Genomic DNA, 286,110 nt, shown 5'->3' on the forward strand with positions numbered 1-286,110 from the left:
TGGGCTGACTAGAATGTGAAAAGGCACATTAATTTTTCATAAAAGTTCTCTAAAGCACTGAGGTAGTCCAGGTCCTCAGAATCTATCATTTCTACCCCCAAAGTCTTTCTTCATTTTCATAGCCACCACCATTGCCACCATCATCACCACCACCACCATCACCATCATCAACATCACCACCAACAACAACACAATCATCACTACCATCACCATCATCATCACCACCATCACCAGCAGCAGCATCACCAACAGCACCACCATCACCATCATCATCATCACTACCACCACCATCACCATCACCACGGACAACACCACCATCACCACCATCACCACCACCACCACCACCATCACCACCATCAACACCACCACCATCATCGCTATCACCACCATTGCCATCGTCATCACCATCATCATCACCACCACAATCACCACCATCACCACCACCACCATCATCGCTATCACCACCATTGCCATTGTCATCACCATAATCATCACCACCATCACCACCAACCACCACCATCACCACCAACCATTACCACCACCATCATCACCACCATCACCATCATCATCACCACCATCATCACCACCATTACCACTATCACCACCATCATCATCACCACCATCATCACCACCATTACCACTATCACCACCACCGTCATTACCATCACCATCACCACCACCATCACCATCACCATCACCATCATCATCACTACCACCACCAGCACCAGCACCACTCTCCTCTTTATCATCACCATCACTCTTATCAATTCCACCATCTTCTTCACCACCATAAAACCTTTTAGTCCTTCAAGAAATACTTCCGGTACCTTCTATGTGTCTGATGCTATAGTCTACGTTAAGAATATAGGCATGAACAATCCAAAAACAAGTCCTGCCCTTAAGAAATATAGGATTCAGGCTTCCCAGCCTTTTACAAAGCAGAGGACACAGAGAAAATACCTATATTTGCATGGCTCATTAATAGAAGAGGCTTCCAGATACTGGGGATGACCAATCCTCAGGAGTTACAGCTACTAAAGGCCCCTCAATGCTGACCTTATGGCTGAGGAATCAAAATCTTGGCACTCCTGTGATCCATTCTTAAGGGACCATTGTATCAAGGTCCAGAAGTTGGTAAGTGCTGGTCAGGTTGGAAGAGAATCATCAAAGCGTGCTTACGACAGGGTGCTATGAGAGAAAGTACCAGAGGGGAGATCTCACTGGGCTTCTCTGAGGAAGTGACATTGATGCTGAGACATGAAGTTTATAAAAGTATCCATGTCTAGAGAATGGCTTATAGAGGGGTTTGGTCCACTCTAGAGAAATTGAAAGAAGGGCCATCAGGCTAGAATGTAGTAAGGGAAGAGCAACCAGAGGGAAATGAGATTGAGGGTATAATAATTGGTCAGGTCATGCAGATCTTGAGATCCATGATAAAGAGTTCAATTTTAGTCCAAACCACTGAACGTTTTCAGCACAAAAGTAAAATGTTCTAACTTACGTATTAAAAAATCTCACTATGCTTGCTGTAGTGTGGAATATAGAATATAGAGAGACAAGAAAGGGAACAAGAAGGCCAGTTAGGAGGACATCATAGAAGAAGCAGCAGGATCTTGCTGACTTGGGCTAGGGTGGGGGCAGCAGCGAGCAGAGAGTGAAGTGGATAGAGTTTTTAAAAGTTGAGGGAGTAGAATTGATAGGGCTCGGTGATAGGCTGGGGTTGAAAGTCATCCTTTCCCTTTATTCTTCCTTCCCAATACCACCTTAATCTACATCACTGTCATCCTCATCTTCATTATCAAGGGCATCAGCACCCTGGCAGAGCTATCACCAGCAAGAATACACTCTCCCTTGATTCTGCAGACCATTCTGTTTCATCACCCCTCCACCACTAACTTGATGAAGATAGATCTTTTCCAAAACCGTCATCACTGATAATTTTTCTGTCACCTCCATCACACTACTACTGTTATCTTTACTTCCACCATCATTAAAATAGTCCTCACCGTCGACTTGAGAGATGCAGGTAAAATTCAGTTGAGGCTGATCCCAGGAGGCCTTACAATGTTTTTGAGATTCTCTTCTTCTTGCCACCTCTCAGTTGTTTTCCTCTTGCTTGACTTCACTTTTCAAGCAGGCTCTCATTTGTTCAATCATAGGAGCCAGTTTCACAGCTTAGCAGCTCCAAGAAAAAGAAATAATCTCTCTCTCAATAGTGCCAGATCCCCAGAATTAAATCTCATTGGCCTGTTTTTGGTCATTTGCCAATCTCTGAATCAATCTCTATCATTCAAAGGGACCAGATGTGCTAATTGGCCAAGCCTCGGTCTCCCGTCTACTCTTGGAGCCAGAGTGGGAGAAGTCAGACCCACCCTAAATATTTGAGTCCAACTATGATAGCAAAGATATAGAATCAACTTAAATGCCCATCAATGGTAGATTGGATAAAGAAAATGTGGTACCCTACACCATGGAATACTATGCTGCCATAAAAAAGAACAAGATTATGTCCTTTGCAGGAACATGAATGGAGCTGGAGGCCATTATCCTTAGCAAATTAACACCGGAACAGAAAACGAAATATTGCATGTTTTCACTTACAAGTGGGAGCTAAATGATAAGAACACATGGACACATAGAGAGGAACAACAAACACTGGGGCCTACCTGAAGGTGGAGAGTGGGAGGAGGGAGAGGATCAGAAAAAAAATAACTAATAGATACTAGGCTTAATACCGGGTGATAAAATACTCTGTATAGCAAACCCCTGTAACATGAGTTTATCTATATAACACACCTGCACATGTACCCTTGAATTTAAAGTAAAAGTTTATTTTAAGCCATTTGAGCTGAAATACGTTACGATTGCTAAATGTGGCAAATAAAAATATAGGAAATCCAGTTAAATTTTAATTTTAAATAAATGGTGAATTATTTTTCAGTGTATGTCCCATGCAATACTTGAGGTATACTAGAAAAACTTCATGTTGTTTATCTGAAGTTAAAATTTAACCAGATGTACCCAGCAAACCTAGCTGGCTCCCGCAAGAAAAAGCGAGGTGCCATTATGAGAACCAAGAGAATGGACAATGGCAGGCCAAAACAGGGGATGCCCCCTGCACCCACCATGGGCCTGTCCCTTCACTGGGTCCCACGTTCCTCATCTATACAAGGAGACCTTCTTCCAGGCTCCTAGGCACACATAACCTTATAGGTTTCGAAATTGTATTTTCCCTGAGGGTTTTAATGTACTCCACCTAAATCATGCTCAGTCACTCTAAAAGGAACAGAAAGTAATTGTTTTTTATGATTCTGGGGAGGAGAGGAGCACATCAAACATCATGTAATATCATTACTCAGCCAGTCAACTGAAGAAGCATGATAAAACCTGAAAGCTCCCAAGGCCAGATCCAAACAAGCCACAGCATTTAAGATTAAGGCTACACCAGGCACCGTGCTATCTCACTACAGCATGGGGGAGCACAACATTCATCAGGGATTGCAGAGGCTGGTTTTGAGTCTTAAATCAGCATCTGACAGCTGTCTGAGCCCAGAGAAGTTATCTATTATCTGGGCGTGGTGGCGGGCACCTGTAATCACAGCTACTCAGGAGACTGAGGCAGGAGAATCGCTTGAATCCAGGAGCCAAAAGTTGGTGTGAGCTGGGATTGCGCCACTGCACTCCAGCCTATGTGGTAGAGTGAGACTGTCTCAAAAAATAAGATAAGTGGGAAGCACTTTCAGAAGTGTGGAGGGAAATACACGTTAAGAATGAAAAGAGGAAATATTAAAAGAAAGAGAAGGAAAAGGCTGGGAATAGTGGCTCATGCCTGTAATCCCAATGCTTTGGGAGTCTGAGATGGAGGGATCGCTTGAGGCCAAGAGTTCCAGAACAGACAGGGCAACATAGCAAGACTCCATCTCTACTAAAAAAAATTAAAAAATTAGCTAGGTGTGATGGCACACCTGTAGTCCCAGCTACTTGGGAGGCTGAGGTGGGAGAATTGCTTTAGTCCAAGAGTTTGAGGCTGCAGTGAGCTATGATCATGCCACTGTACTCCAGCCTGGGCAACACAGTCAGACCCTGTCCCTAAATAAATAAAAAATATTTATTTTTTAAAAAGAAGGAATAAAGGAAGAGGGAGGGAGGTATCAGGGTGTAGGGAAGAAGGGTTACCTCTTATTATGAAGCACTGAGGCATCACAGGGAAAAAATGATATTTAAAAAACTATTAATGAGACCTGGATTTGGCTGTCAGCTCTTTTACTCACCAACATGTGAATTTGAGTAAGTCCCTTTTTCCTGGAGCCTCAGTTTCCCTATTTCTACATGTATCTTAAATATAGAGTTGCAGAGGGATTCAATAAGACAATGTATAAAAAGCGTCTGAAACACAGTAGATGTTCAATAAGTCCATGAATTCCCTTCCCCTTTCCCAGTTCCCAGAAAACTCTGTGGCCTAGACAGTTTGTCCTAGCCCAGACTGAACCCAGATGAGTCATCAGGGAAACCTGGGGGCATCAATTAAGCATCTAAGGCAGAGCACATTGGCTCACACTTGTAATCTCAGCACTTTGGGAGGTCAAGGCGAGAGGATCACTTGAGCTCAGGAATTTGAGACCAGCCTGGGCAACATGATGAGACCCCCGTCTCTATTAAAAATACAAAAAAAAAAAAAAAGCCAAAAGTGGTGATGTGCACCTGTGGTCCCAGCTACTCAGGAGGCTGAAGTGGCAGGATCACTTGACCCTAGGGGGCGGAGGTTGCAGTGACAGAGCGAGACCCTAGGGGGCGGAGATAGGGTGACAGAGCGAGACCCTATCTCAAAAAAAAAAAAAAAAAAAGCATCCACCCCAGGTCATTGCCACACCCACAAAGTCCTCACAACTATGCAATCAGAAAGATTATGCATGCCCATTTTACAGATGCAAAAGCTGAGGTTCAGAGTCTGAGCAACTTGCCCAAGGTCAATAACTTTGCAGAGATGGAATAACTGTCTGACTCAACAGATGACCACCCATGAGTGCCCTGAGAACTGAACTGTTAATCTCCTTCTCGATCTCAGGGCATTACCTCCTCAGGAGACAGAGCTATCATCTCCTCTGTTGCCTTCACAGAAATATGGAAGCCATTCAGCGCTCTTCTCACCCGAAAGGCCCACAACCAAGACATCACCAACTCCTATCAGTTCTACTTCCAAAATGTATTATGCATCTGCAACTCTCCATCTTCACAGTCGTGTCATTAATACCAACCATGATTGTTTCTTGCCTGGATGCTACAAAACCTCCTACCTGGTTATAACCAACTGTCATTTCCAAACATGGTAGCAACAATATTGCCCATGCCACAGGCTCTTCTCCAGTGGACTTTGCCACTCTCCAGCAAAATGATGACTGTACTTCTCCACTGCCTCAAAGCTGAGGAGGCCTGTGCTTGTTTTCACCAGTGGAATTTGGCAGAAGGGATGCTGGGCCAGTTCCGGGCACCACCCTTAACTGGCCTGGGAGCCTCCATTTTCAATCTCTTGGAAGTTGGCTACCACATAAGGATGGAAATTCCTGGAGACCACCCTTCTGTGAGAAGCCCAGGCCATGAAGAAAGGCTGGAGGATGAGATGCCAGAGAGTGGGTGGGTGGGGCCAGGGAGCACCAAGGTGCCAGGCTTATGAGTGGAGAAGCCATCATGGAAGTAGACCCTCCAGCTCCAGCAGCTCCATCTGCTGCCACATGGATTAGAGATGAACCACCCAGCTGAGCCCTTCCTGAATTCCTAAACCAGAAAAGCATTAACAAAATAAAACAGTTGTTTTAAGCCGGAGAATTGGGCGGTAGCTTGTTACACAGCTATTGATAACTTGAACACTGGTGTCCCTGCTTCTGCTGTTGTCTGCCATTGCCACACTGCCACTATGACCATCCATTCTTACAAGAGCCTGCATGGTCATCATGAAACACAACTCAGAACATGTCATTCCTTTTCCCACAGCTCCTTTATGGCTTTGCATTTGCTAAGGCAATCCTACCTGAGGCCTGTCCCCACTCCCAGCCTGTGTTACTTCAGGTCTTCTAAGAAGCAGACACAGACAGGGTTAGATCTACAAGGCTTTCACTAGGAGAAATACCAGTGTGAAAGGGAATAGAGTGGAGGATAAATAGCCCCCAGTGATCTCACCCGTTAGGGCAGGGGAAAGCTCTGAGCATGTTCTACTCTGGCTCCCAGAGGTTCCCAGGGAGACTAAGTTGCAGCTCCCCAAAGTGGTGACCTGCTCAATAGCACATCTTATATTGATTTCCTTTTCTTCTCCCTCCTGCATCTCAATTCCCCACTCCTGTACCAGGGCATCCTAGGATAACCCTCCAAATAAAATTACTTGCCCTCGGCCAGGCATGGTAGCTCATGCCTGTAATTCCACCACTTTGGGAGGCCGAGGCAGGTGGATCACTTGAGGCCAGGAGTTCGAGAATGGCCTAGCCAACATGACAAAACCACATCTCTACAAAAAATTAGCTGGGTGTGGTGGCACATGCCTGTAGTCTCAGCTACTCCGGAGGGAGGCTAAGGCAGAAGAATCGCTTGAATCTGGGAGGTGGAGATTGCAGTGAGCCAAGACCAAGCCACTGCACCACAGCCTGGGTGACACAGCGAGACTCCATCTCAAAAAAAAAAAAAAAAAAAATTACTTGCCCTTAAATCCTTATCTCAGGGTCTACTTCCAAAAAACCCAACCTAAGACCTGTTATCTAGCGCTCTTACACCTTCAAAGAGACCTTCCTAATAGTAATTAAGGAATACTTAACAATGAAGTTATTTGCTAGCTACGTGTCTGCTCCTTTGGACTATAAACCTCATTCAGGCAATATGGTAGATACTATAGGATGGCTCACTCAACACCATTCAGATTCACTTCCCTTTCACATTTCTAGATCCGTTCCAGCCAGTAGTGGCCATGTGACATAATTCAGACCAATCAGATAGACACAGAGTCTATTGGGAATGGCTCCCCCAAGCAAAACGACAAGGCCTTGGGAGAAGGCTTTTTGTCCATCTGGAATGTAAATGTGATGTCTAGAAGTGCAGCAGCTATTTTGCAAACACGAGGATAAACCATCCGTGATGGCAAAAACAGAAAGTGGCAGAGACCTGAGCACCCAATAGTATCATTGAACTTTGCAACTCTCCATTGAGTGAACATATGAACACCCAATAGTATCATTGCCCCATCTTTGATTTGCCTACCTCCAGAATTCTTGTTACAAGATAAAAATGAACCCTTATCTATTAAGCCATTAACTTAGAGTTGTCTGCTATTTGCAACGGAATGCATTGTGAATTGATGCAGACAGGGATTGCATTGGTGCTATCCAATGGGCATCATTGGCTTCGGGGTTAGTATGTGACACACAGTATGTGTGTAATAGAAATTTGTTGATTTAATAAACGAATCCTGCAAAAAGTCTCTTCTTGCAAGTACAGAGCTTATTTTGTGGGGCTGTAAGGAACTGTAAGGAACCAGCTGAAGGCTTTAGAAATATAGCTGGGTTGTGGTACAGTTATTAAGATTGCTGCACTAGAGAGAAATGCCTCCTCTCTGTATTAAGTTTCGTGAAGTCATGATGTTCTGCTGGTGAACTGGACTCCCTGGACCTGACCTGTGCATAACCATTTAAGTGTAAAGCCTTTATCTGTCCATTAAGGACATCTAGAAGAGCTAGCTGCCACTCTCCATACCCTAGGTGACGTAATTAGCTTAGAATGAAAAGAGATCAGTAACCCACTGGTCTAATTTTGCCATTACCCACCTGGCATAACACCAAGAGATAAAGCCTGGGTCTGAGCTCTCTTTCTTTTGGGAAACTTCTTCCCAAATTGGAATAAAAATCCTCAGCCAGAGAGAAGCTTCTTTCAGGTATCACGCAGCCGAAGGGAAAGAATTTAGACCGGGAACCAGGACAGCTGGGTTCCAGCACCAGCTCTGCCACTAGCCTGCTGAAAGGTCCTGATCTGGTTACTTCTCCTTTCTGGGCCTCAGTTTCCTCATCTGTAAGAGGGGCTAGTAAAAGCCCTTCTCTAGGAATCTATTCCAGTGATAGCTGATATGTGCTGGATTGTGACAATGCGGCAGGCACATCAGGCACATTCCTGTTTGAACCTTCACATCAGTTTTGGGAGAAAAGTATGCCTAATGCAACCATGTTACAGATAGGAACACCAAGGCTCAGAGAGGTTGAGTAAGTGAATCAATATCACACAGCTATTAAGTACAGGATCCAGGATTCAAACACAAGCTTGTCTAACTTCAAAGCCATGCTTTGAATGTGGGATTGGTTTCATGCATTTCGGTAAAAGAGCATAAAGCAAGACTAACATGTAAGAGATACTCAGTCAATATTTATTTATTTATTTAGAGACAGAGTCTCGCTCTGTCGCCCAAGCTGGAGTGCAATGATGTGATCTCGGCTCACTGCAAACTCTGCCTCCCGGGTTCAAGTGATTCTCCTGCCTCAGCCTCCCAAGTAGCTGAGATTACAGGCACCCAACACCACATCCAGCTAATTTTTGTATTTTTGGTAGAGACAGGGTTTCACCATGTTGGCCAGGTTGGTCTCAAATTCCTGGCCTCAAGGGGTCCACCCGCCTCGACCTCCCAAAGTGCTAGGATTACAGGCATGAGCCACGGGGCCTGGCCTCAGTCAATATTAACTCGTGTGGCCTGACAATAGCTTAATGTGAGAGATACAGTGGAAAGAATTGAAGTATCAAAGAAACCTCACTTCAAATGCCACCTCCGCCCCTTATTTGCCAAGGGACACTGATCAACAGTTTTAGTTCTCTGAACTTCATTTTCCTCTTCAGAAGAATGAAAGTAACGATACCAAACTCACAGAGTTATCGTCGAAATTAAATTAGACAATATATGACAGGCTGGACATAGTGGCTCACACCTATAATCCTAGGATCTTGGAAGGCCAAGGCATGGAGGATGGCTAGAGCCCAGGAGTTTGAGACTAGCCAGGGCAACATAGTAAGACCCCCTCTCTACAAGTAAAAAATTTAAAAATTAGCTGGACGTGGTGGTGAGCACCTGTGGTCCCAGCTACTTAAGAGGCTGAGGTGGGAGGATCACTTGAGCCTAGGAGGTCAAGGCTACAGTGAAAGAAGAGAAGACATAAAGATAATCCTGACTGTGAGATTATAAGGACATGACCTGGAATCACTCATGCCAAGTCCTGAGCAGAGTCTCAGGCAGCCCATAAAAACAGCTAGTAAACATTAGCTCCAGCTATTAGCTCAAGTCCCTCTCCTACGAAACACCATACGGCAGCTCAGAGTTTGACCCAGCAAGGTCACACAGCTAATAAGGCATGGACTTGGCATTTAAACACAGGCCTAGCTCCAAATTCAAGGCTGTTGTTGCTACCCGGGTATTAATCTGAACAATTAGGTCTGACACCTTCTTCTGTGTCCAGCGCCACAGACAGCAGACAGCCTACCCATCTCCTCCACGCTGAAAGCATTTGCAGTTTGCCAGGAGTCAGCATCTCTACAGATTGTTAAAGCCAGAATTGCCACATCAATACCCAGCGTCAGCCTCCAGCCAGCTCCGCCCACCCCTGCGCGCCCTCCGTGGCCAGGGCATACAAAGGCTATGCTAGAAATTCACTGACAGCGATTCTGAACATCACAGGGGATGGTGAGTGTGGGGACAGGAGTCAGCCAGGTGTCCCCAGTCATGTTGCCTTGAAACTGCTTGCTGCTATGGCCACTGGCACCCCACTCCCCCAGCCCAAGCCTGCAATGACAGCCTTTGAGAGACAGATTTTGTCCTTCTCCCTACTGTTGCTTGGTGGGGATCCAGGAAGGGGCAAATCACTAGAACCACAGAGCTGGGAGAACCCTTAGCATCTGCCCATCATATTACAGAGAAGAAAAGTGAGACCCAGAAAAGAAATAGAACAGTTACTCAAGCCCTCACCAAAGATAAGAAGAAAGGTTTCTTGGTTCAGCCCAGCCACAGCCTTCCTCCAGAGCCCATTATGCTGACTGTAGACCCCACAGCTCCTCTGATAGAAACAATATCTGCCTCCCAGGATTGTTGGGTTCATGAAAGATGATGGCTGCAACCAGTGTCTGACACATAGCAGGCATTCACGTCTAGTAAGTGGTGCTGTTGTGATGACTATCACTGTTGTCAACCCCAATATTGTCATTGCACCATCATCACCGTTACCTTCATTCCTGAGCTCCTCTCATCCTGTTCCCTCTTGTTCAGGCCTACGTAAGTCAGACATAAACGTCTAAAAATCTGTCCATGTATTTAAAGCACTTCTTTATTGAGCAACTACTATACGCCAGGCACTAAGGATACGACAGGAATAGGACAAGGTCTTCTGCGTCCTCCAGGGAGCTCACAGTGTCCTGCAGAGAACAGGAAAGGAAAGAAATACATGTAACAATGTATCACACCTGCAGTCCTAAAAATAAGTCAAAATAATACAATTTGATGATAACCACCATTTGCTGAGTGCTGAAATAAAAAAGGGCTTCCCATGCCAGGGTGTTCACATAGCCCCCACTCCTGCCTTCATCCCAGTGACTCTCCCCCATAACCTGTGAGATTTCATCTTCACAGCAACCCTATATTAGTTTCTCACGGCTGCTGTGTCAGATTATCACACATTTTGTGGCTTAAAACAACACAAATGTATTCTTAGAATTCTAGAGCTTGGGAGTCTGAAATCAGGCTCCCTGGGCTAAAGTGAAGGTGTGGGGAGGGCTCTGCTTCATCTGGAGGCTCCAGGGGAGAAATCATTTCCTTGCCATTTCCGGCTTTTAGAGGCCACCTGCATTCCTTGGCTTGCGGCTCCTCCCTCATCTGCAAAGCTGACCTCTGCTTCCACCCTTCCATCTTCTTTTTCTGACCCTCTTACCTGCCTCTTAGAAGGTACCTTGTGATCACACCAAGCCCACCTAGTTAGTGCAGAATAATTTCCCCACCTCAAGATCCTTAACTCAATCCCACCTTAAAGTCACATTGCCATGTAAGGTAACAGAGTCACAGGTTTGGGGGATTAAAATGTGGACATCTTTGGTGGGCCATGACTGTGCCTTCCACAAACCCTAATAAGGTAGAGACTCTCGATCACTCCTGCACTAGAGATGAGGAAACCGAGGCCTAGGGAGATAATGTGGCATGCAAAGTCACAAAAGCAGCAGGGATTGGAAACCAGGTTTATCTGAGCTGTGAGAGTTGGGTCTGGTTTCCGCTGTGCTACAAAAGGCAATGCAGAAGTCAAGAGCAGGCCAGAGAAGAAGGCTTCCAGAAGGACAGGGACCCGAGACAAGTTCTGTAAGATAAACAGGGCATTCCAGGGTGGCAGTGCCACACTCTGGCTCTCCAGAGTGACATCTATGCATGCGACGTCCCCAAAACACACCAGGCCAGGTTCCCCTGTAATTCCATAATGTCAAGGCAAAAATACTAGCTTCAGTAAGGGCTTCAACAGTTCAGCTGGTGATCTCCATTCCGGAATTCATTTTAATGTTTGGGACCTTTCTTGAAGATCAGTCTCCTGTCTGAAAACTGGGCATTATTAAGGCCTTTTAATCCAAGCACATTAGCCATCCTCCTCTACCTGCTTTCTTTCTTCTCCCTGACCCTGGAGAGGGTTTTTTGTTGTTGTTTTGTTGTTGTTGATGTTTGAGACAAGGTCTTACTCTGTTACCCAGGCTGGAGTGCAGTGGTGCAATCTTGGCTCACTGCAACTTCTGCCCCCGGGGCTCAAGCAACCCTCCCATTTCAGGCCCCCTGAATAGCTGGGACTACAGGCACACCACCACACCTGGCTAATTTTTATACTTTTGTAGACACAGGGTCTCACTATGTTGCCCAGGCTGGTCTTGAACTCCTGGGCTCAAGCGGTACTTCCACCTTGACCTCCCAAACTGCTAGGATTACAGGCGTGAGCTCTCTCACCTGGCCTTGTTTTTGTTTTTGTTGTTGTTGTTGTTGTTGTCGTTGGTTGGTTGGTTGTTTTTGAGATGGAGTCCCTCTCTGTTGCCCAGGGTGGAGTGCAGTGGTGTGATCTCAGCTCATTGCAACCTCTGCCTTCTGGGTTCAAGCAACTATCCTGCCTCAGCCTCCTGAGTAGCTGGGATTACAGGCATCCGCCACCATGCCCCGCTAATTTTTGTTTTTTAGTAGAGACAGGGTATCGCCATGTTTGCCAGCCTGGTCTCGAACACCTGACCTCAGGTGATCTGCCCACTGCGGCCTCCCACAGTGCTGGGATTACAGGTGTGAGCCACAGCTCCCATCACTTGTTTGTTTTTTAATAATTTTTTTTATTTGTATAAATGTAAGAGATCCAAGTGCAACTTTGTTACATGCGTGTATTGCCTAGTGGTGAAGTTTTGGCTTTTAGTACATTCATCACCCGGGTAATGTACATTGGATCCATTAAGCAATTTGTCATCACCCACTCCCCTTCCGCCTCCAGTCTTCCAAGTCTCCAATGTCTGTCATTTCACAGTCTATGTCCATGTGTACATATTAGTTAGCTCCCACTTACAAGTGAGAACATGCACTGTTTGGCGTTCTGTTTCTGAATTTTGTTTCACTTAAAATAATGGCCTTCTGTAATCCCAGCTACTCGGGAGGATCACTCGAGCCTAGGACCAGCCTGGGAAACATAGTGTGACCCCATCTCAAAAATAAATAAATACATAAACTGTTTTTTTAGAAAAACTTTAGTTTCAGAGAAAAACTGAGCAAAAGATACCCAGACTTCCTGTGTACCTTCTTCCCATCCCTGTATAGCCTCTCCCATTATCAGCATCCCCCACCATCTGTTGCAATTGATGAACTCACACTGATATATTATGATCTCCCAGAGCCTGGGGTTTTGTTCAAAAACATTTTCTAGTATTAAGGAGCATCTTGTTTCTACAGCAGGAGAGGGAAATAAACTGTCTAGACACAGGCCAGACTAGCCTGGCCTTTTCCAACCTTAGCCATTACTTAAAGTCTGAATAGAATCCCCCAGAGAACTTGTAAGAGGAGACTCCTGGGGTCATCCAGGCTGGGAAGGAGCAAACATACTTATTATAAAAATAGTATGTAACTTTTTTAAACTTTGCGGAAAATAAGAAAATAAAAGTCACCTATGATCTCACAACCAGAAAAGACTCTATTAACATGTCAGGTGCATTTCTTTTACAATGCTTTTTCTATGAATAAAATAATGATAATAGCATCTACTGAGCTTATTCTGAATGCAGGGCCCTGTTTTAAGTGTTTATGTGCTTGGTCCCAATCCTCACTGCCATCCTTCCAGGCAGGGACCATTATTATCTCAGTTAACAGGTGAAAATATAGAGGCAAAGAGAGATGAAACTATAAATGGATGGGTAGATGTAAATATATATGAATGGAAATGGAAGCCAGGATGGTGGATAAGAGTATGGTCTTTGGGAGAAGACCGCTTCCTATTTTTCTCTAATTTTATATATTCCTTATATGGTAATATTGACACAAGTTGTAAAATGCATGTGTTTTAAAATTCAAAAGGTACAGAATGTCATACTGTGAAAAGTCCCCTTCCCTCTCCTGAGCCCAGCTAATCAGAGGCAACCAAATTTAGCAATTTCTTTGTATCTTTCCAGAGTTGTTTTATGCAGACAAATATAGCTTTGGAGAGGTGTGTGTGTGTGTGTGTGTGTGTGTGTGTGTGTGTATCTGTCTGTGCATGCATTTCTCTCCACACAGGTGACAGTATAGTCTATGCTTTGCTTTGTTATAACAAAACATCTCACAGGTCATTATATGTCAGTCAAGAGTGGTTTCTAATTTTATGAGTTGCATGGTGTTGAGAGGATATTTAATGAGTTCCACCTCCATTTGGGTCATTGTGAGAAGTAAATAAAATAATGCAGGTAAAACACCTACCCAGAGCCTGTTACATAGTAAGTACTCACATGTAAGATATGATTATTAGAATTTTCACCATCCTACATGTAGAGTTTTCCATTTTGTGCTTTATGACTAAAATTATGTCATTCCATTGGATATCACTTGAAAAAGTAAAAATAAACCTCTGTTCTTACCTTGTACCATATAGAAAAATTAACCGTAAATGGATGCCAGATCTAAATGTAAAAGCAAAAGCTATAGAGCTAAAAGAAAAATAGGAGAAAATCTGTGTGACCTTGAGTTAGCAAGGATTTCTTAGCTAGGACACAAAGAGCACAATTCATTAAAAAAAAAAAAAAAGTGGTAACCCCCAAGTGATTGCTCATCCTGGTATTCATCCCCTCTTTGTGAATGTGTGGTTGAGTTCTGTAACTTGATTCTATGAGTAGAATGCAGCAAAGTTGATGGGATTTCATTTCTGTGATTATGTTACATGGGCTTGTAATTGTCATCTTGCTAGCGGTCTCTGTCTATTTGCCTTCTTAGCTTGTTCACTTCATGTTGGACAGGCCAACATGGCTAGAAACTGAGTCTGGCCAGCAAGGAACTGAGGCCCTCTGTAAGCAGCTCTGGAGGAACTTAATTCAGCAACAACATGAGTGACTTGGAATTCAAAAGGTACAGAAAATTCCAAAGGTACAGAAAGCTCCTTCCCCAATTGACCTTTCAAATAAGACACCGGTCCCAGCTGACAACTTGATTGCAGCCTCATGAAAGATGGAAAAGCAGAGGACCCAGACAAGATGCTCCTGACTCACAGAAACAGTGAGATAATTAATGTGCATTGTTTCAAGTGACAAAGTTTATGGTGATTTGACCCACAGCAACAGGTAACTAACACAACTGGTATGATTCTGGAGAGTGGTTTGGTCCAATGAGTCAAGGACCTAAACAAATAAATACCCTTTGATTCTGCAATTCCACTTTGGGAATTTATCCTAAGGGAAAAAAAAAAAGAGGCAATTGTACCCAAAAGTACATGCAAAGATATCAATCACAAAATTCCCCCATCAAAGAAAATGCTCTAACATTTATTGGGGGCCAACTATGTGCCAGGAACTCTGTATTCTTGGCTTCACTTGAACCTCACAACAGTCCTATTCTTATAAGATCACCCCCATTTTACATACCAGAAAATGAAGTCTCCAAGAGGTAAAGAACTCACCCATGACTAATCAGACATGCTTATTAAATTCTAAGTACAATCTCTGGCACAAGGCAAATGCTCAATAAATCATACAGTGTTAGGAAGAATTCAGCTTCAAGTTGTAGAAACCTAACCCATAATGTCTTAAGCCAAAAAAGCTCATGGAACTGGGTAGTTTAGCAGTGCAGAAGTGCAGCTGGCTCCAGGCATGGCTGTATCCAGGAGCTGGAAGATCATCAGGGCTCTATCTTTACCAATCTATTAGCTCTGCTTGCTTCTGTTTCTCAGGCTCTTACCACATGACAGGCAAAGGCCCAGACTTATTTCCTCCTGGCCAAGAAGTCTACAGAACAAGAGCATCTCTCTCCCCAAATCTGGAGACTAATCCCAAAGAAGAATCTGATTGGCCATGGGACTTGAATCTGATTGGCCATGGATTGCATGAGCCCCGGAGGTTGAGGCTGCAGTGAGCCATGATCGCACCACTGCACTCCAGCCTGGGTGACAGAGCGAGACCCTGTCTCAAAAAAAGAAAATAAAGAATAATAAAAGCAGGCAGTGGGGCTGGATTTGGCCTATGGGCTGTGGTTTGATAACTCTTGTTCTACATGAACACTTCAGGGACTGTTGTTTAAGGAGAGCAGAAGACAGGAAGACATGACCAGCCGTGGTGGCTCACGCCTGTAATCCCAGCACTTTGGGAGGCCAAGGCGGGAGGATTACTTGAGTCCAGGAGTCCTAGATCAGCCTGGCCAACACAGCAAGATCCCATCTCTACAAAAAATAAAAGAAATTAGCCGGGCACAGTGATGCATGCCCATGATCCCAGCTACCCGGGAGGCTGAGGTGGGAGGATCGCTTGAGCCCAGGAGGTTGAGGCTGCAGTGAGCTATGGTGGCGCCACTGCACTCCGGCCTGGGGGACAGAGCAAGACCCCATCTCTAAATAAAATAAAATAAAGGAAAACGTGTTAATTGAACGATTATCTACTAGTACCAAGCAGAACTGTTTCATTTAATCCTTAAAACAACTCTGTCAGCTGGGCACTCTTACCCTCATTTCACAGATGAAGGAAACTGAGGCTCCCATTGCTAATAACTTGTCCGAAGTCATGTAGCTCATTAGCGAAAGGGGCAGAACTTGAAACCAAGACTCCAGAGCCCTGGTTTTGTGCCCACTTCACACTGCCTCCCCTGGATATCCCATTACAGGTCCTTCAGCCCCCGTGTGCCCCCAGGCATCCTGGCCTCCCACATCCAACTCCCCCAGGCTCCCTCCCTCCCAGCCCACGCCAGCTCTCTCGCCTTCTTCTCCACAGAGCTCAGCAGCGTTGCTCTGTCTGCACACATTTTCCCAGATGAGAAAGAAAAAGTCGAAAATTTTGTTTTCGTACAAGCTGCCCTTTTTGCCTGTGACTAAAATTCCCCTCAAAGAACAGGAATAACAACCAAAGTCATACAAAAGGGAAGCTGGCAACTTGGCCCTCCTTCAGGAATAGTCCTTAAGCTTGCACCATGGCCAGCCGCTGCCTGGGGGCTGGAGAGATGAGGAGGAAGAAAACCAAGCCTCCTCGGAAAGCTGATAGAAACAAGCACAGGTCCCCCATAGAACAGAGTCCGCTTAATTCAGCCTGCTCAGGCAATGGACAAAACTGTCCAAAGGATGGAGAGCTTGAAGGATATGTAGAAATTCATCAGTGGGCAAGTCAGGAGGCAGAGCATTTCAGGTGCAAAGATCCAGAGGGAGGGCATGGTCTCTGGAAAGCAACCAACAGCCCAGTGTGGCAGTCACACCAGGAGAGACCAGGGGCTCTGTGGGGGGCATCTGAGCACTGGAGCTGCCCAGCACCTTTTCTTCCTTCTTCAGGTAATGGTACCCCAATTTTCCTTAAGGGAACCATCCCTTCCCACTGCAGAGTCTTAGCGGGACTGCCAATCAAGTTGACCCACTCACCTACAGCCAACGTAGACCGGATGCTTTCTCTCTGGAATTTGCATCATAAACAGAAAATATAATGATGGAAAGTATTTGGGGCATAAGGTTTAATCATTTCTGAGACAATGCCTTGAAGAAGGTCTCTGCTTTTGTCATAAATTTCCTGAGGGTTTCTGGACCCTTTCTTTTTCAAGGCTTCGGTTTTCCAGCTTTTCTTTCCATTTGATGTCAGATACGCATCATTACATTTTTTAGCACATATTAGCCATTGCTGGTTTCAGGGGCTTCCAATCAGGCCATGTAAACAGACACAGAAATACATCTAGCCAGGTGTGAGGACTCAGTCACATGGCCATGGGGAGAGACAGAATGGATTAGACACTATAAGGAGTGAGTTTGGGATCAGAAATGCCAGGTAGGTGGCGACTGCAGACATACAGATGAGCAACTAGGTGGCCCGAACTGTGACAATGACCTTTGGGATACAGAGAAGGGCTCATGGCCCAACCCAAAGAGTAGACGCATGTATCACTCATTCAATCACAAGCATTTCTTAAGCACCTAAAGTGTGGCCAATATTTGCCCATCTTTGTGGCCACCTGCCTGTTTCTTTGTCATCTGCCACTTGTCTCCTGGATCAGCTACCTATTGCTGCATAATATGTTACCCCAAAACTTACTGGCATAAAATCATAATGATAAGGAAGGTCCATTGTCTTCTGTGGGTCAAGAATTCAAGACAGTCTTGGGTGGTCTCATGAGGTTGCAGTCAAGATGTCAGCCAGGGCTGCCATCACTTGAAGGCTTGACTGAGGCTGGAGGATTTGCTGCCAAGGTGGCTCCCTCATAGGGCTGGCAAGTTTCTGATTACTGCCAAGAGGTGGTGAGGAGAACACCACCTCCAGGAAATGGCCTGGAGCATGACCAGCCATGTGGAGAGAGAGACCAGGAGCCATCGATATAACAGACACATGAGTGAAGAATCCAGCCCGGAAGTGGATCCTGCAGCCCCAGCTATTCTGGCCTATACCGTGTTCATCAGAGAGAAACAGCCCAGGCAAACCCTTCCTAAATTCCTGCCGCACAGATCTAGAAGCAAAATAAAACAGTTGCATTAAGACAGTACATTTTAGAGTAGTTTTTTTGTTTGTTTGTTTGCTTGTTTGTTTGTTTGTTTTTGCGACAGATACTCGCTCTTTTGCATAGACTGGAGTGCAGTGGTGCAATCTTGGCTCACTGCAACCTCTGCCTCCCGGGTTCAAGCGATTCTCGTGCCTCAGCCTCCCAAGTAGCTGAGATTGCAGGTGACCGCCACCACACCCGGCTAATTTTTGTATTTTTAGTAGGGTCAGGGTTTCACCATATTGGCCAGGTTGGTTTTGAACTCCTAACCTCAAATGATCTGCCTGCCTAGGCCTCCCAAAGTGCTGGGATTATAGGCATGAGCCACTGCACCCAGCCTAGAGTAGTTTTTTACTCAACGTTAGATAATGGAAACATACATTTGATTCCCTATTACCATGTTTTGCATCTACCCACAGGGTCTATAAGCTTGACTTCTTCTAATAGACTTTCTTGAGGGGACGGGAGGTACTGGATTACTCTGTCTACACTAGCAGAAAGCTGGTAGTGCCTGGGGGTTCACATCCTCCCATGGTGCCCCTTAGCCAATCACCGACTAGAGTAGGAGTATGAAAGCCCAGTTTCCTTGCTCTCGTGGGTTAAATGGTGCCCTCCAAAAAAATAAGTCCACACATGTCCGGGCATGGTGGCTTATGCCTGTAATCCCAGCACTTTGGGAGGCCGAGGTGGGCTGATCATGAGGGGAGTTCGACACCAGTCTGGCCAACATGGTAAAACCCCATCTCTACAAAAAATACAAAAAATTAGCTGGGTGTGGTGGCGTGCGCCTGTAATCCCAGCTACTTGAGAGGCTGAGGCAGGAGAATTGCGTGAACCCGGAAGGCAGAGCTTGCAGTGAGCTGAGATAACACCATTGGACTCCAGCCTAGGCGGCAGTGTAAGACTCCATCTCACAAAAATAAATAAATAAATAAATAAATAAATAAATAAATAAATAAATAAATAAAAATAGGTCCACATAGAAACTGTGCATCTGGCCTTATTTGGAAAAACGGTCTTTGTAGATGTAATTAAGTTAAGGATATTGAGATGAGATAGCCCTGGATTATCTAGGTCAATGAGCCAATGGCAACTGTCCTTATAAGAACAGAAAAAGACATCGACACAGAAGATAAGAGAAGGCCACATGATGATGGAGGTACACGTGGAACAGATGTGTCTACAAGCCAGGGGACTCCCAGGATTGCAGGGCCACCAGGAGCTGGAAGAAAGGCATGGAACAGATCCTCCTCTAGAGCTTGTAGAGGAAGCCGACCCTGCCAACACCTTCATTTCAGACTTCTGGTCTCTAGAACCGTGAGAGAATAAATTCCTGTTGATTTTTTCTTTCTTTTTTTTTCTTTTCTTTCTTTTTTTTTTTTTTTTTTTTTTTGAGATGGAGTCTTACTTTGTCACCCAGGCTGGAGTGCAATGGTGCAATCTCAGCTTACTGCAACCTCCATCTCCTGGGTTCAAGTGATTCCCCTGCCTCAGCCTCCCAAGTAGCTGGCATTACAAGCATGTGCCACCACACCTGGCTAATTTTTGTATTTTTAGTAGAGACGGGGTTTCACCATGTTGGCAAACCTGGTCTTGAACTTCTGACCTCAGGTGATCCACCCGCCTCAGCCTCTCAAATTGCTGGGATTAGAGGTGTAAGCCACCGCGTCCAGCCAATTCCTGTTGTTCTAAGCCACGCACTTGTGGTAATTTCTTAAGACAGGTCTAGGAAACCACCACACTTGCTTCAAGGCAGGACAAATGCTAAAATGTAATTTATGCTCCAGAAACCCACAGAATCAGACTGAGGATGGAATCTCACTTGAACTTGCCCTTCCCCTTCCCTAGTCTGCTTTCCTCACTCCACTTCCAGTTTCTCCTGGGAGCCCTTCCTCAATAAATCATTTGCATATCAATTCCCATTTTCAGTCAGTTCTGGGGCAATCTGACTTAAGACAGGTAATAAGGGGCGGGGCTAAGATTTGCACCGAGACTATCTAACCCCAGAAAGTTAGAAGACTCATGTCATTTATTTCAGAATCAGACCTACCTGGGCCGGCCCCCTAGGAGCTGAATGACCGTTAGGTAAGTGGCTTAGCATCTCTGAGCCTCAGTTTCCTGATCTGCAAAATGGGGCCAGTCTTGCTATCTCCCCCTCAGGGCAGCCAGGATAATTAGAGATGGTGCATGTAAGGATGCAGCGGGAGTCCAGGCCTTGGACACTGTGTTCTGCATCACTGGGTGGGTATGGGGCAGATACATCTAGCCAGGTGTGAGCACTCAGGTGATGCAATCTCATCCCCAGGCAGTGCTCTGGAAGATGTGGACCCTCCATGAGCCCTCAATGTCCTGTATTGATTAGATTTGGTTTGCGTAGTGTTCCCAAGATGAAAGGAACTAATGGTGAGCCATCTTATCAAAGCATATCTGTTAGATCTGAAGGCTCGTGGTGTATCATCAGCTGAAAAGGAGAAAAATGCGAGGGGGAAGGGAAAAATCACAAAGGCCAGGAACACAATGAAAAGGGCAGTCTGTGTTCTAAATCTCTAACAGCAGCCCCACTCTTGTTCTCAGGGGATGGTGCTGATAGGGAAGGCATTTCAGGTAGGGAGGCATTGACTAAGCCTGTCCCATTTCACTCATGAGGAAACTGACCCTCAGAGAGGTTGCCCAAGGTCTCAGAGATGGGGTTGAATCCAGGTCTGCTCAGATGCAGAGGCCAGATTCTCAACCCCAGCCTCCCTTAAGCTGGCTAAGGTCTCTCCTGACCTGATTCCATTCTTCCCTTCACCCTCCAGCCTAGTCCCTATCCAGCAAGTCCAGCATTTCAAACCACAACATGTTCTTGGAGGTTTTTACTCAATGCAGCTATGACACCCAGAGGAGTCTCAGAAACAAACAAGAAAGCCTGTCTATGAGCAGAACCACAGTCACCCACCCCTTCATGATCATGGATTCACAGTCATCTATCATGGCCCCATGTCACTAAATGTCAAGACCATGCCTGCACACCTGCACTGGAGATTTCAAGATGCCACTAAGAAATAGGAACTAACACTCAGCACAAAATGTTCTCTGGAGCTAGTTTGGACATTCTCTGTAAAGAAGAGACCTAGTGGGATAATCTGAGATGCCTCAGTGCTTTATAATTATATGAGTCATTTCCACCCAGATAGGACTGGATAGAGTTTAGAATGTTACTTGCTCTGTGTGCTACTATAACCCTGAAAGAGGGGTGGAACTTGCTGGAGCAAATTAACTGTGGCATTTTTGCTCCATGTGGGGTCAACCCAGCCTAATACTGTGGCAAGAACAGAGATGAAATAGCTAAAATGGAATCAACCCAATGTCCATCTCAGTGGTTTGAATAAATCATCGTATTACATTCATTCCTTGAAATATACTGCTATGAAATGAACAAACCATATGGGACCCAGCATAGATTCATCATATATATATATGTGTGTGTGTGTGTGTGTATATATATATATACACGTCATCATATATATGTGTGTATATATATACATCATCATATATGTATATATATGTGTGTATATATATACACATCATCATATATGTATATATATGTGTGTGTATATATATATACATACATCATCATATATATTTTTTTTTTTTTGAGATGGAATCTCTCTCTGTCACCTAGGCTGGAGTGCAGTGGCGTGATCTCAGCTCACTGCAACCTCCGCCTTCCAGGTTCAAGCGATTCTCCTGCCTCAGCCTCCCGAGTAGCTGGGATTACAGGCGTGCACCACCACACCCAGCTAATTTTTGTATTTTTAGTATAGACAGGGTTTCACCATGTTGGCCAGGATGGTCTTGATCTCCTGACCTCATGATCTGCTCGCCTCAGCCTCCCAAAGTGCTGGGATTATAGGCATGAGCCACCACATCCACCCAATTCGTCTTATAATATTGAGGAAACAAAAAATCAAGCACAAAAGAATACAACACAGTGTGATTCTATTTAAGGTTCAAAGCAAGCAAAGCTAAACTATATTGTGAGGGTGCATGCTTAGGCAGTAAAACTATAAAAACAAGCAAACTACTGAGAACCATGGAAGAAAGGATGGTGAGTATTTCTAAGGGAGTGAAGGGGAAATAAACAAGTTTCTGGGGTTCTGGCAATATCTATAACTTGAACTTGTTGGTAATTACATGGGTGTTTCCTTTATAACTATTTGTTATACTTTATATACTGTATATGTTGCATAGATGTGTTATATGAATGCTATATATCACAATAAAAATGTTTTAAGACTGTCATTTGGGGCCAGACATGGAGGCTCACAACTGTAATCCCAGCACTTTGGGAGGCCAGTGTGGGAGGATCACTTGAACCCAGGAGCTTGAGACCAGCCTGGACAACATAGCGAGATCTTGACTGTACTGAAAATAAAATTTAAAAAATTAGCCAGGCATGATGGCATGCACCTGTAGTCCCACCTATTTGGGAGAAAGAGGTGAGAGGATTGCTTGAGTCCTGGAGTTTGAGGCTGCAGTGAGCTGTGATTGCACCACTGCACTCCAGCCTGAGTGACAGCACAAGACCCTGTTTCAAAAAAAAAAAAAAATTAAAGAATGTCATTAGGGAATTACAAATTATAGACAACAATGGGATATCGCTATACACCTATTAGCATGGCCAAAATCCAGAATACTGACAACCCCAAATGCTAGCAAGCATACGAAGAAACAGGAATTCTCATCCATTGCTGGTGGGAATGTAAAATGGTACAGCCACTTTGGAAGATGGTTTGGGAGTTTCTTACAAAGCTAAACATACTCTTATTATATGATTCAGCAATTATACTCCTTGATATTTACCCAAATGAAGTGAAAATTTATGTACACATAAAAACCTGCACACAGATGTTTATAGCAGCTTTACTCATGATTGCCAGAATTTGGGAGCAACCAAAATATTTTTCAGCAGGTGAATGGATAAAAACTGAAGTACATCCGACGGTGGAAAATTATTCAGTGCTAAAAAGAAATGAGCTATCAAGCCATGAAAAGATATGGACAAACTTTAAATTCATATTACCAAGTGAAAGAAGCCAGCCTGAAGAGGGTACGTATAGGATGATTCCAACTCTAGGACATCCTGGTATGGAGACAGTGAAAAGATCAGTGGTAGCCAGGGGTTGGGGAGGAAGAAGGGATGAACAGGCAGAGCAGAGGATTTGTAAGGCAGTGAAACTCTTCTTTGTGATACTTTAATGGTGGGTACATGTCATTACACATTGGTCCAAACCTACAGAAGGTACAATACCAAGAGTGAGCCCTAATGTAAACTATGGACTTGGGTGATAAATGATTGATATGTTTTGGCTGTGTCCACAACCAACTCTTACCTCGAATTGTAATAATCCCCACGTGTCAAGGGCGGGGCCAGGTGGAGATAATTGAATCATGGGGGCAGTTTCTCCCATACTGTTCTCGCGATAGTGAATAAGTCTCATGAGGTCTGATGGTTTTATAAATGGGAGTTCCCCTGCACAATCTCTCTTTCCTGCTGCCATGTGAGATGTGACTTTGCTCCTCATTTGCCTTCCACCATGATCGTGAGGCCTCCCCAGCCATGTGGAACTGAGTCAACTGAACCTCTTTCCTTTATAAACTACCCAGTCTCAGGTATGTCTTTATTCACAGTGTGAGAACAGACTACTACAATGATGATGTGTCAATGTAAGTTCACCGATTGTAACTCATGCACCACTCTAGGGGGTAGGGAAGGAGGATGTTGCTAGTGAGGGAGCTTAAGGGCAGGGGCAGGGAGAATATGATCCACGCACAGGGAATCTCCGTATTTTCCACACAGTTTTGGTGTGAACCTAAAACTGCTCTAAAAATAAAGTTTATTATTATTTTTAAGTTTTAAGAAATAAAGAGAAGGCAAAGGAAGAAAAGAAAAGGAAAAGGGATCTTGGGCACATAACTTACTCTCAGCACCTCGTCTATAAAATAGGAACAAGAATATCTTACTCACAGAGTTGTGAGGACAAAAAGTGAGAAAATATGCTAGCTGTCCAGTGTATCTTCCATTCATCTGGAAGTTACTGACCAGGACATGAGTTCATATTCCAGAGCCACTGCCCCCTTACTAGCTAGAAAAAAACCAACCGGCCAGGAGAAGTGGCTCAGGCCTGTAACCCCAGCACTTTGGGAGGCCACGGCAGGAGGATCACTTGACCCCAGGAATTTGAGATCAAGCTTGGCCTTAGTGAGACGTCATTTCAGTGGCACATGCCTTTAATCCAGCTACTCGGGAAGCTGAGGCGAGAGGATCACTTGAGCCCAGGAGATCCAGGCTGCAGTGAGCTGTGATCTTGCCATGCACTCCAGCCTGGGTGATGGGATCTAACCAAAACAAACAAACAAACAAACAAAAAACACGCCCACTAACTTGAAGGAAACAGATGTAGTTTATTTATTTATTTTTTAGACAGGGTCTTACTCTGTCACCCAGGCTGGAGTGCAGTGGCAAAATTGCAGCTCGCTGTGGCATTTATCTCCCAGGCTCAAGTGATCCTCCCATTTCACCCTCCCCAGTAGCTGGGACTACAGGTACATGCCACCACACCCAGCTAATTTTTTAATTTTTGTAGAGAAAGGATCTCACTATGTTGCCCAGGCTGGTCTCAAACTCCTGGCCTCAAGAGATCCTCCCACCTTGGCCTTCCAAAGTGCTGGGATTGCAGGAGTGAGCCACTGCACCTGGCCAAGATGTAGTTTAAATAAAATAGGATAAATAAATAAATAAAATAGAAACAGAAATCAAATGAAAGACCCAAAGGCTGTCGGAGAGTGACAAGTTCAAAAGTGGCTAATCCTTCCCTGGGGACAAAGGTACATTAGCCTCCCCACCCCTCATCTCACACTCTGGTTGCTCTGTGTAGTTGAGGCTGAGGATTGCGGTCTGCTGGGATTCTACAATCAGTGCTAGGATTCAGGGACGAGAGGCTGGTCAGGAAGAGACACTGCCCACGATCCTCTACCACATTTGTGGCCTCCCCAGGGTCTTGGGGGTAACCTAGAAAGAAGATAAACAGAGCGGGCTTGTGACAATTGAAAATGTCTATTTTTCTCCCAAAGCCAGACACAAGAAGGAACAGGGTGACTTCTTCAGCTCATCTCAAGGGAACACTTTGATCCAGGTCTAATGGATCACTAAAGTCTCTTCTCCCCGCTGAGTGGGTGGAATGTCAACAGCGCAGAGCAACAGTACCCCCAGTTGTGTTCCAAATGTCTTCAGTCTCTCATTCATTCTGCAAATAACCCCACCTCCAGGTCCAGCCCCTGTGATGTGCCAGGTGCTGGCATTGTAGCAGCCAGGCAAGGCTCTGCTCTCAAGCAGCTAACATTGTAGCTCAAATAAAAAATAACAAATAGGCCAGGTGCGGTGGCTTACGCCTGTAATCCCAGCACTTTGGGAAGTCGAGACAGGCGGATCATGAGGTCAGGAGATCAAGACCATCCTGGCTAATGGGGTGAAACCCCGTCTCTACTAAAAATACAAAAATAGCAGGGCATGGTGGCACGCACCTGTAATCCCAGCTACTCAGGAGGCTGAGGCAGGAGAATCGCTTGAAACCAGGAGGCAGAGGTTGCAGTGAGCCGAGATTGCACCACTGCACTTCAGACTGGGTGACAGAGAGAGACCCTGTCTCAAAATAAATAAATAAATAACAAATAGGTCATTCCAGAGAGTGACAGATCTAAAAAGAAAATATAAGTTGCCAGGTGCAGTGGCTCATGCCTGTCATCCCAGAAATTTGGGAGGCCAAGGTGGGAGGATTGATTGAGCCCAGGAGTTCAAGACCAGCTTGGATAACACAGCGAGACCCCATTTCTACTTTTAAAAAATGAAATGAAATAAGAAAGAAAATTAAAGGGTGTGTAAAGGAGAGCTACTTGGGCAGATAGTAGGGGTCAACACATGATGGGATGGGCAGGGAAGGGCCAACTGAGCAGATAATATTTAAGCTATGGGTCGGGCACAGTGGCTCATGCCTATAATCCCAGCACTCTCGGAGGCCAAGGTAGGTGGATCACCTGAGGTCAGGAGTCGGAGACCACCGTGGCCAACATGGCGAAACCCTGTTTCTACTAAAAATACAAAAATTAGCCAGGCGTGGTTGCGGGCGCCTGTAATCCCAGCTACTCAGGAGGCTGAGGCAGGAGAATTGCTTGAATCCAGGAGGCAGAGGTTGCAGTGAGTAAAGATCGCGTCACTGCACTCCAGCCTGGGTGACAGTGAGACTCTGTCTCAAAAAATAAAAATAAAATAAAATAAAATAAAAAATAAAAATAATTTAAGCTATGTTGGACGAGAAGGAACCAGTTGTGATGATGGAAACTGGGCTGAGAGTGGGCTTTCTGAGCCAAGGGGAATGCAAATAAAAAGACCAGTAGGCACAAATTAGCTAAAACCTTGTATTAGTCTCTTAACTAAATAAAACTGGGTGACTTCAACCAACAGACCTGCATTCCCGCACAGTTCTGGAGGCCACAAGTCCAAAATCAAAGTAGCAGCATGGCTGGGTCCTTCTGGAGGCTCTGAGGGAGAATCCGTTCCGCGTGTCTGTCCTGCCACATGGAGGCTGCCGGCAATCCTGGGCGATCCTTGGCTCTTACATGCCTCACCCCAATCTCCGCCTGACTCCACATTGTCTTCTTTCTGAGTCCTCTCCTCTTGTGATAAGGACAGCTGTCATTGGACTTAGGGCCTGCCCTAAATCCAGGATGATTTCAAGATCCTTAACTACTTGCATCTACAATGACCCTGTTTCTTTTCTTTTTTTTTTAATACAGGGTCTCTCTCTGTTGCCCAGGCTGGAGTACAGTGACGCAAACACCACTCACTGCGGCCTCAACCTCCTGGGCTCAAGTAATCCTCCCTCCTCTGCCTCCCAAGTAACTGGGAACATAGTCATGCACTACCATCCCCAGCTGATTTTTTAAAGCTTTTTTGTTTATTTTGCTTTATTCCTTTTTACAGCTGAGTAATAATCCCTTGTATGCATACACCACATTCTGTCTAGCTTGAGAAAACATATAATTGTGAGGGTTTTTTTATTTTACATAATTGATCTTATACAGTATGAATGGCACTGTAACTTATTTTGTTTTTGGTTTTTTGTTTTTCATCTACCAATGTGACGTGGTGAAGTGAGTAAAACTGGTGGGTTCTTTAAAATATAACAGACACTGTCAGATTATCTCAAGAAATGGAAGGGAGTTATTGTCTGGAACTCTCCACGGGTGATATGCCACTCATTCTCACAACAAGCCAAGAAAGGTATTATCAGTATTCGAGCCACTAGGAAATTAAGTTTCAAAGAAGTAAAGCAATTGCCCAAGTACCAAGGATATGAAAAGCTCTTCAAAATTAGGTAGTGAATGGATGAATATAATTAATCAGTGGCCGAGCTGGGGATTTGAACTCAGCTCTGTGCTCTTGAAGGTCAACCTCCTGCCTCTGCACACAGAACCAGGAACCAGAGCGCGGACTGCGGTGCATTCAAAGCAGCTGCCGTGATATGCTGATGGGAGGCGGGGGCAGAATTATCATCACCCACTTTCAGCAGTCCTGGGGGACAAGCTCTCTCTCCAGGAGGACAAAATTTTCTAGGGCTGACTGGGAAAACACATCAAGCATTTGGTAAATGCACGACCTTTGGAGAAAGGGCTGTTCTGAATAACCCAGCTAATAATAATCACCCGACAGCAATTTCCTGCAAGCTGGTTTCTTAATACACATCTGGCAGTTCATCCGCCTTCCCTCTGCTGCAGACGTGGTTTGTCATTAGTCCAGGTGGTGGGAGTGATGGACACTCCAGCGTGTGTGAGCATGCACCTTAACCCTTGCTTCGCCAAGTCTGGGGGAGACTCTCAAAGCAAAAGACCTGCCTAGGACACTAGGAAGGGCATTTAACCCTAAGGCTCCACCCAGCAGACTCACTGGGACATTTTGAAAATGTGAGTCTGAGGCCAGGTGTGGTTGCTCATGCCTGTAATCCCAGCACTTTGGGAGGCCAAGGCGGGCAGATCACGTGAGGTCAGGAGTTTGAGACCAGCCTGGCCAACATGGTGAAACCCCGTCTCTACTAAAAATACAAAGATTAGCTGGATGTGGTGGCACAAGCCTGTAATCCCAGCTACTCAGGAGACTGAGGCAGGAGAATTGCTTGATCCCGGGAGGCAGAGGTTGCAGTGAGCTGAGATGGCGTCACTGCACTCCAGCCTGGTCGACAAAGGGAGACTCTGTCAAAAAGAAAAAAGAAAAGAAAAGAAAACGTGAGTCTGCATCTCACTGGCTAGGTAACACTGAGCAAGGCACTTCGCCTCTCTGAGCTTCGGAATGGGTGTGAGAATGAAGCAAAACCACAAGATGAAGGGGCCAGCACTGTGCCTTGTTTATAACTGAGGCTCCGGAACTGAGGGCCCCCTCCCACACTCCCCCAGCTACCATCTCTTCGCAGCCCTGCCAAGAAGGGCTGGCTTTCTTTCCCCTTACCTGGTGACCTATTACTGTGTTGCAAACCACCTCAAAATTTGTGGCAGAAATAATAACCCTTTTGGGGCCATCTGGGCTGCTATAACAGAATACCATACATGGGGTGGCTGATAAACACATTCATTTCTCATGGTTCTAGGGGCTGGCAAGTCCAAAATCAAGGCACTGGCAGATTCTGTGTCCAATTCTTGGTCATAGATGGCTGTCTTTTTGCCGTGTCCTCACATGACAGAAGGAGTGGGGCAGCTCTTTGGGGCCTCTTTTGTAGGGGCACTAATCCCCTATAAAAGATTATAGGTTTGACAAGAGGAGGAATGTGATCTTTTGATTTTTAAGGGTCATTCCCCCGGTCTAAATTTGAAGACAAAACTCCCAAGGGTGTGAACAATGCCTTCCTAGTGCCCTCCCCACCACCCAACATCCTCTGGGGATAACTAAGAGAACCCTCAGCGAACTAGAGAGAAAACTATGAATAGAATCTGGTCCCAAGACACCCAACTGGCTCTCTGTGTACTGTCCTGGGGGATTTCAGGAAACATAATCTGTTTCTTAAAAAAAAAAAAAATTCTTATTTGTGTCGCTTAGTCACCCTATCAACTCTCCACGTTTTATCATCAGTAACCATGAAATTGATGTTGATTTAATTCTATTTTGAAAAGAGAAAAAAAAGTAATTTAGACAAAGGTTGCCAGCTGAGGCCATGTGTGTGCATGTGTGTATATGTGAACACACAGGGATATAGATTTTACATATGTGGACTTTACATATGTTCCTGTGTGTATATTTGTATGTTCACTGACATGTCTGAGAGTGAGCACCACTGTGTGTGTCTGGGCATGTCTGTGAACACGTCAGTGTGGTGTATATCCCTGGCAGCTCCCCATCTCACGCACAGTAAAATCCAAAGTTCTTACAATGTCACAAAAGTTCTAACCCTGGCTACCTATGTATCCTCGTTTCCTACGGCCCATCCCCTGGCTTACTCCATTGTGGCCAGGCTGACTTCCATGATGTCACTGAATATACAGGTTGAGAAAAGGGCCAATATCGACTGTACTTTTTCTAAAAATGCAGTGACTCAGGCAAGAGACGTGAGAATCGGTGCTCTATCCTGCTGATCCTCTTCAGGGGATTCTTCTGAGGGCTGTGCTCAGTCACCGACTCAGAGGCTTTCTGAAATTCTGCAGGCAAGAAAAAACGAGCAAACATGGAGTCTTATGTTTGCCACTCTGTCTCACCCCCTTGGTGTTGGAAATTGATGAGCATACGAATTAACGAAATCACTACCACCTAATGAAATCACTACCACCTATTAATAATAACAAGTACTGGCTGGGCGTGGTGGCTCACGCCTGTAATTTATGAGCTTTAGGAGGCCGAAGCAGGAGGACTGCTTGAAGCCAGGAGTTTGAGACCAGCCTGGGCAACACAACAAGATACAGTCTGTATAAAAAAAAAAAAAATTGGTGCCACGCAACTGTAGTCCCAGCTACTAGAGAGGCTGAAACAGGATTCCTTAAGCCCAGGCGTTCAAGGCTGCAGTGAGCTAAAATTGCGCCGCTGCACTCCAGCCTGGGTGACAGAGCAAGACCATCTCAAATAAATAAATAAATAAATAAACGAGTACTAAGAGCATGGATGACGGTAACACCCGTGATAATAAATGCAGTAACATGCTGGTTAAATAGCACAGGCTCTGATCCCACATCCCAGGTTCGAATCCAGGCTTTACCACTTAGTAGCTGGGCGAGTTATTTAACTCCTATTTAAGTCTTTTAGAGGAATGAGTTTAGCCACCCATATGCGGAGATGACCCCACCTAGGCGGGTCCGCCCCAGCAAACACGCCTCGCTCGCGACCAGAGCGAATGCTACAGGTGCCCGCCGGCAACCCTCGGACGCATGCGCGGCCCGGGCAGGTAGGTGGAGCCACGGTGCGGGGCAGTCGGATGGTCGCACGCGGGGGCGGGGCCGCGCCTGCGCAGACCGCCTGTTATGGCGGCCGCCTAAGTCCCACAGAGACGGGAGTCGGGTGGGACCCCAGGCTGGGCCCCGCGGCGGGTAAGTGCCTGGGAGAGGCGGCGGGATAGGGTAGGGTGCAGGGAACCTCCTGGCGCCGAGCCTGACTTTGAAATCCTAGCTCCTACAGATCGGAGGCCCAGATCCCTAAGGCCCGACCCCACTCTTAGCGTCAGTTTCCCCTTCTCAACACGGGTGTTGGGGAAAGAAGTCCACGTCCTCACCTGGGTTTCCGTCCTGGGTCCAGGCACCTCTCCTTCGGTTCTAGATTAGGAAGGGAGGGCAGTGCCCGACCTGTGACTGTTTTTTGAGAGGGCAATAGTTAACCCACAAGGTTGGCGTCAGGAAGGCGACAAGACAAAGAGGACGAGTAGCCCCACGGGGGACGTCCCCGGAGCCCCTCACTACCACTCTGCGCGCCGTGGCCAGGCCACGTCTTTCCTGCCCCCAGCCTGGGCCTTCACACCCTGCCCTCCCCAGCTCCTGGCCGAAATCGTCATGGGATCGCGCCAAATTCTTGATTGTTGAGTGAGTTGCAGTTATCAGAAAGAAAGATGAGGAGGGAAGTTATTTCAACACCGTGATCCCAGCACACTGCTTATTTGGGACAACTGACTGGGGACCTATAGGAGAAGAAAGCTGGTAGCGTCTCAGTCTAGCCCCCACAGCCTTAGAAGAGCCAAGAACACGTTAGCTTCTGCTGCAGGGATGAGCCTGCAGCCCTATGGAGAGGTGGTGGGGCAGGTCCCCATCTGCAACCTGGGTCTCCTTTCTCGGCTTTGCCCAGTGAAGAGAGGAGCCCGAAGCCCATACAGACCCTCCATTTCCGGAAAGAGACTTTTCCTGACTAGAGAAACTGTTACCTTTTTTCTTTCTTCCCAGCATTCACTTTAATCATTATTATATTGCTATAATGATAGTACTTACTGTTGTTGCTTATTGAACGTTTACTATATGTCGTAAGCCCGAAAAGTGGTAATTGTCTCATATACTCCTCTGAGTATATGAGGGCCTGAGATAGGTTCAAGAGGGCCTCCTTATTCCCAGATAGCTGATTCTAGGGAAAGCCACTTAAAGGGAATCTCCTTCATCTGGAACTTACATTGCAGCATACATTTCTTGGGAAGCCTGGTTGGGTTGAATTTAAAAATGGAAAATTCAACTAGAGATTAAGAATTTGAGTTTTTTTGTGTGTGTCTATACTTAAAATTTGGTGTGTAATATTATGCTCACTTTTGGAAAAAGCAAAGAACATTGATTTTTCTGGGATGTAAGTTTTCCAACAAAATTGCGCTATAGGCCATGCCTGGTGGCTCACATCTATAATCCCAGCACTTTGGGAGGCCAAGGTAGATGGATCTACCTTGGTCAGGAGTTCAAGACTAGCCTGGCCAACATGGCAAAACCCCATCTCTACTAAAAATACAAAAATTAGGTGGACATTGTGGTGCATGCCTGTAGTCCCAGTTACTCGGGACTCTGAGGTAGGATCACTTGAGCCCAGGGGGCGGAGGTTGTAGTGAGCCGAGATGGCACCACTGCACTCTAGCTTGGGCAACAGAGTGAGACTCTGTCTCAGAAAAAAAAAAAAAATGCACTATGGCAAAAAAAGAAATGGCATCCTTTGGTTCACTTTTGATTTTTACAGCAATATTAGAGAGGATCTTCCCCACCCCCTTCAAAAAAAACTGTATGTGAAAGTCCTCAGTTTTCCCCCAGGACATCTCTAAGTCCTGAGAGAGCTTGATCTGCCTTTGAAATGAGTGGTAGGTATAAGCTGTATTTTCTCTACTGGAATCTGGTGTGGTTTTGCCAGTCCGATTGATTGAGTGTTGGCCTTCAGATCCAGCATTTCTCCATCACTTTCAATGACACCATGAAATTCTGCATTGATTTGCCAGATTCACAGACTTTCTTTACAACCCACTTGCATTTTGATGGCTTTATGGTGTTGAGTAGGAAAGCTAGCATGGAGATGAATAAGGAATCATCTTTTTCTTAAGAATTTTTTTGTTGGGACAGCTTTTGCTGCCCCACAGCAACCACTTAAATATAGGAACTCCAGCAGTGTACTGGGATCATTAGGACAGCCTGAGTCATGATGACCTTATTTTGCAGTTGAAGAAGTGGGGGCCCTGAAGATTTCATGACATCTACCCAGGTAGGAACAGCTCCTGTAGGCAGTCAGGGGTTACAGGCAGGTTTGGGTCAAATACCTGAAACCAACCCCAGGACAAGGAGGTTGCTGGTGTTTTATTAACACCTACTGTGAGCCAAGGACTCTGCTCAGCACTTTACCCACCCAGTAACACTGCGTGAGATTGTGGCTGAAGAAACAGATGCAGAGAGGCGAAGTGATTTTCCTGAAATCACATGGCTAGAAGGTGAGAGACCAGGGATCCCCACCTGGTCTGTCCAGCTTCAAAGCCCATCAGACTACTGCTGTTTGATGATGCTTTTTGATTAGGTGAAACGGTTGGAGGAGGTCCCCCCTGTTCTTGACCACTTTGCCTCAGCCATGGTTTTCCAAGTTTTAGTTATTAATGTGTCACCTGCATCATTTTGCCATATCTGTGTATCACCAGTGTAGTGACTCCCTTACTACTTTTCCTTTAAATCCACTCACTCTTTTTTTTTTTTTTTTTTTTTTTTTTCTTTTTGAGACAGGGTCTTGCTCTGCCACCCAGCCTGGAGTGCAGAGTGCAGTGACGCATTCTCAGCTCACTGCAACCCCTGCTTTTTGGTGTCAAGCGATCCTCCCACCTCAGCCTCCCAAGTAGCTGGGACTACCGGCACGCGCCACGACCGGCTAATTCCACTCATCTTTTTAAATTCAGTAGCAGAGCTTTAAGCCAGGCATGATGGCTCACGCCTGTAATCCCAGCGCTTTAGGCAGCTGATATGGGAGGATGGCTTGAGCCCAAGAATTTGAGACCAGCCTGGGAAACATCGTGAGACCCTTGTCTCTACAAAAAAAAAAAATTTAATGCCAAGTATGGTGGCATAGCTGTAGTCCTAACTACTAAGGAGGTTGAGGCAGGAGGATCGCGTGAAGTTTGAGGCTGCAGTGAGCCATGATTGTACCACTGCACTCCAGCCTGGGCAACAGAGCAAGCCCCTGTCTGTAAAAAGAAATGTTTAAAAATAAAACATTGTTTAAAATAGGGAAGCTTTATAACAACAAATGATGTGGGGACAGTTGATAACAGCTTCTAGAATAAAAAAGAAAGAGTAAAGGGCCATAACAACTAAATGCAAAGTGCAGATTGTGATTGGATACTGGTTTCGGGGGGAAAAAAACCTCAAAGACCTTTGGGAGACAGATGGAGGAAATTGACTTTAATGCTATTAGGGAATTATTAATTAACTTAGATTTGCTAATGGTCTTATGATTATATAGGGAAATGCTCTTAGGGGACAGACATTAAATAATTTAGGGGCAAAATGTCATGATGTCTACAATGTACTCTCAGCTCAAGGAGAAGAAACCAGAGAGGGCAGGCACGTGTGGCAAAATGGTGATGATCATTGAATCTAAGCAGTAGTTCTACGGTTATGATATTCCCCTGTATCCTTACTGTTTGAAATTTTTTTGTAATAAGTTGAAAAAAAAGGGAAAGGAAACTTTATAAATGGAAATTCATATCCCTTGCTATAAATAAAAGGTTACTATGAAAATGAATATAATGAATATATGAATGAATATAAAATGAATATAATGAGTGAAATGAATATAAACAAAATAACACATTAATTTCCAGCTGGATTCTCTTCCCTGGCCAAGTCTCTGAGACCTTCTCCCAGGGCGATGCAAAGCTACTGGCTACCAGCTTGGACCTGTCTGCAGTATCTCCTCTGGGACCTGCCATGCTGAGGACCCATTCTCACCTCTGAGGGACTCCTGTCCTAGGACTAAGGTGGAGCCTGGGCCATGGTACAGCTGGCTCCTGCTGCAGCCATGGATGAGGTCACCTTTAGGAGCGACACTGTGCTGTCAGATGTCCACCTCTATACCCCGAACCATAGACATCTCATGGTACGGCTGAACAGCGTGGGGCAGCCAGGTAAGGTCCTGGGCCCAGGTGCCCTGCGGATCCTATTTTGTTTTCTGCTTTCTCATACTCATCTTTTTGGGGAAAATATTGGGAAGACTGGATTACGTAACTGTTATCCTCAGACCACTTTTTAAGTGCCCTTTTTTTCTTTATGATTTTTTAAAAACCTTGTACTCTGCAATTTTTGTATGTGGGGGTTTGTTTTGCTTTTGTTTTTGCTTTTCTTAAAGACAGTCTCACTCTGTCACCCAGTCTGGAGTGCAGTGGCACAGTCATGGCTCACTGCAGCCTCAAACTCCTGGACTCAAGTGATCTTCCTTCCCCTGCCTCCAGAGTAGCTGAGACTACAGGCTCACATCACCACACCTGGCTGGTTTTTATTTTGTAGAGCTGGAGTCTTGCTAGCCCAGGCTGGTTTTGAACTCCAGGCCTGAAGCAACCCTCCCACCTTAGCCTCTTGAGTCCCTGGGATTACAGGCAAGCTGCTGTCCCCCCACTTTCATTAAGCAAACTCCTGTGGTTTCCTGAGCACCTATTGTGCGCCTGACCCAGGACTTGATGCTGGGAATGCAGATATGAATGAGCCAAACTTTGCCGTCAGCAAGCCCAGGGTCCACTGGGGAGACAAAGTGCTGGTGCTCCATCTGTCCTCTGCTCTTTTTTTTTTTTTTTTTTTGAGACGGAAGCTCGCTCTGTCACCCAGGGGGCATTGCAGTGGCGCGACCTCAGCTCACTGCAACCTCTGCCTCCCGGGTTCAAGCAACTCTCCTGCCTCAGCCTCCCGAGTAGCTGGGATTACCGGCACCTGCCACCACGCCCAGCTAATTTTTGTATTTTTAGTACAGACAGAGTTTCACCATGTTGGTCAGGCTGGTCTTGAACTTCTGACCTCAGGTGATCCTCCCACCGCGGCCTCCCAAAGTGCTGGGATTACGGGCATGAACCACCACATCCAACCCTGTCCTCTACTCTTTTTTTTTTTTTTTTTTTTTTTTTGAGGCAGAGTCTCGCTCCCTCACCCAGGCTGGAGTGCAGTGGCATGTGATCTCGGCTCACTGCAAGCTCCGCCTCCCGGGTTTACACCATTCTCCTGCCTCAGCCTCCCAAGTAGCTGGGACTACAGGCACCCGCCACCACGCCTGGCTAATTTTTTTGTATTTTTGGTAGACACAGGGTTTCACCATGTTAACCAGAATGGTCTTGATCTCCTGACCTCGTGATCCGCCCGCCTCGGCCTCCCAGAGTGTCCTCTGCTCTTCATCCCCACTCCCTTTACCCTATTCCAGCCACCTCTGTTGCTTGCCTGGCTGCCTCTATCTTCTCCCACTGAGTTCACTGCTGCACACCCTCCCCGCTTATCTCTGCAGCAGCCAAGGACGTCTTTTGAAAATGCAGATCAAATCACAGCACTTCCTGAGTTAGACCTCCAGTGGCTTTCCATTGCTCTCAGAATAACATCCAGGTTCCTCAACTTGGTCTGTGAGGCCAGCCTGACCCAGCCTCTGCTTGTGTGCCTACCCTTATGTCACTCTCTCTTGCTATTCTGTGGCCACTCTCAGGTTCTTTCTGTCCCTCAAACACAGGGAGGGGAGAGAAGCAACCATAAGATACAAGGCCAGGGAGAAAACACCTGCTTTCCTCCCCTCCTGGCTCCTCAAGTATCATCTCCACAGACAGCCCCTCCCTGGCCACCCTCCCTAACCCCAACTACCCTGTATTAGCTTGTTATGGTGTGATTATCAATAATTCCCATTGCCCTCCTGCCCTAATTTGGATGGTACATTATACCAGGGGTATACAAACTGCAGCCTGTGAGCCAAATCTGGCCTGCAGCTATTTTTATAAAGAGTTTTATGAAGCCACAGCCATGCCCAGTCATTAACGTGTTTTTACAGCTGTTTTTGTGCTATAACGGCAGAGTTGAGGAGTTGCAACAAAGATCACAGGGCCCACAAAGCTTGAAAATAGATACATTTTATGAGACAGGGTCTCATTCTGTCACCCAAGCTGGAGTGCAGTGGTGCAGTCTTGACTCACTACAGCCTCGACCTCCCCAGGCTCAGGTGATCCTCCCATCTCAGCCTCCCAAGTAGCTGGGACTATAGGCACATGCCACCATACCTGGATAATTTTTTTGTAGAGGAGGGGATTTACCATGTTGCCCAGGCTGGTCAAATTCCTGGGCTCAAGAAATCTTCCTGTCTTGGCCTCCCAAAGTGCTGGAATTACAGGTGGAAGCCACCATGCCCAGCCAAAAAACTTTTTTATCTAACCTGTTACAGGAAAAGTTTGCTCACCCCTGCCTTATGTGGTTGCCACATCTGTGTCACACAGAATGCAGTTTTACTATATTCCTGGTAATTAACACAGCCTGTAATTATCTTGTTTACTTGCTTAATGTTTCTTCCCCGACTTCACTCCTAAAATGTAAGGCCCTAACATACCAAATCCTGCTTTGTACCCCCAGCACCTGGCATGGTACTTGGCACACAGTGTTCGGTGATGAATGAATGGATGATCGGACAGATTCAAAAACTGGCATAAACCCGGGATGCTGTGGGAGCTTAGAGGAGAGGCCCCTGAGCTCATTCCTAAAAGTTGTGTGGCCTTGGTCAGCTTAGTCCTCTAAGCCTCAGTTTCTGGGTCTGTAAGATGAAGGTGATAATGGTATCTTCACAGCAATTGTGAAGATTGAATGAGCTGATATGAGCCAAGTGCCTCATAGATTCTCATGAAATGGCGGCTGCTCTTGGTGGTGGCCCCAGCCTCCTGGCTGGTGGTGGTCACAGCTGAATCAAGTGGGCCTTTTCTGCTGGCATTAGTATATCTCTACCTGGCCTTTAAAAATCTTTCCTATTGGTAATCAGATATTCTCAAAGAAGAAGAGGAAGGTAAAAAAGAAAACATCTTGGAATTCTCATTTTGCGTTCTGTCTTGCCTTTCAGTTTTCCTGTCCCAATTCAAGCTTCTATGGAGCCAAGACTCTTGGACAGATTCAGGGGCCAAGGGTGGCAGTCACAGAGATGTTCACACAAAGGAGCCTCCTTCTGCCGAGACAGGCAGCACAGGGTCCCCTCCAGGAAGTGGCCACGGTAATGAGGGTTTCTCCCTCCAGGCCGGGACTGACACCACTGGCCAGGAAGTGGCTGAAGCTCAGCTGGATGAGGATGGGGATTTGGACGTGGTGAGAAGACCACGAGCCGCCTCTGATTCCAACCCAGCAGGGCCTCTGAGGGACAAGGTACATCCCATGATTCTAGCACAGGAAGAAGACGACGTCCTGGGAGAGGAAGCACAAGGCAGCCCGCACGATATCATCAGAATAGGTAAATAGAGGTGTGGTGTGGCCCACCTGTCACCAAGGCAACTCCGCAGTATCACTGCTCAGGGCTCAGTATGATCTGAGCGTGGACTCTGCAGGCCCAGGCAGCACAGGTTATGAGAACCAGCTCGGGTGAGACTGGGGAAGCTCTCCACAACCCCGTCACTCCTGCCCGGCTCACACCACCGCAGCCTCATCCTGTGCGCTTTCTTCTCTGTGCCGTGCCTCCTTGCTAGAGTGCTTGCTCCCAGCCTCTGCTCCCTTAACATGTTCCCCATTGCCGTACAGTTTCCAGCTCAGCCACACCTCCTCCAGGAAGCCTCCCTGCTGCTGCCTCCCACATCTGTGCTCTTGCTCTAACTCAGCGTGTTGGGGGTGTGGGACAGGCTTGGCCTGGCTGGGCTGGCAGTAGGGAGCCATGGGAGGTTCTGGAGCTGGAGTGTGGCAGAGGGAGAGGGATGTAAATGAAAATGAATGGGGCGTGGACCAGTCAGATGGACTGGGAGCTGGGAGCTAGAAGCCAGGTAAGAAAGGGGAGTGATGAAGTGGCGGGAAAAGTGGGACAGGAGAGAGGTTTGGACAGATACTCAGAGGTGGGATCAAAGAGGAACTGCTACCCAGGTATGGGGGTAGAGCAGAGGGGTTTGCTGACTCTAGGATTTGAAATCTAGGGACCTGGCACTCTAGAAACACCGGGAGCAATAGGGAGCTGGGCCAGGAAGTGATCGGTCCTGGTTAAGCACCTATCGTGTTTTGGATATCTTCACTAGTACCGAGTGGCCTAGTCTGCACAGCCCCTCCTGAGGGGGTGCACGGATGAGGAAGTGAAAGGCCTAGCGCCATGCTGCTTGGTGGTGGTGAGCGAGCTTCGAATCCACACAGTGTCCACACCAGGGCTTTGCCTCCCGCTGGCGCTGCTCATTTGGGGAGCGGAGCTGTGATTTGAGGCTGTTCATTGAGATCCAGGGTCCCCGATGGTGTCTTGAGTTCCCAGGGAAAGGCCTCCCCCAGCACTGGCCTTTGGTCAGAGAATGGGGGTCAGTGGGTCACTCTCAAAAACAGACAAAACAGCAGCTCTGTATCTATCTGCTCAGCAAACAGTTACTAAGCGCCTCCACGGTGGTACTAAGCGCCTCCACGGTGGTACCAAGCAGCCTCTGTTCTAGACTGTCCCAGAGAGGGCAACGTGGAACTCATACCAGAACCCAGTTCCATGTATCCCATGGGTGACCTCTGCCCTCATGGCCTCTGCAGATAGGGATGAGTATTCCCATTTCACAGAAGAAGAGACTGAGGCTCAGCGAGGTTGAGGAACTTGCTGGGGTCACACAGCTAGTCAGTGGCAGAGCTGAGACTTGTACCTAGGTCTGTCTGACGCCACAGCCTGTGCTGTCATTCCACATCACGGGGGCAGAGCTTTCGAAAGAGGCTTGGAAAGTCCTGCTTCTCAGCGGGGCCGACGATGGCTCATTTCCCTCTGAGCCCTCACTGTTATTAGCCTCCCCAAGCTGGGGAGCAAACCTGTCAGTTACTCCACAGTGAATTGTTGTGTCTGTAGTGAATGTTCTGGGAATTTACCATCGTATGAGCTAAGAACAAAGTCCCTCGGGAAGAGGCTGGCCTGTGACCAGCTTCCCCTCCTGCCCTGTTCCGGTGACCTCACGGTGAGGCCCCCTTGTCTGTACACCTGGAAGTTCACTTTTTCAGCTGTCAGTCACTCACTACCTGCCCTGACGGAGGAGAGTGGAATGGTAGCTAATGCATGAACCTAGGTAGTAATTCATGATTATTTCAAACTGGCTAGAGCACTTTCATCTGCAAAACTTGATCTAATCCTGCAGGGCTGGATTTTGAGCCCAGCTCCATCTTCACAAGCCAGGTGACCAGAGAGAAATGTCTTACCCACTTAGAACCACATGGTCAGAACCACGTGATCAGGGGAACCACTGTCCTTGGGTTTTAGTGATAATTTATTGAAACATGCCCAGTGAGTGCCAGGAGCAGGGCCTGGCGCAGAGTTGATGGTAAGCAGACGTCATTCGCCTCACAACCCTTTTCCTCTGACCCATAAATCAACCCATTTTTTTCAAGTTATAGACCCATTTGAGAAACTGGTTTTTCTAAAGGAAAAGAAAAATAGGTGTTTTCTTAACTATTCCAGGGGATTGACAAAACCTTAAAAAGTTTATCCAGGGATCTGCCAGGAATCCACAGACCCAGGATTCAAAAGAAATTATGTTCAATTCCCCCACTGTAGAAATAAAGTGAGACCCCAAGAGAACTCGAGAAAGGCAGGGCTGGAACTCAGGCCGTCAGATTCCGAGTCCCGTGCCTTCCTGCTGGAGAATCGGGCAAGTCGCTTAGCCTCTCTGAGTTCAGTTTCCTTATCTGTACAAGGGTTACAACCTCCTCCAGTTGTAAGGAATTCAGAGAGACAGCACATACAAAGCTCGTAGCGTAATGCCTAGCACGGATTCAGTGTTCCATAAATGTAAGCCTCTGTCCTGGGGACTGGCCCAAGCTGGGAGGAGGGAGACTGGCCGACAAACAGTCTAGGTTCCTGCAGGTCTAGAGACCCAGTTTGCAAATGAGATAAGACGTAATTCTAGAATCTGGTAAGGACAGGTGAGATTCTAACACTGTCTCATCCCATTGCTAGCCCTAGAGTTTCTCATGGGGATAGTTCCTCAGGCTGGCCTTTTATGTTCTCATGATACCTTTGGGATTATTTAAATATAAACTCTGACTTTTCACAGGAGTGGGAGCCACAAGATGGCCCTGGGTAGGGAGGTCCCTAAGTCACCTGGGCCTCCACCCCTAGACTGAATCCTTCTTCCTCACCCCTATGCAGCCACCTGGACCAGGCCCGGCCCAGGGCTGACATACTGGGCATTTGTTGTGATCTCTGACTATCCTGATGAGTCATGAAGAAGCATATTTACCCATTCGAACACTAGCAAATGCCTGAAACGGGGCAGGGGTCAGGTAGACCTCGGAATCTCTGCACTCCGGAGTCGAGGATGTCAGACACAAGAAAGGAGAGTGCCCTTAAGGTCGGCCACACTCAGCTTCCTGGGGAATTCATTCTGGCTTTTTCCATCTGGCCCCAGGGAGTCGCACAGCATCCGCTTCTTCCTTTGATCCATCCCTGAGCCTCTCGTTCTCTCCCTTATCAATTCGCCCTGGTGTTTTCTCGTGTCATCAGCATCAGCAGAAAGCACATCTTAGATCAGTTTTTGGTCAGACTCCCAAATGACTTCATTTTAAATCCTCTTTTGTTTCTATTTGGCTTTAGAAAAACATGGGTCTCACTTTGCACTTTGTTACCCATGCTGGTCTCAAACTCCTGGCTTCAGGCGATCCTCCTGCCTTAGCCTTCCAAAGTGCTGGGATTATAGGTGTGAGCCACTACCCGGCCATCTCGACACATTTTGATCTAATTAGATGTTTTTTTCTCAGACTATGACCCTGGGCTGGTCATGTCCCCCTTCTGGGCTTCAGTGATCTCCACCTGTGCAAGGGCTGGGGTCCTTGACCACCTCAGTGGTTCTCAGATGTCTGCCGAGCCTGTGCTCTCTCAGAAGCGCTGTCTGGTTAAACACTGTTACAGCCTTAGAAATGAGGGATGAGGCTACTTCTGCATTTTGCAGAAGAGGAAACTGTAGCTCTGTCTCCAAGAAGTTAAGTGACTTGTCACCCAGCTAGGAAATGACAAAACTGGGTTGTCATACAGGTCTCTGACCTCGGAGTCCTCATTCTCCCTCAAGGGAAGCTAGCCACCCATTGAGGACAGCTGGGAGGCAGAACTTATGTCCACGAGACCCCTGGAAGGAAGTGACCAATCACATAGGACCAAGATCACTATGGGAAGGTTCCCCTGGCAGCAGGAACACTTAGGACAGCTGGGGTTAGGGAGCAGACGGCAAGGAGGAAGCTTTCCCAGGCCAATGGAGGGAGAGGAGAGGAGAGGAGGCTACGAGCCACACCCAGGAGATGGCATGGGTGGGACTGGGGAAGAGGAACTGGGCAGGGACGCTGACACAGAGGGCCTGGGGCCGGGGTGTAGACCACAGACATCCCTTCCCCTCCATGCACAAGCACACAAGCCTTCAGCCTGCCCAGCGAGTCCCTGTGCCTTTCATCCTGGGAGGCTCTGCCCCAGGCTTTTTAAACCATGTCCCTGGCATGGTTCAGATTCTACATCTCCCTTCCCCAAGCAGGCTGAAGAGCTAGAAAAGGCCGGGCACAGTGGCTCACACCTATGATCCCACTTCGGGAGGCCAAAGCAGTGTATCACTTGAGCCCAAGGCTTTGAAACCAGCCCTGGCAACATGCTGAGACCCTATCTCTACAAAAACTACAAAACTAAAAAAATTTAGCCTGGCATGGAGGCATGCACCTGTAGCCCCAGCTACTCGAGAGGCTTAGGTGGCAGGGTCACTTGAGCCTGGGAGGTGGAGGCTGCAGTGAGCCTTGGCCGTGCCACCACACTCCAGCCTAGATGACAGAGTGAGACCCTGTCTCAAAACAGAAAGAGACAGAAAACTGCAGACGACCTGACTTGGAACCCCGCGTCTGCCACTCACCCTGTCTGTGACCACAGCCTGCTAACCTCACCCAGCCACCTTTTCCTCATCCAATAATACTCGAACCTGTCATTGGGTGATTTTGAGGATGAAATGAGAAAGCATTTAGCCCAGTGCCTCATGCAGAGAAGGTGCTTTTTTTTCTATTAACTTTACAAACAGTAATGCTGAACCTTAGTCAGTGTCTTTCTCTGTAATATACATGTGAGCCAATCAGGTAGAATCTCAGTGGCACCCAGGGCTGGCTCACAGAATGTGTCTGTCTAGTGAATGTTGGTTCAGTGAAGGAACTTTGCATCAGGTGGTTCGGCAGGTGTATTTCTGTTCCAGTTTCAAACCAGGTGACTATGTGTTAGGACGTAGCAATCTGAAGCCCTTCTGAAAGGAACATGTTTTATTAAAAGTGCCTTGTAAGCCACCATGTCAAATCTAGCCAAGATGCTGGTGGACAACCCATTAGTCACTTTATTCAGAGATCAGATTCTAACTGCCCATAGGGCTGAAATCTTTGGCCAGATTTTCCTAGGAGGAGCCCTCAGAGAACAGTGGCCCAGGTGCCCAAGAGGACCCTACACAGTCGGTTTCTTTCCTGGTTTGGGGACAGACAGAGCGATTGGCGATAGCTGTTACCATCTCACTTAAAAATACTTGAGCAAGTTATTTTCCCTCCTCGGGAGCTCTTAGACAAGCAAGTTCTTACTTAATAACAAAAAATGTTTTGCTTCATTCCTTTTCTCCTTGATCTTATATTTCGATTGTGTTCTCCCATCCACCAGAATTTGATCCTATTAGGGTATATTATAAATACAAAATATATTATATTTTGCACTTGAGAATACTTATACTACTTTTCAACATTTTTAAAAAGGATGTAAATTTAAACTTATTTTGTTAACTTCTAATGTAGATTTCTAAGTATGAGAAAATAATGAAGTTAAGTATGTTTCTCAGTATAAGAAAATACTTTTGAATGAGTTGTGATTATTAGTAGTATATAAATTAATATATTATGATTGTAACTTTGCAATTATTGGTCATGAAAAAAGTAGTGCACTGCATGTGGGTGCAATTAAATTGCGTGAAAACCTAATTGTGACCCTCCCTAGCCTTGGGCTGTAGGGCAGAGATACCCAGTTACATGGAAGAGTGTGAGCCCCATTCCAAAAAGCTCCCGTCCTCTGAGTGGTGCTCAAAAGTCGCCTCCTAACCAGTAGCACAGCCTGTGTTTCTGCTGCTCTCTAGAACGCCTCATTCCAACCTCTGACGCCCATCTGACCGTGCTGGCGGTTGCCACACTGTCCTGTCTTGTGGTTTTCTGTCCATCCCCATTTCACAGTGGGCATTTCTCTTGGTTTCTGTCCCATCCAGAGCACACCATGGCCACGCCCCTGGAGGATGTTGGCAAGCAGGTGGGTAGGTCTTGTCCGCTTCCTGTGGCCCTGATGGGTCCCTGCAGAGCCTCACGCTGCTTGTCGCTCCTTGTCCTCTTCCCTCCAGGTGTGGCGGGGCGCCCTGCTCCTGGCAGACTACATCCTGTTCCGACAGGACCTCTTCCGAGGATGTACAGCGCTGGAGCTCGGGGCCGGCACGGGGCTCGCTAGCATCATCGCAGCCACCATGGCACGGACCGTTTATTGTACAGGTAATGAGGTGACATCTCAGGCTGCAGGGAAGTAGTCACCTTCACAAAGCATGCACTGACTGTATAAAAAAAGAGGCAGAGGCACTGGAAATTAGATGTTAGCTGCTGTTGATTTTGCCATCCTGGTCCCCTGGCCCTCTCTACTCTCCATTTTTTCTCAGTGACATCAAAATGACCCAGCAATACCCACTCAGGAGCAGCAGCGTCACCCAGTGGCTATAAGGCCATTGAGCTTCAGGAGGTGCCTAGCGCCCCTGCTGGTACCTCTCTCCCCACTCCTGAGAAAGAGCAAATATCTCCAAAAACAGGAGGAATATACCCTTTTAGAAGCCTTTGAAAGCAAGTTTATTATTTTTTTCCTGGGTATAGAAGCCTTGCCCATTCTTTGTAGGAGGTTTTTAAAACAGTAAATAAAAATTACTCATAATTTTACAATCCCTAGATTGAATCAACAATATGCAACTTATGGGTCACCTCCCGTGTGCCACTCATTTCTAGATGTAGGAGGCCCTGCGGTGAATGGAGCTGACTAGGCACTGCCCTCAGGGCGCTTACGTTGTAAGAATCTCCTCCAAATGATAGCTGAAATCAAGCTGCAGCAGCACTGTATTCTGCTGAAAATGTTGAAAAACATTTTTAAGAGCATTTTCTTTTTTAAATATGTATATATTTAGGGGGTACAAGTGCGGGTTTCTGATGTGCAGCTATATTGCAGTGATGACATCCGTCTGGGCTTTTAGTGGACCTTCCACTCAAGTAGTGAACCTTGTACCCAATAGGGAAGCTTTCATCCCCCACCCCTCCCACCGTGTCACCTTCTGGAATCCCCAGTGTCGTGTTTCCACTCAGTATGTCCATGTTTACCCATTGTTTAGCTCCCACTCATAAGTGAGAACATTTTAAGAGCATTTTCTCATGCCATTAAAAAATTATTATATAGGCCAGGTGCGGTGGCTGACCTCTGTAATCCCAGCCCTTTGGGAGGCTGAGGCAGGCAGATCACCTGAGGTCAGGAGTTTGAGAACAGCCAGGCCAACATGGTGAAACCCTGTCTGTACTAAAAATACAAGAATTAACCAGATGTGGTAGCGGCGGGCACCTGTAATCCCAGCTACTTGGGAGGCTTGAACCTGGGAGGCAGAGGTTGCAGTGAGCTGAGATTGCACCACTGCACTCCAGTCTGGGCCACAGAGTGAGACTCTGTCTCAAAAAAAAAAAAAAACTTTATATATGACTTTTAATGACCAGATAATATTTCATCTTCTTTGTAACCCTTCTCCTATTGCTGAGCATTTTGGCCATTCCTATGGGTTTTGGTTTTTTGGTTTTTGGTTTTTTTTGCATTTGTCAGTTACACTGTGATGAACATCTTTGTATATTGTCTAATAATCTGTCACCTAGGTTCCTAGGAGTGGGCGGTGTTAGTTACATTGCAATGAACATCTTTGTGTATCGTTGTCTAATAACGTGTCACTAGGTTCCTAGAAGTGGGTGAGACTATTCTTAAGCTTTTGATGAACATTACCAACTAATTTCTTTTTTAGTATTTAATTTTGAAATAATTTCAGACTCAAAAGGAGTTGTTAAAATAATCCAGCAAGTGCCATGTGCCCTTCCTCTGGCTCCCCAGTGGTGACATCACACACAACCATAGTACAGTGATGAAAACCAGCCAGTGAAGTTAACTAAACTCCTAACGTGCCAGAGTGCTTTCTTTAGAACAAAGATACCTGTTTACAAGAGAGTAGTGATCTCGTCAAGTGAACATTGTTGTTATATTTTAAATCTTTAGTATCTGCTAGACAAAAAGAGGTATCAGCTGATGTGGTTTACACCTCATTGCTTCCTAGTGAACGTTACCTGGCACAGACTTTTGTTTCTGAGATAGGAAGGAAGAAGCTAGAGATCACCAGTCCCTGAGGCACTGTTTTCAAATATGCTGTTAACCACTGGTCAGGAGTCTGCAGTGCAGCCACGCTATTGGCTGCTTCTTGACAATGTCATGTAAATTATCAGTGAGCGCTTCTCAGAGTCAAGCTGTCCAAGAGCTTTGCTTCGTCCCTGGTGCCTAATAGCAGACTATAAAGAAGTCTTATCCCTGAGAGAGATTTACCAGCATGGGGAAGAAAGCTTGCATTTAGATGCCATGTTCCAGTTGGAAAAGTCCTTTCAGATGCATCAGTGCCTGGCTGTAACTTCACAGTGACTCTGGGCAGAGCCCAGGGTTCCTATCTCTGTTGTCCAAATGGGCAGACTGAGGCTGGCCCAAGGTCATCCACAGCTGCTGATGAGACCCGAGGCCCTTGATGTGGACCTGCTGGCCCACAGGGCAGTGTGCTTGTCACGTGATGGAATTTCAGATTGTGTTGCATGGAACAGAGCTCCCATGAGCTGGCCGAGGGATGCTGGGGAGAACGCACTCAGGGCACCAGGGCTCCTACCCCACTCAGCCAGAGCTGCTCCTCTCTTACCTGTTTTATAGGTTAAAAGCTTTTGACAGAAACTATCATAAAGGTTTAAAAACTGCTGACCCTGGCCAGGCGTGGTGGCTAATGCATGTAACCCCAGCACTTTGAGAGGCCGAGGCAGGTGGATCACCTGAGGTCAGGAGTTTGAGAGCAGCTTGGCCAACATGGTGAAACCCCATCTGTACTAAAAATACAAAAAAAAAAAAAAAAATTAGCCAGGCATGGTGACGTGTGCCTATAATCCCAGCTACTTGGGAGGCTGAGGCAGGAGAATTGCTTGAACCTGGGAAGTGGAGGTTGCAGTGAGCCGAGGTTGCACCACTGTACTTCAGCTTGGTCAACAAGTGCAAAACTCCGTTTCCAAAAAACTGCTAAGCCCATCGTGTGCTGTCAGGTACATATCATCAGTATTCTCTTGGCCTAGGAGATAGGGTAGATCCCTCCCTTCTGTGAGCAGGGAGCTCCTCCCGTACATGGCTCTGTGTGACCCCTGGGGTGCAGATGTTAGTCCCAGGGAGATTGCACTGTGGGTCCACGCCCACAGTGGACCAAGCAAATGTCATTAACAAGACATCCTGTACTTTCTACACGCACATTCTTCTAATTAAAAGTTTATTTTTGGTAAAGCACTGCTTCCGCCAGTGAGGATTCACTGTACCACAAGTTAGTTCTTGAAATGATGAGAAATCCCACTTGTCAGAGTAGCAGGCGGCTGGGAGGGAGATCTGGGTGGCAGCAAAGTGAATCGCGCTCAAGAGAGTGGGCTCAGCCTGTTTGAATCTGCTCTGTGTTCTGACGAATCATAAGAAAAAATCCTTCTGACCGGAAAACTGGTCCAGTCAGTTTTCCTAGGGTGTCAAAGAACGAGCCTAAATTTGGAGTTAGAAAAACCTGGATCAAATCCCAACTCTTGCTCTCAATAGCTGCATGACTTTGCTCAAGTCGCTTAATCCGTGAAATGGGATTCATGATCCCAGCTCCTGTGTGGCCATAAACATGAAAACGATGAACTAGGGAAGTGCACGCGTGTTACATGTGCTCGGATGATGTTGGGAGCTCACACTCCTTCCCTCTGGAATGCGCACTGTCTCTCCCCATCAGGAGGAGAATCTCTTATTTAGGGAACAAGCCAATGAAAAGAGCCTTAAGGTGAGGGTATTTAATTTTGGCAGTAAGACACACAGGAGAAACGTTTCTCTAATTTCTGCAGTTGTGCTGTTGATCACAGCTCTCTCTAGGCAAAAACATGGAGATAAAAGTGTCATAGTGGCTGGCACTTTATGGCTTGCCCTCTGTCATTCCAGATGTCGGTGCAGATCTCTTGTCCATGTGCCAGCGAAACATTGCCCTCAACAGCCACCTGGCTGCCACTGGAGGTGAGGGCCAGGGGGTCTTCTGCCAGGGAGGGAGGTTTCTCTGTTTAGCAGGTAGGACAGACACCCAAGACCATGACATTGGGAGGCAGGGCTCCGTCTGCATCCCTTGCAGCAGGTGAGTAAGGGGAGCAGGCGTCGTCTGGGCATCACAGAGCTTCAGAGCATTGAGGACGCTCCTTGGGTCACCTCCTCATTCCCAGATCCACTGCGTCATCCTACTCCAGCTCTTTCTCTCCCGGACACTGGCGGCGGCCCCTGAGCTGGTCTCCCCAGCTCCTTAGTTGACCCGTCCAAGATGTCCTCATGAAACATCCAGAGTGCCCTTTCTCAGATGCAAGCCAGTCTGCTTCACTTGCTGCTAAAAACCTCCCAGGGGCGTCATCACCTGTGTGGTGAAGTCTGAGCTCCTTGAATTCCCAGGCCTCCCTGGCCCAGCCCCGGCCTGCTCTCCTTGCCTCCTCCTGACAGTCTCCTTTCCAGCCCTGCATCCAGCACGGCCAGGACTCACTCACAGGCCAGTCCCCCTGCGCATATGGGCCCCCGCCTCCATCTGCCTGGTTCTCTGCTCCCTGCACGGCCTGCAGGGATGAGTGTATGTGATGGGTGACGACAGTTATGTCCTAACGCCTCCTCCGAGCAGCCCCCCCAGGCTTCAGGCCCTTCAGTGGTTTCCTGTTGCTTGTCTCATCTTCTTGGGGATCTGGCCCCTGTCTGTCTGCAGCGCCCCCCCGACCAACAGCCGACCTCACCGTCTTTCAAATCACATTCCCTCGAGTCCTTTGCCCTTGCTCTTCCCTCCGCCTGAGTGCTCTGCCCTCCCTCCTCCCGGCAAGTCCTCATCACCCTCGGGGCTTCAGACCTCCAGATTTGAGGCCAGAGCCCCCAACAGACTCCAGGCACACCTTGCATGATTGCATTTTACCATCTGCTCGTGTGACTAGTTATTGGTGTTTTCCATTCCCACCGGACTACAAGCTCTGTGGGTGCAGGTACCCTGTCTGCATTTGCTCTGCACTGTCACAATGTTTGTTGAGTGCTCAGGGTACAGTAGGCAGTCAGCAGAGCTGGGAGGATGGAGGGAGCGTGCTGGTGGAAGCCTTCCCTGACATCCGCTGTCTGACATGAGTTCCTCTCTCTCCTCCTGTGCGTTTGCCTCATCCTTCTGGCATCACCCAGCCACACAGTCTTGCCGTTGTTGGTTAACCTGCCAGTCTCTCCTAGGGGGGCTGGTCTGCAAGGATGGGGAGCATGACTCTTAAATCTTTATTTTCCCTATGTCTGGCACCGTCCCTGACACGTAGCACTCAAAAAATGCTGGAAGAATGGACGGATGAATGGAGGGAAGGGACAGAAAATGGATGATGGATGAGAAGGAGGGAAGGAGGATAATAAGGATGGGTGGGTGGATGGGTGGGAGGGTAGAAGGATGGATAGATGGGTAGATGAGAGGATGGATGGATGGATGGATGGAAAGATGGGTGGATGGGAGGGAGGGAGGGAAGGAAGATGGGTGGATGGATGGATGGATGGATGGAAGGGCAGGAAGATGGGTGGGGGGTGGGTGGATGGATGGATGGATGGATCGATGGATGGCTAGAAGGAAGGATGAGAAGATGGATGGGAGGGAGGGAAGGAAGATAGGTGGGTGGGTGGGTGGGTAGATGGATGGATGGATGGATGGATGGATGGATGGATAGAAGGAAGGGCCGGAAGATGGGCAGGTGGGTGGGTGGGTGGATGGATGGATGGATGGATGGATGGATGGATGGATGGATGGCTGGCTGGCTGGCTGGCTGGCTGTAAAGATGGAAGGGCAGGAAGGTGGACGGGTGAGAGCAAGGGTGGGTGGATGGATAGATGGATCTTCATATATAGTGTAAAAGTTTATCTTTTTTTCCTGATGATGTTTAGAGTTTGGAAAGTTCTCTTTTTGTTTGTTTTTACAGGTGGTATAGTTAAGGTCAAAGAACTGGACTGGCTGAAGGACGACCTCTGCACAGGTGTGTGTTTCTCTCGGACGTCCCCCAGTATGATTCAGTGATTCCTTTGTAATACCTCAGTGCCCCTGGCTCTGTGGTCTTGACACAGCTGTAGTCCCAGCTGCTGCCACAGTCCCATCGGCGCATGGCAGCTTCTCTCCATTGGCCAATGAGCACCAGCTGTCATTCTCCGAGCGCCTGCTGCATGCTGGGCACCTCACGTTCATTTTCTTCTCCAGGTGTTGTGGTTTCCCTGTGTGGTAGCATGATAATCCCTGAATTGTGAGTGCAGACTGCCCATGGGCACAGCTGGTACACAGCAGGGTAGGGGCATGGACCCGAGTTTGTCAGACTCTGGGGCACAGACCATTTCCCAACAAACAGTGGTGCCAGGAAACCCCCCGGGTAGGACAGTTTCCATATTTCTTACACAGACTACTTCAGACCTGGGTGCTTGCTCTTTCTTTGTATAAAGATGTCTTTTTTTTTCCCTGTCAGATGGCAGATGGGGAAAGTCGTTCCTTGAGTACTGGTCACCTGCCTAGCACTTTGCGCACCGTAGGCCCTTCGGCCCTCCCAATAGTCCTGTGAGGAAGTAGTACTGTGCCCTTTCTGTGAGTGCGAAACTGAGGCTGTTTTCCTGGGCCACCCAGCAGGCAGAAGGGGGAGATCACGTCCTGCACTGGGCCACAGGCCAAGGCAGCGGGTGAGGCTGAAATCCGCCCGCTGCTCACTGGCTAGAGTAGACACTCAGCAGAAAAGGCACCTCTTCCAGCATGACTCTGCACCCGGGCAGCAGTGGGCCTGAAGCAGGGAGTCTGGTCTGCCTGGTGGTGCCCACTTGCACCGAGCTACCCCCAGCCCTGTTTCTTCTCTTGAAGTGCCTTTTGGTCAGTCCCAGTGAGAGTTGGTGGCCAGGAGAGAAGGCAATGGGCACAAAGTGTGCTTTTGTTCTTTCTTAGATCCCGAGGCCCCCTTCAGTTGGTCACAAGAGGAAATTTCTGACTTGTACGATCACACCACCATCCTGTTTGCAGCTGAAGGTAAGAAAATTTCTCCTTCGCCATACACGTCCTTTGTTGTAGCATGAAGTCAAGTGCAGTCTCTCCTCACTTCCCCCGGGAGTTCAGTTTTAGAAGTGACTTTCTGGTACATGCCACCACATCTGCAGTTTTAATTCTGGAAGCTGCTGCTGTTCCGTGGTGATAAGCATTCTCTCTGTGCGGATTGCTCTGAAAAGTCGATTTCTGTAATATTTGCGTGTTTTCCTCTAATGCTGGCGTTTTTGCTTCCCACAGTGTTTTACGACGACGACTTGACTGATGCTGTGTTTAAAACGCTCTCCCGACTCGCCCACAGATTGAAAAATGCCTGCACAGCCATACTGTCGGTGGAGAAGAGGTGAGCTTTGCACCACAGGAACCGTGCTGACGTCCCGAGTGTCAGTGGAACTCTCACCTCCTAATTGTGTCCTTGTCAGTGTCATTATGATTGTTACTCAGTGCCACTTATTGAGCACCTACTGTGTGCCAGGTCTGTGCTCATCCTTTGTGTACGTTACTGCACTGAATCTGCATCCTAGCCCTGTGTGCAGGCGCTGCTGTCCCACTTGACTGATGAAGAGAGGAAGGCTGGGAAGCATCAGGGGCCTTGGCCAGGGCACAGCTAGTTAGTGATAGACAAGGACTTGAATGTCGACTGTACTGGAACCTCAACGCTTGGCCAGCACACACTGTCGAGAGCTTCTCTTCCTGAATGTTCTCTCTGTGGTGCCGTCTGTCTCTTCAGCTCCCCCAGGTCTATTTCTCTTGCTGAATCGGACAGCTCCTCACCCAACAGCCTCTCCCAGACATTTCCACTAGAATATCCTGAAATGTTAGGTTCCATTTATTGAGTGCCCACCTTGTGATAGCTACACACATTCTCCTGTAATACTTAACAGTAGTCCACAGCTTTTCTGAAGATCGTTCGGAATCCACAGCAAAAGCTGTAAAATGAAACAGACTTCTTCACCCAGCAATTCAGCATCTGGAAATTCACACTCAGGGTTGTGTACAAAGCTGTATGTACTTGCACATTTATTGCAGTGTTACTTATACCAATAATACCGAGGGCTTGCTTTGAGGCACACACTGAGCAATAGCAATGTACAGACCTCATTTGGATCCTGATTTCATAAACTGTAAAGGAAAAACATCAGGACAGTTGGGAAAAGTTGAATACTGAATATTTGATGTTAAAGGGTGATTGTTAAACTTTAGCTGAAGAGGTCTCCATCTTCTTGAGACACACACTGACATTTCCAACTTCACAGAGGAAATGGGTTGGTGTCTGGCATTTGCTTTTTAATAACTCAGTGAGGGCAGGGGGCCCCGGGAAGAGCCAAGGTGGCAGAGTGGCTGGAAGTGGACAGTGGCTGAAGCTGGTAATGGGTTCATTAGACAGTTTTGTTTTTTTTGTTTTTTTGAGGCAGAGTCTTGCCCTGTCGGCCCAGGCTGGAGTGTGATGGTGCGATCTCGGCTCAGCACAAGCTCCACCTCCCGGGTTCACACCATTCTCCTGTCTCAGCCTCCCAAGTAGCTGGGATTACAGGCATGCGTCACCACACCTGGCTAATTTTTGTATTTTTAGTAGAAACGGGGTTTCACCATGCTGTCCAGGCTGGTCTCAAACTCCTGACCTCAGGTGATCTGCCCTCCTCAGCCTCCCACAGTACTGAGATTACAGGTGGGAGCCACCACGCCCAGCATAGACTGTTCTTACTCCTGTTGCATGTCTGGAATTTTTCTTGATAAAAAAATTTGGAAAGAAAAGGGAAAAAGGCAAAGAGCTTTAATTTCAAGTGAAACCATCTTGTAGACTAAGGTTTTGAAAGGCAAGTGGCACGGTTGGGAGACCTGTTTCTGAAGGTGCTCACTCTCTGAAATCTCTCAGACCCCAGCTTCCCAGCAGTTTTCTCTCTGTTCTCTGTGCTCCCAGAGTCCTCTGCACCGCCCCCTGCCACTGCCTCTCGTTCATTCATTTCTCAGATAGTTATGCGCAGCTCCAGGCACCAGATTCTGTGCTGGGTGCAGGCAGGACCTGGAGGGCGTCCTCAAGTGTTGATCTGCAGGACTGTCTTGATCTTTCCAGCAGTGTCATTGTGGGCACGTGACCTGAGCTTTCTGAGCCTGTTTCCACATCTGTAAAGTGCTATCCACTTCCACCTCCTGGGCTGTCGTGCAGATGTAGGAAGGAATTGCACTCACACACTCAGCATGAGACAGGCGCTCAGTAAAAGCCCGTCCAGGGGATATGAGATCAGTGAGGGATAGGAAAGCAAGGTGGGCAGAAACAGCAAAACCATTCCCATTGATGACGGCAGATTATGTGTCCGGCTGGCTGGTTTGCAGGCTCAACTTCACACTGAGACACTTGGACGTCACATGTGAAGCCTACGATCACTTCCGCTCCTGCCTGCACGCACTGGAGCAGCTCGCAGATGGCAAGCTGCGCTTCGTGGTGGAGCCCGTGGAGGCCTCCTTCCCACAGCTCCTGGTTTATGAGCGCCTCCAGCAGCTGGTAGGTCCAGGCCCCGAAGCAGGGCCGTTGGTTGCTTTATTGTGAAGCGGGTGACTCCGGGGCAAAGAGGTGATGAAGCAAGCCCTCCAAGCACAGGCTCCACCCTAGTCCTGCAGGGGGTGAAGTCTGCGTGCCTGGCACCATCTGTAGTGGAACCTGTTGGGGGAGCTACATCCTGTTCTTAGCAGCCACCATGTCTGGAGACGGGCCTACAGGCGAACCTTGTCTTTTACTTTATAGCACATATTCCCCCCGTTGGACAGTTCAGACTCCAGAGGAGGCAAGACCGAGGCAGAGGTTGTTTGGGGAACAGGAAGTCCGTGGAGGGAAGTTTGTGGGTTGCAGATCTTGGTGCAGGCGCCCCGCTGTGGTGGCCGCTGCTCACATCTTCACTGTGGAAGGATACCAGCCCCTCTCGGACTGAACTGGCTTTTCTATTAACTGGAGTCCAAAGATTGAGAATTAACTTCTTTTGTTCTGTTTTCCTTTTGGCTGTGGCCTCCCTTTCTCTATGTCTGTGGAGACCCGGGCCTAGTTCTAAGGAAAAAGGGAGGAAGAGGGAGTCACGAGGAGCTGCCACCCTCGCACTCTGTCTCGCGTCCTGAGGGAGGGCAGCATGGAATTCGTGTGGTTTTGTGTGCGAGGAGGATCTTGTATTTATTGCTCTGCCACTTCTGGGCAGCATTAAGAGTAGCGTCACATGACCAAGAACACACATTTCTTACAAATCAGCAGCCCCAATACATGATGCCTAAGACATCCCAAAAAGGCCAGGTACGGTGGCTCCCACCTGTAATCCCAGCACTCTGGGAGGCCACGGTCGGAGGGTTGCTTGAAGCTAGGAGTTCGAGACCAGCCTGGGCAACACAGACCCTATCTCGAAAAAAATCAAGAAAAAAAATTAGCCACGCATGGTCGTGCACACCTGTGGTCCCAGCTACTCCGGAAGCTGAGGTGGGAGGATTGCTCGAGCCCAGAAGTTCAAGGCTGCAGCAAGCTGTGATGGTGCCACTGCACTCCAGACTGGGCAACAGAATGAGATCCTGTCTCTAAAATAAAATTGTTTATAAAGATCTCCCCCAAAATGGAGAGATATGGCAACTCACTGCTATTCTGGTCTCTTCTGATTGTTTGACATCCTCTGATGCCCCTTCCGTTAATGCTGGGACTTCGTCCATCCAGCCTCTCTGCCACAGTAAAACACAACAGCCCAGAGCAACAAAGAAAGGAGGAAGCCGCCCGTCCGCTCCTGCCCCAGCTCGCGTGCTCCGTGGCTGACGTGTTGTCTAACTACTCTCCTTGCCTGCTCCGTGGCTGACGTGTTGTCTAACTACTCTCCTTGCCTGCTCCGTGGCTGACGTGTTGTCTAACTACTCTCCTTGCCTGCTCCGTGGCTGACGTGTTGTCTAACTACTCTCCTTGCCTGCTCCGTGGCTGACGTGTTGTCTAACTACTGTCCTTGCCTGCTCCATGGCTGACGTGTTGTCTAACTACTCTCCTTGCCTGCTCCGTGGCTGACGTGTTGTCTAACTACTCTCCTTGCCTGCTCCGTGGCTGACGTGTTGTCTAACTACTCTCCTTGGTGAATCACTTTCCTTCATGAAATTGTGATGCTCTTGTATGTGCACTTCAGAAACCTATTCTTTTCTCTGTTTGCTGCAGGAGCTCTGGAAGATCATCGCAGAACCAGTAACATGACCCATCGCCTCCACAAGGCGCGGCGTCTCGACTGTTCTTAGAGTATATTTCTAGTAAAATCAGAAGCTCACCAAAGCAACATGCTTGAGATTTTGTCATTTAAAAAATATGGTTACACGTACCTTAGATGACCCAAGATGGTTTTCTGGGGCCTGTCCCTGCCTCCCAGTTGTAGCCAGAGAAGGTTGTTGCTGTGGGCTGGAGGTCACTTTAGTTGCCTGTTTCTCATGGTTGTGATGTGTGCTCCAGGGTCAAGCCGAGCCACGTTCCTTCTCAGCTCAGTTCCACCCACGTCAGTCATTTCAGCTGTGTGCTTTACTTGCGGTTGCGGCCCTGGCTGTGAGGTGGATTCTTGTACTGCCCTCTGTCAGCTGTTTACAGATGGGTTGACTACCACTGCCAGTATTGCCATCATATAGCTGCTCGGCACAAAAGCCTCATTTCCTCCCAGGGTTGGGTATGCTCCACCCCATCACTCTGGTGAGGGCCCCATGAGAAGGAAGAGGCAGGAGCTGGCGCCAGGAATGGACTGGCATTGGCCTTTGTATTTAATTTTAACTCTTTATCACCCAAATCAGGTACGTTTGGAATAAACCTGAGAGCCACTCTTTGGGGTCATGTGCAGCTGACCAGGGTTTGTGCAGTGATCTTCCTCAGAGGTGTTCCCTTCCGCCTGGACTCATTTTCCCTCCGCCCCTTGGTCTCTCTGTCTTATCACGTGTGCACATGTCTGTCTGTCTGGTTTTTTATCTTCTCCGTCTGTGCCTCTCTCCTCCCATCTCCACCCCTTCCTGTCATCCTCTATGTCCCACTGTCTCTCTCCTTCTCTCCAGTTTTGGTCCCATCTTCCTGCTACCCTTGGCCCTCCCTGCAGCCCCTTCCCCCTGCCTTGCTGCTGCTGCACACTTTGCACCAGGGCCTTTCATGGCCCCTTTCCGCCTCCCTTGCAGCTCAGGTTTCCTGGCTTCTCCATGCACTGTCCCTGCCCACACTCGCTTCTCCCCAAGCTCCCAGGTTCCATCCCTAGGCCCATCATACCCCTGGCATTGGCTAATCCCTCAAGCCAGGGGCCAGGCACTTGCAAGTCTAACTTCATCTTCCCAACAAATTTAGGAAGTCCGCAGCCTTGTGATACCCACATTACAGCGGAGAAGACTGAGGTCCAAAAAGGAAAAAGTCTCCATGAGGTCAGGGACCTTGTTTGTCTTAAATATCACTACATCCCTGCTGTATGGTCTGGCAAACGGTAGATGCTCAACACATATTGTTGAATGAATTGCTAATGTAAGTTACTAATTAGGTCATTATTTCCTATATGTGAGTGATTTTGCCTCCAGGAACATTTGGCAGTGCCTGGAGACATTTTTGGTGGTCACAAGTAGGGGAGACGGGTGCCACCAGTATCCAGTGGGTGAGGCCAGGGATGCTGCTAAACATTCTATAATGCGGTAATGCACGGAACAGCCCCAACACAAAATGATCCAGCCCAAAATGTGAGCAGCGCCGAGGCGGAGAAATCCTGACTTGGAAGAAGAAAGCCAAGTACTTTAGAGAAGAAAAATGGTCTCAGCTGAACCCGTAGTGAGAGCATGCAGGAGAGTGACCTCACCCTGCCCCTCTGGGAGCAAGAAGAAAACCTATGCATGTACGTTATTATGAATCTTCAAAGAACCTAAAAGGCAGAAGTGATCCCTATTTTGCACATGAGAAATCCAAAATTCAGAGAGGTTCAGCAACTTGCCCAACATCACACAGCAACCAAGGGCAGAGTCAGGTTTAGAGCCCATGTCCACCCATGTCCATCTGACTCCTGAGCCTGTGCTTTTCCCACATTCCCGCTGGAGCAGCAGCAGCATCTGTGGCATCACGTGGATGCTGGTTAGAAATGCAACATCAGGCTGAGCATGTTGGCTCACTCCTGCAATCCCGATACTTTGGGAGGCCAAGGCAGGAGGATCAATTAAGGCCAGGAGTTCAACCAGCCTGGACAGCAAAGCAAGACCCCATCTCTATTAAAAATTAAACAGCCAATTAGTCTGGCATGGTGGTTTGCGCCTGCAATCCCAGCTACTTGGGAGGCCGAGGCAGGAGAATCGCTTGAACCTGGGAGGCGAAGGTTGCAGTGAGCCAAGATCGCAACACTGCCCTCCAGCCTGGGCAACAGAGCAAGACATCTCAAAAATTAAAAAGCCAGGCGAGGTGCCGGGCATGGTGGCTCATGCCTGTCATCCCAGCACTTTGGGAGGCCGAGGCGGGTGGATCACCCAAAGTCAGGAGTTCAAGACCAGCCTGGCCAACATGGTGAAACCCTGCCTCTACTAAAAATACAAAATTAGGCGGGTGTGGTGGCTCATGCCTGTAATCCCAGCTACTTGGGAGGCTGAGGCAGGAGAATCACTTGAACCCAGGAGGCAGAGGTTGCAGTGAGCCAAGATCATGCCATTGCACTCTAGCCTGGGCAACAAGAGCAAAACTCCATCTCAAAAAAAAAAAAAAAAGCCAGGCGTAGTGGCTAACGCCTGTAGTCCCAACTACTCAGAAGGCAAGGTGAGAGGATTGCTTGAGCCTAAGAATTTGAGGCTGCAGTGAGCCATGACTGCACCATTGCGCTCTGGCCTGGGCAACAGAGAGAGATCCTGTCTCCAAAAAAGAAGAAAAGTATCAAGCCTCAGCTCAGGACCTGATTCCGAATCTGCATCTCAACGAGACCCTGGGTGATTTGTGTGCACAGTAGTTTGAGAAGCTCTGGGGCCTACCGCATAGCCCTGAACCTATTGCTGTTTTCTAAAATTCCTACACAAACTCCGTTCCTGACAGACTTGCCATAATGGAGCAGCATTGCAGATCACTACAGGGAATATTAATAATGAGTCTTCAAATCAGAACCCCACTAGACAGAGCCACCAACTGGCAGTACGTCAGCACTAATGGTGACAATTTCCTAGCACTCCTGGATACAAGTCCATAAATGTAATTGGCACCAAGCAATAGAGTTGTCACAGCTTTCACCTGCCGCATTAGGGCAAACTGCTTTTATGTCTAAACCACTGGGCCTGAAAGCTTCCTCTAAGTAGAGCCTGGAATTAATCTTGATCCACTGTAATTCAAAGTATCGTCAGATTTTCATTTCCCAGAGTGGGAGCGTGCCCCCATTGCCATGTTTTATGGCCTTGTTTGAGCCTCTACAAGTGCTTGTTTGGCAGCGATATTCAGAATCACCAAACCATGGGGATGTTCTGCTAGGTAATTAGCCCAGGCCAGTGGACTCAGTTTTTTTATAACATTTTCAGAAAAATATGTGACCCAAGGAGGGGACTTGGCTGTTCAGCTGCAGCCTGCATGGGAAAGAACTGTTAAAACCAACAAAGCCAGGCACAGTGGCTCACACCTGTAATTCCAGCATTTTGGGAGGCCGAGGTGGGTGGATCACCTAAGGTCAGGAGTTCGAGACCAGCCTGGCCAACATGGTGAAACCCCGTCTCTACTAAAAATACAAAAAAAAAAAAAAAAATTAGCTGGGCATGGTGGCGGTCGCCTGTAATCCCAGCTACTTAGGAGGCTGAGGCAGGAGAATCTCTAGAACCCGGGAGGTGGAGGTTGCAGTGAGCCAAGACTGCGCCATTGCACTCTACCCTGGGCAACAAGAATGAAACTCGGTCTCAAAAGAAATTAAAAAAAAAAACAATAGTGACACTGTGGTCCCCAAAGCTTCTCAAACTAGTATGCACACGAATCACTTGGGATCTTGTCAAAATACAGATTCTGACTCAGGCCCTGGATGTGGCCTGATGCTGCAGTTTAACAAGCTCCCGGGCGATGCTGATGATGCTCGTCTATGGGCCACACTGTGAGGAGTGAAGTTGCACATGTCATCCCTGGTTAAGAGCACAAACTCTGGGTTGGATGTGGTGGCTCATACCTGTGATCCCAGCACTTTGGGAGGCAAAGGCAGGAGGATTACTTGAGGACAGGAGTTTGAGATCAGCCTGGGCAACATACAGAGACCCTATCTCTAAAAAACTTTTTTTTAATTAGCCAGGTGTGGCATGCACCTGTACTCCCAGCTACTCAGGAGGCTGGGGCGGGAGCATCGCCTAAGCGAAGGAATTCTAGGCTGCAGTGAACTGTGATTGTGCCACTGCACTACACCCTCACAGCCTTACAGACAGAGACGCTATTTCTAAAGAAAAAAAAAACCCACCAACTCCGGAGTTGAGCAAGCCAGGATTTAAATCCTGCCTCTGCTGTGTAACAGCAATGACCCTGGACAAATGACCTAGCCTCTCTGAACCTGAGTTTCCTCACCTGTAAAATAGTAAAACTTCTTGATAGGTTTGTGAATGGGTACAAACTTAGGGAAGAAATACCTTCTAATGTTTGGTAGCAGACTAGGGTGGCTACAGTTAGCAACAATATATTGTGTATTTCAAAGTTGCTAGAAGAGAGAACTTGAAATGTTCCCAACACATAAAATTATAAATTCTCAAGGTGGTGAATACCTCAAATACCCTGGCTTGATAATTACACATTCTGTGTATATAAAACACATTCATATGCACCCCATAATATGCAAAATTTCATGTATCAATAAATGAAAAAAAGCCAGATGTGGCTCATGCGTGTAATCCCGGCACTTTGGGAGGCCAAGGCAAATGGATCACCTGAGGTCAGGAGTTCAAGACCAGTCTGGCCAACATGACAAAACCCCGTATCTACTAAAAATACAAAAAAATAGCTGGGCATGGTGGTGTGCCTGTAATTCCAGCTACTCAGGAGGCTGAGGCAGGAGAATTGGAACCTGAGAGGTGGAGGTTGCAGTGAGCTAAGATTGCACCATTGCACTCCAGCCTGGGTGACAGAGCGAGACTCCGTCTCAAAAAATAATATAAATAAATAAATGGAAAAAAAAGAGGGTAAGAATTCTTTCTTCACAGAATTATTGTAAAGATCATACTAAATGGGCCAGGCGCAGTGGCTCATACCTGTAATCCCAGCACTTTGGGAGGCCGAGGTGGGCAGATCATGAGGTCAGGAAATCAAGACCATCCTGGCTAACATGGTGAAACCCCGTCTCTACTAAAAATACAAAAAATTAGCCAGGCGTGGTGGCGGGCACCTGTAGTCCCAGCTATTCGGGAGGCTAAGGCAGAAGAATGGCGTGAACCCGGGAGGCGGAGCTTGCAGTGAGCTGAGATCGAGCCACTGCACTCCAGCCTGGGCAACAGAGCAAGACTCCGTCTCAAAAGAAAAAAAAAAAAAACATACTAAATGATCCATGAAAGATGCCTAGAGTCATACTTGGCCCTGGTGAAGTTTTCATTAAATTGCAGACTTAGTCCTAAGGTAGAGTTTTTGGCTTGGCGGAATTTTCAACTTGCACCTTGCAGCCTGTGTGATTTGTAAGGTTGGATTGTCTCACATCGTCACCTGCTAGAGACATCACTGGGAGCAATCTCTCCCTCTCTCTATAAATAAAAGGGATCCTGTTTGCCACCCTATCCTGAAGCAATAGCTGGACAAAAAGCAAATCTGAAAAGTCAAATGGAAAAAGCCTGACTTCAATTTCAGGTTCCGTGTTGTACACGAGCATGATTTTGGAGGACCTGGGCAACCCTCAGAGAGAGAGAAAAGTCATGCTTTTGTTCTTACTCATAAGTGGGAGTTGAACAATGAGAACACAAGGACATAGGGAGGAGAACATCACACACCGGGGCCTTTTGGGGGATGGGGGACGAGGAGGGAGAGCGTTAGGACAAATACCTAATGCATGCAGGGCTTAAAACCTAGATGATGGGTTGATAGGTGCAGCAAACCACCATGGCACACATATACCTATGTAACAAACCTGCACATTCTGCACATGTATCCCAGAACTTAAAATAAAACAAGCAAAAAAGAAAAGTCATGCTTTATCCTGCTGATCCCAGCTCCACTCCACTTCCACGGGCTGCCAGTTGGGGGAGAAATGCTGCCAGGGACACAGCCTCAGAGTTCATGCTCTTCAGTATAGAGTCCAGATAAAAGTGAGATGTAGGCTGGGCGCGGTGGCTCAAGCCTGTTATCCCAGCACTTTGGGAGGCCAAGGTGGGAGGATCATTTGAGGTCAGGAGTTCAAGACCAGCCTGGCCAACATGGTGAAACCCCATCTCTACCAAAAATACAAAAATTAGCCGGGCGTGGTGGTGCACAGCTGTAATCCCAGCTACTCAGGAGGCTGAGGCACAAGAATCGCTTAAACCGAGCAGGTGGAGGTTGCAATGAGCCGAGATCATGCCACTGCACTCCAGCCTGGGCAACAGAGGGAGACTCCGTCTCAAAAAAAAAAAAAAAAGTGAGATGTAGTGTGTGCCCTTGCCCTTGCTTGCTGTGAAACCCTCATGTGTGGCCAGGTGCAGTGGCTCACACCTGTAATCCCAGCACTTTGGGAGGCCGAGGCAGGAGGATCACTTGAACCAGGAGTTTGAGACCAGCCTGGGCAACATAGTGAGACCCATTCTCATGTTATTTAAAAGAAATAATTATTTAAAAAAAAATTTTTTTTAATTTTAGAGTCATCTAAACTAAGGGAGCTGGGAGTAGGTGGCCATACCTTGGCCCTATGTGAGTGACTGTGATGGAAATATCAGTAGGTAACCAAGCTTATGGGTCTGTGCATCAGTGATCCACACACAACACGCATCTTGGCTGTCGGCTGCAGCAGCCATGTGTCCCCTGAGTGGGGAAGGGCAAAAGGAGCTATGGCTATGTGCCTGGGAGGTGGTCTTCCCAACGGGGTGATGATGCTGTGTTTCCTGTCTGAGCCTTCTAGATGCTAAGTAAATGTGCTCTTAGATTAAAGCCTGTTGCACCTCAGGTGACTGCCAGTTCAAACCCACTTCTGCTGCTCAACCAATGCATGCGCCGGGCAAACGGTGGTGCTGCTGATATTGGAAGCAGGCAGTGGATCCCAGCTTCAACCAGGGAGGCCTTCCAGACTGTGCTGTTTCTTACATGGCAGTGTGGTACAGTGGCCCCAAGCAGGTGTCAGCAGGAATTTGCTTTTCTAACACTAGTTACTGATAAACAGACTGATCAATCACTCTGACAGTTTTGTGAATTTTAACCCTCTGTTAAAATCACAAGGGACAACGCTAAGTTTTAATATCAAAACTGGAATTTTTAGGGGGCAAGATCAGCCCCTTAGATTGAAAGAGACCCATGGAGTTGGGTGATGTCAGGTGCCTCGGAGTCTTGGGGACAGCACCGATCTCTGTCCCCACATGGGCACACACTCTTGTCAGGCCTATCTGGCATTCAGTGATGACTTCTGTGTTGACAGGAAAATATTGATGGGATGAATGGAAAGGGTATAAAACATGGAAGAAGAAACTATTCTTTCATCAGTGATTAAAGGCAGCGGAAATAAAGCCAAGTAAAGTTCAGTGTACAAATTAATAAGGAAATCAGTCTCTATTGGTTACTAGATGCCTGGTTGAAGTGGATCTTGAATTGGTTTCCCATGGGAAGGATTTGGAGATTTTAAGTGGCTGAGTGGTAATGATTAAAATCCAACTTTATTCTAAAGCTACCATACATAGTAAAGCCTTAATTAACTAAGACTCAGTTAGTTAAACCTGCTTCCCCATCATTTCCAAGGCTCAAGCTACTGAAACGTTTCAGTAGGACCAGGACTTAGAGACAGGAACACTGGAACCATCTCCTATATCTAAACACCTGGGCAGTGAGAACCCAGGAAGAAGGATGATATCAGGGAAGAATTTTGTGGAAAGCCTGACTTCAGAACCAAGCTCAATGTGGGAAGCTGAAATTGCAGTGACCCATGAGTACACCAGTGCACTCCAGACTGGGTGTCAGAGCAAGACCCCATCTCAAAAAAAGAAAAAACAGGCTCAAGCAAAATGGGAGATCTCAGAGGATGGAGATGGTGATAGCCAACTGTCCTAAACATTTTAGATACATTCACTCAGTAAATCTCCCTCCACTCACGTGAGGCCCCACTTCATAGATGGGTAAACTAAGGAGGGAGTAGGCAAGGGGGCCAGGTAACTCTCCCAAGGTCACATAAGTTGTGAGGGATAGAGCCAGGCTTTGAACCTGAGAAGTTTGGCTTTATAGTCTAAGAATTTATCCCCCAGGCTCTTCACCACTCCTGGTAATTTGCTCATCATCACATAATTTATAAATGGCAGCTCTAAGGTATGTGTTTATAGGTGGAAAGTTACATACCACATGGTTAACCTTGATTAACCCCAGGGCATGGAATTGGGGGAATGGAATTGATGAGACTTTGCCCTTTATGTTATATACATGTATTTTGTTTTTACAAACATGGGTTATTTTTGTGTCTTTTTTACTAAAAATAAAGTTAAAAGAAATTAAGTACATGTGCACACATGCACGCATGCATACACACACAGCCAAAATGCTACTCTCTAACAAGAGATGTATTTGAAAACAGGTCAAGCCAAGCTTTTGGGAAATAAAATTTATTTTAGCCCAAAGGTTCTAGAAAGACTCAGAGAAAAGTTCGGAGGGCAAATCATCCCTTGGGTGGGTCTGGGACTACAAGACCCTGGGCTTGGTGCTCCTCCAACTGAGCCTCAGAATGCATAGAATGAGACTATGCCAGGCTCATCTGAACTCCATATTGTCTGGTTCCCCAGTGGGAAATTTGTCATGTCCAGACCCAGGGGAGTGTGGCCATGATCTGTACTAAAGGCTGAAGTTCCACCATAAGTTTTATCCATGTTTCTAGCCCATTACATTTTTACAGAGAACGCTAATGGACATAGCAGCAAACTGAAGGTGGACATAAATCCAGCCACCATGTGGGAAGGGAAAAAAGGGAGTAATTCGAACCTGCTGGGCCTCTTCCCAATAGTTAGAAGACTCTAAAATAAGCCAAGCCCTGTGTGGGGCATTGGGGAAAGGAACTGTATTACCTATTTGCTGCATGACAAAATACCCCAAAACTTAGAAGCTTAAGACAACAAACATTTATTATCTTACAGTACCTGTGGGTCATAAATCTGGGCTTAGTTTAACTGGGTGCCTCTGTCTTAAGACCTCTGCTAAGGCTACAAGGAGTTCAGCTGTGGTCTCATCTGAAGGTTCAACTAAGAGTGGATCCACATTGAGGCTCCCTCTTGTGGTTGGTGGCAGGATTCAGTTCCTCACCTGCTATGGGTCTAAGGGCCTCAGTTCCTCACTGGCTGCTGACCACAGACTTCTCTCATTTCTCTGCCATGTGGGCCTCTCTAGGGGGCCTCTGATAAAGCCAGGACATGACAGCAGCTTTCTCAGAGCAAGCACACAAGAATAGAGAGAGTTTACTGGGAGGTAACCTAATCTGAGAAGTGACACTCCGTCACTTTTGTCACATTCAGTTCTTCAGAAGTGAGTCACTAAGTCCAGCCCACACTCAAGGGGAGGGGATTACACAGAGTGGGAATACCCAAAGGTGGGATCACTGGGGACCATCTCAGAGGCTGCCCACAAGAGAGATGCAAAGGACACATCCTTGCCCTGAAGAGGCACTGAATCTGGAAGGAAGTGGGCAAGCCCACCAGCATTGTGATGCAGAGATCGTGTTCTCATACCCACAGCTGATGTCCATTGAGCACCAACTTCCATCCAGGTGCTCTTCTAAACAAAGCCGTTCAATCTATTGTCCACCTAAATGTGCAAACTAAGATTTATTTCTGAGGCATTTGGGGGATTCAGGAAGAGGAGAGGGCTGAGGGTGATGCCTAGCTTTCTGGCTTGGAGGACTGTGTCTTCTGACAAGACATAGTTCTTGAAGACTTACCACCATGCCCTCCACCAAGGTAAATTCTCCTGATGACCACATCTTTGCTCTAACACAGTGTTCTCCAAAGTATGGCGAGTTAGGATACCAGTGGTATGTGGCAGGTTTTTGTTGTTGTTGTTTTAGAGACAGGTCTCGCCATGTTGCCCACTGGAGTGCAGTGGCTATTCACAGGCATGAGCATAGTGCACCACAGCCTCGAACTGCTTGGGCTCAAACAGTCTTTCTACCTCAGCCTCCCAAGGAGCTAGGACTACAGGTGTGCATCACTGTTCCTGGCTCAGAGAGGTTTTAAGAGAAAAGCATTTTGAAGTTTATCCTATTGACATGTATGTAGCAGGATGCCACTTCCAGGGATTAGTCCTTTCCTCCACCCCCACTTCCTAAATGATTTTATTTGTACCCTGAGGGCCTTTTCCCCACTTCCCCCACAGACCTGCGTGAGTAGACCTCAGGCACCAACTGCACAACTAACTATTGGAGATGCAAAGATTAGGCTCCAGCACAGCCACTTGGCAAAACCTGGGACACAGGGATTCTAATGTGAACTTGCAGAGTAAGATTCTCTGCTTCTGAGAAAACAGCTGTGTGGGCTGTGAAGATGGGAGAGGAGGTTTGAGACTCCAGTTACCTCAGCAGGAGAGCAGCCAGTCCCTGTCACTCCACCTTCATCTGCAGTGAGTGATGTTCCAGCAGTGCTGGCCTGGCCTGGGCTGGGCTGTGCCCTGCGGCTCCAATGCCCTCCTGACAACCCAGGAAGCTGTCTTACTCCATTTTGTGCTGCTATAACAGAACACCACAGACTGGGTAACATAATTAACAGAAATGTATTGGCTCACAGTTCTGAGGCTGGGAAGTCCAAGAGCTAAGGGCCAGCATCTGGCAAGGGCCTTCTTGCTGCATGATAGCACAGCAGAAGGCGCCACATGGTAGAACAGTAAAGAGAGGATGAGAACGAGAGAGAAGTAAACATGGGTCAAACTCGTCCTTTTATAAGGAACCCACTCCCGAGATGACAAACCCACTCTGGTGATAACAGGATTAATCCACAGAGTCCTCTTGCCCTAATCACCTCTTAAAAGTCCCACCTCTTGATACTGTTACAATAGGAATACACTTCATCATGAGTTGTTTGAGAGGGAACAGACATCTAAACCACAGCTGAGCCCTTCTTACAGCAAGACAAGAGAGGAAGATGCCACTTCAGGGAGGATCGATGTCATTACAAGACCTCACAAAACCTGTTTGAAGTCACCCTCCAAGCTAGTCCAGTTGTTGAACCACACCATCATGCCCTGTTTTGTGTATTCTGGGAGAAAAATGTATCTTGCATTTGAAAACCAGGGACATGAAGGATATTATTGCTCAGTTGAGGCTAAGTTAATAATTTGTGAGTAGTTAAATACAATATTAAGTAATAATGTAAGTGGGAAGCAGGAATAGCAAATGTCACAAAGATGGTGATCTTGGGGGCTGAAGTTTGCAAAACACGAACAATAGCTTTGCCTGTGGTTTCAGCCTTTGTCCTGTCCCTCTTTAACTAAAGGCAGGAAGACTTGTCCCCCATAAAACCAGGTTCCTTTTCGTCTACTATATGGAGTTCAAAACAATTTCAGTCGGTCCTGAGAAACTGAAGACAAAGGATGTTTTCCACCTTTTTGAAACTATAGTGGGTTGAATGGTGGCCCTAAACAAGCTATGTCCACGTTCTAAACCCCAGAACCTATGAATGGGAAACTTGGAAACTTATTTGAGAAAGGGGTCTTTGCAGATGTAATTAAGTTAAGGGTCTTGACAGTCATCCTGGATTTAGGGCGGGTCCTAAATCCAATGACTGGTGTCCTTCTTTTTTCTTTTCTTTTCTTGTCTTTTTTTTTTTTTTTTTTTTTTTGAGACAAGGTTTCTCTCTGTCACCCAGGCTGGAGTTCAGTGGTGTAATCATAGCTCAGTGCAGCCTCAACCTCCTGGACTCAAGCTATCCTCCCATCTCAGTCTCCTGAGTAGCTGGGATACAGGCGTGTGCTGCCATGCCTGGTAATTTTGTCTGTTTTTAGCAGAGACGGGGTTTCACCATGTTGCCCAGGCTGGTCTCAAACTCCCGAGTTCAAGCAATCCTCCCACCTCGGCCTCCCAAAATGCTGGGATTATAGGCATGAGCCACCGTGCTCTGCCCTGATGTCTTTATAAGAGAAAGGAGAGGGAGATTTGAGAACCACAGCGAAGATGGCCTATGAAGGCAGAGATCAGAGTGATGCTGCCACATGAAGGAGCACCCGGGATCACCAGAAACTGGAAGAGGCAAGGAAGAACCCTCCCCTCGAGCCTTTGGAGGCGTGAGTCCCTGCTGACACCTTGATTGCGGACTTCTGGTTTACAGAACTGAAATAATCCATTTCCACTGTTTTAATCCCCCAGTTTGTGGTCATTTGTTACCAAAGCAAACTCATCCAGAACCCAAGGGATATAGTCTCAGAAATGTGCACCCCATCGTAAAGAAACATTACAAGCCACTGCGAAGCTGAAGGAGACAGGGAATGGGGAGGAAGTCCCCAGGCTCAATCTCAAAGATCTTGGCTGAAGCCCGGTTGCTCCTCGGCTCCAGAAGAGCTAGGTGGAAATGGTATGCCTCATATCCTCAGGTGAATACTTGGCATCGGTCAGAAGGATATCCTGAGCTGCTGTGAGGGATTTTTGAAAATATTTACTCTCCAGCATGTAAATATACCGAAAGATCTTCCTGCTATGAATATATCTCCGTCTTTGTGAGGGCTGGGACTTGGCTTTTCAGTCCAGATTTGACCAGAGTGCAAGTCAAGGCTCTACTGTAGACACCCACTCTGGGAGGTCATTGCACAAAGCCCAAATCCCTTTGCAGGGCCCACAAGGCCCTCCAAGGCCTGGCCCCTGCCTCCCTTCCCAGCCCCATCTCATCCACCATATTGAATCCTCCCCACTCCGAGAATGCACCACTCTCTTGGCCATGTGCCTTAATGCAACCCCTCCTCACCCTCTGAAACCACCCACCCAGCCCCTCTCCCTTGCCCCTTCTTCCACAAAGCCTTCCCCGGTATCCACAGCCCATTTAAAACTTGGTGTGATAATCAGCCAGGCACGCTGGCTCACACCTGTAATCCCAGCACTTTGGGAGGCCTAGGTGGGCAGATCACTTGAGGTCAGGAGTTGGAGACCAGCCTGGCCAACATGGTGAAACCCCATCTGTACTAAAAATACAAAAATTAGTTGGGCACAGTGGTGCGCCCCTGTAGTCCCAGCTACTTGTGAGGCTAAGAAGGGAGAATTGCTTGAACCTGGGAGGCAGATGTTGCAGTGAGCCAAGATTGCGCCACTGTACTCTAGCCTGGGCAACAGAATGAGAAAAAAAAAAGAAGAACAAAAAAAACTTGGTATGATAATCATCCATCCTTCACCAGATCATGAGTCCTGGAATGACAGGGCTGGCATCATATGAATTGCCCAGCCTGACCCTCCCAGCCATTCTGCAAATATCTACCAAGGACTGTCCACATGCTGGATATTTATGAGGTATTGGGAGGCAGCAGGGAGCCAGGCATTCCACCTGTCTGCCGTCACAGAGCCTACATTCTAGAGGAGGCAACGTGCAATAAACAAATAAATGCAAAATATAATGTCAGGTAGTGTAAAGAACCACAATCCAAAAGCTACAAGTGAGGCAAAAAGGTGACTGCGTGCTAGAGCCATCAGGACAGTGCAGCACTTGTGTATACAATTGATTAAATTGATTAGGGTGCGAGGACTTCGCTTTTTTTTTTTTTCCAGACAGCGTCTTACCTTGTTACCCAGGCTGGAGTGCAGTGGCGCGGTCTTGGCTCACTGCAGCCTCGACCTCCCGGGCTCAAGCGATCCTCCCACCTCAGCCCCCGAAAGTAGCTGGGATTACAGGCACAAGTCACCATACCCAGCTAATTTTTTGTATTTCTTGTAGAGACGGGGGTCTCACTATGTTGCCCAGGCTGGTCTCAAACTCCTGAGCACAAGCCATCCTCCCACCTCAGCCTCACAAAATACTAGGATTATAAGTGTGAGCCACCACATCTGGCCACATTTTTCATTTCTGTTGAACTGAAATCATGTGATGCTTTTCTCTTCTGTCTAGTAGGAAGATCACCCCAAGGGGTACAGTGATTTTGCCCTGTAGGACATTAACTGACTTTATGTGTAACATGGCCTGTTTTTGGTTTTGGTTTTGTTTTTTTGTTTGTTTGTTTTGAGATGGAGTCTCACTCTGTTGCGCAGGCTGGAGTGCAGTGGTGCGATCTCAGCTCACTGCAGCCTCTGCCCTCTGGATTCAAGCAATTCTCGTGCCTCAGCCTCCCAAGCTGGAACTACAAGCACACACCACCACACCTGGCTAATTTTTGTATTTTTTTTTAGTAGAGATGGGGGTTTCACCATGTTGGCCAGGCTGGTCTCGAACTCCTGACCTCAAGTGATCCGCCTGCTTCGGCCTCCCAAAGTGCTGGGATTACAGGTGTGACCCACTGCGCCCAGCATAATATGGCAATTTTATCTCCTCATTTTTCCTACTTCCTAGAAGAATCCCTGTTTTTCGAATTCTCATTGGAGCCAGCTTTGTCATTGTGCCTAGGCCCTCATTAGTAAAGTAAATAAGACTTTTAATACATACTCACTACTGACTTTAAGATAATTATGTTTTAATGGTTTGAGAATTATAGCCTTGGCAGTGTTGGTAAGTACTAGAAAGAACAATAGAGCCATCGGGGGCTGGAAGAGTGTGAATGAGGGCGGTCGCTGCTTCAGGTGGGGAGATTGGGCCGGCAAGTGGGCAAGTCTTGAGGAGGAGGAGGAGGAGGAGGGGGAGGGGGAGGAGGAGGGGGAGGGGGGGAGGAGGAGGGGGAGGAGGAGGAGGAGCTGTGCTGAGTGGGTGAGCGGATGAGTGAACGGAAACCCAGAGCTACCAGGGCTCCGGACTCTGGCCCGACCAGTGGGGAAGACAGGTGAGGAGTTTGGTCTTGGCTTCAAGTCTCCCAAAGGGTCTGGATGTCATGTTCTCCTCCCCCAGGTTCCGCGGCTTGAGGGAAGCAGGGCCCTCAGGCACCTTGCGTCCCTGCTGGCCCCTGGCAGGATTCTCACCACAAGGTGGTGCCCCAGCCTCATGAATCCAGGGCCAGACGTGCCAGAAAGGAATCCAAGGTAATCATCAGTCCTGGCAGCCATGCCAAAGTGTGGGTCTACAGTGACTCTCGGGGGACCCTAACTAACCTGCTATACATTGTACAGTAGCACGTGAGTTCTGAGAGCCGCCAGTACCCAGCTAGCCCCAAACCCGAATTCGGATAAAACCCGCCTTTATTAAGAAATTACCGTTGGCCGGGCGCGGTGGCTCACACCTGTAATCCCAGCACTTTGGGAGGCCAAGGCGGGCAGATCACGAGGTCAGGAGATCGAGACCATCCTGGCTAAAATGGTGAAACCTTGTCTCTACTAAAAACACAAAATATTAGCCGGGCGTGGTGGCGGGCGCCTGTAGTCCCAGCTACTGCGGAGGCTGAGGAGGAGAATGGCGTGAACCCAGGAGGCTGAGCTTGCAGTGAGCCGAGATTGAGCCACTGCACTCCAGCCTGGGCGACACAGCGAGACTCCGTCTCAAAAAAAAAAAAAAAAAAAGAACTTAAAATTGATCTCATTTATCTGCCCAACAACTTTGTACTCATATTATTTTATTCTATTTTATTTTATCACTATTATTGTTATATTTTTGTAGAGACAGGGTCTCACTATATTGACCAGGATGATTTCGAACTCCCGGCCTCAAGCAATCCTCCCACTTTGGCCTCTCAAAATGCTGGAGTTACAGGCATGAGCCACTGTGCCCAGCCTCCTGTACCCATTTTAGGGACACGTAAGCTAAGGCTCGAATCTTTACAGAGGCTGTCTGAGGTCACAGAACTCAGAAGTAGCAAGAATGGGCTTGGCATGGTGGCTCACGCCTATAATCCTAATACTTTAAGAGACAGAAGTGGGAAGATCACTTGAGTCCAGGAGTTCAAGACCAGCCTGGACAACATACCAAGACTGTCTCTACCAAAAGAAAAACAATCAGCTGGGTGTGGTGGCACGTGCCTGTAGTCCCAGCTACTCAGGAGGCCAAGGCAAGAGAATCGTTTGAGCCCAGGAGTTTGAGGTTACAGTGAACTGTGACCGCACCACTGCACTCCAGCCTGGGCAATAGAGCGAGACTCTGTCCCTAAAAATAAAAATAGGAAAGAAGTAACAAGAGGTGGGATCTAACACCAGTTCTGTCTTTCCATTGGAAACCCAGAGCTCTTTCCATGACCCCTGCCCAGGGTGAGTATTGTTTGTCTGAAGGAATCCAGGAGCCCTGTGGATTGGAGCTTATGCTGTGCCATTGTCTTTGGAAGGATCGAAGGGTTTGACGTGCCAGGGCTGGGACATGATGACAGTCTTATTCTGCCTGCCTCAGGCTTCAGGAACCAACTGCTGTTAGAGCCATGTGGGAGCGTTTCTTGGGGGTGTTTCTTTGGAGCGTTTCTTCTAGACCAGGAAGGTGACAACCTTCACAGTGGGATGCATGGACTGGTGGTGGAGTTTCCAGCTTCAGAGCTCACCAAGAAAGAGCATGAAGCTGATGGTTTGGGTCCTGGAGACAGGGACAAAAGGAACAGAGCCTTCCCCCAGCACCCCTTTCCACTGGAGGTTCCTCAGAGGCAATAAAGCTTGATGGTTAGAACATGGCACCTGGCATCTGAACTCAAACCAGCTCCAACACTCACCTCTCTGAGCCTCAGAATCCTGGTCTGTAAAATGCACACACTACTAGTACTTACTTCTCAAAGTTGGACTTGGTAATGTCTGTCAAGCACCTAGCATATAACCGGGCAAGGAAGAAAAGCTCAAACAATGGTAGCCATCACCAGGCGTGGTGGCTCACACCTGTAACCCCAGCACTTTGGGAGGCTGAAGCGGGTGGATCACCTGAGGTCAGGAGTTCGAGACCAGTATGGCCAACATGGTGAAACCCCATCTCTACTAAAAATACAAAAATTAGCAGGGCATGATGGCAAGCGCCTATAATCAGCTACTTGGGAGGCTGAGGTAGGAGAATCACTTGAACCCGGGAGGCAGAGGTTACAGTGAGCCAAGATTGCACCACTGCACTCCAGCCTGGGTGACAAGAGCAAAACTCCGTCTCAAAAAAAAAAAAAAAGTGGTAGCCATGCCATCATCATCATCATCTCCCTATTATTATTAATCTCTGTTGCATTTCTATTAACTGTCTGTCTTGGGAGAATGGAAATTCCCCAAGTAGGCGGCCTGCTCAACAGTTAATGATGGTAAAACAGTCTCACTTGCCTAACCACTTCGCCTAAGTGTTACTTGACTGACAGGGTGGGTTATTTTGGGGAGAAAAAAAATCAGTCAAGCTCTCGAGTGCACCGTCCCTGAAAGGTTTCTATGACAACACATACCTGGATGTTCCAGTGGGAGGGTCACCTGGGGAAGAGTTCAGAGCTAAAATCAAGAGGGGGCCCCACCTGGAGGCTGGGGGAGGTCCTCCCACTCCTCCTATTTTTCTGCCTGTGTTTTCCCAGCCCTGACTCTGTATCCCTTCTAAACCTCTTCACAGCCCTGTGGGGTAAGTACTATTATTCTTACGTCCATTTTACAGATGAAGCAACTGAGGCTTGGAGAAATTAAAGCTTGCCCAAGGTCAGTCTGCTGATCACACCTTGGATCATCTTAGACCTTTCTGGGTTTCATTTGTCAGACTAGAGGAGTTACACTAGAGTGAGGTTTCTCAGTCTCAGCACTGCCAACGTGTTGGGCTCAGTAACCCCATGTCATAGGATACTGTCCTATGCATTGTAGAGCATTCAGCAGTCCCCTCGGCCTCTACCCACCGGATGCCAGGAGCACCTCCCTGTCTCCCACCCCCCACCACAGTCATGACAACCAAAACTGTCTCCAGCTGTGGCTAGATGGCCCCAGTTAATAACCACTGGGCTAGGCAATAATCTTTCCTCTTTCCTTACACTTGTGCATTCTAAGTTTTTTAATTTTTTTTTTTTTTAGATGGAGTCTCGCTCTGTTTCCCAGGCTGAAGTGCAATGGCGTGATGTCGGCTCACTGCATCCTCCGGCTCCTGGACTCAAGCGATTCTCCTGCCTCAGGCTCCCAAGTAAGTGGGACCACAGACATTTTCTATTTCTTTGCAAGCATTTTCTATTTCTTTGTAAGTTCACCTGTCTGTTCACCTGTGACACCATGCCCAGCTAATTTTTGTATTTTTAGTAGAGACAGGGTTTCACCATGTTGGCCAGGCTGGTCTCGAACTCCTGACCTCAGGTGATCCACCTGCCCCAGCCTCCCAAAGTGTTGGGATTACAGGTGTGAGCCACCGCGCCCAGCCTACATTTTATTTATGTTTTTTTTTTTTTTTGAGATGGGGTCTTGCTCTGCCACCCAGCCTGGAGTGCAGTGATGCTATCACGGCTCACTACAGCCTCAGCCTCTCAGGCTCAAACAGTGCTCCCACCTTGGCCTCCCGAGTAGCTAGGACCTAGGCACATACCACCACACCAGGCTAATTTATTTATTTTTTGTATTTTTGTAAAGATGGGGTCTCCTTATGTTGCCTGGGCTGGTATCAAACTCCTGGGCTCAAGTGATCTTCCCACCTCAGCCTTCCAAAGTGCTGGGATGACAGGCATGAGCCACCACGTCTAGCCCACTCTAAAGCTCTTTCCCAGGACCCATCTCATGTGATCCATGTGTGTTCATGTGACATTGAGGTCTTTCATGCAAAGATCCTTATCCAGGGCCCTAGAGCAGCCCAGCACCTGAGCCAGGTGCTCAGGAAATCAGAATGAAAATCATCTCACCTGCTTGGTTGTCTGGCACGTCTCACTGTATCACCCTGCTTTAAAGGCACAGAAACTGAGGGTCCCTGGGGAGGAGGGACCCACTAGGGATCCCACAGTCTGTGAGCGAGAAAGCTGGGTGGGAGCCCTGATGGGCCTGACTCTAGGGCAGGAGTTTCCACGGTATCCTCTAAGGAGTTTGAGACCAGCCTGGGCAACATGGTGAAACCCCGTATCTACTAAAAATACAAAAAAAAAAATAATAATAAACAGGCATAGTGGTGCACATCTGTAGACCTAGCTGCTCAAGAGTCTGAAGTGGGAGAATCACTTGAGTTAAGGAGATCGAGGCTGCAGTGAGCCAAGACCGCACTGCAGCCTGGGTGATGAGAGTGAGACGCTCTCTCAAAACAAAATAAAACAAAAATAGCTGAGGCTGAGAGAGACAAATGCCTGAGAAGGAACGGTGGGTCTGACCTTGAACCCTGGTGACTCCAAGTCAGGAGCTGCCTCTGGGACCCAGCATACAGCCTGGCACCTTCCAGGCAGAGCCCCTCCCTCTGCTGCCTCTGAATTCAGCAGGAGACTGAGCGTTTGCATACACTTCATGTCTGAAAACTTCCAGGATTCCCAAGATTCATTTCACAAAGACTTTTCTCGTAGGACAGGTATTTGAAACATCAGGTTAACAAGTACCCAGCTTGAACAAAGCCTGGGTCTTCACAGCATGCTCAGTTTGTAGAAGAGAAAAACCCTACTCTGGGCTCTAATTTGCTTCAGCTCCTTTAAACACATCCTGAGCCCTGCTGTGTGCCAGATGCTGTGCTGAATACCTGGCACCAGAAGACCAATCGGGCCCAGGACTTCTCCCCAAGGAGCTTCCTGGCCAGGCGGAGACACCCCTGGAATAGACCATTTAGGAGCCTGAGGCCTGCATGTAGCACTTAGTCAGCAGTTAAGTGTGGAAGTATAAGTGAGTAAATGGATGAATACATGAGGGTGTGAATGAACTAGAGAATTAATGACTGAATGAATTAATGAAGTTGACAAATGCTATTACAGAAGTGAGCACAGACTATGATAGCCCAGCAGAGAGGCATTTAGAACCTTAGCTGTGGCCACAGGTGATGGTGCAGGAGGAAAAGCCAATATCTGTGCAGCATTTTCCATTTCTTTGCAAGTTCACCTGCCTCTATCATCTGAGACTCACCCTGAGGATGTTCTTTGGTTGTCTGAGAGTCTGCTCAACCTGAAAGGGACAGGTGGCCAGAAGTGCTGGGGAGCTGACATCCTGAGCAAGCAGTTCTTGGCCAATGACGGGGAGTAGTTGGTGTAGAAATACCCCAGCTTCCTTGCTCCACGGTGGGATAATCCTAAAGTGACTGTTCTGTGCCGGCTCCCAGTGTTCCCCAATGGAACGGAGCTGCAGTCACCCACAGTGATTATTTGCTAGATAACCCACCCCTTATTATCGACCCACCAATATCTCCTGGAATCATCCTGAGATCACCTCCCAAATAAAGCACTCAAATCTTTGTCTCAGAATCTATTTCTAGGAGAACCCAAACTACAAGAGTGATGATTATGAAAACATTTATGGTCATAGCTAATATTTGTTGAGTGCTTACTACATGCCAGCCACTGCCTGCTACGTGCTCTAAGGCACTTCTCCCACTTAACACTCATGAAATCTCTGAGATGCAGGCATTATGATCATCATCCCATTTTACAGATGGGACTGAGGCTCAGAAGTGAAGTCATCTATGTAAAGTCACGTAATTCTTCATTGTCACAGCCAGAATATGAGCCCAACTCTCTTTAACTCCAGAGTTTGAGGATATAACCATTCTGCCATGCTGTCTCCTGATTTTCTTTTCTTTCTTTCTTTCTTTCTTTCTTTTTTTTTTTTTTTTTTCTTTGAGATGGAGTTTTGTTCTTGTTGCCCAGGCTGTAGTGCAATGGCACCATCTCGGCTCACTGCAACCTCCGCCTCTCGTATTCAAATGATTCTCCTGCCTCAGCCTCCCTAGTAGCTAGGATTACAGGCACCTGCCACCATGCCCAGCTAATTTTTTTGTTTTTTGTATTTTTAGTAGAGACAGGGTTTCACTATGTTAGCCAGGCTGGTCTCGAACTCCTCACCTCAGTTGATCTACCCGCCTCAGCCCCCAAAAGTGCTGGGATTACAGGCCTGAGCCACCGCGCCCGGCTCTGTCTCCTGATTTTCATCTTCCATTGTCTGTAGGGAGGAGAGATGAGGACGAGAGGGAGAAAGGATGCCTGGGCTTGCTTTCTCAGTGGGGAAGAGTTCAGTCTCAGTTCAGGTTTTCTTTTAACAAAATTTTTATGTTAATAAAATTAATAAAGTTGTTTTATTTATTTATTTTAAATTTTTATTTTCTTTATTATTTTGTTATTTTATTTTAAGTTCTGGGATACATGTGCAGAATGTGCGGGTTTGTTACATAGGTATACATGTGCCATAGTGGTTTGCTGCACCTATCAACTCGTCATCTAAGTCTTAAGCCCCGCGTGCATTAGGTATTTGTCCTAATGATCTCCCTCCCCTTGCCCCCCAATCCCCTGACAAGCCCCTGTGTGTGATGTTCCCCTCCCTGTGTCCATGTGTTCTCACCGCTCAACTCCCACTTATGAGTGAGAACACGTGGTATTTAGCTTTCTGTTCCTGTGTTAGTTTGCTGAGAATGATGGCTTCTAGCTTCATCCGTGTCCCTGAAAAGGACATGATCTCATTCTTTTTTATGGCTGCATAGTATTCCATGGTGTATATGTGCCACATTTTTGGGGTTTTCTCCTCCTCTGTAAAGTTTCAGCACAGAGTTCCTGGACAGTGCCTCAGGGCCAAGAGCTCCCCAAGATGTCCTTCCTCAGCATCCTGCTGTCCTTTTCATGCAGTGAAATTGATACGTATTCCTAGAACTCCTACTGCATGCCAAGCACTGTCAGAAGTCAAGTCATCAAAGATCTCAGAAAAGAAGTACATGTTTAGCTATTTTCTCCATCAGTCTCGATGAGGGAGCTACACTCCAACTGATCCCTGGAGATACCACAGCCATGTACTGTCAAGAAGAATTGGGGTAAATAGGCAGGGTATCTCTAGCCACAGGAGGAAGGGACCCAGGATGTACTAAGCTCCTTCTGTATTCTTGGAACTACATACACATTAACTCAGGCAGGGTTTCTCAAGCTTGGCACCACTGACATCTTGAGCATGAGAATTGTCTGTTGTTCACTTTCTGCCTTTAGGAAGTCCTGCAGAGCATGGGGGTGGCAGTATGACCCAGCTCCCCTGTCATTTCACTACGTCTTGAGCCAGAAGGGGGACTGCACTGCCGTGCGTCCTTTGGGCTGGCAGTGCTGGCGGTCCCAGTCATCACAATGACAGCAGAACAAAGCCCTGACATGTGTGTGACATGTCAGATGCAGCAGCTGCCTGTTGGGACTGGCTCACTTTCTCATGCTTTCCCCATATTACCTGAGATGTTCAGAGGAGGAAAGCTGGAGGCAGCCCTTGGGTCTTCTGGGAGCCTAGCACGAGGGCCAAAATGCATGAGAACAAGCACAAGAGAATCCCATAGAAGCCTTCCTCTTAGCATTCAGGCCTCAGATTAAATGTCACAGCCTTGTGGACAACTCCCTGAGCATCATGGCTGGTGTACCCACCGTGATCCCAGGAACATCATCTTATTTTGCATTTCCCTAAAGCACTTATTATCAGAAATTAGCTTCTTAGGCTGGGCACAGTAGATCATACCTGCATTCCCAGCACTTTGGGAGGCCAAGGTGGGAAGATCACTTGAGACCAGGAGTTCGAGACCAGCCTGGCCAACATGGCAAAACCCCATTTCTACTTAAAATACAAAAACTAGCTGGGTGAGGTGGTACACGTCTGTAATCCCAGCTTCTCGGGAGGCTGAGACACAAGAATCGCTTGAACCGGGGAGGCAGAGGTTGCAGTGAGCCAAGATAGCGCCACTGCACTCCAGCCTGGGTGACAGAGCAAGACTCCGTCTCAAAAAGAAAGAAAAAAAAGAACGAATGAAAGAGAGAGAGAGAAAAAAAGAAAGAGAGAAAAAAATGAGAGAGAGAGAAAGAAAAGAAAGAAAGAAAGACAGAAAGAAAAAAAGAAAAGAGAAGAGAAAGGAAAAGAAAAAAAAAAAAGAAAAGAGCTTTCTTAGTTACACATTCATCTTCTTATACACTGTCTCCCAGCTGCAGAATGGAAGTTCCATGGGGTCAGGACCACAATCCCCAATGCCTGGCACGCAGTAGGTGCTAAATGTGTATTTGTTGACTGAACAAATTGATGGAAAAATTACTAAATGAATGAATGAGCTCTGGCCCACCTCTTGCAATCAAGCAGATAGTTTGGTGAAACTAGTACAACTATGTACAGGGCTAATGCACAGTGCCCAGCAGGGACCAGGAGCAAACTTCCCTTACTTACCCCAACCAATGACCTACTGTGGTACGTACTTTTTTCCTTATTATGGTAAAATACACATTGCACAAAATTCACCAACTTTTACCATTTTAGAGTGTACAATTCAATGGCATTAAGTACAATCAAAATGCTTTTTTGTTGCTGTTGTTTTTGAGATGGAGTCTTGCTCTGTCACCCAGGCTAGGTGGAGTGCAATGGCACAATCTTGGCTCACTGCAACCTCTGCCTCCCAGGTTCAGGCAATCCTCCCACCTCTGCTTCTTAAGTAGCTGAGACCACAGCCACACACCACCACACCTGGTTAATTTTTGTATTTTTTCTAACAGTGGGGTTTTGCCAGGTTTCCCAGACTGGTCTCAAATTCCTGGGCTCAAGTGATCTGGCAGCCTTGGAGCTCCCAAAGTGCTAGGATTACAGGTGTGAGCCATCGCACCTGTTCCCCCTTCCCATGTTTTCTTCTAAGAATTTTATAGCGTTAGGTCTTATATTTATTTAGGTCTTTGATCCAATGTTGAGTTCGTTTTTTTATATGGTGTGAGGTAATGGTCTATCTTCTTTCCTTTACATGTGAAAACGTGGTAGATACTTTATTCAATTTACAGATTAGAACATAGAGACTGAGAGGGAGTAAATGACATGTCCAGAGTCACATAGCCGTTGGGACTTGGAACTAGAATTCAATATTAGGTCTGACTCCCAAGTTGATCCCCTTTCCACCACATCAAAATGCCCTTTATTATTTTGTATAGATGATATCTCTTTATTATTTTGTGACCAGGGATGTGGAAATCACAGGCCTAGTCAATAAAATATGTGCTTTAATCTGGCTCTGGACAAGTTATTCCTCTTCTCTGGGCCTCAGTCTCCTCTTCTGTACAATGGGCTGCTGATCTCTAAGAGTCTCTCCTGTGGAGACCACTGGTACCCTTGAAGCCTCATTCACCCTTGCCTTCGTTTTCATTTCTCCTCTCCAGAGTGCAGTGGGGGCCCTCCCAGCTACAGCTGCGCTTCTGGAAGGAGCTTATTGATAGGCACACAGTATGGGTGAGTCTTCATCCCAGGCCTCAGCCAAACTCTGGGAAACACTCTGCATTCCCTGGCAGACAGCTGCAACCCCAAGCAGCTCTATAGGAAAACTGCAGAATGGCAGAAAATGCAAGGGAAGCCAATATGGAAAGGGCTTTTTCCACATGCTGACAGTTTTCTTCACAAGTATCACAATGAAGCTATTTGAGAATCAGCTTGCAAAGCACCTGGCTCTAAATAGCCTTCTCTCCCCAGTCCTTAAGTAGAGACAAAGCAGCTCCTTTCATCCTCTAGAAGTGCCCTTTCCTAGGGCCTGACCCACAAATGGGTGCTCAATACCTAGTTGAATGAATGAATGAACAGATGAATGAAGATGGCTACACACACTTCTTATTTCCCTTGATTGCCTTAGACCAGGACACGGCAGATTTTTCTGCAAAGGGCTGGAAGGTAAATATTGTTGTCTTTTCAGGTCACAGAGTCTCTGTCACAACTACTCAGCTCTGCTGTTGTAGCTCACAGACAGCCATAGACAATGCATAAATAAATGGGCCTGGCTGTGTTCCCATAAAATTTTATTTATGCACAGTAAAATTTGAATTTTATGTAGTTTCTATGTGTCACATAACATTATTCTTCTTTTGAATTTTTTAACCATTTAATATGTAAAACCAATCTTAGCTCATGGTCATAGGAAAACATGATAAACTACATTTGGTCTATGAGCTATAGTTTGTCAACCTTTGGCTTAGACTCTTTTTTTAAAAAAAAATTATTTATAAATAGAGATGGGGTTTCGCCATGTTGGCCAGGCTGTTCTCGAACCCCTGGCCTCAAGTGATCTGCCCGCCTCAGCCTCCCAGAGTACTGGGATTGCAGGTGTGAGCCACCACTCCGGGCCCTTTGGTTTAGACTTTTCCTTTCTGTTTTTCATTTTAAATATTTTCTTCTTAGTACCAGAGTAATATATATTCATTATAGAATAATTAGAAATTAGTGACATTGTAAAGTTTATCCTCTATTAAAAATAAACCCAAGGGGATAAAAAGAAATTACTGACATGGACATGCAAATAAAGTAATATTAGAATAATCTATAATTTCAATACACAAAAATAACCATTCTCCTACTGAACACAGTTTTTCACTCAGCATTGCTAGCTAGCTGTATCGGTGCCTTTTAATATGATAGCCACTAGCTACCTGTTACTGTTACACCTTAAATTAAAATTAGATACGGGCTGGGCGTGGTGGTTCACACCTGTAATCCCAGCACTTTGGGAGGCTGAGGCAGGCAGATCACTGGAGCCCAGGAGTTTGAGACCAGCCTGGCCAACATGACGAAACCCTGTCTCTACTAAAAATTAAAAAATTAAACAACGAGCCAGGCGTGGTGGAGCACGCTTGTAATCCCAACTACTCAGGAGGCTTAGGCAGGAGAATCGCTTGAACCTGGGAGGCGGAGGTTGCAGCGAGCTGAGATTGCACCACTGCACTCCAGCCTGGGTGACAGAGCGAGACTCCGTCTCTAAAAAAATAAATAAATAGATACAATTAAAATACAGTTATTCGGTTGACTAGTCATTGCTTTTTTCAAAATTTTAAATTTATTTTTCCCTTTTCCTTTTTTTATTATTTCTTTCTTTATTTTTTTCTTTAAACATCTTGGATACCAAAATTAGTCATTTCAGGTGTTCAATACCTCCATGTGGCTAGTGGCTACCACACGGGACGGCACAGATATAGAGCATCATAGAAAGTTATATTACACAGCATTGATCTAGCTCTACCTGGTAGATTTAACAAAAAGTAAGATGTTTAACAAAAAGTAAGACAGTACCAAATATACTGTTTTTGCAAATAACTTAACATTTTGAGATTTGTTTTGTTTTGTTTTTGAGACAGGGTCTCACTCTGTCACCCAGCTGGAGTACAGTGGTGTAATCTTGGCCCACAGCAGCCTCAACCTCCCAGGCTCAAGGCTGCCTCAGTCTCCTGAGTAGCTGGGACTACCTGCATGCGCCACATCGCCCGGATAATTTTTGTATTTTTTGTAGAGACAGGGTTTCACTATGTTACCCAGGCTGGTCTTGAACTCCTTGGCTCAAGCGATCCTCTTGCCTTGGCTTCCCAAAGTGCTGGAATTACAGGCGTGTCACCACACCCAGCCCCATTCAATATTTCATACCTATGTTTATTGTTCAATTTCATGCAACAATTTCCCTCTGAGTCCCTGCTGTTGTGCATTCAAGTTGTTCCCAGTTTTTCCCTGTGATAAACAAAATGGTAGTAAGCTACTTTATCATTAAATCTTTGTACCTTTAAATGTTTTCAGATAAGTTCATAGGGATTGGATTGCTAGATCAAAGGGTCAACTTACTTTTAAGATTTTTAAAATAGAAATGCCCAATTTCCCTCCAGAAAGGCTGTGATCTTTCTACTGCCATCATCAATACATGAAACTCCTTGAAGTCTTTGCAAAGAATAGTAATTATAATAATAAAAACAAGGTCATTTTAGTAGGTAAACTCTTTCCCTCTTTTGGTTTTAACTTGCCTTTCCTTTTCAAAGTGTCATCTCCCATGTTTATTGGCCGTTGTATTTCTTTGGGCAGGTCAAGGGTAGTAAAGGGGATTATCTTCATGGCTTTGGTTTTAAGAAAAAATTGCTAGATTTTCAGCACAGGCCTCATCAAGTTCTTCAAGCAAGGTGACAATCACCCAGGCTAGAGTGCAGTGGTGCCATCTCACCTCAGTGCAACCTCTGCCTCTCCATTCAAGCGATTCTCATGTCTCAGCCTCCCAGGTAGCTGGGATTACAGGCAGGTGCCCCCATGCCAGGCTAATTTTTGTATTTTTAATAGAAAGGGGGTTTCCCCATGATGGCCAGGCTGGTCTCGAGCTCTGGGCATCAAGTGATCTGCCTGCCTCGGCCTCCCAAAGTGCTGGAATTACAGGCGTAAGCCACTGTGCCAGGCCTCAATTATTCTTATTTACTGCTCTGTGTGTGTGTGTGTGTGTGTGTGTGTGTGTGTGTGTGTGTGTGTGTGTTGGGGGGGAGGGTCCCCAGAGGTGACACTAGGAGGTGAATGATTTGTTTGGCAGCTTTCTATTTATCTATGTGTTTACTTTATCTTAATTCTTTAATTTCAAGGACTATAGCGCTTGTGTAATCAGAGATAGGGCAGTCTGGATTCCTGGACAGCAGGAGGAGAGACCTCAGGGTTCTACAAGACTCCACAGACCAAGTTATCAGTGATCAGGGTGAGTGGGGAGAACCAAGCTGAACTCTTTCTCTGCCTTTGAGGTCTGTACTCTCCATCCATCCATTCATTCATTATGAGGACTTGGTGATCGCCTGTTGTCTTGATGAGCAGTTCTTTGTGTCTTTGATTTTGTCACTGAAAGATTGCATTCTCTTTCCAAATACCTCTAGAAAGCTGTGGGGGGGGGGGGGGCTATCCATCCGTCACACCTGAGTATTAATTAGCTTCCACACAGCATTTTATACAACGGTAGAAAGGCACCTTCATCATATCTAGGGTCTCGTTTATACCCACGAAGGAGGTACAATCTCTGTTGTCCCAATTTCAGGAAATTGAGGATCAGGAGGCGCAGTGACCTGCTCCAGGTCATGCAGAAGGAACCACCTCTGACTCCCAGCGCCCTGTTTGTCTTCCGGAGCGCTGGGGCCAGGCGGAGGAAAGTAGCTGGGAGCAAGAAGGGCTGGCAGGGCCCTGAGCGCCGAGATGGGGAGTGAGGTGGGGAGGGCGGGATGCTCCTTCCCTCCTCCGCAAAGGAACCCCTTCTGATTCCGACTCTGGAGCTCCAGAGACCGGATCCGAGACGCGGGTGGAGGTGGAGTTACACTCGCCTGCAGCCCTGAGGGTGTAAATGGCCCATTAAGATCCAGGTTAAATCAACCTATGGAGCTGCCCCCCAGAGGGTCAGGGTCCCCACAACTTGACGGGGGTCCTCAGCCGTCTCCTCCCCAGCCCCAGGACTCCCTCCCAGCCCTCGCAGTCCCTCTGGTGGGTCCCGCCCCAGCCCCCGTCTCCCCCGCCCCCGGAGGCTGGACTCTGCCCCCGCCCCGCCTGCCCCCTCCCTCCCGGGGGCGGTGGCCCGTGGCGGGCGCACCCATTGGCTGTGGCGAAAGCGAGGGCCGGGGCTGGCGACGCTGATTGGCCGGGACGCTCGGCGGAGCCAGGGAGTCCGGCGAGTCTCTGGGGGAAGTCGAGCAGACACCCAGCGCTGCCGGAACTCGGGGCGCGCATCCCGCAAGTCGGAACGCGGCGGATCGGATCCCGCAGATCAGAGACGGGGCCTGGAGGTGAGCGCGAGGCGCCGGGTGGCTTGGGACGGGCCCTTCCGAGGGGAGCCGAGAGGAGGTCCTTCTGCCCTGCCCCCAGGAGCAAAACCTGGGCATCTTCTCCTAGAAACGGAGCCCTCATCTTCCCAAGACGCGGGGCCCTCCCCCGAAAAGACAGGGGCTCCCACCCCCCAGAGAGCAAAATACCTTCCTTTCTCCTTCAGAAATGGGCCCTTCCTCTTGGCTCCAGCTCTAGACAGAAGTCCTCTCCCTTATACCCCTTGAAATAGAATGCGGCCCCAAAAAGTGGTCTCCAGGTCTCTAGAGCCCCCTCACCTCTTGGGAGACTGATGCCCCTTCCCCATCCTTAAAAAACTAAGTTTGGGTGTCTTCCTTCTCCCCTCTCTTTCGGAATAATGGGGGTCTTCTCAGCTTATAAATTACAGTGACCTCCCCCTCCATGACAAATGGAAGCTCTCCCCCCATCATAAGACAAGGAAATCCCGGAGCAGAGACTCTGCAAGTCACCCTCCCACCCCAGATACTGGGCTCTGGAGAGATAGATGATTCACCCTTAGCCCTGCCGGAGACCCCTCCCTACCCGTCAGAGAGGCAGGGTGGCCTCTGACACCATCACATTAAAGGCTTTTGGGGATTTCCCCTCTCCTCGCCAGTAAAGATGTAAAATGAGGGACCTTCATACTCAGGAGCAGGGCAAAGGTCTGGCCACCCCTCCAAGTCATCCACCTCCCTCCACTCCACCCAAGCCCTTTCACACAAACCCCATCCTAGTAACCCCCTGCACCATCCTCCCACCGCTCCCAATCCCATCCTTCTCCACCTCACCCCAACTCCACTCCCACACCTGGCTGCCCCACCTATTTCACATCCTCTCACCTTTCCTCACCCACCCTGACCAAGGTAAGACTAGAGGGGGTTCAGTGAGATTTAGTAAGACTGGAGCTCTTAAAACTGGGATCCGGGGCCTAGAGGCCCTTCCAGGAGTCTTCAAACTCTGACAACAGAGATGGCCTCTGAGGCAGCAAGACCAGCAGAGACCACCCGCCACCTCTCCCCCGCTCCCTGCCCCAACACACGCACAAAGGCGGTGTTCAGTGCATTCTCTCTTGCAGTCTGGGAGGACAGCTGGCCCTCTTCCAAGAGGGCCCGCATTTCCCCCCTAAATTGTGCACCCCCGCAAGCGCCTGTGGACACTGCCTGGTGGAATTCCCTGGGCACTCAGCCAAGAGAAATGGGTGCTGCTGGGCCCATCCACTGGGGAGGAGACAGTGTTGGCTTTGCTGCTTTGATGAAGCTAGACTAAGGGACAGGATGTTGGTGATCTGGGGGTGGGGAGGGGGTGGGAAGAGCTCTTCTCTGGTGGGTCAGGTTGGGAGGCAGGAGAGAGGGAGGCAGTGAGTTGTGTCTTGCTCTTTGGAGCCTGTGTTGCGGCGTGGAGTCATAGAGAAATGTGTTTTCTCGAGGCCCAAAGAGGTTAGCCACGGGGAGAGGTAAATGATCCAGTCTGGAGTCCTAAGACCTAAAAGGGCTTCTACATTAAAGACGTGGCCCCTTCATTTGACAGTTAAACACACAGAGGCACAAAAGGGGAAGAGACTTGCTCAAGGTCACCCAGCCTGTGGGTGACAGCTGGCCCCAACCCCTCCAGGACCCTTAAGGTGCTAGGATCCCTGACACAAGCCCCAGTCCTCACATTTACAATGGGGACTTGGGGACTGCTGGGTCCCAAGTCCCCACTTGTCAGAGGAAGCGCCAAGGCTCTGCGAAGGTCATGAAGCCAGGAAGGGGCAGAGCTGGAACTCAATGCCATCCCCCAGCAGGCTGCCTCGTGGAATCCATTCCTGGGTGTCAGCGCATCCCTGCTTACCCCGTGCGATCTTTATGTTGAGGCCATTGCCAAATCTAGGCTTGCCAGAATCCAAACTGACCCAGGATAGCTAATAAGATCAGTTGCAGCTAATGAGAATCAGATGCTGGAGTGGAGGCTACTGCAGGAACCTCACTTGCATAGCTGGGTTTGCTCCAAGAACTTTGGACAGGCCCTGAGGATGTCATATTCCTTCCCTCCAAGGTCCCCTCCCTCTTAGCCCCTGCCCACGCCCTCTGGCTTTGAGTTCCCTGCACATTGTCTCATCTCTGTACAGAGGCCTGCGTCTTTTCTCCTGGGGCATTGCATGGGAAAAGAGCTGAAATTCTGGCAGATTCTCTAGGACCACCCAGCTGGGCAGCAGGGACTGGGTCCCTACAAATGAGAGGGTCTGAAGTAGAGGCTCTCTCTGTTTCTGCCCCCACCCAGTTCACAGCTAAAGGATTGGTTGTTGTGCCCCAACTTTGCCAAGGCGAAGTTCAAAGCATGAGGAGGACCACGGTAGAGAGGCCGAGAGGGTGGTCCCTGGAGACCTCTTATCTGGGTCGAGAGCACAAATCTGCCACTTAGTGTCTGATCTTAACCTCTCTGTGACATATCCTTGGGGTAAAATGAGTTAATCCTCATAAAATGTTCAGCACACAGCAAAATGAGCAGAAACAGTGATTACAAGTGCAAAGTCATAAAACCTCTAATCATGAAGTGGGGAGGTGCTTATGCCTTAAGGCAAAACTTGTAACCCCTGCTGTAGATAATCTGCCAGGGCCAAGGTGCTTGGGGACAAGGGGATGTCTTCCTAGAGAGACAGTGTAGTATGTGGAATGGACCACAGACCCTGAAGCCAGATGGAGTAGAGAGTCGGCCACTGGTAGTGGCTGTCTATGGAAACTTAGGCAAGTCATTCATGTCTCTGAGCCTCAGTTCCTCATCTTTGAATGAGGTTTGTTGGGGTTGGACATCAGAAAAGAGACAGGTCTAGATGAGGGGTTCTCATTTTGGGCACTGTTGACAGTTGGGTCAGAGGATTCTTTGTTGTGGGACTCCCCTGTGTATTGTAGGATATTCAGCAGCGCCTCTGGTCTCTACCCACTAGATGCCAGTGACACTCCCTACCCCATGAGTCATGTCCATCAGAAATGTCTGCAGACATTGCCAGATGTGCCCTGGGGAGCAAAATCATCCTTTTCCTTCCCTATTGTGAATTGCTGGTCTAATACATGGCCTTAAACATAGTTGACACTTAATATAAAACAGCTTCCTAGCTGAGGCGGGTGGATGGTTTGAGCCCAGGAGTTTGAGACGAGCGTGGGCAACATGGCAAAACCCCATCTCTGTAAAATACAGGGAAAAAAAAGTTAGCTGGGCATGGTGGCATGTGCCTGTAGTCCTAGCAACCTGGGAGGCTGAGGTGGGGGGATTGCTTGAGCCCGGGGAGGTCGAAGCTGCAGTGAGCCATGATCACACCACTGCATGCATTCCAGCCTGGGTGACAGAGTGAGACCCTGTCTCCAAAAAAAACAAAATAAAAACCAAAAACAGCTTCTTTCTTGCACAAGCTCCTCGTTTTGGTTTCTGTGTAATGAGGAGAAGGAGATGTGTCTAGCTGCGGAGCCTTCCAATATTAATAACAATTTTTAATTTCTCACATTTACACAAGACTTTCTTGTCTGGTTTTTGTTTTTCTTTTTAGTAGAGACAGAGTCGGGTGGTCTCTAACTCCTAGGCTTAAGCGATCCTCCTGCCTTGGCTTCCCAAAGCGCTGGGGTTACAAGTGTGAGTTACAACCAAAGTGCTGGGGTTACAAGTGTGAGTTACAGCAATAAGCCACAGCACCCAACCTACACATCTCCAAAGCACTGTTGTGTCTATGACACTGTTTCTCACTCTACAGATAAGCAAACTAAGCCTCACAAAGGTTAAAAGACTTGTCTAAGACCATCACCCGCTTCTCCACCAGGCATCAGAGAAACATCCATGCCAGAAATTGTTTGAGAAACAACTGAGTTCTGGGCCTTCTTCAGATTAGTTATCAGGGTCTTTCAAAACTTCAATGGCATGCTCTTTGGTCCAGCAATCCCACTTTGAAAAATCTCACACAGAAATGCTCACACTTGCACGGACATAACATAAAAATGTCCATGGCAGAGCTTGCAACACCGGTATGGGAAGGGATTACAGTATATGCATTCATGTGGGAGAATGAGTAGATTTTAGATGAATGAGGTGGATCCACATTCCTGACCTTGAAAGGTTCCTGAGTCATATTATTTAGTGAAAAAGATAAAGTCACAGAATCAACATAGCCAGTATGATCCTATTTTTTTTAAATGTAAATATGCATGAACATGGATAGTTAGGGAAGTGGGGAATTAAAGGGACCTAGATAGTATGTATGTATGAGAACATATTCCTGGTGGAAGAAGAAGAAAATAAATCTCCGTCAGCTTCCCATGCATTAAAAATGAGCAAAGTGGGCTGGCCACCTTGTCTCACGTCTGCAATCCCAGCACTTTGGGAGGCTGAGGCGGGAGAATCACTTGAGCCCAGGAGTTTGAGGCTGCAGTGAGTTGTGAGTGAGCCACTACACTCCAACCTGGGCAACAAAGGGACACTCTAAATAATTAATCATAAGATAAAAATTAAAATGAATAGAGCACAACCCACAGAGGTTGAGAGACTTGCTAACACCAGAAGTTGCCAGTGGTGAAATTCAGCTTTGAGTTTGCTGATAGTTACGGGGCCAAGAGACAGGAATCTGAGGCTCATCTCAGCAGGCCAAGCCTCCTTCCTTACTGTGGGGGAATTCCTTCTCTGAGCACCTAGAGGGTTCCTGGTGTCAGACTGACCTCACCTGAATCAGGCTTCCACCCACGTGATGACCTCAGGCCAGCCACTTTAACTCTCAGTGCCTCATTTCTCTATCTTTAAGATAGCTAAAAGGCAAAGGAAAAAACATGAAAGCCAAAAAAAAAAAAAAGGTAGAAGGAGGAGGCAATAGTAGAACCTCCCTCATTGGGCCGCTGTGAGGATTACATAAAACCATGTGTTCCGACCCCCAGTACTTAGTAGGTGCTTAATTAACACGAGCCCTGGTCTCTCCTGCCTTTTTCTCTGCTTGCCTGCTCCTTGCCAGGATGCAGAAGACAAAAGCCTCAGAAAGGACACTGGGGGCTCCTGAGGCCCCAAGAATGCTTAGCAGGCTGAATCAGTTGTCCTCACTTCTTCACTTTGCCCTCTGATCCACCATGACCACTCTGCTGCAGGAGCTTTTAACAGAAAGCCTGGGAGAGCATTCTGAGGGGGTCTGTGCTATAGCTCCTCCTCCCTGGGGTCTAACCATCCTTGCTTTCTCTAGACACTCCACACATTAAACTGTCTTGCCCGTTGCAGGGATGAGATGGCATCATGTGGCCTCTAATTACACATCCCTTCAATAATAAGATTGACTCTCCAAGGGCAAGTTTTCCTCCTCCTTCAAAAGCTATCTCACATTGCGTCTTTTACAGGTAGTCTTCCCCGACCCTCCCCCACCTCCAGCCAGGAAAACCATTTCTCCTCCTCCCAACTCCTGTCATCCCCATCCTAGACTTCCTGGGTCTGCCACATCCTATTCTTCCTGGGTCCATCACATCCTAGATTTCTTGGGTCCATCACTGTTTGCTGGATTTCTTCCCAATCCATAATTGCCTGGAAGCAGCCATCACATCCATCACATTTATTCTTGTGTCTTAAATGCATAGCACACTTCCCTATGCACACAGTAGATATTCAAGGAGCATTGACTGAATGCAGAAAAGTATTTTTTAAATTGGGGTAAAATACACATAACATGAAATTGACCATTTTCACCATTTTATTTTTATTTATTTTTGGGGGGGGCAGGGGGAATCTTGCTCTGTCACCCAGGCTGGAGTGCAGTGGTGTGATCTCGGCTTACTGCAACCTCCGCCTCCTGGGTTCAGGCAATTCTGACTCAGCCTCCCAAGTAGCTGGGATTACATGTGTGGGCCACAACCACGCCCGGCTAATTTTTTTGTATTTTTAGTAGAGACAGGGTTTCACCATGTTGGCCAGGCTGGTCTTGAACTACTGACCTCAAGTGATCCGCCTGCCTTGGCTTCCCAAAGTGCTGGGATTACAGGCATGAGCCACTGTGCCCGACCTCCATTTTTTTATTATTATCATTGGGGTCACTGTGGCAGGTGTGAAGCAATACCACATTGTGGTTTTGATTTGCATTTCCCTAATGACTGATGGCATTGAGCATCTTATGTGTTTGTTGCTTATTTGTATATTATCTTTAGACAAATGTCTACTCAAGTTCTTTGCCCATTTTTGAATTGAGTTGTCTTTTTGTCTTTTTGTTCTTGAGCTGTAAGAGTTCTTCTTTTCTCTTTTTCTTTTTATTTTTATTTATTTTTTTTTTTTTTGAGACAGAGTCTCACCCTGTCTGTCACCCAAGCTGGAGTGCAGTGGTATGATCATAGCTTACTGCAGCCTTGACTTCCCAAGCTCAAACAATCCTTCTGCCTCAGTCTTCCAAGCAACTGGCACAACAGGTGCCACCACACCTGGCTAATTTTTTAAAAAGCATTTTTTTTGTTGTTGTTGGGATGGAGTCTCCCTATGTAGCCCAGGCTGGTTTTGAACTCCTAGGATCAAGCGATTCTCCCACCTCGGCCTCCCAAAGTGCTGGGATTACAAGTGTGAACTGCCTCGCCTGGCCCAGAGTTCTTTATATAAATAAATGTTTCTTTCTGTCACTATTTCTTCATCCACTTAAATATTTGCTCAGCTCCTGTAGGTCATACACTGTCTTGTGATCCTGGGAATACCACCAGTTCCTGCCTATCAGGAACTCACAGTCTACTGCAAAGTTTCTCAGCCTCTATACTTTTTTTTTTTTTTTTTTTTTTGAGAGGGAGTCTTGCTCTGTTGCCCAGGCTGGAGTGCAGTGGCATGATCATGTTTACCCGGAACCTATGAATAGGACCTAATTTGGAAATAGAGCCTTTGCAGAAATAGTTAGGTTGAAATAAGGTCTTCCTGCATTAGAGTGGCCCCTAATCCAATGACTGCTATCTTTTTTTTTTTTTTTTTTTTTGAGATGGAGTCTCGCTCTGTTGCCCAGGCTGGGGTGCAGTGGTGCAATCTCAGCTCACTGCAACTTCTGCCTCCCGGGTTCAAACGATTCTCCTGCCTCAGCGTCTTGAGTAGCTGGGATTACAGGCACCCGCCACCACACCCAGCTAATTTTTGTATTTTTAGTGGAGACAGGGTTTCACCATGTTGGCCAGGCTGGTCTTGAACTTGTGACCTCAGGTGATCCACCCGCCTCGGCCTCCCAAAGTGCTGGGATTACAGGCTGAGCCACCTCTCCTGGCCCACCTCTATACTACTGACGTGGAAGCGAGGCTGTCCTGTGCCGGATGTTTAGCAGCATTCTTGGCCTCCACCCATGAGACGCTGGCAACATACCTTCCTCCAAGTTGTGACAGCCAGAAATGTCTCCAGGCATTATGAAGTGTCCCCTGGGGAACCAGATTGGCCCTGGTTGAGAATCACTGGTTAGAGGCTAAGACAGCCGTGTATATCTATAATTTCAATCAGATTGCTTGTGCCTAACAGGATACACACACACACACACAGAAACACACACACACACACACACACAGGAGGCATTCAGGATGTATTTGTTGGATGTTGGATGGCTGGGGGTGTAGATGGATGCATGGATGGACAGACACAACCCCTTTGTTGGTTGGCTAGATTGATGGATACATGTGTGAATGAATGGATGAATAAATGAATCCAATTTACAAATTCCACTGTGGGAAAACAGAACGCTATTCTTCCAACCAGAGTAGCCTGCCCCTTTATCTCTGTCTAGCACAGTGTTTTTCAAACTTTACCATCAGGATCCCCTCAAGAGCTTGTTAAAACACAGATTGATGCCCCTGCCCACCAGAATTATGAATTAGTAGAATCACCAGCGGGCAGAATGCTCCCAACTCTATTTCCATGTTCTCTAGGAATCCTGGACCAGCCCCCGACCCCTGCCAACCTTGTCTTTGTCCAGAGGTCCCGTAATCTTCACTGCCAGCATCTCCCATTTAGGTGCTAACATCTATTATCTTGGATATCGGCAACTTGCCAGCACTCTGTCCCTGGGCTGCACTGAGAATTCCTTCAAAGGTGGGACCCACTGTATTCTAGTACCTTACTACTGAAAGTGTGGTCCAGTGGCCAGCAGCATTGCATCATCTAGGAGCTAGCTAGAAATGCAGAATCTTGGGCCCCACCCAGAACTACAGAATGTGAATCTGCATTTTAACAATATCCCCTGGGGTGATTTGTGTGCACTTTTAAGTTTGAGAAGCGTATTTTAGACAGATCTGTAAACCCCACACTCAGAGCTAAGCTAGGGATAGCTTTGCTGATAAGTTACATTGACAGCATCTGTTACCATGTAATTGGTGCCTGAGCTGAAGCATCTTTCAGGCATTACTGGCCATTTGTACCTTCGCCTGACGTTATCTCTTGAAATGTCTACACTGGCCTCGCTTTACCCGTGGGAAACCAGAAGCCCAGAGGAGCAGTGCCTTGCCCAAGGTCACACGATGACCATGAAAGCAGAGTGGAGATCACTCTCCACTCCCTAAAGGGAATGGGATCAAGAGGATTGAAATGCTGTATCCACTGAGCAGGGCGGCACATGCCTGTAGTCCCAGCTACTCGGGAGGCTGAGGCAAGAGGATTGCTTGAACCCAGGAGTTCTGGGCCGTACTGTACTATGCCAATCAGGTGTCTGCATTAGTTCAGCATCAATATGGTGACCTCCTGGGAGTGGAGGACCACCAGGTTGCCTAAGAAGGGGTGAACCAGCCCAGGTCAGAAACAGAGCAGGTCAAAACTCATGTGCTGATCAGTAGTGGAATTATGCCTGTAAATAGCTACTGCACTCCAGCCTGGGCAACATAGTAAGACCCTGTTTCTAAAAAAAAAAAAGAGAGAGAGAGAGAGAAAAGAACTGAAATGCTGCAATGATACTGAAAATGTGGGGTGTAGGGGGAGCATTCTGAAGCTACTTAGGTCTGTCCTCTGAAAGTGGAGAAAGGAGAGATGACTTAAAAGTGATGCAAGAACAAGAACTTAAGTTGTATTCTTTTGTTCATCCAACCAGTGTTTATTGGGTACTTACTAGACTCCAGGCATGGTTGTCTGGTATCTATAGTATCGAACAAGGAAAGCCAGGCCTCCCTTTTGGTGGCTTATCTGGAGTGGACAGACGTAGCCATCTGGCATTCATTCATTTGTCAATGAGTGTGTTCATTTATTGCATGATTTCCATGTGCTGTGTACAGTAGTAGGGGTGTGTGTGTGTCTATGTGTCTGTGTGTGTGAGAGAGACAGAGAGAGAGAGAGATGGAGGGAGAGACAAAGACTCAGCTACTACACCAGCACCTCTTCTAGACTAGCCATGCAGAAACAGGCCCCAAAACAAGGACCACACAGTGAGGAGAGTGCCGAAGGTGTGTGGGAGTGAATACAGGTTCAAGCTCAAAGTAAAAAGAGGTTACCACTCCCTGTTCCTGGGGATTCTAGGGAAGAAATTTCAGGAGGAAAAGGCAGAAAAGAAGAGAAAGAGACTCTGTGCAGGGAGAGCATCATGAACAGGCCCAGAGAGTTCATAGGAAGCCGTTCCAAGAAAATCGCAGGGGAAAAAGGAAGGATAGACCGCGTATGGTGGCTCGCACCTGCAATCCCAGCGCTTTGAGAGGCCGAGGTGGGTGGATCACTTGAACCCAGGAGTTCAAGACCAGCCTGGCCAACATGGCCAAACCCCGCCTCTACAAAAAATACTAAAATTAGCCGGGCATGGTGATGCATGCTTGTAGTCCCGACTACTCAGGAAGCTGAGGCAGGAAGATTACTTGAGCCCAGGAGTTTGAGACCAGCCTGGGCAACATAGCAAGACCCCTCAAGACCCCTTCTCTACAAAAAATTTTAAAAATTAGCCAGGTGTGGTAATGTGCACCTGTAGTCCCAGCTACTCAGGAGGCTGAGGCAGGAGGGTCACTTGAGTCAAGGAGGCCGAGCCAGGCTGCACTGAGCCATAATCATGCCACTGCACTCCAGCGTGGGCAACAGAGTGAGATCCTGTCTCAAAAAAAAAAAAAAAGGTGGAGGGTAAAATCATGAATGTCATACAGATACAAAAACACTCAGTGATTTTATTAGGCTCATTCAATGAGGGAACCAGGCAGACATTAGAACCAGTTCAAAGGAAAAGTCAAATAAAGCACAAATATGTAAAGAGTAAAGGGAGGTCTAAATAGATTCAAAACAGAGGCAAACATGGTTGGACAAGGCAGAATTTGCTTGTCTATCAGTTTTCTACGACTTACAAAGGAGTCAGCAAAGCAGTTTGAAAGTAATGAACAAGGTCAGGCACGGTGGCTCATGCCTGCAATCCTAGCACTTTGGGAGGCCGAGGTGGACAGATTGCTTGAGTTCAGGAGTTCGAGACCACCTTGGGCAACATGGTGAAACCCTGTCTCTACCAAAAATACAAAAAATTGGTCAAGCATGGTGGTGCGTGCCTATAGTGCCAACTACCCGGGAGGCTGAGGCACAAGAATCACTTGAGCCTGGGAAGTGGAGGTTGCAGTGAGCCAGGATCACGCCATTGCACTCCAGCTTGGGCAATGGAGACCCTGTCTCAAAATAACAATAATAATGAACAAGTGAACAAGGCTAGAATCAGATAATCCAAAAATTTGTGTTGTAAGTAGGTAGTGCATAACTCTTTTTCTGTAAAACCAATGTTCGGCCGGGTGTGGTGGCTCTCGCCTGTAATCCAGCACTTTGGGAGGCCGAGGCAGGCAGATTGCCTGAGCTCAGGAGTTCACGACCAACTTGGGCAACACAGCGAAACCCTGTCTCTGCTAAAAATACAAAAAAAAAAATTAGCCTGGCGTGGCAGCCTGCGCCTGTAGTCCCAACTACTTGGGAGGGTGAGGCAGGAGAATCGCTTGAACCCGGGAGGCGGAGGTTGCAGTGAGCCAAGATTACGCCACTGCACTCCAGACTGGGCAACAGAGCAAAACTCTGTTTCAAAACAAAAAGAAAAAAATAAACAACAGCAACAACCAAAAAACAAAAAAACAAAAAACCAATGTTCAAGTGATGGAGAGGCATGGGTGGATGAGGAGTGGCAAGAGGAGGCTGTAGGAAGAGTAGATCATGTCCCGCCAGGTGACCCATGATCTTGAATTTGGACTTGACTCAGAGACCCATAGGGAACCATGGAAGAGATTAAAGCAAGGCAGTGATGTGATTTTGTTATCACTTGAGAAAGATCCTCCTGGAAGCTGAATGCAGAGTAGACAGACACCTTCTCCCACTAGCCTTTGAGCTCAGGTTTCCTTAGGGAAACAGCCAATCCCAGGGGCAGATTGCTGACCTTCCTGCAAAAGGTTTTAGAACGTGGAAGCTCCTTCAGGGCAAGGTTGGCTGAACACCAGCCAAAAGAGCAAGGCACCACCCCGGCAGGACAGGGCTGTTTTGTGCACGGGAACAAAGCCTGCCTCCTCTCTCTGCCCAGAGCTGTAAATAGCACTCTGCTGGCTTCGCAGGCTGAGCGCCGGTCTGGGGACAGGCTGAAAATGCACACACCAAGGAGCATTTGTGCAAATGAATGCCTGCATGCAGATTTGCATGCCTGGCGTCCTGCCCCAGCCCTAAGTGTCCAGTCCTGCAAGGGGCTGGAAGCAGGGCTCAAAAAAGAGCCACACACAGAAGAGTGTGGACATTCTGACCTGGGGACAGGTTCCAGGAGGGATTCAGAGGCAGGCTGGCAGGGTGAGTGGGAGAAAACACACAGAGAACCCTGGACAGAGTTTTGGCTCCAGCTTTACCCGTGATAATGACGATGACCCATGAGTAGTGGCCACTCACATTGGCTGTGAATTTGTGTGTAGTTGCTCACCTTGTCGCTCACAACAGCCCTATGAGGAAAGGCTGATCAGATTTCAGAGACAGGAAATGGAAGCTCAGAAAGGATGACTGACTTGCCCAGGGTCTCCTACTGAAAGGAGCATTTCTAGTGAGAAACCGAGGCTTGAAGACTCTGGAGCCCTGGTGTCTAGGACTGACCCACATGGACGCCTCTGCATATGCCCACTGCTGGCTCTGACCTCAGTTTACTCCTCCATCAAAGGGTGCAATAATGTCTTTGCACCTAATGATCACAGCAGAGTTTGGGAAGACGAACTACCCCTGCAAATGAGAAAGGCTTGAAAAGTCATCAACGCTGAATATGAACTGGTGGTATGTGGAGAAAGTCTGAAAGTGCTTTCCTTAGCCCCAGAGACAGGGTGTGGAGTGCAAGGCCAACCTTGTTTGTACTCAGGGGCTTTGGAAGTGCAGAGTGGCCTTGGATGGGTGGAGGTGAAGGCATGCTGAAGCTTGCTGAACCACTCCCGGATCATAGGTGAGCCAGGTTGGGTCTAGTCTGTTTTTTTCCCTTGAGAGGAAGAGATGGTGGGTGCCTTGCGGAGAGAGAGGGAAACAGTGACCCTGAGGTGGGGACGCACATCTGGACGCAAAGTGTTTGCCGAGAGCACTTGGCCACCTGCCCTCCCACGGAGCAGGTGCTAGTCTTGGGTCCCGCTCTTCCGGGTTCTTCAGAAGCTGAGCTCCAGTCTGTAATCCCAGCACTTTGGGAGGCTGAGGCGGGCGAATCACGAGGTCAGGAGATGGAGACCATCCTGTTCAACACGGTGAAACCCCGTCTCTACTACAAATACAAAAAAAATTAGCTGGGTGTTGTGGCGCATGCCTGTAATCCCAGCCACGCGGGAGGCTGAGGCAGGAGAATAGCTTGAACCAGGGAGTCGGAGGTTGCAATGAGCCGAGATCGCGCCACCGCACTCCAGCCTGGCGACAGAGTGAGACTCCATCTCAAAAAACAAAAAACAAAACAAAAACAGAAGCTGAGCAGCTTGCTGTTTGTTTGGACTGAGCAGTCCTTCCAGCAGCAGCCACCTGCCAACAAATCAGATCATTTGCAGGTCATCCATCAGGTCCCACGCGGTGCATCCCCTGAAAGGCCTGTGGTGGGGCTTGGGCTGAGGCCTGTGTCTTACACCTGTGAGATCAGGGGAAAGTCCTGAGTCTGGAAAGCAGCTGTGCTGCTGGCTCCCTGAGTGCCCGGGAGCCAGTGATTTCTGTCCAGGCCTCAGTTTCCTCATCTGTAAAATGGCAACAACAAAACTACCTTTTGAAACATTATATGAATGGTTGTTAAATTGGAAAACTGGATGATAAGAGTTGAATGCTCTTTTTTTTTTTTTAAGAGACAGGGGTCTCACTCTGTTGCTCAAGCTGGAGTGCACTGGCACCATCGTGGCTTACTGCAGCCTCGGCCTCTAGGCTCAAGGGATCCTCCTGCCTCAGCCTCCCCAGTAGCTGGAACTATAGGCCCGTTCCCTGCCTCGCTATTTTACTTATTTTTTATTTTTTTTGTAGAGGCAAGGTCTTGCTATGTTGCCAAGGCTGGTCTCAAACTCCTGGCCTCAAGCAATCCTCCCAAATTGCTGGGATTATAGGCATGAGCCACCGCACCCGGCCAAAAGTTGAATGCTTCCTACCTACAAGACACTGGGTAACACTGGGTACTACTTGGACTATCTCATTTTTAACCTCTCAATAAGGTGGGAAAGGTCTTCTTCTTTTAAGCTTCTTCGCCAAGGTCACAGAGGTAGCAAGAAGTTGAAACAGGACTTGAACTAGGATCTGCCTGGCTCCAAAACCTAAGTCTCCAAACATGGGGTTATTGGAGGACCTCCCAGGGCCAGGGACTTAGAAGCCCTCCTCCTTCCCTTCCTGTACCTTTATTCCTCAAGTCTGTATAGACTTACTCTGTTTTTTTAACAGTTTACTTTTTGAATAGGCAATCTTGGCACGTGGTAAAACACTCAAACACAGCAACTCAATCTACAGAAAAAAAAGTAAATTTTTCTCCCTCATCCCCATCCTGTGGACCCCTTTGCCTCATTAGAGGCAAATAGTCACCAAGCCAGGGTCTTACTATGTTGCCCAGGCTAGTCTCAAACTCTTGGCCTCAAGTGATCCTCCCATCTCAGCCTCCTGAAGTGCTGGGATTACAGGCATGAGCCACCAAGCCTGGTCTTCCTTTATGGTTAATGCTTTTTGTGTCCTACTTAAGAAGTCCGGCTGGGCATGGTATCTCACGCCTGTAATCCCAACACTTTGGGAGGCCAAGGCAGGTGGATCACGAGGTCAGGAGTTCGAGACCAGCCTGGCCACCATAGTGAAATTCCATCTGTACTAAAAATACACAAAAAAATTAGCCGGGCGTGGTGGCAGGTGCCTGTAGTCCCAGCTACTTGGGAGGCTGAGGCAGGAGAATCACTTGAACCCAGAAGGCAGAGGTTGCAGTGAGCCGAGATTGCACCACTGCACTCCAGCCTGGGTGATAGAGTGAGACCCTGTCTCAAAAAAAAAAAAAAAAAAGTCCAACATCATTTGTATTGTTTCTTCTATTATCTTCTGGAAGCTTTCATGTTTTGCCTTTCATATTTATCTCCAGCATCCACCTAGGGTTGATTTTTATGTATTGTATTAGGTAGAATCATGATTAATTTTTTCCCACATAGATAGTTCATGTGGCCCAGTATCACTGCCTCCATTGTCAAAAATCAAGTGTCCATATATGCATGTATGTGTTTCTATTCTCTGTTCGGTTCTATTAATCTGTGTGTTTAATCTTTGCCCCCATACCACGTCTTGACTGCTGTAGCCTTAGAATATGATAGGCATTGCCTCGTTGCCCTCTAAAGAGACTGCACCAATCAAGACTTACTAACAATTTGACAAAAATGTATTGGGCTTCCAATACAGTGCCAGATGGTATCATGATGGGAATTCAAGTCTAATCATATGCACAACTTCTACCTTAAAGTGTATAGTCCTATAAGTGACAAGACATGAACCAAATAATTCCACAAATAGAGGTAACATATGAATGTGATGGGGCCACAAAGGGGAGCCGTGTAGGATTCTGTGCTAAAAGGAAGATTTGATCTGGTGGGAGAGGTTCAGGGAAGTCTTCTCTGAGAAAGTGAGTCATGAACTGATATCAGAAGTGTGAGTAGAAATGAAGGAATCAGAAGCAAGGGAAAAGCATTTTGGGTGGTGGGAACAGCATCTGCAAAGACTGAGTAGAAGCCTTCCCAGGACAAACAGTGGATCCTCGTGGCCAAACCCAGAGTCAGGAAGGTGCTATGCACAGAAATTGGAATGGTGATAGGGACCAGACCTCAAGGCCTTTAAACTACATTCAACAGCTGGTTTTTATACCTAGAACAACTATCCTAAGAACAATAACAAGAGTCACCTTCAATATTCCAGATTTAGGGTAGTTCCAAGAGCCTTTTCAACACAACTAGGGTTGCTTCTTGGCAGGAGAAGAATGTGTATGGCAACCCCTGGAGTGACACATCAGTTTTATTAAGCTTCATCCCCCAGTTCCTGGCACTGAATATTTCATTTTTGCTAGCAGTGGAAGCAACAGTTTTACTGTGCAGTCAGCCCAAGTTCTGGCAGCAGCAGCATCTGCCTGGCACCATCTCAGGTCTGGAACTCTTTTCTTCCCAGCCTGGTGAGTGTCTTGCTTGCTGGAGTGTCCCTTAAGGTGGACCTGGTGCCAGCCACAGTGCTGTGAACTTGAACTGTTTCTCCTCATTCACCATCATCTCTACTCCTCACCCGTGGAGGCATGATTCCTACTCTATGGATAAGAACACAGAAGCTTAGAGAGCTTAAGTCACCTGCCTAAGACCACACACCTTCCAAAGGGCAAATATAAAAGTCTCCAACTGTATATTTTTCTACATTTTTTGTGGTACTTTTTTCCTTTTCAAAATATAGAGTGAGTCATACTCATCAGGAATTTTACGTACAGAATGACAACATTTCTGGGGAGTAGGACAGGATTCTGAGATGTTTCCAATCTGTGCCTTAAGCGGATCCGATGATTTATCCAGATCTAAGACCCTCATCTCATTCTCGGCAGTGCCTTTTAAATTTGGCAGCCAACATGGGGTTTTGGTTCTTTCTGCACCAAGTGGAGTAATTAAGAAGGTTTTCATCAAGGTAAATATCTGCTGGGTTTCTATAGAATTGTGGGGAGGAAGTTGAATATACCCCAGCACCCAAAATCTCATTAAATGGGTCTGCCCCTTGTTCCAGGACAGGAGAGCCAAACATAGCGGACAGGATTGATGTTGTTTTCATGAATGTAGGTGGCCGCTGTGTTCTTTGTGGGTTTTCAAGGTGGGAATTTGTTGGCAAATGAATGTATGAAGAAGCCAGGAGTTAACACTGCTTCAGGGAGGTTTTAGAGCCTGGGGGAAATAATGTTGTTTTAGAATTTTTAGAATAAGTATTGGCAGTGTGTTGGGGGGAAAAAAAACCCTGAAAAATAGAATACAGATTTCAGTTAAGCTCTCCCTTCGTCAAACCACATTTGCCCATATTGGCACATAGCTTGTTGCTACAGCCACACCTCCTCTGTTTATTATCTACTTAGTGCTTGGTAATATACTGTGTACTATGAGTACCCTCTCTGGGAACCCCACAATAACCCTTTGATGTGGTTTCAAACCCATTTTACAGATGAGGGGCTATTACAGAACTTGCACCAGGTCCTCAGAAACCAAGTGAGGGAGTTGGGATTTGAACCCCTTCACCTGAACACTTGCACCCGCCTGCAGTTAATACATCACATTGGAGCAGATAACCTGCCACATTTCCTGGAGAGCAGGGTTCTCTGCTGCAACTGTGCTCCCCAGGGAACTTTTTTTTTTTTCCAAGACAGACTCTCACTCTGTTGCCTAGGCTGGAGTGCAGTGGCACGATTTTGGCTCACTGCAATCTCTGCCTCCTGGGTTCAAGCAATTCTCCTGCCTCAGCTTCCTGAGTAGCTGGAATTACAGTCGTGCACCACCACACTCGGCTAATTTTTGTATTTTTAATAGAGACGGGGTTTCGCCATGTTGGCCAGGCGGGTCTCAAACTCCTGATCTCAGGCGATCCTCTGGCCTCAGCCTCACAAAGTGCTGGGATTACAGGTGTAAGCCACCGCACCCAGTGCCAAGGGACTTTTGGCAAGGTCTGGAGATGCTTTTGGTTGTTACAACTGGTGGGGGAATGAAGAATGCTACTGGCATCTGGTGGGCAGAGGCCAGGGATTCTGCTAACCATTCTAACTCCTCCCTCCGCAACAAAGAATTACCTGGCCCCAAAAGTCAATAGTGCTGAGGTTGCAAAACCCTGAATAAAAGAGCACAACTTCTATACCCCTTCCCGTGTTTTCACAGGAAGTTTCTGTTACGAAACACACCTGTTTTCAGTACCTTGTCCCTGGTGACTGGTTCTTATCGGGCTTCTGGGCTTTCCTTCCAGTAGAGTGGCAGGACCTGGGTTCCATGTTAGAGTCAGTAAAACGTGGGCTGGTCGCCGTGCCTCATGTCTGTAATCCCAGAACTTTGGGAGGCCAAGGTGGGAGGATCACTTGAGGCCAGGAGTTAGAGACCAGTCTGGGCAACAAAGTAAGACTTTGTCCCTACAGAAAATAAAAAAATTAGCCAGGCACTGTGGTTCATGCTTGTGGTCCCAGCTACCTGGGAGGCTGAGTTGGGAGGATAAGCCCAGGAAATCAAGGCTGCAGTGAACTGTGATCACACCACTGCCCTCCAGCTTGGGCGACAAAGCAAGACTCTATCTCAAAAAAATACATTATAATTAATAAATAAGTAAATAAATAGAGTCCATAAAATGCTTTTGGCAACATGGCTAAGAAGGAGGCAGTTGAGCAGGTGAGATTTGCCTCTTGGAAGCTGCATTCCAGGACATTTCCAGTACTGCAGATTCATACCTTTTTTGCTAGGGGGATTGAGAGGAAAATCCCCCTAAAAGGGCCTGAAGCTCTTAGCACTTGCCATGTCATATTCTCTTCCTCCTGATGGGAATGGAGCATGCTCACAAATTCACACCTTTGCTGCTGAACATGGTATGCCAAAGGTCACTGCACTCCGCTGGGCTAGCTATCTGCATTTCTATCTTGAAGGAGCAAGCAAACATGCAAATCTCTTGCCTTGCCCTTTGTGCGGGGGTTCGGCTACCTGGCTGATTGAAAGAACACTTCCCCTACTACATTTAAGGAGAACTTTGCTTGGCTCAGACCTTTGAAGGATCCAAAGGTACCTTTTTCTTTTTTGAGATGGAGCCTCACTCTGTCGCCCAGGCTGGAGTGCAGTGGTGCAATCTCAGCTCACTGCAATCTCCAACTCCCAGGTTCAAGTGATTCTCCTGCCTCAGCCTCCTGAGTAGCTGGGATTACAGGTGCACACCACCACATCTGGCTAATTTTTGTATTTTTAGTAGAGAATGGGGTTTTACCATGTTGGCCAGGGTGGTCTCGAACTCATGACCTCAGGTGATCCACCTGCCTCAGACTCCCAAAGTGTTGGGATTACAGGCGTGAGCCACAATGCCCAGCCTCCATGTGTAACTTTTGACTCCCCAAAAACTTTACTACTAATAGCATCCGGCTAACCTGAAGCCTACTAGTAACATAAACAGTTAATTACAAGATTAGCCTCTACGTATATTTTATGCATCCATGACATACCTAGCTTTTTCTTAAATTTTTTCAATGTTTCTAGGCTACACAGTTTGTCTTTGAGTTTTTCTAATTGTCACAAATCTCCAAAAAAAATTCCAGTATATTTATTGAAAAAAATCCTCATATTAGTGGACCCACGCATTTCAAATCCATGTCGCTCTGTCACCCAGACTGGAGTGCAGTGGCACGATCTCAGCTCACTGCAACCTCCGCCTCCCGGATTCACGTGATCCTCATGCCTCGGCCTCCTGAGTAGCTGGGATTACAGGCATGTGCCATCATACTGGGCTAATTTTGGTATGTTTAGTAGAGACTGGGTTTTGCCATGTTGGCCAGGCTGGTCTTGAACTGCTGACCTCAAGTGATCTGCCTGCCTCAGCTTCCCAAAGTGCTGGGATTACGGGTATAAGCCACCATGCCCAGCTTGTTTTTAGGTCTTGAATTTGCTCAGAGGGTTTTATTTTGTTTCACTTTGCCCATTCTTTTAAGTAAATTTTTTGTTTTGAGATTAGTGTAGATTCACACACAGTCATAAGAAATGATACAGAGAGATCCTATGGGTCCTTCATCCTATTTTCCCCAACGGCACCATCTTACTAACCCATAGAGTACAATATCACAACCAAGATACTGACATTGATACAGTCCATCCATTTTAATTTTAATTTTTTTATTATTTATTTGTTTATTTTTTGAGACAGAATCTCGCACTGTCACCCAGGCTGGAGTACAGTGGCACGATCTCCGCTCACTGCAAGCTCTGCCTCCCAGGTTCACGCCATTCTCCTGCCTCAGCTTCCCGAGTAGCTGGGACTACAGGCACCCGCCACAATGCCCAGATTTTTGATTTTTTTTTTTTTTCAGTAGAGACAGGGTTTCACCGTGTTAGCCAGGATGGTCTCGATCTTCTGACCCGCCCGCCTCGGCCTTCCAAAGTGCTAGGATTACAGGCGTGAGCCACCGCGCCTGGCCCAGTCCATCCATTTTATTCAGATTTCCCCAGCTTTACATGCATTCACCTTGCACGTTTTTTGTTTGTTTGTTTTGTTTTGTTTTTGAGACAGGGTCTTGCTCTGTCACCCAGACTGGAGTGCAGTGGTGCAATCAATGGCTCACAATAGCCTTGAGCTCCTGGGCTTAAGCAATTCTCCCGGGCAGCTGGGACCACAGGCACATGCCGCCATGCCTGGCTACCTTTTTTATTTTTTGTAGAGATGGGGTCTCACGATATCACCCAAGCTGGTCTGGAACTCCTGGGCTCAAGCCATCCTCCCACCTCAACCTCCCAAAGTGCTGGGATTACAGGCACGAGCCACCGCACCTGGGGCCAGCTTTGAAAGATTTTGATTTGAGGTTCGCAGTCGCCATTGCCACTTTGCTGAAAAAAGGGGCTCAAATTCCAGTGGAGTGTGGAGTCAGTCATGATGGGTGCATTCCCAAGGCTGAGACATCCCTGGAGTAACTTTAGGTGTCTGTCCTGAGCTGTGTCCTGGCAGAGATGGAAGCACGGGAGAAGGAAGGCAGGCCGCCGCATCCTAACACCTGAGTTCCGGTTTAGGACACACAGAGAACTCTGTGCTCCCGCCTACACTCTGCCTTCCCTGACTTCCTCCCCATTCCTGATGTTTCACTTGATTGTCAGGCCCAGCTGGCAGCATTCTGCTGGAGCCACTGGGCCAGCAAGCCTGAGAGGTGATGACCCTTTAGTACCTCGGGACAAGGGCGTTTGACCTTGTCTGATCAGTGACTGTCCCTATGAGCTCAGTTCTTTGTTCTGGGTCTCGAGTCTGGAGAGCCCCAGCTTTGCTTGGGGATGTCCTTTGCAAGTAAGAGCAGCATGTCAAAGCTACGCGGTTTTGGGAGAAAGTGCTGAGTCTATAAGACATCTCCCCACTGGAGCTGGCATTGTGGGAGAGAGAGGCGAACTCTTCAGAGATTTCTGTTGAAAGACTGGAATGAGAAGCAGATGGTTCATACTGGTTAAGAGGCCAGCGCCTTGCTGTAGTTTTAATTTCCCGCAGGATCCCAATGATTGTAAAGATTGTGTTTCTCCACCTCTGCAGAATCACCCCTAAGCACTGCATTCATGATTCTGCAGAAAAACTAGGCAGCCAGACAGACCTGGTTCAAATCCCAACTGCCACTTACTTGTGGCAAGAATAGGATGAGTTTTGCTCAACCTTATCTCAGCCTCAGCTTCTCAGTCTGCAAACTGGCACTACTCCACTACATCACAAGACGTTTAAACGCATCAGTGATGTCTGGAAATCAGTTAGCATCGGGTGAGTGTAGATAAAGCCTAATCCACCGCAGGGCCTTTCGGCTTTCTTTGCCTCCGTTTTCTCATCTGCTAAGTGGAAAGAAATTTTCCTTGCATTGGAATGATGTTAAGTCTGAAAATACATAGCACTCGAAGTCAGTAGAGATACAGAGCAGTTTTCAGTGGAAACTGAACAGAGTGGTTTGACTCCAGTACACCAGCTCAATGCCAGTTCTTGGGCAGAGCAGTTGACCCGAGGGAGTGGATAATTAAACAATGCACAGAACCTTAGAAGCTGGGACTATGAGGGATCTCTGAGCTGATTGGGTCTAAACCAAGTCCCTTTGCCTGATGCTTAAAGCCTCTCTCCTGCATCTTAGACAAGAAGGCGTCCAGCCTCCAGAGTGGATCCCACTCCAAGGCAAGGAGCTTTCTTAGTTACTGAGCCAAAATCCGCCTTCGATTTTGTAACTTATTGAAGATTGCAGCCATAGTACAGGACAGAGCTGGGACTCAAACCCAGGTCTGAGTGCACAGCCCATGACCCTAACACCTGGGCCCCATTGCCTCTGTAATCCAAGGTTCCTACTGTTGCACTCCATTCTGTCCAGGACTCAGCACAGCACTGGGAACCCAGGAGGATTAAAGAAGGGCCAGGGTGACTGTGCAGGGGGACCCTGGGGAAGAAGGCTGACCTCTGGTCGGGAACTCTCAAAAATTTTGGGATCAGGCTCACTCCTGTAATCCCAACACTTTGGGAGGCTGAGGCAGACAGATCACTTGAGGTCAGGAGTTCAATACCAGCATGGCCAACATGGTGAAGCCCTGTCTCTACTAAAAATACAAAAATTAGCCGTGTGTGGTGCACGCCTGTAATCCCAGCTACTCAGGAGGCTGAGACAGGAGAATCACTTGAAAGGAGGCAGAGGTTGCAGTGAGCCAAAACTGTGGAGCCACTGTACTCCAGCCTGGGTGACACAGCAAGACTCAGTCTCAAAAAAAAATAAAGAGAGAAGTTTGGTATCAGCAACCTGACTGTGGTCCCTGAGCTCTGGCCAGCCCTTCTTCTGGCCTATAGATGCTGATAGGCCCATGGGACCATTACAGGAGTGAATAGGAAGTGTTCCCAGCAGCCGGGTGCCTGGGGGGCAGATTGGAGAAGCCTGGTCTTGGACAGGCCTCTTCAAGCTGACCCCAGGGCGTCCACTTCCCCTGTGGAGGAAGCTCCTCAGGTTAAGTGAACATTCATTGATTTTAATTTTTTCTCCTGGAAAACTGGCTTGCTGCTCCCATCCCCAGAGGCATCCATGTCCCAGGGAATTACCAACTCTCAGCATGTAACTTACATTGCGCGTCGACTGTGAAATCAAGGAGAACAAGAGACGAGGAGCTTGCGTGCTGGCGGAGAGGGACCGATGAATCATGAACGAATGAGAAAGAGACAGATAAGGGTGACAAAAATAAAATGTGTTGGTCTGAAAGCAGTGGGACTACTTTAAGTTGGGGTCAAGGAAGGCTGTTCTGAGCAGGTGGTATTTGGGCTGAGGAATGAGACAGCCGTTTCGGGCCCGGGGGAAACTCATTCCAGGCAGGGACACAGCAGATGCATGGCAGGTCCCACGTTGGGAGGACTTGAGGTCATCATTAGAAGGTTGGGTTTTATTCTCTCTGCAATTAGAGATCTTTGGTAGGTTATTAACTAGGGAGTGACATGATGTGTTTCACTTTAAAATAATCCCTATGGCTGCTCCGTGCAAAGTGGATTGAACAAGACCTCGATGGGATCAGAGAGACCACTTAAGTGGCTGCCACAGTCAATTACAAGTGGAAGTGGCTTGGATTCAGGTGGAGACAGGAAGAGAGGATGATCTGGAAATGCCCGGAACAGTCCAGGCATGAGCAATTGCAGTCAGTGCCTGGGTTCAGATCCAAGCCTTTGTAATAATGTATGAATTTGAAACTCCCTTTCCTCCTGCGCAAGTTAAAGGTTTTTTGTTGTTTGTTGTTTGTTTTTTGTTTTTTTTTTTTTTGGAGATGGGGTCTTGCTCTGTCACCCAGGCTGGAGTACAGTGGTGTGATTGCAGCTCACTGCAACCTCCACCTCCCAGGTTCAAGAGATTCTCCTGCCTCAGCCTCCTGAGTAGCTGGGATTACAGGTACAAGCGACCACGCCCAGCTAATTTTTTGTAGTTTTAGTAGAGAAGGGGTTTCACCATGTTGGCCAGGCTGGTCGCAAACTCCTGACCTCAAGTGATCCACCTGCCTCAGCCTCCCAAAGTGCTGGGATCACAGGCGTGAGCCACCACGCCTGACCCTGTGCAAGCTTTAAATTGCAGGAGGTGATCCTTTGTACATTGGAGGTGGTAGTAGTAATAGCTGACATGATCAGTAAAAATATTCATTGAGATCATACATTCACTTCCTGGAGCTGCTGCAAAAAAATTGCCACAAACTGAGTGACTCAAAACAATGGAAGTTTATTCTCTTACAGTTCTAGAGGCCAGAAGTCCAAAATCCAGAGATCAGTAGGACTGTACTCTCTCTGATGGCTCTAGGGTTCCAACCTTGCCTGCTGCCAGAGGAGTGGCTGAGAATAACTGAGTACATGGCCCTCCTTCAGCAATTGCTCTGTTCTGTTGTGTGGAGAGATCACATTTTGTTTATCTGCTCATCTGCTCATGGACCCTTGGGTTTGTTTCCCCCTTCTGGCTCTTTTTTTTTTTTTTTCTTTGAGACGGAGTTCCACTCTTGTCCCCCAGGCTAGAGTGCAATGGCGTGATCTCAGCTCACCACAACCTCCACCTCCTGGGTTCAAGTTATTCTCCTGCCTCAGCCTCCCAAGTAGCTGGGATTACAGGCACCTGCCACCACACCCAGCTAATTTTTGTATTTTTAGTAGAGATGGGGTTTTCACCATGTTGTCCAGGCTGGTCTCGAACTCCTGACCTCAGGTGATCCACCTGCCTCGGCCTCCTGAAGTGTTGGGATTACAGGCGTGAGCCACTGCGCCCAGCCTTCTGGCTTTTATGAATAGTGCCGCAATTGGCAGGGCACGGTGGCTTATGCCTGTAATCCCAGCACTTCGGGAGGCCAAGGTGGGCAGATCACGTGAGGTCAGGAGTCCAGACCAGCCTGGCTAACATGATGAAACCCCATCTCTACAAAAAAAATACAAAAATTAACCAGGCGTGGTGGCACACACCTGTAATCCCAACTACTCGAGAGGCTGAGGCACAAGAATCACTTGAACCAAGGAGGTGGAGGTTGAAGTGAGCCAAGATTGCGCCACTGCACTCCAGCCTGGGCAATAGAGAGAAACTCTGTCTCAAAAAGAAAAAACAAACAAAAAATAAGTAGTGCTGCAACGAACAGCAGCAGGTAAGTATCTGTTTGAGTCGTTGCTCTCAGTCTTTGGGGTATGTACCTAGGCGTGGAATTGCTGGGTCATATGGTGATTCTGTGTCTTACTTTTTGAGGAACTGCCTGTTTTCCACTCTGTGCCACATAGTTTTGGTTGAAGTAGTTACAGAACCGCCCCAGATCAAATGTGGGGAGAGATAGATGCCACCTCCCAGTGAGGGACTACTAGGTCACAGAGGGAAGAGATTGGGGAGGGGAGATGCTGTTGCGGCCATCTTTGGAATGTACAAACGGCCACTTGAGTAGTGATTACTTCATTTATTTATTTTTGCAGGGAATTATTTTTTTTAAAGGGCCTCGGATCACCTAAGGTCAGGAGCTCAAGACCAGCCTGGGCAACATGGTGAAACCCTATCTCTACAAAAATTAGCCAGGCATGATAGCAGGTACCTGCAATTCCAGCTACTTAGGAGGTTGAGTCAGGAGAATCACTTGAACCTGGGAATCGGAGGTTGCAGTGAGCCGAGATCGTGCCATTGCAATCCAGCCTGGGCGACTGACTGAGACTCCATGTCAAAAATAATAATAAAATAAAATAAAACAGGGCCTCACTCTGTCACCCAGGCTGGAGTGCAGTGGTGTGATCTCGGCTCACTGCAACCTTGGCCTCCTGGGCTTAAACGATCCTCCCACCCCATCCTCCTGAGTAGCTGGGACTGCAGGTGTGCACCACCACACTTGGCTAATATTTTTTGGTATTTTTTGTAGAGGCAGGGTTTTGCCATGTTGCCCAGGCTGGTGCAGTGAATATTTCCTCTTCTCTTCTCTTCTCTCTCTTTCTCTTTCCCTCTTTCTTTCTTTCGAGACAGAACCCAGGCTGGAGTGCAGTGGCAGTGAATATTTCTCTTTCTTTCCTTCCTTCCTTCCTTCTTTTTCTTTCTTTCTTTCTTTCCTTCTTTCTTTCTTCTTCTTTTTTTTTTTTTTTTTTGAGACAGAGCCTCACTCTGACACCCAGGCTGGAGTGCAGTGGCACGATCACGGCTCACTGCAGCCTCGACTTCTTGGGCTCAGGTGATTCTCCCACCTCAGCCTTCCAAGTAGCTGTGACTATAGGTGTGTGCCACCTGGCTAATTTTTGTATTTTTTTTGTAATTTTTGTAGAGACTGAGTTATACCATGTTGCCCAGGCTGGTCTTAAACTCCTAGGCTCAAGTGATCCACCCATCTCTGCCTCCCAAAGTGCTGGGATTACAGGTGTGAGCCACCATGCCCAGCCTGCAGTGAATACTTCTTGATGCTTGCCCTGAACGCACACTGTGCTGAGTGTAGGATACAGACATGAGTATTGCACGTGTGGTTTTTGCCCTCTCACAGCTTGTGGTTACTTGGAGAAGAGCCATTAACTAAAATTGCAAAATTAATTTTGGGGAAAGGGGGCTGGACTTTCCTGATATTCTCTTCCTCCTTTTATCTTTAAGGTGATGAATAACTTAACATAGCAAACTGCACTAAACTTACATACGCGGCTCCATGAAATTTTACCTGTGAATACAACCATGTAACCAGCACCTAGATCAAGATCTAGACCGTCCCCAGCCCCCAGAAAGTTCCCTCATACCGCAGTGCGTAACTGCTGTTTAACATCTTCACCATAGTTTAGCTGAGCCTATTTTAGAGCTTTATAAATGGAATCATACAGTAGATACTCCTTGATGTCAGGCGTCTCCCTCTGCACTGTTTGTGAAATCCCACAATTAATCCCTTTTTTAAAGAGACGTTGACTTGCTGTCACCCAGGCTGGAGTGCTGTGGCTTGATCATAGCTCCCCTGCAGCCTTGAACTCCTGGGATCAAGCAATCTTCCCACTCAGCTTCCCAAGTTGCTGGAACTACAGGTGTGCACCACTACACCTGGCTAATTTTAAAACTTTTTTTTTTTTTTAATTTAGAGACAGAGTCTCACTATGTTGCTCAGGCTGGTCTTGAGCTCCCCAGCTCAAGCAGTCATCCTGCCTCAGCCTCCCAAAGTGCTGGCATTACAGGCATGAGCCACCATGCTGGCCTTAATTCTTTTCTTTTTTTTTTTTTTTTTTTTTGCTTTGTTTTGTTTTTTCTCTTTGAGATGGAGTGTCACTCTGTCTGTCACTCAGGCTGCAGTGCAGTGCTGCAGTCTTGGCTCACTGTAACCTCTGCTACCCGGATTCAAGCAATTATCTTGCCTCAGCCTCCCAAGTAGCTGGGACTACAGGCGCGCACCACCACACCTGGCTAATTTTTGTATTTTTAATAGAGATGGGGTTTCACCCTGTTGGCCAGGCTGGTCTCAAACTCCTGAACTAAAGTAATCTACCTGGGCCTCCCAAAGTGCTTGGATTGTAGGCGTGAGCCACCATACTAGTCTTGACCTTAATTCTTTAACAACAGCAGTGTGGACTGTGAAGGAAACATGTTCTGTGCCACAGGAGCATATAGTAGTGAGCTGTAATCAAATCTGGAGTGAATAACGTGAACACTGGGAAGAGAAGCACTCACCCTTACTAAGCATGCACTATTGGCCAGGCCCTGCCCTTAGAAGGAGAGGGTGGGACCTGCCTGGCCAGAGGCCACAAGCTCTGGAACAGTCCCCGATGGGTTGGACCCCACCTCTGCTCTTCACTATCCGATGTGACTGAGCAGGTGACTTCACTTTGCTGTGCCTCAGTTTTTCCTTTTGTATAATTAAAATACTGATGGTTACTGCATTATCCCCCAAACCTCAATGATCAATAAACATGGAGCTCTGTAATCAGGGAGCTTGCATTGTTCTGGGGATGCTGAGGAGATAGAGGTAAAATAGGGGATACCTGTTAAGCAGGAAGAGGGGAGGGAAGGGGAGAGGGAGGGCAGGGGTGCAATTGAAAATCAGACAGCCAAGACCTGAGGAAGACAGGACGGGAGCCCCTGGCTCTCTGTGGAAGAGATTTTTGGGGAGTGGAATGGGCAGGAGCAGGCTCTTGGGTCAGGCTCATCTGGCACGTTCAAGGAACCACGAGGGGGCCAGTGTGGCTGGAGCAGAGCAGGAGGGGGTGGCAGGGAGGGGAGGGACATGGAGGTGTAGGTGTAGGGGGGTCCTGCAGGCCTCCTGGAGGCCACTCTGATGGCATTGGCTGTCACTCTGGGATGGGGGTGTATTGGTTCGTTCTCAAACTGCTATAAAGAAATACCTAAGACTGGAGAATTTATAAAGAAAAGAGGTTTCATTGGCTCATGGTTCTGTGGGCTGTACAGGAAGTATAGCAACTTCTGTTGTGGGGAGACCTCAGGAAACTTACAGTCATGGCAGGAGGTGAAGGGGGAGCAGGCATCTTACATGGCCAGAGCAGGAGGAAGAGAGAGAGCAGAGAGGTGCTACACTCTTTTTTTTTTTTCTTTTGGTGTTTTGCCCAGGCTGGAGTGCAATGGCACGATCTTGGCTCACTGCAACCTCCGCCTCCTGGGTTCAAGCAATTCTCCTGCCTCAGTCTCCCAAGTAGCTGGGATTATAGGCATGCACCACCACGCCCAGTTAATTTTTATATTTTTAGTAGAGACAGTGTTTCACCCTGTTGGCCAGGCTGGTCTCGAACTCCTGACCTCAAGTAATCCTCCCGCCTCGGCCTCCCAAAGTGCTGGGATTATAGGCGGGAGCCACTGCACCTGGCTACACTCTTTTAAACAACCAGATCTCATGAGAACTCTATCACAAGGACAGCACCAAACAGATGGTGCTAAAGTATTCATGAGAAGCCCACCCCCATGATCTAGTCCCCTCCCACCAGGCCCCTCCTCCAACATTGGGGATTACGTTTCAACATGAGATTTGGGTGGGGACATGGATCCGAACCATATCAGGGGACCACTGGAAGGTTTTCACCAGAGGGAGGACTGGTGTGATCTGACCTGACTTTTGCAAAGGACTGCTCTGGCTCCTATGTTGATTGCACACAAACCACAGCCCATGAGAGGAGACGGTTGATGCTTAGGACACGGCAGGAGCCCTGGGGTTTGGATCACAGGGGAAATGATGGAGGCAGGAAAGTGGGCAGATTCTGGATCTGTTTTCAAGGTGGAGCCAACAGGATTGACTGATGGACTAGGTGTGATGCATGAGAGGGTGCCAGGAAGATGCAGGCACCAAGATCCAGGTAGAGTTGACGAACACCTCTCTACTGTCAATGTATTGTTTTTACGGGTACCTTGTATTTATATGAAAGGATTCTGGCTTTCTAGATACATTAATGATATAAAAGTTTCCACTTAAATTACTGCTGTTAAGGGCCGGGTGCAGTGGCTCACACCTGTAATCCCAGCACTCTGGGAGGCTGAGGTGGGTGGATCACCTGAGGTCAAGAGTTCAAGACCAGCCTGGAGTTTTGGCCAACATGGCGAAACCCCGTCTCTACTAAAAATACAAAAAATTAGCCAGGCGTGGTGGTGTGCGCCTGTAGTCCCAGCTACTCGGGAGGCTGAGGCAGGAGAATAGCTTGAACCCGGAAGGCGGAGGTTGCAGTGAACCAAAATCGTGCCATTGCTCTCCAGCCTGGGTGACAGAGTGAGACTCTGTCTCAAAAAAAAAAAACCAAAAAATTATTGCTGTTAAAAAGCAAGATAATTTCAAGCAAAAGTCTTACAAATGTTGGTAAATAATAGAGCGTTTAGGTGGATGGCAAATTGTGACTTAGGGAAAGCACACACTTGGTGTGTTGCTGACATGTTAGCAGAAAAAGGAGACAGTGTCTGAGGGCAAAAGTGGCCCTCTTGGGTCTGTGTCTGTTCTCTAAAAACTGAACTCTGCTTGAAATTGAGTGAAATGGATCACCAGTTTGTTATTGGGAAGATAGGAAAGACCTATAGTTTGAAGGCTTGGAATGCCTACATGGGGGACCAGCAAACTGTTTCTGTAAAGGGCCAGACAGTAAGTATTTTTGGCATGTGGGCCATGTGGTTTCTCTTGCCACTATTCAACCCTGCCATTGTAGCGCAAAGCAGCCATGAATGAATAGGTGTAGCTGTGTTTCAATAAAGCTTTATTTAAAAAAGCAGGCCAGTGGCCATAGTTGTGGATCCTTAGCCTACAGTCTGCATCCCAGAGCATAGAGCCTCAAGAGCATCCTCTTTCCTGGCCTTCCAGAAATTTGAGACTTCTTAACTCCAAGCTTTCCTTTCTTCCACTATCTTGGGATGAGTCGAGAAGTTTCCCTTTGTGTCAACTGCAGGTGCACTAAACTCCCTGAATGTGCTGACCTACTTTCAACTTTAAGTATTTCCACCTGGGAACTAGAATCAAATTTGGTTCAATGCTAGAAAGCTAATGTCCTTTTTATAGTCTGTTTGGAAGCTCATCTCCTCTTTCCACACCTTCGGAAACCAAACGGAACACAGATCAATTTCCAAGTGCCTCTGGGGCTCTCTGTTAATGCCACGTCGAGTTACTCAATAGTTGTTTTCCTATAATTAAACATCTGGACACATTGGGCTGCCATCCACTGAAGTTACTCTCATGCCCTGGTGAAGTATCTCTGTGCCTATTATTTGAGAATGCTAGAGAGACTTCTTTTCTCCAAACATTTGATAAAATTAATAATACAGGTTATTAATGAAGAATCAGAAACTACAAAAAGGTGGCAACAAATAGACGGCCATGCCATGGCCTCATATCCAAAATGCAACGGTGCTAAACAGAAAACACATGTCTTTCGAGCCTTGCTTTATTGTGTAGCAGTTTCTGATTTTGTTTTTTTGTGCCTGTAAAAAATTGTAGCCAGACTGCATATAAAATTTTACGTTCTTTTTTTCTCTCATTACATGGCTTAAAAAATCACTTCCCTATCTTTTTACACAGTTTTCAGTTAATGTCATATAATCAAGTTGTTGTACCACAACTTATTTGAGCAATCCTCTACCATTGGTCATTTACATTGTTTTCAACTGAGCACGCTTCTTTTTTTAAAAAAAAATTTTAAATTTTTGTACAAATGGGGGTCTCACTATGTTGCCCAGGCTGGTCTCGAACTCCTGGCCTCAAGCAATCCTCCCACCTCGGCCTCCCAAAATGCTGGGATTATAGGCATGAGACACTGTGCCTGTGGCTTTCACTGCTCTGAACATCTCTGAGCATAGAACTATTCCTTCATGTAGTATTATTGCTTGCATTAGCTAAATTTCTAGAGTTGGGATTTTTTTTTTTGATGGGGTGCTGTATCAGTCCATTTTCACACTACTATAAAGATACTACCTGAGACTGGGTAATTTATAAACGAAAGAGGCTTAATTGACTCACAGTTCCACATCGCTGGGGAGGCCTCAGGAAATTTACAATCATGGCAGAAAGTGAAGGGGAAGCAGGCACCTTCTTCACAAGGTGGTGGGAGAGAGAGAGAGCACGCAGGGAAAACTGCCACTTTAAAACCATCGGATCTCGTGAGAACTCACTATCATGAGAACAGCATGGGGGAAACTGCCCCCATGATTCAGTCACCTCCCACCAGATCCCTCCCTTGACACATGGGGATTACAATTCAAGATGAAATTTGGGTGGGGACACAGAGCCAAACCATATCAGGGGCTTTCCAGTCTTTACTGGAAAGCCTGCTAGACAAATTTTAAAAGAGCTATAACACTGAGTTGGGATTTCTTGAGGTCAAAATATTTAATATCTCTTTATGTTGTTTTCCAAAAGGTCTGGATTCAGATATTCTCCAGCAGTGTCTGTTGGGAGAGAGAGAGCCAGGGGTGATGGTCTGTCTTTCAGACCTGAGATCAGACAGGCAGATAGCTGAACTCCCAGGCGGTTGGTTGGTTGGTGGTTGGTTTTTTGCTAGGTTGGTTGTTTTTTTGTTCTGAATCTCATTTCAAAGGGAGCAGATTGACTCCACACCTAATGCACATCCTCAGTTTCACAAAGCAGCTAAGAGTGAAGTCAGGTTTCATAGTCCAAATGATGCTATTGCTTGAGTATAATTGTACACCAGCCATTAGCCCACATTTCTTGGTAGAGCCTCGGTGCCCTTGATTATGAATTTGCACATGGTGGAATCGCAATAATTTGTTTTATAGTTCTGTCCTTTGAGGGAGTGACATTTCTTCCAAGGTCTCAGCTCCTTTAATCTGTAAAATGGGAATAATAAGAATTCACTGGACAAATATTCAGTGTGCCTGTTGGGAGTGTTGGGCACTGTGCAGTCCATCTCTGGGGCTAGCATGGAAGGCGTACATTAAAAAGATACTCATGCTGGCTGCAGTGGCTCATGCCTGTAATCCCAACACCCTGAGAGGCTGTGGTAGGTGGATCACTTGAGACCAGTCTGGGCAACATGATGAAACTCTGTCTCTATAAAAAAATACATATATACAAAAAATTAGCCAGGCATGGTGGCACACACCAGTAGTCCCAGCCAAGAGGCTGAGGTGGGAGGATCACCTGAGCGCTGAAGGTAAGGCTGCAATGAGCTGTGATTTTACCACTGCACTCCAGCCTGGGCAACAGAGTGAGACCCTGTTTCAAAAAAAGAAAAGGCCAGGCATGATGGCTTATCATGCCTGTAATCCCAGCACTTTGGGAGGCCGAGGTGGGTGGATCACTTGAGGCCATGAGTTCAAAACCAGCCTGGCCAACATGGTGAAACCCCATCTCTACTAAAAATACAAAAATTAGCTGGGCGTGGTGGCACGCTCCTGTAATCCAGCTACTCAGGAGGCTGAGGCACGAGAATTAATTGAACCTGGGAGGTGGAGGCTGCAGTGAGCCAAGATCGTGCCACGGCACTTCAGCCTGGGAGACAGAGCAAGACCCTGTCTCAAAAAAAAGATACTCATGCAAATAAATGTGTAAGTACTAACTGTGATGAATGGAAAGAATTACGCAAGAAGCTATAAGAAATTACAGCAAGACAATTGTATTTCCACAAGAAGGTTTATAAATGCTTCTCTGAAGAGAAGTGGAGTGCTTGAGACCTGAGTGATTCCTAGGTTTTGGCTAAGGAGGAGTGAGGGAAGCAGACGGGGCTGCAAGAATGGCAGGTGCAAAGGCCCTGAGGCTACAGAGCTCTGTGCCCTCCAGGAATCAGAGGGTGGAATGGGTGGGTTGGCATGTCAGTACTCAGAAAAGAGATGCAGGCAGAGGTGGATTAGGCAAGGTCCCATATGCCTCATGAAAGGCTGGGAGCCACCACTGAGCTAAGAAGTGACAGGCTAGGGGAGTGGAGGCTGGAAGATGACTCTCTCCCTGTGCTAGTGAGCAATGCCCATGGTGGTCTAGCAGAATAATCACTCTTTTTGTTGTTTTTTTGAGAGCAGGTCTCCCTCTGTCACCCAGGCTGGAGTACAGTGGTGCAATCATGGCTCACTGCAGCCTCGACCTCCCAGACTCAAGCCATCCTCCCACCTCAGCCTCCCTAGTAGCTGGGACTATAGGCACACACTACCATGCCAGGGTAATTTTTTTTTTTTTTTTTTTTTTTTTTTTTTTTTTTAGCGGAGACAGGGTTTCACTATGTTGCCCAGGTCTCCAGCTCCTGGGCCCAGGCAATCCTCCCATCTCAGCCTCCCAAAGTGCTGGGATTACAGGCCTGAGCCAATGTGCCCAGCCCAGAGTTAGAGACATTTTAGAGGCAAATGAGAGTCCCTTTTCTTCCTCCCTTCCCTACTTTCACCCTCAAGCTGATGACCATGTAATTGTGGTTATGTTCAAGAAGTGAGAGCTAAAATGGGATTTACCTTTATGTCAGTTTGCAAGAGGCAAGAGAGAAGCTTACATTTCTAAAACAGCAGCCACACCGTGGAACCTAAAAGCTAGCTGGACTTAACTCCAGTACATCCTAGCCAGGAATTAGGGAACTTTTTGTAAACTTTATCTTTTTATTTTGTAGAGACAGTTGCCCAGGCTGGTCTTGAACTCCTCAGCTCAAGCAAACCTCCAGCCTTGGCCTCCCAAAGTGCTGAGATTACAGGAGTGAGCCACTGCACCCGGCCAGGAGTTAGGGATATTGGCAACCCCAGGTTATCATCCCAGAACCAGTCATGAAACTCATGAAATCATCACCACCATCCCCATCTCCAAGAGAATCTCTCTAGTACTTGCATGTCATAATTAAAATCAGTGGTCAGTCTTGGCCTGAGTAGGAGGAGAAAGCTGGAACCAGTGGACTTCCTGATATATGATCCCATGAAAGAGTGAAGTCCGTCTTGTGTTCCTATGGGTAGCTGCTCTGGAGGGTGGAAGCCTGAACTTGATCATTCCCTCTAATTCTCAGCCCATCTCGACAAAAGGAGTCTTGCTGGGAGAGAGAAATTGTTTGGTTTATTATCATTTCTGAAGGTCTCATGCTGGTAAGAAGTTCAGAATTAGTTGCATACTTTTTAACTCAAGAGACAGGGTCTTGCTGTGTTGCCCAGGCTGGAGTGCAGTGGTATGATCGTAGCTCACTGCAGCCTCAAACTCCCGGGTTCAAAGGATCTTCCTGCCTCAGCCTCCCATGTAACTGAGACCACAGGTGCACACCACCACACCTAGCTAATTTTTTTATTTTCTGTAGAGACAGGGATGGCAGTGGTGGGGTGGTGGGGGGCGCAGGCGGCTCGGGGGCAGGGTTGTGTGTCTCACTTTGTTGCCCAGGCTGGTCTTGAACTCCTGGGCTCAAGCAATCTCCCTGCCTCTGCCTCCGAAGGTGCTGGAATTACAAGTGTGAGCCAGCGCACCTGGCCAATCAAATTCTTTAAAATTAAGTGCCACAAGCTAAATTCTTTTCTTAGAGGTTTAAATGTTACAGACACATGACTGACATGTAATAAATATTCAGCATTCATTGGCAAGAACAGGAGAAGCCAGGTGGCTGGATGAGCTTTGGGCTTTGGTTCAAACTGCAGTTCCCCAGATAAATAGCTCCGGGATCTTGGGCATGTTCTAAACTACCTGGGCTTTATTTTTTCCCTCTGTAGCTTGTAAGAGCACCTACTCCACAGACTCATGAGAATAAACAGCAGGTGCTCAATAAACGGTGGCCAGTATTGTTATTTAAGGTTTAGACTCACTTTAGGTGTATGTCAGTCCCACCTGAGCTACATTTGCCAATGAGTCATGCCTGGCTACCAAGTGCCCGAAATGGGGCTCATCTGAGTGGGGGTGTGCTGTAAGCATAAAACACACATCCGATTTTGAAGACTTGCTATGCCAAAAAGGATAGCAAAATATTAACATTTCACTAATTAGTTTTCATACTAATTAGTTTTATGCTAATTTATTACCTGTTGAAATGATGAGATTTTGAGGACACGTCAGGTTAAATAGAATTAACATTAATTTCTTTATTTTTAGTGATTTATTTTTTAATGTATTATTTTTTTCAAGTTTTGCCTTTTTCCATGTGTTCCAAAAGATTAATTTCATCTGTTTCTTTTCTTTTTTGATGTGACCACTAGAAATTTTTAATTGGCACATGTGACTCACATTTTGATTGATTGATTGATTGATTGATTGATTTTTGAGATGGAGTCTCACTCTGTCACCCAGGCTGGAGTGCAGTAGCACGATCTCAGCTCACTGCAACCTCCGCCTCTTGGGTTCAAGCGATTCTCCTGCTTCAACCTCCGGAGTATCAGGGATTACAGGCGCCTGCCACCATACCCAGCTAATTTTTGTATTTTTGGTAGAGACGGGGTTTCACCATGTTGGCCAAGCTGGTCTCGAACCCCTGACATCAAATGATCCACCCGCCTTGGCCTCCCAAAGTGCTGGGATTACAGGCATGAGCCACCATGCCCAGCCTATATTTATTTTCAATAGTACAGGTCTAAAGACATGATATAGAAAGTAGGAATGGTTAAGGAGTGAGAAAAGCGTGGACTTGGCAATCAGAAAGATGTAGGGGCTTATCAGGGTAGCAGTACTCCCTGTATGCTATTAGAGCAGTCAGTTAACTTTTTTTTTTTTTTTTGAGACAGGGTGTCACTTTGTCACCCAGGCTGGAGTGCAGTGGCACGGTGGCACAATCTCGGTTCTCAAGCCATCCTCCCTCCGCCGCCTGAGTAGCTGGGACTACAGACGTATGCTGCCACTCATAGCTGATTTTTGTATGTTTGTATTTTTTTATACAGACCTGCTTTCACTATATTGCCCAGGCTGGTCTTGAATTCCTGAGCTCAAGGAATCCACCCACTTTGGCCTCCCAAAGTGCTGGGATTACAGGCATGAACCACCAAGCCCAGCCAGTTAACCTTTGTGTGCCTCCACTAATATCTGTGAAATGGAAGCAAAAATCCCCAGCACAAAAGCATTGTTTCAATCAATGAGATAATACATGGAAAGTACTTCGCTCAGTCCTAGGCACAAAATAGGTGCTCAAACACAAATAAAGGTTATAGCTTTTGTTACATGTATTAGGGATGTTTAATATTCAGAAGGGGGCTAGGTAAACCCTGAAGACAAACGAATAACAGTAACTCTCATTTGTTTAGCAAGATAGACTTTTGCATGCCATTTCTACCTCCATGTTGACATTTGACCTTCAGAATGACCTTGGGAGGTATGATCAAGCCCTTAGAGAGATGAGAGGCTGGGCATAGTGGCTCACACCTTTACTCTCAGCACTTTGGGAGGCGAGGTGAGAGGATTGTTTGAGCCCAGGAGTTCATAACCAACCTAGGCAACATAGCAAGTCCCCGTCTCTACAAAAAAATAAAAACATTACCCAGGGGTGGTAGTGCATGCCTGTAGTCTCCCAACTACTCAGGAGGCTGAGGTGGAAAGATCAATTGAGTCCAGGAGGTTAAGGCTGCACTGAGAGAGAGAGAGAGAGAGAGAGAGAGAGAGAGGAAATAGGCTCAGGAGCGAGCACCTTCACATCTGAGCAGGAACTAGAACTAGGCCTTCTTGTACCAACCCTCTGGATTCTCTCAACTTTCCAAGCCTCCAAAGTTTGTTTCTGTGTTTACTTCACTCTCTGGTTAGGTGGTTTCTACAGGAGTCTTTAGAACAAGAGAGAAGACCGACATTTATTACAACCAGCAACCAACATTAATCACTTTCCCACATCAGTACATAAAGCGCCATCGCATTCTTTTTGTTGAATGCAGGTTATTCTGCATGATGGATGTACCCAAGTTTATTTTAACCAGTCCCCACTCATGGACAATTAGGTTATTTTCAGTTTATATCAATGAGACAAATTCCTTCAAGTAGAATTATGCTAGGGATCAATGGTTTGTGCATTTACAATTTTACAGATTTTGACAAATTGCTCTCCAAGCCATTTGTATGAATTTCCTCTCCTGCCAGCAATGAAAGAAGTGCCAGTTCCCCTGCATCATGAATATGGCCAAATATTTCATGATAAAAAGTCAGTGTGGAGAAAGCAGAGGAAAGGTGAGATAGCAGCTGGGAGGCCGTCAGGAGGTGGTGGCAAATGTCCAGGTAGGAAACGATGGGTACCTGAACAAGGACAAAGTAAGGAGGGAGAGGGTGGAGCCCAGAGCTACTGTGGAAGTCAAATTCCGTGGCGTGGTGGTGAAGGAAGTTAACAGGAAGGAGGAATCAGATTTCTTGAGTTTCTGGCTTGAACAAATGAGTAGGCGGTGGGTCTGTTAATGGAGATGCTCAACATAGGAAAGGAGATAGGTGTAGTGAAGAGAAGATGATGACTGTGAGAACGTATTGCACTTGATATGCAGGACACCCTGCTGAACGAGGGAGAGGATTTGGGGATAGTGAATCATTTGTGGAAACCGTGAGTGTCCATGAGCTCTCCCAGAGATGGGTGGGTGGAAGGATGGATGGATGGATGATTGGATGGATGGATGGATGGATGACGATTGGATGGATGGATGGATGGATGGGAAGATGGATGGATGGATGGATGGGAAGATGGATGGATGGGAAGATGGATGGATGGATGGATGGATGGATGGATGGATGGATGGAAAAATGGATGGGAAGATGGATGGAGAGATGGAGGGAGAGAAGGATAGATGGATGAATGAATAGACAGACAAAAAACAGAAACATAGACTTTATTGTCTTTAGATTGAACCATATGAAATTACTATTTTTGGCCAGGTGCGGTGGCTCATGCCTGTAATCCTAGCACTTTAGGAGGTTGGGGGGGAGGGGCAGATCACTTGAGGTCAGGAGTTCGAGACCAGCCTGGCCAACATGGTGAAACACCGTCTCTACTAAAAATACAAAAATTAGCTGGGCGTGGTTGCTTGTACCTGTAATCCCAGCTACTTGGGAGGCTGAGGCAGGAGAATCACTTGAACCCGGGAGGCTGAAGTTGCAGTGAGCCACGATGGTACCACTGCACTCCAGCCTGGATGACAGAGCAAGACTCCATCTCATAAAAAAAGAAAAGAAAGGAATTACTCTTTTTGTTTTAAAAATTACCAAGTGCCTAATTTTATGCCGGTTGAAATATTTTGGGGGGAAGGATACTGATGTCTACAGTTAACTTTGAAATGCATCAAAAATAGGATGTGATAAAGCACATGTGGTAATCATGTTAATGGTAGAGGCTAGTAGTGGGTATATAGGTATTTACCATAAAATTCTTTCAGCTTTGCTGTGCGTTGGAAAGTTTCATAAAAAATCATGGGAAATGATCTAGGCGCCGTGGCTCACTGGTGAATATTGTCAATTTCATGTGGTTCCCCTCAATTTATGTTTTATTTGGCCAAAAAGATCCTTCCAGGTTCCCAATCTGTAGCATCAACAGATCTGCTTTGTGGAGTCCCCTTTGGCCCTTGTTCTGCCCCGATTTGGGGGCTGGGGGCTGGGGGCTGACGTTTCTCCCTCTCAAAGTTCAGGTTGAATTGCCCTAACGTGCTGATTACTGCACCGAGGATGCCGGTATCTGGCTTGTAATAATTATAGATTTCCTCTGCGATTTGATCCCATTGGTTGCCTCGGCAACGGCGTAATAGCTCAACCGAAGCGCTGTCACGGTGATTTAGAACCAGTGTGTCTCTCCTGCAGTCTCCATTCTGGGTGCCTCCACCCCCTTGCCGTCGTCATGGTAACTGATGAGCAGCATGTGACCGAAAGCTCTCTGCCCCCCCAACCCCGTACCCCCTCCCCATCTTGTGATCACCCTCATTACCTCTTCTGGGCCCCCCGTGGACCTGCGTTGACCCAGCATGGGCTACAATGGGGGAGTTGGGTAACTGCTCCCGGTAGGTTCCTCCCCAACCCCCCAGACGGGGTCAGGTGGAGCATGGGCACCAGAGCAGCCCCTCTGCCTTGGGTGTCTTGGAGATGACTTCGCGCCCCCCGGAGCCCCGTCATGGCTGTGGCTGCGTCCACAACACTGCAACAGCAGAGTCCTGGGGAAGCCATTTAGGAATCTGAAGCCCTGGATTTCTGCTTTGTCCCTTCAGGGGTTCCTGAACCTGTTTAAAAAAAAAAAATCTAGGAAGAGGCCCTGGAAGGAAAAAGGGGAGGGAGATAGCCTATTTTCCAAGGTCTGAAATGATGTGGCTTATCCTTCTGGCTTAAACCGAGCTGGGCTTAAAACATCTTTTAAAAAAAATCTGTATTCTATTTTTTTCTCTCTGTTTATCGCTCTCTTTCTGCCTCTGTTAATCTTTGTTTCTGTGTAGTTGCATCCTGTTTCTGTCTGAAAACCCTTGTCTTTCTGAATCCATCTTTCAGTCTCTCACGTTCTGTCTCTCCCCTCCTCCTTCACCTTCCCTCCATCCCTCTCCCTTGCGCACTTGCCGGGTACCAGCTGAGTGCATCCTTTTCCCAAACCTGCTCTGCTTCCAAGGGGCCCTTTTCTGTCTCCTCCACCTGTCCCCATGTTTTGGGGACTGCCTGGAAATCTGGGACACCCTCCTGAGGAGGGAGCTGGTGCCCAACGGCACCTCTTAGGATGAACCCCGCCAGCTGCGTTCCTGGCCTCTGCAGAATGGCATACAGAAGGCATTTTAAGCAAGCGAGCTGAGCTCGCCGCAGGACTCCGACTACCAGGCACCGTGAGTGCAAATGTGTATGTGTGTCTCTGTGTGCATCCTTACATGTGTATGTATTTGCTGCCATGGGGAGGTGGTGCCAGTGTCTGTCAGTGCCTGTTATCTGTGGTGTTGGGGTGTGCAGGTGGGGGGGGCACACACCCTTGTACACCTGTGTACATGCGTGCACATGTGCCTGGCTCTCTGTGTGTAGGACACACAAATGTACTTAACAGATTTTTCAAGGACACTTTGTGAACACAGCAGGAGGAGACCCTTTAAAGTGGGGACAAAAAAATGAAAGATGGATATAGAAATGATGAGATAAGGAATTGCTCTTATCAATAGGCTTGCAACACCACAGTCCGCCTGCATCTGGTCCTAGGAAATGAAGTGAGGGTCACCTTGAAAAGGCATTTTTGTTCAAGCCGCTAAATAAATCCTTTCCCTTCGTTCTAAGGACAAGAACAGCACAAACACACACACCCCTTTCTCTTTGAAACTCAGGGGAATGGAAGGCTCAGGGGGCGCTGTCACTGGGCGTTTCAGATAGAGTTTGCAGTGAGAATCTCAGTTGACAGCCAGGGCGGCTCACGCCCAGAGTAGATGTCAGGAAGCTCTGGACAGCCGCTCTCTTCACATCTTGTGGCTGATTAGAAGTTCATTTTGAATTTTTTCCCAGAAGCAGCCTATGCCCCAAGAGGCAACCAGAAGAAAGCAATTTTAGAAAATGCAATTTCATTTGCAGGGCAAGATGTGGGAATCCTGACAGGTTGCCGCTGAAGATCCTGCAGTTGGTGTGTGCAAGCTGACAGCCAGGCCGCTGCCGGAGGAAGGGGGTCCTCTGTGCTTTGCATGTCTCTGGGTATTTGGGAAACTTGGCAGCCAGTTGCTCTAAGTGAACCCTGACTCTGGAGTAGGCACTGGGCACCCTGGCGGAGAGGACAGAGCCGGAGACAAGGACTGGCCTCAGGGAGTTTCCAGTTCAAATAGGAACAGACCCGATCACACGCGATACGCTCACCCTCAGACACATTGCTGCTGCCTGCATTTCCTCCGGGCTGCCATCCCCCTTCCCCTGCCCTGGCCTCTGTCTGCCACGGCTGCCCTTGTCTACCTGCCAAGCTCTAATTATCGTTAAACATCCCCTGTCACTGCTTCCCGGAAATCTTTAACTTCCACCCAAGAACAGCTGACACTATACGCCCTCCTCTACCTGCAGAAATCACTTGGAGCCTCTGACATCACGTGTCCAACCGACCTCTTTCTCCACATTTGCCCGTGAGCTGCACTTCATTTTGCAAGGACATAAAGAAGACTATTCACGCAACTACATGCAAAATGACTGGCTGGGATTCCTAAAACGCCAATGTCTTTTAAAAGGCAAAAGGGCTGAGAAATGGTTCCAGGTTAAAAGAGATTAAAGAGCCATGAGCCCAAATGCAATGTTTGATCCTAGGATGAAGCCTGGATCAGGGGAACAGAAAACACTTGTGGGCTGGGCTCAGTGGCTCATACCTGTAATCCCAGTGCTTTGGGAGTCCGAGGGAGGAGGATCACTTGAAGTCAAGAGTTAGAGACTAGGCTCAGGAATATAGCGAGACTCCATCTCTACAAAAAAAATATATATATAAAAATAAACTAACCAGACATAGTGGTGTGTGCCTGTGATCCCAGCTACTCAGGAGGCTGAGGCAAGAGGATCACCTGAGCCCAAGAGTTCGAGGCTGCAGTGAGCCATGAGCCGTGATCATGCCACTGCACTCCAGCCTAGGTGATAGAGCGAGACCCTGTCTCTAAAAAAAAAACAATTAAAGACATTTTAGGGATAAGTGGGAATATCTGAATATAGATTGTATGTTAGATAATAGTATTTATAGTATTTTTATGTCATGAATATGCCAATAATAAATAATAAATAAAAGATAATAGTATTTTATTAATGATACCTTCATGAGAGTGACTTTGTATCTCAGATCATTTGTACTGAGGTTATGTAAGAGAACGTTCTTGTTCTTAGAAGATACAGGCTGAAGGATTCAAGGATGAAATATCACAATGTCCACAACTAACTCAAATAATTCAGAAGATAGATAATAGAGTGGGCACGAGTGTGGCAAAATGTTAACAGTTTTGAGGATTACAGGCGGCTGTGGAACTATGTTCATAACTTTTATGTGGGTCTGAAGATTTTCCAGTGCCCAGGCTGGGCACTCTGCTTAGCTTTGTGCGTGGATTATCTCATTTCATCCTCAGAGCAGCTTGGGGATGGGAGAGCTCTATCACACCCATTTTCCAGTGGAGAAAACAGAGGCACAGCTAGTTGTAAGCCCAGGCCACATCATGCCCCCACCCCGTTTTGTGAAATTTAGTACTAAAGATACTACGTGGCTGTGTGATGTCAGGCAAATCACTTAACCTCTCTGTGATCTGTTTCCTTTTTTTTTTTTTTTTTTTTGCTACGAGTGGATAATTATAATATCAGAAGGTTGTTCTGATGGGTATTATGATATATAAAGAACTTAGAACAGGGTTTGGCCTAAAGTAAGTGATGAGCAAGTGTCTGCTGTTGCTGCTGCTAATTGTATTTGTTGCTGCAGTCGTGATCCCAGCACCCTCGCCTTGGCCAGTGATGGGGAAACCTGAAGGGTGTTTTTTCTTCTGTACCCAGGGCGTGCTTCATGGGTTTGTGATCTATATGGTCACACAGGGTCCCGTGTTCAGAAGATCCCCCCATGTCACTGGCTTGCAATTCGTAACCATTTTCTCACAAGGGGCCTCGAATATTTATTTTATGCACTGGGTCCCACACATCATGTAGCCAGCCCTGTCTGCTCTCCCTTTTTATTGGATCCCGTTGAGAGCCTCTCCTGGACTAAACTACTTGTGCCTACGTCATTGCAGCAGACAGGCCCAGGCAGGCCGTGGCATTTCAGCAGATCAGATTGTATGTTCCTGTGACCACACTGCAATCCTGATGCAATGCGTCAGCCCGCACAGGCCAGTACGGTAGCCGTTCATCACATCTGGTCATTGAGCATCTGAGACGTGGCTATTCTAAACTGTGATGTGCTGTGAGTGTGAAATTCACACCAGATTTTGAAGACTTAGCACACATCCGAAAAAGAAATGCAAAATATCTTATTAATAACTGTATTGATGGCCAGGCACTGTACCTCGCGTCTGTAATCCCAGCACTTTAGGAGGCCAAGGCGGGTGGATCACTTGAGGTCAGGAGTTTGAGACCAGCCTGACCAACATGGTGAAACTTTGTCTCTACTAAAAATACAAAAATTAGCCAGGAGTGATGGCACACACCTTTCATCCCAGCTACTCGGGAGGCTGAGGCAGGAGAATCGCTTGAACCTGGGAGGCGGAGGTTGCAGTGAGCCAAGATTGTGCCACTGCACTTCAGCCTGGGCAACAAGAGCAAAACTCCATCTCAAAAGTAATAATAATAACTATATTGATTATGTATCCAAATTATTACATTTTAGATACAATGGGTTAAATAAGATACATGAAAAAAATTGGTTTCAGCTGTTTTTGCTTTTTTCATATGGCTACCAGAAAATGTAAAATTACCTATGTGGTTTGCATTGAAAGCTTGTGTTATATTTCTTTTGGGCAGTACTGTCTTAGAGCAAACTACCTGTGCCTTCATTGTGACTCCAAACCAAACCAGACCAGCAGGTGACAGCGCAGTGAATTGATTTCTAAGTTACATTAATACACTCTAGCCCTGGTGCTGTAGCTTAGACCAGAGTCTCCCAATCAATCCATCAGGCACCTCTTTCTGTTCCTTCTTTTCTGTTCCTTTCTCTCTTAAGATAGTCCAAGACACTGATTTTTATACCCAGTGAGTTTGTCAAGTAGCCTAAAGATATTTTTGAGGCAACGTATTGGGTAAAAAGAAACTGAAGTTGGAATCAGAAGAACTAATTTAAGAATTAAATTAAAATCCCAAATCACCTCTTTTTTTTTTTCTTTTAGAGATGGGGTCTCGCTCTGTCACCCAGGCTGATCTCAATCTCCTGGGCTCAAGCGATCCTCTCACCTTGGCCTCCCAATGTGCTGGGATTACACATCAGGTCCCAGGTCACCTCTTCTCCATGAGGTGAGCTTGGGCATGTTATTTCTCTGTGCAAGGAAACAGAACAGCACTAGCTTTAAAGCCTCACAGACCCGAGTTTGAAGACTGGCTCTGCCGTTGACAAGCTGTGTGACATAGGATAAGCCACAACCCTCTCTGAACCTCAGTCTCATCCTCAGTCTCATAGCGTTGATGATGCATACTGTGTAATACTGTTGCAAGAATGGAATAAGATGAAGCAGAACAAATCTCCAACCCAGCAACTGGCACATGGCAGGTGTGCGCTTAATCCCTGCATTCTTAGTGGGATCAGTATTCCCAAGAGAGTGAACATTTATGGGAAAGAAAAGAAATCTTACTCTTTATGAATAAAGTACAGATATAAAATACAATACATAAGCAGATGTACAAATATCTGTGGAATTAAAATTTCATGGGGTATGTAGCTAATAAAGAATCTTTAGGGGAATGGCAATGAAAAAAAGTTTGAGAAACATTGCATTAATCTGACGGATGGGACTCAGAGGTTGCTTTTCAGTTCAGTTCCTGTAGTTGTCAGAGTATAGGGCTGAAACTCCATGATTGAATTCAACAAGTGTTTTTGAGCACCTACAATAGCCAGGCACCGTTCTGGACCCTGGAAATGGAGGGCACCCTCTAGGTACATGCTTCCCAGAGCTGGTCTCTGAGGTCCCCTGAGCCAGCCCCTGCCTCTGGGAAGATGACCCCTAAATGGCAGCCTCAGTCAGGGGGCAGGGTTTTAGAGAACAACAGGAACAGAAGTATTTGCCTCCCAGGAGTAGATAAGACGGTGTATGTGAAACCTTGACATGATTGGCATTCATTCATAAAATCAGAGCAGATACCTGCACACACAGGCAGAAATGAAAGATACTTTGAATTACAGAAAAGTTAAGGTCTTTGCAAGTGCATGTCGGAATGCTGCCAGGCACACAGCGTGACTCCAGCCACCAACAAAGTGTTTCCAAGTCTGGAGCTGTGTGGTCCTTGAAGGAGATATAAATGTTTCACTTGTTATATGCTGTGATTTTTGCATACTTAGCAGTTTCTGGAGTCCGTGAAAGTGGTTTGTTTTCTCTGAACGGGAAGTGCGTTTCCTCCAATCACACCGACCTGATTTGTTTGTTGCTTGTTGGGCCTCCCCACGGGAACACGAGATCCCACAGAACACAGCAGGACGTGTCCTTGTTTACTGAGGAATCTCTGGGGCTCAGCACAGGTGTGCAGAAAGCATTTATTGAACTGAACAAACAGATTTTACAAGCCGGACCTTCTGTGGCGTTGGCCCGGGTAGCTACTTCAGCGTAGGTACAAGCATCCTTTCTAGGCCAATTCCATTCTTTCACTCCTCCTCCCTTGTAGGATCAGAAATCCAAAGCTAGCTTATCCTTTTGCAGATGTTTCTTTCCATATTATTTCCTACCTCCAGAACAAAGGCTATCTGTGTCTCACATTCGGAGGCTTGGATTTGAAGCCCTGTCTGTTCATTTTTCTCTCCAGTTTTTTCACAGGCTGGGTAACTACCTGCCTGCTAGCAACGATGTGTTCGTTCTCCCTGGATTCCTGATTGAGGTGGGCAGAGAGGACTCTGAGACAGGAGCATGAGGATGAAAGAGGTTGAGGCGGATCAGCTTGTTTCTCATGAAATCTGGATGTTGAGGCTGGTAGCAGGACCACCGCATGTGCCAATAGTCTTTAGCAGCTCATCAGGCCATAGAAGAAGTGCCTTTACTAACTTCAAGTCCAGCCTGGGAAACGTAGTGAGACCTTGTCTCTCCCTCTCTAAAAAAAGAAGAAAGAAGAAGGAGTAGGAGGAGGAGGAGGAGAAGGAGAAGGAAAAAAAGAAGTTGTTCACAATTTTTGTTTACTCGTTTATTTATTTTTGAGGTGGAGTTTCACTCTTGTCGCCAGGTTGGAGAGCAGTGGCACCATCTCTACTCACTGCAACATTCACTTCTCAGGTTTAAGCAATTCTCCTGCCTCAGCCTCCCAAGTAGCTGGAACTACAGGCACCTGCCACCACGCCCAGCTGATTTCTGTATTTTTTTTTGTAGAGTTGGGACTTCACCATTTTGGCCAGGCTGGTCTCGAACTTTTGACCTCAGGTGATCTGCCTGCCTCGGCCTCCCAAAGTGCTAGGATTACAGGCGTGAGCCATCGTGCCCAGCCAAAATGCACAATTTTAAAGAGCTCTTTGGAAACAGAAAATGGCCTGCAACAGGCATCTCTTCCACATCCTATGTACTTTCTTCAATTGACCCTAAGCCAGTTGAGTGCCTCCTGACCTCACAAATAGATTTCATTCTTCTCATTTTACAGATGCAGAAACTAAGGCCCTGATGAGTTCAGCAACTTGCCTAGGTAATATATATGGCCCAGCCACACTTTAGACCCAATTTCTGGCTCTTGTTACTTTCCCCACATCATTCTCAGTCTTTCTTAGGAATGGACATTTGCCTGTTTCCAAGAACAGTATTTCTGTCTCCCTATACAAGTCACTGATAATTTTATGATGCCCAAGAGGCAGGTGATAGGAAGTCATGCCTGCAGGGAGAGAGGACTGGGGCCCATGCGGAGGGGAAAGTCAGAAGAGGCTGTTGCAGCTGAAGTCGGAGGAGAAAGGTGGATGTGAGATAAAGCCTCTGTCCCTGTGCCACTGCCCCTGAATGGGGCCCTGTTAGCCCCATCTGCACAGGCCCATGGCTCCGGCTTTATGGGCTGCTATGGCAACCCCTGGCCTTGACAACTGAAGTGCACTTGGCTGAGTGTGTCTTTGTGTCCCTTTGAGTCTGCAGAGAAGCCAGCAGCTGGGGCTGCAGACGGGAAAGGAATGTCCTCAGCATCTGCCAGCACTTTTGTCTTGGTCCCAACGGCTGATAGGAAAATGAGAGGCAGGGTCTTTTCTAGAGAGATCTGGGGGGTCCATTTCTAGCCGATGATGCATGCAAAGAGTTCGTGTTCACAGGACCTGGGAAGCAGCGGAGTAGAAAGGTGAGTCAGACGCCATCTTCATAGGCTGCTTGTTGAGCATTTACTGTTTATTCAATGATTGTTTGCAGCCAGGCACTGCTCTGGGGCTGGGGAAACAGTAAGGACTTCTGCCAGCCCACAAAATAGTTCCAATTGCTATTACTCCCATTTTACAGATCAGGAAACTGAGGCACAGAGACGTTACTTAATGTGCCTGAGGTTATACGGCAGGTCAGTGAGAGGCCAGGGATGTCTAGTCTGGGGGTAAGATCATTTTGAAGGATGCAAGACTGGGGAGATGCAGGGAAGAAGCAGTTTCATATCCAGCACCTCACACTCTGCCTCCACAGGCTTTTTTCTCCCTGTATCCATGGGATGTTTGACCTCCAGTTCCAGGGATTTGAGGATCATGAAGACCTGTGGTCATATGCGGGGCCCACCGTCCACCCTTTATGGTAATTAACAGTAGTTCTCAGCCTCCGAGCCTCCAGAGCTTCCCCCGGTGCCCAGGTCACACCTGTGAGACTCAGACCTACTTAGTCTGGGTGGGGCTTTGACACAAGTGTAAGCTTCTGGTGAGCGAGCGTCAGGTGCAGCCAATGCTAGAAATTTCTGGCTTTTGAGCTCTAAGACCTTGAACAAGCCTTTTAGGCTTCTGAACCGGTTTTATAAGGCCAATCCTGCAGATTACCCAAAGGACCTATGGAAGGTCTATTGCACGTGGTAGGTGAACAGTAAGTAAATAAATGGGAGCTGGTACTTTTACTATGATTATTCTTTCTCCAGAGCAAATTGGAAGAATTTGTTTCCACTTTCACCTGAATTCCTTTCACTTTTACTGATTTAAACATTGAACTCGGCCTCTTAGCTCATCTCGCCCCTCCCCGCAATGCACCAGGCACACGAAGGAAGCAGAGAGAGCTAATTTGCATTTTAATCAAAAGAAAAAGGACGAGGAGAGGTGGGTGGGACTGAAGAGCTCACTATCTGGCTAGACCAGGGTTTTGACTTGTTTTGACTGAGACACACAGTAAGGAAGAGAACTTACTTCAGGCCCACTGCACAGCTGAAACAAAAATTACCAGCATTTGCTATGTACCCTGACAATTCCTATTCTGTTTGATTTACTGATGGATTTAAATTTCTCTTTCAGTTCTGATCATGTCAAGGAAAAGGTCCCCATGTGATGCCAGCCTGCCTTTAACACCTGTCTGCTCTCTGCCAGTCTCTAGGGAACGGAGGGAGCCAGGCCTGGGGCTATAGCCTTGGGCAGTCCACTCTGTCTGGCTTTTAATTGAATAACTTGCTTTGATTTTATTATGTTCTTTTCCTAGTTGCCTTTGTAGCAAATAAAACTTGAGGGGGGAAGGTAGCAATTAGGTTTTTTTATTTGTTATATTTTTCTTTGTAGAGACAGAGGTTTCACCATGTTAGCCAGGCTAGTCTCAAACGCCTGGCCTCAGCTGATCCATCTGCCTCGGCATCCCAAAATTCTGGGATTACAGGCATGAGCCACCACACCTGGCTAGAAGGTAGCAATTGGAAAGGATTCTAGGAAAATTACCTTTTTAAATTGAAAAAGCAAGTTGATTTCAAGAAAAATGTTGAGTAAACACAAGTCATATGAGACATAAAAGCTGAAAGGAAGGGTAGGTAGTATGCTAAGAACTGAGGTTCGGGAAATGCATGGGGGAGATTGGGGGTCTCAGAGACCGGGAGGGCCAACAACCAGCCTGCTGTAACTTCAGATTTTCAGATTTCTCCAACCTCCTTGGTCACAATTTCATGGCGTGCCAGTGCTCTGAAAGCACCTCCCTTCTAACCAGGAATCCTTCACCTGCTTCTTTCCCCAGATGCGCACATCCAGGGTCTAGCGGATTGCAAAGGGCCTGGTAGAATCAAAGAGGGATATACTAACGCCACTTCCAGGTAGGAGCAAGGCTTGGGGAAAATGCTGTGGCAAATTCTCAGTAATATGGAACTCTTAGCACGCTTGCCAGGTGTTTCTCAGAGTCCGAACGGGCCTTAGAAACAATGTGATCCAGCCAGGCAAGGTGGCTCATGCCTGTAATTCCAGGACTCTGGGAGGCCGAGGGATCACTTGAGGTCAGGAGTTCAAGACCAGCCTAGCCAACATGGTGAAACCCTGTCTCTACAAAACATACAAAAATTAGCCAGGTGTGGTGGCGTGCACCTGTAATCCCAGCTGCTCAGGAAGCTGAGGCAGGAGAATCACTTGAATCTGGGAGGCAGAGGTTACAGTGAGCCAAGATCACACCAGTGCACTCCAGCCTGGGTGACAGAGTAAGACCGTGTCTCTCAAAAAAATAAAATAAAGAGAGGAAGCCGAGAGGCTATTTAGGATATCATTGCCTTCATCCAGGAGAAGGATGATGGCAAGTTGGGCCAGAGCATGTTGGAGACTTGCGCACCAGCAGGGATATACTGGAACTCTGGGCACCCAGCTCCCTTCTATCATCATTGATGCTTCAGGCATCTGTACCAAGAAAGAGAGCCTTCCCTTGTGGCAGCCTGCATCTGGGGTTTCCAGTGCAAGCCTGCAGGGAAAGTCTGCCTATCTGTGGGGCCTCTTTCCTTGGCAATTCCAGAAATCTCCAGGGATCTCAGACCATAGGGCTCTAGAATCAATGACTACATCTTCAGCAGAAAGTATAAGACAGGAGCAAGTCAGGGACAGAGTAAATGCAAATGACTTGTGTGCCTATGATTGTCCAGGATGTGTTCATCCATTATCCCCAATTCCCAGCACAACCCTGCAGTGAGAGAGGCATCACCATCTCCAATCTACAAATCAGGAAACTGAGGCTCAGAGCGTTTTCGTAAGTTTCACCCTGTTATACAAGTACCTAAGATAGGGCAGTGGTTTGGATCCAAGCTTTATATATATATATATATATATTTTTTTTTTTTTTTTTTTTTTTTTTGAGACGGATTCTTGCTCTGTCGCCCAGGCTGGAGTGCAGTGGCACGATCTAGGCTCACTGCAACCCCCACCTCCCGGGTTCAAGCAATTCTCCTGTCTCAGCCTCCCCAGTAGCTGGGATTACAGGCGCACACCACCATTCATGGCTAATTTTTATATTTTTAGTAGAGACAGGATTTCACCATTTTGGCCAGGCTGGTCTTGAACTCCTGACCTCAGGTGATCCATCCACCTCAGCCTCCCAAAGTGCTGGGATTCCAAGTGTGAGTCACTGCGCCCAGCCCCAAGCTTTATATTTTAAAACCCAGGCTCAAATACCACCTCCATGCACAACCCACATATCTTAATTATCTATTATGGTGCACATAACAGACATCACTAATCTATCACATTTTTTTCCCCTGAAAACCTAAAAGAGTGCTTCCTGCTAACAGGTCAAAAAATAATGAAAAATAAAAAATAAATTAAGTAAACCTAAAAGAGGCCGTAAAATCTTTTTGTTCCCTGCTCCAAATAGGCAATACTCATTGGCCAGCACTGGCACGTGTTGTAACATTTATTTGCCATTTCAATACTGCACAGAAAATTAGCTTCTCTCGGCTAGGCATGGTGGTTCACACCTGTAATCCCTGCACTTTGAGAGGCCAAGGTGGGAGGACTGCTTGAGCCCAGGAGTTCAAGATCAGCCTGGGCAACATGGTGAAACCCCATCTCTCCAAAAAAGAAATACAAAAATTAGCCAGGTGTGGTGGCATGTGCCTATAGTCCCAGCTACTCGGTAGGCTGAGATGGGAGGATCACTTGAGCCTGGGAGCTAGAGGTTGCTGAGATGGCACCACTGCACTCCAGCTTGGGCAATAGAGCCAGACCTTGTCTCAGGAAAAAAAAAAAAAAACAATGGCAGTCTTGGGGTCACACAGCCTGTAGCAGGTGGAAATTGAAGAATAAGTCTGTGTGATCAGAGTGTGTCATTACTCTACACACACTTCTTTGGTCCTCTCTTCCCATCTACAGAAGACAGCCAACTCCATAATCTCTTTTTCTCTTTTCTTTTTTTTTTTTTTTTTGAGATGGAGTCTCACTCTGTTGCCCAGGCTGGATTGCAGTGGCGCCATCTCGGCTCACTGCAACCTCCGCCTCCCAGGTCCAAGGGATTCTCCCGCCTCAGCCTCCAAAGTAGCTGGGATTACAGGCGCCTGCCACCACGCCCGGCTAATTTTGTATTTTTAATAAAGACGGGGTTTCTCCATGTTGGTCAGGCTGGTCTCGAACTCCTGACCTCAGGTGATCTACCCGTCTCGGCCTCCCAAAGTGCTAGGATTATAGGCGTGAGCCACCGCGCCTGGCTTTTTCATTTTTATTAAGATAAACATAACATTAACCTTTTTAAGTGAAAATTCAGACCGTTTTAGAACATCCACAATGCTATGCAGCCACCACCGCTATCTAATTCCAGATTTTTTTCATCACCCCAGAGACCCCTGTACCCATTAAGCAGTCATCTCTTATTCCTCCCAGGCCCCTGGCAACCACTAATTTATTTTCTGTCTTTATAGATTTACCTACTCTTGAAGGTTCCTATAAATGGATTCGTAGACTATGGGGCATTTTACCTCTGCATTCATTCATATAGCATAAAAAATATTTTGAGATTTATCCATGTTGTAGCATGTGTCAGAACTTCATTCCTTTTTATGACTGAATAATATTTCGTTGTAAGGGTAGACCATGTTTTGTTTATTCATTCCTCCATTGATCGACATCTGGGCTTTTTCTACCTTTCGGCGATTGTGAATAGCGCTGCTATGTGTATTTGTTTGAGTCTCTGTTTTCAGTTCTTTGGGTTGATGCAAAGGTCATTTCCTTTTGCACCAACCTAGTACTTAGGGGTGGAATTGCTGGGTCATGTAGTAGTAATTCTAGGCTTAACTTTTTGAGGAACTTGTAATTCTGAAAAGGCCGTGCCAACTCTAGGACTGAGGGTTTAAGAGCTAATCCCTGACTTCTTACTCCTCATCAACTCCCACCCCAGTGGGTGCCCTCCAACATACCTGCCTCGAGAACCCCTCCCCAGCTCAGTGACCCCAGCATCTCATTGACATGCTGAGTGCATGCTCCCTGCCCCTCCCTGGGAGCCTGCCTAAACACAGACCCTTCTATTCTTTCTAATTTTTTTTGTACCCATTAACTATCCACCTCCCATTCAACCCCCCACTACCCTTCCCAGCCTCTGGTAACCATCCTTCTACTCTCTATGCCCATGACTTCAATTGATTTGATTTTTAGATCCCACAAATAAGTGAGAACACATGCCACTTGTCTTTGTGTGCCTGGCTTATTTCACTTAACATGATGATCTCCAGTTCCATCCACGTTGTTGCAAAAGACTAGATCTTTTTTTTTTTTTTTTGAGATGGAGTCTCGATCTGTCGCCCAGGCTGGAGTGCAGTGGCGCCATCTCGGCTCACTGCAACCTCCGCCTCCCGGGTTCAAGCGATTCTCCTGCCTCAGCCTCCCTAGTAACTGGGACTACAGGCATGGGTCACCACACCCAGATGATTTTTTTTTTTTTGTAGAGATGGGGTTTTGCCATGTTCACCAGGCTGGCCTCAGGTGATCCACCTGCCTCAGCCTCCCAAAGTGCTGGGATTACAGGTGTGAGCCACTGCGCTGAATAGTACTCCATTGCATGTATGAACCACATTTTCTTTATCCATTCATCTGTTATTGGACACTCAGGTTGCTTCCAAATCTTAGCTATTGTAAGCAGTGCTGCAACAAACATAGGAGTGCAGATATCTCTTCGATATACTGAGTTCCTTCCTTTTGTTTATTTACCCAGCAGTGGGATTCCTGGATCATATGGTAGCTCAATTTTTAGTTTTTTGAGGAACCTCCAACTGTTCTCCATAGTGGTTGTACTAGTTTACGTTCCCACTAACAATGTACAAGGGTTCCCTTTGCTCCACATCCTCTCCAGCATTTGTTATTGCCTGTCTTTTGGATATAAGCCATGTTAACTGGGGTGAGATGACAGCTCTTTGTAGTTTTGATTTGCCTTCTCTGATGATCAGTGATGTCAAGCACCTTTTCATATGCTTGTTTGCCATTTGTATGTCTTCTTTTGAGAAATATCTATTCAAATCTTTTGTCCATTTTTTGATCGAATTAAGAGTTTTTTTCTATAGAGTTGTTTGAGCTCCTTTGTATATTCTGGTTATTAATCCCTTGTCAGAGGAGTAGTTTGTAAATATTTTCTCTTGTTCTGTGGGTTGCCTCTTCGCTTTGTTGATTGTATCCTTTGCTGGAGCACAGACCCTTCTGGATGCAACTAGAGCAGCTGGGCTCCCTCCTCCCTTTGAGAGGGTCTCCAGAGGGCCCTATCAATCAAGATCAGCCTAGAAATTGTTGCTGGGGGTTGGCTCCAGCTGACCGCACCTTCACCTTCCCTCCCAGTGCTCTATGATTTCATACCACACCCACTCTCACTGTGCACCAGGATCCTTTGCTACTCCGTGTCATCATACACCTCCGAACACTTGCCTTATCCCTGCTTTCTTCTTTGCCTTATGAAATCTCCTAACTTTTGAAGATGCAGCTCAGGCAACACCTCCCTGACATTGCCACCCCAGCCAGAAAGAATCTCCCCATGTTCCCTTAGCACTTCACTCACACCAGCAAAATAGTCGTGATTCTGTTCTATCTTATGCAGAATTTGTTGTTGACAGTGAACTGGAAAATTTTTATGTACATATCATGCTGGGTTATTTTAAGAAATTATTCACATGATGGGTAAAGCAGCCTAGTACATTAAATTCTTCCATTTTTTTTCCGCTCATAGTTCTCTGCCACTAAATTATGAGCTTCAGAAAGAAAGCAATTTATCCATCTTGGTTTCTCCTAAGAGAAGTGATGACTTGGCCAGGAGCGGTGGCTCATGCCTGTAATCCCAACTGTTTGGGAGTCCAAGATGGTAGGATCACTTGAGCTCAAGAGTTCGAGACCAGCCTGGGCAAAATAGCAAGGCCTCATCTCTACTAAAAATTTTAAAAAATTAGCCAGGCATGATGGCACATGCCTATAGTCCCAGCTACTTGGACGGCTGAGATGGGAAGATTGCTAGAGCCCGGGCGATAGAGGCTGCAGTGAGCCCTGATCGCCCCACTGCACTCCAGCCTGGGCGACAGAGTGAGACCCTGTCAGAGAGAGAGAGAGAGAGATTGATTATATCTAAACGATGCAGTGCCTTGCTGATAACAGGTTCCTAATTAACTTTTGTTGATTGAATTAGTGGGTGAGAGGGAGTGAATGAATGACATTAACTCTTCCAATTGTTTGAAATATATTGTGCTAAGAATTAATGTCTAACAGAGATCAGATTTTGTTATAAGGCCAATTTTCAACTGCAGGCCACCAAAATGTCACCACAGTATATTTTCCAATGTGACATTTTGTAATTGAAAACGTGTGGGTTTGGCTCTCACTTTTGCAGAATATTCAAATGTTGAGTTCTCTGAGACATTCGGAGTTTCAAAAACGTGTTTAATGGAAATTGACTTGTGTGACGCCTCAGTGCTCCCAGTTTGAGACAAGTGGTTTTAAGGGAAAGACATGAACTGCACTTTCTTCATAGTTACTCTGTTGCTAAATTAATAGGCTTGCATTGAGTCGGATATCCTAGAATAGAAAAAAAAAATCCATTGAGTTATTAAGAAAAGAGTTTGGGCCATGCACAGTGGCTCACACCTGTAATTCCAGCACTTTGGGAGGCCGAGGCGGGTTGATCACAAGGTCAGGAGATTGAGAACCTTCTGGCCAACATGGTGAAACCTCATCTCTACTAAAAATACACAAATTAGCCAGGTGTGGTGGCACATGTCTATAATCCCAGCTACTCGGGAGGCTGAGGCAGGAGAATCGCTTGAACCAGGGAGTCAGAGGTTGCAGTGAGCCGAGATCACGCCACTGCACTCCAGCCTGGCAATAGAATGAGACTCCATCTCAAAAAAAAAGAGTTTGGTTTCTCAGTTAATTCATGGCCACACTTTCCAAGCCCACACTTTCTCAAAAAGTTTCCTCTGGTGAAAAGCAATAAAATTTATTCTGTGAACTAGGTCATTTTTATTCATGAAGCCTCATATCAATAATAGCTAGGGGCCGGGCACGGTGGCTCACGCCTCTAATCTCAGCACCTTGGGAGGCCAAGGCAGGCAGATCACTTGAGCTCAGGAGTTCAAGACCATCCTTCACAACATGACAAAAACCAGGCTCTACTGAAAATACAAAAATTAGCTGGGTGTGGCGGCGTTCGCCTGTAGTTCCAGGTACTTGGGAGGTGGCAGGATGGCCTGACCCTGGGGGAGGCAGAGGTTGCAGTGAGCTAAGATTACACCACTGCTCTCCAGCCTGAGTGACAGAGCCAGACCCTGTCTCAACAAAAACGAAAACAAAAACAGCTAGGTGTTTTGTTATTAGCTGGATTAACTGATGTTACAATGCATAGAGGCAGGGGCTTTGGGGTCAGACAGTCTCAGGTAAGCCTATGACTGAGGCCAAATGTCATAACCTCTCTGAGCCTCCCTTTTATCATCTCTGAACAGGGAGATTACCCTACTCCTATAGATGTTTGAGCAAAGAGAAGGGAGTAATGTACCCTTCAGAATGTCTCACACAGACCAGGCACCATGGCTCATGCCTATAATCCCAGCACTTTAGGAGCCAAGATGGGAGGGTCATTTGAGCACAGGAGTTTGAGACCAGCCTGGGCAACATAGCGAGACCCCTGTCTCTAAAAATATATATATTTAAAAATTAGCTGGGCATGGTGGTGCATGCCTGTAGTCCCAGCTACTTGGCGGGGCTAAGGTGGGAGGATCTCTTGAGCCCAGGAGTTCAAGGCTGCAGTGAGCAATGATCACGCCACTGCTCTCTAGTCTTTCTTTTGTCTAGCCCTTTTTTGTCTTAAAAAAAAAAAAAAAAGACCCTGTTTGAATGCTGGATCATCTCAGTGGGTAGAGGGTGTCAGGACTCTGGCCCAGCCCTGTCTAGTCAACCATGGCCAGTAGGGCCAGGTCTACGCCCCCGCAGAGGAATGGGGAAGTATCTGAGAATGGGGAGGAAGGAAGTGCAGAGCAGACACGCCAGAAGATACTTCCTGCACCAACCCCACCCCACCCGTGATAGTACCTCAGTTGCCTGAAGACAGGATAATGACCTGTCTCTGTCCTCTAGGAGCTGCCTCCTAGGGCTCTGGGGATGAAACGAGATGGTTCTACAGCACCAGCTGAGAGCCTGCACGTAGCAAGTGCCCAGTACTTGATGATGCTTAGAGGGTAAGGACGGCCTCTAATTGATCTTTGTGTGCCCTAGTGCCCAGTGGAGGGTCTGGCACACGGTAGGTGTACCATGAATGTTTGTAGCACAAATGCATCAATGGCAACCGCCTCCCTCCTTCATTGACTCTTTCCTTCTAATAATATAGCCAACATTCTATTAGCTCTGTGGGCAGCCAGAGTGTGCTGGAACTCGCCATCCTGGGCTCGGTGCCTGATTCTCCACACTATTCCTGCCCTGTGCTGCTGAGCCCACGTGTTTCCCAGCACCTGCACCTGTACTCTGAACCCGCCTGTCATTCCTCCTTGCCCTGTTCTCTCTCCTTGGATTCAGGCCTCCCCTCCAGCTGTGGGATCTCTCTAGGTCTGTATTTATCACCTCTGGTTGGCACTTCCTATATGCTGTCATCACAGAAGCAGGGGGTGGGAGAAGCCTCTTGGTCTTCATCCAGGTCTAGGATGGAATTTCTGTCCACTGTGGGGCTGGGTAGAGTCAGGCAGCCCAAGCCAGGGCTGCATGAGGAGAGGGCTGCGTCCCCAGGGTCTGTCACAGAGTAAGTTTCAGGTGTTGCAACTCGCAATAAATCCATGCATTAGGCACAAGCCAGGGCTCCTGAGCCAGATATCTCTCAACCCTAATGCTGGCTCCACCACCAACTTGCTGTGTCCTGGGTAAACCACATGGCTTCTTTTTAAAAAATAGTTTTACTTTGTTTACTGTCCAAAGTACTCATTAATTGTTTATTTATCAAGAGAAACTATTTCTAATTTTTTGTGTGTGAGACGGTGTCTTACTCTATCACCCAGACTGGAGTGCGGTGGTGTGATCTCGGCTCACTGCCATCTCCGCCTCCCAGGTTCAAGCGATTCTTGTGCCTCAGGCTCCTGAGTAGCTGGGATTACGGGCATGCGCCACCACACCCAGCTAATTTTTGTATTTTTAGTAGAGACAGGGTTTTACTGTGTTGGCCATGCTGATCTCGAACTCCTGACCTCAAGTGATCCACCTGCCTTGGCCTCCCAAAATTCTGGGATTACAGGAGTGAGCCACCCTGCCAGCCCAAAGAGAAACTGTTTCTTAGCCCCCATATTCATGTTTCATAGTTCAGGAACACAGGTCAGTGATAAACTTCTAGGTAACTCAACCCAAAGAAATTCTTTATATTCCAAAATCGCTTTGCACTCTGAACAATAACAGCCATCCTCATCGCTTCTACATATGCCTTCTTTCTTGGTTCAGCCACAGCAAACTTATAGAGAGCTGCAACTCTCAGGGATACAATGACTGCTCCAACAATGTGAAATGGCAGACTCTGGACCAGAAGGCCACACACCTGAGTTTTGTCAAAGCACTGGAAGCCGTGGTAGTTGTCTAGTTGTCCTTGATAGGTACGTCAACCTCAACACCAATGTCTTTCCTGGATCACTTTTCTTTTTTTTTTTTTAGTTGTTATTTTAAAAATCACACACATAACATAAAATTTACCATCTTCACCATTTTTAAGTATACAGTACGGTATTATAAGCACTTTTGTTGTATAGTGAAGCTCCAGAACTACTTCATCCTGCAAACTGAAACTCCAGACACACTGAACAATGTCCTTTTTTCCCTTCCCCCAGCCCTTGGCAACCACCATTCCTCTTTTTCTGTTTCTCTTTTTTTCCCCCCTTGAAACAGAGTCTCGCTCTGTCGCCCAGGCTGGAGTGCAGTGGTGCGATCTCAGCTCACTGTAACTTCTGCCTCCCGAGTTGAAGTGATTCTCCTGCCTCAGCCTCCCAAGTAACTGGGATTACAGGAGCTTGCAACCACGCCCGGGTAATTTTTTATATTTTTGGTAGAGACGGGGTTTCACTATGTTGGCCAGGCTGGTCTTGAACACCTGACCTCAAGTGATCCACCCATCTTGGCCTCCCAAAGTGCTGGGATTAGAGGCATGAGTCACCATGCCCAGACCTTCTTTCTGTTTCTAGGAGGTTGACTACTTTAGGTTTCATATGACAGGAATCATGCAGTATCTGACCTTTGGTGACTGGCTTATTTCACTTAGCATAATGTCTTCCAGCCTCATCCATGTTGCAGCATATAACAGGATTTCCTCCTTTTTTAAGGCTGCATAATATTCCACTCTGTGGATACAGCATATTTTTTCCCATTCATCTGTCAATGGACGTCTAGGTTGCTTCCACCTCTTGGCTATTGTGAATAATGCTACAGTGAACATGGGTTAAAATACATCACTTCTGGAGCCTCAGTTTCCTCATCTGTAAAATGGGGATAATCATGCCTGCCCCATTGTTGCTGGCACGTGAAAGAAGCCTGATAAATCATGCTCCTAGCACCTTTCACTTTTCCTTCAAGGCACTTCTCCCCATTATAATGATGCCCTTGTTTATGTTATGATTCATTTCATTCTCTTTATTCCTCATGAGGATGTAAGCTCCAGGCCTGCCTCATTCATCCCTGTATGTCCAGTCTGAGAAACAGTACTTGGTACAAAGTCAGCACTCAATGGAGTACTTGTTGCAAAATAAATAGACGGATTTTGATGGAGTGTTTGGGCTAAGTGTTGCGTGACTGTGAGGTTTGCTGACTCTGGGGTCACACACATGTGAGTTTGGCTTTCAGATCCACCACTTAACCTCTCTGTGCCTCAATTTCCTCCTCTGTAAAAAGACCATGGAGCATGGTTGTACATGTTAATACTAGTAATAAATATTAATCATACTGTATGTAAAGCGTTTTGTGCAGCATGCGTCACACAGAAAGGACTCGGGAAACAGGGTCCAGGAAGAGGAATGACACATGAATGGTGCTGTCGCTGTTCTGAGATACAAATTTTGTTCTGAGATACAATACCATTTATGTAAAAAATACACATACCAATTAACAAAACAGGTTTTTAGCAGAAAGACAGAAGGAGGCACACAAAACACATTTAAATGATGTTCTGGGGAGAGGGAACAGGGAGCAAGGAGAGATGATAAAAGGAAACAAACTGGGGGATAGGGGGTGCTCCAGGCTCCCAATAAGAATGGCAATCAGGGCTGGACACAGTGGTTCATACCTGTAATCCCAGCACTTTGGGAGGCCAAGGCAGGCAGATTACTTGAGGTCAGAAGTTCGAGACCAAACTAGCCAACATAGTGACACCCCGTCTCTACTTAAAAAATAAAATAAAATAAAAAATCACTGGGCATGGTAGCACATGCCTGTAGTCCCAGCTACTCAGAAGGCTGAGGTTGCAGTGAACCGAGATCCAGCCACTGCACTCCAACCTGGGCGATAGAATGAGACTCCATCTCAAAAAAAAAAAAAAAATGTGAATTCAAGTATATATTCAGTATAATATAGTTTTGGGTTAGTTTTTTTTGTTTTGTTGTGTTTTGGTTTTTTTTGAGACAGGGTATCACTTTGTCACCCAGGCTGGAGAGCAGTGGCACGATTATGGCTCACTGCAGCCTCAAATTCCTGGGCTCAAGCAATCCTCCCACATCAGCCTCCTGAGTAGCTGGGACTATAGGCAGGCACCACCACACCCAGCTAATTTTTAAAGTCTTTGTGAAGATGGGATCTTGCTATGCTGCCCAGACTAGTCTGGAACTCCTGGCCTCAAGAAATCCTCGGTCTCCCAATGTGGCTGAGAAGACAGGTGTGAGCCACCTTGCCTGGCCTAATATATAAAGTCCATGTTCAGTATAAAACCCAAGCATTTGACAATATCAGAAGAACTTTCTCCATTAGGTGGGAAGTGGTGGGGATGGGATCTTTGGCTGAGAGGGGAGTGGTCTTCATGGGCCTAAGTCTGCATTTCTTGTTTCTTTCAGGGTGGCAGCACGCAAAGGGCGTCCCTGTCCCTCAAGGGGTCATGGCCTCCATGTTGCTCGCCCAGCGCCTGGCCTGCAGCTTCCAGCACAGCTACCGCCTGCTGGTGCCTGGTAAGCCCCGGGGGTCTTGATGAGAACTGGTACTAATGGAAGATACCACCCAGACTAGGGATTCCTGGGCTGGAAGAGCCCTTGGGGATAAAGGGACCAGCCAGTGAGTGTTTCTGGGACTGTCCCACTGTATTAGTCTGTTCTCATGCTGCTAATAAAGGTACACCTGAGACTGGGTATTTTATGAAGAAAAAGAGGTTTAATGGTCGCACAGTTTCATATGGCTGGGGAGGCCTCACAATCATGGCGGAAGGTGAAGGAGGAGCAAAGGCACGTCTTACATGGCGACAGGCAAGAGAGCGTGTGCAGGGGAACTCCCGTTTGTAAAACCATCAGATCGTGTGAGACTTATTCAATTGACTATCATGAGAACAGCATGGGAAAGACCCACCCCCGTGATTCAATTACCTCCCACTGGGTCCCTCCATGACATGTGGGAATTATGGGAGCTACGATTTAAGATGAGATTTGAATGAGGACACAGCCAAACCACATCACCCACTATCCATAAAACTATCACCATCGCCACCTCCTTTCTCTCTCCCACCTCTGTCGTATGATCCTGTCCCAAGTGCCTCAGTCTGATGGGATTGGATCCACCCTGGAGCCACTCTGCCTGCAGGTAGGCGGTGGCCTCCACAGCCAGATGGTCCCAGGCCATCTCTGCAGGGACCGCTGGGGAAAACACACATCTGGGGTTGCTGCTAAGGAACAAAGAAAGCCATAAATGACTCTGAAATTGACCTAAAGCCCAGCTGTGCTTCAAGGTCACTGGATCACTGGATGGGAGGCACCATCTTAGGAATGTCTCACCCCCACTCTGCCCCACACCCATGGCCACTTGCACTGGCTCCTTCTTCCTTCTGTTTGACCTCTTTGAGACCTCCCTCCCAATAGTCCCATGAGGGAGGCTCAAGTGAATCCTATTTTATAGGTGAGAGAACTCAGGCTTAGAGAAGCAAAGCCATTTGCCCAAGGTCACACAGCCACTTGCAAGCAACTCTGTCCGGCTCCAGTGCTAACTACTTCTCCGTGTGCTTCCATGTGGCTCTGGAGACAGAGCCGCCAGCAGGAGCCTCCCTTCACATGGTCCAAGGGTGGCCTCCTGCAGAGATATAAACTGCCTGGCTCAGGGCTGGCCATGAAATAGGTTCAGAAAGACCAGTGAGCCTCCAGTCTGTCCCCAGCTCTCTCAGAGCCCCTGTGCTTGTCATCATGGTGTCCCTTGTTGTCAGGCCTTACTGCCTTCTGAAGACAAACTGCTAGCCGTGTCCTTGGTCTGCATGTTGAATGCTGGTGTGTATGTCCTGGGTGGGATAAACAGTAGGAGTGTTCGCCCCTCCCCAAAGAGTATTAGTAGGATTTATTTTAAAATAAACATCTTGGCCAGGCGCAGTGGCTCACAGCTGTAATCCCAGCACTTTGGGAGGCGAGGTGGGCAGATCACCTGAGGTCAGGGGTCGAGACCAGCCTGGCCAACATGGTGAAACCCCGTCTCTACCAAAAATACAAAAATTAGCCAGGTGTGGTGGTGGATGCCTGTAATCCCAACTACTCAGGAGGCTGAGGCAGGAGAATCGCTTGAATCCAGGAGATAAAGATGGCAGTGAGCTGGATCGTGCCACTGTACTCCAGCCTGGGCAACATCAAGGCTCTGTCTCAAAAAAATAAAAAATAAATAAATAAACATCTTATTTTTAAAAAATTTTAGATTTACAGAGAAGTTACAAAGATATTACAGGGAGACCCCATATGGCCCTCACCAGTTTCCTCCCTTGTTAACATCTTACATCACCAAGATGCGGTTGTCAACACTAAGAAACTAGCTGGCCAGGCGCGGTGGCTCACGCCTATAATCCCAGCACTTTGGGAGGCCAAGGCAGGAGGATCATCTGAGGTCAGAAGTTCGAGACCAGCCTGGGCAACATGGTGAAACCTCATCTCTACTAAAAATACAAAGAAAAAATTAGCCGGGTGTGGTGGCAGGCACCTGTAATCCCAGCTACTTGGGAGGCTGAGGCAGAAAAAGCACTTGAACCCAGAAGGCGGAGGTTGCAGTAAGCTGAGATTGAGCCACTGTACTTCAGCCTGGGCAACAGACCGAGATTAAAAAAAAAAAAAAAAGAAAGAAAGAAAGGAAAGGAAAGCAAGAAAGGAAGAAAAGGAAGGAAGGAAGGAAGGAAGAAAGAAAGAAAGACAGTGGCTCACAGCTGTAACCCCAGCAATTTGGGAGGCTGAGGCAGGAGGATCGCTTGAGCCCAGGGGTTTGAGACCAGCCTGGGCAACATAGGGAGACCCTGTCTCTGTGAAAAATACAAAACTTAGCTGGGCATGGTGACATGTGCTTGTAGTCTCAGCTACTGGGGAGGCTGAAGCGGGAGGATTGCTTGAGCCTGGGAGATCAAGGCTGCAGTGAGCCATGATCATGCCACAGCACTCCAGCCTGGGTGGCCTTGTCTTAAAATAATAATAATAGATAAATAAATTTTTAAAGACACTAAGAAACTGACCTTGGTATGTTACCATTAACCAAACTCCAGACTTTTATTTGGCTTTCACTCATTTTTCCTTTAATGTCTTTTTCTGCTCCAGGATCCAATCCAGGTACACACATTGCATTGATTTGTCTCATCTTCCATGGCCTCCTCTGGTCTGTGACAGTTTCTCAGTCTTTTCCTTATTCTTCTCGACCTTGGTGGTTTTAAGAAGTTATCAATGGCTTTTGAGGTTTTGCTTTTCCTTTTTTCTGTGTGTGTGTGTGTGTGTGTGTGTGTGTGTGTGTGTGTGTGTGTGTTTGAGATGGAGTCTCACTCTGTTGGCCAGGCTGGAGTGGTGCCGTGGTGCAATCTCGACTCACTGCAACCTCCACCTCCCGGATTCAAGTGATCCTCCTGCCTCAGCCTCCCAAGTAGCTGAGATTACAGGCACCTGCCACCATGCCCGGCTAATTTTTATATTTTTTGTAGAGACAGGGTTTTACCATGTTGGCTAGGCTAGTCTCCAACTCCTGACCTCAAGTGATCCACCCATCTTGGCCTCCCAAAGTGTTAGGATTACTGGCATAAGCCACTGCACCTGGCCAAGGTTTTGCTTTATTTATTTATTTATAAGAGAAGCATATTAATGTTTACCCATAATTATGCTAAAATAAATCAGAAAGATATAGGTATGGAGGGTTCCAAGTCAGAAAGAGAGTCTGGCACAGACAATCCATTCATTCCATAACTAAGGCTGTTGGGCACCTACTGCATGCCAAGTGCTGTGCTGGGTATTAAGGATGTGGCCGTGAAGAAAGAGAGGTAGCTCCTGTGGAGCTCTAGCCTGGTGGCGCATGTGGCACCATCTTTAAAGGTCATTCTCAAGGACATCTGAGCCTTCCTAAGGAGACACCATGGGAAGAGCACTAGATCAAGATTCATGTGATTGGGTTACTAGCTTTACCACACATTAACCAAGTGAGCCTAACCGATAGACCTTATCCAAGCCTCAGTTTTCTCATCAGGAAAACGGGTCTAATAATCATGTCCTTCCTATTTCACAAATTTCTTGCATTAGAAGAAATGGTTCATATGGGCCAGGCACAGTGGCCCATACCTATAATACCAACACTTTGGGAGGCTGAGGCGGGTGGATCACCTGAGGTCAGGAGTTCAGGACCAGCCTGGCCAACATGATGAAACCCCGTCTCTACTAAAAATACAAAAATTAGCTGTGCATGGTGGTGCGCACCTGTAATCCCAGCTACTTGGGAGGCTGAGGCAGGAGAATCGCTTAGAACCCAGGAGGCGGAGGTTATGGTTCATGTGAAAGCACTTTATTTGTATTTACAGTAAGGTGGGAAGTGTCCTAACTCCCATTTTACAAGCATGGAAATACAGGCACAATGCAAAAAAAAAAAAAAAAATAGAAATGGCTAAATCACAGAGTTTCTTACCTTTACCTCTTCTGCATTTTCTTGGCTGGAGCTGAATCTTTTTTGGCACATTTATGATTTAGAAAACCATGTGGTGAGATTTTGTCTTTTCCTTTGACTTATTGATTTGGGATATCTAGTAAGCCAGAATATGGTTTTTTGAGAATACTAAATCACAGTGTTGGCAAAGATACAGGAATATGTGTACTCTCGTACACTGCTATTAGGCAAGTAGCAACCAGGGGAAGGATTAAAAAATGATAGGAATTACAGCTTACTTTTAACCCATTTAGCCCTCACCTCCACTCCTTCAGGTAAAGGAAACTTCAAGTCAGGGAAATTAAGTTGCCAGAGCCACAGAGCTGATGAGCGGCTGAGCCAGGCTTTTGAGCTAAGCCCAGTTGGCTCCAGGACCCGAGCCACTGTATGGGTTATCTGCTGCCACGTAACACATACCTCCAGATTTAGCAGATTGGGATCCTATGTTTATTATCTCACAGTTTCTGCGGGTTGGGACTCCAGGGGTGACTTAGCCAGATACTCTGGATCAAGGTCTGTCATGAGGGTGTAATGGAGCTGTCAGCTGGGGCTGTGGTCTCATATGATGGCTCAACTTGGCGGTTGGACGATCTACTGGCAGTCCCACTTACGGGGTTGTGGCTGGATTCAGTTCCTGGGAGGCTGTCAGCCAGAAGCCACTCTCAGTTCCTTGATACGTGGACCTCTTCACAGAGCCACTTACAATGTGGCAACTGCTCCCTCAAAGCAAGAGAGGGTGCCAAAAATGGAAGCCTCAGCCTGCAGCCATACCCACAGCATTTTCCTGCTTCTCCATGGTGTCTCCACCAGGTCCCTGTGAGGCCATTAAAGTGACGATAGGTAACGATCTGACATGGTGTTCCCAATGGCATCATTTTACGCCTCCCCAAAATTAATAATCTTATGTTGGTAAATAGAATACAGAGAGTGGGAGACCACATCAAAATTGTTATTGCTGGGTAGAAAATTAAATGTGTTTTCTTTTTTCCATGTTGCTTTTGGTATCTTCCTCAATAAGCATTTTATCACAAAATAAGTGGGGTGGACAGTTGCAGGAGCAGATAAAAAAAATTTTTTAACAGAAAAGCAGAGCAAACAACTCCAGTTGGACTTGACCTTCATTCTGGCCAGGCTCATGTACAGAGCTTTGGCCGTTTGGGAACACGACATTCGTTTATCACTCTCGGTCTAAAGATCAAGAGAACATTAAAAATGTTTGCTAGCTACTGTATAGTTTGGAGCTAAAGATGGACTCTGGCTTGGCATGGCCATTGAGGGCTGTGAGCCCCAGAGGGCCAGGCTGGATGGACCATTCACATATTGTGTCTGGTCTTGTGTGTCAATAACATACTCTTGCCTTCTGGATGTGTTATTTTATTCAAGAATGAAAATGCTTGATCATTCAGTATTAATTCAAACCGGTTTTTTGCATCTTTGTGATCATGATCAAAATTTGCCTTTAGGAGAAGTGTGTTGTTTTGCTGCAAATGTTTCATTCAAAGGCTAGCACTAGATGAAATCAAAGATAGCCTCAGTTCCATTCATAGCTTCTAGGAAACAGGTCAGATGGGCAAATTTCCTGCTAACCACTTGCTAGCTGTGTGATCTTGGGCAAATTAATTAACCTCTCTGAGCCTCAGTGTCTTCTTCTGTAATGTAAGAATAATAACATTTACCTCATAGGAGTTTGTGAGAATTAAATGAGATAAGCCATGTAAATTGCTCCAGATGATTCCTGGTTTGTTCACCCTAAGTGCTCAATACACACTTGAATCTGCTTCTTTGTCTTCATAGATGAGATCCAAGAGAAGGTTTACTTGTCCCTTCAATTTTTGTTCTGTTCTCTTGTGGTGTATTGGGTTATATGTCATCATTAAGAGAATATTCATTGTAATAGTATTTGGTTATTTTCCTTTTTTAAAAATGCCAACATTGAGATATAGAAGGAAAAGCAGAAGTATTGGGATTGCAAGAACCTGGGTTCCAATGCTGACTCTTCAACTCACTAGCTGTGTGACATCGGGAAAGTCACTTAACATCTCTGATCCTCATCTGTAAACTGTGAACAACAATACTTATCTATATTGTTGTATTTAATTGTGGATTACTTAAAATAGATGGAAGTCTGCCTAAATAGGGCCAGCCTAGCATTTTAGTAAAGACTGAATATGTGTTAATTTCCCCATTCCCCCCCTTTCTGATAGCGCAGTTGCAAACAAACTTATGGAAAACATGATAGGAACTGATACAGTTCTCGGAACAGACCCATCTGCCTTGCACCTGTCCTCAGCATTCCTGGCTTGTGCCCCATAGCTCCCAGTTGGCCAGTTCTCACCCTTTCTTCACCACCTCTCCCAGCTCCTGTTTCCCCATGGCTTTGACATGCTCATTACTGCAGCTCCACTTGATCCCACGCTCTCCAGTCATTTCTCTCTGGATCCATTCAGCCGCAGCTCCCCCTGTGAACTGCTCCCATTCCCAGTATTTCCACACTCCAGTTCCCAAGAAATCTGATTGCTACAATGCAATGTCAAGACACTTTCTGGAGAAAAGAAAGGAGGACGTGTGTGTCCTCATTTAAGAACAGCTTGCTAATTTCTGATTTTTCATTTTCCCCCTTTGCTGGAAACAAAGCAAGATCTGCACTGGTGAAGAGCTATTTTTATCAAAATATGCGTCCCTGAAGATCTAGTTGGAATCAATGCTGTCCAGTTATCCTGAGTTCTGGCAAAGGAAAAGATAAATAGTTTAGTGTAAAAAACTAGGGCCGGGTACGGTGGCTTATGCCTGTAATCCCAGCACTTTGGGGGGCCGAGGCGGGTGGATTGCCTGAGCTCAGGAGTTCCAGACCATCCTGGGAAACATGGCAAAACCCCTTCTCTGCCAGAAATGCAAAAAATTAGCCGGGCATGGTGACGCATGCCTGTGATCCCAGCTACTCAGGGGGCTAAGGTGAGAGGATTGCTTGAAACCGGGATGCAGAGGTTGCAATGAGCTGAGATCGCACCACTGCATTCCGGCCTGGGCGACAGAGTGAGACCCTGTCTCAAAAAAAAAAAAAAAAAAAGTAGCCGGGCGCAGTGTTGTGTGCCTGTAGTCCTAGCTATGTGGGAGGCTGAGGCAGGAGGATCACTTGAGCCCAGGAGTTCAAAGCCAGGCTGGGCAACATAGCGAGACCTCATTTCTTTAAAAAAAAAAAAAAAAAAAAAAAAAGTCATCGATATGTTCTAGGACCTTTAGCTCTCTTCTAATGGAATACTTTTAGGAATTCCCTTTTTCAGATCAAAGAGAAGAAAATAAAAGCTGTTTTTCTTCATCCTTATATAAGTATAGTGCTGTATTTTAACGGTACTTTATGTTCAAAAGACAGCATGATGTTACATAATTAATTCAGAAACCTTCTTTGATAACCAAAGCAATTATGGAAAATTAAGAGTGAATTTAAATATGTTTGCAAATCTCATAGCTTTGTATAGTTCGACAAGCTATCTGCGTGTGTGTGTGTGTGTGTGTGTGTGTGTGTGTGTGTGTGTGTCACGGGAGATCTTGGCACTTTACTTAACTTCTCTGAGCTTTAGAGTCCCCTCTTGTGTAATGGAAACAGTTATATATATACATTTTATAATATATAATATACATTTTAGTTATAATGTATTATATAATATATATTTTAATTATAGTATATAATATGTATTTTAGTTATAATATATTATGTAATATATATTTTAGTTTTAATATATATTTTAGTTGTAATATATAATATATATTTTAGTTATATGATATATCTTAGTTATAATATATTATATATATTTTAGTTATAATATATATTTTAGTTATAATATATATTTTTTAGTTATAATATATGTAGTTATATAATATATATTTTTGTTTATTATATATATGAAGATGAAATTAGATTATTTATGTAATTTATATAAAGTGTCCACTGATTCCCTAGTTTGGTACAATTATGGCAACCCCAGTAAGAGGAACTAACATTTCCCAACCACCAAATAGTACCAGGAAGGTGAAAGATCAAGAGTAACACTGAAGGGATTTCTAGGGTTTCCTGACAGTAAACCTTCACACACTTGTCTTGGATTCACCGCACCTGTCTTTCACTCAGGGATCAGCAAGGCTTGGGCTTGAGATACCCTTTGAGTTTCAGCAACATGTGGAGCTAAAAAGATTGTGGGATTCACCCGGGAAATCAAACACCCTCTGTAAACTCATTATACATTATGTGGAAAATGTGAAATGCATTCAAACAAATGATGGGTGACCATGTATTAGTCTGTTACCGCAATGCTACAAAAAAAATACCTGGGATTGGGTAATTTTTAAAGAAAAGAGGTTTAATTAGCTCATGGTTCTGCAGGCTTTACAGGAAGCATGATGCGGCATGTGCTCAGCTTCTGGGGAGGCCTCAGGAAACTTCCAATCATGGTGGAAGGCAAAGGGCAAGTGAGGTGTCTCACATGGTAGGAATAGGAGCAAGAGAGCAAGCAGGGAGGAGCCACACATTTTTTTTTCTTTTGAGACGGAGTCTCGCTTTGTTACCCAGTCTGAAGTGCAGTGGCACAATCTTGGCTCACTGCAGCCTCTGCCTCCTGGGTTCAAGCGATTCTCATGCCTCAGCCTCCCTAGTAGCTGGGATTACAGGTGCCTGCCACCACACCCGGCTAGTTTTTATATTTTTGGTAGAGGCAGGATTTCGCCATGTTGGCCAGGCTGGTCTTGAACTCCTGACCTCAGGTGATCCACCTGCCTGAACCTCCCAAAGTGCTGGGATTATAGGCATGAGCCACGGTGCCCAGCCAGCCACACACTTTTAAACAACCAGACCTCAGCCAGGCTAAAAATACAAAAATTAGCCGGGTGTAGTGGTAGGCACCTGTAATCCCAGCTACTTGGGAGGCCGAGGCAGGAGAATCACTTGAACCTGGGAAGCAGATGTTGCAGTGAGCCCAGATCGTGTCTCTGCATGCTAATACCATGGGCATCTTTCCATATCCATAAATATTTAAAATGTCAACCTCAAAACAATTAATGGGTGCATAATATTCCATGAAATGGTTGACTACGCCACATTCTGCTTAGCTGACCTCCGGTGCTGGACATTTAGGTTGTTTTCCCTTTGTTTTTTGTTTGTTTGTTGAGACAGCGTCTCACTCTGTTGCCCAGGCTGAAGTGCTGTAATCATGGCTCACTGCAGCCTCAACCTCTCAGGCTGAAGCAATCCTCCAACCTCAGCCTCCCAAGTAGCTGGAACTAAAGGCATGTACCACCACGCCCAGCTAATTTTTGTTTTGTGGTAGAGATGGGGTTTCACCATGTTGCCCAAGCTGGTCGTGAACTTCTGAGCTCAAGGGATCCACCCACCTTCGACCCCCAGAATGCTGGGATTACCGGAATGAGTGACCGCATCAGGCCCTCTTTGCTGTTAAATAGACAATATATGATGAATATTGTCTACCTCCATCTTTGTGTACTGGTCCCATTATTTTCTTAGGATGAATCATAAAAAACGAGATTACTCAGTTGACAGCAATAGAAAGCTGGCGTCAGATCAGGCATGGTGGCTCACACCTGTAATCCCAGCACTTTGGGAGGTCAAGGCAGGTGGATTGCTTGAGCGCAGGAGTTTGAGGCCAGCCTGGGCAACATGGCAAAACCCCGTCTCTACTAAAAATACCAAAATTAGCCAGGCATGGTGGTGCGTGCCTGTAATCCCAGGTACTCAGGAGGCTGAGGCAGAAGGATCAACTGAGCCTTTGGAGGTCAGGGGTGCAGTGAGCCTTGTTGGGGCCAATGCACTCCAGCCTGGGCAATAGAGCAAGACTCTGTCTCAAAAAAATAAATGAATAAATAAATACAAAGAAAGCTGGCATCAGCTTGTACTCATGCCAGTAAATCAGGAGCATGCCTATTTGCCTACAGCTTTGCTGACATTGGGTTTTCCCTTCTTTAAAATCTACAGTGTCCTTGTGGTGGCCCAGTTGGTCTGTCCAGACACAGTGTTCCTGGGTGGTCTGGCTGGGATGAGGCTAAGGTCCTGGCACTACCTCTGTTAGGGACATTGGGCATCTGTCAGGGCAGAATCCTCATGATCTCTGCTGTCACCAGGGATTTCTCATTGTCTTTGTTTACTGCAGGATCCAGACACATTAGTCAAGCCGCAGCCAAAGTCGACGTTGAATTTGATTATGATGGGCCTCTGATGAAGACGGAAGTCCCAGGGCCTAGATCTCGGGTGAGTTGAGCACACCTGAGTGGGGTATTTTGGAAAAGGGAAAAAGGCGCCTAAGAAGCAAAAGCACAGCCAAGCTTAGGGACCTGTATTGATTGTCAGCTGCTTTCAGAGAGTTCACCACCAGAGATCCGAGATACTCAATTAGGCCATTTTGCCATACAAAGCCAAAGAAGGGCTGGGCGCGGTGGCTGACGCTGTAATCCCAACACTTTGAGAGGTTGAGGTGGGCGGATCACTTGAGGTCAGGAGTTCAAGACCAGCCTGGCCAACATAGCGAAACCCTGTCTGTACTCAAAATACAAAAATTAGCCAGGAGTGGTGGCGGTCGCCTGTAGTCCCAGCTACTCGGGAGGCTGAGGCAAGGGAATCACTTGAATCTGGGAGGCAGAGGTTGCAGTGAGCCTCCTGAGTAGCTGGGATTATAGGCACGCACCACCACGCCTGGCTAATTTTGGTATTTTGAGTAGAGACAGGGTTTCACTATGTTGGCCAGGCTGGTCTTGAACTCCTGACCTCAAGTGATCCACCCACGTCAACCTCTCAAAGTGTTGGGATTACAGGCAAGATGGTGCCTCTGCACTCCAACCTGGGCAACAGAGCAAGACTCTGTCTCAAAAAAAAAAAAAAAAAGAAGCCAACGAAGGCATCACAGAGGAGATGTATCAGTTTTCTCTTACCACAGTAATGCTTCATAACAAACAGCCACAAAAATCCCACTAGCATAGAGCAAGCCAATTGCTCATGCATTTAAGGTTCATTGGGAGTTGGGTAGACAGCTCTGTTGGGCAGACAGCTCTGTTGGGCTCACCTCCATGCCTGGGGGACAGCTGGCTGTTGGTTGATCTAGGTTAGGCGTGGCTTGAATCACTGCAGTGATTTGGTTCTGCTCCATGTGTCTGCCATGCTCCAGAAGGCTAGATGGGGCTTGTCCTCATGGCAATGGCAAAGGTGTACAAAAGCAAGAGGAGAACATGCTATAGTTCTACTGAGGCCTGGGTTCCTCATGGGTCCGCCATCACTGCTGCCTCCTTCTGCTGGCCAAAGCAAGTCATAGCTTGCCTTAAGTCCAGAGTCAAGGGCTGGGGTACAACATCCAAACAACAGTGAAAGAACATGGCAATGTTACATGGCACAGGGCTCAGAGATCAAATGCCCACCTTTCTAATGCAAATTTATTTTTTCTTTACACATTTTGCATATTTTGTCCATAATGTCTTTTTTTTACTGTCAAAACATACTTCTTTTGTCATTGCAACTATTTTATAAACCCAGAAATCTTTGTACTAATATAAGTGATTGTAGTTATTTTGGATAGTGTTTTGCTAACAAAACGGGAGACATTTTAAATGCATATTTCTATTGGGGAGATAGATTTTAATCTAGTAGTAGTAAAATTCTTGGAATACTTTTTCATATTCTTGTCATGAATATTATCCTGTATTTTTATTGGAAATATATAATTTTATGACACTAACTGCTAACATCTATTTTATATTGAATTACTTTTGGAATTGAAATCTTTGTAATATCAAAGCAGCTAGTTTCTAATTCCCTGTTTCTGTATAGGATAAAGTACAAGTGGTTTATGGAATGTTTGGATTATAATTATAAATGGTTCTTTGATATGCAAGTTAATATTTTCAGTTATTTATATTCTTAATGAAGTGTTAACACCTTTTTTCCCCTAAATAACAGAGAATCTGTTTTTATGGACACTAGATAAACACCTTCAGCTTAAGATTTTCTTGCTAAATATTTTAGTTTATTTTATCTTTCAGGTGTCTGAATTTCCAGCCTGTCTATCGTACTAGTAATTTAAGTGTGTAATGGAATAGTTTCCTGCCAACTATTTATATCAAGTAATTTTAAAGTAATATTGTTGACTAATAAAATATTAAGTTATTGGCAAAAGAAAAAAAAATGCCAAGACTTGGGAAAACAAGAAAGATTTTAAGCTATTTTGGCAAGAGTGTGGACTTGCTATAATGCTTTTTTTGTTCTTGCCTGCAGGAGTTAATGAAACAGCTGAATATAATTCAGGTAAGTGAGGATGAGGTAATGTTCCTTCTGTTGCTTCTTTATCACAGTTGAGCTAAAAGACAGATGCTTAATCTGTTCTGGTTCTTTTTTAAAAAAAAATGTAGTTGACTTTTGTTCTAAACATTTTTTCTCATTTCCTTTGTGATTTCTTCTTTGACCCATTAGTTACTTACGTGATGTTTAATTTCTACGCTTTGGTAAATTTCCCAAATTTCTTTCTGTTATTGATTTCTAGTTTCATTCCATTATGGTTGGAAACATATTTTTGTGATTTCAATCCTGTTAAATTTATTGAGCCTTTTTTTATGGCCAGCGTATGGTCTAGCCTGGAGAATATTCCATATGTACTTGAGAAGAATCTATATTCTGCTGTTGTTGGGCAGAGTGTTCTATAGATGTTTCTTAGGTCTGGTTGCTTTTAGAATATTGTTCAAGTCTTCTATTTCCTTGCTAATCTTCTGCTTAGTTGTCCTATCCATTATGGAGTGCCAGATGTTGACATCTCCAACTATTATTATAAAATTGTTTTTCCCTTTGATCCTGTTTTTGCTCTGTGTATTCAGGGCTCTGTTTTTGGGTGCAAATATGTTTATAATTGTCATATCTTCTTAGTGGATTGACCCTTTATAATATTCTCTCTTTCTCTCTAGTAATATTTTTATAGTCTATTTTTTCTGATATGAGTACAACCCCTTCTAGCTTTCTTATGGTTGCCGTGTGCATCAGATTCCTTTCTCCATCTTTTTACTTTCAAACTATTTGTGTTCTTGAATCTAAAGTGTCTCCTGTAAACAGCATCGAGTTGGTTCTTTTTATCCAGTCTGATAATCTCTGCCTTTTGATTGGATTGTTTCATCCATTCACAGTTAATGTTATTATTCATATGGTTGTATTTACGGCTGCCATTTATTGTTGTTCTCTATATGTCTTCTGTCTTTTGTTCTTTTGTTCCTCTTTTTTTTTTTTTCAGACGGAGTTTTGCTCTTATTGCCCAGGCTAGAGTGCAGTGGCACAATCTCGGCTCACTGCAACCTCTGCCTTCCGGTTTCAAACAATTTTCCTGCCTCAGCCTCTCAAGTCACTGAGATTACAGGCACCCGCCTCCACACCCAGCTAATTTTTTTGTATTTTTAGTAGAAATGGGGTTTCACCATGTTGGTCAGGCTGGTCTCAAACTGCTGACCTCGTGATCCACCTGCCTCCGCCTCCCAAAGTGCTGGATTACAGGCGTGAGCCACCGCACCTGGCCTTTTTTTTTTTTTTTTTTTTTTTTTTGAGATGAAGTGTCACTCCGTCTCCCAGGCTGGTGTGCAGTGGCACAATCTCGGCTCACTGCAACATCCGCCTCCTGGGTTCAAGTGATTCTCCTGCCTCAGCATCCCAAGTAGCTGGGATTACAGGTGCCCGCCACTATGCCTGGCTAATTTTTGTATTTTTAGTAGAGACAAGATTTCACCATGTTGAGGCTGGTTTCGAACTCCTCACCTCAGGTAATCCACCTGCCTCAGCTTCCCAAAGTGCTGGGATTACAGGCATGAGCCACTGCACCCAGCCCTTTTGTTCCTCTTTTAATGTTTTTGTTTTTTATTTGAGATGGAGTCTCACTCTGTCACCCCAGGTTGGAGTGTAGTGGCACAATCTAAGTTCACTGCAACCTCCGCCTCCCGGGTGCAGTGATTCTCCTGCCTCAGTCTTCTGAGTAGCTGGGATCACAGGCGTGCACCACCACGCCTGGCTAATTTTTGTATTTTTTAGTAGATACAGGGTTTCACCATGTTGCCCACACTGGTCTTGATCTCCTGACTTCAAATGATCCACCTGCCTCGGCCTCCCAAAGTACTGGGATTACAGGCATGAGGCACTGCACTCAGCCCTCTTGTGATGTTACTCATTTTGCATTAAGTGAGTACTTTCCAGTGTAACATTTTTATTTCTTTAATGTTTACTACATAATTTAGTTTTCTTTGAGTTTGCTCTAAGGTTTACCATACATATCTTAACAGAATCGACTTCAGATTTGTATCTCTTTTTTTGTTCTGATGTATAAAACACATACAGAAAAATTCATAAAAAATAAAATCACAGCTTACTGAACTATTATAAAGCAAACCACCCATGCACTTAGCCAAAACAAGAAATACATTGCTGGCATCCACAGATGCCTCTGTGTGTCCACAGACAGTGACGATATGGTGTACTTCACTGATTCAAGCTTAATCCTAAAAGCCCAAGAATCTAGGGAGTGGCAGTGAGCCTGAGGTGGTCTTTTCTTTCTCCAAGAATGCAGAGGCTGTGCATTTTTTCTGCAATTACGAAGAGAGCCGAGGCAATTACCTGGTTGACGTGGACGGCAACCGAATGCTGGATCTTTATTCCCAGATCTCCTCTGTCCCCATAGGTAAGAGCTGGGAAATCATTCCTTGGATATAACCTCTGTTTCTGTCTCTCCTAGTCGTGGCTATCCAGGTATTAGGATGTAGCTTCCAGCAGGCACATCGCAGAGTGTTGCCTGACACTTCACTCGAGGGTAGGAAAAAAATAAATAATGTGTAAAGGGTATATTATTAGACATATTATATGTCCTCTCTCATCTACTCCTTCCCCAAATTCCACAGGGTAAGTATGTATTAATATCCCCATTTTGCAGATAGGTAAACAAAGCATAGAAAGGTTTGGTACCTTGCATAGGAATCAGAGCTGGAATGCAAACCCATCTGTGTGACCACAGTGCCACCCAGGTAGGTGTCTTAGGTTGAGTTTCCTCGAAGAAGAGCCTGAGGTGAGGATTTCCTTTTTCCCTGCTTTTTTTTTTTTTTTTTTTTTTTTTTTTTTCCAGATGAAGTCTTGTTCTGTCGACCAGGCTGGAGTGAAGTGGCGTGATCTTGGCTCACTGCAACCTCTGCCTCCCGGGTTCAAGTGATTCTCATGCCTCAGCCTCCCAAGTAGCTGGGATTACAGGCACACGCCACCATGCCTATCTAATTTTTGCATTTTTAGTAGAGACGGGGTTTTACCATGTTGGCCAGGGTAGTCTAGAACTCCTGACCGCAAGTGATCTGCCTGCCTCAGCCTCCCACAGTGCTGGGATTACAGGTGTGAGCCACTACGCCCAGCCTAATTTTTTTATTTTTTGTAGAGACGGGGGGTCTCACTATGCTGCCCAGGCTGGTCTCGAACTCCTGGGCTCAAGTGATCCTCCCACCTTGGCCTCCCAAAGTGCTAGGATTTCAGGTGTGAGCCACTGAACCCAGCCAGAGGTAGGGATTCTTGGGCAGGTTATTGATGGAGGGAGAGCTCTCAGGAGAAAGGGGAGGAAAGGAAACAGCCTGGGGCAGGGGGAAGAAGCTAAGAAGGATGAGGTCTTAGCTAGAACTATCCACAGCCTGACCCCACTTCGGGCTCTGGTGCATACACCACACCCCAGAGTTGGTCTCAGACTGAAGCAAAGGGCCTGGCTTTTTATGCCCCTTCACCAGCCAGTCATCACCCGTCAGCTGCCAGAGGGGAGAACTTGTATAATCTCCTCAGCAAAGTGGCTTCCATTTGCCAAGGGCAATTTTCCAGGCAAGGAGGCAGCTGGAGTTATTATCAACCAACACACACAGCAGCTGGAAAATGGTGACCTGCCCAGTAAAAGTGACCTCGGTGGGATGCCCACAGCGTCTGCCTCCCCAGCCTCGCCTCCCAGCCATATAGAGTGTTCACTCGCTGTATAAAAGGGCACACAGACAGGATGGATGGGGCTAAATTGGAAATGCAGGTAGCTGCTATTTGCAGCTTGGATGGTTAATGTTTCTTTGGCTGATGGATTCCTGGCTACATTGAGTAGTCCATAGGCTGCGTCTGATGAAGCCTGTCCCTTCACAGATAATGCTGGTTCTTCTGCTGCAGAAGAGCCCGGGGCATCCTCCGCTCCCCATCAGCACCTCCCTTTGGACCCTGCTCAGAAGCCTGGAGCCTTTCCCTGAGACCCAGCCTTGGCTGTCCCTCCTCCTCTTCTTCCCCTGCTCATTTCCTCACACCTATTTATTTCCCACTAACATGAGATTAGACAGTAAGCAGATGATTCATTCTTTTGGGAAGTCCATCATTCAGGAATGCCTCAGCTATGGAAGGCATTTTGGAGACAAGAATTTAAAAACCCCATCTCCCCTTTGTGTGGGAGTGGAAGGGATGGGCTCTTGAGTTGTCCTGGGTTCAAATCCTGGCTGTACTATATATTAGCTGTGGGATTGTGACCCACCCCCGAGGACTCCCTCAGTATGAATGCCCAGCTAGCCACTGTGTGCATGAAGGTCAGGGAATCAGATTAGCAGCATTTGTTTAAAAAACTAGAAGTTTGGTCGGGCACGGTGGTGCACGCTGGTAATCCCAGCACTTTGGGAGGCCAAGGGAAGAGGATTGTTTGAGGCCAGGAGTTTAAGACCAATCTGGGCAATATAGTGAGAACCAACCCCAATCTCTACAAAAGAGTTTTAAAAATTAGCTAGTCATGCTGGTGCATGCCTGTAGTCCCAGCTACTCTGGAGGCTCAGTCAGGAGGATCTCTGGAGCCCAGGAGTTTGAGGCTGCAGTGGGCTATGATCACACCACTGCACTCCAGCCTGAGGCAACAGTGCAAGACCCTGTCTCAGTAAAAAACAAAAACAGAAAAATTCTAGAAGTTCTAAAAGTTCTCTCTCTGGCCACCTGTCCTCCCATATCTGTAGTCTTTGAAAAGATTTTTTTAAGTTAATACTTATAGAGAATTTACTATGCACTTGGCATATTGCCAAGTGCCTTATACATTATCTCATTAAATGGCTACAACCGCCTTGGAGTAGGGTCTTTTAACATCACCTCCAGTTGACTGATGGGCCCAAGTCTCAAGAGCTTGCAGGATTTTCCTGGCATACACAGGGAGTCCAGGGCTAAGCCAGGCTGTGCACAAACAACTCTCTGCCTCCCAAGCTTATTCTTTTTTTTTTTTTTTTTTTAGACGGAGTCTTGCTCTGTCGCCCAGGCTGGAGTGTAGTGGCATGATCTCGGCTCACTGCAAGCTCTGCCTCCTGGGTTCAAGCGATTCTCCTGCCTCAGCTTCCCAAGTAGCTGGGACTACAGGTGCCCACCATCATGCCTGGCTAATTTTTTTTGTATTTTTAGTAGAGACGGGGTTTCACCGTGTTAGCCAGGATGGTCTCGATCTTCTGACCTCGTGATCCACCCACCTTGGCCTCCCAAAGTGCTGGGATTACAGGCGTGAGCCACCGCGCCTGGCCCTCCCAAGCTTATTTCTATGGTAGCTGCCTTGCAGACGCCTGCCCCTGCCCTGCCCTGAAATGTGGGGGTCCCACAGCATAGAAAGCCCAAGGCAGGATTTCCCTGATCAGAGGGACCAGCTCCGCTTTCATCTCTTCTTCAGAAGCCAGTAAGGCCCGCCACATCTGAGGCTTAATGAGGTCTACCTGGAACAGGCTTAGCTCTCCAAAGGCAGAAAAGTCATGAACACACAGGCAGTGGTGATAAGGAGCCAGGACTTAAAGACCTTTGGCCCCGAAACAGTTGGAGAAACCCAGAGTGTTCCTTTCTTGAGTAAGGTGTACTTTTCAGTCTTGGGGCCAGCGTGTGTTGGAGTAGGATGGGGGAGTGCCAGGGATGAATGTTAACCACCTTGGTCCCCCTCCAAGGCTCTCTCATCCATCTTCTCGACCAGACAGAGTGGAACACCAAGGCATTTCAAATCACTTTCACTTTTCTATTCTATTAGCAGAAAGTCTCCCCTGGGTGATGCCAGGTCTTTAATACCTGTCTCCACTGGCTGATCTCTTACTGTGGAGGAGTGCGCGGCCCAGGCTCAGAGGCTTGGGCAGGCAACAGAAAGATTGTTCCTACTGCATTCAACCTCTGGCCACATTGACATAAAGTCTCCTTTCAAAGTAAATGTATTTGGATGGACACAGTGGCTCACGCCTGTAATCCCACACTTTGGGAAGCCAAGACAGGAAAATAGCTTGAGCTCAGGAGTTTGAGACCAGCCTAGCCAACATGTTGAAACCCTGTCTATAAAAAAAAAAAAAAAAAAAAAATTAGCCGTGCATGGTGGTGCACACCTGTAATCCCAGCTATTCGGGAGGCTGAAGTGGGAGGATTGCTTAAGCTAGGGAGGTTGAGGCTGCAGTGAGCCATGATTACACCACTGCACTCCAGCCTGGGCAACAGAGTGAGACCATGTCTCAAACAAAAAAAACAACAAAAAGAAAAGGTTCAAGGGGTGGATTCTGAGATTAGCCGGTGACTGGTAGAAGGAAGAGGGGGTGGTCTGGAAAGTCTTCAGGCATGGACAGTTATGTCCATGCTACTGCAGCGATTGCATGTTCAAATTCAGCAGGAGTTAGTGTGAACCTTGTGGTGGAAACTCAGGCCATGACATCAGCAAGCTCGTTCTGCACAAACTCCATTTGACCATCTTGGTCCCAACAGATTTCAGCTCGTTTCTCCTTGATCTCATAAGCAGAGAGAGTTTCAGCATTTTCAGCAAGTTGATTTCTTTCTTTCTTTCTTTCTTTCTTTTTTTTCTTGAAAACGGAGTCCCATTCTGTTGCCCAGGCTGGAGGGCAGTGGCACAATCTCAGCTCACTACAACCTCTGCCCCCCTGGTTCAAGCGATTCTCCTGCCTCAGCCTCCCAAGTAGCTGGGATTACAGGCACCTGCCACCACGCTGGGCTAATTTTTGTATTTTTAGTAGAGATGGGGTTTCACCATGTTGGCCAAGCTGGTATCAAACTCCTGAGCTCAAGTGACCCACCAGCCTCGGCCTCCCAAGTGACATTCCTTTCTTTTCTGCTCTTCTTCAAACTCGAGAATTTCTGTTAGTTACTGGCTTCTTACTCTTTGGGGCACAGTTTCAGCTTTTCAGCACGTTGTTTCTTTCTTTTCTCTGCTTTCCTGTAAGCCCAAGAATATAGTCATTGATTCTTTTTTTTTTTTTTTTAACTCTTTGAGGCATGGTGTCAAGTCCTGGTTGGCCCCAGTGGCTGCCATGGATGTACTAACCCTGAGGTGGGTCTCCTACGCCTCCCTCCCTCTGGTCTTCTCGACAGGGAGGGCCAGGCGCAACCACAAAGTGTCCCGGGCCTGTGGAGCGGCATCACCATGGACAGGGGACTCTGTGTAGGAGGCAGAGGTGGGAATGAGCATTGTCCACCATCACTGGCCACAGAGGTGATGTGGCCACTTCCCAGGGCTTCAAGACACATGAAAGTGAGGATGCATTCATCAGGGTGAGAGCTGTGATTTTTGGAAACTCAAGTCAAACAGATGAGGTCAGCTGCTGAGTTCTCTTCTCAGAGAGAGACCCTGCTGCCCTGTTGTGCTCCAACCTTATGTGTAATTATCTTCCAGTACTGACTGGGAGATGACCTGCAGGGCAGGTGCATTAATTACCAGGAGATAGAAAATGGCTTGACTTCAGGCCGGGTTCGGTGGCTCACACCTGTAATCCTAGCACTTTGGAAGGCCGAGGTGGGTGGATCACTTGAGGGCAGGAGTTCAAGACCAGCCTCGCCAACATGGCAAAACCTCATATCTACTAAAAATACAAAAAAATTGGGGCTGGGTACGGTGACTCCCGCCTGTAATCCCAGCACTTTGGGAGGCCGAGGTGGGTGGATCATGAGGTCAGCAGATTGAGATCATCCTGGCTAACACGATGAAACCCCGTCTCTACTAAAAATACAAAAAATTAGCCAGGCATGGTGGTGGGTGCCTGTAGGCCCAGCTACTCGGGAGGCTGAGGCAGGAGAATGGCGTGAACCCAGGAGGCGGAGTTTGCAGTGAGCCGAGATTGCTCCACTGCACTCCAGCCTGGGCAACAGAGCGAGACCCTCTCTCAAAAAAAAAAAACAAAATTAGCCAGTCATGGTGGCACACACCTATAAACCCAGCTACTCTGGAGGCTGAGGCACGAGACACGAGAATCGCTTGAACCTGGGAGGCAGAGGTCACAACGAGCCACGATTGTGCCACTGCACTCCAGCCTGGGCAACAAGGCAAGACTCTGCTGAAAAGAAGAGGGGAGGGGAAGGAATGGGAGCTTGACTTGTTAGGGGAGGCCAACATGCGATAGAATGGTTAAGAATGTCTTTCAAAAAGCCCTAGAAGATTCCAACAATCTTGCTTGAGTTTAACATAACTACAGAGTAATTCTTATTAATTAACGTCAAACATTTTTATTTTAATTTTTTTCTTTTTTTATTTCTTCTTTTTAAAAAAAAGGGATACATGTGTAGAACCTGCAGGTTTGTTTCATAGGTAAACGTGTGCCATGGTGGTTTACTGCACCTATTGTCTCGTTATTTTAATTTTAATAGAGTGGGGACCAGTGCCTTTCCTAAGCCTGATCCCCATCTCAATTCCTCTCTCAGAAGCAACCTGCTTCTTCTAGAGAGATATTCAGTGCGTGCATAAGCATACGCATATCCTGTGTCTCTCCTTCTTCACTTAGCAGATCTCAGAGATTATTCTAACTCAGCCCAAATAAATCTCTCTCACCCTTTTCTACAGCTGATTCGTTACATTAGAAGGCTTATTTCCCTGACCCACTATTGATGGATGTTAGTTTGCTTTCAAGTCTTGAGATATGAGAGTGTCACAATTAAGATCCATGCTCATAGATCTTTATACACACTGGTAGGATAAATTCATAGAAGGGCAATTGCTGAATCCGAGTGTGCTAAGCCTTGTTGTGCAATGTCAGGCCCAGTCTGGATGGTAAATGCTGTCGGACTCTGGGAATAAGCAGATGTATGAAGGCCAGATGAGGCATGCGGGTCGCAGATCGCAGGTGGCATCACTACTCGCTCAGTCTCTGAGCAAACATTTGTCGAGATTTGACTCCGCCCATGGGCGCTGGGAAGGAAGGTGAGGATCCTATCTGCCAATCCAGCACTAGGGCCTGTTGAACCACACTCCCCAGCCAGCCCCAGGCTTGAAATTTTCTTGCATTTATCTCCCTTTTTATTTATTTATTTATTTAAATAGAGTCTCACTGTCACCCAGGCTGGAGTGCAGTGGCGTGATCTCAACTCACTGCAACCTCCGCCTCTTGGGTTCAAGAGATTCTTCTGCCTCAGCCTCCCGAGTACCTGGGATTACAGGCACGTGCTACCTCGCCCGGCTAATTTTTGTATTTTTAGTAGAGACGGGGATTCGCCATGTTGGCCAGGCTGGTCTGGAACTCCTGACCTCAAGTGATCCACCTGCCTTGGCCTCCCGAAGTGCTGGGATTACAGGTGTGAGCCACCACACCTGGTGCATTTATCTCACCTTATGTTTATGTAGTCCAGTAGGTCTCAAATCTGAACAAGCATCAGAATCTCCTAGAGAATTTGTTGGATTTCTAGGCTGCCCCTTGAGAGATTCTGAGTCAGGGATGTTAGGTGGGGCCCCAGGAATCTCTTTTTGTCAACAAAGGATAAAAGACCCTTTGGTGTTTAAAGAGAGTTGGGGGGTTGGAAAGGAAGGGAGAGGGAAGGAGAGGTGGGAGGGGCATGGGGAACCCTTGGATGCAATGAGATCTCTAACAATACTCTCCTGCCCTCAGGTTACAGCCACCCCGCCCTGCTGAAACTCATCCAACAGCCTCAAAATGCGGTAGGTCTTGGGGTTACACAGAAGAAAGACAAAATATGTTCATGGCCATTCACAGAATCACTGGGCAGACTTTGGCAATAGTCCTTTCATTCATTCATTCATTCCATAAATATGTATTGAGCCCATACTATGTGCCAGGTATGTGGCATGCCTTGATGAATGAAAACGCAGTGCCGACATTCCCACGGAGGCAGTCAATTAACCACACACATGAATAGAGAATTGCAACAATATTAAGTGCTACAGAGTAAGGTAGGCAGCGCTTTGTGGGCATAAAAGAATGATGCTAATAGTTAATGTTTATGGAGAGCATAATTTGTACCAAACACTGTGTTCAGCACTTTATAGCGACAATATTGACAAGTCTGTGAAGCAGGTACTCTTGTTATCCCCATTTTTCAGATGCAGAAACTGAGGCACAGAGTGGTTAAGTATTTGCCCGAGGTCACACAGCTAGTGGAGGCGCTGAGAATAAACCCACAGGAGCTGAGCTATTTGGGGATGGAGAGGGTGGGTGTCAGGGAGGCTTCCCAGGGAAATGACTTCTCAGCTGAGATCTGAAGGAGAGGAAGGTCTGGGAGGCCACGAGTCGGGAGGAATGGTCTCAGCAGGGAGAAGAGGGCAGCGGCGAGGGCAGCAGTGTGGCTGGAGCAGAGAGAGTGGGGAGGGACCCAAGGAGGACTGGTGTAGCAGCAGGGCACAGGGTTTTCAGACGCCACCTAGGCCAGGGGTTCAGAACTCTCACACTGTTGACATCCGTAGCCAGATAATTCTGTGTTGTGGGGGGCTGTCCTGTGCATTGAGACATTGAGCAGCATCCCTGGACTCTACCCACTAAAGGCCAGTAGCAACTCTCTCCTGAGGTTGTGATAACCAAAAATGTCTGCAGACATGGCCAGATGTCCCCTGGTGGATACAGTCACCCCACGTGAGAACCCCTGCAATACAAGACACCTGTCTCTATCCGAAGAGAGATAGAGAGCCATTGCACATTTATACTAAAGAATATGGCCAGGCACGGTGGCTCATGCCTGTAATCCCAGCACTTTGGGAGGCTGAGGCAGGCAGAGCACTTGAGGGAGGTCAGGAGTTCAAGACCAGCCTGGCCAGCATGGTGAAACCCCGTCTCTACTAAAAATACAACAATTAGGCAGGTGTGGTGGTGTGAGCCTGTAATCTCAGCTACTTGGGAGGCTGAGGCAGGAGAATTGCTTGAACCCAGGAGGTGGAGGTTGCAGTGAGCTGAGATGGTGCCACTGCACTCCAGCTTGGGCGACAGAGGGAGACTTTATCCCAAAAAATAATAATAATAATAATAATAATAATAATAATAATAAAATAAAAAATAAAAAGTACAACACCCATGCAGGCATGCATACAGCCTAAATGCACCACTCAATGAATTTCCCATGTAACCAATGTTTCACAACTCTTTTTGTTATTGGAACATCCCTTAAGGAGCATTTTTAGACATTATTTTCCTAGTTGTTCCCTATCATGAAATTGAAATAGAAAAATACAGTACATATGGAGTGTATCTGTGTGTTGTATTTATGTCCGTGCTTTACATGGAACAGAGTAAAAAAAAATTTTTTTTTACTCCCACTGAGAATGCACGAGTTGTAATGAGGAATCAGAACATGCCCCCACCCAGTTATTATTCCTTCCAACCAAATTAAGTAGACCCCTCTCCTTACTTTTAACAGATTGCTGTATTTCTCCAGTTTTGTTTGCTTGTTTTTTTCTTGAGACAGAGTCTTGCTCTGCTGCCCAGGCTAGAGTGCAGGGGTGCAATCATGGCTCACTGCAGCCTCGACCTGCCAGGCTCAAGTGATCCTCCCACCTCAGCCTCCTGAGTAGCAGGGACTACAGGTGCCCACCACCATGCCCAGCTCGTTTTTGGTTTTTTGTTGGTTTGTTTGTTGTTTTCTTTTGTTTTTGGTAGAGATGGGGTTTCACCATGTTGCCCAGGCTGGTCTCGAACTCCTGGGCTCAAGTAATCCTCCTGCCTCGGTCTCCCAAAGTCCTGGGATTACAGGCGTGAGCCACCACACCCAGTTGTATTTCTCCAGTTCTTTATTGCCATGTAAATGGAGTTTTGCAGTGTGTATCTTTACCTCGTCTGGCTTATTTCATTCAAAATTACGTCTGGGTGATTCCTCCAGGTGTGTGTAATCGCAGACTGTGTATCCTCATGGCTTTAGAGCGTTCCCCTCTGCGGATATCCTGCAATCCTACTGTCCGTGGGTATTTGCATAGCTCCAGTTCAGGGCTCTTATGAAGACCACTGCTGTGGACGTTCGCGTGTGTGTGTTTTGCTGTACCCATTTAGGTGTTTCTGTTAGATACGAAGCTTGGAGTAGAACTGCTGGCCATGTACAGCTCCTGCAGATCCTGCCAGACAGTTCTCCAAATTGATCGCACCAACTCCACTCCCACAGCCGGGGGAGGGTTCCAGTCTCGCCACATCCTCGCCAACACGGGGTATCACTGGAGGATTTTTCTTTGACTCAGAGAGTAACATACTTATCCACACATGACAAGGAACTTGATCCCAAAAAGAAATCTAAGAAAGGCAGAAGGAACAAAGACCCAATCCTGGTCAGAAAAGGGGTCCCTAGCCCTAAAACGTTCCTCACTTTAAATAAACAGAGTTGGAGCTAATAGGAAAGAACCACATTTTCTTCTGTCTGAATGGGTGTGCCCTGCCTGGGAGGGGCCAGGGGACACTCTTGCCTCCGATTAGTTGAGAGGTTTAGGGGCTGCTGTACAGGGAACTGGTGTCCTCCTGAAGGTGTCTGATGAGGCCCACTGCGGCCGGAGGCTTCCGAATGTGTTTACATCTAAAGCCTGGCTTTGTTTTGAAATGTTGTGCGAATCCCAGATGCCTTGGCAGTTGGTGCTGAAAAAAAATGTGTCAACAAACATGTCAGACACATTTGCAGTGTCAACCGCCTCCAGAGGCAGAAGCGTCCTCAACAACACACGACGTCAAGGCCCAGAGATTCCGGCTGCATGTGGTGGCTCACGCCTGTAATCTCAGCACTCTGGGAGGCTGAGGCAGAAGGATCCCTGAGGCCAAGAGTTGGAGACCAGCCTGGGCAACATATCGAGACCCTGTCTCTACGATAACTGTTTTTAAAAAATTAGCCAGGTGTGGTGGTGCATACCTGTAGTCCCAGCTACTCAGGAGGCTGAGGTGGGAGGATCGCTTGAGCCCAGGAAGTCATTGCAGTGAGCTGTGATCTCGCCACTGCACTCCAGCCTGGGTGACAGAGCGAGACCTTGCCTGTAAAACAAAACAAAACAAAACAAAAACATATCCCAGAAAACAAAGGCCCAGGGATTCTGATTTCAGGGACAGTACTACCCTGTCCCTGCCAGGAGCTTCCCCCACCTTCCCTATGCCCCCATCACCTTTCACCTGTCTCTCCCCTCTCACCTCGTCAGGGACTGGTCCTAACCCTCACATCTCCCACTTGGCTTTCTGCCAGCAACCTCTCCCCATCGATCCCTCCCACCTCCCTTCTCACCCCCTCCAAACCATCCACCAAACTGTGCCGCGTGTGGAACCCTTCCCTGGTACTTACTGCCTTCCGGCTGTGTCCCGATCTCCTCCACCTCAAATGCTAAGCCCTTGGAGGGCTGCCTCCCACTTTCTTCTTTAGCCTTATTGCTTGACATTTGCTCATTCATTGGTTATTGACTGAATGCTTCCAATGTGCCAAGCACTCTTTTTGGTGCTGGGATTTAATGGTGAATCCACGTTCTCCATCCCAGTCTGGGTTGGGTTGTTCTGCAGAGGAACCGGGTTTGGGGCTTGATGAAAAGAGCACCCTGACGCAGTCTTAGAGAGGTGGCAGCTGACCTCCACGGGCTAAAAGGTTTTCAGCAGGACATGCCCAGGGCAGTAGGCTGGGGCACCACTGGCTGACATCTTGGGTCTTCCAAATTTTTGGCTGGAGATGCACTCAGGTGGTGGCGATGGTATTCTGCTTGTACAGGGCAGGTTCCTGCCAGGTCACCAAAGTCCCAAGAAGGGGTTTATCAACCCTTTTGCACCCAAACCAAACCACCCTGAAACTCCACCATAATTACTTCATGTGACTTCCTAAAAATGAAACCATGTCCCTTAGATCTAATATCTGGATTCCAATTATGATTTCTTTTTTCTTCTTCTTTCTTCCTTCTTCTTCCTTCTCCTTCTCCTTCTTCTCCTTCTTCTTCTTTCTTCTTTCTCTCTCTGTCACCCAGGCTAGAGTGGAGTGGCTTGATCATAGTTCATTGCAGCCTCGAACTCCTGGACTCAAAAGATCCTCCCACCTCAGCCTCCTAAGTGACTGGGATTATAGGCGTGAGCCACTGTGCCCGACCTCCAGTTACTATTTCTTATGTCACCAGGCCCATCTCATTACATTGCCAACAAGTTATACAATAATCATGGACATTGCATGTGCACAGTCACATTGCAATGAATGCACATAGCACAGCAGGCCTGACCAAGTAAGACACCTGCCATCCTATGACCTCTGGGTCTTTCCCTCTGCATAACTCTTCCTTTGAGACTGAACTCCTGCATCCTCTGTATGCCATATCATCTCACTGGCTCCTTACAAGCACCTAGCGAAGAGTCTCCAGTTTGGCAGATGAGAAACCCAAAGCTCAGAGAGGTTAAGTGAGTTGCCCAAGGTTGCACAGCCACTTAAGCCAAAGCCAATTCTCTTCATGCTGTACCCTAAGCCTGCTGAGCTGACTGCAAGGGTTTAGAAAGCTATCCTTATTTGATCCTGATACCCAATGTCCCAGATATCTTCTGTTCTTAATGTCACGCTTTCTCGAGCAAGAACATCACCCCCACATCGTTCCTAGACCCAGACGGCTGTCAAGCTGCCAGCCAGCCCTACTGTCCCCTTCTGGGAGCCATTTCCCTGCTGCTAGTGAGGGCCAGCTTGCTTCCACCCTATTCTCATGATGTGATTTCTTAGGAGCCCCACTAACAGGTCAGAGCCAGAAGGAAATGTTCCTTAAAGTCCCATCCAAGGTTGGGCACAGTGGCTCACACTTGTAATCCCAGCACTTTGGGAGGCTGAGGCAGGCAGATCACTTGAGTCCAAGAGTTCAAGACCAGCCTGGGCAACATGGCGAAACCCTGTCTCTATAAAAAAATACAAAAAATTAGCTGGGTGCGGTGGCATGTGCCTGTAGTCCCAGCTACTTGGAAGGCTGAGGTGGGAGGATCACTTGAGCCTCGGAGGTTGAGGCTGCAGTAAGCTGATATCACGCTACTGTACTCCAACCTGAGAGAGCAAGACCCTGTAACCAAAAAAAAAAAAAAAAAAAAAAAAAGCCCTTCCAGGCAAGCCAAGGTCTCTGGGTTGTGCCAAGCATGAGCATTTTCGGGCAGAGGCTACCTGGAGTATCTGACAGAGAGTGGCATCTAAAGTCAGTAAACCTAGATCCAAGTTGTGGTTCTGCCCCTTCTTGGCTGTGTGACTTGGGGCAAGTTGCTTGACCTCTCTGGTCCTCAGTTCCCCCATCTCTACAATGAGGACAATTAACTTCCCTCACTACTTATCCTAGACCCAACTGAGTGATCGTGAAGCAGAAAAAGCAAGAGGTAGGAATCTGACAGTTTCTAGCAGCACAAGTCAAGTCCTAAAGCTACTGGGAGAATCATCTCTGGGAACCCTTCTGCCCTTAGGGTGTCCTATACAGTGATGCTGGTTTTTGGATTTGCACTGAGTGCATTACACTGATTTTGCCCAAGAGACTCTTTCTCTACTCCAAAAGTCCCTTTTTGTATTTTTAGCAGAGAAAAGGTTTCACCATGTTGGCCAGGCTGGTCTCGAACTCCTGGCCTCAAGCAATCCATCCGCCTCGGCCTCCCAAAATGCAGGGATTATAGGCGTGAGGCACTGCACTCTGCCTGTTTTTTAGCCATTCTAATGGTTAAATATATAAAGAAAGAGACTCACGGGAAGTTGCAAAAACCAGTACAAAGAGCCCCATGTACGCTTCGCTCAGTTTTCCCCAGCGGCAGTAGCATCCTATATAACGCCAATGCAATATGGCAACCAGGACACTGACCCTTTTTTAAAACATCCACAGCAATCCTAGTGGATTTCTCTAAAGGTTTAAGGAAACCGGCCATGCCCCACGCTGACAGAACGTCATCATCCTGCAACCCCATTTGGAGGCTATTTGAACACAGGGGCTATGAAAAGCACCATTTGTGGGCAGGGAGCTGGGTCAGGCCCCCCCAGAAGTCACCATTTGTCTCTTGCCCTTTTGCAGAGCATGTTTGTCAACAGACCCGCCCTCGGAATCCTGCCTCCGGAGAACTTTGTGGAGAAGCTCCGGGAGTCCTTGCTCTCGGTGAGTTCTGGAGAAGCAATCCCATTGTCTTCAGACACGGTACTGGCAGGGGAAGGGAAAAGTGGAGACGCCAACAATGAAGAATAAGGTGTTGCTACAGAAATCTTTCTCTCTGAGCTTATTCTTCCAGGCAGAGTATTTTAAATTTTTCTTTTAAAGGACAGAAGGGATTCTTTGTGTGCAGGACAAAAGGAGCTGGGGAAATGAATATGTGTCGCATGATAGGAGCCTTGCATATGTCATTCAATCCTGCCCCCACTTCTCGGTTTTAGTTACTACAAACGATTAAAGCCATTGGGAGCCTCAACGTCCCGCCTGGACCGTGTAGGTGTCTTAGACAGTGGCAGGTGCATCAGGAGTGGGCTTTTGCCCCCCTTCTTTCCTCTCTGCCAGCCTCAGGGCCTCCCTGGGCTTCTCCGCCACCCTTGGAAAAGCCTGAGCCCACCCTCCCAGTCCGACACCTTCCAGGACAGCCCTGGTTCTCTGTCCCCGGTACGGCCCCTGCGAAGATTCAGCTCCAGCCAGGGGAAGCGGGAGGACAGGAGTCATGATGAGCCTGGGCTCACGGCTATTTCCCTCCCCACAGGTGGCTCCCAAAGGGATGTCCCAGCTCATCACCATGGCCTGCGGCTCCTGCTCCAATGAAAACGCCTTCAAGACCGTCTTCATGTGGTACCGGGTGAGGTTTGGGGCACACACACACACACACACAGGCTCCCCAGCACCCAGCCACACGCTCACCCCCTTGTCTGACTGTTCATTCCAATGGGCTGGAGTATTAGACATCAGTACCAGGGTTAAAATACAGGGAGGGCCACTGCTGGATGGTACTTTGAGACAGCACAGTGGGGTATGGTGCAAAGGGCTGAGGCTTTGGCATCAAAACTATGCAATGTGGGCTGGGCGCAGTTGTTCACACCTGTAATCCCAACACTCTGAGAGGCAAAGGCGGGCAGATCACTTGAGCCCAGGAGCTCGAGACCAGCCTGGGCAACATGACGAAACCCCATCTCTACTAAAAAAAAATTCAAAAATTGGCCAGGCATGGTGACGCATGCCTGTAGTCCCAACTATTCTGGAGGCTGAGGTGGAAGGATTGCTTGAGCCTGGGAGGTCAAGGCTGCAGTGAGCCGTGGTTGTGCCACTGCATTTCAGCCTGGGTGACAGAGTAAGACCCTGTCTCAAAAAAAAAAAAAAAAAAAAGAAGAAGAAAATGCTCCTTAAATTCCCCTCCAAGGTTGGGCACAGTGGCTCACACTTGTAATCCCAGCACTTTGGGAGGCTGAGGCAGGCAGATCACTTGAGTCCAAGAGTTCAAGACCAGCCTGGGCAACATGGTGAAACCCCGTCTCTATAAAATATACAAAAAATTAGCTGGGTGCAGTGGTGCGTGCCTGTTGTCCCAGCTACTTGGAAGGCTGAGGTGGGAGGATCACTTGAGCCTGGGAGGTCGAGGCTGCAGTTAGCTGATATCATGCTACTGCACTCCAACCTGAGAGACACAGCAAGAGCAAGGAGCAAGACCCTGTAAAAAAACAAAAACAAAAAAAACCCTTCCAGGCAAGCCAAGGTCTCTGGGTTGTGCCTCTAGGTTATTTTATTTAAATATTTAAATTTAAATTTATTTAAATATTCTAAATTGCAGAGACAGAGTCCCACTTTGTTGCCCAGCATGGTCTCAAACTCTTGGCCTCAAGCAATCCTCCTGTCTTAGCCACCCAAAGTACTAGGATTACAGATTTGAGCCCGCACATCTGGCCTCCATTCTTCCTGGCAAAACATGCAACGCTCTCAGCAGATCTTAATCCAACAGATCTTAATCGTTGCTGATGGTGCTTAATGCATTATGTGTGTTAGTTTCTTTTGTTGCGAGCACAGTTGGTAGCCTCACGTTTCAGTACAGACCTGCAACAATTAATACATGAGATCCACTCCTGAGAAAGCACTTTCTACTTGTCTGGACTGAATATCGGTTTGGTTGGAAAGTTGAAGCCCCGACTACCCCAGAGCATCTCTGAGATTTTGTTCTGTTCTATTGTTTCAGAGCAAGGAAAGAGGGCAGAGGGGCTTCTCCCAGGAGGAGCTGGAGACGTGCATGATTAACCAGGTGAGTGCAGCTGGGCTTGCACCACGTACATCTGGGGAAGCTGCACAGCCTCTCCCGGGCTGTTGCTGGCTGGCTGGCACTGTCCTCAATTAGGAAGGGCCAGGCCAGGCGCGGTGGCTCATGCCTGTAATCCCAGCACTTTGGGAGGCCGAGGCAGGCGGATCACCCGAGGTCAGGAGTTCAAGACCAGCCTGGCTAATATGGTGAAACCCCATCTCTACTAAAAAGACAAAAATTACCCGGGCATGGTGGCACACGCCTGTAATCCCAGCTACTTGGGAGGCTGAGGCAGGAGAATCATTTGAACCCAGGAGGTGGAGGTTGCAGTGAGCCGAGATCACACCACTACACTCCAGCCTGGGTGACAGAGTGAGACTCCTCTCAAAACAAACAAAAAAACAAAAACAAAAACAAAAGGCCGGCTGCTGTGGTTCACGCCTGTAATCCCAGCACTTTGGGAGGCCAAGGCGGGTGGATCTCCCGAGGTCAGGAGTTCCAGACCAGCCTGGCCAATATGGCGAAACCCTGTCTCTACTAAAAATACAAAAATTAGCCAGACGTGGTGGAGGGTACCTGTAATTCCAGCTACTCGGGAGGCTGAGGCAGGAGAATCGCTTGAACCCAACGGGAGCGGAGGTTGCAGTAGGCTGAGATCTCACCACTGCACTCCAGCCTGGCGACAGAGCAAGACTCCATCTCAAAAACAAAACAAAACAAAAAAAGGACAAGAGGGTTTCTGGAATCTGTGGGAGGAGTTCTTAGGGTTTTTCCCGGAGGTCTCAGGGAATTGGTGCTCAACCAGCCTGAGACAATGCCAACCTCCTAGAGACTTGGGGGCCCCCACAGTTCCCTCTGAGGCACCTCCAGCAGTTCTGCCTGAATCAGTTGGAAACATGTTTGGATTCCCTTGCTGGGTGAAGAGTCAGAAAACAATGCAAGGATTTGCAGCTGTGCCATTTGCTTGGGGCTGGAAAGGGACAGGGCGTCCATGCACCCCTCCTGAACCCAAGGCGCAGCTGCCATGGGAGAGAGCCCGGAGAGGGCCTCCCCTCACCCGCTTTCTAGCACCACAGACCCCTTCCAAAGGCCTGGGGGTTTTCCTGCAAGGTGCCCAGCTCAGCCCCTTGCCTTGGTCACCCTGGGATGCAGGCGTGCACCCATCAGCACTTGACCCGCCTGACACCTAAGGAGGCCTGAGTAGTAGGGAGCCAGGGGATGGGGAGGAAGTTGAAGAGCCTGTAGAACAGGGGCTGAAAACCCAGGAGTCCCCAGCAGCTGGAGGTAGGCGGGCAGTGGGTACTGCTTGGCCACTTACAGCTGCCACAGGAGGAAAATGGGTCCAAACAGTGCAGCACTGGTGAGAAGCCAGAAGTTCAGGTCTCTATGTGAAATTTCTTGGTTTTAAATTTTGCAACTTCTTTTGAGACAGAGTCTCGCTCTTGTTGACCAGGCTGGGGTGCAGTGGCGCGAACTCGGCTCACTGCAACCTCTGTCTCCCGGGTTCAAGCGATTCTCCTGTCTCAGCCTCCCAAGTAGCTAGGTTTACAGGCCCCCACCACCATGCCTGTCTAATTTTTGTATTTTTAGTAGAGACGGGGTTTCTCCATGTTGGCCAGGCTGATCCCAAACTCCTGACCTCCGATGATCTGCCTGCCTCAGCCTTCCAAAGTGCGGGATTACAGGTGTGAGCCACCGCACCCAGCCTAAAATTTGTGACTTAAAAAAAAAAAAAATTAAGTATGTATGCAAATAAAACGTGTGTCTTGGATATAGACCCCATTGGTCCCATGTGTAACTTTTGCCTGAGAAGGATTCCTGGTTCTTCTGATAGATTTCTATGTCCCTCTGGACTTGCAGGGGCAACAGTACAGTTCCCCCATCCTTACAACTATGACTAATGACTGATATTTCTTGGTTTTAGGCCCCTGGCTGCCCCGACTACAGCATCCTCTCCTTCATGGGTGCGTTCCATGGGAGGACCATGGGTAAGGAGGGACCAATGCGCTCCCAAGGTGGGGTTTAGAATAGTAATAATAACGGCAACAATAGCGGCGGCTGACATTAGCAGTTTGCACATATTGTCTCACTGATTGCACACAATCCCATGCAGAGTGGGGATTATTATTCCTGCTTTGCAGATGTGGGAATCAGTGTTCAGGAAGAGGAAGAATTTCCAAGGCTATTCAGTGACAGAGCCGGGACTGGAACTCTTGACTCTGTCTTCAAAGCCTGCACTGCATCTGTGATTAATCGCAATGCAAACACATACCCACGCACGCATGCCAATTAAGGGTTTGAGAGTTCCCCTTCAGCTTCCAGATGAGAACTGGGGTTCAGCATCAAAACATCTCATGTACTCCCCAAGTATATACACCTACTATGCACCCAGAAAAATTAAAAATTAAACGATAAAAAGAACTGGGGTTTCACAGGCAACAGGCCTCCCTGCCCATTGACAGCCTCGCGCTGAAATGTCTATCATCTCCTTTACAAAGACGGTACTGCCTGCTTCCCCAAGCCAAGCGTCTGCTTTTCTGTTTTGCTGAACTCAGGTTGCTTAGCGACCACGCACTCTAAAGCCATTCACAAGATCGACATCCCTTCCTTTGACTGGCCCATCGCACCGTTCCCACGGCTGAAATACCCTCTGGAAGAGTTTGTGAAAGAGAACCAACAGGAGGAGGCCCGCTGTCTAGAAGAGGTAATGCTCATACCCTGCAGATCCTCCCCAACCACCATTCCTGTTGCTCTTGCCGCCCCAAGACTTGGGGAGAAGAGAAACAGATGAAGGGTTTATCTGGGGATCTGTGCAGTGCTCCCCCAGGGGGAAGCAGGGACACAGAGGCCTTGCGTCCCAAATGTTCTATGTTGGGAGAGTTCGTGAGACACACTGTTTCTGTCACAGCATCCATCACCCAACTCTGATATCAATTTCTGTATCACTTAAGTTTCTTGGAAGACAAGAGTCAATGACTCTAAAATAAGAGAAAACAGATCAGTTGAAAGAATATGGGGCTGGGCGCGGTGGCTCCGCCTGTAATCCCAGCACTTTGGGAGGCTGAGACGGGAGGATCACCTGAGGCCAGGAGTTCGAGACCAGCCTGGCCAACATGGTGAAACCCCATCTCTACTAAAAAATAGCTGGGTGTGGTGGCACATGCCTGTAATCCCAGCTACTAGGGAGGCTGAGGCACAAGAATCCCTTGGACCCGAGAGGCAGAGGTTGCAATGAGCCAAGATTGCACCACTGCACTCCAGCCTGGAGTGAGACTCTGTCTCAAAAAAAAAAAAAAAAAAAAAAAAAAAGAGAGAGAGAGAGAGAGAAAGAAAGAATATGGCATATCCCACAGGAAAAAATGGTTCCACAAGATCCTCTAAACCACTGGTTTTGTCTTCTCCTGAGTCCTGGGGCTTTGAGTTGCTGTGGGTCGGGGGATGCTATGGGAGAGGCTGAGGACAGGCAGCACCCCCCTACCGCCCGTTTCCACGTCATCTAACACAGCCCTCTTTAGATCCACTCAGTATATGGGGGTTCCAGGGAAGACATTGGAAGTAATCTGCAGCTGGAAAAAAATATCACTTTTTGGGTATAGATTTGAGCTCAAATAAGGCTGCTGGTTTTTTTTCTTAGGCACATCATCATTTTCAATCAGTTCATACTTATTGAGCACCTACTAGATGTCAAGCAAGGTGCTAGGTGCTGGGTATTCAGTGGTAAATAGAAAAGACAAGATAATGGCATCAAGTACAGCACTGTCCAATAGAAATATAATGCAAGCCACATATGTAATTATAGCTTTTCCAGTAGTCACCTTTTCTTTCATTTTTACACCCTGCCTGGAAACTGCCAAGGAGTCACATTTGCTTTGTTTTGTTTTGCTTTGTTTTTGAGATGGAGTCTAGCTCTGTTGCCCAGGCTGGAGTGGCGCGATCTCAGCTCACTGCAAGCTCCGCCTCCTGGGTTCACGCCATTTTCCTGCCTCAGCTTCCTGAGTAGCTGGGACTACAGGCGCCCGACACCACGCCCGGCTAATTTTTTGTATTTTTAATAGAGACAGGGTTTCATCGTGTTAGCCAGGATGGTCTCGATCTCCTGACCTTGTGATCCGCCCGCCTCGGCCTCCCAAAGTGCTGGGATTACAGGTGTGAGCCACCGCGCCGGCCTTCTTTTGTTTTGTTTTGTTTGAGACAGGGTCTCACTCTGTCACCCAGGCTGGAGTGCAGTGGTGCAATCACAGCTCACTGCAGTCTCGACCTCTCTGGGCTCAGGTGATCCTCCCACCTCAGCTTCTTGAGTAGTTGGAACTAAGGCACATGACACCACCACACCTGGCTAATTTTTGTATTTTTTGCAGAAGCAGGTTTTGCCGTGTTGCCCAGGTTGGTCTCAAACTCCTGGGCCCAAGTGGTCTGCCCACTTCAGCTTCCCAAATTGCTGGGATTACAGGTGTGAGCCACCGTGCCTGGCCAGGAGTCACGTTTTTTAAAATTACAAAGAAATAGGTGAAATTCATTTTCAGAGCATTTTATTGAACCGAATATATTCAAAATATTATCATGTAAATGTGTAATTCATATTTTTAAACCATGTGATTTTTATATTCCTTTTTAAAAATTCCTTTATTTTAAAAATTCGTTTATTTAGGTCTAAACAAACTAAGATAGTCCTTTTCTTCATATTCAGTTTTTGAAACACTGTGTGTATTTTACACTTACAGCACAATGCTCTAAAAACAAAGAAAAACCGGGCACGGTGGCTCATGCCTGTAACTGCAACACTTTGGGAGGTTGAGGCGGGCAGATCACCTGAGATCAGGAGTTCAAGACCAGCCTGACTAACATGGAGAAACCCCATCTCTACTAAAAATACAAAATTAGCCGGGCATGGTGGTGCATGCCTGTAATCCCAGCTACTCCAGAGGCCGAAGCAGGAGAATCACTTGAACCCGGGAGGTGGTGGTTGCGGTGAGCTGAGATTGTGCTATTGCACTGCAGCCTGGGCAACAAGAGTAAAACTCCATCTCAAAAAAAAAAAAGGAAAACAAAGAAAAGTATCTCAGAGCTTCCTTGGGGTGACTGGTGGAGACCAAGGTCAAAATCATATCACCCAAACAGAGGCTTTTTCTTAATTGTACATAACAAAGAAAGCTTTCACTTGTTAGTCTATCTAGGTGTACGGTTTGGGGTTTTTCTTTTTTTTTTTTTTTTTTTGAGACAGAGTTTCACTCTTTTGCCCAGGCTGGGGTGCAGTGGCACGATATCTCGGCTCATTGCAACTTCTACCTCCTGGGTTCAAGCGATTCTCGTGCCTCAGCCACTGGAGTAGCTGGGAGTACAGGCGTGAGCCACCATGCCCAACTAATTTTTGTATTTTTAGTAGAGATGGGGTTTCACCATGGTAGCCAGGCTGGTCTGGAACTCCTGACCTCAGGTGATCTGCTCGCCTTAGCCTCCCAAAGTGCTGGGATTACAGGTGTGAGCCACCATGCCCAGCCTCTTTCTTTTTAATAAAGACAGGATCTTGCTGTGTTGCCCAGGCTGGAGTGCAGTGGTGTGGTCACAGCTCACTGCGATCTCACAGTCCTGGTTCAAGGGGTCCTCCCAGCTCAGCCTCTCAAGTAGCTGAGACTACAGGCACGCAGCCACCATGCCCAGCTAATTTCTAAATGTTTTGCAGACATGAACCACACTATGTTGCACAGGCTGGTCTCAAACTCCTGGCCTCAAGGTATCCTCCTGCCTCAGCCTCCCAAAGTGCTGGGATTGCAGGTGTGAGCCACCACACCTGGCCCTTAGAACAGTTTTTTAACCAAGGATATATCTCCGATTCTGCCCCAAAAGGATTCTCACACCAATAATAGCAATAATACTGTAAGAATAGGAACAATAATAATCAATAATAATGTAGTTGTGCTAATCATAATAGTAGCAGCCACCACTTTATGTGTGCCAGACTCTGTGCTGTATTTTCTCTCTCTCTCTCTGTGTGTGTGTGTGTGTGTGTGTGTGTGTGTGTGTGAATGCTCTCACCTTTATTTCTCTCAATATACCCGTGATGTAGCTATTTCCCACATAACAAGGTTAAGTGACAGGTGCATGTTCCATGTAAAACAGAGGCAGAACCACAGCTAAAACATCTGGCCCAGCAATCAACTCATAGTGCTATATTTTCTCATTCAGTCCTCTCCACGACCCTGGAAGGTGGATTCTGTCAGTGTGCCCATACAACACATCAGGAAAGTGAGGCTTCTGAAGCTAAATGACTTGCCCCAAGTTATTAGTTTGTATCCACCCAGGTGCTAGCACCGATTTCAAGTAGGATACATTCCCATCCATACACATAGCTTCTAACAGAGGCTTCACTGGTCTTAGGAAATGCACACAAACACATTTCCAATAAAATTACATGGGGCTCATCGAACCCCAGATTCCCACCCACGGATACTGGTCACAAGCCTCTGCCATCGGTGGTCACTTTCCCCTTTGGGATCCAGGTGGAGGATCTGATTGTGAAATATCGGAAAAAGAAGAAGACGGTGGCCGGGATCATCGTGGAGCCCATCCAGTCCGAGGGTGGAGACAACCACGCATCCGATGACTTCTTTCGGAAGCTGAGAGACATCGCCAGGAAGGTCAGTGGACAGGGCTGAGGTTGGATGGAGCCACTGGGTTTTCTGGGTTGAGTTCCCCGAGTAACGGGCCAGCAGCACCTCTGCCTTGGAGCTTCTGTCAATCTCCAGACTTGCAGAGGCTGTCTGTCAGCATCAGGGGTGGAGAAGTTGGGGTTGGTGAAAGAATGGGGATTCTTCCCTAAAACTATACACACACACAGACACACACACACACACACACACACACACACACACACATATATATATATATATTTTTTTTTTGAGACAGAGTGTCACTCTGTTACCCAGGCTGGAGTGCAGTGGTGCGATCTCAGCTCACTGCAACCCCTACCTCCCAGGTTCAAGTGATTCTCCCACCTCAGCCTCCCGAGTAGCTGGGACTACAGGCACACGTCACCATACCCAACTAATTTTTCTATTTCTAACAGAGACGAGGTTTCGCCATGTTGGCCAGGCTGGTCTTGAACTCCTGACCTCAGGTGATCTGCACACCTCAGCCTCCCAAAGTGCTGGGATTACAGGGCTGAGCCACCACGCTTGGCCTTAAAATCTTTTTAAAAAACCTTTTTGGATACATAATAGTTGCAATGCGTAATGATCAAATCTGGGTAATTGGATATCCATCACCTAAAACATTTATCATCTCTTTGTATTGGGAATATTCCAAATCCACTCCTATTTTGAACTATGCAATAAATTATTAACTAAAATCACTCTATTGTGCTACTGGAGACTAGATCTTATTCTTCTATCTAACTGTACTTTTGTATCCATTAACCAACCCCTATTTATCTCCACCTCCCCATTAGCCTTGCCAGCCTCTGATTGGCGTCATTCGACTCTATTTCTTCATAAGGGAAATGTTTTTAGTTCCCACCTGAGTGAGAACATGCAACATTTGTGTATGTGTGGCTTATGTCACTTAACATAATGTCCTGTAGTTCCATCCACGTCATTGCTAATGACATAATTTCATTCTTTTTATGGCTGAATAGTATTTCTTTGTGTATATGTACCATATTTTCTTTTTCTTTTTTTTTTGAGACAGTCTCACTCTGTTGCCCAGGCTGGAGTGCAGTGGCATGCACGATCTTGGCTCACTGTAACCTCTGCCTCCTCGGTCCAAGTGATTCTCCTGTCTCAGTCTCCCAAGTAGCTGAGATTACAGGTGCACAACACCATGCCCAGCTAATTTTTGTATTTTTAGTAGAGATGGGGTTTCACCTTGTTGGCCAGGCTGGTCTCAAACTCCTGACTTCAGGTGGTTTGCCTGCCTCAGCCTCCTAAAGTGCTGGAATTACAGGCGTGAGCCACCGCGCCTGGCCAATTGTGTATATGTACCATATTTTCTTTTTCTTTTTTTTTTTTTTTTGAGACAGTCTCACTCTATTGCCCAGGCTGGAGTGCAGTGGCATGATCTTGGCTCACTGTAACCTCTGCCTCCTGGGTCCAAGTGATTCTCCTGCCTCAGTCTCCCAAGTAGCTGAGATTACAGGTGCACGACACCATGCCCAGCTAATTTTTGTATTTTCAGTAGAGACGGGGTTTTGCCATGTTGGCCAGGCTGATTGGCTCAGACTCCTGGCCTTAGGTGATTTGCCCGCCTCAGCCTCCCAAAGTGCTGGAATTACAGGCGAGAGCCACCACGCCTTGCCAATTGTGTATATGTACCATATTTACTTTATCCATTCATCCATTGATGGACAGATTGATTCTGTATCTTGGCTATTGTGAACAGTGCTGCAATAAACATGGGGGTGCAGGTATCTCTTTGACACACTGATTTGCTTTCTTTATATTGTGTGTTTGTTTTAATGTCTTGTGCATATATAACTGGCAATCAAACCAATAAGTTCACAGATAAAAGTTATAAGACGTGAGTTGACTTAACACAGATGCTGAGTTAGAAATAGCCCTGGTGACAAGCAGAACATGGCAGCTGAAGTCTGAGAAGCACATTCGAGGCCTCACTGTTGGACACAGCTCCCTCTGACGAGGTCGAGACCCGAGACTGAAGCCAGATGACATACCGCTCTGTGTTGGTGCAGGGAGTATTTAATGTTCTGGGTTTTTTTTGGTCCAGCTTAGCAGTTTTAGGAAACACTCAGATTCAGCTCTGGTTGGAACTGCTCAGCTTAAGTGTTTTGATTAGTTTTTTTTGTGCACAGCTCAAGAACATGGGGCTGGTTTGCTCTTCAGAAAACAAGCACGATGTGTGTGGACCCAGGGTTTGGCAGTTAGCTGGCTATGAAGGGCATGAATTTCTGGCCTCCCATGGGTGTTTATTTCTCCCTCCTCTCTCTTCTCCGGCCAGCATGGCTGCGCCTTCTTGGTGGACGAGGTCCAGACCGGAGGAGGCTGCACGGGCAAGTTCTGGGCCCATGAGCACTGGGGCCTGGATGACCCAGCAGACGTGATGTCCTTCAGCAAGAAGATGATGATTGGGGGCTTCTTCCACAAGGAGGAGTTCAGGCCTAATGCTGTGAGTTGGAGCCAGCCTTCTCTCTACATCCAGGGCAGAGAAGGGAGCGTCCTCTTCTCCTAACTGTTCCTTTCTCACCATCGAGGAGTTGGGTGGGCACCTACTGGGTCGCAGGTTTTCTAAGTCCCAGTTCTTATCAATGCAATTAGCAGCGGTGTGCCCTCCCAGCTCTCTCTGTAAGGCCAACTCTGGAACAGTCCACCATCAGCCTTTTCCTGTTTTCTCTCTGTGTGCACACACAATAATATCATCGACAGCTGCCGCAGCAGACTGAGCATTTGCTATGTGCCTAGTTCTAAGTATTTCTCATATGCTTTTAATCCTGAGAACAATCTAACCAAGTAGCTGTTATTTTTATCCTCATTTTACTAATGAGGAATCAGGCACAGAGAGGTTAAGTAATTTGTCAAAGGTCACACAGCCTGTTAAGTGACAAAGCCAAGATTCCAACCCAGAGCCCATACTCTTACCCACTACACTGTGTACTGCCATGTGTGCATACAGATTTACACACACACACACAGCCATCAGGGGCCAACGTCCGTTCACCATTCCTACATGTAGTTTCTACCCTCAAGGTTGCCTCATGGTCCAAAATGGCTTCTGATGCTCCAGCCATCACATCTCAATTCTAGGCAGTAGAAAAAAAAAAGAAGGGAAGGACAAAGTGGCCCCTTTCTTGTCTTTAGCAGCCTTCCTAGAAATCTCACATAATATGTCTATTTTCAATATTTGACTAAGACCCAGTCACATGGCCACTTCTAGCCATAAGGGAGGCTGGGAAGGGTGTTTCCGTTAGCTGCATGGCCACCCTAAATCATTCATGGAGGGGTAAAGTGGGTGATCTTTGAGGGTCACTGCCAGCAATCCAGTCCCAACTCCACCTGTAAGTCATGTTTGCCTTAGACAAATCACTTAGCCTCCCAGAACCTCAGCTTCCTCCTGTATAAAATGAGGGTTATAGGAGTTAAGGAACCGACTATCTTGGTTTCCTGGGACTGAGGGATTTCCCAGTGCATGAGACGATTTGGTCCTCCCCATAGCAGTTCCTACCTGCAGGGCTGCTATTGGAAGAATTCAGCAAGATTGGGTGTGTTCTCTTGATAGCCTCTGGTAGAGAAGAATTCAGCGAGATTGGGTGTGTTCCCCTGCTAGCCTCTGGTAGATGCCCACTAGATTAGTTTCTCTCCTCTTCAAGAGAGGAGGAGGGGCGCCTGGGGGAAGTGACTCCTGCAGGGTGTGCATGTGTGTGAACCCTTCCAACACCCGTTCCTCATTCCAGCCCTACCGGATCTTCAACACCTGGCTGGGGGACCCGTCCAAGAACCTGTTGCTGGCTGAGGTCATCAACATCATCAAGCGGGAGGACCTGCTAAATAATGCAGCCCATGCCGGGAAGGCCCTGCTCACAGGACTGCTGGACCTCCAGGTAACACCCCCTCCCCTGCCCCGCCCCCACCACCCATGGCTCCCCGCAGCCTCCGGGGCAACACTGGAGCTCTTCAGCATGGTGTTGTGCCTGCTGTTCCAGCAGTTCGTAATGGGCTGTGCTGCTTCTAGCCTCGGGGACTTTGCACATGCTGTGTCCTCTGCAGGGGATGCCTCCCTATCCCTCCATCCCATTCCAAGCCCTATTCCTGAACACCTGGTTTTCTTTGTTGTTGTTTTTAATTTATTTTTTATTTTTTTAATATTGAGACATGGTCAAGCTCTGTTAGCCAGTCCGGCCTTGAACTCCTGGCCTCAAACGATCCTTCCACCTCAGCCTCCCAAAGTGCTGGGCAGCGCCTGCCGGCACTGGTTATCTTTTTTATTTATTTTATTTTATTTTATTTGTTTATTTATTTATTTTTTGAGGCCAAGTCTTGCTTTGTACCCAGGCTGGAGTGCAGTGGCGCAATCTCAGCTCACTGCAACCGCTGCCTCCTGGGTTCAAGAGATTCTCTGGCCTCAGCCTCCCAAGTAGCTGGGATTACGGGCATGTGCCATTATGCCCTACTAATTTTTTTGTATTTTGAATAGAGACGGGGTTTCACCATGTTGGCCAGGCTGGTCTCGAACTCCCGACCTCAGGTGATCCGCTCGCCTCAGCCTCCCAAAGTGCTGGGATTTCACGAGCATGGGCCACCGCGCCCGGCCCTGGTTATCTTTTGACACCAAATTCAGACATCCCCCCTTTGAGAGTCCCCCAAGCACTCCCTCTCTCACCCCCTCTAGTGTGTTCATTATTCCCGCCTTTGTGCAACCTGTTGCATACTTACCACTTGGCAGCACTGCCCTCCACTGCTGGAGCTGGATTACTCTCTACCCTCAAGGTTTCATCGTGGGCCAAAATGGCTCCTGGAGCTCCAGCCATCGCATCTCAATTCCAGGCAATAGGAAGGAAAAAGAAGGGAAGGACAGAGTGGCCTCCTTCTTGTCTTTAGCAGCCTTCCCAGAAATCTCACATAACACTTCTAACACTTGACTAAGGAGCTGGTCACATGGTCACTCCTAACCGTAAGGAGGTGTGTGGATGTGTGTGTGTGTGAGTGTGGCACGCAGGCCTGAAGGGGTGTCTAAATGGAAGAGACTTTATTCTAAACCATCCCAGGGCCACACTCTGTGGGAGAGGGAGGGGTGTGTTCAAACTGCCAGCTCCCCAGCAATTGACAAGTGCAAGGAACATGCTAGAGTAAGTGCTGGAAGGACTTCTGAGCCTCAGTTTCCTTATCTGTGTAGACCAAAGTGAGCCCTTCTTCACTGGCAGGGGATTCAAGAGTGTGCCCACTGCCAGGCTCAGGGGCTCATGCCTGTAACCCCAGCACTTAGGGAGGCAGAAGCAGGAGGATTGCCTTCAGCTCAACTGAGTTTGAGACCAGCCTGGGCAACATGGTGAGAACCCATCCTCCACAAAAAGAAAGAAACAAATTGTGCACATAAGTGTCTAACACAGTGCCCGCCTCTATCACCCCCAGAATAGGACCATGTCTCCAGTTTCTACCAATGAGCTGCCGTGAAATAAGACTTGCTCCCCCAACTCAGCCCCCAGTACCCTGAAATTATTTGGGGTTTTCCAAGCCCTTGTTTGCTGTCCTTCATATGGACAGCAGAGAGTAAGGTGAAATCAAGGTCCTCCAGACTAGGCACCTGCATTTGTTTCCTTGTCTGCTGTAAAAAAATCACCACAAACTGTGTGGGTTAAAACAAGGATTTATTCTCTCACAGTTTGGAGGCCAGGGTCTGAAATCAAGGTTTCAGCAGAGTTGGCTCCTTCTGGAGGCTCTGGGGGAGAATCTGTTCCATGCCCCTCTCCACCTTCTCGTGGCTGCCGGGAATCCTTCATGTTCCTTGACGTGTGGAGGCTTCACTCTGCTTCTGGCATCACTTGGCGTTCTACCCACTGTGCCTGTGTCTGTCTCCAGATTGTCTTCTTCTTATAAAGATACCAGTCACTGAGCCGGGCGCTGTGGCTCACACCTGTAATCCCAGCACTTTGGGAGGCCAAGGCAGGTGGATCACTTGAGGTCAGGAGTTCGAAACCAGCCTGGCCTACATTGTGAAACCCCGTTTCTACTAAAACTACAAAAAAAAAAAATTAGCCAGGTGTGATGGCAGGTGCCTGTAATCCCAGCTATTTAGGAGGCTGAAGCACAAGAATCTTTGAACCTGGGAGGCAGAGGATGCAGTGAGCCGAGATCGTGCCACTGCACTCCAGCCAGGGCAACAGAGTGAGACTCCATCTCAAAAAAAAAAAAACAAAAAAACAGTCATTGCATTAGGGGCCATTCTAATGCAGGAAGACCTCATTTTAACCTAACTAATTATTTCTGCGAAGTCCTTATTTCCAAATTAGGTCCTAGTCATAGGTTCCAGGTAAACATGAATTTAGGGGGCAGTGGGAGGAAACTATTCAATCCAGTACAGCTCCCAGTCTCAAAGCCCTGAGGGAGGACAGGCATTTCTTCTTCCAGAAGAACCACCTTTCTAGAAGAGCTGACGATGGAGATGGCGAACATCTGTGGAGCATCCGCCAAGTGCCCAGCCCCGGGCTTAGGACTTAACATGTGAACCTTATCTTAAAGTCTCACCACGGCCCCAGTGGGGTCAACAGCATTTAAATCCTTCAGTTTATAGCAGGGTAAACAGAGGCACTTGAGTGGCCCAAGGTTATACAGTGAGAGGGACAGAGCTGGGCTTGGTTGTTGTTGCTGGTGGTGGTGGTGGTTTTTTTTCCTCCACACAACACACATGTGCACAGCTGGGCTTTGAACCCAGGCCTGAATGTCCCCAGAGCTCTTAACCCCCTGGAGGTCCTGCCAGTCCATGCAGAGGCCGAGGCTGGACCATGGGAGGCCTTTGACGAAGCACAGCCATTAAGCCCAGCTGGTACACAGGTGATGGGCTTTGACGCCAGCCTTGTCTCCTCCCACTGCAGGCCCGGTACCCCCAGTTCATCAGCAGGGTGAGAGGACGAGGCACCTTTTGCTCCTTCGATACTCCCGATGATTCCATACGGAATAAGCTCATTTTAATTGCCAGAAACAAAGGTAAGGGGCCAGGAGTGGCTGCTGAGTTTCATGAGCATCCAGTATTTCCTGCTGTAGCTGTCACATGTTGCTAGGTACTCAGCAATATTTTGTGTGGGGGGCAGGTGGTACACAGGTCTGAAAACAGCCTGAATGCTCTTTCTCCAAAGAAGAGAACATTACAAATGGGATTTCTTTATCCATTTATTTACTCAACAAGCGTTCGCTGAGGAGGTGAGTTGTAAGTGGACACTGGAGACAGTTACAGTGATGATGAAGACCATCAGAGCCCCTTCCTTCAGGAAGCATGCAGTGTAGCAGGAAGGCATGGCTTTACACATGGCATTTCACAACCAATCCATTGCAATTTTAAGTCCTGGGAAGGAGAAAACGCAGCTAAGAGAGCAGATAGCTGCAGCAGTTGGTGAGGGTAGGAAATCAGGGCAGGCTCCCTTGAGGAAGTAGCATTTTACCCTAAGTCTTGATGAACAGGGATTGGCTGGGTGAAGAAGGTAAGGAAGAGCATTCTGGGCAGAGGGAAGGGTGCACGCAATGGCCTGAGGTGGGATGGAGCTTACAGAGGTGGTAAAAGGGAAAGAAGGGGGCGTGAAGGCGAATGGTTGGGAGGGGATGAAGCTGGGGGAGGAGAGGCCAGGCCCGGGTCGCATGGGCCTGCAGATCAGGCTTAGCACTCCAGACTTCATCCTAGGAGCTGTGGGAAGCCACTGAGGACATGTGTGGCAGGGCTAAGGGCAGATGCTGTGGTGAGATCAGAGCACGTACTCTATGTCAGGCACATTGTCAGTTCTTCTTGTGCCATCTTACAGAATCCTTGCAGCAGCCTCAGAAGGGCAGGGATAATCAACCTCCATTTTAAAAATGAGAAAACGTGGTCTCAAAGGCATAAACAGGCCGGGTGCAGTAGCTCACGCCTGTAATCCCAGCACTTTGGGAGGCCGACGTGGGCAGATCAGCTGAAGTCAGGAGTTCGAGACCAGCCTGGTCAACAGGGCAAAACCTCATCTCTACTAAAAATACAAAAATTAGCTGGCCATGGTGGCGGCACCTGTAATCCCAGCTACTTGGGAGACTGAGGCAGGAGAATGGCTTCAACCTGGGAGGTGGAGGTTGCAGTGAGTGAGACTGGGTTGCCACTGCACCCCAGCCTGGGTGACAGAGTGAGACTCCATCTCTAAAAAAAAAAAAAAAAAAAAAGGCATAAATAACCTCGACAAGGAAAGGACACCAGCTGTAACTGGTGAAGTCACACTTTAAAATAAGCAGAGCCTGTCCCTCCTCCATAATAGCTCAGCACCTCACACATGCTTCCGACTCAGCCCGTGCTTTTGCAACTTATTTGCTTACCTATTTTATTTTCCCACCCCTCCATGACTTTCTGGAAGGCAAGGACTTTATCTCAGGATTTCTCTATCACCAGACCTAGCTTGGGGCAGCAAAGCAGGCACTCAAAGGAGAGAGGGAGGGAGGAAGGGAAAAAGGAAGGGTGGAGGGAAGGAAAGGAAGAAGAGAATGATAGAGGAGATGAATGAGGGGAGAGAGAAAGGAAATGAAGACTGCATGAGTGGGTGGTAGGAAGGACAGATGGAAGCCTGGGCTTCCATGATGGATGGATGGATGGATGGATGGATGGATGGATGAGCGTCGCCAACAGGCATCACTTTCCCCCCAGCTCTCCCAGCGTGTGACTTTGAGAAACCACGCTCCTCACCTACCTCCTGCCTCTTTCAGGTGTGGTGTTGGGTGGCTGTGGTGACAAATCCATTCGTTTCCGTCCCACGCTGGTCTTCAGGGATCACCACGCTCACCTGTTCCTCAATATTTTCAGTGACATCTTAGCAGACTTCAAGTAAAGAAGCCATTTCCACTACAGTGAGAAAGCCCTGATCCCAACAGTTGTCAAATTGATTAGTTTGCCTAATTCATGTTTTCACTTAAAAGTATCAGAGGTGAATGCACAGTGAAGGGTGATTTGTGGGGAGGGAACATTTTTGGTGGTCTTGGGGGAGGGGAGGGGAGGGGAGGGGAGGGAAGGGCTGGTGTTGATTTTCCTCCCTGCAGAGCCAATGGTGCACATTGGTTTAAGCCCAGAGATACTGCTTGAGCCCTGGACTCATCTTGGGAAGGGCCATGGGAGGTCCTGGCTAGAGTTCTGCCCAACCTTGACCAACCCCAGCAATTTTTCCAAAAGCCAGTCAAGGGCATTATATTTGTTCCTGGGACTGGCAGCTGGGCCTCCTGGGTGCCAGTCCATCTCAAGTGCCATATTCTGTGATCACGGATGTTGGCTCCCCCTCGCCCTATGCAAGCAAACACACTCTCACCTCCTCTCCCAGCCCCCCGGAGCTCTGAGCACGCCCCACGCATGGTGCAGGAGGGACTGGACAGATCTGAGGAAGGCCGTAAAATGGGGACAGGAGGATTCAGCTCAGGCATAAGGGAAGAGGTCCTCTGGCCCCCTGAAGATGAGAATCACTCCTCTCAGTGCACCTGGGGATCCCCCTAAACTGTGAATTCTGCCCTGGACAGGGCTTTGCCCTTGGAGGATCCCCAGGTGGCATCACCCGTGATTCTTACTCGGCATCCTCCATTCCCCAAACTCCCTCCTCCCTGTTAAATGTCAACCTAGACCTGGACCTGGGTGGGAGGAAACTGTAGCCTGAGTGTCCACAGGGACACACGTGAGCCACAGGGCTAGAAGCACAGGCCCGTCACCCCAGGAGGAAAAGCCCAGGGTCTGGGGCAGCAGAGCCATCGCATCATGTTTCCCAGGGCAACTTGAGGTCTGACTTTTGGCTCCCTCGCCCTAAGAGGCTCTTCCTCTCTTTTGCTCATCCACCTTCACGCCACTTCTGAGCTGACCCCTAGGAACAGCTTGGCTGTTCCACCAGAGCAGAGGGAATCATTGCTGGACTGGATTTCTTCTGGAGGGAAGCACCATGAATTAAAGGTGCCAGAGCTCCATGCATGGAAAAGTGGCCCATTGGTTCAACGTGGTTTCCTTGTACTTGATCCTCCTGAAATGAGAGATTTTCCTGAGATGACTGAGTATGGAGATTACCAGGCAGATGATACCGAAATGCTTAACGGGGCTGTGGCTGAGGCTGTAGCATTTCTGCTGGAGGTGAGACACTCTGGGAACTGATTTGACCTCGAATGCTCCTAAAAGAGAACTTGATAGCCTGACAGCAGAGAAGTATTATTTGGTGGGGAGTCTGAGAAAGCCTGGTTTGTATTATCTGTCCAAAAGGAAGCCTCTTCATCTCCCGGTGCCTTGGTTGACTATTTTGGAAATAGGCATATCAAGGTTCCTGATTCAGCACTTTGCTCTTTTAATAACAAATCGTCCAAAGATCTCAAAGTAAGGGTTTTTTTTTTTTAGCTTCCACTCTTCCGCAGACTTGGTCATCGACCTATTTTTGTTGAGGAATGAAAGGCAATGACAAGTTTAACATATACAGATTCGTGAATTCTTGTTCATTTTGCATTCCTGCAGTCAGTGCTAATCCGTCGTTCTTAATCAGGAGTTCTGCCAGGTTTAAGGTCACCTGCACTCCCAGCCAAGTGGTGATGTATGCCTCCCACTCTCTGCAAGGTTTTCCTCATTTTTATATTCATTTATTCATCATTCATTCATTCACCTAACTTTCATTAAATAGCTGCACCATCCCAGGCCCTGTGCGGAGCATCGGGAATACAAAGATGAGATAAAACATTGTCCCTGCCCCCGGGGGCTCACATGCCACTGGAAACAACAGACTCTAACAATTCAAGCAGGCGCCAAGTGCTACGACAGAGGTGTGAATAAAAGCATCAGGAAATCGGATGGAGAACCACCATTCACCCAAGGGTCAGAGGAGGTTTCAAAGAAAAGGTGTCATTGGAGCAGTGTTTTGCAGAATGAGCCAGAGTTCACCAAGCAGGCAAGGCAAGGAAGGGTGTTGCAGAGAGGGAACAGCATATGCAAAGGCATATCAGTTCATGGCATCACATCTTTCACTGGGGAAGCCAGTTTCCACAGGCAGAATCCCAAGGTTCAATAAGGCCTTATTTAGCAAGCAAGCAAAATGCAAACCAAACCATTATTCATTTATTGGCTTAAGTATGCTTTCTCCTGAAAACTTTAGCATTGGGTGCAAATATTCAGTATGGTTCTCGGAGTCCAAAGGGTTTTAAGCCAGGGCACAACCAGAAAATTGGCTCTCTTTGGTAGGGAGAGGGGCTCCAATATTTCGTTCTCTCCCCATGGGGCACTGACAGAGAAATGAAATAGTTTTATCTGGAAAATTCCAGAGTTATTATTTACTCCTTACCAAGGGAAGTTACTTCTTGTAAAAACTTTTAAGCCATTTATCAACAAGTTCTTGTTGACTCAGGGCATAATGAGTTCCTGAGACATCCTCTTTTGGGGGCTGGGGCTTTAGCTAGAAGAATTTCAAGGAAAAGAATTCTCAGCAGAGCTCAAGATTGTAGAAACTCAGCAGAAGCTGGTAAAAACATGGGGAGCCCGGAGGACAGGCTGCTGTCCAGGGCAGAGGCCATGAAGAAGTGCTTCCGTGGCCGACAGTCTGGAAATGAATCCATCATACATTAGTGCCATAGAGTTTAGTAACCGTCCAGCAAGTGTCGTCACCTTTACAGAAAACAAGGTCCAGTAATAGCAAGTCTTACTACATCCTCACTTTTATTATAAATGGGTGTTTTTTTATAATTTTTACTGACGCTCAGTAACCATGCAAAATTGTGTATAGCATTAATGTATCTACATACCTACACCTATCTATCTATATATAAGCTCATGGTAGAAAACCATAGCTAAGTAGCATCGCAGACTTACGCGTACAAAGTGATCTTGTTTACAAGTAATCTGTTGACAGTGCCAATAAATGATAAAAAAAAATTAACATGTCACAATGTAACGGATGACCATATGCACAATTCCATGAATTAAATCTGTTTCCTGTGTCAGTATTCTTAAATAAAATTTATAATTGAAACATGAGTGAATGTGGACTTTTTTGGTGGAAATGGTCTTGTTAAATAATTAGGTGACAAGTACTTATTAAATGCCTGTTATATACCTCTTAGGGATGTCTTGGGGAACACTCTACATGCATAACTCTGCCTTGGGATCAGGAAGCACTGTAAGGCCATGCATTTCATTAAGTAAATCGAGGACATGCTATGTGACTGGGACACAAGGATGGGCATCATGTGGTCCGTACTCGCAGCTCACATTCTTTTTTTTTTTTTTTTTTTGAGACAAGAGTCTAGTTCTTTCACCCAGGCTGGAGTGCAGTGACATGATCTCGGCTCACTGTGACCTCTGCCTCCCAGGTTCAAGCTGCCTCAGCCTCCCGAGTAGCTGGGATTACAGGCGCTCGCCACCGTGCCCAGCTAATTTTTGTATTTTTAGTAGAGACGAGGTTTCACTGTGTTGGCCAGGCTGGTCTCGAACTCCTGACTCTGTGATCCGCCCACCTCAGCCTCCCAAAGTGCTGGGATTACAGGCGTGAGCCACCACGCCCGGCCCCCTTTTTTTTTTTTTTTGGACGGAGTTTTGCTCGTTGCCCAGGCTGGAGTGCAATGGCGCGATCTCGGCTCACTGCAACCTCCGCCTGCCAGGTTCAAGCAATTCTCTTGCCTCAGCCTCCCAAGTATCTGGGATTACAGGCACCTGCCACCAGGCCCAGCTAATTTTTTGTATTTTTAGTAAATACAGGTTTCACCATGCTGGTCAGGCTGGTCTCGAACTCCTGACCTCAGGTGATCCGCCCACCTCAACCTCCCAAAGTGCTGGGATTACAGACGTGAGCCACTGCGCCCGGCCTCACAGCTCACATTCTAGCAAGGTAAAGAAAAATAAAAAATAAAAATAAAAAAAAACAAAAAAAAAACAGTGTAAGGAGCAGGACGTGGAAAAACACTGGATGCAGCAGAGGCACAAAGGCTGGGCCCCTCACATCAGTCAGGGTGGCGGTTAAGCCCCTGAGTTTCATCTTCAAGGCTGAGCAAAAGCTGCTCCAGAGTGATGGAAGGCATTCCACAAGAGAAGAGGTCCACGAAGGCACAGAGACAGGGCGACAGCAGGCGTCTATGAAACGTTCAGTATCACTAGATCACAAAGAGTAGGAGACTAGAAGAGCCCAGGAAACAGGCAGGAGCTGGGCCCCTCGAGAGCCTTCTGTGCCACATGAGGGGCGTGGGCTTTCCATGCTGGTGATGGAGCCGCCAGAGGCTTGATGCAAGGGAGCAAACCAAGGGGTGTTTTAGAAAGATTGTCCTGGCTGGACGTGGTGGCTCACACCTATAATCCTAGCACTTTAGGAGGCTGAGCCAGGAGAATCACTTGAAGCTGGGAGGTGGAGGTTAAGATGAGCCAAGATCACGCCACTGTACTCCAGCCTGGGCGACAGAGTGAGACTCCGTTTCAAAAAATATATATAGAAAGGTTGTCCTGAGTGTTCACGGTGAAGAACAGGGAGGCAGGGAGGCCAGTTAGGAGTCTATTGCAGCCACGCTGACCTTGTGGCCTGAATGAATTAGGACAATAATGGGGACGGAGAGAGAGAAAAGTAGATAATCCAAAGCATCCGGGACGGTGATTCTCAACACTGGATGCACTTAGGAATCACCCGAAAGAGCTTTTTGAAAAGTGCCACTGGCCAGACACAGTGGATCCCACCTGTAATCCCAGCACTTCAGAAGGCCGAGGTGGGCAGATCACCCAGCTAATTTTTTTGTATTTTTAGTAGAGATGCAGTTTCGCCATGTTTGCCAGGCTGGTCTCGAACTCCTAACCTCAGGTGATCCTCCCACCTTGGCCTCCCAAAGTGCTGGGATTACAGGCGGGAGCCACCGTGCCTGGCCATCAAAGGGTTACTGACCTTGAAATTCCGGTGCCTTCAACTCACCTACCTTAGGAATGTGCATGTCGGAGCTCACACTCAACGCCGACCAGGTCAAGTTGACCTTCCAAGGCTGATGGCCAGGCTGGCCGAGAGAAAGTTCCTTGAGTGATTGACAGTTCCTACCCTCAGCTAGTCCTGAGTTGACTGCACACAAGTGCACATACACTCACATCTGTCCACATGCTAATATTACAGCATCCTTCCACATCAGTGTGTATCAAATCCTAACTTTCAAGTTGTGTGATTGGGAGCAGATTCCCTTAACCTCTCCAAGCTTCAATTTCCTCATCTTAAAAACAGGCGTACAAGACTGGGTGTGATAGCTCATGCCTGTAATCCCAGCACTTGAGGAGGCCAAAGCGGGTGAATTCGCCTGAGCTCAGGAGTTTGAGACCAGCTTGGGCAACACAGCAAGACCCTGTCTCTACTAAGAATAAAATTTTTTAAATTTTATTGGCATGGTGGCATGTGCCTATAGTTCCAGCTACTTGGGAGGCTGGGGTGGGAGGATTGCCTGAGCCCAAGAGATTGAGGCTGCAGTGAACTATGATTGCACCACTGCACTCCAGCCTGGGCGACAGAGACCTTGTCTCGAAAAAAAAAAAGTATACAAATAGTAAGTCTTCACTTAATGTCATGGATAGGTTCTTGGAAATGGATGGCAAGTCCTCAAAAACATCATTTCATTCAAAGTTGTCTTGTTATAACATTGTTTCTTTCAACATCTTACTATTAGGATGAGGAAAAAATATTGGTTTCATTGTATGTCATTTAACTTATAATCAGTTTCCCAAAACTTACTGATGACATTAAATGAGGATTTACTGTACCTACCTCACCTGTCTGTTGTAAAAATTATAAAGCACTGGCCGGGCATAGTGGCTCACTCCTGTAATCCCAGCACTTGGGGAGGCCGAGGCAGGTGGATCACTTGAGCCAGGAGTTTGAGACCAGCCTGACCAACATGGTGAAACCCCATCTCTACTAAAAACATATAAATTAGCCAGGTGTGGTGGCACATGCCTGTAGTCTCAGCTACTTGGGAGGCTGAGGCACGAGAATCGCTTGAACTCAGGAGGCGGAGGTTGCAGTGAGCCAAGATCGTGCCACTGCACTCCAGCCTGGGTGACAGAGCGAGACTCCGTCTCAAAAAACAAAACAAAACCAAAAAAAAATTGTTAAAGAGTCACAGTTTTCTTTTTTTTTTTTTTTTTTGAGACAAGAGTCTCACTCTGTCGCCCAGGCTGGCGTGCAGTGGTGCAATCTTGGCTCGCAGCAACCTCCACCTCCCAGGTTCAAGTGATTGTCCTGCCTCAGTCTCCCCAGTGACTGGGATTACAGGCATGCACCACCAACCCCAGCTAATTTTTTGTCATTTCTAGTAGAGACGGGATTTCGCCATGTTGGACAGGCCGGTCTCGGACTCCTGAGCTCAGGTGATCCGCCTGCCTCGGCCTCCCAAAGTGCTGGGATTACAGGCATGAACCACTGTGCCCGGCCTGTTTTCTATATTCTGTCCTTCCCCTGGGAAGGCAGTGGAATGACCCAGCTCTACTGTTTTCTAGACGGGTGATCGTGGGCAAGTCACTTCAGTTCTCTGAACCTTATTCTGCAAAATAAGGATGATTATAGTATTGCTAGCTAACATTTATTGAGTGCTTGCCTGGACTGAGCACTATTTTAAGTGCTTTTCATGTAGTAAGTCATGTAATCCTCCCCACAATCCTGGGTAGGTGGTGTTATTATCTTCACTTCACAGAGGAAGAAACCGAGGCAGAGAAAGAGGTTATACAGCTGGGAATTGGCAGGGCTGGAATTCAAGCAGGCCAAGAAGTTTGGCTTCAGAAGCCATATACTTCACCCGAACACTCTACCACCTCTCTGGGGTTCTCCAACTCAAAGTGTTGCTGGCAGATTAAATGAAATCCTATAATAATTGCCCAGCACACAGTAGGCATTTAATACATGCTGGTGTCCTTTACTGCTTCTTCTCCATGAATAGCTGAGTGTGTCTCATATATAGTTCTAAAAGGCAATATTATATTTCTGTGAGAGTTAACTTCCCACTGGTAAATATTAAATCTACTTCACACCATAGGTGCAAGCCCAGCTGAATCTGAGAGTGTATTTCAACTGTTAATCAGTAAAATGAATGTTTGTGTCCTTAGAATTGGTATGAACATGGCCATACCTAGATGGTATTGGCCTTGCCTGATGGACTCTAATCAGGCAAGATTTTACAACTGAATGGCGCAGGATCAAAACAAGGCCATTAAAAGTTGGACTCTGCCTGGAGTTCAAAGGGACCCTGTTGCTTTCTATTTAGGAACTCACGAGTCTTGCAGTCATAAAGCAGCAACATAAAGCAAGCCCCCAACTCTAGTTCTCCGGGCAATTCATCCAGGCTGTCCCCTGCAAGCTGCTCAGCCCACCACATCTGCTTTGGGGAGCGCATTAAACATGGTTATGCAATGATGGGGTGGCGGATGCCATAGACATCTGGCGCTATGACAAGGTAAGTCTCATTTTTGGTAACCAGCATAGGAAGGAGGACAACAGCTACCACTGGGCTGTGCTTTCCACGTGCACACTGGGAGCATCGTCACCAGGTCCCCAGTTGATGCAGACCTCATGTGTGGATGGTGGCCATATGAAAACTGACATGTGGCTGGGCACAGTAGCTCACACCTGTAATGCCCACCCTTTGGGAGGCCAAGGTGGGCCGATCACTTGAGGCCAGGAGTTTGAAACCATCCTGGCCAACGTGGTGAAACCCCGTCCCTACTAAAAATACAAAAATTGGCTGAGCGTGGTGGCGTGCACCTGTAACCCCAGCTACTCAGGAGGCTGAGGCAGAGAATCACTTGAACCCAGGAGGCAGAGGTTGCAGTGAGCTGAGATTGCACCACTGCACTGTAGACTGGGTGACAGAGCGAGGATCCATCTTAAAAAAAAAAAAAAAAAAAACAGAAAAACAGGCCAGACCCAGTGGCTCACGCCTGTAATCCCAGAACTTTGGGAGGCTGAGGCAGGTGGATCATGAGGTCAGGAGTTCAAGACCAGCCTGGACAACATGGTGAAACCCCGTCTCAACTAAAAATACAAAAATTAGCCAGCGTGGTGGTGGGTGCCTGTAACCCCAGCTCCTTGGGAGGCTAAGGCAGGAGAATGGCTTGATCCCCGGGAGGCAGAGGTTGCAGTGAGCCGAGATCACACCTGTGCACTTCAGCCTGGGCAACAGAGCAAGACTCTGTCTCGAAAAACAAAAAAATAAAACGGACATGCTCCAGACCACCCTAGGCATCTAAATTATTTACATGGCCACAGCATGGCAGGGAGACGGGGGCAAAATCCAGACAGGAAGGAAAGCCACTTGACAAGGGACAAACATGGTTAAATCACAGTTGCTTTAACTGAGTTTTCAAAGACTGCATGTTTCCTTCCATCTACTCAGCTTCTGAGTCCAGAATTGGAATTCATGGTTGAGAAACTTTCCTTTGCCTAGAAAGCTGGTGGGAGGAGAAGGGAATGGAAGAACAGACTGTTTATTACAGTGTTTTTCTTCATTTGCTAGGATGAATGATGTGCTCATTATACCCCTCTCACCCTCAATGCTCTCCCAGGGGTAGCCACTCTTCACAATTTGCAATGTATGTATGTATGTATGTATTTGAGATGGAGTCTCACACTGTAGCCCAGGCTGGAGTGCGATGTTGCGATCTCCGCTCACTGCAATCTCTGCCTCCTGGGTTCAAGCAATTCTCCTGCCTCAGCCTCCTGAGTAGCTGAGATTACAGGTGTCTGACACCACCCCCAGCTAATTTTTGTATTTTGAGTAGACATGGGGTTTCACCATGTTGACCAGGCTGGTCTCGAACTCCTGACCTCAAGTGATCTGCCTGCCTCAGCATCCCAAAGTGCTGGGATTACAGCCACTGCACCTGGCCAACATGTACTTTTTAAAAACACAAATAAGATCACACAGAACTACACTGTTCTGTGACTTGCTTTTTTTTTTTTTCGCTACCTACCTCATGGTCTTTTCCACAGATACAGTACAATCTCACTCTTTTTAAAGGTTGTATGTATACTACAATATTAATCTACCAACATTTACTTAACCATGTGGCCTACTAATGGAAACTTAGATTATTCCCTGTTTTTACTTTTCTTATTTATTTATTGAGACAGGGTCTCACTCTGTCACCCAGGCTAGAGTGCAGTGGCACAGTGACGGCTCACTGCAGCCTTGAACTTCCGGGCTCAAACAATCCTCCTGCCTCAGCCTCCCAAATAGCTAGGACTACAGGCATGTGCCACCATATCCAGCTAATGTTTTATTTTTTCTTTTGTAGAGATGGGGTTTCACTATGTTGACTGGGCTGGTTTCGAACTCCTGGCCTCAAGCGATCCTTCCACCTCAGCTTCCCAAAGTGCTGGGATTACTGGCACGAGCCATCATGCCCGGACTAGTTTTTTTGCTATTGGAAATATTTCAGTGAACATCCTTATATGTACACTTCAGTATTTCTGTTAGATTATTGCTATATTCTGAATGTTTATGTCACCCCCAAATTCATATGTTGAAACCTAATTTCCAATGCGATGATATCTGGAGGTAGGAACTTCGGAAGTTGATTAGGTCATGAGGGTGGATCCCTCATTAATGGGATTAGTGCCCTATAAAAGAATTTCAGAGAGCTCCCTCACCTCTTTTGCCATGTGAGACCACAGCAGGAATAAGCCTGTCTACCAACCAGGAAACAGGCCCTCCTAGAGAATGAACCTGCTGACGCATTAATCTTGGATTTCCCAGCCTCCAGAACTGTAAAAATTAATGTTGCTTGAGCCATCCAGCCTATGGTATTTTTGTTACAGCAGCCCAAGTGAACTAAGACAATCATGTTATAATTGTTGTTAAAGTGGGCAACTGCCAATATATCCACCACCCAAATCTAAAGACAACTCCCATTTTCTGAGAAGCTGCTTTGCCATCTATTGTATGGCTTTGGGTGATTCTCAAAACTTGGGGTACTGTGGAATAACCTGGGAAGCATAAACAAACAGATGCCCAGGTTCTACCAGATTCAACAAGGGTTGGGCACACTTAATGTTTTTTTTTGTTTTTTGAGACAGGATCCCGCTCTGTCACCCAGGCTGCAGTGCAGTGGCGCAGTCTCAGCTCGCTGCAACCTCTGGCCCTCGGGCTCAAGTGATCTTCTCACCTCAGCCTCCCCAGTAGCTGGGAGTACAGGCATGTACCCTACACCCAGCTAATTTTTCACATTTTTAGTAGAGATGGGGTTTCACCATGTTACCCAGGCTGGTCTTGAACTTCTGGTCTCAAGCGATCTGCCCACCTTGGCCTCCCAAAGAGTTGGGATTACAGGTGTGAGCCACTGCACCAGTCCTTTTATTGCTTTTGTTGTTGACTTTGGTTTTTTGGGGGCAGCTCTCAGGTACTACCCTACTGGTGCATGACAGAAGCCCTAACACATTTCCTGTTATCTGGTGGACATCTGTGATTTTAGCTTCGGGATACAGCGTTAGAATAATGCATTTGCTCTGTGTGCCCTCTGCTGGTACTGCATGAGCAGACCACACATGGAATGCCTGCATGGGTGAGAATCTGGTCTCACCTCCCAGGGCAAGCAAGCCCCTTGCAGACTTAACAGAGTGGTGATACTTCAAGGGCAGCGATGGTCAACCATGTTAGAATCACCCAGGGAACTGTGAAAATAAAAATGCCTGGTCATGGGCTTCGACAATGGGGTTTTTAAAACACTCTCCAGGAGATTCTACACATAAAGCCAGTGTTAAGAACCTATTCTTTGGGCAGAAAATTGGCCCAGGAACACAAAGTCCATAGAACCATGTGTCACTCTGGTGTCTTCTGTTCTAGTAGTCTATTTCAGAAATTCCCAGCCTGCCTGAATCTCAGAATTGGCTTCAAGCTGGTCAAAAAGACAGATCCTGGGAACCCACCCCAGACATAATCAGAATATCCCAGGGTGAGGCTCACTCAGGTCATTGCTTACAACCCAACAAAGAGAGAATTTTTGGTTTTAATGAGGTTAAGGTCAAATCATTATGACTTCTTAAGACATTTTTTAGCCACAGGCTTTATCTCTTCATGGGGAAGGGAGTCACAGTCACTGAAGGAACTGACAGGCAGGTGAAGGCAAGGTACAGAAGGAATGAATAGCCACGTGTAACTGCTATGCACATGTCTCTTCTATATAATTGAATCTTCACTACACTTCTTGAGCATAAATAGTAAAACCCTGTTACACCGAGAGGATACTGAAGGGGAGGAGGTTAGTTCTCTTTGCAGGTATCTAGGGAGAAAGCCTTCCAGGCAGAGGGAACTGTCAATGCAAAGGCCTTAAGGCTGGAATATTCTCGATTACTGGAGAACAGCAAGGCAGTCGTGACCTGGGGGAATGATCTCCACAGAGGTGCGGATGAGGGAGGGAAGGGGAGGGTGGATTAGGCCATCAGCCTTCACAGCAGAGTGACGTGATTCTGTTTTTAAGCATCACTTTGACAGCTGCAAAAACGGACTCGAGTAAAGCAAGCATGGAAGCACAGGATAGAAGCATCGAAGTGAAGGGCCAGGCGTGGTGGCTCATACCTGTAATCCCAGCACTTTGGGAGGCCGAGGCAGGTGGATCCCTTGAGTTCAGGAGTTCAAGACCAGTCTGGCCAACATGGCAAAACCACATCTCTACTAAAAACAGAAAAATTAGCTGGGCATGGTGGTGGGTGCCTGTAATCCCAGCTACTCAGGAGGCTGAGGCAGGAGAATCGCTTGAACCTGAGAGGCGGAGTCTGCAGTGAGCCAAGATCACACCACTGCAACCCAGTCTGGGTGACAGAGTAAGACTCCATCTCAAATTTAAAAAAAAGGAAAAGTAACCACTGTTGACAAGAATGTAGAGAAACAGGAACCCTTGTCCGTTGCTGGTGAGAATGTAAAATGGTACAGCTGCTGTGGAAAAGTGGCAGGTCCTCAAAAATAAACAGAATTACCACAGGATCCAGTTAATCCACTTCTCAGTACGTACCCAAAACAACTGAAAGCAGGGACTCAAACAGATACTCGTATACCAGTGTTCACAGCAATAGCCAAATGTTCATTCATCAGTAGTCAAAAGGTGACGACAACTCAAATGTCCATCAACAGATGGACAAACAAAATGTGGCATACACAGAGAATATACACTGCATCCATAAATATATTTAACCATAAAAAAGAAATAGCACTGACACATGCTACAACACGGATGCACCTTGACAACACTATACCAAGTCAAAGAAGCCAGATACAGGCCAGCCGCACTGGCTCACGTCTATAATCCCAGCACTGTGGGAGGCCGAGGTGGGTGATAACTTGAGGTCAGAAATTCCAGATCAGCCTGGACAACATGGTGAAACCCGATCTCTACTAAAAATACAAAAATTAGCCAGGCTTGGTGTCAGGCACCTATAATCCCAGCTACTTGGGAGGCTGAGGCAGAATCATTTGAACTGGTGAGGCGGAAGTTGCAGTGAGTGGACATCGCGCCACTGCTCTCTGGCCTGGGAAACAGAGCGAGACTTCATCTCAAAAAAAAAAAAAAAAAAAGAGCCAGATACAAAGGGTCACATATTGTATGATTCCATTTATATGAAATATCCAGAATAGGTGAATCCAGAGGGACAGAAAGCAGGTTAGTGGTTGCCAAGGGCTGGAAAAAGAAGGAAATTATTGCTCAATGGGTATATTAGTTCTGTTTGGGATAATGAAAATGTTCTGGAAATAGATGGTGGTGACGGTTGTACAACATTTTTTGTTTTGTTTGTTTTTGAGAAAGTCTGGCTGTCTCCCAGGCTGGAGTGCATTGGTGCAATCTCGGCTCACTGCAACCTCTGCCTCCCGGGTTCAAGCTTCTCAAGTAGCTGGGAATACAAGTGCCCACCACCATGCCCAGCTAATTTTTGTATTTTTAGTAGAGACAGGGTTTTGCCATGTTGGCCAGGCTGGTCTTGAACTCCTGACTTCAAGTGATCCACACGCCTCAGCCTCCCAAAGTGCTAGGATTACAGGCATGAGACAGTGTGCCCAGCCTGTACAACATTGTTAATATACTTAATGTCCCTGAATTGCACACTTAAAAATGATTAAAAGGATAAATTTGTTAGGTGTATCTTGGTATGGTTAAGAAAAATGGAAGGCTACACAATAAAAAAAATTTTTTTTTTTTTGAGACGGAGTCTCACTCTGTCGCCCAGGCTGGAGTGCAGTGGCGTGATCTCGGCTCACTGCAAACTCTGCCTCCCAGGTTCACACCATTGTCCTGCCTCAGCCTCCCGAGTAGCTGGGACTACAGGCACCTGCCACCACGCCCAGCTAATTTTTTTGTATTTTTTAGTGGAGACACGGTTTCACCCTGTTAGCGAGGATGGCGTCGATCTCCTGACCTCGTGATCCGCCACCTTGGCCTCCCAATGTGCTGGGATTACAGGTGTCAGCCACCGCCCCCAGCGATAAAACATTCTTATTGACTTTCGAGTGGCAAAATAATAAAGATCATGCCTTCCCTCCTCTTTACTGTGTTACAAATTGTATAATGAACATATATTATTAATTATGCGGGGCAATGTATATAACTGGCTCAAGTTTATAAAATAACGTACCAGCATCCGGTCCATTTGGCTTTATTACACTGCAGGGCCATCCAAAGCAAGAGCCTCTAGACCTCTGGGTGGTGAACAAATCTCAACTGGGGTTTCGTGCCCACCTGGACGACATCTGCTCGTCAATGTGTAGTTAACATCCTGACAGACCTTTCTGCCGCTGGATATGTGAGGGGCACAGCGCAGGGCTCTGGAAGTCCCTGTTGACTGCTCGAAGCCTTTCTCCCTGCTAAAACCTCTGACCAAATGCTTAATAACATCTGCTGTAGGCTGTTGAGTCTGCCACACGTTTGACATTTATTGTTTATTCCCACACCCATCCCATGAAACAAGCAGGACTTTCCATTTTACAGATGTGAAAACCAAGCTTCAAAGAGACTCAGTAACCTGCTCCAGGACAAATGACAGAACTGAGACTTCTGACTCCAAATCTTACGCTCCCCCGCCACACCTCTTTGCCTTTCTCTTTCACACCAATGGACTCTATGGGTGACCTTGGCATAGGTTCTTCTAAGAACTGGCTCTTAACAAAAACTTCTGGCCATTATCTGACTGAATGTCACAAACAAGTGCTGTAAGAACTTGCTTAGAGCCTTTTTCCTAAACCTGTACACCAGCTCTTGCCTTGTGAATTTATTCACCACAAAACACATGTTCCCAGGGGCCCAGGCAAAGTCTCCAAGTACCCAGTCCCCTTTCTTCAGCCTTGCCCACACCCTCAGCCTTCCTGTTAATCCAGGCGACCCAGGGTTACCCAGAGGTCCAGGTCCCAGTTGTTCACTTGAGCATCTGATGTACCCCAAACACCTGTGTGAAACGCTCTCTGTCCAGGATGCGTCCATAGCGCAGGGTGACGTAGAAGGTCTGTTTCCCACTGTACCGCTGGATACGCACGAACATCTCCTGAGGCCGGTCCTTGGTTTCTGTCAGGGGAATCACATCTGCCATGGGACAGTATGTGTCCTGCCGCCAGCCCCAGAAGTTCAGATGGGCCACCCGCAGCGTGGTGCCAGACTCATTCAGATACAGGATACCAACCAGTCTCCGTAAGAAATAGCTCATCCAGCACAGCATGGTCAGGGCAAAGCCCGATATCCCACTCATGAGGCACACGGTGTTGAGAGTGAGGAGGCCCTGGGAGTACAAGTAATAGCCTGGTGGCAGAGCTACCACTGTCAGGGCAGTCTGTGCCAACTTCAGTCGTGACAGGAACCCGAACGTTCTGATGGCATCAAAACGGTAAAACATCCAGAATTTCTCAGTCTCTGCGTTTGGTAGTTTCTCCTTCGAGATGGGTGAACTGCTGCCCACCCACCTCTTAGGATCCTCCTGCCCACTGCAGCACCACAGCCCATGGAGAGGCCTTTCCCACACAGCTTTTCCCCGAAACCTACGCACAGCTCGGAGAAGGGCAGCCTGAAAGGGAGACAGTAGACCATTTCTCTCGTGGAACTCAACTACATTAATCACACGGTGAACATCTGCAAAGCACCATACTCTAAGGCTTCTGCCAATCCTGCAAGGTAACCGTTATTGCCAGAGGAGGGAAGGGTAAAGCCAGATGCTATCTCATGTGGGCATCACAACAGCTATCTAAGATAGTTATCACTATTTCCACTTTACCACTAGGGAAACTAAGCCCAGAGAGGGTAAGATATTTACCAAAGATCACACAGTCAGTGAGTGCAGCAGAGTCCTCCTTCCACCAGGCAATTCCAAATAAATACAAGAAAGGAGGTGCGGCCGTCATTAATTCAAAACATATCTAGGGAGGACAACCTCTGGGCTGGACAATGTATCCACAAGGGGGTGTGAACATTTCCCCAAGCAGGAAACTAAATAATCAATGTCTTAGTGGGGAACTCGAGCAACAAATCTGTGAGATATTTATTCCAATAAACTTTCTAATTCTCTGTTTGATTCATAGGCTATCTTGGGTGCTGGAGGGAACTGCTGCTTTCTCTTAGCCTAGTCTGGGGAAGGGGAAACAGCGGAGAAGGAGAAGGAGCGAGGCAGGGAGGCCCCAACACGTAGCACAAGGGTATTATTAGGTGGGTAGTGAAGCAGTAAAAGCTCTTATTCCAATTCTGATTCCAACAGTAATTTGTGAGCAAATTACTCCACACCCCTGAGATTCGGTTTCTTCGCCTTTCAAAATGGGGACTCAGAACACAGTGAACCAGAAGATGGTTTCAGAGTCCTCAACTTAGTACCTAATGCACTGTGAGAGCTCGGCGAGTTTTAGCTATTACTACTGTGCGCATGTGACCCAAGGAGGGCAGAGAAAGCCCGGGAAAAGCGAACTGTAACACACGCCAGAGCTTCCTCCCACGGATCCTCCGAGTCCGAAACCCGAGCGTCGGGCCTGCCCGCCCCAGCCCTGACCCCGACCCCAAAGAGCATCACCCCCTCAAGGCTCGCCACCCGCCTCCTTACCATGGCCCCACCACCTGCTGCAGGAAGTAAATCCCACCGGCCCCCGGAACCTCTAAGAGCGCATGCTCGAATGTACAAGGCGGGCGTGATCTGCGTTGCACCCTGGGAGTTGCGGTCCAGGAATCGTGGCTGGCGCTAGTCCCAGGGGTTATGGGAACGGAGTCCCCTCCTCTTCCCGACGTGCCCTGCGGCTCAGGGGCCGAACCCGGAAGTTCCGGGCCGAGTTCCTCGTGCCGACGTGTCTTGTAAGGTGCGGCTAGAAACTGGGGACATGGCAGCGCCTGGCCCAGCGCTCTGCCTCTTCGACGTGGATGGGACCCTCACCGCCCCGCGGCAGGTAAGTGGCGGCCGGCGGGCTGCTGGCAGCCGACGCGGAGCCCGTGCTGTTCCCAGTTGGGGCTATCGACCACCCAGGGTAGGCGCCAAGGGGTGGCTAAGGACCGCCTACGTCCTCACGGGGCTGAACCCTATTCTGGGTGCCCTGGAGGAATGAGAGGGAGGCCCTAACCAGCTCTTCAAGAGCTCTGGTGCTTGGAAAGATGAGACGGGGCTGAAGAACTCTTAAGAGCAGGAAACTTGTGCTAGGTTGGAAAATGTAATCTGGACTCACCGCTAGTGCTCGGGACTGATAGACCAGGATTTCAACCCAAGATCAGGCCCCCTTATCAGCTATGTGCCGGCCCCAATCCTGTAACCAATGGGCTGTGCCGTGAGTCATGATATTAAAAACAGGTTTCCAGGTCAAACCGACCTAGTGGAGTCTCATCTTCACCTCTTGACATCTGTGTGACCTTCAGCGAGTTATTAACTTCTCTGAGCCTCAACATCTACAGCTTTAAATGGGGATGTTACCTGTTCCATATGGTGTCTGTGAGGATCAAATGAGATTGTGTAAGTTCTTGAAAGTATGTTGCACACAACACACTAGGCCTCAGTAAATAGTAGCCACCTCCACCACACCCATCTCCAGCCCTTGCAATGGACTAGGGAGATGGAGGAGCCCTAGGTTATTACAGGCTGCCCGCTGAGAGCCTCCTTGGGCCCTTGGAAACTTGCTTTCCACTTTCAGATTTTGCTGCTACAGGCACAGATAAGTTTCAGTTACGATCAGCCTTTGAGGTGAGGCTCTCCTGGCCCCTTTTCAGAAATTGGCCACTGAACACTGGCCATTTCAACTTGAGACTGGACCCCAATGGTCTCACTATCCTCAGCTTCTACCCTCACCCCTCGTAGTTTTCGCTTGGTGGTAACAATGGTGTGCTCCAGAAGTCCACGTCAAATGCGTGTGACCTTAGACGTATCATTTTGCCCTTCTCAGCCACAGGTTTGATCTACCTAGTGATGACGCTCAACTCCCAAGTTCTTCAAAGGCTTTTTCTGATTCTGAAATTCAGTGATCACACACTTGGGTTTGTTAAAAGCCCATAGTGGTCTAAAACTCCGGTCCCCAATTCATTTTTTGTAAAGGGCCATATAGCAAATACTTTTGTCTTTGCTGACTATATGGTCTATAGTAACCACTCAACTTTAGTGCAAAACCAGCCATAAACCCTATATAAATACAGAGTGGCTGTGTACCAATAAAATTTTATTTATTTATTACAAAAACAAACAGCTGCCCAATGTGGTCTGTGGGCCATAGCGGTCTAGGGTTTATATTGCCACCCTTTTTTCATGATATCACTGGACCCTCTCAACCTTCCTCCATCTTTCTTCCCAGGTAGGATAGTTGTTATTACCGTTTTAAACATAAGGAAACACACTCAGTGAAGAACTAACCTTCTCAGTTTCACACAGCCAACCTGGTACAAGTCTCTGGGCCTCAGGATAATGGTTCCTGTCAAGTTTGCCATTTCCTATCTGTGCTAAGGTGGAAGCTGTTCTAGTCACTGGGTATGCCATTCAGGAAAGTGCTTCTGATTTTCTGATTTTCACAGTTCTGACTCTTTTTTTTTTTTTTAATACAGAGTCTCACTCTGTCACCACACTGGAGTGTAGTGGCCCAATCTCAGTTCACTGCAACCTCCACCTCCCAGGTTCAAGCAATTCTCCTGCCTCAGGCAACCAAGTAGCTGGTACTACAGGCGCGCACCACCACGCCCGGCTAATTTTTGTATTTTTAGTAGAGATGGGGTTTCACCGTGTTGGCCAGGATGGTCTCTATCTCTGGACCTCGTCGTGATCCACCCGCCTCGGCCTCCCAAAGTGCTGGGATTACAGGCGTGAGCCACCGTGTTCTGACTTTTAAAGGCCACTCCTGCAATTCTAGATTTTGTCTAATAGGTCCAGATTCCACTGTGAGAGTAGAAAAGATTGCACTCTATTACAAACCCTTCTGTACAATTTTAATCACATTCATTATTACTCTAAAAAATTTTTTTAAAGAAAAATCATTGAACTCCAAGTGTTTATATACTGAGGTTGAATTAAATGGTTTTTTGTATTTTCTAAATTTCTAGTAAAAAGATATTCTGCCTGGCACGGTAGCTCATGCCTATAATCCCAGCACTTGGGGAGGCCGAGGCGGGCGGATCACTTGAGGTCAGGAGTTCGAGACCAGCCTCGCCAACATGGTGAAACCCGGTCTCTACTAAAAATACAAAAAAATTAGCCGAGCGTGATGGCGGGCGCCTGTAATCCTGGCTACCTGGGAGGCTGAGACAGGAGAATCGCTTGAACCCAGGAAGTGGAGGTTGCAATGAGCCAAGACCACACCATTGCACTCCAGCCTGGGTGACAGAGCACGACTTCGTGTCAAAAAAAAAAAAAAAGACATTCAGTGTAAATGTACAACTAAGATTGCTCAAAGTGCTGAGTTATAAGACTTGAAAAAATACATTGTGATGTGTCTTAATGTAGGGCTATTTTTTCATCTTAGTTTATAACTTTTTTAAAATTATCACACAGTTTGGAATTTACCATACGATTATACCACTAAAACCACTCTTTCTAGATAGGAGCTTTGCTTTTAGAAGAGACTAAAAAATCTAGTCATCTTACTCTTTTACATTTTTGTTTTGTTTTGGGTAATTGCAATAAAATCAATTCTAAGCTTCTCCTTTTTTTTTTTTTTTTTGTTTTGTTTTGTTTTGTTTTGAGACGAAGTCTCGCTCTGTGACCCAGGCTGGAGTGCAGTGGCACGATCTTGGCTCACTGCAACCTCTGCCTCCGGGGTTCGAGTGATTCTCCTGCCGCAGCCTCCCGAGTAGCTGGGACTACAGGCGCCCACCAGCGCGCCCGCCTAATTTTTGTATTTTTAATAGAGACAGGGTTTCGCCACGTTGGCCAGGCTGGTCTCGAACTCTGACCTCAGGTGATCCACCCGCCTCGGCCTCCTAAAGTGCCGGGATTACAGGCATGAGTCGCCATGTCTGGCCCTAAGCTTCCTCTTTAATTTCATTATGTTGTTTTATTTTAAAATCAACAACTTAAATCCATAAATGGAGTGTAGTGTAGCATTTAAAAGGAATGATGAGCTAGATCTGTGTTGGCATGAAAAGATCACCACAGCATAGTGCTGAAAAAGCAAAGTCCCTGCACAGGACATGATTCCATTTATGTTTCAAAAATAAGACCTATTTGTATATGTGCCCATAGATGGGTATATAAATGCATAGAAAAATAGCTGGGACAGTGCACAACAGCTACTAACATATTACCTGTGTTTAAAATTTGGTAAAAATAACACTTAAGTTTATTCTGGTAAAGATGCCCCCCCCAGTTACAACTAAAATATTTGAACTATGTACAGAGCTGGTAACTTAATTGGCATGTATGAAAATAAGGCTTATAGACCTGGCTTATACCTGTAATCTCAGCACTTTGGGAGGCCAAGGCTGGTGGATCTCCTGAACCCAGGAGTTCCAGACTGGCCTGGGCAACATGGCAAAACTTCGTCTCTACAAAATATAAAAAAATTAGCCAGGTGTGCTGGCGCATAACTATGGTCCCAGCTACTCAGGAGGCAGAGATAGGAGGATCACCGGAGTCCAGGGAGGTCGAGGCTGTGGTGAGCTATGCCCATGCCACTGCACTCCAGCTTGGGTGACAAGTGAGACCCTATCTCAAAAAAAATTTTTTTCTTTAATTTTTAAATAAGAAAATAAGACTTGTGTACTTGTGTTACCCTTAGAGTTTTAGTCTCCTGATTATTTTGTGGCATATGACTGTTGTATTTTCTTTCTTGAAATTTAGAAAATTACCAAAGAAATGGATGACTTCCTACAAAAATTGAGGCAGAAGATCAAAATCGGAGTGGTAGGCGGATCGGACTTTGAGAAAGTGCAGGAGCAACTGGGAAATGATGGTAAATGATAGGTTGCTAATTACATCTGGTAAAAGATTAACTTCTTATGAGGATATTGTTGCCAAGTATCATAGGCTGCCCTAAAACCTTGTCCCCATATGGCGGACTTTCTGCTTCCTTTTTTGGGAAACATTTTCTTGGCCTTTGTTTTTCCTCTGCTTTTAATCTAGTACATTTCTGGAGTTACTGATGGAGAACTGGGTACTCAGATGTGTGAGTAGATTCACCTAGAAAGGTCAGTGGCTGTATCTGCACATGGTAATCTCTCCGCCTGGAATACTTCTTGCTTGTACCCGTTCACAGCCCTTCTAGCCCCAGTCAGACCGGTCTTCATATTGTCCCTCTGACAGCCCCCCTCACCTCCCCATCACTGAAACAATCTCCAGCACAGGACCCCGAAAAACCAGAGGCTTATTGACCCCTTCACTGGAGAGTCTGACTTGATAGGTCTGTGGAGCCTGGGAATCCTATTTTAGTGAGTACCTCTGAGAGATTCTAGTGTACAACCTTGCTAATGTAGCATTCTGTAATTATTGTAAACTATCCGATTACATGTTTTTGAAGAGCAGGAGTATGGGTTATTCATCTCCATAGCCCCAGGGCCTCCTGGCCTGTAAGAAATTGTAAGTGGATGCCAGGCGCGGTGGCTCACGCTTATAATCCCAGCACTTGGGGAGGCCGAGGCGGATGGATCACCTGAGGTCAGGAGTTTGAGACCACCTGGCTGACATGATCAAACCCCATTTGTACTAAAAATACAAAAAATTAGCTAGGCGTGATGATGGGCACCTGTAATCCCAGCTACTCAGGAGGCCGAGGCGGGAGAATTGCTTGAACCCAGGAGGCAGAGGTTGCAATGAGCCAAGATCACACCATTGCACTCCAGCCTGGGCAATAAGAACGATACTCCGTCTTGGAAAAAAAAAAAAAATTATAAGTGGAGAGGTGGATGAATTGATTGTTCTTTTAACCCCTGTTGTCCCCAGAGTCCTCACATCTTGGAACCAGCTCCTCTAGAGCAAGATTTCTCACCTTCGCACTATTGATATTTTGGACCAGTTAGTTCTCCATTATGAAGGCTGTCCTGTGCATTGTAGGGTATTTAGCAACATCCCGGGCCTCTACCCACTAGATGCCCGCAGCATACACACACGCACACATACGGCTATGACTACCAGAAATGTCTCCAGACATTGCCAAATGACCTCTGTGTAAAATCACCCCCGTTTGAGAACTACTGTTCTCAAAGATGTAATATGTTACAGTCCAAATCTGTATGGACTGTATTTATAGGATCACCATTACTAGAAGAGTAATCTCTGCAATCTCTTTAAAACTCTCTCTTCCACTTCCACTTCATTTTCCTGGTAGATCTCCTACTTAGAAATGCTATAAACCGCATACCGGGGATCACGAAGCCCTGAAAATCCTGTTACCTGCTCATGATCGCCCTTTCTGCATCTAGTTGTGTATTTAACCACTTGCTCAGGGAAGTTTTGTGTAGTGTAGCATAGTGTCTGCACCTGTCAGAGACATTCACAAGCCAAAAGACAGTTGAAGGCCCACCTGTATCAGAATCATCTGGGAAGCTTATTAAAATATGAGTGTGGGGTCCCCACCCAACACATAGGGGATCTGCATTTTAACAGGTACCTGAAGTTTGAGAATCCCTTCATTAAGGTTGACAACATGGAGAGTTACCAAACCAAACTGATTATAAGAATCACTGAAGAGCTTTTTCTAAAATTTATTTTATTTATTATTTTTATTTTTTTGAGACAGTCTTATTCTCTGGTGCAGTGGCACAATCTTGGCTCACTGTAACCTCTGCGTCCTGGGTTCAAGTGATTCTTGTGCTTCAGCCTCCCAAGTAGCTGGGACTACAGGCGCCCACCAGCACGCCTGGCTAATTTTTGTATTTTTAGTAGAGACGGGATTTTACCATGTTGGCCAGGCTGGTCTTGAACTTGCGACCTCAGGTGATCTGGCCACCTCGGCCTCCCAAAGTGCTGGGATTACAGGTATGAGTCACCGTGCCTGGCCACCAAAAGTCTTTTAGTGCTTTGTTTTTTGTTTTTTGGGTTTTTTTTTTTTTTTTTGACGTTAGACGGAGTCTTGCACCGTTGCCGAGGCTGGAGTGCAGTGGCACAATCTTGGCTCACTGCACCCTCTGCCTCCTGGGTTCAAGCAATTCTCCTGCCTCAGCATCCCGAGTAGCTGGGGTTACAGGTGCACACCACCATGCCTGGCTAATTTTTTGTATTTTTAGTAGAGACGGGGGTTTCACTATGTTGGCCAGGCTGGTCTGGAACTCCTGACCTAGTAAAACCCCGCCAGCCTCAGCCTCCCAAAGTGCTAGGATTACAGGTGTGAGCCACACCGCACCTGGCCCAAAGAGCTTTTTAAAAAATTTATTTAGCCTGTCCCTCAGCAATTCTGATTCAGGAAGTGAGAGAGCAAAGCTTGGAAATCTGCATTTTCACACTGCCCTGGTTGCTGCTGGTGAATCATCAGCATCATGGACGAGTATCTTCCTCTACAGACAGTCAGGCTGAAGTCAGGGACATAAGATAACCTGTCACCAAGTCCCTAATCTCCTGCCCAGTCATCATCGTTTAAATGTGTAACCAAAAAGAGCCATTAAAAAAAACAAGGAACTTTTTTCCATACTCTTCTCTTAGTCTGTAAGATGAGATAGTCTTTCACAGTCCTTGCTGGAGTTTAGCGGTTTTATTGGTGGTCATTGTTAATCAAGGAGTAAAAACACAGGTTTTGATTCTTTGCATTCTAAGTGTTTTTTTGGTTTTGATTGTAGTGGTTGAAAAATACGATTATGTGTTTCCAGAAAATGGCTTGGTAGCATACAAAGATGGGAAACTCTTGTGTAAACAGGTAGGTTCTTGAGTATCTGAATTACTATATACTATTAAAAGTGTTTTCTAAAAGGGCATTTCACAATGAATGCCTCTAGGAAGATGAGGAACGGGTAGAAATGAATCTTTACTCTGTATTTTTTGTTTTGCGTTTTGAACCATGTGACTATTACATATTCTACATTGATAACTAAATTTTTATACTTTTTAAATCTAATATTTCTCTCTTTTCTTATTTTGTTTTTGAGACGGAGTCTTGCTCTGTCACCCAGGCTGGAGCTGGAGTGCAGCGGCACGATCTCGGCTCACTACAACCTCCGCCTACCTCCGCCTCCCTTGTTCAAGCAATTCTTACGCCTCAGCCTCCCCCATAGCTGGGATTACAGGCACACGCCACCACACCCAGCTAATTTTTGTATTTTTAGTAGAGACAGGGTTTCACCATGTTGGCCAGGCTGATCTCTTAACTCCTGACCTCAAGTGATCCGCCCACCTCAGCCTCCCAGAGTGCTGGGATTACAGGCATGAGCCACCACACCCAGCCTTTTCTTCTTTTTTTAAAAAGATGGGGTCTTGCTGTGTTAACCAGGCTGGAGTGCAGTGGTGCAATCCCAGAGTGCAGTGGTGCAATCCCAGAGTGCAGTGGTGCAATCCCAGTGGCCTAGAACTCCTGGGCACAGGTGATCCTCTGCCTCAGCCTCCCACGTAGCAGGGACTACAGGCACATGCCACCATGCCTGGCTTTAAATCTATTAATAACATTTCTATGATGATAAAACTAGAGCAGGCTGCCTCACTATAAGCATTTTTTTTTTCTTTTTTCTTTTTTCATGATGGAATCTCACTCTTGCCCAGGCTGGAGTGCAGTGGCTCAGTCCTGGCTCACTGTAACCTCTGCCTCCTGGGTTCAAATGATTCTTGTGCCTCAGCCTCCCTAGTTGGGATTACAGGCATCCACCAGCATGCCCGGCTCATTTTTGTATTTTTAGTAGAGGCGGGGTTTCACCATGTTTGCCAGGCTGGTCTCGAGCTTATGACTTGAAGTCATCCACCTGCCTCAGCTTCCCAAAATGCTGGGATTACAGGTGTGAGCTGCCACGCCTGGGCACTATAAGCATTTTTAAGAGGTACTGTGTAGCTCTTAGTAGTAGTAAGATCATTCTATTCAGACATAAGAGAATGCCGAAGTGGAACAAATACATTGTCTGTCAATATCTGGAGATATTTTAATTGAATAAAAGTGGCAGCAGTAAGCTCTTTGGACCTTACAGGAAGCATTTGAACAATAATGAGTACAAAAATCTTGGGTGATGAAGCAGAAAATGCTTTTGACTAAAGCCTTTCTGGCTTGCCTAATGCTTTTGACCAGAGAAATAAGAGAAGGAATTAAACAGACAGTGGGGCATGTCACCATCACTGCTACATCAGCCTACTGATTTTCAACAATCGTGGCTGAAGACCCTGGGTTTGCTATGAAGCTGTTTTGAAAATGCTCCTGCTAAATCAAGTAACTCTAGTATTTTCTTCATCTAGAATATTCAAAGTCATCTGGGTGAGGCCCTAATCCAAGATTTAATCAACTACTGTCTGAGCTACATTGCAAAAATTAAACTCCCGAAGAAGAGGTGGGTTTGCTTTTAACAAAGAGGCATCACTGGAACATAGCGTAGTGTCACATGGTGGGCTAATGTGGGCATTCTCCAAATAGGATTATAAAAATCACCTAAAGAGTTTTAAAAACAAAGTCTGATATTTAGCGTGCCCCTTGGCAATTCTGATTCAGAAAGCCTGAGAGCCGAGCTTGGAAATCCACATTTTCTCTGGCTGCCCTGGTGCTGCTGGTTCACAGCAGGGTTCAGTAGCCACCATGGGCCAGCGAATTTAAATCCGAATCCCAGCACTTAGTAAGGAATAATTGGAAATAGTCCACAAAGCCAACAGTACAAGAATGATTACGTAAATGATGGCTTATCCACATGATGGAAATTTATACAGCCATTGAAGACCATATGCTTTCAAAGGCTGTCAGTGAGAGGAAACAGCAGTGAAGCAGCATGTACAAAAAGCAACAGAAACCCTAGATCGGGAAGTCTGAGACAGGAAGCCTTCGGGCCAGATCCACGTAAAACCCAAATCTGGTTGGCCTGCAGTGTTAAAGAAAATCGGATTAATTGCCATCATGTAAAAGTCTGATTTTATGTTTGTTTTATTTATTTATGAATTTATTTTTGAGACCGAGTCTCACTCTATGGCCGAGGCTGGAGTGCAGTGGCAGGATCTCACAGCTCACTGCAACCTCCGCCTCCCAGGTTCAAGCAATTCTTCTGCCTCAGCCTCTCGAGTAGCTGGGATTATAGGCGCACACCACCATGCCCAGCTAATTTTTTTTTTTTTTTGTATTTTTAGTAGAGACGGCATTTCACTGTGTTGGCCAGGCTGATATCTAACTCCCAACCTCAACTGATCCACCCGCCTTGGCCTCCCAAATTGCTGGTGTCAAAGGCGTGAGCCACTGTGCCCAGCCTGATTTTATGTTTTAAACATCTGGATTTCTGGCTTCTGTTGGCAAATCTGAGACCTGGCTACTCCAGCTCCCAGTTCCCCCCAGCAGGTGCCACCTGAGCAGCTGCCACCTGACCCATGGACATTTGTTCAGTCTTTCACAGACTGCTTCTCTCATTTTCTGTCTCCCTAGGCTTTCTTTTTGTTGTTTTGTTTTGTTCTGTTTTGTTTTTTGAGAGAGAGGATCTCGCCCTGTTGCCCAGGCTGGAGTGCAGTGGCATGATCATAGCTCACTGCAGCCTCAACCTCCGTGGCTCAAGTGATCCTCCTACCTCAGCTTCCTGAGTAGCTGGGACTACAGGCACATGCCGCCATGCCTGACTAATTTTTTAATTTTTTGTAGAGATAGGGTCTTGCCATATTGCCCAGGCTGGTCTCCAACTCCTGGCCTCAAGTGATCCTCCCACTTCACTCTCCCAAAATGTTGGGATTACAGGCATTAGCCACTGCCCCTGGCTTTCATAAATGTTTGGTTTGGGGACCTACCTTCTGCCGTGGGTACAATTATCTCAGTTCCATTTTTAAAATAATAGTAATACTAATAATGATGAACATAAATGCCGACAGTAAAAAGACTGGCAGGAAATAGACCCAAATGTTAACAGTGGCTATTTCTTGATGGTGAGGTTGCAAGTGATTTCTTTGAAATCCTTCTCATTTTTACCCCCAGTTTTTAACACTTACTATGTAACACCTTAATCATCAGGGTTGGAATTAAGTGGCAATTCAATTTCAGGGCTGGGTGTACTTCAGAGGCTGCTTCACACTATTAGGATTCATAACCTGAGCGCCTCCTGCTCAGCATCTCCAGCCAGAGTGCAGGAATGTCCCTTAGCCGAGGGGGAGGCCTGCGTGAGACAGGCTGGACATGGACTTGGTTATTGTTGCAGCTGGGTAATGAGCACATGAGGACTTATCCTATTCTGTTTACTTTTGTGTGTGTTAGAAATTTTCCATGGCAAAAAGATAAAATATACAAATATCCCAGGTCAGTTCCATTTTTACTTTGGGCTGAGCACTAAGGGAGGATTTAAAAAAAAAAAAAAAGGCATAATCCTGTCCTCAAAGGGCGTATCATTTAGCGAGGGAGACGGATGTGGAGAGCCATAATTCCAGAACAGTAGAAGAGACCTGGTGAATCCAGGAGGCAGAACTGAGACCCACCTTGATCCACATTTGTCCACATTTGCCTGACAACACTGACTACATGCCCCACGACGGCCAGGCAGATGCAGTAAGACTTCAGAGAGCCCAGGTCTTCAGGGCGGAACTGATTGCTTAGTAAACCACCTTCAGCCTCGTTTTGGGGAAGGCTTTCTAAACTGCATCAGCTTCTCTCTGTGCCTTGGAAATGAGAAGAATATGTCCTTGAGTGGGGGGGCATTAATTGAGCTCTTTTTCTGATCATTAGGACCCTTAGCCCTAGGGTCACCCGGGGCACGGTCACCCGTCCCCTAGTGCCTCAGTGCTCATACACACGTGGTAGAGGACAGGCTGGGCCTCTGCCAACTCCGGGACGGCCTGGACGTGGGATTATCGAGAGAGATTTTTAGGCTCGCATATTTTGTTACATCATTTGCCTCTTTCTCTGCAAGTTGAGCACAATAGGAGAGAGGATCCAGCCGATTGAGATTTTGCTGTTTTTACTTTGATGAGTATTCATTGCTTCCCAGTTTACAAAGTACCTTTACATAACTGGCATGTTTGATTTTTAACAAGGCCCTTTGGAGGTAACCAGAGCAAGTGCCATTAGCCTTTCTGTAGGTGAATAAGAGGAGGCTTGGAGAGGTGCCCAGAGCCACACAGCCTCCTAAGAGGCCACACTGACATGGAATCAGGTCATCAGCCCTGCACGTGGCATGTGGTCTCTCGGTATTTCCGATGGCCAGTGCCAGGACATCAGGTCTGTGAGATTAAAATAATAGAAAAAGATGAGGGAAAATGTTTCGTAGGGTTCCCAGGCATCAGCGTTTAGAACTGGAAGACACTTTTCACTGCATAGTTTGTCAGAGAACTCTTAAATTTCATTGGTCAGAATGATATCTAGCTTACAAGTTATCTGAACTTTTAAGAAACTGGGTGGTTTTCTTTTTTTGGTTGTGGGGTTTTTGTTTGTTTGCTTGTTTTGTTTTTTTTGAGACAGAGTCTCTGTTGCCCAGACTGGAGTGCAATGGCACGCTCTCAGCTCACTGCAACCTCCACCTCCCGGGTTCAAGCGATCCTCCTGCCTCAGCCTCTCAAGTAGCTGGGACTACAGGCATGCGCCACCATGTCCAGCTAATTTTTGTATTTTTAGTAGGGACAGGGTTTCATCTTGTTGTCCAGGATGGTCTTGACTCCTGACCTCAAGGAATCCGCCCGCCATAGCCTCCCAAAGTGCTGGGATTACAGGTGTGAGCCAAAGAAACTGTTTTCAGACTCAAACTGGAAACCGTGGAAAAAAAACTCTTTTGTTTTTTGTTTTTTATTTTTTGTTTGTTCGTTTGTTTTTTGAGATGGGGTCTCCCTCTGTTACCCGGGCTGTAGTGCAGTGGTACGATCTCGGTTCACTGTGCAGCTTCCACTGCCCGGGCCCAAGCAATCCTCCTGTCTCAGTCTCCCAAGTAGCTGGGAATACAGGCATGTGCCACCATGCCCGGCTAATTTTTGTATTTTTTGTAGAAACGGGGTTTTGCCATATTGCCTAGGCTGCTCTCAAACTCCTGAGCTCAAGCCATTCACCCACCTTGGCCTCCCAAAGTGCTGGGGTTAATAGGTGTGAGGTACCGCGCTCAGCCAAAAGAACATCTTTAAACATCGTCATTTGAAGTGACTAAACTAATGTTAGCTTCTCATTTTTTGTGATCAAATCAAACATTTAGGAGCTGTCTGCTACTGGGTAAATTGAATTTCCTCAGTTATTACTGAGGCTCGTTGGACAATTCTCAGAGCCTTTTTCTGTGTAGCTTTGCTTGGTACTATCAGTCTGTTCAGAAGCTCCGTAGCAAAATAGATGTCTGGTACATGTATTTTCAAACTCTTCAGGGAAATGACTGCTGTTGCCAGTGCTGGAAATCATTTTCATAGCTCTTTATTAACCATAAAATTATCTGCCCAGTAGCAGCACTGTGCAACAGAAATAGAAAGTGAGCTATGTATAATTTTAAATTTTCTGTAGCCACATTTTGAAAGAATGAAAAGGAAGAGGTGAAATGAATTTTAATAATATATTTTATTTAGCCTGATATTTCTAAAATATGACTTTTTTTTTTTTTTTTTTTTTTTTTTTTTTTTTTTTTTTGAGACAGGGTCTCACTCTGTCACCCAGACTGGAGTGCAGTGATGTGATCTCAGCTCACTACAACCCCTATCTCCCAGGCTCATGGAATCCTCCTGCCTCAGCCTCCTGAGTAGCTGGGATTATAGGCATGTATCACCATGCCAGGCTATTTTTTGTATTTTTTGTAGAGACAGAGTTTCGCCATGTTGTCCAGGCTCAAAATATGAGCATTTTAACACAAAGTCAATATACAACATGATTGATGCAATTACATTCCTTTTTCATACTAAATCTTTCAAATCTAATCTCAATTCATATTAGCCACATTTCAAGTCTTAATAGTCACAGTAGTTCATGGCTACCATATTACACAGCACAGAGCTGAGAAACATTGACCACACTAGCCTCTGCTTTTCAGAATTTCCCAAGATTTTAGGCTGTTTATCTATGATGTTGCCCAAATGAATAATGTGTTTTTGGAGAAACTCTGTCACCCTTTCATTCCCAGGGGTACTTTCATTGAATTCCGAAATGGGATGTTAAACGTGTCCCCTATTGGAAGAAGCTGCAGCCAAGAAGAACGCATTGAGTTCTACGAACTCGATAAAGTACGTCTTTCTGAAATATCTTGGGTGAATGGCTGGGTTTATGGAAATAAGATATGGCCTGGTGTGGTGATTCATGCCTATAATCCCAACACTTTGGGAGGCCAAGGCAGGAGGATCACTTGAGCCCAGGAGTTCAAGACCAGCCTGGGCAACATAGTGAGACCTCATCTCTACAAATAATAAAAAAAAAATTAGCTGGGCATGGTGGCACACACCTGTGGTCCCGGCTGTTTGTTTGGCTGAGGTAAGAGGATCACTTGAGCCTGGGAGGTTGAAGCTGCTGTGAGCTATGATCATGCCACTGCGCTCCAGCCTGGGCAACAGAGCAAGACCCCCGTCTCAAAAACTGAACAAATAAATAAATCAATAAGATAATCCTACCTTTGTGGCCAGTAGTTAAAACTGTGCTTTCTAAACTGCAATACAAGAAACAATTGGTATCTTTTTGTTTTTCTCAGAAAGAAAATATAAGACAAAAGTTTGTAGCAGATCTACGGAAAGAGTTTGCTGGAAAAGGCCTCACGTTTTCCATAGGTATTGTATATATTGCCTGTGTTCCAAAGTTGGATACCCATTTCCCAGAGTTTGTTGTGGGCCAATGAGCTATTGATAATGAAGTATGTGCAGTTTTAGGTGGGCAGGAAGATTAAATGAGCAGTCCAGTCTATAGACAAAAACCAACCACTCTCTTTTCTGCATAATTAGCCATAATAGGACTTGCCTAGTCAAGAAACAGCTTACATGCTGTTGGGCTTGGTTCTAAATTCTTACCCAACAGCATTCTTCCTACCTGGACTCCTCTCATCAAAAGAGGAGCACTTTGATTACTGAAGAGTAGGAACTTCTCACACCTTTGGGCAGAAGAGAAGCACTATAGTGAACTCCATAAGGGAGACATGGAATTGAACCCCTTAGGTAAACTAGACCGATGTTTTGGAATCATAGAATGTTTCAACAGCAAGGAACCTTAGGGGCCAATTGGGTGGCTTTTACAGATCAAGAAACTGAGGCCCAGAAAGGAGAAGAGACTTGTCCAAGTTCACAAAGCTGTTGTTTACACAGCCAGTGTGTGAACGTTTCTGGTGTCTAATGCAGAGTTCTTCCTGCAGCACGGACATCTCAGGCTTGTCTTTTGTTAGAATATTCCTGCCAAATGCTTTGCACACCGATTTCTCTTGTCAGTGCTAATGAGTCATTGCTCAAAGCCTCCTCATTTTACTAGCTTTCATAAAGGTAGAGGTTGTAGGAAAACTGGAATGGCAAAGGGATTATATTTAACAGATGAGTGGGTGGGTTTTTTGTCTTCCTGAACTGTGAGATGGACATCTTTCTGACAAAGCTTTGAAAGGGTTTTTGTTGCCCGTGAGCACTGCCTGTAAATCACCTTCAGTGAAGATTCTCATTTTTCCTGCAAAATATGCCGGATGCAACCTGCTTCCGGGCATTTTCCACTGAGGGTGTGTTAAAGCCCGAGACAAGCACAGCAGAATGAGGCTGGTATCAGATTTTTCATAAGCATGCTTCCTTTAAACCACATGCTTGACAGGGCGCTTAAATGCAAATGCATTTCTCACCCTGAGTTGGCATTCTGTGCCTCAGTTTTAGACCTATGTGAAATAATGCTGGAAAAAAACAATGTAGAATTAATTTCTAGAACCTATGCATGAAGTAGTCTAAGTAGCAAACTAGAGTACTGAAAATCAACCTTGGCAACCCACTAACAGACAAAAGAGTAAATTGTTTTTTTCAGTGACATATCATTAGCCCCTTTTTCACCTTTTGCCTTTGTGTGCCCCGTCCCCACCTGGCAGGAGGCCAGATCAGCTTTGATGTCTTTCCTGATGGATGGGACAAGAGATATTGTCTGCGACATGTGGAAAATGACGGTTATAAGACCATTTATTTCTTTGGAGACAAAACCATGCCAGTAAGTAGAGAAGTGTTTGTGCAGCTTCATTGTTGCATTTGCGCTCGAGGGGGGAAATTGACAACTGGGCTGTTTTTCCTGTACCTACACTTTACCCACCCGCCCTGCTCAAACTGAGCAGTGGCTTCTGTCTTGGAGAGGGGGGTGATTGAGCCACCTTCCCCTCTAAGCTCAGACCCCCGACGCCTCTGTGGAGACAAGGATCACACTGCGTGTTAGTTGATCCTTTTCACCTTGGCTTTGGAATTAAACATTGGCCACCCTGTGTGCCTTCCAGAATACCAGTCCCCGGTGCCACTGTCAAACCCTCTGCGTTTCAAAGCTCTGGCTATTTCAACCTTATTTTTCCACTGTATTTGTCCGCCCGAGGCATTCATTCTAAGTTGAACACGAGGGGTCATGAACGATGGGAGGATAGGGAATGATCTCATGAGCCTGAAACTCAGGAGAGGGCACCAGCAACAGTGAAGAGGCCAAGTGAGTCCCAGGCATCACTCACGGCGGGTGCTTGGAGCTGCCCCCAAGGGATGTCAGAAATCTCGTGTCCAGGACCAAATCTAAACTGAGAACTGAGAGCAGAGCCCAGTGTTAAAGGCCAGGGCCAGCAGGAGGAATACATAGAAGAAATGCCCCCAGGTGTCCTCTCCGTGGGGCAAAGTGGATCCCCAGGAGGTCAGAGAGGCGTTGCTGCCATCAAAGGCCCAAGAGGAGGCTCATGACCACCCAGCTTTGGGCCAGCTCCTTTTCTTTCTCTTTTTTTTTTTTTTTTTTTTTTTTGAGACAGAGTCTCGCTCTGTTGCCCAGGCTGGAGTGCAGTGGTGCAATCTTGGCTCACTGCAACCTCTGCCTCCCAGGTTCAAGCAATCCTTGTGCCTCAGCCTCCTGAGTACCTGATATTACAGGTATGCACCACCACACCTGGCTAATGTTTGTGTTTTTAGTAGAGATGGGGTTTTACCATGTTAGCCAGGCTGGTCTCAAACCCCTGGGCTCAAGTGATCCAATCACCTCGGCCTCTCAAAGTTCTGGGATGACAGGTGTGATTTTTAGTACAGACAGGGTCTCATCATGTTGGCCAGGCTCGTCTTGATTCCTGGCCTCAAGGAATCCGCCTGCCTCAGCGATCCACCCACCTCGGCCTCTCAGTTCTGGGATGACAGGCCGCGCCCAGCCCCATCACCTTTTCAGTTCCTCCCATCCTCTGGGCCCCTCTGCCTCCCTCCCACATGCAGCCTGGGGGTGTTGGTTACCTTGCCATCAGCAGGCCCCTGTCAGGCTTTCTCGCCATCCTGCACCCAGCAGGTGCATCATAAATGCTGCGTATTCAGAGTTTCTCATCCCTCTGATCTCTGGTCCACTCCAAAATCCTTGCTGCACTGCTAAGACCTACCCATGAAAGGTTTGCTTTTCAGCAGGGTCCCCACACCACAGTCTTCCAGCATGAGGGGTACACAGTGATAGTAGAGGCTTGTTTCTTATTTTCAGAATGATAAAACTGAAACCCATAAAGGGTAAGGGATTTGCCGAAGGTCACACAGCTAATGACAGAGCTGGTGGCACCAGAAGTCTACCTGTTCTTTGTATGTTTTAAATAGCTTTATTGAGGTATAATTGATCAGCAAAAGCTGTACATATTTAACGCTCACAGTTTTGTGAGTTTAATCATTGTGCCTCTTTGGTTTTGGGGGCGGTTTGGGATTTTTTTGTTGCCATTGTTATAAGAACACTTAACATGAGATATTCCCTCTTAACAAGTTTCTAAGTGTACAATACAGTATTGTTAACTATAGGCACTTCTGTTTGTCCAACAGATCTGTAGAACTTACACATCTTACATAACTGAAACTTTACACCCATTGAACAACTCTCCATCTCCCTCCTCTACCGCCCCGTCCCTGGCAACCACCGTTCTTTTCTCTGCTTATATGACTTTAGCACCTTTAGATATCTGATACAAGGGGAATCATGCAGTATTCATCCTTCTGTAAGGGGCTTATTCACTCAGTATGTCTTCTCAGTTTACTCATGCTGTCACAAATGGCAAGTTTCCTTCTTTTTTAAGGCGGAATAATGTTTCATGGTGTGAATACACTACATTTTCTTTCTTTTTCTTTTTCTTTTTTTTTCTTGAGGCAGAATCTCACTCTGTCGCCCAGGCTAGAGTGCAGTGGCACCATCTTGGCTCACTGCAACCTCCACCTCCCTGGTTCCCTGGTTCAAGTGATTCTCGTGCCTCAGCCTCCCAATTAGTAGCTGGGATTACAGGAGCCTGCCACCATGCCCGGCTAATTTTTGTATTTTTAGTAGAGACAGGGTTTTGCCACGTTGGCCAGGCTGGTCTCGAACTCCTGGCCTCAAGAGATTCACCTGCCTTGGCCTCCTAAATTGCTGGGATTACAGGTGTGAGCCAGCGTGCCCGGTCAGAATATACTCCATTTTCTTGATCCATTCTTCTGTCAGTAGACACATGAGTTGTTTCCATATCTTGGCCATTATGAATAATGCTTCAGTGAACATGGGGGTACAGATACCTCTTTGAGATCCTGACTTCGTCCTTTTGGCCATCTACCCATGGATTAAAGACTTAAATACAGGACCTGAAACTGTAAAACTCCTAGAAAAAACACATAGGGAAAAAGCAGTGATCTTTTAGATGTGACGCCAAAAGCACAGGCAACAAAAGCAAAACAAACAAGTTGGACAACGTCAAACAAAAAAGCGTCTGCACGGCAAGGGAAATAATCAGAATGAAAAAGCAACCTACAGAGGGGAAGAGAATATTTGCAAACCATATATCTGATAAAAGGGCTAGTATCCAAAATGTATAAGAAACTCCAACAACTCAATGGCAAAAACAAAAAAACAAAAAAAGAACCAGTTTAAAAAATGAGCAAAGGACTTGAATAGACAGTTCTCCAAAGAAGACATGCAGATGGCCAGTGGGTATATAAAAAAAGGCTCAACATCAGTGCTCAGGGAAATGCAAATCAAAACCACAATGAGATAAACCTCACACCTGCCAGGATGGCTATTTTATTTTATTTTATTTTATTTTATTTTGAGATGGAGTTTTGCTCTGTCACCCAGGCTGGAGTGCAGTGATGTGATCTTGGCTCACTGCAACTACTGCCTCCTGAGTTCAAGCTATTCTTATACCTCAGCCTCCCGAGTAGCTGGGATTACAGGCGCCCACCACCATGCCCAGCTAATTTTGTATTTTTAGTAGAGACGGGTTTTCACCACTTTGGCCAGCCTGGTCTCAAACTCATGACCTGAAGTGATCCGCCCACCTCGACCTCCCAAAGTGCTAGGCTTATAGGCGTGAGCTACCACACTGGGCCAGGATGGCTAATTTTGTTTTTTTTAATGTTGGCGGCCGGGTGTGGTGGCTCACACCTATAATCCCAGCACTTTGGGAGGCCAAGGTGGGCGGATCACCTGAGGTCAGGAGTTCCGAGACCAGCCTGACCAACATGGAGAAACCCCATCTCTACTAAAAATACAAAATCAGGTGGGCATGGTGGTGCACACCTGTCATCCCAGCTACTTGGGAGGCTGAGGCAGGAGAATTGCTTGAACCCGGGAGGCGGAGGTTGCAGTGAGCTGAGATCGCGCCATTGTACTCCAGCCTGGGCAACAAGAGCGAAACTCGGTCTCAAAAAGATAAAATAAAATAAATGTTGGCAAGGGTGTGGAGAAATTAGAACCCTTGTACACTGTTGTGGGAAATGTTAAATGTCATAGCTATGATGGAAAACTATATAGTGGTTCCTCAAATTAAAAATAGAACTGCCATATGATCCAGCAGTCCCACTTACAGATATATATCCAAAATAATTGAAATCAGGATCACAAAGAGATACCTGCTGTTTAAAATAAAATAAAGACAGGGTCTTGCTGTGTTGCCCAGGCTGTACTCCAACTCCTGAGTTCAAGCAATTGTCCCGCTTCAGCCTCCCAAGTAGCTGGAATTAGAGGCGTGCACTACCACAGCTGGTGATACCTGCTGTTTAAATGAGTGTGCTTTCCACTACAATAAGCTCTCTCTCAGTGGGGTAGAAAGATCTTGTTCTAAATCCCAGATGAACTGGGTACTTTGAAGGAGGTGTAGCATTCAGGTTTGTTCTTAATGACAGTTACAAATGGTTTTATAACCACATCCTTTTGTTGAAATGCTTTTGATGCAGAAATGCTTTCAGTGCAGGCTTTGAAAAAGATCACCGTCTGACTTCATGTCTTTAAAAAAATTAAGCTAATGAAATGACACCTAGGATCTAAGGGATGCCCGGAAGCTTCCTCAGTCCTTCTCTAGCTTGGTGCCATTTCTTGTAGACAGAGAGGAGAGCTATTAAGACACACGACAGCAGATTGTTCTGTAATGATGACATTCTTGCTTCATGTAAATAGCCATCTAGAAGCCTCAGTTGGGACTTTGCAGAATGGAATGCAGTTCTTGGATAATCAGAAAATGACTTATTTTGGGAATTCTTCATTTGGGAATTAGAGGGTTTTCTATTCTGTTTAACCATTGCATTACCATGCCTGGATTCTATTTTTAAAATCTTACCTACTTTTTAAAAAATGAGTATTATTTAATGGAAGCTTTCCCCCAATTGTAAATTAACCTGTGCATTCATTATAGAAAATTAGAGAAAGTACGAAGAAGAAAAAGAAAGTCACCTATAATCATCCAACAATGTCCCAGCCTTTCTATGTATATGATCCCAAAAGTGGGATCCTTACATGTTGTTTTAGTTTTAGTTTTCTTTCTCTTAACGTATTTTATTTTTCTCATATTAGTGAATATTCTTTGCAAAGATTTTTTTTTTTTTTTTTTTTTTTTTTTGAGACAGAGTCTTGCTCTGTCACCCAGGCTGGAGTGCAGTGGCGCGATCTCGGCTCACTGTAAGCCCCACCTCCCGAGTTCACACCATTCTCCTGCCTCATCCTCCCGAGTAGCTTGGACTATAGGCGCCCACCACCACGCCCGGCTAATTTTTTGTATTTTTAGTAGAGATGGGGTTCACCATGTTAGCCAGGATGGTCATGATCTCCTGACCTCGTGATCCGTCCGCCTCGGCCTCCCAAAGTGCTGGGATTACAGGCGTGAGCCACCGCACCTGGCGCAAAGAAGATTTTTAATGGCTGTATAATATTCTCTCATTAGGCATCAGTTACTCACCTCCCTTGTAGAGGCACGTTGGGTGGTTTAAGGGGTTTTGCTATCATAACTAATGCTGTGGTGAACATTCTTGCCCCCATCCCTGATCCTTTTCGCCAGCGGTTTTCTAGAAATGGGAATTAGCAGTCCAGCCATGTAAACCTTCAAACAACCTATCAGTTCTTGAAAATTCAGGTGCAGAGCAATCCAAATACTAGCCTTACACTTTGCATTTTCAGTGATAGACATTTAGAAAGCTGGGGTTTTTTCCTTTCCTAATGAAGTTTGATGTTTTTGCCGGCGTCCAGGGAAGTGATCCTGAGCTGAGGCTGTCAGTAAAAAAGCCATTTCTCAGCCAGGCCCTGAGGCTTAGCAGCCTCTTCAAGCAGCACAGCCTCCAGGAGGCAGAGTCTGGTGTTACATAAAGGGTGCCATCTGCTTGGAGCAACTCGAGAGCAGAGTGAGGAAGTGTGGCGTTGGCCGTTGCTTTTCAAAATATTTGCCATCTTCAGAAACCCTGTCATTCTTCCCATCAGCCACAAAAGCCAGCGTTTCTTAAAATCTGGCTCTGAGTTCAGCATGGAGGCCCTGGGCCTGGCATGGAGTACCTTGGTTTGTTGCAGAGAGAGAGAGATGGCAAGGGCAGAGAGCACACACCACACATGGCTCTGCATGGCTTTCCAGAAACCACACTGGCTGGATCACCCTCAGCCACTCTGAATTCGCAGGCAAGAGAACCTGTACTTACCCATGCTTTCTGTAAAAGTCATCTTGGCTTTAAGGCAGTTGCAACATGAAAACATTCTAACACTTCATGAATATCAGCAGCTGGTTTGGTTTTTGACTTGACGCTCCCATTTTGGGTAATTTGGCTATCAGTGCACTCAAGCATGTGTGAAAGACTCACGCAGAGGGTTCAGGGTTGGGGACAGCCCCGCTGCTCCTCAGGAGGCTGGCCACATGACAGTGGTCTGTCTCTGCACTGGGATGCCATGTAGCTGTAAAAACAGTCCATGTGGACCCATCTCTAGGGCTTTTTGTTAGGTGATGAAAGCAAAGTGCAGGACAATATAAGTAATGTGCTGGCTACATTTTTGTCTAAAGAGGGCAAAGGAATTTCTCTTTTTGTTAGCTTATAAATGCATAAAAGGAGTCTGAATGGATGAAATTTACAGAGGTTACTGTGGGGGTGGGGACAAGGACAGGAGAGAGAATTGCCACCTAGGTCTTACTCTTTCTTAATATGTTTGAACTATATGAATGTGCTATCTATTGAAAAATAAAATTTTTAAATCAACTTGAGAAAAGGAGCTGAGTAATCCCTGTAATCCTGGCTACTAGGGAGACTGAAGTGGGAGGATTACTTGAGCCTAGGAGTTCAAGATTATAGTGAGCCACGATTGCGCCACTGCACTCCAGCCTAGGCAACAGAGCGAGACCTCGTCTCCTAAAAAAAAAAATTAAAATTAAAAATTTTTAAAAATTGAAAAAAGGGAGGAAATGTAAATCTTCCAGCACTTCCTCAGTGTCAGACCCTGAGCTGGACACTTATGTCGTACATGCTCCCACGTGAGACAGCAGCATCCTCCCTCTTACAGAGGAGGCACAGTGGGAAGTCCAGGGTCTCAGCTAGTCAGAGACTAAGCTGGGATCTGAAAGCCTCGCCTCTGTCATTCTCCTACATCGCTTCTAAAATGCTACCTGCCTTCCTTTTAACTAAATTATGCGACATTTTATTCTCCAGAAATGTTAATAAGGAAGATCTGCCTTTAAAATTAGCTTAAAAATACAAAAATTAGCTGGGCGTGGTGGCGCACGCCTGTGATCCCAGCTACTCAGGAGGCTGAGGCAGGAGAAGCGCTTGAACCCGGGAGGCGGAGGTTGCAGTGAGCTGAGATTGTGCCATTGCACTCCAGGCTGGGCAACAGAGTGAAATTCTGTCTCAATAAACAAATAAAGAAAAACAAAATTAGCTTAAAAGAGGTTTGTATCATTGTGGACCATGTTGACCCAGATCTGGCCCCACCATTCACCAGTGACCTTGTGACAGTGAGGACAGTGACAGTGACCTCGTCAGCCCAGTGAGGACACAGTTCTTCTTTTTTTTTTTTTTTTTTTTTTTTCCTGAGACAAGGTCTCACTCTGTCACCCAGACTGGAGTGCAGTGGCGCAATCTTGGTTCACTGTAATCTTGAACTCCTGGGCTCAAGTGATTCTCCCACTTCAGCCTCCTGAGTAGCTGGGATTACCGGTGCCCACCACCACGCCTGGCTAATTTTTGTATCTTTAGTAGAGACGGGGTTTCACCATCTTGGCCAGGCTGGTCTTGAACTCCTAACCTCAAGTGATCTGCCCACCATGGCCTCCCAAAGTGCTGGAATTACAGGCGTGAGCCACCACTCCCGACCACAGTTGCTCTTCTGAAGGAGTCATATGAGAATGAAGTGAAGGCATCTGAGGAAAGTGGGTGACGCAGGGCCTGACTCAGGAAAGGCAGCTGGGACATGCATCTTTGGCCTGGTCCACAACCAGCGTCTGCTTCCTTCACTTTCTAAGAAAGTTATTCAAAGGCTCATCTGTTATTGAGATTTTCCTAAGAGATTGGAGCCTGCCAAGTCCCTCAGTGAAGGGCCATCCTTGTGAGTGAGCACCTTCCTACACACCTTCCAACAGTTCATTAGAGCGTGAATTAGTGAACCATGTCCTCCTGTCCTCAGGTTCCAAATTAGGCTTTGGATGGCAGTTGGCCTTTGCGATCCTGGACTTACCATGCCTAGCATCTGTAGCTCTTTCAGGACTCAAGGCTAAGGAGGGCACAGAATGGATTCTGTGGATAGATCTGTCTTACTACTTATTGCTGGGACCACGTGATTTGAGACCCAGGTCTTCTTGTGTGGCTGGTGGCAGACTTAGCTTCTTAACATGTGAGTCCCTCACTCCTGGAGGGACCCTGAGTGAATTGCCGCTCCCACAGTCAGCTTCCAGAACTGACTGGCAGAAATTGATGAGAGGTTCTCAGCCTGGTGGAGATGTCCCACCCGCTCCTGTGTGGGAGGCCAGGAAGCAGGGTGTCATGCATGGGAGCCACGAGCTTCAGATGTTCCTGCTAGCCCACCTTCCTCCTGAGTGCCAGACTCCACAGAGTCCATGGCCCTGGGCGTTGGTCCCAAGAATAGGACTGTGGCTAACAACCAGCCCACAGAGTGAGCATCCCTGCCTGTGTCTGTGCTGAAGCTCTTTCATTCAGGGAGACACTGGCTTCAAACCCCTGGAGTGGGGCTGGTCTTCCAGGGAGCCCCTTGATGTCCGCGGAATCGGCATCTCCTGTGGGCATTCCAGGCCCAGATCCGTCACAGAGCTGTCTCCTCTGCCCTTGAAGGCCGGAGAGGTGAAATGAGAGGGCTGTGCTCAGAGCCGTCAACAGACCCAAGGGTCACTCGCCCTAGGGCCACTAGCCCCTTGGCCAGCTCAGGTTCCACCCTCGCCCCCAAGCCAAGGCGTGTTTTTTTCTAGATTCTAAGTCACTGGTGCTCAGCCCTGGATATATATTGGAATCACTTTCAAAACATCATGACCCTGGGCTTGGGCCATGCCCCAAACAAGCATTTTTAAGGCATCCCCAGGGACTCTAGCCAGGGAGAGCCACTACTGCTCTACGCCATTTCAGAGCAGGCTCTTGTCTCATTGGCCCTGTAACTGCCCAACAGGTTCTCCTTGCCCACTGCCTAGACAAGAGCCGATTTATCAAGACAGGAGAATTGCAGTAGACAAAGGGTAATTCACGCAGAGCTGGCTGTACAGGAGACTGGAGTTTTATTATTCCTCAAATCAGCCTCTCCAAGAATTTGGGGATCAGAGTTTTTAAGGATAACTTGGTGGGTAGGGGCTTGGGAAGTGGAGATTGCTGATTGGTCGGCTTGGAGATGAAATCATAGGGGGTGGAAGTGAGTTTTTCTTGCTATCTTCTGTTCCTGGTGGGATCAAAGAGCTGGTTGAGCCAGATTACCTGTCTGTGTGGCGTCAGATACTGCATCAGAACACAGGGTCTGCAAAATATCTCAGGCACAATCTTAGGTTTTATGACAGTGATATTATTTTCAGGAGCAATTTGGGGACGTTCAGACTCTTGTAGCTAATTTGTTAGTCCTACAAAGGCGGACTGGTACCCAGGCAAGAACGGGGTTTATTTCAGGGAAAGGGCTGTTACCGGCATTGTTTCAAAGTTAAACTATAAACTGAATTCCTCCCAAGGTTAGTTTGGTCTGCATCCAGGAATGAACAAGGACAGCTTGGAAGTTAGAAGCAAGATGGAGTCATTTAGGTCACCATCATAATTTTCTCAGTTAAAATTTTTGCAAAGACAGTTTCAGTTCCTCCTGTTGGGTTTTATAATACCTTATTCCTAATACTTCATACTGTGGGATATGAAGATGGGAAAAGAGTGATAACCGCTCTAGCTTCTTTCTGCTGACAGGGAGCGTAGTCAGGGTAGGTGTTGACCCAAAGGTAGGAGGAGTGAAACCACTTTGCAGCTGTCTGCTTCTACTCAGGGGTTCCTGGTTAGGGTTTGAAGGCCTGCATGACAAAGGCATTAGTATTCTCATCTATAGTTTTAACAAATGAGTCCTGGGATAAAGAGTGAAAGTCCTGGCTTCAGAAGCTTTTGTAGAATTGATCCTAAGCTCTGAGGGACCCAGGTAAATAGCTCCAAGAACCAATCAGACATGGGGTTACTAGCAGAGAGAGATTTGGGTCAGAGGTTGTTAGACAGACAGATTGGGGTAGACAGGAAAGAGGAAATTTAAATATACTCATCCTTATCTTTTTAGTCAGTTTTCCTAGTCCTAAGACTAGATCAGTTCAGTTAAACAGCTGTTTCCATTATCAAGAGATGGCACTGGAGATGGGCTAGGCATCTTTAGTTATAGAGGAGGAAGGCAGTGGCAATTTGACATGTTTTTGTCATCTGTATTACAAAGAATAAGCTTCAGCTTGCAGGGCCTCAGGAAAAAGGTAGTAGCAATTTAATTGAGTCCAAGTCAGAAAAGTGGGAAAAAAAATTGAAAGCATTAGTTTGGGAATTGTAGCCCACAGAGAATTCAGGATTTAGTCCAAATGGCAGGAAATAATAAAAACTCAAGAACAAAGGACAAGACTAGAATCTAACAGCAGGGTGTATCATAGTTTTTTGAAACACTTTTTTCCCTCTCCCATCCTTATTTTTATTAAAGACAAACCGTAGTAGGACAAGTTTACTTGCAGAATGAGTCATAGTCTTATTATGCTTGGCCTGATTATTTGTATAAAGTAAAGCAAGAATAATTGTTTGCCAGATAGGCTGTTTTTAAAATTGGCTTTGCTGAAACTTTGTTCCATAAGAAATCTCAGGTTAGACTTTTTTAAAGCCTCGAGCCCAGCCATGGATTTATCTACTATACCTGCAAAGATAAACCTGTATGAGTTGGGTGAAATTTTTTCTTCTCATGGTCCTAAGATAATTTGGGGCTCCTGGGCCTGTCAAAAAGTGACAGTCTTTATTTACCACAGTTCAGGAACCCTGTACAGGGACTGTGTAGACAAGGTATGAGGCCAGCTTTTCCAAGGGACTTCTATTGGCTCTGTTAGTCAACTTTGTTCCTTAAAGCAGTCTGTTTATATTTGAAACTATGTCGTACCAGTCAAAGCCTTGGTAAAGTAACCAGCATCTCTAATTGTATCCTATTACAAAAGAAAACAGATTGTTACTGCCCTTGCACAAATAATTATACTGCCATAAGTTGAGAATACTCACAAATAGTTTCCAAATTCTGGAGAAATCAGAGAGAAGGCAATATGCTCTAAATTTTGCTCACAGAAGTATACTTTAACTCAATTGTTAAAGTTGTAAATAGCTCAAAAGAAAAATAGTTTTCTGGACTCTGAAAAACAAAAGGATTAACAATGTTTAACACATCAGCTCTCCATGAGGATCCTAGAAGTTTTTTTTCCTCCATTCCAATGGCACAATTTGTAAAGTTATCAGAGACCTGCATTCAAGAGTACCCATTAGAGTACTATATCTGATTATAAACTGCCTTTTGAAAAGGATAAAACCAAGACAGCAACTGCCTGTGGGTAACAAAAGTCTCAGGACAGCCGTAGTTAAAGATGCAGTCAACAAGGAAATCTCGTCATCTCTGTGACACACAGTTTAACAGAACAGTTATAATTATTACTAATAACATATACTGAGACATATCAGAATTATAGGAATCTTACACAATTTTGTAACACATACTAATAACATATTTATACAACTATAAACCCAAAGAAAGTTAAACACTTTTTTATATTTGACAGTGCTTCCTACATAATTTTAATACACCAAATAAGCCAAATATGTCTCTGTTGGACTTTAGGGGACTTTTTTTTTTTAACTTAGAATTTGATCTTGGGAAGTTTGTTAAATATCAAAGGTTTGAAACACTAGATATCACAAAGTAGAATCCCAGGTCACCATAAGTAATTCATTTAGCCACAATGATAACTCAAACATTTTGTAACGGGAAAAACCTTTACTCTGATAGAGAGAAGACTCAGCTTTCTAAACAACAAAACCCAGTGAAGATAGCATGAGGCCAACTGAATCTTTTATTTTTTTTAATAGTTTACTCCAAAGCCAAACAAAAATCTTTCATTGTCTGTCTCTCTCAATATTACATAAAAATATTCTTCAAAAGAGAAAACCAAATTTTATCTCGCATTAGTGCATCTTTAATGCTAAAGCTAGTTTTGTTTTTGTTGTTGTTTGAGATGGAGTCTCGCTCTGTTGCCCAGGCTGGAGTGCAGTGGCACGATCTCAGCTCACTACAAGCTCTACCTCCCGGGTTCATGCCATTCTCCTGCCTCAGTCTCCTGAGTAGCTAGGACTACAGGCACCCACCACCACTCCTGGCTAATTTTTGTATTTTTTAGTAGAGACTGGGTTTCGCCATGTTGGCCAGGCTGGTCTTGAACTCCTGACCCCACGTGATCGCCCACCTCAGCCTCCCAAAGTGCTGGGATTACAGTTGTGAGCCACCACTCCTAGCCAAAGCTAGTTTTTAATAAAATTTTACAAACAAATCTATCCAATTTTAGTTTGACTGTAGGGTAACATTTTCATAAACCTTTTATATAACCCTTTATAATTGTTTGTTAACAAATCAGTGTTCAAAAATAAAACACTTTTTTTTTTTTTTTTTTTTTTTGAGATGGAGTCTTGCTCCATTGCCCAGGCTGGAGTGCAGTGGCACATTCTCAGCTCACTGCAACCTCTGCCTCTCAGGTTCAAGCAATTCTTCTGCCTCAACCTCCCGAGTAGCTGGGACTACAGGCGTGTGCCACCACACCCGGCTAATTTTTGTATTTTTAGTAGAGACAGGATTTCACCATATTGGCCAAGCTGGTTTCGAACTCCTGACCTCGTGATCTGCCTGCGTCGGCCTTCCAAAGTGCTAGGATTACAGGCATGCACCACCGCATCTGGCATAAAACCCTATTATTTTGATATATGGGCCCAGATTCTGGCCCTGCATCAGTATGCTTTTAATATTTAATTTATGGAAAAATTAAATAATACCCTTTCGATTTTAGCCAGCTTGCTCACACACAGAGTTCTTCACAAAGTTAATTTTTCACAAACCTTCTACAATTTGCTTAAACTTTCAGTTTTATTTTGTCTTTCAACCAAAAATAATCTTTAAACTCTCTAAATTAGAGAAGATTTTCTCTTTTAAAAAAACCCATATTGCCATGTCTTTAAGCAGTTTTAATTACATACCAGATGCAGAGCCTAGAATACAGGACAGAACTGCAGATAAAGTCTGACTCTCTCTGGCCTGGCTAGGAGTCATAGCTAACTCCATATGTCCCCAGGCCTTATCTGGAATCTAATGGCTCTAAAGTAGGTAAATTGAACAATTATAAAAGTCACAGAAGCCACTTATGACCTTAAAGCATCCAGCAGAAACAGTATCTGATCTGCCTAATTCAGACCAAATGAAGACAGTTTTATTTCATCAATAATCTTTAAAACTATCTTTATTTACCAAAGATTACTAACGTCATGTGAACTAAAATGCATTAGAGTTGCTATTTCTCTGACAAAATATTTAAGTGCTTATTTTTTAAGCCAATTAATTACAGCTCTTAAACATCACACACACAACATTATAAATATACAGACCGAAGAAGATGCATTAGTTGTTAAGATTTTTCATTTGCTGATTTTTTAGGGTTTTTTTTTCCCCATTTTACAAATCTTGTCACGACTCACAGAGACCATCTATGCAATGCTTGGACTGTCTGACTTGTCCTATGTGTCCCTCTTTCGTGAATAATCAGTCGTTCTATTTTAGGACAAGAATTTACCATACAAGATCTTTTCTCATATAAATTTCTTTTTTTATAATCATCCTTACCAAAAATACATCTTTATAGCCTTAACTTTTTTCACATATCTCTCTCCCCTACTAAAGTAATTCCTGATGCCCTCAAAAGTGAAAAAGGCCAAGTAATGTCATTCAAAACAGAACAGAGCCTTAGATTTTGAGAGGGGTCTGTCTGCCTGCACTTCTTGGGGTTTTGTGAGGAAAACAGAGTTTCTCCCAAAACAGGGTCTGTGGCGCCTTCTCTCTTTTTCCCAAGGAGTCCCCAGCTGTCAGAAAGTACCTTAGGTCCTCTCATGTGGGCCTTCAGAGTGGCAAGAAGACAGACTGGGGAAATAATTCAGTTGACTGAGAAGAAAGACAAACAAAAACTCATTCCTCGAAGAAAAAAAAAAAACAAAATCCAGGAAGAGAAAAAGCACAAATGCCTTTTTTTTTTTTTTGAAATGGAGTCTTGCTCTGTCACCCAGGCTAGATAGAGTGCAATGGCATGATCTTAGCTCACTGCAGCCTCTGCCTCCCGGGTTCAAGTGATTCTCGTGCGTCAGCCTCCCGAGTAGCTGGGACCACAGGCACACGCCACCAGGCCTGGCTAATTTTTGTATTTTTAGTAGAGACAGGGTTTCACCATGTTAGCCAGGCTGGTCTTGAACTCCTGACCTCAAGTGATCCCCCTGCCTCAGCCTCTCAAAGTGCTGGGATTACAGGCATGAGCCACTGCACCCAGCCCACAAAGGCCTTTTAAATGTGTGCATATATATATATGCACACATTTATATATATATATTTATTTATATATATATTTATAAATATATATATAAGTAAAACTGGGATATCCATTTTTAATTAAGCAGATTTTAACTGTAGAACTCTTTTTTTTTTTTTTTTTTTAACAAAATCTTTTTAAATTTCTTATTACCAGACTCTAGCCAGGATAGACAGCCAGTATTTCTGGCTTTTGAACTTTACCACAGGTAACCTCCTAGCAAAATTAATAAGTCTTATTTAAGATTATGACTTAACTACAGAAGTATAAGATGTCTCAAAGGGATGGTAAGCAGTTTTTTGTTTTTTTCTTTTTTTTTTTTTTTTTACAAGATTTAGAATCTCCCCAAACGTAGTTTAGAGAAAAGAAAATTTAAGGCAGATTTCAAGGCAAGCTGTCCATGGTGGGGAAAGAATCAATAAATGGCACACAAAAAAAACTTACGTAAATAACAAACCAGAGAGCACCCATTCCGTAAGCTGGGAACCAGACCCAGGCTACCACTGTGAAATAGCAAAGCTTCAGCTACTGAGCTAAAGCTGAAGGCTGTTACACTGCTGTTCCTGGGAATCCAGGACTTTACTCAAGATAATTCTTAAGGCTAGACATGACACTGTCACATGTCCTCTCAGACCAGCCACCGACATGAATCCAAAAATTCATGCCCTCTGGATGCTGGAGACTAAGAGAGGGTACCCTGACATGTTCCCAAAGTCAAGTTTTTCAGGACGTAAAACAAGAGAAGAGGGAAACCTTATCTGGTTTTTGTTGGAGCAAAGTTTGGAACTGACCAGTCTGCCAGGCTGGATTGAACAGCGGGCTTAGAGGGGTCCTATGTCCACATCCTATTCTGTGGTCCTGCTCTCCATGACAGAGGATGCAGCTGTGAGTGGGTTTGGTTTGCGCTGTATCTCCAGCTACTAAAGCAATGCTTGGCAGGTAGTAGGTGTTCTAGAAAGGTGTGTCGTATTAATGTGTGAATACTGACTCCCCCTCCTAAGTCACTGAGTGAGGAGAGAGGATGTGTGATTCATCTGAGGCATGTGAGAGCTGGTTGTGCCTTTGTCTTTGTTTTTCTTTTTTCATTTGAGATGGAGTCTCACTCTGTTGCCCAGGCTGGAGTGCAGTGGTGCGATCTTAGCTCACTGCAGCCTCCACCTGCCAGGTTCCAGTGATTTTCCTGCCTCAGCCTCCAGAGTAGCTGGGGATTTGTATTCACAGCACAGAGTGCACCAGATTCACTACAGCCTAAGTCTAGGCTCATAAGATTTTTTCTATTAATCAGACCCTTGCAGAGGAGACAAACAGTGATGTTTTCCATTCATACACGGCGAGAGGGGCCAGAAGCCTGGCTGATAAGAAATGTTTACCCTTTTTGCCTGCATGTCAGGTTTCTGGGTTCCCATTCTCTGTAGCTTCCAGAAGAACGGAGCAGCTCTTGATGACCCTGCTCGCTGCACGCTAGCTGTGGGCGCCAAGTCACATTGCAAAGGAAAACCATCCATTTCTGTTTTATGGAACCACAGGCAAAAGCCTCTCAATTTTTCAAGATGCTGCCCAATGGGCTGCATGGGGAACTGAATTAACATTTTCCATCCTGGTCAGAGCAGAGTACACATGGCAAAACTAGTCACTATGCTCATTGCCCAGCATCAACTTGGCAAGGCTCACACTTGCTCCCGTTGGTCTCTGTCATCTTTGATCCACTCCACTCAAGGTGGGAAGAGACGCCTTCCACCTGGAATTCAAAGGATGGTCTCTGAGCCAGATGGAAGAGCGGATGGTCACCCTCAAGGCAGCCCTGTCGAACTTCCGAGCTTCTGCTGACAAGTCCTTCAGGGTTCAGCGAATGTGACCAACCAGACAAACTAGGAGAGCCTGATGGACTTCTTCAGCAATTCCCTTAGACATCTCCTCCACATATACAAACACATACAGCAAAACACCTTCCAGAAAGAGTTTCCAGACTAAATCACAAACCAAGAGTATTCCTCCAAACAAGTCCCCTATTCTCTGTACAATTAGGGCAGATACCCCATGCTGGGGCTACAAACAGATACCACCTAATAGAGCTAGAGATGCCCCATGATGGGGCTACAGACAGATACCCTGTGATGGGGCTACAGTTACAGGACGTCTCCCCAGGACTGTTCATTGCAGTTAAATCCATACACCATGGGTTGGCAGCACCCCATTAGTAGAGATGGTGCCAGTGTCAGCCCCCAGTCGAAGAGAACTAGGTGGCCGCCTGGGCTGGCCTCTGGATCCATCACCAGTGAGGGGGGTTGGGGAGGCTACTGAATCGCTGGAAGATAGCCACAAGGGAAATCACAGATGAGCCCCCAAATCTGTAAGCCCCTCCACAGGTTCTCCTTGCCCACAGCCTAGACAACCAATTTATCAAGACAGGAGAATTGCAATAGAGTAATTCACACAGAGCCAGCTGTGCAGGAGACTGGAGTTTTATTATTACTCAAATCAGTCTCCAAGAATTTGGGGATTTGAGTTTTTAAGGATAACTTGGTGGGTAGGGGCTCTGGAGGTGTGGATTGCTGATTGGTCAGCATGGAGATGAAATCATAGGGGGTAGAAGTGAGTTCTTCTTGCTGTCTTCTGTCCTTGGGTGGGATCAAAGAGCTGGTTGAATCATATTACCTGTCTGGGTGGCATCAACTGCTGCATTGGAAGGCAGGGTCTGCAAAATATCTCAAGCACTGATCTTAGGATTTACAAGCGATGTTATTCTCAGGAGCAATGTGGGGAGGTTCAGACTCTTGCAGCCAGAGGCTCCGTGGCTCCAAAACCATAATTTCTAATCTTGTAGCTAATTTGTTAGTCCTACAAAGGCAGACTGGTCCCCAGGCAAGAAGGGGGTTTATTTCAGGAAAGAGCTGTTATCCTTTGTTTCAAAGTTGAACTATAGGCCGGGCAGGGTGGCTCACGCCTGTAATCCCAGCACTTTGGGAGGCTGAGGCAGGCGGATCACTTGAGGCCAGGAGTTTGAGACCAGCCTGGTCAACAGGGTGAAACCCCGCCTCTACTAAAAGTACAAAAATTAGCCAGGTGTGGTGGCGCACGCCTGTAATCCCAGCTACTCGGGAGGCTGAGGCAGGAGAATCACTTGAACCTGGGAGGCAGAGATTCCAGTGAGCCGAGAGTGTGCCACTGCACTCCACCTTGGTGACAGAGTGAGACTCCGTCTCCAAAAACAAAAAAAACAAAGTTGAACTATAAACTGAATTCCTCCCAAGGTTAGTTCAGCCTATGCCCTGGAATGAACAAGGACAGCTTGGAGGTTAGAAGCAAGATGGAGTCAGGCCAGATCTCTTTCACTGTTAACATTTTCTCAGTTATAATTTTTGCAAATGTGGTTTCAGTCCCTGCATCCATAATACCTAGAAATTTGATAAATACTTGTTAAACAACCAAAATGAACATCCACAGCAAGAATCGACTATAAGGCATGGTGGTGAACACCTGTAGTCCCAGCTACTCAGGAGGCTGAGGTGGGAGGATCGCTTGAGCCCAGGAGGTGGAGGCTGCAGCAAGACATGGTCGCACCAGTGCAGTCCAGCCTGGGCAAGAGTGGGACCCTGTCTCAAAAATAAATAAGAGTCCGGACCACGAGCTACAGAGAGTCCATCTGTGCTATAGGAGGCATCCACACAGCACACACCCACTGCTACCGGCTAAGCAGTTCACGCAGGCTGTGATAGATGACACTGTTCCTCTCTTTGGATGATTGGGGTTCACTACTACACTGCACAGGTCAGCAACAGCATGTACAGAAATGGGCTGGGGTGGGGAGACTCATCAGCCCCCTGGCATCTGAACATGGCCAACACTATGCCTTCTGTTTCATCCTCAGACTTTGGGACTATTAGGGATTTAAATATTAATGCGCGGATTTCACTGAGCCCTGGCCTCTCTTTGGTGCCTGTCAGGTACACTATAATGAGAAATTGGATCGTTCTTTCATCCCTCCCCCCTTCCCTCCCTTCTCCAGGGAACAGGGTTTTTGTTCTTGGAGCTTGGGAGGTGGCTGAGTTCCCCAGCTAGAATCAAGTAACCTTTAGTGCATATGCAAATCCAGCATTTGAAATTTCCGGTTCTCTAGCCTTATTATTCTAGAGGGCAGCCAGCTTTCCTTTCATTTCATTTGGGGTCCGCTTCACTTGCTTTGCAGCTACTCTGGTATGCAAGCTCGACACAGCCCCAAGAAGGCTGCACCCCAGGAAGGAGCCCACCATGCTCTGAGAGTCACAAAGAAAGAAGCAGACCCTTGGCGGGAGAGAAAGGAAGGCCTGAGGCAGGTTGTGTTTGTGATGCAGATGCTCCTGCGAGCCCTGCGGCTCTCTGAAAGGGGGTGGAGCTGAGAAGCAACCCAGAGAGGCTCCTGCAGCCAGGGTCGGGAGGATTTCGCCCTCCTGGATGGGTATTGATTCTCCAGACCTAGCTTTATTAAGTGTCAGCGAGTTACATGCACACAGATCACTCAGATTCCACAGACACCTTCCCCACCAGCCCCCAGCAGGACCATGGGAGGAGACTCGTGCCGTTAGGCCTCTGTCCCTGCATGTGACATCTGCAGGGAAGGGCAGGCCTAGCAACTGTCAGGGGACTAGCATAAACCCTTTTTGCTTCAGGGGTCTCTTCCCAGGTAATGGCCTCTGTCATCTTTGCACCCTGGCCGGCTGCAGGAGCCTCCTAACTGCTCCCGTCAATTGCGTCCTCACCCCCCACCCATTCTCCAGAAAGATCCTGTTGTAAAGTAATCTGATCATGGCCCGGGCTTGCAGGCTTCAGGTGGCTACCCGTGAAATCCCAGGTCCTTACCACAATCTGTGAGGCCCGCTGTGGCCCGGCCCCAGCCCCTACCCATCCTCCCTCTTCAGCCTCTTCTCTGATGGCCACATGGCCTGTGCCCTCACTTCCCTCAGATGCCAGGGTTCCCTCACCCTCCAGGCCTGGCAGCCCTTCCCTCCCTTTGCTCAACAAGGCACCCAAGAGCTGTCTGTTCATGACTGGTCTCCCCGACCACACCACAGGCTCCCAAGGCAGCTGTGATGTGGTTTTGGTTTGCGCTGTATCCCTAGCTGCTAAAGCAATGCCTGGCAGGTAGTAGGTTTCATGCGCATCCTTGTGAAGAGACCACCAAACAGGCTTTCTGTGAGCAACATGGCTGTTTTTTTCACCTGGGTGCAGGCGGGCTGAGTCCCAAAAAAGAGTCAGCAAAGGGTGGTGGATTATCATTAGTTCTTATGGGTTTTGGGATAGGCGGTGAAGTTAAGAGCAATGTTTTGCGGGCAGGAGTGGATCTCACAAAGTACATTCTCAAGAGTGGGGAGAATTACAAAGAACCTTCCTAAGGGTGGGGGAGATTACAAAGTACATTGATCAGTTTGGGTGGGGCAGAAACAAATCACAATGGTGGGATGTCATCAGTTAAGGCTATTTTTACTTTTGCGGATCTTCAGTTACTTCAGGCCATCTGGATGTATACGTGCAAGTCATAGGGGATGCGATGGCTTGGCTTGGGCTCAGAGGCCTGACATTCCTGCCTTCTTATATTAATAAGAAAAATAAAATAGTGTTGAAGTGTTGGGGCGGTGAAAATTTTTGGGGGGTGGTATGGAGAGAGAATGGGCGATGTTTCTCAGGGCTGCTTCAAGTGGGATTAGGGGTGGCGTGGGAACCTAGAGTGGGAGAGATTAAGCTGAAGGGAGGTCTTGTGGTAAGGGGTGATATTGTGGGGTTGTTAGAAGAAACATTTGTCGTATAGAATTATTGGTGATGGCCTGGATACGGCTTTGGATGAATTGAGAAACTAAATGGAATAAGAGAAGGAGAAAAACAGGTATAAAAGGACTAAGAATTGGGAGGACCCAGGACATCTGATGAGAGAGTGCCTAAGGAGATTCAGCATAGTCCTGCCAGCAAAGATTATTTATTTATTTCAAGAGTTTAGAGTGGCAGTTTGGGGATAGCACCAGGAGATATCAGCTGTGATGGCTTGGAGAAACAGTGTAAACCGGCAGTGTAAACAAGAGCAGGGCATGTATGAGTAGTTGAGAATGGCGAATAGGAGTATGACTAGACAGGAGATAGTAGGGATGACAAGTTTTGGGGGGCACAGTCTAAGTTGGTCTGGTGTCTGGAATAAGACTGGGGCCTAATAAAAAGGAGCTTCTATACAGGAGCTTAAATGGGCTGTACCTTGTAGCATTCTGAAGACAGGCCTGAATTCTGAGAAGGGAAAGTGGTAAAAGTATTGTCCAGTCCTTTTTAAGTTGGTGGCTGAGCTTGGTGAGGTGTGTTTTTAAAAGACCTTTAGTCCATTCTACTTTTCTTGAAGACGGAGGACCGTAAGGGATATAAAGGTTTCACTGAATACTAAGAGCCTGAAAAACTGCTTGGCTGATTTGACTAATAAAGGCTGGTCCGTTATCAGACTGTATAGAGGTGGGAAGGCTAAACTGAGGAATTATGTCTGACAGAAGGGAAGAAATGACTGCGGTGGCCTTCTCAGACCCTGTAGGAAAGGCCTCTACCCATCCAGTGAAAGTGTCTACCTAGACTAAGAGGTATTTTAGTTATCTGACTCGGGGCATATTGAGTAAAGCTAATTTGCCAGTGCTGGGTGGGGGCAAATCTTCAAGCTTGATGTGTAGGGAAGGGAGGGGGCCTGAAGAATCCCTGAGGAGGAGTAGAATAGCAGATGGAACACTGAGAAGTTATTTCCTTGAGGATAGATTTCCACGATGGAAAGGAAATGAGAAGTTCTAAGAGTCGGGCTAGTGGCTTGTTCTATAGCATAGCCTGCCTTTGCTGGTGTGTGGCGATTAGGCCTGGTGGAACCGCCATCAATAAATCAAGCGTGATCAGGGTGAGGAACAGGAAAGAAGGAAATATGGGGAAACGGGGTGAATATCAGGTGGGTCAGAGAGATACAGTCATGGGGGTCAGGTGTGGTATCAGGAATAACGTGGGAGGCCAGGTTGAGGTCCGGGCCAGGAACAATGGTAATTGTGGGACTTAACAAAGAGTGAGTACAGCTGAAGGAGCCGGGGAGCAGAAAGTATATGCGTCAGGTATCAGGAAGAAAGTAGATTTTGGAAGTTACGAGAAATGTAGAGAGTGAGTTGAGCATAGTTTGTGATTTTTAGGGCCTCTAAAAGTATTAAAGCAGCGGCAGCCGCTGCACGCAGACATGAGGGCTAGGCTAAAACAGTAAGGTCAAGTTGTTTGGACAGAAAGGCTACAGGGTGCGGTCCTGGCTCTTGTGTAAGAATTCTGACCGCACTAACCATGCCTAGGAAGGAAAGGAGTTGTTGTTTTGTAAGGGATTGAGGTTTGGAAGATTAATCAGACACGATCAACAGGGAGAGCACGTGTGTTTTTATGAGAATTATGCCGAGATAGGTAACAGATGGGGATGAAATTTGGGCTTGACTGAAGTAATGGGGGCTGTCTGTGAAGCCTTGTGGCAGTACAGCCCAGGTAATTTGCTGAGCCTAATGGGTGTCAGGGTCGTCTAAGTGAAAGCAAAGAGACGCTGGGATGAAGGGTGCAGAGGAATAGTAAAGAAAGCATGTTTGAGATCCAGAACAGAATAATGGGTAGTAGATGGAGGTATTGAGGATAGGAGAGTATATGGGTTTGGCACCACGGGGTGGATAGGCAAAACAATTTGGTTGATAAGGCACAGATTCTGAAGTAACCTGTAAGCCTTGTCTGGTTTTAGGATAGGTAAAATGGGGGAATTGTAAGGAGAGTTTATAGGTTTTAAAAGGCCATGCTGTAGCAGGCGAGTGATAACAGGCTTTAATCCTTTTAAAGTGTGCTGTGGGATGGGACATTGAGCTGGGTAAGGGTGATTAGGTTTTAATGAGATGGTAAGGGGTACATGATTGGTCGCCAAGGAGGGAGTAGAGGTATCTTATACTTGTGGGTTAAGGTTGGGGGATACAAGAGGAGGACACAAAGGAGGCTTTGGATTGGGAAGAAGGGCGGCAATGAGATGTAGCTGTAGTTCAGGAATACTCAGGGAAGCAGATAATTTAAAGTGTCTCGGCCTAATAAGGGAACTGGGCAGGTGGGGATAACTAAAAGGGGTGCTTAAAAGACTATTGTCTAAATTGGCACCAGAGTTGGGGAGTTTTAAGAGGTTTAGAAGCCTGGCCGTCAATACCCACAACAGTTACGGAGGCAAGAGAAACAGGCCCTTGAAAAGAAGGTAATGTGGAGTGGATAGCCTCCGTATTGATTAAGAAGGGGATGGACTTACCCTCCACTGTGAGAGTTACCCGATGCTCGGCGTGCGTGATGGTTTATGGGGCTTCCGAGGCGATTGGGCAGCGTCAGTCTTCAGCCGCTAAGCCGAGAAGATCTGGGAAGGAGTCAGAGAGCCTTGGACCAGAGTTCCAGGGGCTCTGGGAGTGGCTGCCAGGTGAGTTGAACAGTCTGATTTTCATGGGGTCCCACACAGATGGGACGTGGCTTAGGAGGAATCCCGGGCTGCGGGCATTCCTTGGCCCAGTGGCCAGATTTCCGGCACGTGTAGCAAGCTCCTGGGGGAGAAGGTTCTGGAGGAACGCCTGGCCGCTGCGGTTCAGGCGTTTGGAAGTTCTTGTGTGCTGGAGATGTGGCTGGGGTTTGTCTCACAGTGGAGGCAAGGAATTGCAACTTTTTTCTATTATTGTACACCTTGAAGGTGAAGTTAATTACGTCCTGTTGTGGGGTTTGAGGGCCAGATTCTAATTTTCGGAGTTTTATTTAATGTCGGGAGCAGATTGGGTAATAAAATGTATATTGAGAATAAGATGGCCTTTTGACCTTTTAGTGTCTGTGGCCGTAAAGTGTCTCAGGCTTGCTGCCAAACGAGCCATGAACTGGGCTGGATTTTTATATTTGATTAAAAAGAGCCTAAACACTATCTGATTTGGGATAAAGAAAAAGGAGCATTAACCTTGACTATGCCTTTAGCTCCAGCCACGTTTTCAAGAGTAAATTGCTGGGCAGGTGGGGGAGGGCTAGTCACAGAATGAAACTGTAAGCTGGTCCAGGTGTGAGGAGGGGAGGTGATAAAAGGATTACAGGGTGGAGGAGTGGAGGCTGAGGAAGAATTGGGACCTAGTTCGGCCTGGCCAGGAGGGGAGGTAAGATGGGTCTGTAGAAAAGGAGAATTAGAAAGACTCAGCGATGCTTGGGGTTGGGACTGAGGGGACAGGCAGGAGGGAAAGAAGGAAGATTTGGGACGAGTTGCACTGGGCACAGAGACTAGGAAGGGGCTGATGTGTAAAAGAATGCCTGGACGTCAGGCACCTCAGACCGTTTGCCCATTTTACGACAAGAATTATTTAGATCTTGTAGGATGGAAAAATTGAAAGTGCCGTTTTCTGGCTATTTGGAACTACTGTCAAGTTTGTATTAGGGTCAGGAGGCATTGCAGAAGAAAATAAGACGCTTAGGTTTTAGGTCAGGTGTGAGTTGAAGAGGTTTGAAGTTCTTGAGAACACAGGCTAAGGGAGAAGAAGGAGGAATGGAAGGTGGAAGCTTGCCCATAGTGAAGGAAGTAAGCCCAGAGAAAAGAGTAGAGACACGGAGAAGGGGTGGGGGGTTCTTGCCCTCCAGAAAAGCAGAGAAGGGGTTGAGGCACGGAAATAAGGGATTGGGGCACAGAGATATAAGAGGTTGGGGCGCAGAAATAAGGGATCGGGGCACAGAGATATATGGGGTTGGAGTACTTACCCCTCCCCTAGAAAAGCAGAGAAGGGGTAGAGACACGGAGAGAAGGGGTTGGTGTACTTGCCCCTCCCCCAGAAAAGTGGGACTTGCCGCTAAGGGTGAAGGACCGAGGCAGGCGTCCCTGCGTGGTCTGACACCTTTGAAACGTGGGTAAATTATCAGGTGTCCCTGCAATGATTAAACACCAAGGGAAGGCTGCCTTCCCAGTCTCTGACCGGCGCCGGAGTTTTGAGTCCACGGATAAAACGTGTCTCCTTTGTCTCTACCAGAAAATGAGAGGAATTGAAATTAAGAGAAGGGAGAGATTGAAGTGTTTCATGCGCGTCCGTGTGAAGAGACCACCAAACAGGCTTTGTGTGAGCAACATGGCTGTTTATTTCACCTGGGTGCAGGCGGGCTGAGTCCCAAAAGAGTCAGCAAAGGGTGGTGGATTATCATTAATTCTTATAGGTTTTGGGATAGGCGGTGAAGTTAAGAGCAATGTTTTGCGGGCAGGGGTAGATCTCACAAAGTACATTCTCAAGAGTGGGGAGAATTTCAGAGAACCTTCTTAAGGGTGGGGGAGATTACAAAGTACATTGATCAGTTAGGGTGGGGCAGAAACAAATCACAATGCTGGAATGTCATCAGCTAAGGCTATTTTTACTTCTTTTGTGGATCTTCATTTACTTCAGGCCATCTGGATGTATACGTGCAAGCCATAGGTGATGCGATGGCTTGGCTTGGGCTCAGAGGCCTGACATTCCTGCCTTCTTACGTTAATAAGAAAAATAAAATAGTGTTGAAGTGTTGGGGCGGCGACAATTTTTGGGGGGTGGTATGGAGAGAGAATGGGCGATGTTTCTCAGGGCTGCTTCAAGTGGGATTAGGGGTGGCGTGGGAACCTAGAGTGGGAGAGATTAAGCTGAAGGGAGGTCTTGTGGTCAGGGGTGATATTGTGGGGATGTTAGAAGAAACATTTGTCGTATAGGATGATTGGTGATAGTCTGGATACAGTTTTGGATGAATTGAGAAACTAAACGGAAGATACAAGGTCCAAATAAAAGGAGGAGAAAAATGGGTATTAAAGGACTAAGAATTGGGAGGACCCAGGACATCCAATTAGAGAGTGCCTAAGGGGGTTCAGCGTAATTACTTGCTTGGTTGGCAAGTTTTTGGGCTCTATGCTTGAGTTTTTTTATGTTGTCATACACCAGGCCAGATTGATTTAGGTAAAAACAACACTCTTCATTTAAGAATATGCAGAGTCCTCCTTTTTCAGCAGTGAGTAAGTCAAGGCCTCCGTGGTTTTGGAGGACAACTGCAGCTAAAGAGTCAACTTGGGCCTGGAGGACTGATAAAGTTTGTGATATGTCTGTGGTGCTAGCAGAGAAGTCATTAGACAGGCTATGGAAGGTTGTGACAGAGGTTGAAATGCCTGCTATTCCAGTACCGAGAGCAATAGTGGAGGCAGAAAGTCCTAAACCGACCATCAAGGGAATTAGTGGAATGACTCTTCTTTGTCGTGTCGGTGTCATGAGGGGAACAGGGAGCTCTTCGGTCCTATTTGCAAATTGAATTTTGGGAGTAAGGAAGACTAGTGTGCATGTGCCTGTCCAATTAGCAGGTAGACACATGTTAGGTAAAGGATCCACAGAGGAAGAAGAGACCTTGTGCGAGGCAAAACTGGAGATGTAAAGTAAAAAGATGAGGAGTGCTGCAAGGGCTGTCTTGTACCTAGAGTCCTAGGGATCCAGCTACGGCGGCAGCTGTCAGAGGTTGTAATGGGGACTGCTGGGGTAACTGCGTAGAGGGGGAGGTTCGATTTTCATGCTGTATGAGAAAACGTTGAGTATCTACGAGCAACCTTTCACTATTATTTTCGGGGCTGGGTAAAAGTAAACAAGAGGAGGGCCTGGGAGGAAGAGTCTGATGAGCAAGGGGAAGGTAGCCAAGGATGGAGTGAAATACAGGGCAAGTGTCTTCCTAAGCAGTAATTACTGCTAATGTTTTTAAGTTTGTCAGTATTGATAGAGGGCTTGTCTAATATGGAGCTGGAAGGCTCCCATTGTTTCAGTGATGTGTGTAGTTGGGCTTCGGAGATGAAGAGTAAAGGAACATGGAGAGGGTGAAAGATTACCTAGGGGAATTCCAGTGGGTCTTTGCCGAGAGATACATATAGGAGCAGCCACAGGAATAGTAGTTTGTGTTGTGAGAGGTCCGAATATGGGGAGAGTAGAGTTAATATAAGGAGAAAGGTTTTTTAAATAAGTGCGAAGGAGGGCGGCAGCTTGCTGATGTGAAATGTCTGGGGAAGTCTTGCTGGACCTGTCTAGAAAGTAAATGAGTTCTTCAGGAGGGTAAAGGTGAGGGCTGTTACAGGAAGTTCGGAGGTGTAGGGAGACGGGAGATGTTGCCCAGTCTGTCTGTAAGGTGGGGACAGCTGTTTAGGCACTGGAAGAAAGGGAAATGCAAAGCCAGCAGTTGTTCACTAAGGAGGGATTAGAAGCAGCTAGAAGAGAATGGGTAAGGTTGACAGTGTGGTGGAGATAGCTGGGGAGAGGTAGAGGGTGGCATAAGAATGGGAATGAGAATAAGAGTGAGTATAAAAGTAAAGAATAGAACTTCATCAGGGTGGAAGTATTGGAGGGTGCCTTGCCAGCAAAGATCATCTATCCACTCTAAGAGGGAGTTAAGAGTGGCAGTTTGGGGATAGCACCAAGAGAGATCAACTGTGATGGCTTGAAGAAACAGTGTAAACCGGTGGTGTAAACAAGAGTAGGGCATTTGTAAGTAGTTGAGAATGGAGAATAGGAGTATGACCAGACAGAAGATAGTAGGGATGACTAGTTTTTTGGGGCTTGGCCTAAGTGGTGGGGGTGACTTCGTAAAGCCCTGTTGCAAAAAGTAGGGTAAGGACGAAAGACCTAATAGAATGAAGGGATGTATTAGGCTCATAAGGGTTATGACTGTTTTTCAGAAATACGAGTGAGTTTAAGGGAAGTGGGGGAGAGTATTTGCAACTTCCAGGAGGAAGAGGGGGGATTAGGCTGGCTGTCCGATGGACACAGCTTTATTCTGGAACGGTGAGCCTAGTGGGGAGGATCCTGCAGGCGGATGGGAGTCGGGGTACTATAGATGACTAAGTAGGGTCCGGTCCATCGAGGTTGTAGAGTTTGAGGGGTCAGATTAACAAGAACTGATCGTCCAGCTAGGGTGTCTTCATATGGCTGGGGATCTGGAGTAGGCAAGAGAAGCTTAGCAGCCTGGCGAATTTCCTGTCTAGCCTGCTGGAGGACTGGAAGACAGTCGCCTAGAGGGCTGGTGTCTGGGATGAGGTTGGGGCCAAGCAAGAAAGTGCGTCCATATAAAAGTTCAAATGGACTGTACCTACCCTGTAGCATCTCGAGGACAGGCTCTAATTCTGAGAAGAGCAAGAAGTAAAAGTACTGTCCAATCCTTTTTAAGTTGGAGGCTGAGCTTGGTGAGGTGTACCTTTAAAAGACCATTAGTCCGTTCTACCTTTCCTGAAGATTGAGGATGGTAAGGGATATGAAGGTTCCACTGAATACTAAGAGCCTGAGAAACTGCTTGGGTGATTTGACTAGTAAAGGCTGGTCCGTTATCAGACTGTATAGAGGTGGGAAGGCTAAACTGAGGAATTATGTCTGACAGAAGGGAAGAAATGACTGCGGTGGCCTTCTCAGACCCTGTAGGAAAGGCGTCTACCTATCTAGTGAAAGTGTCTACTTAGACTAAGAGGTATTTTAGTTATCTGACTCGGGGCATGTTGAGTGAAGCTAATTTGCCAGTCCTGGGTGGGGGCAAATCTTCAAGCTTGATGTGTAGGGAAGGGAGGGGGCCTGAAGAATCCCTGAGGAGGAGTAGAATAGCAGATGGAACACTGAGAAGTTATTTCCTTGAGGATAGATTTCCACGATGGAAAGGAAATGAGAGATTCTAATAGGCAGGCTAGTGGCTTGTACTATAGCATAGCCTGCCTTTGCTGGTATGTGGCGATTAGGCCTGGTGGAACCGCCATCAATAAATCAAGCGTGATCAGGGTGAGGAACAGGAAAGAAGGAAATACGGGGAAATGGGGTGAATGTCAGGTGGATCAGAGAGATACAGTCATGGGGGTCAGGTGTGGTATCAGGAATAACGTGGGAGACCAGATTGAGGCCCAGGCCAGGAACAATGGTAATTGTGGGACTTAACAAAGAGTGAGTACAGCTGAAGGAGCCGGGGAGCAGAAAGTATATGCATCAGGTATGAGGAAGAAAATAGATTTTGGAAGTTATGAGAAATGTAGAGAGTGAGTTGAGCATAGTTTGTGATTTTTAGGGCCTCTAAAAGTATTAAAGCAGCGGCAGCCGCTGCACGGAGACATGAGGGCTAGGCTAAAACAGTAAGGTCAAGTTGTTTGGACAGAAAGGCTACAGGGTGCGGTCCTGGCTCTTGTGTAAGAATTCTGACCGCACTAACCATGCCTGGGAAGGAAAGGAGTTGTTGTTTTGTAAGGGATTGAGGTTTGGAAGATTAATCAGACACGATCAACAGGGAGAGCACGTGTGTTTTTATGAGAATTATGCCGAGATAGGTAACAGATGAGGATGAAATTTGAGCTTTGGAGGGGGATACCTGATATCCTTTGGAGAATAAATGCTGAAGGAGCAGAAGTGTGTCTTGTTGAGAAGATTCAAAGGAGGGGCTACAAAGAAGAAGGTCATCAATATATTGAGTAAGGTGAGAAGCGGAGGGGGTGGAAGGAAAGTAGATCATGAGAAAGAGCTTGGCTGAAGTAATGAGGGCTGTCCCTGAAACCTTGCGGCAGCACAGCCCAGGTAAGCTGCTGGGACTGATGGGTGTCAGGGTCAGTCCAGGTGAAAGCAAAGAGAGGCTGGGACAAGGGGTGCAGGGGAATGCTGAAAGAAGCATCTTTAAGATCAAGTGTGGAATAGTGAGTTGTGGAGGAAGGTATTGAGGATGAAAGAGTGTACGGGTTGGGCACCACAGGGTGGATAGGCAAAACAATTTGGTTGATAAGGCGCAGATCCTGAACTAATCTGTAAGACTTGTCCGGTTTCTGGACAGGTAAAATGGGGGAATTGTAAGGAGAGTTTATAGGTTTTAGAAGCCTATGCTGTAGCAGGCCAGTGATAACAGGCTTTAATCCTTTTAAAGTATGCTGTGGGATGGGATATTGGCGTTGAGCGGGGTAAGGGTGATTAGGTTTTAATGGGATGGTAATGGGCATGTGATCGGTTGCCAGGGAAGGAGTAGAGATGTCCCATACTTGTGGGTTAAGGTGGGGGGATATGAGAGGAAGATGCAAAGGAGGCTCTGGGTTGGGGAGAAGGGCGGCAATGAGATGCGGCTGTAGTCCAGGAATAGTCAGGGAAGCAGATAATTTGCTTAAAATATCTCGGCCTAATAAGGGAACTGGGCAGGTGGGGATAACTAAAAATGAGTGCTTCAAAGAGTATTGTCTAAGTTGGCACCAGAGTTGGGGAGTTTTAAGAGGTTTAGAAGCCTGGCCGTCAATACCCACAACAGTTATGGAGGCAAGGGAAACAGGCCCTTGAAAAGAAGGCAACATGGAGTGGGTAGTCCCCGTTTCGATTAAACAGAGGGTGGACTTACCCTCCACTGTGAGAGTTACCCAAAGCTTGGCGTCCGTGATGGTCCGGGGGCTTCCGAGGCAATTGGGCAGCGTCAATCTTCAGCCGCTAAGCCAAGGAATCAGTCAGAGAGCCTTGGGCCAGAGTTCTAGGGGCTCTGGGAGGGGCTGCCAGGTGAGTTGAACAGTCCGATTCCCAGTGGGGTCCCGCACAGGTGGGACACGGTTTAGGAGGAATCCTGGGCTGCGGGCATTCCTTGGCCTGGTAGTCAGATTTCTGGCACTTGTAGCAAGCTCCTGGGGGAGAAGGTTCTGGAGGAACGCCTGGCTGGTGCGGTTCAGGCATTTGGAAGTTCTTGTGTGCTGGAGATGTGGCTGGGGTTTGTCTCACAGTGGAGGCAAGGAATTGCAACTTTTTTCTATTATTGTACACCTTGAAGGTGAGGTTAATTACATCCTGTTGTGGGGTTTGAGGGCCAGATTCTAATTTTTGGAGTTTTATTTAATGTCAGGAGCAGATTGGGTGATAAAATGTATATTGAGAATAAGATGGCCTTTTGACCTTTTAGTGTCTGTGGCCGTAAAGCATCTCAGGGTTGCTGCCAAACGAGCCATGAACTGGGCTGGATTTTTATATTTGATGAAAAAGAGCCTAAACACTATCTGATTTGGGATAAAGAAAAAGGAGCATTAACTTTGACTGTGCCTTTAGCTCCAGCCACCTTTTTAAGAATAAATTGCTAGGCAGGTTGGGGAGGGCTAGTCAGGGAAAGAAACTGTAAGCCGGACCGAGTGTGAGGAGGGGAGGTGATAGGTTTATAGGGTGGAGGAGTGGAGGCTGAGGAAGAATTGGGACCTAGCTCGGCCTGGCGAGGAGGGGAGAGGTCAGATGGGTCTGTAGAAAAGGAAGATTAGAAAGACTCAGCAACGCTTGGGGTTGGGACTGAGGGGACAGGCAGGAGGGAAAGAAGGAAGATTTGGGACGAGTTGCACTGGGCACAGAGACTAGGAAGGGGCTGATGTGTAAAAGAATGCCTGGACATCAGGCATCTCAGACCGTTTGCCTATTTTACGACAAGAATTATTTAGATCTTGCAGGATGGAAAAATTGAAAGTGCCATTTTCTGGCTATTTGGAACTACTGTCGAGTTTGTATTGGGGTCAAGCGGCTTTGCAGAAGAAAATAAGGCATTTATTTAGGTTTTAGGTCAGGTGTGAGTTGAAGAGGTTTTAAGTTCTTGAGAACACAGGCTAAGGGAGAAGGAGGAAGAATGTAGGAAGGTTGCCCATAGTGAAGGAGGCAAGCCCAGAGAAAAGAGAGCTTAGAGACATGGAGGGAAGGGGTTTGGGGGTTCTTACCCTCCAGAAAAGCGGGAAAGGGGTTGGGGCACAGAAATAAGGGATTGGGGCACAGAGATATGAGTTTGGGGTACTTGTCTCTTCCCCAGAAAAGCGGGACTTGCCGCTAAGGGTGAAGGAGAAGGGGTTGGGGGGTTCTTGCCCCTGCCCCAGAAAATCAGAGAAGGGGTAGAGACACGGAAAGAAGGGGTTGGGGTGCTTGCCCCTTCCTCAGAAAAGCGGGACTTGCCGCTAAGGGTTAAGGACCAAGGCAGGTGTCCCTGCGTGGTCTGACACCTCTGAAACGTGGGTGAATGATCAGAGGCGTCCCTGCAATGATTAAACACCAAGGGAAGGCTGCCTTCCCAGTCCGTGACCGGCGCCAGAGTTTTGGGTCCACAGATAAAACGTGTCTCCTTTGTCTCTACCAGAAAATGAAAGGAATTGAAATTAAGAGAAGGGAGAGATTGAAGTGTGGCGCCAAGATTGAAAGGAGAAAGAGGTTGAGGGATAGTGAGGGAGGTTGGAGAAGAGAGTAAAAAGAGGCCACTTATTGGATTTGAAATTGGTGAGATGTTTCTTGGGCTGGTGGGTCTGAGGACCTGAGGTCGTAGATGGATCTTTCTCATGGAGCAAAGAGCAGGAGGATAGGGGATTGATCTCCTAAGGAAGGTCCCCCGATCCGAGTCACGGCACCAAATTTCATGCGCGTCCGTGTGAAGAGACCACCAGACAGGCTTTGTGTGAGCAACATGGCTGTTTATTTCACCTGGGTGCAGGCGGGCTGAGTCCCAAGAGTCAGCAAAGGGTGGTGGATTGTCATTAGTTCTTATAGGTTTTGGGATAGGCGGTGAAGTTAAGAGCAGTGTTTTGCGGGCAGGGGTGGATCTCACAAAGTACATTCTGAAGAGTGGGGAGAATTACAAAGAACCTTCTGAAGGGTGGGGGAGATTACAAAGTACATTGATCAGTTCGGGTGGGGCAGAAACAAATCACAATGGTGGAATGTCATCAGTTAAGGCTATTTTTACTTCTTTTGTGGATCTTCAGTTACTTCAGGCCATCTGGATATATACGTGCAAGTCATGGGGGATGCGATGGCTTGGCTTGGGGTCAGAGGCCTGACAGTAGGTGTTCTAGAAAGGTGTGTTGTGTTAATGTGTGAATACTGACTCCCCTCCTCAGGCACTGAGGCGGGGAGGGTGTTTGGCTCTTCAGAGGCATGTGAGAGTTGGTTGTGCCTTTGGTTTTTTGTTTGTTTTTTTTTTCTTTTGAGTCTCGCTCTGTTGCCCAGGCTGAAGTACAGTGGTCTGTTCTTGGCTCACTGCAACCTCCGCCTCCCAGGTTCAAGTGATTCTCCTGCCAAGCAGCTGGGATTACAGGTGTGCACCACCATGCCCAGCTAGGTTGTGCCTTTGTTAGGTTCTCTGTGACTTTTACCCACTGTGCCATTCCTGAAAGAAATCTTTTTTTTTTTTAATTAGAAGAATTACTAGAACTAGCTTGGCACTGTTGCACACAGTCTTTGTCTCAGCTACTCGAGAGGCTGAGGCAGGAGGTTCGCTCGAGCCCAGCCTGGGCAACATAGCAAGACCCTAAGTCCGAAGGAAAAAAAAGGCAAAATCAGAATTACCAGAACTGATTTCACATGTGTAGGTAGCAGATGGTGGCCATGCAATTCAGGTCTGTCTGAAAGCCCCCAGGCCTGGTACAAAACTGTGTAAGGCCAGTACAAGGCCCTGACAGGTTCCCAAGTGGCTGGACTGGAAGGGATGCCAAGTTCATGGCCTCCTAACCTGACTCCACCTAGCACTCCCTGGGCCCAGCGACGTTCCCTCCTGAAGCCTGAAATTCACCTCCACCTGAGGAGGCCATCTGCCTGGGGATAGGTTCTTGCAAAAATGAAAACACTCATTTCCAGAGGCAATTAATTCTTTTAAAGGATGTCAGATTTTTGGTACAAAATCATGGTTTCCACGCTGGCTTCATGCTCGGTGCTTTATGAGAAAAATCCCTTTTCTCTGCGGTTGTGTTCATTGTATTGTAAACCAATCGTAGATTATTTTAAGGTTTTGAGTTAGAGTGTTTATCCAATTTTATGAGGGAAATAAAGGAATTCCACGAGAAAAACAGGGGCTTTCCTGCAGGGCTCGGGGTTGCGGGAGCGGCAGATAACCTGATTCATTAACGTGAGCCCAGTGGGATTGGTGGGGGTGATGGGGACACAGATTGGAGCACTCAACTCAGGCACAGGACCCCAGCAGAACATGCCCAGGTCCTCCTAGACATGGGCCCTTGCAGACTTTCTGAGGCCTCGGTTTCATCATCTTACCAAGGTGTGACCCCAACCATCATCTCCTGAACTTCTGGCCACAGAGCTCTGAGCAAGCTTCCATCATGACCCCATTTTGGAGACGGGGAGTTGGCGCAGCCACACTGCTGCTCAGTGGTAGAACCAGCATCTGACCCAGGCCACCTGTTCCAGAGACCCTGCTCTTAGCCAGCAGCTCAGACCCCAGTCACGTGGGGCCATTTATTTATTTATTTAAGATAGAGTCTCCCTTTGTTGCCCAGGCTGGAGTGCAGTGGTGCGATCTCGGCTTACTGCAACTTCCACCTCTCGAGTTCAAGCAATTCTCCTGCCTCAGCCTCCCGAGCAGCTGGGATTTCAGACGTGCACCACCATGCCCAGCTAATTTTTGTATTTTAAGTAGAAATGGAGTTTTGCTGTGTTGGCCAGGCTGGTCTTGAACTCCTGACCTCAAGTGATCCACCCTTCTCAGCCTCCCAAAGTGCTAGGATTACAGGCATGAGCCACGACGCCCGGCCCACGTGGGGCTGTTTAAATTAAAATCAAATTAACTGAGTTCCTCCATTGCATTGGCCACGTTTCAAGTGTGCAGAGTGACACATGGCCAGTGGCTGCCATCACCGCTGATGTCGCCACGTCCCTCATCACAGGAAGATCCCTGGCAGCCCTGCTCCCGGCTCTCTGCCTGCCCTGCTCCCAGCCCTCTGCCCTCCTGACGCTCCCTTGTGACTTGTTAGAAAAGCGTGGGTACAGCTAAAAAAAAAAAAAAAAAAAAACTGATGGCTGTGAGAATACTGTCACTCGCTGATGCCTTCTGTGTAGAAAAATAAGCCTTAGATCTTCGCAAGAACGTCGTGATGTCTCTCATAGGCATAATTACGTGTTCCAAGCCAAATTGCAGTTCAAGAGAAGGTTATAAATCTCTTCTTAATAACAATTGTACTCATGTTCCTCTCCTGGAAACTAAGAGGAAGGTAGCTGAAGAAACTCTCCCTGCCCAGTTAAATCTTGTTTTTTGAGTACTTTTGGGCTCCAGGGTCACATCAGCAATGGCTCGGGACACACGAGGAGGAGCCTTCATCTGTACTTCGTGTCTTTCCAGGGTGGCAATGACCATGAGATCTTCACAGACCCCAGAACCATGGGCTACTCCGTGACAGCGCCTGAGGACACGCGCAGGATCTGTGAAATGCTGTTCTCCTAACGCGGGAGCGGGAGGGGTGGGGTCCCGGCTGACAGGCCAGCATAGGGCATTGGGTGGCCAGAGCCGAGGGTCCTCCCACACGTGCTCACCCACCCGCAGCCCAGGCAGGCTCTGCGTGCTATGCCAGGCATGTGCAGTCTGGACCTCCACCTCCGGTGCCAGAAACTTCCAGAAGGAAGGAGAAAACTCTTGTCAAGAATGGCCCAGAGGAATGCCTCCCACAAAAGGTCTTCCCCACCCACCCCCAGCCCCCTAGTCTAAAACCCACCCTGATACGTGCAATCATGTAGTTTTGGCGGAAATTTCCCCATCATTCTGGGATGATACAGAAAGAAAAACTGTGCCTGGACCCCCTCTCTTGGTGGGTCTGTGGAAACATAAGTGGTTTTTTTAATGGACCCCTGCATCAATACCAAAAATGGGGGTTCGGTAATGAGAAACCAGGACAGGCCATCTGCAGTGACCCAGCCCAGGACGAAGTTTACAAACACCTCCTGGAACGAAGCTCCCGCCTGCATGTCACCTTGATGGGGGCTGGAGTGGGGCAGTGTGATGCCCAGTGACTAGACGCACTCTGCGTTTTCCCGTGTTTGAGGCTGAGGCCTGCTGGACAGATGGCTGGCCAAGTGGGAGCAGACCCTAGGGAGTCTGCACCTCGGCTGGGCCGGATTCGGACCGGCTCTGTGTTCACTACACTCAGAATAGCCTGGCTGCTTCTCTGTCTCCGAGACCGGAGGGAGTGGGAACCAACAGCTGGGCTGGAGAGTTGGTGCTGGCAAAACAGTCCTTCCCCTGGGGCCGGTTCTTACCCAGGTCCAGAGAAACCAACGCGGGATGTCAGACTTCACCAAAAGGACTTTCTGGTTGCCCCTGGCTGGCTTCCTGGAGGCGTTCGCCTCTAGTTTCTCAGGGATGGAGCGAGAGCCCAGCCAGAGAACAGTAAGAGGAGCTGCTCTCCTATCTGCACTCACCCAGGCCTTCACCCAGACTTTACCACTGAGGCGGCTGAGTGCAGCTACAGCTAGGTCCGCGTCCCTCACTCTTTTCATCTTCTGCACGTTCTTCGTGAAACTGGAAGGATCCCAGGTCTCAGCCAGAACACGGTGGAAGAGAACTTTCCTAGGAAACGGTTCATGTGTCACTTTTCAGGATGTGGAAACACTGTGAGCCATACACCCTCCATTGCTTGGTGCTGGGGTTGTGTGGCCCCCACTGGGCACTTGCCGACCTGAGTCTGGGGCCAGGGGAGCCCAGGCTGCCCTGCACTCCTGCCTCCCAGCCCACAACCAGGTGCTTTCATCACAGCTAAACCTGGTTCCCTCCAAACCTCCCAGCCACTCGGGCTTGTAACTGTCCGAGCCCCGGATCCAGTGGGGTGAAAGCAGCCAGCTGCTCATCTCAGTGACTCACAGGACACAGCCATCCAGTGGCATCTTTCCTTGTTGAATGATACTGTAATGACCTTCCGAAGTGAAAAGTAGCACATTAAAGTGATTTTATTGTTTCCTGTTTCTCATTCTGATTTCTTTTTCCTCCTATGTTCCCAGATTCTGGAACGGAACCCCAGCCCTTCCAGGTCTGAGAGCCACTCTTTCTTTGCTCTGGATTTCTGTCACGTCAGGGTCCCCTCCCTCTGCGGAGTTGTATGTTGCTGTTCCTGATGCATAGACTCCTCCCCCGCTGCTTTTCTGCCCACTGGGTCAGGATCTGCCATTCTTTACAAGTTTCCTTAACGTATTGCGTCAAAGCGAGACAACTGAGTCTTACTCAAACTTGTTTTAACCGGAGATGGAGCGTCGCTGCTGTGTCACCGCCTGCACAGGGCTGCCCTCAGGTGAGTACCCCGAGTCCGCCAGGCTGGGTGCTGATGCGCGGAGGTTTGGGCCGTCCCTGCCCCAGTTCCCACAGTGGCTGCTTGAGACCCTCCCCAGGCCCCTCGAGCCCCTCCTGCACTGCCTGCTGCCTCCCTTCTGCAGTCAGAATTGACACTCCCCTTCCACCTTCTTTGTCATCACATTGCATCCCAGGCCAGCTTCCTGGGGCTTACTCCGAGGGCATCGGCTTGCCCCGCACTGTGGTGGGATGTAAAGTGATAACAGCTAAACGACGCCTGCACAACGTGTCCTGGTGCCTTCTGCGTGACCCCGGAGCAGCAGGTTCTGCACGTGGCAGGTAAGAGCACAGCTGCCAAGACTCCAAGCCTAGTTCTGCTGCTACAAGCTGCTGCGTGACTTAAGGTGAGTTCATCTTCGCCTCAGTTTCTTCCTCTGTCAAATGGGATAGTCCTTACCGTGTATGGAATTTAAAGCACTTTGAACAGTGAGTGTGAGCCATTACTAACTCAAGTAATACCCCTTCCCAACCCAGAACCCTATAAGGCAGGGACAGTCAGTCCCTCTCTCTGCTTTAGGGGGTTGCAGGATAAAGACACCATCACAAGAAATTCAAACACAGTAGGTAAATTTTGAGCCACAGCAAAGCACAGAGGTTGCATCCAGGCCAGCTTAGCACTGTTGAAAGTCACCATCCCCAGCACTGCAGAAGCTGACCCTGAACTCAAGGTCACCCAGGGCTTAAGCCTCAGAGAAAAGGCCTGGGTTGAACCTGAGCAGCAGGTGAGTGCAGGGCAGGCCTCTGGCTCCCTGGAGGGAGAGGCTAGCCAGGAAGTTGAGCTTGAACCTGACCCCGAGGGAGAGGTGTGGGGCATACTCATGATCTGTCCGGGAAGGTCTCTCCAGCTACTGGAAGGGGAGTGCCCACAGGGGCCAGGAGAAGGCAGTTGGGTAGATGTTGCCGTAGTCCGGACACATCCAGGCATACGTGGTTTTGAATCACTTCCTCTCCAAGGGCTGCTGCTTCCTCTCCACCCCTCCCAAGTGTTCTGGCTCTGGGCCCCGGCTGGCCACCTCAGCCCAGGCAGGCTCCTCCAACCTGAATGACAGGCAACCTCTACGCTGCCCGCCACGGCACCCCAAAGTCAAGACGTAGAACTCATTCCACCTCCTTCACCCGAGGCTGCTTTCCCAAACGTCTTCCCAGTCCCATCTTCAGTTTTGTTTTTTTTGTTGTTGCTATTGTTTTTGAGACGAGTCACTGTTGTCGCCCAGCCTGGAGTGCAATGGCACGATCTCAGCTCGCTGCAACCTCCGCCTCCCCAGTTCAAGCAATTCTACTGCCTCAGCCTCCCGAGTAGCTGAGATTACAGGCCCCCGCCACCATGCCCAGCTAATTTTTGTCTTTTTAGTAGAGACGGGGTTTCACCATGTTGGCCAGGCTGGTCTCGAACTCCTGACCTCAGGAGATCCACCTGCCTTGGCCTCTCAAAGTACTGGGATTACAGGCATGGGCATGAGTCACCATGCCCGGCCTTTTTTTTTGTTTTTGAGACAGAGTCTCACTCTGTTATCCAGGCTGGGGTGCAGTGGCACAATCTTGGCTCGCTGCAACCTCTGCCTCCAGGTTCAAGCGATTTTCCTGCCTCAGCCTCCCAAGTAACTGGGATTACAGGTATGCACCACCACGCGCAGCTAATTTTTGTATTTTTAGTAGAAACGGGGTTTCACTATTTTGCCTAGGCTGGTCTTGAACTCCTGACCTCAAGTGATCTGCCCACCTCGGTTACCAAAGTGCTGAGATTACAGGCGTGAGCTACCACGCCCGCTCCCCACCTTCAGCTTTTGCCAAACCCTTCCTTGGCTACCCATGTAGTACTCCATATAGTAAGTCAGCAAATGTCATTGTTTTGAGCTAAGTGCCTACGTTAGGCTCTCCCTAAACAGGTTTGATGGGCTGGTTTTTTCCCAATATGCTTTGGAAATCATTGTATAATACTGACAAGAAAAGTGTCCATCTCTGCACCACCCAAAATCACTGCCTCCCTTGGGAGACACCGGCCAGAGCAAAGCCTTCCCAACAGAGCACAGCGACCCCATAGAGTGGCCCCTGCCGTCACTGTTCTCCTGGAAACCAAGAACAGGAGTTCTCACACCTGCCCACCTTCTGCCCTCACTCCCACTGCTGCAACAGCAAACCCTTCCTCCCCTGCTATGGACCTTGAAAAGCTCTCCGTCCTAGGACTCTCTGCCAGCCCCGGGCCCTCAAGCCTCATCTGCTTCCAGCCCCTGACTTCATGCCTGAAGAGCAGCAAGCTTTTTTTTTTTTTTTTTTTTTTTTTTGAGACTGGGTGTCGCTGTCACCCAGGCTGGAGTGCAGTGGTGTATTCACAGCTCATTGCAGCCTTGACTTCCTGGGCTCCAGCAATCCTCCCACTTCAGCCTCTGGAGTAACTGGGACCACAGGCTCATGCCACCATGCCCAGCTAATTGTATTTTTTTTTTGGTAGAGACCAGGTTTCGCCATGATGCCCAGCTGGTCTCAAACCCCTGAGCTCAAGCCATCCACCTACCTCGGCCTCTCAAAATGCTGGGATTACAGGCGTGAGCCACCATGCCCAGTCCTAGCAAACGTTCATCAAATGTCTATAGCAGTGGCCGGGTGCTGTGGCTCACACCTCTGGTCCCAGCACTGTGGGAGGCTGAGGCAGGAGGATGGTCTGAGTATAGGAGTTCGAGACCAACTTGGGCAATGTAGCAAGTTGATCTCTACAAAAAATTTAACAATTAGCCAGGCATGGTGGCATATGCCTCTAGTCCCAGCTACTCAGGTGGCTGAAGGAGGATCACTTGATCCCACGAGGTTAAGGCTGCAGGGCAACAAAGCGAGACCTTGTCTCAAAAACACAAACAAAAAACACCTCTATAGCAGGAATGAGCCAGGGACTGTGGACAGTGTGCCCCGAGGCCCGTCCTCTCTTCCCACAGCTGATGGGGATGAGGTGTAACTCACACATCCTAAAAGCTTCAACAGGGCACTGGAGTGCCGCTGACCAAGTTACTGGCATTTTCTATTGCCAGGAAGCCGCATTCTCCTCCCTGCTAAGCTTTCTCATGCTAGAGAATGATGACTAAAAAATAGATGATCCCATCCTCTTATTCACCATCCCCTAAAAAAACAGAGTGCCACGTGGAATGTGTCAGCCTCACCTGGGGGAGACACCCTTATCTGAAGACTTAAAAGGAAAAACTTGGTGAGCCAGCCTCCACACAAACACACACATAGCCTTGCACAAAACAAAAATTTATTGGGAGAAAGATGGCTGATGGGAGGCAAGATCTGGATTCAGGAATCCTCAATTTTAGCTCTCGCTCTGTCACCAAAAACCTCCGTCCCTCCCAGAGCCTCCAGGAGTTTCCCCTTCTGTAAACCGGTATCGCGTCCCTTCCAGCTCTGACATCCTGCAGTTCTAGAATACCCATTGATTGAAAGAGCTGTGGCCAAATAGGAAGGACAGAGCAAGAGCCGCTGACAAAGGATTCTGCCAAGACAGAATCCCAAGGTCACCCCTGAATAGCAGAATGCAATCCCCCAGCTCACTGCCGGCCAGAGCCTGCCAGTGCACCAGCACACAGGGTCACAGCAATGCCACCATGCCAAGGCGAGGACAGAGCGGGAGAGAGGCTTGGGGCAGTGAAAGAGCCCTCTCGGGTCTTGGCTTTGGAAGTGTGGACTGTACCAACAGATGGGCCCTTGGGAAGCCACCAGGGAACAATTCAAGGCTGGAGAGAAAAAGGCCACCTTTGACCCAGCAGAAGGCAGAGGCGGGAGAGGAGGGTGAGAACGTACAAGGAGCATCAGGAGCATCGAGGAAGTACAAGGAGCGTCGCAGGCGAGGAAACAATGGCCAGGACCTAACTGTGGTGGGAACTGCCTTTGTCTCCACACACTCGCAATCAACATGCGTATTTGCTATTTTCAAACAAACAACTCCCTTCCACCCCCTTAAGGCTGAAAGGACAAACTCATCAGAGTTGAGGAGTACCTACCTGATGAAGCTGTTCATGCTTCCAGCATCAAACTGGACGTTTACTGTCTGCCCAAAAGCCAGTTTCCAAAAGGTTTGCTTCCCTCTGTTGAGTGGATTCTTGACTACGTATAGGTCATATATTTCAAAAAATAATGCCTAGCTATTTCTACTTTTAAATCATGACTAAAGCCAAACCACAATCACAGCAAAGATAACCTAAGGATTTGTTTACCAGAAATACCTACAAAAAAGTTTGCAGGCCGGGCGCGATGGCTCACACTTGTAATCCCAGCACTTTGAGAGGCTGAGATGGGCAGATCACATGAGGTCAGGGGTTCAAGACCATCCTGCCCAATATGATGAAACCTGGTCTCCACTAAAAATACAAAAATTAACCAGGTGTGGTGGCTGTAATCCCAGCTACTCAGGAGACTGAGGCGGAATTGCCAGAACCCTGGAGGGCAGAGGTGGCAGTAAGCTGAGATCGGGCCACTGCACTCCAGCCTAGGTGACAGAATGAGACTCAGTCTCCCACCCTGCCAAAAAGTTTGCAATGTCGGCAGCAAAGTGCAAACAGAGCCGGCTCTGGGTGAAAGCTTTAGTTATGAAAAATAAGAAAAAAAAATCCCTAAGCATTTCTTAACACTAGTTTTAAAAAAAACCCCTCTCCAAAGGTATGTTTCTCCTTCAACTTTCTTGAGTTTGCCAGGCTGTCAGGATGCAAGCTACCTACTCTTTTCTGGATGGATCAGGACAAAGTTTTTAAACAAAGACTCTGTCCTCTCCACAAGCCCTTCCCACCACCACCCCCCCCCACCCCCCGCCGCCATAATTACAGGGGCTGTGAAATGGCTGTTGAGTGATGGTGACACAACCAGAAGGCAGATGAAAAGGTCAGGCTCTAAGAGGGGTTCAGCCTCCCAGTACCAGCCTGCTGTGCCCAGGTGTGGGAGTGCTGGGAGAACTGTCTTCCCCAGACAGGCAGCTATGCCGCCTCCCACTGCAAAGGCACCAGAAGGCAACATCCGTCCAATCCAAAGACCGCCACCCCTGCCTTTTCCCACCCACTTCAAGCCAGCTCCCCTACAACCAACCAAGCCAAGAATTAGAAAACTGCTTTGCCCAGGCCCCAGGAGAGGCGCAAGGGGCACTTAGGTGGAAATTTGCCTTGGAGAAGTCACGCAAGGTCCCTGTCAGCTGCCAGGGGGCCAGATCTGGGAATCTGGGGCCTCCAGCTCCAGGAGGAAGAGGGATTCTGTGGGTTGAGCCCATGTGTCTGAGCAGCTGGAGAAATACCACCCTTGATCCACGCCCTGGGATGGGGTTGGAACCTCCACTCAGCCACCAGTGGGCACCTCTCCTTTTTAAATGCTTTTAATGCTCTTCAGATGGGGAGAGGTTGTTGCAATGGTCATAGGCTGTGCTGATGGCCGGGAACACCCCACACCTGCCCCCCATACCCCTTCCTCCAGGAGATACTTGAAAGGGACCATGCCCGGCTGAAGCCCCGTCTCGTGTGGAAGAATGTCATCTCCAGTGTCTGCTGCCTCCTCCCCGCAAAGTCTCCCACAAGCACAGGACAAGGGGTGCTTCCACCATCTCCTAGGAGCTGATGACATGTCCAGACCAGGTCTCATGCTTGGTGCCTGGTGCCAGGTGAGTGATGACGACCTCCACGGCCTGCAGCTTCTCATTCTTGGGCGGGATGGAGCACATTTTATAGGTGACCTCGTCGCCTTCCACTGGGACATACTCCCCTTCCACGCTACGGGGGCATAAATAAAGCAGTCAGGGCTCACACTGGGACATGGCTCCCTTCCCCAAGACACCAGCCACCACAGCAGGCACCATCTGACCAACCACCGGGAACCTCTTTCCAAAGAACTGCCCCTCCACCAGAGGGAGCTGCCACACTGCCCCCAGCCTCTGTCCCAGCCAAGGAGGCCCTGGCCCAATCAGCTCCTTCCCTGGGACTTTTGATGCTGGAACTGAAAGAGCTCAGCCACCTGTGGGTGCTCACATGGTGACATGAAATGTGGGAGGGAGCCTGGGCTTGTGAAGGAAGAGTAAAGACAGCCAGTCCAAGCCAGAGAGAAACAAGGCCATCATGGAGTGAGAATCCGAGTTGAGGGGTGGCCTGGGCAGGGCTTTCCTGAGGTCCTCAGCACGGCAGCCCCTGGTTCCAGGAGTCTCAGAAACCACACCATGTCTTTGTTCTCAAATTCCCCAGTTTCCCAGCCTGCCTTTTTTTGAGACAGTCTTGTTCTGTTGCCCAGGCTGGAGTGCAGTGGTGTGATCTCAGCTTACTGCATCCACCTCCCGAGTTCAAGTGATTCTCCTGCCTCAGCCAAGTATCTGGGACTATAGGCACCACAGCCAGCTAATTTTTGTATTTTTAGCAAAGTCGGGGTTTCACCATGTTAGCCAGGCTGGTCTCAAACTCCTGACCTTAAGTGAGCCACCTGCCTCAGCCTCCGAAAGTGCTGGGATTACAAGCATGAGCCACCACGCCTGGACTCCCAGAGAGCCTTCAAGAAGGTCCCTTTGGTGCTTGAAGCTAGTTCCTGGAGGGGCCTCTCCCTGTGACCACCCCCAGGAAGGTTCCCTTACTTTCTAGGGGATATGAGTCACCCTCTCACATGAGACTGGCATCTTGATGTCCCCTTGATGAAACCCCCCCCAGAGGAAAACCCCCTTCAGATGCTAAATGCCAGGGCCAGCCAGCTCCCCTAGTAACTGGTTTGTTTTGATTGGAGAATCGTATGGTGAAGAGTGTTTCCCTCTTTGATCTGGTCACGAGGGAGCTCAGAAATAAATCTGCAGCCCACTTCCAGCAGCAGAACCAGATATCACAGTATTTCCATCTTCCTAAATATTTCTTTGCCCCAACCTCTATGTCTTCCTTACTGATTCAAAATCCTTTCTGGGACGAGGCAGTATGGAAATACCCTTACACATCCATGTATGCATTCATATGTGAAATGCGTCACCTTGGTATTCTTCTCCTGCCTGCCGGTCTGATAGGTAAGCATGGGGCAGGGGTGGGCAAAGGAGGGGTAACTCCCCCATTGTAGTGGGCTCCTCTTTTCAGAAATGTGGTTTCCGTGTTAGCCGGTATGCTGTGCAGAGTAGGACTCTGTCTGCCCCTGCCTGAAGTAAAAGACTAAGGGTGCTTAGGCCAAAGAAGCAGGTAGAGACAAGGGTGCAGATCGAGGGTCCTCCCCTGTCTAAAGGCTGCCCAGAGGATCAGAGGTGAAGCATGGGGGGCTGGGTGCCTTCCAGCCCAGCCCTAGGATGTGTGCGCCCCACCCCAGACTCCCCAAGGGTTTTCAGACACTCAGGAAGGAAGGACGTCAGTAAGCATGCAGCAGGAGAAAGGCCCACCCCAAACTTCCTTCCTTGAGCAAAGGGGCAGGACAGCCCCCAGCCTCACCAGTCCACCTCCCCCAAAGGAGGGCAGGAAGCTGGACTGGTCCCCAGGCCAAACAGGGCTCCCCAGCCTCATGGGGTGTCCTTGGCCAGATATAATGGGCACTCGGACTCACCCCAGCAGTCCCTGCTGCTCACACACATGCACCATGCACACGCGCACACACACCATACACAGCTGACACCACCCTGTCTCCCACAAGCATAGTCGGGCACCCCCAGATCCATTTCCATCACTTTCTGGCTATGTGATCTTGGGCAGATCTGGTTTTTTTTGTTTTTTTGTTTTTTTTTTTTTGAGATGGAGTTTTGCTCTTGTTGCCCAGGCTGCAGTGCAATGGCGCGATCTCGGCTCACCATAACCTCCACCTCCTGGGTTCAAGTGATTCTCCTGCCTTAGCCTCCGAAGTAGCTGGGATTACAGGCACTCGCCATCATTCCCCGCTTTTTTTTTTTTTTTTGTATTTATTTTTGTTATTACAGGATTTCACCATGTTGGCCAGGCTGGTCTTGAAGTCCTGACCTCAGGTGATCCGCCCGCCTCCCAAAGTGCTGGGACTACAGGTGTGAGCCACCATGCCCGATCCTTTTTTTTTTTTTTTTTTGAAATGGCGTTTCACCCTTGTCACTCAGGCTGGAGTGCAATGGTGAGATCTCGGCTCACTGCAACCTCTACCTCCTGGATTCAAGTGATTCTCCTGCCTCTGCCTTCCGAGTAGCTGGGATTACATGCACCTGTCACCACACCCTGCTAATTTTTTTTTTTTTTTTTTTTGAGATGGAGTCTCGCTCTTGTTGCCCAGGCTGGAGTGCAGTGGCGCAATCTCGGCTCATTGCAAACTCCGCCTCCCAGGTTCACACCATTCTCCTGCCTCAGCCTCCCGAGTAGCTGGGACTACAGGTGCCCGCCACCATGCCCGGCTAATTTTTTTAGTAGAGACGGGATTTCACCGTTAGCCAGAATGGTCTGGATCTCCTGACCTCGTGATCCACCCACCTTGGCCTCCCAAAGTGCTGGGATTACAGGCGTGAGCCACCACGCCCAGCACACACAAAACCTTACACACCTATTCACAAAGACACACCCAGGGACAATCACAGGTACCGTGTCGCCCCCAGCCTCACATCCCCCAACACAGCTCCGTAGAGTCTCACAACCCCAACCCAACACACACACAGGAGCACAGCTGGAGCACCAGCCACAGGCAGAGTCACACAGGCCCAGCCATTCCCAACCCAACACACACAGGAGCACAGCTGGAGCACCAGCCACAGGCAGAGTCACACAGGCCCAGCCATTCGTCCTCACACCCAGTGCCCATCAGAGTCACACACCATCCCCACCTCCACAGGGCCAAGGAAGCGCCCACCCCAGCCAGGCCACCCAGACCCGCTGCTGACTCACTCAGAGATGTGCAGGAAGATGTCGGGGCCGCCATCAGCTGGGGTAATGAAGCCGTGGCCCTTGGACCGGCAGAAGCATTTGCAGACTCCTTTGTAGACGGGGCCCTGTGAAGCCCGCACCGTCCTGACAGAGAGGGGGAAATGTCAGGGGCCCCATCAGCGCTCCTGGGCACACACAGCTCATTCCAGCCCCTGCCCACAGCTGTGCCCCATCAAGCCCTAGCCAGGACCGCCATGTACAGTCACACAGGCTGAGGACTGCACAACCCTCAACCCTGGGAGCCGCTCACAAAGATGCTGGGGGAAAGGACTCTTTGGATGACCCTGGCAAATTTTCTCGGGCCTGTTTTCCCTCCTGGAAAGAGGGAGTTGAACTAAAACATCACTGAACATCCCTCCAGAAACTAATGATTTACTATTAATAACACAAGCATCCTCCACTCGCAGGGCCTGAGACCTGCATCTGCCAGGCATCGTGTGGGTCCTTCGCAGCCCTGGTGCTGTGCCCATTTTGCAGCTGCAGAATTCACAGTCTTACAGGGAAACAGACTCTCATGTGTGGTTAAAGCCCAGCGATTCTGACCTCAGCAATTGCCCACCCATTGCCACTCCCAGCTGGTAACAGGTTCTTTTGGGCTAGGCAGTACCCTGAATTTACAAGGCGCCTTCCTAGTTTCTCACCCTCAGCCCAGCCCCAGGTCTGCCTATTTGACAGTCCGGGACATAGGCCCAAAAATGACCAGAGACACAGTGAATCTCTGGCCTCAGGCAAGAGATCCATCTGAGAACGCGTCCCCTGCCCGCTCCAGACTCACGCCGAGAAGGTCCTCGTCCGGCGAGTGGGCAGTGGGCTTGGGACCACGTTGCCCCGCAGAGGGGATGGTGAGCGCTCACGGCTCCGAGGGGTGTCCAGCAGCCCGACTGAAGCTTGATGGGTGGGGGGCTGTGGTGGTGGGGGAGGCTCAGATGACATGGCTGACCTGGAAGGAGAAGAGGCTGTCAGGGGCTCGTGCCTTGCAAGGTAGGGACCCTGTGCTTACCCCCATGTCCACGTCTGACAGTCCAGTATCTGAGGCTCATTCCTCTCGGGCACCTCAGCACCATTGTCACCTTGTCTGGGAGCACGCCTGGCGAGGTCACATGCCTACTCCGGGCTCCTGAAGCAACCGTGGGGCCCCCTCGATCATAGCTCTTCATGAAAATACCACATCCTCCCCCATGACCAGGATGGCATCGGTCCCCTCTGTGTCCCCAACACAAGGCATGGATGCCGGCACACTTGGGACACATAGTATTGTGGGAGGGAAAAAGGCAGGTGAGGAAGGTGAGCAGAAAACCCAAAGCCAGGGGCCAGGCACAGTGGCTCACACCTGCAATCCCAGCACTCTGGGAGGCCGAGGCAGGCGGATCACTTAATGTCAGGAGTTCGAGACTAGCCTGGCCAACATGTGGAAACCCAGTCTCTAATACGAATACAAAAATTAGCTGGGCATGGCGGCAGGCACCTGTAATCCCATCTACTTGAAGGCTGAGACATGAGAATTGCTTGAACCTGGGAGGCGGAAGTTCCAGTGAGCTGAGATCACACCACTGCACTCCAGCCTGGGCTACAGAGCAAGACTCTGTCTCAAAAAAGAAAACCCAAAGCCAGGGAGATTTTAATGCCAACCACCTAGATCCAAACTCAGCCACTCCACGGACCCTCCCTGACGCTGCTGGGAGCCAGACACCACAGGGAAGCAGGGGCAAAAACTGACCCTCACGCGGCATCTGCCTCCAGGGAACTGTGGAACACATCGCAGAGAGCTCAGGGGCCACGTTTGGATCCCTGAGCAGCCGTCACAAGCCTGCACCCAGGACTGGGGGGCCTGCTGTGGGAGCCCAAAGGGAAAGGGAGAATTTCCAAGGCTGCATCCAGCTCCATCAGGCCCAGTGAATTTCCACACAGCCCGGGTCGCCGCGCTGCTATGAAATCAAATTCCTTCTGTGACCCCTAGTATGTACCCGTAAATCCAGCTGGAGGGCTGGAGGGAATTCCCTAGCTGCTGCTGTGCTTTTGACAATTTTTCAAGAGCAGGACACTCGCTGTACACAATAAACACTGAACATTGAATACAAAGGTGTTGGCTCTAACGCGGCCTCAGCTCGAGGTTCACGGGAAAGAGAAACAGTCCAGCAGTCAGAGGCCCTTGGGTAAGTCCTTTCCCCTCTCTGGGCTCAGTTTCCGAATCTGCAAAGTGGGGCAGCTGGGTGGGCATCACTTGGCACGTGCGCAGGGCTGGTGATGGGGGTACGAGATGAAGTAGGGAGAAGCCTAACTCAGGACACCACTCAACGCCACACAGCCGGTAGGGACAGCAGCAGCCCTGGATAGGTTTGACTCAGGTCCCATGGGGTTTTCAAATTTAGATTTGAAGCATGGGCCAGGTGCGGTGGCTCACACCTGTAATCCCAGCACTTTGAGAGGCTGAGGCAGGTGGATCACCTGAGGTCAGGAGTTGGAGACCAGCCTGGCCAACATGGCGAAAACCAGTCTCTACTAAAAATACAAAATTAGCTGGGCGTGGTGGTGGGTGCCTGTAATCCCAGCTACTCGGGAGGCCAAAGCTGGAGAATTGCTTGAACCAGGGAGCTGTGGGTTGCAATGAGCCGAGATCACACCACAGCACTCCAGCCTGGGTGACAGAGTGAGACTCCGTCTCAAAAAAAAATAACTTTTATTTTTTTGAGACAGTGTCTCACTGTCACCCAGGCTGGAGGGCAGTGGCATAATCAGAGTTCACTGTAGCCTTGACCTCCATGCCTAATTTTTTTTTTTTTCTTTTAAATAGAGACAGGGTATCACTATGTTGCCCAGGCTGATCTCAAACTCCTGGGCTCAACGGATTCTCCCACCTCTTCCTCCCAAAGTGCTAGGATTACAGGCATGAACCACCATGCCCGGCCTGAACTATCTTAAACATCCCAGGGGGTTTCCTCAAAATCCAGGTTTCCAGCTGCTCGTGGAAAGAAATGAAGCTCTCACAACCTTCAACCTCAGTTTGCCACCCCAGTCCCCTCATTTATAGGAGTCTTCAACCTACATCACCCAAAAATCCCACCACACCCCCCGAACCGCCTTCAACCATAGCCACCCAAGAACCAGGCCCGACTGCTCAGAGGAGAAGGGATGCCCCATCCCTGAAATGTCAGAACCCCTCCCCGGACATTGCTGCACTCTCCCGTTGGGCCTCAGTTCTGTCGGGCTGGGAAGCTGGTGGCTGGCTTGCCTTCTGGAGGAGGTGGCATCCTACCTCCTGTCCCTTCTCTCAGCTACAGCCGCGGCCAAGGAGGAACCTGAGTCCAGGGAGCCCCCACCTCAAAAAGGCCCCAGCTGCTGGCGTGGGGGCCAGGGCCCCCGCATGACCCACCAGCACAGGTCATAGAGTCCTAGAATGTTCAACGCCCAGAGTTCCAGGAAAGAGGCTGGCCCGGGGAGGGGAGGGCCCTGTCCAGGCCTCCCAGGACAGCAGACGGGAACAGTGGCTTTGCAACTCCACAGTTAGAGACACTGCCCTGCCTTGTTCTATCCAAAGTCTCCCTCCCTCCTTTCTCCTGGAGTCAAGCATAGCTGACTTTTTTTTTTTTTTTTTTTAATTTGAGATGGAGTCCTGCTGTCGCCCAGGCTGGAGTGCAATGGCACAATCTCGGCTCACTGCAACCTCCACCTTCTGGGTTCAAGCGATTCTCCTGCCTCAGCCTCCCAAGTAGCAGGGGTTACAGGTGCCCGCCATCACGCCCGGCTAATGAAGCATAGCTGACTTCTAATCCTACCCCTTGCCTGCTGTGTGGTCTTGTACAAGTTACTTAATCTCTCTGGGCCTCAGTTTCCACATCTGGAAAATGGGAATTATAATAGTCCCGATTTCACACCATCAGGCTGAACTGAAAACAAAATAATACACACTAAGCACTGGGCACACTGTCCGCCCAGGTCCAGTGAGCAGTAATTGTCAGCTACGACTGTTGTTATAATTGTCATCATAAAGTCACTCAACAGATACGTGCCCAATACCAAGCCCTGTTCAAGGCCCCAGAGACAAAGGGCTGAACTTGAAGCCAGAGAATAAACAGTTAAATAAACATAAACCAGATCATTACAGATCCCAAAAGGGCTGTAAAGAAACAGACAGAAGGGGATAGGGGGAGAAGGGTGGGAATACACATGCTAATCAGGGTGCCTGCAGGACCCTGAACAGCAAGAAACGGGTACCATTTGCAAAACGGAGGGAGGCTGTTCCAGGTATGGGGAACAGCCTGTGCAAAGGCCCTGAGGTTGGCAAGGGCCCAGGTGGGACTGAGGCCAGTGGGGAAACCATGTGATGGGTGGGGGACTAGGAATGGGAGGCAGGAGAGGTGGTGGAAAGGGCAGGGCCCGCTCAGGAATCATGCCGCGTCATCATCATCATCACTGTCATTGTCACCACCGTCATCCTTGCATCTTCCATTTGTCACACCCATTTTCCCCTGGGTGAATGGCAGAGACCCAAAATGGGGACCCCCTTCTTTCTCCACCCAAGCCCCCTTAACACCCCAAGTGCACCCAATCCTTCACAGATGCCACTGGAAGCTCATGGCCTGTAGGGGTGAGGAGTCTGAGGGCAGCACAGGGCCCCTCTGTGTCCCAAGGGCCCAGCACAGGCACTGGCACAGAGCAGGGTCTCCAGACGGTCCAGGAATGGCCACAAGGCTGGCTTTTTTTTTTTTTTTTTTTTTCCAGATAGGATCTCACTTGGTCACCTAGGCTGGAATGCAGTGGCGCGACCATGGCTCACTGAAGCCTCTCAACCTCCTGGGCTCAGGTGATCTGCGCACCCCAGCCTCCTGGGTTGTGGGACTACGGCCACGTGCCACCACAACCAGCTCATTTTTTGTATTTTTTGTAGAGACAGGGTTTCAATATGTTGCCCAGGCTGGTCTTAAACTCCTGGGCTCAAGCGATCGGCGCACCTTGGCTTCCCAAAGTGCTGGGATTACAGGTGTGAGCCACCACACCCAGCTTCCAAGCCTCATTCTTTGCCAGCATTAGGACCCAAAGCCCCAGCTGGCTGCCACTGCATTGGTGTGCACTCAGCACCATGCCCAGCCCAGCAGGAGGTGGCTACATTCCTGCTCACCTGATAGTGGAAGAAACTGAGGCACGGAGCAGACGTGACTAGAGGCGGGGGCAGTGCCACCTGGGAGACCCAGGAGCTTTATCCAGCCTCTCATGGCCCATCTGGGCTGAAGCCAAGCTGGGGTGGCCAGAGTAGGCCTGTCCAAGGGCCACTCACTCCCCAGTAGGCCCAGCAGAGAGGAGTGAATGGCCTCAGTGCGGGGGAGGGCCGGGCAAAGTCCAGCTGGAAAGAAAACAACTGGGGGGCGGGTAGCCAGGCACCCAGAAGCCAGCTCTGAGTCCCTGGCCAGCCGCTGCTGTGTCCCCTCCACAATACACACATACACAAGGATGGGGGCACACAGCAGCCCCGCCCACCAGCACAGTCCCAGCTTCCAGCCAGCCACTGCTCTCCCAGCAATACCAGGCATGGCCTTGGAGTGTCCCCAGCAGAAGACAGGGCCTGCCCTCTGTGACTAGCCTTCAGCTCCCCACAGCTGGGGGAGGGAGGAAGGCTGCAAACAGATCCGCCACTCAGATGAGCTTCTGGCCTGCAACAAACTTCGACCAAATGTCACGCCCAAGGTGTCATGACTGCCAGGCTGCATGTACATGTGTGCTCGTTTGTGCACAGGTATGTAGGTGTATGCACATGTGTATGTGTGTGCTGTGTGTATACGCATGTGTACACATACATATGTGCCCACACATGGCTGTCTCTGCATCTGAGCGCATACACGTGTATGCATGCGTGAACTTGTTGCCGTCTGTATGCACACGTCCATGGAGCGGGGAGCCTCACCTCACCGCACAGCACGCTGGGCACCTGTGCTGCCACAGGGGACCTTGATGAACTCTGCCACTTCCTATTGAACCAACAGATAAGGGAGTGGGACAGACCATGACTACTACCACCACAGCAGTGTCCTGGGGCCATTCTGCTTACTACTTTACAACACTTCACACAGCTCAGCTCATTCTATCCCCAATTCACTAATGGGAGAACGGAGACACAAAGAGTCAAGTTACTTGCCCAGGGTCGCCCGGCTAACAAAGACCCTGGTGAAATACGGAGTAAGTCAGACAGCAGAAATGCTACGGAGAAAAAGCCAGCAGGGTAAGGGGGAGAGGCTGTACCAGGAGGTGCCCAGCTGGCCATGCACCCCCTTCCCCAGTCAGCCCCCAGGCTCTGATGAGTGCCCGGCCAAGGCAGGGAGCCCAGGGTGGTGGGGGCAGGAAGCCACGCCCACCCTGACTGCCCCAGGGATGGGTGTGTCGGCTGGGAGAAGGGGGCCTCGGCCCAAAATAGCCTGGGAATTTTCCATAGGCTCTGCAGCTCCTCCTGGAAGGTCCTGGAGTTCAGCTGGGTACCAAGACTGGCTTTCCCAGCCCCTGCTCAGCCTGCCCCCATGTCTGGAGACTTACGGCCCAATCATGCAGCCCCCGTTACCCACTCCCCAACTTCCTGCCCTCCTGGCCTGAAAACCCACCACCCACATCAATGGGAGCCAAGCAGCCCTGTGCTTACTGCAAGGAGGGCTTTAGCAGTGCTATCAGCCATTTACACTCTAGTAAGAGGGAGCTCATTGAAGGAGACTCCATTCATTTTTGTTTTTGTGAGACAGAGTCTCCCTCTGTTGCCCAGGATGGAGTGCAGTGGCACAATCTCAGCTCACTGCAGACCCCCGCCCCCCCAGGTTCAAGCGATTCTCCTGCCTTAGCCTCCCGAGTAGCTGGGACTACGGGCATGTACCACCACACCCAGCTAATTGTTGTATTTTTAGTAGAGACGGGGTTTCACCATTTTAGCCAATCTGGTCTCGGACTCCTGACCTCTCATGATTTACCCGCTTCAGCCTCCCAAAGTCCTGGGATTACAGGCATGAGCCACCGTGCCCAGCCAGAGATTCCATTATTAATAGCTTCAGCCCCTTTATTGAAGACAGGATGATAGAAGGCAGGGGGATAAGAGTTCAAGTCAGACACCTCATTCTTGGCAAAGCGAGAACCTCTCCAAGCCTGCTCTGCAAAATAAGGGTGTCTTGAGCCTTCCATGGGATGCTGGCTGGGGAAGGCCAGGGTTGGGCATGGTGTTGGGGCAGCTTCCAGCCCGGAGCCAGCCCACTGCTGGCAGGTGTGGTGGGTGGATAGTGGCCCGCACTATGGGGATGGGGCAGGCTGTAGTGCTTTCATACACCCTACAGCCACTGTCCACAGACTTCTGTGTCAGGCCCTGTTGGGGGATTACAAACATCAACTGCATGCATGTAAACATCGACCCAACAGGGGAGGCAGTTTTAGCAGCCCCGTTTTACAGATGAGGAAACTAAGGCACAGAGTTAAGCCAGTGATTCTACTTCCTACTTTAATGCAGTCAGGAATCTCTGGGGATCTTGTTCAAATGCAGATTGCCATTCAGCAGGTGTGGGGTGGGGCCTGAGATTCTTCATTTCTTTTTTATTTTTTTTGAGACAGGGTCTTGCTTTGTTACCCAGGCTGGAGTTTGGTGGCACAATCATGGCTCACTGCAGCCTCAACCTCCTGGGCTCAAGGGATCCTCTCACTTCAACCTCCCAAGTAGCTGGGACTACAGGCGTGTGCTACCACACCCAGCTAATTTTTTTATTTTTTGTAGAGACAAGGTCTCACTATGTTGTCCAGGCTGGTCTCGACCTCCCGGGCTCAAGAGATTCTCCCACCTCGGCCTCCCAAAGTGCTGGGATTACAGGCTCGAGATTCCTGGCCAAGATTCTACATTTCTAAGGCGCTCCCAGTGAGGCAGGTGTCCCTGACCCAGGGAACAGGGCAGTAGCCCGGCTACACTGGCCCATCTCACAGCCCAAGGCTTACCAGTGCAGGAGGTGGAAGGGAAATGGCGCAGGGATCGGGGTGAGACTCTAGAAGAGTAGCGAAGTTACCTTAGTGCACCTGGGTTCCTCCTTTGTAAACAGACAGAGACACTGAGCTGACCCATCCCAGTCTCCAGCGCAGCTGAGCCCCAGCCTGGGAGAACTGCCGGCACGTGGGCCGAGAGGCGGGGCGGGTCAGCTGAGCCCAGATAGAAGGGTCCCTGGAAGCGACAGAAGCCGAGAACGAGCCAGAGGTTGACGCAGCAGCGTCAGGCTGGCCTAGCCACATTCCCCTCCATTGTTCCGGGGAGAGCGGGGGGTCTGGCGAGGGAGGAGCAGAGAGAGAGGAGGGGGAGGGACACGAAGGGATGGGGGTTGGAGTGTCCAGCGGGAGGGACGGGAGGCAAAGGGGAGGGGGCAGCCAGGCCGGAGTCAGCCCTCCGCTGGCTAAGGACCTGAAGCCAACAGTCACAGAGAAGTGCAAACAGGCGGGCAGGGAAGGTGCAGCCCGGCGCCTACGTCTGCCCAGAGCCCCCTTCCAGGCCCCGCCAAGCTGGGAATAGCTCTTCCGCCCTCAGGAGCCCCTGAGTGCTGGGAAGAGGCCGGAAACCCGAGGAGTGTACCGGGAACCCAAGGGGGCCTCCAACATTGCCGCTGCCTGTGCCCCCATTAGCACCCCCGGACGGCCTCGACCGGACGGGCGACCCCACCCAGCAGGGAGACGGTCACCCCTCCGCCACCACCCACCTGGGACCCAGCGCCCGCCCCAGTTCTCAGCCTGGACTGCCCCTCCTGCGGGAAGCCGAAGCCCTCCTTCTCAACAAGAACCCTACTCTACACTCCTCCCCCACTCAATCCGTCCATCCTTCTCTCCATTCTCGGGGGGCTTTGGCTCAGACCTGAGATTGAGCCCTGACTGCTCCCCACTCCCTCTGTGACTCCTGCCAGGCGATTTTACCGCCCCACCCGAGTTTCCTCATCTGTCAAAGGGGACAGGAACGGTGCTGCGTCGCAGGGCTCGGACGCTGTGCAGATGGTGCCGCGAAAATGCCAAGCGCACGGCGGGCTCAGTCCACAATAGTTGTGCGGCTGATGGTGGAAGTGTCAGGCACGGGCCCATCTGAAATCACCTTCCCTCCCATTCCTGCCCCTGCTGATGGAACACAAACCAAATGCGCTGGCTTTGCCACTCGGTGGAACAAAGACCGATCCCCTACCTAGGGGACCCACCGTCAACCACCCTCAACCCCACCCCATGGCCCCACGCACGCTGGGCCTAGCTCAGCTTATGCAAAACATCTACTCCCAGCCGGGCTCTGCGCCGCTTTCTTGCGCTGAGGGGACCAGCATCGAGAACTCACGGTCATCACCGAGGCCACCCAGGGAGTGCAGAGGGCGGTGGGGTCTCCAAGGAGGACCCCGAGCCCAGAGGAGGGCCAAAGGCCCGAAGGGAGGGAGAACAGAGGCAGAGAGAGGCTGGAGAAGGTAGTGGCGGAAGGTAACAGGAAGCCCTGCTGAGAAGTTGGGGACTTAGACGACAATGGGACTTCGGTGGACGATTTTCAGCGGGGGGTAGATCTAAGCGGATTGTTTTTATAAGTTCCCTCTGGCTTCAGAGTGGCAAGCAAATGACAGGGGCAAGACTGGGCACAGAGAGACTGAGAAATATTAAAAGGGCAAGTTAAAAAACAGTAGCTTACGTGTCTCCCGGCACGGGGCTAGCTGCCTCCTTTTACTCTCACACACCCTGTTATGCCAGAAGAAGTCAGAGCCCAGTCTGCAGATGGGGAAACTGAGGCTCCGAGAGGCCTCCTATTTGGCAGAGATTTCCCCACCTATAAGACCCGAGGCCCTGCCTGGAGCGGGACGTCTCCGCCTCCCCCAGCACACACATCCACTCCAACCCCAGAAAACCATGGGGCCGGAGGCTTCCTTTTTAAAAATCAAAAAAGAACATTTCACTTCCGGCCTGCAAACCTGAACCGCCAGCGCAGCCTGCGGAAAGGGGGCCTGTGGGCGCGGGTGAAGTTTTTCTCCAGCGCCTAGGGCACCCCCACCCCCATCCGGGCGCAAACACCCGGGCCCAGCGCGCCCGGCGGCTCCTCCTCCCCCAGATGCGGCTAATCGCGCGGCGCCAGGACGGCTCCCCACCTCCCCCGCCGGGTCTGGCCGCCGTCCCAACCTCGAGCCACAGCTGGCGCGGCCAGGCCCGGCGGGGGGTGGCTCTGCTTCCCGCGTGCGACGCCCCCCGCGCCTCGCCCCACCGCCCGGCGAGTCCCCCGTCCAGGGCTCCCGCCCAAAGGCAAAAGCAGCGGGGAGGGCGGGAAGAGCTTGCCCTGCACGCAGAGAACAGGTGGCCAGGCGGGAAGTACTACCCGACGTCCGCCTAGAATCCTTGCCGCTGTTGCCACACCCACCCCTTCCCCTGGGGAGGAGCAACCCGCGTTCCCCAAACAGGCCCCGAGAAACCCAGCCCGGAACCCTCCTCTGCCGAGCTAGAAGACCCTGCAGGATGGGGGACGATGGAGGCAGAGGAGGCCGAGGCCCCACCCCTGCGGCTCCCGGGGCCTCGGGCCAGGGGCGCCTATCCTGGGGTCCCCGAGAAGAGCTCCCTACCCTGCAATCCGTTCTGCTCCGCCAGCCGCTTCGCTCCGACTGAGAACGCGAAGCTCGGGAGGGGGCGTGGCCCGAGGGGGTGGGGCGCCGATCCCCGCCCCCAGGAGCTCCCGGCCAATGGGGCTGCAGGAAGGAGCCCGGGACGGTGGGGGCGGGCGCGGAGGGAGTAGCCGGGACAGGACCTTTGTATCCGCGCCTTAGACTGGCGGGAGAGCGGAACGCAGAGCGCGGGACGTAGGCGCCGGGGCGGGGCGGGGCGGAGCTGGGCTGCACCCACCAGCAGAAAACGCCCCTGCAAAGTGAGGGAACTGTGTCCCTGCGCCCGTGCAGTTCCTTCCCCTCGCCACGCGCGCCAGGTGCGGCTCCCACCTGCCTTTGGCTCTAGAATCTGTATAAGCCCGGAGCGCGTCACTTTTAGCAGAAAGGAAATAAAGGAATGAAAAGAGAGACGGAAGAAAACAAGCAAAAAACAGAAAGGAGGAAAAGGGAAAGAAAACATACACACGCACACACACACCAGAAAAACAGGGTTTTATTTTCTCGTTGGGGATTTTGATTTTGTTCTCTTGTTTCATTTCTAGCCTTCCTTGAGTCCTGTTTTTGGAGGTAAAAAATGTTACCTCTGTTTTGCAGGAGAGGAAACTGAGGCACAGAGAGACGACCAGCCCATGGGCACGGCCAGTCGAGAGCAGCCCCTGAAGGCGAGCCTAGATCCCGGGACCAGGGTCAGCTTGGTATTTGAGGGGCGCGGGGAAGGAGAGAGGTCCCCGGAGCTCGCCCGGGACAACAGGGCCCCCGGAGGGGGCGGTGAGGACTGTGCCTGCCTCACTCTGCAGCCCCTATTGGGGCCACTGGGGAAAAGGCCCAGCAGCGAAACCGACTAGTCCAAGCCAGGCAAGGAACCGTCCTAGACGGCTGGTGGGAACAACCGCGCAGCTGCTGTGGAAAAAGCCCGGCGATTCCTCAAACCACGAGCCCTGGAGTCTCCATAAAACCCAGCAACTCCACTCCTAGGTGTCTGCGCGCCCAAGAGAAATAAAAATGTTTGTCCACACAAAAATTTACTTGAGGCCGGGTGCGGTGGCTCACGCCTGTAATTCCAGCTCTTTGGGAGGCCGAGGCAGGAGGATCACTTGAGGTCAGGTGTTCGAGACCAGCCTGGCCAACATGGTGAAACCCCATCTCTACCAAAATACACAAATTTAGCCAGGCGTGATGGTGCGTGGCTGTAGTCCCAGCTACTCAGGAGGCTGAGGCAGGAGAATCGCTTGAACCTGGGAGGTGGAGGTTGCAGTGAGCTGAGATCGCCCCACTGCACTCCAGTCTGGGTGACAAGAACAAGACTGTTTCTAAAAAAGAAAAAAAAAATGCTGCTTGACACACAGACACTCCACACACCCAACACACACATCTCCCACACAAATACACGCAGGTGGAAGCACACACAACCACATTCTCCCATCACATCCACACCCTGAGGCTTTCTCAGTCTGGAGATGGCCCTTCCTCCTCCACCAGGCAGATCTCCAGGCTCTGAGGGAAGGGGACGCAGGGATGGTAGATGGACAGACGGCAGCTGCTGGGGAAGAAATGGCCCTGAAACACCCTCTTCCCTTCAGCTGGGGGTCCTCCATCAGTTCCTGGGAACAAGAATTCCTCCCCCTACTTTTCTCTCCCTGAGTAAGCAATGTGGCTGGAGTAGGGAGGGTGGTGCCTACAGCAGCCCCTATACCTCATTCACCCCCATCCTGCCCGACCCATCCACTCCCAACCACAAGCTGGCAGGTAAGGCAGTCTGGGAGGTTAGCGGAGCCGGAAATTCAACCCAGAGAGGTTAGGGGATGCCCCAGTATGACCCTGCAAGTCCCCACCCTAGGACTCCAGGGTCCACATGCAGATGAGATATATGGGACCCCACTGCTGAGCCAGAGTGAGGAAGGCAGGGCTCTGGGGGCAGCCAGCCCCTCCCCAGGCAGGAACAAGCCACTGCCCCATCTCCAGGCCCCTCTGTAACCCAACCCCCCACACGGATTGTGCAATAATTACAGGTACAGCTCATTCCTCCAATTCCTTCTTCCTTATTATCTCATCGCCTCTGCTCAAGCTGGGCCCTTCTGGGAAAAGAAGATGAGTAGGAAGGAAAAAATGTCCCATCTCCTTTTCCCATAAACAGCCCTGGCCACAGAGTCTTCCTCATTGCACAAAAGAAAGCGTAGCCCAGAGACGGGAGCCCGGTGCCCTAAATCACATAGCAGGAAAGGCCCCACACGGGATTCCCCAGGTCCCTAGCTGCCAAAACTCCAGGCTCATTGCATTCCTGGGTGGCCTGCCCCCTGCCCTGGCCTTTGTGACTCTGCTAATTGAGTTGATTGTCATGGTTCTTGTTAATATGTTAATATTAATTGCCAACTTACTGCAAGCTTTCCATGTGCCAAGTATGGAGGTAAGTGCTTCACGTGGATAACTTTCTTTTTTTTTTTTTTTTTGACACAGAGTCTCACTGTCACCCAGGCTGGAGTGGAGTGGTGCAATCTCAGCTCACTGCAGTCTCCGCCTCCTGGGTTTAAGCGATTCTCCTGCCTCAGCCTCCCAAGTAGATGGGATTACAGGTGCATGCCACCACACCCGGCTAATTTTTGTACTTTTAGTAGAAATGGGGTTTCACCATGTTGATCAGGCTGATCTCGAACTCCTGACCTCAAGTGATCCTCATGCCTGGGCCTCCCAAAGTGTTGGATTACAAGGCTAAGCCACTGCGCCCGACCCATGGATTTCTTTCATTCTTCAGTCATTTGAGCAATCTTTTTTTCTTGTTCTTTTTCTTTTTTTTTTTTGAGACTGAGTTTTGCTCTGTTGCCCAGGCCAGAGTGCAATCTCAGCTCACTGCAACCTCCTCCTTCTCCTGCCTCAGCCTCCCAAGTAGCTGGGATTACAGTTGTGCACCACCACACCCAGGTGATCTTTGTATTTTTGTAGAGACAGGGTTTTGCCATGTTGGCCAGGCTGGTCTCGAACTCCTGACCTCAGGTGATCTGCCTGCCTCGACCTCCCAAAGTGCTGGGATTACAGGGGTGAGCCACCGCGCCCAGCTCATAACACTCTCAGCAGAAGGTATTATTTTTGCAGGGGAGGAAACTGAGGCTCGGCGAGGAGAAGACACCTGTTCAGAGTCACACAGCTCGGAGAGAGCCCACAGTTTGACCAACTTCATCCTCCTCTGTGCCAGGCCTTATTTGGAGGATGAAGAGGTGTTTTGTTTGTTTGTTTGTTTGTTTGTTTGTTTGTTTGTTTTTTTATTGAGACAGAGTCTAGCTCTGTCGCCCAGGCTGGAGTGCAGTGGCGCCATCTCGGCTCACTGCAAGCTCCGCCTCCCGGGTTCACGCCATTCTCCTGTCTCAGCCTCCCGAGTAGCTGGGACTACAGGCGCCCACCACCACACCCGGCTAATTTTTTCTATTTTTTAGTAGAGACGGGGTTTCACCTGGTTAGCCAGGATGGTCTCGATCTCCTGACCTCGTGATCCGCCCGCCTCCGCCTTCCAAAGTGCTGGGATTACAAGCGTGAGACACCGCGCCCGGCCTGGGGGATGAAGAGGTTTAAAAAAAACACAAAAATCCAGTCTTCCAGAAGCCCTGACCCATGCAGCTTCCTGGTGGGGCACTGTGCCCTGTGTGCTGAGGGCCTGGGGTCTAGTTCAGCTCTCCCGCAGCCGTGCTGTGTGACCTCGGCTGGCTTTGCCACCTTTTCCGGCCGGGCCTGTGGGTTATGGGGTGGGAGAGAGGAGTCCTCGCCCCATGGCAGGGTTTGGGGCACAGAACCTGAAGAGGGAGAAATTGAGGCGGACTCATGGAAGCCCGGTGCTGCCCCCTGGTGGCGATGGCCGGGAAGGGCAGCGCCAGAGAGCATCCCCCCCATCAGCTCCCTCATCCATTCCCCCTCAAGGCTTCCCCAGTTCAGACATCACGCCTGGGGTCCCGACCTGTGTTAGGGGGACCATCGCTTCAAAATCCCCAGGGAAGGAGGCGGTCCCTAACCCTTCCCAAAATGTGTAACTTCAAGTCTGTACAGGAAGCCCAGGCCCGGAGCAGTGGCTCACGCCTGTAATCCCAGCACTTTGAGAGGCTGAGGCGGGCAGATCACCTGAGATTGGGAGTTCGAGACCAGCCTGACCAACATGGAGAAACCCCATCTGTACTAAAAATACAAAATGAGCCCAGTGTGGTGACACATGCCTGTAATCCCAGCTACTTGGGAGGCTGAGGGAGGAGAATTGCTTGAACCCGGGAAGCAGAGGTTGCCACGAGCCGAGATCATGCCATTGCACTCCAGCCTGGGCAACAAGAGCAAAACTCCGTCTCAAAAAAAAAAAAAAAAAAAAAAAAAGGATCTGGGATAGCATCAGATTGGTGCCCCACGGCTGCATCTAATCCTGACTTTCCCCTTCCTGGCTGTATCCTTGTGTAAAGCCCTTGGCCTGCCATTGGCACAGAGGATGAGGTCTATAATTGGGAGTTCCTCTTCTGAGCCATTCAAGCCATTTGCATTTTACAATAATAATGCTGGCTTCATTATGAAGGGAAAATGAAGCAGGCAAAAAAAAGAATGCTGGCTTCATGGACCACATCAAAAGCAGACCCCTCACCTGGGTTATGTCATCTGATTTCACAACAACCCTATGAGCTTCTTATTACCCCTATTTTACAGATGAGGCAGGGAGGGCATGGAGGTTTAAAGAAAGGTGGGGGCCAGGCATGGTGGCTCACACCTGTGATCCCAGCACTTTGGGAGGCCGAGGCAAGAGGATCACATGAGGCCAGGAGTTCAAGACCAACCTGGGCAATATAGTGAGACCCCATCTCTACTAAAAATAAGAAAAAATTAGCCAGGCATGGTGGTAAGCACCTGTAGTCCCAGCTACTCCAGAGGCTAAGGTGAGGAGGAAGACTTGAGCCCAGGAGTTTGAGGGTACAGTGAGCTATGATTACGCCACTGCACTCTGGCCTGGGCCACAGAGCAAGACCCTGTCTCAAGGCAAAAAGAAAAAAGTGGGACCTTGCCCAAGCTCATAAAGCTGAATAAGCAGGAGGCAGACTGGACTTTTGAGCAGGTAAACACACACACATTTACACCATGAATATGTGTGGACATATGAACCTATACATACCTACATTTCTTCTTTCTTTTTTTAGATGGAGTTTCACTCTTCTTGCCCAGGCTGGAGTGCAGTGGCGCGATCTGGGCTCACTGCAAACTCTGCCTCCAGGTTCAAGTGATTCTCCTGCCTTAGCCTCCTGAGTAGCTGGGATTACAGGCACGTGCCACCACGCCCGGCTAATTTTTGTATTTTTAGTAGAGACAGGGTTTCACCATGTTGGCCTGGCTGGTCTCAAACTCCTGAGCTCAAGTGATCTGCCTGCCTCGGCCTCCCAAAGTGCTGGGATTACAGGCGTGAGCCACCGTGCCCAGCCACATTCCTAAGAGGACATGAACATGCTACAATTAGATCTTCACATACATCTGGTTAGCTCCCTCAGGATAAATTCCTCCAAACAGAATGGCTGGGCTCTAACAGGACTATATTTCAGACCCTTGATCAGTTTCCCTACCCAGCCGTCAGAAATCTCCCACCCACCCACCATGTGGGGCCGTGGAAACGTGGAGCAGGGCCATCTCCAAAGGCTGTTCAAGCCGTGCCCGCAGGAAGCCCCTGCCCTCCTCCTGCATGAAGTGAGGATGAGGCCACAGTGAAGGCACACATCACAATGGCTGTTCTACTGGAGCCAGGCCCAGCAAGAGGTGGCCAGGTGTGGCCCCAGCTCCTCACACCTCCTGGCAACCGGGCCTCCTCATGAGAATTCCTAGAAATAAGCACATGAGCACTCAGAGCTCAGAACGCGGTGCTGCCCAGGCACTGTTGCTGGGACAGAGGCCCTCCAGAGCACCAGGATGGAATCATCCCCGGGTGAGGGCTCCCCTCATTCAGGGGCCAGGGCTGGCAGGGACCGGGAAGAAGTCTACTCTGGAGACCACAGGAAGCAGAGAGGAGACGAGGGTCTCTGTGCTGAGCTGGGGGCTGCCCTCAGTCCTCACCACCCTTCCCCGAAATCCTACTGTCCCCACCAATCAGGGGGCCACGGAACCCAATAGAGACCATTGGGCAGTGGGGCTTTCAACATGCTGTACTCTCTCTTAAAGTGTTGCAAGGAAGTCGCCAAATGAGACTAATGACTCCCCCACATCAGGTATGACGCTCCTGCCCGTGGCCAGAGACAACCGAGGCTGAGCGTGGAGGCAGCAGGAGGCAGAGGCTGTCCTGGCCCTGGGGCTGCCTGGCCATGTTGGTGTGGAATTGGGAAATTTACCGAATCTTTCAGAATCTGTTTTCCAAGTGATTCTCCTGCCTCGGCGTCCCGAGTAGCTGGGATTATAGGCGTGCGCCACTGTGCCCGGCTAATTTTTGTATTTGTAGTTGAGATGGGGTTTCACCATGTTGGCCAGACTGGTCTCGAACTCCTGATCTCGGGTGCTCTGCTGCCTTGGCCTCCCAAAGTGTTGGGATTACAGGTGTGAGCCACTGCATCCGGGCCTAAGTTTTGAGCTAAGTCCCTGGCATATAGTGAGCCCACTGATCTGAGGGTGCTTTTCTTTCTCTCTCCTAAAGATCCTTATCCTGCTGGTCCCCCTCCTCCCTATGGTCCTCCTCACCGGATGTACTTTGAAGGCCCCCAAGTTGTTCACGTAGATGAGTGCCCCTGCCGGCCTTCCCTTGTCGCTTTCTGTCCCATGCTCGGAGCTGCCCAGAATATTCTCTTTCCTGACCTCTGGCCAAGACTCTGCCCAAACAGCACATCCTCTGGCAAGTTCTCCTCCCCTGACCCCGTAGCTGTGGGACCCCGCAGCTGGCCAGCTGCCTCTGCTCCCATGCTGGCTGTGTTGCCAGTGGCCACCGAAGCATCTCTCTCCAGAGGGAAATCACTGGTGGATGGGGCCTGTATACAGTAGGCACTCAGGAAATTTTTATGGAGTAGACTCCCGCTCTCTACTCTGCAAACACACCACCCCTCAGGCCACAGAGGAGGGGAAGGCAGAGCCCCCCAGGTGGGGCCTGGGTTTTGGGAATTTAAACAAATTTTCCAAGGAATTCTCGGGCAGTCTCCAGATTCAGAACTGCTGGGTTGGATAGATTCCTGGAGGGCACAGTGAAGATGACGTCACCATTGAAAAGCACCCTTTAGGTCGGGTGCGGTGGCTCAGGCCTGTAATCCCAGAACTTTGGGAGGCCAAGGCAGGTGGATCGCATGAGGTCAGGAGTTCAAGACCAGCTTGGCCAACATGGCAAAACCCCATCTCCACTAAAAATACAAAAATAAGCCGGGTGTGATGGCACATGTCTATAGTCCCAGCTACTCAGGAGGCTGAGGCAGGAGAATCGCTTGAACCCGGGAGGCAGAGGTTGCAGTGAACTGAGATCGCACCACTGCACTCCAGCCTGGACGACAGAGTGAGACTCCGTCTCAAAAATAAAAAGAAAAAAGAAAAAAGCACCCTTAGAGCCCACTGGAAACCCCACTTCCAGCTAAGAACACTTCTTTCCTTAGTTTCCTCCAAACCGGGGTGGGGGAGCCACACCACACCCCCACATATCAGGTCCCCAGTCTCCAGATTCCAGCATCTCCCCATCTCAGGTGAGCACCGACAGCCCATGGGAAGTGAGAAGCCACAGGGGTCCTGGCCCCGGGGGGTCCCACCTGCTTCCCGCTTCCCACTCCCAGAGCTGTATGCCGGCATGCCCGTGGTAGGGACGTCCATGCCGGTGCAGGCCATGTGTCCCTACTGTGGAAACCGCATCATCACGGTGACGACCTTTGTCCCGGGTGCCCTCACCTGGCTGCTGTGTACCACCCTCTTCGTGTTCGGGTGAGTGGCCGCCCCTCCACCGCTGCAGAGGCCTGAGCATTGGTAGGGGTGGGTCCGGGTGGGTCCCTGCAGGGTAGGGGGAGCTTTCGGGGAAAATAGCAGGACCAAGCATAGGGGAGGCCAGTTGGGTGGGGCCATTACCTCCTTGAGAGGAGGTGGCAGCCCTCTGACCCAGGGACCTCCCATGAGAACAGCAGGGAGCGGAGGGGTGAGTGATGCCTACAAAGCAGCCAGCTCAGGACACCCACGGCAGCTGCTGCTGTCACCAGCAGCCAAGAGCTTGCGGGTTCAGGATGGCTCTTACCTCTCAGCTGTGGAGTTTTGAAACACACAGAGGGGCAAGGCGCGGTGACTCATGCCTGTAATCCCAGCACTTTGGGAGGCCGAGGTGGGTGCGTCACTTGAGGAGTTATAGACCAGCCTGACCAATGTGCTGAAACCCTGTTTCTAAATCTATTAAAAATACAAAATTAGTCGGGTGTGGTGGCACGTGCCTGTAATCCCAGCTACTCAGGAGACTGAGGCAGGAGAATCGCTTGAACCCGGGAGGCAGAGGTTGCAGTGAGCCAAGATCACGCCACTGCACTCCAGCCTGGGCTACAGACTGAGACTCTGTCTCAAACATACGCACACACGCCCAGGCCCCTCCCAGACTCTGCCTGGGTCCCAGGTGCGTCCAGCGTGCAGTGAGAGGTGGCCCCGCTCACGCCCAGCCTCCGCTCCGGGGCTGCAAGTGCGTCCTGGGCTGCTGCTTCCTGGCATTCTGCATAAGGAGCCTAATGGACGTGAAGCACTCGTGTCCCGTGTGTCAGCGCGAGCTCTTCTACTACCACCGCCTGTGAGCCCCCAAGAAATAAATGCCAGGGGTGCCACCTGGGCACACCCGTGTCTATGTCCTTACCTTCTGCTCTGTTAGCCCAGGAGATTGGGCGGCCGCTGGTGCTCTGGGAGCCCACGTTGAGTGTGTGGGTGCCGCGCCGTCCTGTCCACCTTTCACCCTCTTTTGACTCCTTAGAGCCACAGTCCATAGTTCAGCCCCATCTTTCTGGGCTCCCTCCCATCAGCTCAAGCCTCTGCCTCTTTGGGAAAACTATCTCCCTGCAACTCCAGCCGGAAGGAGAGACCTGTTCTCCCTGATAGCCACATCCTCACCCACTGCATGCACCTCAACCCACAACTGGGCTTACTCTGGGCCCTGCCCCTGCCTTCTTGACCAGTGGCTCCGTTGCTAAGTGCAACATCCTACGGGCACTTGCTCCTTCGCTCCTACCTGACTGGGTTCTCTGTAGCCCTTGGCACTCTCCCTCCCTTCCCCAAAGACCCCATCTCCTGGGCTGCAGCAGCTCTCCAGCCCCTGCTGGTGGGTTTGTCACTTGGCCGGTGCTCCTCAGGGTCTGGCCTTGGCTCCTCCTGTCACACCCGATG

General features: G+C 47.8%; 5 protein-coding genes, 1 long non-coding RNA gene and 1 other non-coding gene across 29 annotated transcripts; 3 read left to right on the plus strand and 4 right to left on the minus strand.

Annotated features, from left to right (window-relative positions):
- Nucleotides 1–30,631: 30,631 nt before the first annotated feature.
- ABAT (4-aminobutyrate aminotransferase) lies at nt 30,632–192,380 on the plus strand. Of its 16 annotated transcripts, none has more exons than XM_054668151.2 (26): nt 30,643–30,775; nt 34,495–34,797; nt 37,734–38,114; nt 44,065–44,105; nt 44,194–44,338; nt 48,111–48,182; nt 50,129–50,182; nt 51,124–51,204; nt 51,460–51,562; nt 53,554–53,722; nt 73,323–73,428; nt 143,270–143,380; nt 153,488–153,585; nt 155,596–155,625; nt 157,906–158,023; nt 165,207–165,256; nt 171,551–171,631; nt 172,218–172,310; nt 173,676–173,738; nt 175,660–175,723; nt 176,291–176,439; nt 180,233–180,370; nt 182,685–182,852; nt 184,135–184,281; nt 187,270–187,381; nt 189,110–192,380. In XM_054668151.2, exons 2-26 carry the CDS (start codon nt 34,665–34,667, stop codon nt 189,229–189,231), a joined length of 2,829 nt encoding a protein of 942 aa, XP_054524126.1. In that variant the 5' UTR covers nt 30,643–30,775; nt 34,495–34,664; the 3' UTR covers nt 189,232–192,380. The 16 variants fall into 16 exon arrangements, with proteins under 16 accessions (XP_063652674.1, XP_001136629.2, XP_054524126.1 ...); XM_016929376.4 differs by having other exon boundaries at nt 175,660–175,699; XM_063796604.1 differs by lacking the exon at nt 44,065–44,105 and having other exon boundaries at nt 30,632–30,775.
- On the minus strand, nt 114,708–114,769 carry LOC112205927 (U7 small nuclear RNA). The gene has a single exon (XR_002940065.1). It is a non-coding gene; the product is annotated as a U7 small nuclear RNA (small nuclear RNA).
- LOC129137271 (uncharacterized) lies at nt 186,029–189,181 on the minus strand. Its single transcript, XR_008539730.1, has 2 exons — nt 189,094–189,181; nt 186,029–187,736 (listed from the first exon to the last, which is right to left on the minus strand). It is a non-coding gene; the product is annotated as an uncharacterized LOC129137271 (long non-coding RNA).
- Nucleotides 192,381–203,241: 10,861 nt separating the features above from the next.
- TMEM186 (transmembrane protein 186) lies at nt 203,242–205,474 on the minus strand. Its single transcript, XM_510804.8, has 2 exons — nt 205,405–205,474; nt 203,242–204,384 (listed from the first exon to the last, which is right to left on the minus strand). The coding sequence occupies exons 1-2, from the start codon at nt 205,405–205,407 to the stop codon at nt 203,746–203,748; spliced, it is 642 nt and encodes a 213-aa protein (XP_510804.2). The 5' UTR covers nt 205,408–205,474; the 3' UTR covers nt 203,242–203,745.
- PMM2 (phosphomannomutase 2) lies at nt 205,459–260,609 on the plus strand. Of its 4 annotated transcripts, XR_010152260.1 has the most exons (9): nt 205,616–205,741; nt 209,599–209,710; nt 212,526–212,602; nt 214,117–214,208; nt 218,913–219,012; nt 219,471–219,546; nt 220,824–220,939; nt 257,021–257,307; nt 257,501–260,609. XR_010152260.1 is itself a non-coding variant. In XM_016929383.4 (8 exons), the coding sequence occupies exons 1-8, from the start codon at nt 205,676–205,678 to the stop codon at nt 255,471–255,473; spliced, it is 741 nt and encodes a 246-aa protein (XP_016784872.1). In that variant the 5' UTR covers nt 205,459–205,675; the 3' UTR covers nt 255,474–256,977. The 4 variants fall into 4 exon arrangements, 3 of the variants coding, with proteins under 3 accessions (XP_016784872.1, XP_063652679.1, XP_009428544.1); XM_016929383.4 differs by lacking the exons at nt 257,021–257,307; nt 257,501–260,609 and adding an exon at nt 255,372–256,977 and having other exon boundaries at nt 205,459–205,741; XM_063796609.1 differs by having other exon boundaries at nt 257,021–259,946.
- Nucleotides 260,610–262,694: 2,085 nt separating this feature from the next.
- CARHSP1 (calcium regulated heat stable protein 1) lies at nt 262,695–276,862 on the minus strand. Of its 5 annotated transcripts, XM_063796610.1 has the most exons (5): nt 275,853–275,894; nt 274,222–274,242; nt 266,985–267,149; nt 266,171–266,293; nt 262,695–263,101 (listed from the first exon to the last, which is right to left on the minus strand). In XM_063796610.1, exons 3-5 carry the CDS (start codon nt 267,140–267,142, stop codon nt 262,939–262,941), a joined length of 444 nt encoding a protein of 147 aa, XP_063652680.1. In that variant the 5' UTR covers nt 267,143–267,149; nt 274,222–274,242; nt 275,853–275,894; the 3' UTR covers nt 262,695–262,938. The 5 variants fall into 5 exon arrangements, with proteins under 5 accessions (XP_063652680.1, XP_001138086.1, XP_001138007.1 ...); XM_001138086.8 differs by lacking the exons at nt 274,222–274,242; nt 275,853–275,894 and adding an exon at nt 276,769–276,862; XM_001138007.6 differs by lacking the exon at nt 274,222–274,242 and having other exon boundaries at nt 275,853–276,379.
- A 7,509-nt stretch (nt 276,863–284,371) lies between these two features.
- Nucleotides 284,372–285,573, plus strand: LITAFD (LITAF domain containing). The gene is given in 2 exon segments (XM_054668158.2): nt 284,372–284,689; nt 285,420–285,573. Coding segments are annotated over 2 exon segments (327 nt in total). The 5' UTR covers nt 284,372–284,470; the 3' UTR covers nt 285,528–285,573.
- The last annotated feature ends 537 nt before the right edge of the window (nt 285,574–286,110 follow it).

This window comes from Pan troglodytes, chromosome 18 (genome assembly GCF_028858775.2).
Source record: "Pan troglodytes isolate AG18354 chromosome 18, NHGRI_mPanTro3-v2.0_pri, whole genome shotgun sequence".
Taxonomy (NCBI): domain Eukaryota; kingdom Metazoa; phylum Chordata; class Mammalia; order Primates; family Hominidae; genus Pan; species Pan troglodytes.

What these genes read in the sequence shown, in the direction of transcription:
- CARHSP1 (XM_001138086.8), bottom strand. Translation starts at nt 267,142, where the DNA reads ATGTCATCTGAGCCTCCCCCACCACCACAGCCCCCCACCCATCAAGCT. An exon ending in CGGACGAGGACCTTCTCGGC is followed by an intron (nt 266,294 to 266,984) that starts GTGAGTCTGGAG and finishes CCTCTCTGTCAG; the next exon opens with GACGGTGCGGGCTTCACAGG. An exon ending in ATCTTCCTGCACATCTCTGA is followed by an intron (nt 263,102 to 266,170) that starts GTGAGTCAGCAG and finishes ATGCCCCCGTAG; the next exon opens with CGTGGAAGGGGAGTATGTCC.
- ABAT (XM_054668151.2), top strand. Translation starts at nt 34,665, where the DNA reads ATGGTACAGCTGGCTCCTGCTGCAGCCATGGATGAGGTCACCTTTAGG. An exon ending in ACGGACCGTTTATTGTACAG is followed by an intron (nt 44,339 to 48,110) that starts GTAATGAGGTGA and finishes CTGTCATTCCAG; the next exon opens with ATGTCGGTGCAGATCTCTTG. An exon ending in AGGCCCGCTGTCTAGAAGAG is followed by an intron (nt 176,440 to 180,232) that starts GTAATGCTCATA and finishes TTTGGGATCCAG; the next exon opens with GTGGAGGATCTGATTGTGAA.
- PMM2 (XM_009430269.4), top strand. Translation starts at nt 205,676, where the DNA reads ATGGCAGCGCCTGGCCCAGCGCTCTGCCTCTTCGACGTGGATGGGACC. An exon ending in GGAGCAACTGGGAAATGATG is followed by an intron (nt 209,711 to 212,525) that starts GTAAATGATAGG and finishes TTTTGATTGTAG; the next exon opens with TGGTTGAAAAATACGATTAT. An exon ending in TTGGAGACAAAACCATGCCA is followed by an intron (nt 220,940 to 239,460) that starts GTAAGTAGAGAA and finishes CTTGCTTTGCAG; the next exon opens with CTACTCTGGTATGCAAGCTC.